This window comes from Bos grunniens, chromosome 10 (genome assembly GCF_055505025.1).
Source record: "Bos grunniens cultivar Pamir isolate PY7600 chromosome 10, Bosgru_T2T1.0, whole genome shotgun sequence".
NCBI classification, from domain to species: domain Eukaryota; kingdom Metazoa; phylum Chordata; class Mammalia; order Artiodactyla; family Bovidae; genus Bos; species Bos grunniens.
The window spans coordinates 16,908,199-17,168,952 of NC_141174.1; the positions used below are offsets into that span (position 1 = coordinate 16,908,199).

At 43.4% G+C, this 260,754-nt stretch overlaps 7 protein-coding genes and 2 long non-coding RNA genes across 34 annotated transcripts in view; 4 read left to right on the top strand and 5 right to left on the bottom strand.

Moving 5' to 3' along the window:
- Positions 1–1,301, bottom strand: part of FOS (Fos proto-oncogene, AP-1 transcription factor subunit) — a 3,445-nt gene extending 2,144 nt beyond the window's left edge. Inside the window, exons 1-2 of the mRNA XM_086319610.1 lie at positions 1,003–1,301; positions 1–212 (exon numbers count right to left, since the gene is read on the bottom strand). The exon at positions 1–212 is cut by the window's left edge and continues 40 nt beyond it. Of these exons, the coding sequence (XP_086175736.1) occupies positions 1–212; positions 1,003–1,143 (353 nt within the window). The 5' untranslated portion in view covers positions 1,144–1,301. The remainder of the gene's footprint in view (positions 213–1,002) is intronic.
- A 1,957-nt stretch (positions 1,302–3,258) lies between these two features.
- LOC147363993 (uncharacterized) lies at positions 3,259–10,615 on the bottom strand. Its single transcript, XR_015133979.1, has 4 exons — positions 9,086–10,615; positions 8,502–8,630; positions 3,944–4,041; positions 3,259–3,494 (listed from the first exon to the last, which is right to left on the bottom strand). It is a non-coding gene; the product is annotated as an uncharacterized LOC147363993 (long non-coding RNA).
- Positions 10,616–82,665: 72,050 nt separating this feature from the next.
- TMED10 (transmembrane p24 trafficking protein 10) lies at positions 82,666–117,426 on the top strand. Its single transcript, XM_086319626.1, has 5 exons — positions 82,666–82,926; positions 100,942–101,053; positions 106,213–106,286; positions 113,288–113,414; positions 113,856–117,426. The coding sequence occupies exons 1-5, from the start codon at positions 82,702–82,704 to the stop codon at positions 113,975–113,977; spliced, it is 660 nt and encodes a 219-aa protein (XP_086175752.1). The 5' UTR covers positions 82,666–82,701; the 3' UTR covers positions 113,978–117,426.
- A 4,737-nt stretch (positions 117,427–122,163) lies between these two features.
- Positions 122,164–159,417, top strand: NEK9 (NIMA related kinase 9). The gene is made up of 22 exons (XM_086319620.1): positions 122,164–122,539; positions 124,802–124,979; positions 126,871–126,926; positions 127,472–127,542; positions 128,742–128,847; positions 130,504–130,635; positions 132,149–132,259; positions 133,259–133,323; positions 136,083–136,133; positions 136,596–136,788; positions 138,562–138,706; positions 139,347–139,547; positions 139,734–139,780; positions 140,992–141,147; positions 142,723–142,831; positions 143,679–143,840; positions 147,516–147,686; positions 148,435–148,494; positions 151,026–151,231; positions 152,341–152,502; positions 155,105–155,314; positions 156,801–159,417. The coding sequence occupies exons 1-22, from the start codon at positions 122,321–122,323 to the stop codon at positions 156,921–156,923; spliced, it is 2,934 nt and encodes a 977-aa protein (XP_086175746.1). The 5' UTR covers positions 122,164–122,320; the 3' UTR covers positions 156,924–159,417.
- A 2,423-nt stretch (positions 159,418–161,840) lies between these two features.
- On the bottom strand, positions 161,841–171,472 carry ZC2HC1C (zinc finger C2HC-type containing 1C). Its single transcript, XM_086319621.1, has 3 exons — positions 171,345–171,472; positions 169,202–170,549; positions 161,841–162,804 (listed from the first exon to the last, which is right to left on the bottom strand). Exons 2-3 carry the CDS (start codon positions 170,528–170,530, stop codon positions 162,541–162,543), a joined length of 1,593 nt encoding a protein of 530 aa, XP_086175747.1. The 5' UTR covers positions 170,531–170,549; positions 171,345–171,472; the 3' UTR covers positions 161,841–162,540.
- A 44-nt stretch (positions 171,473–171,516) lies between these two features.
- ACYP1 (acylphosphatase 1) lies at positions 171,517–182,720 on the top strand. 4 transcript variants are annotated; one of them, XR_015133994.1, is made up of 4 exons: positions 171,540–171,878; positions 176,906–177,003; positions 181,799–181,884; positions 182,295–182,720. XR_015133994.1 is itself a non-coding variant. In XM_086319627.1 (3 exons), the coding sequence occupies exons 1-3, from the start codon at positions 171,713–171,715 to the stop codon at positions 182,508–182,510; spliced, it is 480 nt and encodes a 159-aa protein (XP_086175753.1). In that variant the 5' UTR covers positions 171,517–171,712; the 3' UTR covers positions 182,511–182,720. The 4 variants fall into 4 exon arrangements, 3 of the variants coding, with proteins under 3 accessions (XP_086175753.1, XP_086175755.1, XP_086175754.1); XM_086319627.1 differs by lacking the exon at positions 181,799–181,884 and having other exon boundaries at positions 171,517–171,878; XM_086319629.1 differs by lacking the exons at positions 171,540–171,878; positions 181,799–181,884 and adding an exon at positions 176,401–176,526.
- Positions 182,721–188,025: 5,305 nt separating this feature from the next.
- Positions 188,026–215,137, top strand: MLH3 (mutL homolog 3). 20 transcript variants are annotated; one of them, XM_086319611.1, is made up of 13 exons: positions 188,046–188,300; positions 189,926–193,268; positions 195,964–196,062; positions 196,755–196,840; positions 197,591–197,695; positions 199,086–199,158; positions 203,239–203,310; positions 204,674–204,785; positions 205,756–205,915; positions 210,134–210,157; positions 210,260–210,338; positions 212,478–212,629; positions 213,646–215,137. In XM_086319611.1, the coding sequence occupies exons 1-13, from the start codon at positions 188,070–188,072 to the stop codon at positions 213,721–213,723; spliced, it is 4,614 nt and encodes a 1,537-aa protein (XP_086175737.1). In that variant the 5' UTR covers positions 188,046–188,069; the 3' UTR covers positions 213,724–215,137. The 20 variants fall into 20 exon arrangements, 8 of the variants coding, with proteins under 8 accessions (XP_086175737.1, XP_086175739.1, XP_086175738.1 ...); XM_086319612.1 differs by having other exon boundaries at positions 188,153–188,323; XM_086319617.1 differs by lacking the exon at positions 188,046–188,300 and adding an exon at positions 188,389–188,726.
- LOC147363999 (uncharacterized) lies at positions 203,702–209,255 on the bottom strand. Its single transcript, XR_015133995.1, has 2 exons — positions 209,037–209,255; positions 203,702–204,078 (listed from the first exon to the last, which is right to left on the bottom strand). It is a non-coding gene; the product is annotated as an uncharacterized LOC147363999 (long non-coding RNA).
- Positions 215,138–223,424: 8,287 nt separating the features above from the next.
- Positions 223,425–230,431, bottom strand: EIF2B2 (eukaryotic translation initiation factor 2B subunit beta). 4 transcript variants are annotated; one of them, XM_086319622.1, is made up of 8 exons: positions 230,225–230,431; positions 230,000–230,120; positions 229,691–229,839; positions 228,624–228,787; positions 227,407–227,502; positions 226,365–226,502; positions 225,251–225,317; positions 223,425–223,977 (listed from the first exon to the last, which is right to left on the bottom strand). In XM_086319622.1, exons 1-8 carry the CDS (start codon positions 230,385–230,387, stop codon positions 223,820–223,822), a joined length of 1,056 nt encoding a protein of 351 aa, XP_086175748.1. In that variant the 5' UTR covers positions 230,388–230,431; the 3' UTR covers positions 223,425–223,819. The 4 variants fall into 4 exon arrangements, with proteins under 4 accessions (XP_086175748.1, XP_086175750.1, XP_086175749.1 ...); XM_086319624.1 differs by having other exon boundaries at positions 225,212–225,317; XM_086319623.1 differs by having other exon boundaries at positions 225,193–225,317.
- Positions 230,432–260,754: the final 30,323 nt, after the last annotated feature.

Below are 260,754 nucleotides of genomic sequence, written 5' to 3' on the forward strand. Positions count from 1 at the left end.
CCTCCTGTCATGGTTTTCATGACTCCAGCCCTGGAGTAAGCCCCAGCTGAGGGAGTAGGGACTCCATAGGGGTGGGGGGCTCTGGTCTGGGACGGGGCCACGGAGGAGACTAGGGTGGGCTGTACTAGCCATTGTAGGTCCGGGCTGGTCGAGATGGCAGTCACTGTTGGGATGAAGTTGGCACTGGAGACGGCCAGATCGGTGCAGTAGTCCTAGAATGAAAGAGGAGGAAACTGACGTGAGCGAGCAGGTGGGAATGAGCAGAGTTCCCAGTGCCGCATGCAGCAAGGAAAGAGGCAGGAGAAGCCCTCCGGCAATGGACAGCTCGCGTCTTTATACACGCCCGCCATCGGAAATGAAAGGTCTCCCCACTTTATTCCCAAGAATTCCGCAGCGCAGTGCCTTTCTCCTCCATCCTGCTGCTGCGTTCCCGTTATCCCTTCAGCATCACTCTCTTGAAAGGGGGTTTGTTATAAATATCTCTGACGTCTGCGCTGACGCAGGCGCCGCTCCGGAGTCTCCTGAATGAACTCGCTTTTTATCAATGAAACTGCCTTACACACCCGCCTGCTTCACCCTCCTCCCCTACCCCTCCTTTCCTGCTCCAGGCTGCTAGGGGAGGGGTGGCGGGGGCTCGGAATGGCCGCTTTTGGCCGCCTCCCCCCGGAGGCGCCAGGCTCTACTTCGCTAGTCTTTTGCTTTGGGACACTTTGGCCCCAGCTAATGTCAGAGATCAGTCAGCGAGCGCGCGCCGGGGGGCACAGCTCAGAAAGAGCCTGCCGCGGGAAATAAAAAGCAATTCTGATGACAAGCTCGCGGGCCGCTCCGAACAAAGTTCGGAAAAGCTCCCGAGTGAGGGCCGCTCCGGGCCGGGGCTAGGCTCCCTCCCTGCCCCCAGCGAAAGGAGTCCCGGACTCGTCTTCCCGAGCATCTCTCCCCGGTGATTCCTCTCCGGTGACCCCTCCACCCCGGGGCCCCGCAGCGGCGCGGAGCCAGCCTCACCTGCGCATTGACGGGAGAACCCATGCTGGAGAAGGAGTCGGCCGGTGAGTGGTAGTAGGAGAGACTGTCCCCGGCCGGGGAGGCGCTGCTGCAGCGGGAGGAGGATGCCTCGTAGTCGGCGTTGAAGCCAGAGAACATCATGATCGCGAGCAGTCAAAGCCGGGCGAGGGGCGCAGGGGCGGAGGCAGGTGCGAGCTGCCGGGCAGAGCTGGGTAGGTGTGCGCGGTCGCTCGCTCGCTCGCTCGCTGCGCCGCCGGCTCTGTGTCAGCTCCTTAAGCTTGCTCGCTGCAGATGCGGTTGGAGTACTAGGCGCCGCAGCCACCGCTTTTATAACAGCATTTTATGAATGAGCCCAATACGTCACTGGGCGCAACCATTGCGGCTCCCGAGGGGTGGCGCACGGGCCCGGCTACTTCTAGGGTCCCCATTTGCCGCCTCCGCCGCCCTCGCAGCGCCCCCAGTTCCCCGCGCTGTCAAGTTTCTTGATCTTGTCGGCCTGTCTCCCCCTGGTTCCTGGGGTCGCGTGGAGCCGCAGAGGTGAAGGGCCGCGGGGATGGATCCCCCCACGACTGCAGCGGACAGCCGTGGAAACCTGCTGACGCAGATGTCCTAATATGGACATCCTGTGTAAAGAGGAGGGAGGGATTGACGGGAACTGCTCCCGGGCTGCAGCCAACACCGAGGGTGCAGCGCCGGGGGGGAGGCGGGGGCCGCGGCCGGGGGGAGGGGTGGCGGAGAAGGCGAGCGAACATTCGCACCTGGTTCAATGCGGACCCTTGTTCCGGGGCTGGGGGAGATGGGGTTGGCGGGGAGGTGGGGCGCCCTTTTACTTCTTTACGGAAACCTGGGAAAGAGTTCTAAGGCTCAGGTTATAGGCGACACAGGTACACACAGCCAAGCAGGTTAAGCTTCGGCCCCCGAAGGAATGCGCCTCTACCCTCACTCCCCATTCTAGCCCTAATTCAGTGCAAGCTCTGGAAACGGACCCTCACCCCCTCACTTCAAGCTCCCCGGACTCCAGCATTATTAGGATTGTTCCTGCGGTTTGGAAGGATCCAAAATAAGACAATACGATAACCTACTTTATCTACGATGCTGGGTACTTTTTATTCTATATGTTTTGTTTGTTTGTTTTGCTTTTAAGGGGATAGGCGCTTTGTTTTTGCTGTGTGTGTGTGTTTCTTGGCAGTATATGAGATGTTACTGTTGCTGTCAAACCCCTGAGAAACTAGCCAATAAACAGCGTGCAGAATCTCTCAACAAGGATGTCTGAAGGATTCGTTTGCCTGGTTCTGAGCTCGGGCCCCGGGGCGTGGGGTAGGGGGGTGGTGTTCTGTGGACAAGGTCGTCAGTTCGGAGCACCGGATGGAGCGAGCACTTGGGGCAGCACAAGTCCCTGCTGGGGAGGTGGGGGTGGTTCGGCGCCCCAGGAAGCTGGTTATCGGGAGCCCGAAGCCGGTGATTTTCCAGCGCGGACTTGGAAGGAGGGAGGGGGGTTGGACCGGGGGCGCCTGGAAGGACCGTGCCCAGCAGCGCCCAGGCCGGAATCTTCGGCAGCTGGGACCTCAGGCACCGCTCGGTGGCCTGGAAAACAGGCCTTCGGGGTGTGGGGGCGGGGTCAAGGTGCTCTGGAGTACGCTGAGCCGCCCCAGACGCCCCTAGCCTCCTGCTCAGATGCAAAGGACAGCCGGGGTCACACTGCCCCCGGCTCAATCTCTGCGCGCCGGCCACCTCCGGGACGCAAAGTCGCAGGTCCCCGCAGAGACACAGGTCCCTGTGTCCCTTCCCCCACTCTGCGGACCGGGGTTGGGGGTTGGGCACGATGGGCACCTGGAGAGGGGCGAGGCGGGATGAGGGCAGCGGGCGGATCCTTCGGGACTCGCGGGGAGCGGGACAGCCGACCTGCCTCCAGCCGCCGCACCCCGGAGCCAGGCGATCCTGCTATAGATAGTAACAGGGAAGCGGCTGTTTACAGCAACACTGCGCCGCCAGGGCCGTCTCCAGGCGACGCCGCGCGGCCGGGCGCGCCGTCGGCCTGGCTAGGCCGCTCTCCCTCCTTGCTCCCCCGGGGGCCTCGGCCTCCCCGGCCGGACTGCGGCCACTCCCGCCGCCTGACCTCATCTGTGGGGTACGGGGGCTGAGTGCGGCTTGGGCTAGCGGCTGGACGCTAACCTCCATTCTTAGAGATGCGAACCGGGTGAGAGCTCCTAGGGCAGGGAGGCGGAGATTCGTGGAACTGGGCCACTTGCTATTTTTGCATTCCCTGTCACAAGTAGAGGTGAAAACAGAGTTTCATCATTGTATGTCACTGGTTTATGTTGGTGGGAATTTGGGCGCTTTTTTTTTTTTCTCTCACCTAAAAAAAGGCGGGGGGAGAGAAAAGGAAAAACACATAATACATAAACATAGACTTGGAGCTGCTCTGAATCCTCAAGCAATTCTGCTGCATTCCATTCCCCTCGTTCTATGGTTTGCCGGGCTGCTTCATTGTCCTTGATTAAAAAAAAAAAAAAGTTAAGATGGCAAATCCATCTCTCTTATTATTAGCTTTGGGCAAAATAGGTCAAGCTTTGAATTCCTGGGTCTGGCCTTCCCTTCCCTTCATAACTGGCTCTCAGGCCACTTAAGAGAAAACCTAGAATGACTTCCTTTACTTCCCCTTAGAGTTTTGAAGCAGCTCAGGCCAACACCTAAAGGATGTGTCAAGATTTTATATCCAGGATTTATGCATATATCATTTATTCTGCCCTTGCCAACAAAAAAGGAAAAAGGTCTTTGGATAAGGTCTTTGGATAAGCCTGTCTCCTCCACAGGAGGAGGCTTAACTCTTTCTTTCCTGGCACCATTATGGCTACAGAGCTGGAGACTTAATAAATCCATCCTCTAAGAAAGACAGACCATGCATTCACTCATTCTTTTATTTATTTAACAAAGAACTTACTTATTGGGGCTTCCCAGGTGGCTCAGTGGTAAGGAATCCACCTGCTAATGCAGGAGGCACAAGAGACGCAGGTTCAATCCCCGGTTGGGGAATATCGTCTGGAGGAGGAAATGGCAGCCACTTCAGTATTATTGCCTGGAAAATGCCATGGACAGAGCAGCCTGGCAGGCCACAGTCCATGGGGTCACAAAGAGGCGGACACAACTGAATGACTGAGCATGCATGTGATTACTTATTGAGAGCCTTCTATGGCCTGGCACTTGCTAGGGGCTGGTACTTACTCTAATGAAGACAATGGACCTGCCCCTACTGTCAGAGAGATTCCAGCCTTACGGACCAACAAGTCATTAGAGAATTGCAGGACAGCAGTAAGTGGTTTGACAGAGGTAATAACAGGGTGGTCCAGTGGCTAAGACTCCAAGCTCCCAATGCAGGGGGCCCAGGTTTGATCCTTAGTCAAGGAAATAGATCCCATATCTCACTAAGACCCAGTATAGCCAAATAAATGAATATTTAAAAAATAAGAGAGTGCTATGAAACACAGAAGAGAATGTGGGGACAGGTATCAGAAGAAGTGATTGCAGTACAGAGACGGGATCTGGATCCATTGTCCTCTGGGATATAACATGATAAAGGGGCCAGAGCATCACCTGGGAAGTAAAAGCAGGTGCTCGACCTAAAGCAGTAGTATCAGATAATATAATCTCAGACCTCCTCTCCTGCCCCACTAATATCTGAACCTGCAATCATTCTAACATACTCTCACATCTCAATCTACTCATGGTACCCATTTCAGGACAGCCAAAATCACATTTTTAATATGGAGCTCACATGATGTAGCCTTAAAATAAAGGGAAATCAGACCCAATCTGTGAAATTATGTTTGCCACTGGCCAAGGTCAGGATAACTTTGAGACAGATGTGTGTGTGTGTGTGCCTCTGTGAGTTCAGTGCTGCCTTCCAACAGGGCAAGGCTTCCATGTTCTGGACAAGTCTGAGCATGGAAAACCAAAACTTACATAGTTTGTGATTATCTATGCATTGAGTTCCTGCTACCTGAGGATCCAAAAGTGAACAGGAGGGTAGATTCTCATATTTGATTTTAACCTAGATTAAAAACAAATTCATTCTTTGTCAGCAGTTGCTTCTTATCAGATGGAGACTCTTCCTATTTTGCACTTCTCTGGCATTTAAGAGGCCTGACCCATAGCAAGCTTTTGTTCACCACTCTGGAGGTCAGTGCACATTGTTTAGCCTGGTGTTATTGCAACACTAAGTGAAAGGCTACTGTCTGTGCCGCCTACGTAAATGCTGCCGCACACAACCCATCCTCAGCATGCAGAAGTAGTTATTTATTTGGGGAAGTGTGGTCTATCGGTGAAGGGTTGTGGGCAGAGCACGGGACTAGAAGTCAGGAAGATGCGTATAGCAAATTCATCTCCTTCAGGGACTTGGGGGAAGTCGCTTCTAAGACTTGTTTAGCATCTGCCTACTTTTGGCCTTTGTCTTTTTCATATACAAATATCCACTTAACACCTACCCCAACGCCTAGCCCATAGTAGGTGTTTAATAAAATCTATTCAATGGCACCCCACTCCAGTACTCTTGCCTGGAAAGTCCCATGGATGGAGGAGCCTGGTGGGCTATAGTCCATGGGGTCGCTAAGAGTCGGACACGACTGAGTGACTTCCCTTTCACTTTTCACTTTCATGCATTGGAGAAGGAAATGGCAACCCACTCCAGTGTTCTTGCCTGGAGAATCCCAGGGACAGGGGAGCCTGGTGGGCTTCCGTCTATGGGGTTGCACAGAGTCGGACACGACTGAAGTGACTTAGCAGCAGCAGCAGCAGCATTGAACTGATGAATGAATGAATGCTCTCAGCCAAGCAGGGCAACTGTATATTCTTGTTCTTTATGGGTACTAAGAAATCAAATAGAGAATGTTCTTTAACTCTTTGAAAAGGCTGAACAAGCTGAGTCTTTTATCCTTGGATATGAATAGGGAAAAACTGGGAAGGAGAAAATAACAAGATGTTTGGGCTATTTTCAGCTGGTGCAGCCTCTGTCAATAAAGAACACCCCAGTGGTTAGTGATGAAAGATGGAACTTACCCTTGTTATTGAGCCCCATGAGAGACAGCCAGTGCCTATACATTAATGCCACATTGTCTGCAAGGACAATGACTGTGTGACCACCACTCTCTAATTTATCCATTCTAAATGTCTGAACCCCAGCGGGAGAAACATTTCACTATTCCCACAGGACTCACAAACTCACGTGAGCCCAGCGAAGGACCTTAAGGGTCAAGGTTACTCACCCTATGGCTCAGACAGTGAACAAAAAGTGTCTCTATTTTGAAACAGTGGGAGGCACAGAACTATCACCACCATCATCACACACACACAAGCCACCATCACCACCACCACTCATTAGTACTAGGAATTTTGCCTCTTTGGGAAAAACTGTTTCCATTCTGAACAACTCTTGGCTTTTTGACAGGAGATGATGATTCAATGGGATCCCCATCCTTCTGCTAATGCAAGCATTTAAACAAAGCTCTGTGTGGTCCCTGGCACATGCTCCATCTGGAGCTGAGGAAACTGGGGAACAGCTACGGTGCCTAAGAAAGACACATTTCAGCCCAGGCTCATGGGATCTTTCACCACAACCAGCAGCACTGGATCCCCATTTAGTCAGTAATGCCAAACCTTGCTGCATTCCCCATCCTCTGACAAGCAAGTCTGTCCCGGCTGTCAGATCCCCAGGTGTCCTGAGCTGACCTTCTTCAGCTCAGGTGGATTTAGCTGCTAAAATTCCAAAGGAATCTCATTGACGTCACTAAATCTATAGGACAACACCACACCTTAAGAAACCTCAACTGCAGGGCTCCCATCCAATGGGGAAACTTCATGATCTGCATGGGCAGGGCTAAGGATGGCTCAAATGGGCTGGCACATGACAAGCCTCAAAGTGTTAAGACATCTCCAGCATTGCTTACACCATTTAATCCACCATCTTTCTCAAGAAGAATGGCAAGAAAGATCTTTAAAAGAGACATTAATAATTATAAGGCAAAAAAAAATCCTCTTTCCAAAACCAGAAGAATCCTGACCAGTAGGTAGGAATTCAGAGTTAGGCTGCCTTCTGATCTATAGATCATAGGTTCATCCTCTGATGTGGACATTTTGTGTCTTAGTTTAGTATCTGATTTGCATTCTATGAAAAAACTTCCAGTTCCAACTCCCAGCTAAGTTTTGATTTTCTCCACTGCTGTTTTTTACCTGGAGTGTTAATGAGTTACAGATCCCTTGTGAAAATCCCAAAATTGACTCTACTGAAGAATTCTACCTTTAGACTCTGACCCACCTGAGATTGTGGGGTAATCCACGAAGAAAAAGACAGATCATGCACTAAAAGTCTCCTTTCCCACTTAGTGGGGCTCTGAATTAATCCTAACACTAAATACTAAATCCCTCCAAACTTGTTTAGTGGCCAATATGCAGAATCACACTCAGAAAAAAAAAAAAAAAAATCTGTATCCCTTACAGAGGTCTACCACAACTGTGTAACCCAGCCCTGGCCTCACCTTCCATCTTAAGCAACTTTCCCTCCTTCACTCCTCTCCAGGCACATTGGCCTTCTTTCTGTTCCTCAAATATGCCAAGCTGGTTCAGGAGCTGGGTCTTTCTAATCACTGTTCCCTCTTTTCCCCAGATCTGGACATGTTGACTTATCCTTATGATCACTATTAGCTCAGTTTTCACATTCTCCAGGAAGCCTGTCCCCCATCCAACACTGCATCCCTCCTCATTGCCCCTCAGTCACTTTCTGTCACATTACTTGGCTTTTTATTTTCTTTCGAAGACTGATCACCAGGTTACTTGGTTTATGTATGCTCTTTTTGGTTATCTCTCTTCCTCTCCTAAGCCACAAGATCCACCAAAGCAGGGACCTTATCTATCTTATTCAATAGGTATCTATCCTCAGGGCCCCAGCTTGCTGACACTAGTAGGCACTGGATAAATGTTTGCGGAATGAATGAACATTAAACAGAAAGCTCATCATTTGTTGTTCATGTGGCTGGGAAGGCAGCATGGGTTCTTGTTTTGGATAAAGGGGCTTGATGGCTGACTTCCTACAGTATCTTTCTCAGGTGAGGGAAACCAAAATCCTGATCAGTACCTTCTTCATCAGGCATAATAATTTAGATGCTTATAAACCCAAGTGGTATACCCATCCTTAGAACTGTATGGATTTGTCATATCTGCTTATTAATCATTCCTCTAGCTGTCATTCAAGAGGGTATGGGTGCTCTAGTTTTAAACCCACAACCATCCCACCCACAAACGTGATCAGCATAAGAAGAAATTTCATCTTGGATGGGGTATCCCCCAATCCTTTCTTTTCTACAAACTCAGCCTAATACCACAAGCAACTTTTTAGAAACTATTTGGATATAGAGGTAAAAACCTAACCAATTTTTTAGTTCAAAAGCACTGTGAATAGGGCCATAATAAAACCTTCATACCAACTGTGACACTGGTGGTAAAGAACATACTTGCCAATGCAGAAGACATAAGAGACACAGGTTCGATCCCTGGGTCAGGAAGATCCCCTGGAGAAGGGCACAGCAATCCACTCCAGTGTTCTTGCCTGGAGAATCCCATGGACAGAGGAGCCTGGTGGGCTATAATCCATGGGGTTGCAAAGAGTCAGACACGACTGAGTGACCTACACTTTCACTTTCAAAACTTTTATGGCACTAATACTAAAATGACTATGATACCCTTCCAAGTAATTAAAAATAAAAACAATATCAATTTGCAAAATAAATTTTTACTTAAAAAATAAAACTTATAAATATGCCAAAAATAACGCCAGGATGTAAGTTCCATGAGGGATGGAAAAATTGCTGGTTCTCCAGAGCCTGGAACAGTGCTTGACACAATAGCAAGCACTCAATAAATAGAAAGATGGGTACAGTTTTCCTAATTACTTCCTTGAGTCTTTCTCCACCCCCACCCCAGCATATACTTCCTTGGCTTCTTGGGCAATCCAGCCATGGTTGAGAATGTGGCTGGGACCAGGTCAGTATTTGTTGATTGTTCGGCATGCACTGGACAGGACTAGAATATCACATACCGCAGGATCACCTCAGGCCTGAATGCAGCCCTCTGTGGGCCAGAGCTGATCTCTGTGGTTATAAATGGAGCACCACGTGCTCCTGCTCCATCCAGATTGCTGTAAGTGAAGAATGGGATCAGCCCTCAGGATTCTTCACTTGAATCATTTGACAGAGCCATTCTCCTCCTTTCTCCAGATTAATCATCTGGTTTGGAATGAATCTTGTATCACTTGCCCAGAAGGGTGTCTGTGGGTGAGGAATCTTTGCTTTCCCCTAGTCTCTATTTGCCAGAAACAGGAAACTTCATACTAGGTGAAGAGCTGGGACTTCATCTGCTATTAGTACTTTGTCATCCAAATCAAGTTTATTTGAACCCAGAGCGTCATCCAGCTGATGTCTGCTTAAGCTTTGGAGCTTGGAAAAGAGAGAAGCAAGGGGTTGTGAAGAGGCTGGGGAAACGGAGGAAACCTGTCGTTATGCAAATAGCGCTCCACGCATCGGCCGCCAAATTCCCAGGTTCACCTAAGGATAGCTCCCAGCCAGGAACAGTGAATATCCACACTTCTCATTCATTCTGGCCTACATGCTAAAAGAACCAGAGACTCACATAAAAAAAATTAATAAATAATGGAGAAAACAGAAGAGTTTCAAATTAAGTGATTTTAGATTGTATTTTTAGATAGGAACAGCCCTGAGGTGTTAATTTCTCACGTCTGGTTTGAGATTAACTTAAATTGTATTCTTATCAGATATCTCTCTCCTGGCTTTTTATTTTTCCATTGGTTTCAGAATTCCCTCCAGGGAAGAAAGGGGTTTCACAGACCTCAAATTATTATTACCTTGTGTAAGAAAAAACAACTACCCACAGGTACTAGGGTATGGCCTCTACATAGTTAATCCTTTCATCACTCAAATTGTACAATTATCCTATTCCTCATTCTTCATTCAGTACCTTTATTAGACACCTACTTTGTGCCAGCCAATGGAATCCATAGTAAACAAACAAACTCACATGAAGCTCATGGTCTAGTAATAAACAAGAAAACAAATAAACAAAATATATAAAAGTAAGTGCTAGGCAAGTAGTTAAAGTGGAAGGATATGTTGTGAGTGACTGTGTTGCTACTTTGGATTGGGTGGAAGGAGGTGGCATTTGCCATGAGAAGGACAAGGAGCAGAGCATTCTGGGTAGAGGAAATGCTTCCCAGTGTAAAGTACTGAGAAGTATAACCATGGAGCCCAGCAACCCTCTGTCTTTGTAAGGTGCACTTCAAGCCCTAGTGTCTGAGTTACCAAAAACTGTCTCTCTCCACCAGACCATAACACCTACCAACAAACCATCTGTCCCTCCCACAGACTGTAAACACCAACTTTTGGATCACTGCTACCAAATTTGGAAATGTCCCAGCCATTCCCCATTTAGTTTCCTCCCTAACCTGTCACTAAACTTCAAACAGGACATGGAGGATTTTATTTCATTCTCATACCATAACAACCCATATGGATCCTTCTTATAGATGGCTGCATACTAAAAATCAATGGTTGGTAAGCTCTCTCTCAATAGCTTGAAGAGTCTTACATGAGAGCTCTGAAAAATACTGACACAAATTGCCCTCAAGCAGTCTGTGAGGTCTTCCAGGGCCTTTTTTTAACAGGAATTTGAAAATAAGCACATTCCATTTTGCCCTTTGTTAGAGAGCTACTGACAATAAACCGAGTTCAACTTAGAATCTGTGCTGTAAAACAGAACACTGAACAAACCAAGTTTTCTCACGCCAGGTGACACTCTCCTGTACTCTGCTGATATACAGGGTTTAAGCAAGTACATTTGGGAAATTTACAGGGGACTGAACTCTCATAGTATTAGTTTCTTGAATTCTCTGTTATTTTGTCTGCACTGAAGACCATCCCACAAGCCATTATCAGAATCCACCCATCTTCAGTTCCCGTAAATATTATGTCTACACAGAACTATGTGAACTATTTCAGAACTGGAATGCTTTTCAGGCTGTGAAAAGTTGCTAATGGGAATGACAGAGAAACAGCATTAAAACTTAAATGGGAGAAAATTCAGTGGCAAAGGGAAAAGTGGGCTAGAGGATCACATGTGGGTTGGGAGAAGAGGGTAGCTCAACCTTCAGAAATTGATTGTTCAGCCCATGCTTGATTATTTAAATCTAGCAGCAAATGTATGCTGACATATTTCTGGGGGGCACTATGGTGACTTTCCTTTCAGCCAGTAATAAGAAGTGGAGTTCAAGTCTCAGCAGTCGTTCCTACTACAGTTGGTACTGATTGTTCCAGACAATGAGACCAGGGGAAGCTGAGGCAGCAACTGTCAACTGTCAGTGATTCCTGGGAAGGAGCAAAGGATAATGCATTCTGGAGTGCCGGGCAAAATTCAATCTGGATGAAAACTTCTGATGCAGAGATGTCTTCCGATTTTGGCAGTCCTAGCCTCTAAAACATTTGGGAAAAGGCATCATAACATGAAAAGCATGAATTAAATATGAGCTGCTAGTATTATACATATGTTCTCTGCCCCTGCTTCCACTCTGCTTCTCAATTCAATCTACTCTTCATCCAGATCGCAAACTTCAGTATCATATCATCATAGAGAAACTCTCTGAGCATCTAGGCTGAATTAGGAACACTTCAGAAACCCTTGTTCCATCCTAGGCTTTGTATGTATAGCACTAGACATCATTCATAATAATATACAGTTATTTAGAAAGCAGTTGGTCTAAAGTCTAAAAGATAAGTTCCACAAGGACAAGAATATTTGTTTTGTTCATTGATGGACCCGCAAGCATCTAGCGAAGCCCTGGTGTTGGTAGCTAAGTGTTGATTGAATTTGTTCGGTGTCTAGTTCCCCATTTGAGGAAGGCAGAAACCTTCCCTGTTTTACTCATCATTGGCTCTCTAGCCCCTCATATAGTACCTGACCAAGTAAAGGCTGCTCAAAAAGTACTTCTTGAATGCATGGAAATAACAATAACTAATATTTACTGAGTGCTTGTTCAGGGATTATGTTCAGTGCTTTACAGATACTGTTATGTTATTTAATATTTACCAAAATTCAATAATATAGGTATATTATGCCATTTTGGTTGTATAGGTTCAATAATTTTTTAAAACCAATGATCTTATAAATACAACTTTGTAAAGCAACTATACTCCAATAAAAATTAATATAAAAATAATTATCTTATAATTTTCTAATCCATAATAGATAATTGAACTAAATTTTCTCCCCAGTGTAGTAAGTAGTGACTTGGTAACATGAATAAGTGCATTTATTTCCCTGGGTGTCTACTCTCTGGTAGCTGGTGGCGGGTGAGAGAGAAATTCAGTCTCAGGGGCCTTCATTATGGTTAAATTGCTTAGAATTAAATTATAGCCTTAGCTCCTATTCATATTGGGCTTTTGAGAGAAATATATATACTGTATATATACATTCATAGGTAGAGAGAGAGGAGAAATAGAGTGTTGGTTGCATTATATCCACATGCAACCACAGAATATAAAGAGATTCCACTTCTGCCAGAGGAAATTGGAAGTATGAAAAACTTACTGGCCAAATATTGCCCAAGATGCTGGTTAAACTGGCTGTGCCAGTGTCTCCTGCACCTGCCTGGGATCCCAGTTGGAAGGTAGGCTTGTTTCCTCCTCTGGGAACTTTGCCAGTCTCCAACATTCACCTCTATCTGATCTGGCTGAATCAGGTATAAGGCAGTCACTTATCCCAACTCTCCAGGTAAAACCAGAAGTGTTTGGGTGGGTGGGGCATGGTCCAAGCAAGGATCAGACCACTTAGAAACAAACTGACCTGCCCCAGAGTGGAAGCAATTCCAAGGGAATTACTCAATGTATTATAGTCCCACTACCAGGAACCCATCTGGTGAGATTATATTAGTCTCCTTTGCCAAAGAAACTGGTGACCCAAAAATGCATAATGCAAGAAGCAGCCAGTCTGATCAGGAGACTCAAATGGTTCTTGAGTCAGATTTTTACCTCTCCTTGGTTTCTCTGTCTGCTCTTCACCACTATCAACACCACCCCATGGAGAATGAAGAATGAATAGAACTGTCAAAAGAAGATAAGAAATAAAGACAAAACAAGGAGTTTTCATAAACATACATATATTCAATCCTTCAGTCCACATCCTTTGACTTTTTGAGTATTGAAATGCCCTGTGGCTCAGCTGGTGAAGAATCCACCTGCAATGTGGGAGACCTGGGTTCAATCCCTGGGTTGGGAAGATCCCCTGGAGAAGGGATTGGGCTACCCACTCCAGTATTCTGGCCTGGAGAATTCCATGGACTATAGAATCCATGGGGTGGCAAAAAGTCGGACACGACTGAGTGACTTTCACTTTAGTCATTTATGAAATGATGGCAACTGTTGTTACTTGGTAAAATTAAAAGTTGGCAACCTATGTCAGTTCACCAGCTTTTTAAAAACTTTGCTGGCCCCTGCTATCCAACAGGGTGGGAAGTCCTGGGTCACTGTGCAGTAGCCCCTCTGAGGCTTTGGGTGAGGATGTGGGGAGGAGAGTCTCTCCCCTGCAGGTGTGAGCAGAGCACAGGTGTGCTGGGTGGGCTCTGCAGATCCTCTCAGCAACCTGCACACCTGTGATGACCAGCTTTGAATAAGACGAATAGTCTTCTCTAGGTTTCCAGCAACTCGTTTCTCAGACTCACCCAAGAGCCCAAGGCTCCTGTGTGGTTCCATTTGATAACCTCACTTATGTTCAGCTTTAGGAGCTTTATTACTAACTAAAATATCTGTATTCTAAAACTCAGATCTGAAGAGAGAGGCAAATGCTTACCCAAAGACATATATGGCTAAAAATGGATAATTTTAGGAATGGTGAGGGAGCATGCCTTGACATGTGTGTGTGTGTGTATTTAGTCACTCAGTTGTGTCCGACTCTTTGCAATACCATGGACTCTAGCCCACCAGGCTCCTCTGTCCATGCAGTTCTCCAGGCAAGAATACTGGAGTGGGTAGCCATTCTCTTCTCTGGGGTAATCTTCTCTACCCAGGGATCGAACCTGGGTTTCCCACATTGCAGGTGGATTCTTCACCAGCTGAGCCATCAGGGAAGCCCAGGCCTTGATATAGGACATATTAAATCACACAGGTGGGGATTCATCCAGCCTGCCTATGAATTACACCCCCTCAAGCCCACCTTGACACTGATTCATATGCAGATCACTTCATAAGACATTTTTAAACTGGAAAATGCCTTCTGCTTTACAGTTTTCGAAGCTCTTTCACAAGAGTTACCTGGAGTGGGCCTCATATGAATCCTGACAGGTAAGCAGGGCAGGTAGTAATGTTTTCATTTTTACAACTAAGGAAAGCCAGACTTGAGGAATGTGAACAACAAGCTGAATTCAGTCATGGCTAGGGTGTGGAAGAGGCCCGGTGTGCACTTGGGCCTGGGAAGGCCATGGAGGTCATTGCTCCTACACTTTCTGGCCTGGGTCAAGGCCCTTTTGCTATGGAAACCTGATGGGTGTAGGTTCCACTCAGTACTAAGGCAGGAGGCGTTGGGGAAAACTGCACCCATTAATAATGATCAAGCATTTATATACCGTTTGGTGTTTCCACAGTGCCCATTAATGATCACTACATCATTACAAAGCTCTGAGGTCAGAGCAAACCGGTGGGGTCAGTGAGTTCTCCAGACCCCACTTTATAGATGAGGAAATAGGCTGGGGAGATTAATTGTCTTGTGGTTTGAAGAAATCAGTAGTCTAGCAGGACATCACGGTCCTTAGGTTGAAACTGGTCAGCTAAATGGAGCGGCTCAGCCAAACCACTGGGCAGAAAGGATCTGTACATGTGTGTGTGTGCATGTAAACTCGTATGAAACAAACTGCTGCTTTCAGTACCATCAAAACTATAATCTACTTGGTATTTCCTGAATTACATGCCAAATGTAATGGTATTTAATTAAATTGTGACTCCCTGGGCTACATACCATGGCCCACGACTATATTTGGGTCCAAAGAACAACACTCTGTGGGAGAAGGCAAGGGTGGGATGATTTGAGAGAATAGCATCGAAACATATATATTATCGTATGTGAAATAGATCGCCAGTCCAGGTTCAATGCATGAGACAGGGTGCTCAGGGCTGGTGCACTGGGATGACCCTGAGGGATGAGATGGGGAAGGAGGTGGGAGAGGGGTTCAGGATGGGGAACACATGTACACCCATGGCTGATTCATGTCAATGTATGGCAAAAACCTCTACAATATTGTAAAATAGTCTCCAATTAAAATAAATAGATAATTTTTTTTAAAAAAGAACAACAACAACAAAAGAACTAAGAAGAAAGGAAATAAGTCTGGGAGATGGAAAAAGACATGGAAGCTCTAAAGTTATAACTGATGCCCTTGGACAGAATCATAAAATCCAGTTCACATGCTGGAGTCAAATCTAGTCACTTGGAGACTCTGTCATCTTCCACCTTCCACCCCACTTCCTCATCCAAACTGAGAAAATGCCTTCAGCCACCTCTTCCAGCTTTTCAGGTCATTTTCATTGAACAGTACAAAGATTGCCTCATTATTCCTCTTTTGATGTAACCCAGATATATTGGCTCTCAGAGACCAAGACACTCTGTATTCCTGGAAACATAAAGAGAGATGATAGAATTAGAAAGAGATGTTTGATCATTTTAAAATGATCTTATATCAGACTTTCAAATATTCCCTGGCAGTGTCAGGACAAGAGGGAGACTTGCCTGGCAATTTAATATATTTACTCGGTAAATAGTAAATAGCACTTGCAGTCCCTGTGACTTAATCGAAATGAAGTTCATTATGATACAGAGCTGTGCCCTTTAGTCCTATTTGAATTAAGCAGGCTCCCAATTTCATTTAATTTCACTCACATCTCTGAAGGAAATTATAGGCTATGAGGCTGGCCTAGGGGCAGGGGGAGGACAGTTAGCAAGACTATTTACCAGAGGAGATAAAGGGGGAAAGGTAGGTTAAAATTAGAACAGAGCGAATAGGTATCCTCCTTACTCCTTATCGATTCCAATCTACAAAAGTACTTTTCTTTCCTTGTTTTTAACTTGAGGTTGCGTCAGGGTCTCTCTCTCTCTTTCTCTCACTCACTCTCTGGGTTTTGAAAACATATTATCAGGTCATCTAAACCTTTTATGAAACATCTGACTTGTATGTGCATGAGCTAGTTGGTGAAAATTTATTATGTTTGACACCATAACTTGAGATTTTAAGGCATTCTTTTGGGCACAACTTGACTGAAAACCCTGAGGCTAGATCACTATCTCTTGCCAGATGTTAACCTGGTTTCACTGATGGGAGCCCAGGGTAGCTTAAAACTGTTTCTGGAGACATTCAGGACTCAGAATGTTTACTGCTATTATATATATCAAGAAATATGGGATTTTAACAGCAGATTTTAACACTCCTCCATTTCTGTCCTCAATTTATTTCTGTCTCTTTTGGAAAAGTCAAATGCCCCCCAGTTTTGAATTAAACTGGGTAGGGAGAGAAGCCTAATATTCAACTAGCCCACGAATTGAAGCACCCACGCAGGTCTTTGGGGATTCTTTGGTGTCTGTTCAGGCTACAGGAAACCTGGGCACCTATGGGTGGGACGACAAACCAATGATGTCATTCAACAGAATTAAGACCAGATGGAAAAAAATGTAGCCAAATTCTGCAGGGAGTAGCACTGAATCCTGGCATTATGTATGAAAGCACCCCCCACCCCGGCCCCGCTCCCTTGAGAGCATAAACAAGTTTAAGTGTGAAGGCAACACAGTTTGTGGGATGAGGCTGAAAGGGTAATAGCCTCAAATGTGATGCTGATGGGTGGAGGGGGGGCGGTCAGAGGGTGAAACACCAAGTACTGGGCTGTGATTGACGCTGGGCCTCGGCCCTGCACTCTCAGAAGGGACTTGGTCATCTGTTGGGTTGTAATCGGTAGGCGAAAGCTGCACGTTGGGCACATTTCCACCTGGTTTCCATCCTTGGCGATGGGAATCTCAGACCCCAACCTCCAGGATCTGTTAGAGAAATAAACAAGGGGGACACAAACAACCAAAACAGCAACACAGCAGAGAGGGCGCGGAAGATGAAGCTCCGCCTTGGGAAGCTACGGGCCAATCAGAAGCCTGTTGCTGGGGTCGGTGTTTGGCCGCCTGACGTTCCCATAGAGACGGAGGAACGTTACACACTAAACACTGGGCGACGTTGACGTCTTTGCATTATATCCAAGGAGACGACTGAGTACACGTCATCTCCCCGCCCTCCCGCAGCGCCAGGGGCGGAGGGAGCGACGCAGGCGTCGCCGTCACGTGCCGCTTGCCGGGAGCGAGGCCGGGTGGGCGGGGCTTGTTGCTATGGCTGCAGCTGCTGGCTGTTGTTGTTTGGAGCCGGAATTAGAAAGTGCTGAGGCGGCAGTGGAGCCATAACCAGTTTGTGGAACAGTGGCTCCCGCCCCCGGGCCAGAGAGGGTTCCCCAAGCCCGTGGAAAGCCAGGACACCCCCGAGGCTGCCCCAGCACGCTTCAGCCCCAGGTCCTGAGCCAAGATCTCTCTGTGCTGCCTGTGACTCCAGACTGAGGGCCAAACCCAGACCAGCCCCTCCACCCTTAGTTGGCCATAATTGTCAGGGTGACCTCCGGAACCGCCGTCTCCTCCAGACAGCGGCCCACAAAACAACCACTTGGCCAAACTTGCCTTGCGCAGGAGATAGGGGAAAAAAACCCAGCGTTGGAAACTTTCCCACTCTTGGAGTAAACTCCGGAATCAAGGGGAATCATCCCCCTGATAGCTCAGTTGGTAAAAAGAATCTGTCTGCAACGCAGGAAACCCGTGGGTTGGATTCTTGAGTAGGGAAGATCCCCTGGAGAAGGGACTGGCTACCCACTCCAGTATTCTGGACTGGAAAATTCTATGGACAAAGAGTCGGACACGACTTTCATAAAGAAGTTTGGATTTAGCTTTTATACGTTAAAAGAAATAGAACTTTAGACACTGATTGTTTAGAGCTTTGTTGAAGATTAGAGGGAGGGAACCGTGTTCAAGAGTTGGAAAGAGAAAATGTAGAAGCCCTTCAGTCGTGTATGAGTCTTTGCGACCCTATGGACAGTAAACCGCCAGGCTCCTCTGTCCATGGGCTTCTCCAGGCAAGAATACTGGATTGGGTTGCCATTTCCCCCTCCAGGGGATCTTCCCAACCCAGGAATCCAACCGGGTCTCTTAAGTCTCCTTCATCGGGAGGCCAGTTCTTTACCACTAGCGCCACCTGGGAAGCCGCTAGCAGCCCCTGAGGTCCCTGATACTGAAAAATGGGAAGGCTCTAAAAAACCTAGGTCAGTAGGAAGTGAAGTTTGATTTCTCCGTTGCTTAATTTGGTCTTGACTATAGAAGCTTGAGAAATCTATATGCAGGTCAGGAAGCAACAGTTAGAACTGAACATGGAACAATAGACTGGTTCCAAATAGGAAAAGGAGTACGTCAAGGCTGTATATTGTCACCCTACTTATTTAACTTCTATGCAGAGTACATCATGAGAAACGCTGGGCTGGAAGAAGCACAAGCTGGAATCAAGATTGCCGGGAGAAATATCAATAACCTCAGATATGCAGATGACACCACCCTTATGGCAGAAAGTGAAGAGGAACTAAAGAGCCTCTTGATGAAAGTGAAAGAGGAGACTTAAAAAGTTGGCCTAAAGCTCAACATTCAGAAAACTAAGATCATGGCATCTGGTCCCATAACTTCGTGGCAAATAGATGGGGGAACAGTGGAAACAGTGTCAGACTTTATTTTTCTGGGCTCCAAAATCACTGCAGATGGTAACTGCAGCCATGAAATTAAAAGACGCTTACTCCTTGGAAGGAAAGTTAAGACCCTGCTGCTGCTGTTGCTGCTAAGTCGCTTCAGTCGTGTCCGACTCTGTGCGACCCCAGAGATGGCAGCCTACCAGGCTCCCCTGTCCCTGGGATTCTCCAAGCAAGAACACTGGAGTGGGTTACCATTTCCTTCTCCAATGCATGAAAGTGAAAACTGAAAGTGAAGTCGCTCAGTCGTATCCAACTCTTAGTGACCCCATGGACTGTGGCCAGCCAAGCTCCTCCATCCATGGGATTTTCCAGGCAAGAGTACTGGAGTGGGGTGCCGTTGCCTTCTCCGGTTATGACCCTAGATAGCATATTAAAAAGCAGAGACATTACTTTGCCAACAAAGGTCCATCTAGTCAAGGCTGTGGTTTTTCCAGTGGTCATGTATGGATGTGAGAGTTGGACTGTGAAGAAAGCTGAGCACCAAAGAATTGATGCTTTTGAATTGTGGTGTTGAAGAAGACTCTTGAGAGTCCCTTGGACTGCAAGGAGATCCAACCAGTCCATTCTAAAGGAGATCAGTCCTAGGTGTTCATTGGAAGGACTGATGCTAAAGCTGAAACTCCAATACTTTGGCCACCTCATGTGAAGAGTTGACTCATTGGAAAAGACTCTGATGCTGGAAGGGATTGGGGGCAGGAGGAGAAGGGGACGACAGAGGATGAGATGGCTGGATGGCCTCACAGACTCGATGGACATAAGTTTGAATGAACTCTGGGAGTTGGTGATGGACAGGGAGGCCCGGTGTGCTGTGATTCATGGGGTGGCAAAGAGTTGGACACAACTGAGCAACTGAACTGAATTGAACTGAACTGATAGAAGCTAACTCCAGTGTGAGAAATCTGTGTGCCAGCCTCCTTTTTCTTCACTCAACTCTGGAAACAGTTACAGGAATATTGTGGCAACAAATTGTAAATAAAACCAAAGCAGCTAACAGGGCAGTGAAGGGTTGAGATGACTATGTGAGGGCAACCACCCTGAACAGAATGTTGCAGTTGAATGATATGGTACAGCCGAAGGGGCCAGGACTTTCAATTTTCTCCAAGTATCATAATGTTCAAGCTCAGCTGAATTTAAACTGTGACTTTTATTTTTGAGGAAAAGCCAAAGGGGTGTTAGTTGCTGGAATTCAAAATAAGCCATGGCAGTGAGCATGACAGCATCTGTTTCTGATGGCTGAAACATAAAGACGAAGCATTTCATTAAAATGAATGGTGTTTGGAGTTGGTCTGAGATCCCTCTATGCCTGCACCAACGCACATCCAATCCCATTTTCCATCACTGACAAATCAGCCCCTGAGGGTTGCCTCCCTGTTACCCCATGCTAGGCCTCCCTGTGCTCCCATTCAGATATTTACTACCTGCCCACAGAGCATATCCGTTCCCTTTCAACATTCCCTTGCTCCATCCTCTGACCTACCTATTACTCACTTCCCTGACTCCCTTCTCTAAACAGTTCTCCCTCGATTCCCTTCCCACTCTCTTGCCACTCCCCAGGTGTGTACCCAGTTGGCCAGCACTCCTCAAACCCTTGCCCCATCCACCCATCTCTACCATAATGTTTTTCCTGTCTGGTTCCTACTTACTAAAAGACGGCAGTCTTCTGCAAACGTTGGCTGAACACAGGAGGAAGGGCTTAGTGAGTTGAACAAAGCCATCATCTCCACTTAGAAACAAAAATCCCCAGATAATAGTTGAGACCCATGACACATATTCAAGCCTTATGCAGACTCTGCTTATCCCAGCACTGTGGGCAAGGCAGCAGTTTACTAATTCTGACATTTTCAGGAAGGTAATGATAGTTTTGACTTTTTCATGTTTACTGATGATCAAACTAGACCCCTTTGAGAATATCGGTTGTACTCCCCACACCACCCACACCCCCATAGTACAACACCGAGAGCATAAAGCATATGGAAAAGGAAGAAATCTCAAGTTAGGTTAATCAGTTCAGTTCAGTTGCTCAGTCGTGTCTGACTCTTTGTGACCCCATGGACTGCAGCACGCCAGGCCTCCCTATCCACCACCAACTCCCGGAGCTTACTCAAACTCATGTCCATGAAATTGTTAATGCCATCCAACCATCTCATCCTCTGTCGTGCCCTTCTCCTCCTGCCTTCAATCTTTCCCAGCATCAGGGTCCTTTCCAGTGAGTCAGTTCTTCGAATCAGGTGGCCAAAGTAGGGTTAATGGAAAGGTCCAACTTGTGGATAGATTAGATTGAGTCAATTTGGGCGTAAGAATGAAGTGATTTGTGCTTTGTTTCAGATGAGACTGTAAAGCACTGAAATGATCTACCCACAGACATATAAATAACCTATCTTACCGGCTAGAAAGTGGAGTAGCAGTCCTTATCTTCCCCACTTTAAACTTTAAGTTAGAATAAGACAGTTTTGTTTACGTAAGATTCTACCTCTTTCTAGATCTCTTTTCCAATTCTTCAGGCCCATCAAGAACCCAGCAAGCCACTGACAAAGAGTGTGGGGGAAGAAAATAACTGAAGGCAAGGTTGATCTGGCCCTTTGATGTGCCAAACTATATAGAATGTTCTTTGCTTTCATAAATGAGATATCATTTTATCGTTCCAACATTCCTTGTGAACTAAGTCTTCTTGTCCCCATCTTTACTACCAAAGAAACTGAGGCTCAAGCAGTTAAGCAACTTGCCCAAGGATGTGGTACAGAGCCAGTCTTCCAACTCAGATGTCCATTTTCAGAGTATCTGCTCTTCCTGCATTCCCATGAGATGAGGCGAAATGCACAGAAAACCTCCACCTGGGTGACGTTACAGTTTACCTTTCCACAGGGAAACTCTCGCCCCTTTTTTAACAAAATTTATTTCTTCAAAAAGGCAGAGAAGAGATTAAAGATCTTTTGCGAGATCTGCTAGAACTTCATGAAAAGGTGCTGACACCACAAAGTAAAAACAGGGCTCCGTCCCAGCCTCCTAGGACTCGCCTCTATTTCCTCATTGGCCTGAGATCCAAGAGGCAAAGAGAGACATGCCCCAGAGCACACACAGCAGAAATGTTTGGGCGAGTTCTGGGAGACTCTGACCTGCCCCAGGCTAGGGAGGGCACCACCTAAGTTCACAGGCTACCTGGAGACCTCCGCCCAGATTTACCTGAAGCTGTCACTTGGGCCTGGTCCCTGCTTCTTCTCTCTCCTCCCCCATGCCTGACCCTTCAGAGAAGCACGTCCAGCACGAATTCCTCCAAAGCCACAGATGCCTTTAGGATTGTAAAGTGTCTGAAAAGTTCCCTCCTTAACATTAGTCGAGTGGGTGGGAAGGGCATTTTCCGGTCCAGAGCTTGGGGGACACCCTCCTCCCTCCCGTCTTGGCAAGCAGCCCCTGGAGGGATCCATGTGGGTGGCAGTGAGTACAGACAAGTCAGAGGGTTTCTCGCTGGGCAGGAATGCCCATGGGCCACACCTTCTTCAGCCCTCGGAGCACCTCATGTCTGGACCCGCAAAGAGGGTGGCCGTGCCAGGGAGTGGGTTCTCTTGTGTCTGCCTCCAACAACCAGTTTATTGTGACGATTCTATTTGTGTTCTCTGTGTTCTGTTTGACTTGGCAGCCGAGTAGGGAAAGGGCAGCCGGTTCACTCCGGTTTGTACTGGGTGGTTCCTGCAGTCACACCCAGACATTAAAGCCAGAGGCTTGTGGCGGGGATGCCTTTACCTGGGGGCCTTCGGTGTGCAAAAGCAAGGTGTGGGAAGTATTTCCTTTTTATGGGCCAGCCAAGTGTGGCTGGCATTTCACCTATTCCTGTATTACTAACGTCACCCAGATTCAGGTCAAAGGGCAGGCTTACTAGACTTGCCCTGGGATCTGGGACCAGGGCACGGTTGATTCCGTCCCTTTGGACTAAATCCCTACTACCCGGAGGCAGTTTAACTTCTCTATCTAAAACAAAAATCCAAGGTCTGACAATTGTGTTCTACTTCGGGGAACTTCCCTGGTGGCTCAGACGGTAAAGCATCTACCCGCAATGCGGGAGATCTGGGTTCAATCCCTGGGTCAGGAAGATCCTCTGGAGAAGGAAATGGCAACCCACTCCAGTACTCTTGCCTGGAAAATCCCATGGATGGAGGAGCCTGGTGGGCTATAGTCCATGGTGTCCCAAAGGGTTGGACACGACTGAGCGAGCGACTTCACTTTTCGGGGGACTCTTGTTCCTGAAGTTGAAATCTGGGCCTTCTTAAAGTATCCAAGGTAAGGTATTCTTTTCATACACAGTGGTAGCATTCAAAGAGAGCAGACTTCAAGATCAAATAGACTTAGTCTATAAATCTGGATTTGCACCATTACTTACCTAAGCCTCTATTTAGAACTAAAGTCCCTAACATGTGGGAAATAACAATTAACACTTAACCCTATCACATGCCTGACTGTGTTCTAAGCACTTTTTTGAAAACTCAAGTTTTACAACAACTTGAAGAGGTATGGAGGTATTATTATTATCATCCTCCTTTTTTACAGATAAGAAAACAGAGGCAGGGAGAAGTTAAGGAAATTGTCAGAGGGGGACTTCCCTGGTGGTCTAGTGGTTAGGAATCTGCCTTCTAATGCGGGGGACTCAGGTTTCATCCCTGGTGGCGGAACTAAGATCCCACCTGCCGAAGGGCAATTAAGCCAAGCACCACAACTACTGAGCCTGCCCATCAAAACTAAGACCCAACACAGCCATAAAAAAACTAAAAATTCTTTTTTAAAAAAAGGAAATTGCCAGAGGTCATCAGCTAATAAGACAGTGCCAAGACAGCAGGCTGTCTGGCTCCAGAGCCCACATGCTTAACCACTACGTGCTGTGCTGTTCTAGGGAGCCAACACTGGGCAGGGGACTAAAGACACCACGGGGATCAGACACAGACCTAGTCCCCAGGCCCCACCCCGTCATCTCCACACTTTACTTCCGAGGCTCCCAAGTCAGCTTGAAAAGGGCCTTTCTACCACGTCTAGAAACTTCTCTTGCCCTGGACCCTCGAGAGCCTTTCGCTGAATGCAGGCATTATCTTGATGATGGTGACAGCCATGGTCATCCAGCCAGGTCAGTAGAAGAACCTGCAGAAGTGCACTAGCTTCCATGGGATCCTCGCCTGCACCAGAGAGCTTGGCATGCATGGAAGAGCATTCTACTGGGCAGGTGGGTGTGTGCCTCTCCACAGGTTGGGGGAGTGGGTGGCAGAGCCAGGCTTGGGTGCTCGTCGTAACCAAGCCCATCCAGCAGACGAGGCCACAGAGCCCTTCCCTGAAGAAAGTGGTCGTGACCCAGACAGTGGGTGATGAAACCATTTCCTCTTCCAGAGAGGCCCAAGCACATGGCTGCAGGGCCTGGCAAGGCCACAGGCTTTGTTCACCAGGCCTCTCCCTACCAGATGTGATAATGTACACTGTGGGCTCAAGACCGAATTACTTTTTAAATGGAGACAGGGTGTAGATAATTACCATCGCCCACAGTTATTGAGTGCTTAGCATGCTTTATATGGCTGATATGGATTCATTTATTTAATCCTTATAACAACCCTACGAAGTAGGTTCTATTATTATCCCCATTTGACAGATGGAAGACTGTAGGCACAGTTCATTTCCCCAAGTTTGCACAGGCCATGAGTGAGATTCAAACCCAGGACTGGGTGACTCCTGAGACTGTGCTCTTAATTACCCAGAGCAAAGTGGAGGCCCTTCCCTCAGAGTCAGTGGAGACGTGGGTCCAGGGCGAAGTCCTGAGACATTTCCATATTGGTCTGGGAGGGGTTCAAAGCCCCCAGATCCAGTTTACTGGGGATGGTCCACCTCTTTAGAAGTAGATTCTGGCCCCCAGGCTCTCACTGACCACTCTGGTTCTCCATGAGCCAGAGATGGCTTCATTAATTCTCTTAGGCTAACTAGGTCTCCTGCTAGAAGTCTAAAGCTGGGCTGGAGACTGGCTGACTCTACAAGAACAGAAATGGATATGGGTCAGAGATTAGGTATAAAATTATGTCATATTTCTGAGTATTTGTCTGAATATGCCCCTGTCCATCTATTCAGTGACTGGGACAGCATCATGCCAGACCAAAGCCAAAATCCTCAAGGTATCCTTCTATTTCTGGCCCTTTTACAGCACCTCTTCTCCCTCCACCTCCTCTCAATAAGACACACACTCCCCAGTACTGTTTAAGAACACCATCCCTGGAGCCAGACTTCCTGGGTTCTAATCCTAACTCTGACACTCACTTGCAAAGTATTTATCTTCCAAATTAATCAATTTTTCTGGGCCTCAGTTTCCTTATCTGTAAAATGGGCATAACAATAGTACCATCCTTATACTATTGTTGGGAGGACACTGAGATAATGTATGTGTGCAAAAATATGCTCAATAAATGTTGGGCATTATTGTTGCTGTGATAGTTTATCTCTTGGCATCCATCTTTTCCTGGATATATGTTTGTTGAAAACTGACTGTAAACTCACTCGCTAAGCAACTGTTTATATTCCTTGTTCTCTGGCTGTCAGTTGTTTTATTTTTTTTAATATAGTTTATTTTTATTTATTTATTCATTTTGGCTGCACTGGGCTTCTCTAGTTGTGGCACGTGGGCCCTAGAGTGCGTGGGCTTGGCAGTTGCAGCTCAGCACATGGGCTTAGTTGCAGCACGTCAGAACTTAGTTCCCCAAAAAGGGATCAAACCCAGGCCGCCTGCACTGGGAGCGTAGGGTCTTAACCACTGAACTGCCAGGGAAGTCCCTGTCATTCAGTCTTTATGTAGTTCTCCCTGAAGAGATCCAGGATCGGTACTCTTAGAATGAGGGGGGAAAAGATCTCTTTTGACTAGGTCAGGAGTCTTTGGGAAATTCCTTAAAGCCAATTTTCTTGAGAATTTTAATGGGTCCACTTGGGAAGGGAGCCAAAGCTATTAATTTGTAACAGCTGCTGAGAAACTGTTGTCAACACCTCGATACAGATCATCCCTGTTGGGCACAGAGGTTAGGTTGAAAGTCATGAAACCCAAAATAATTGTTGAGCAACAGCAATGTAGGGGATTACTGATGGCAGAATAACGTTTAAAAAAAGCCACACACTGTGTCCTGGGGACTTGCACCTTCCTTTTCTTAGATTATCATCTCAGTCTGACTGCAAACCATGTCTTAATAGATTTAACTTCTAATATAACAGCAACACAAATCCACTGGCCTACTAAATATAAGCTGCTGATGGTATGGGCTCAGGAAAGAAAGTGAGCCACTTAATGGGTGAGTTAATGCCACGAAGGAGAGTCAAGGCGGAGGGGTAGCTTATCTCAAATCTGTATTTCCTGTGAAGTCTGATGAAAAAAAGAAAAAAAAATTGTGGTTTGACTCCTTCACATAGAGTAAGTTTACAGTGGGTCTTGCCTGCCGTCAAACTTTAAAGCCCTGAGCAGCACATTTGTGGTTTGGTTGTGTTATCCGATCCTAGGGCTGATACTTGCTGCTTTCAGTTCATGGCTGTAGAGTTTCCAGTCCTCCTTTCGGCTCTTACGTTATGGTTTGGGGTTAGCCACAGACCTCTCTCCACTATTCAGATGGAACAGCCACAAGGTACCCCCTCCAAGAGACCATATTCATATTCATAATTCTAGCTGCTCCTGAAGGCTCGCCACGTGCCAGGCACTGCTTTATCTGCTTCCTTCATTCACGATGCCCTCTTCACAGGTTAGGAAACTGAAGCTCAATACAAGTAAAGTAATTGATACAGGATCACACAAGAAGAAAGGTGTCAATTCTGAATTTCACACCTGAGACCGTATCATGTTGACTGCCAGAGCAGAGCACTTACACACCAAGTTATGCAGCATTACCATAGTCTTTCCTCCTTTGTGTATGCTGTGCTTTACCGTTCTCTCTTGCACACTTACTGTATTCATCCCCACTCTATCCTTCCCTCAAGACCTTTTCCTCTATTCTGCTGTCCCAACCAGTCCAGCCCAAAGTAGTCTCGCATCCCTCGAGATTTTCATCTGGGCCATCTCCTTGGACACTTAATTGTGCATCATTTTATATTATTATTCAAACATTTTGTTGTATTGGCTCTGTCTCCCCTCCTAAACTATAAGCTTTTGAAAGTCAAGGTCAGCATATACCCCTCAGCACTCAGTCTACAATTCTGGACACAGTAAGATATTCACCAAGTGTCTGAACAAATGAAAGAAAGCTCAAGATAAACATTCCAAAGGTAGCCTCTATACAGAGGTTATTTTCTGCAAGTGAGAATCATTTTGAGCTTATCTACTTTCAGCCATAAATATTTTTGCAGTGCTTGGCTCAATAAACAGGTGACCACTAACTACCCGAGGAATGAAAGAAAGGAACTCCAGCTGGGTGACTTACAAGTGACTTGGACAAATTATCTGAACTCTTCCAAGTCTCCTCCAAGTTTTCTCCTCTGTACAATGGGGATAATTCTTAGAGAGTTTATATGAGGTTAGAGACATGTGAAGCACCTCACCATTATTATTTTCTAAAGCTTTCGTGGGAAATGGTTCCAGCAACTTGAACACAGAGGACTTTGGTCACTGGTTTAATGAGTGAGTGGAAAGTTGCTACAGGTGATCAAAACAATCCTGAGCAACTGTGTAACCCACAGGTCTTCTGCATGTTGCTCTTTACCAGGTAGCAGGGGTTATGTTTCGATGTTGCTTGTGGCCAAATGGGAACTCCCATGGTGTCTTCCTATGGAACTCAGCCTACCGTTGCTGCGGGGGCTGCTTTTCCTTTCTTTATTAAGAAAAGGAAACAGGAAATCGAATGTAAAACCCTCTGACGGTTAGAATCACATCGAAGTTGAACTTAACCACACCCCCGCCAGGAAATGAAAATACAGTTCTCACAGTCTTGTTCCCTCTCCTTTCCTGGCCCACATGGTGTTTTTCAGATTTTAGTTAGATAGTGTAGATGAAAGGGCTGAACTGTGGGCAGTGGGCTGTCACTGGGTGTTTGTTGACTTGGGCGCGGGTTAGCACACAGATTCGAAATTGTACAAACAGAGAAAGGATTTGCATTCGCTCTGTGACGCTATGGCTCTTTCAGATGTCACAAATCAAGAGTCCATGGGCAGATTCTAACCGATGGACATGTTTTTCTGTTCCAACCCACATAATGTATTTTTAAATTCGCTTCTTTGCAAATGTTTAGAAACAGAGAGATCTCACATATGTGTGCATGCACGTCCAATCTGGGTTTACAACCTTCCTGTGGGGAGAACAACAAACTGTGGAAAATTCTTAAAGAGATTCAATACCAGACCACCTTACCTGCCTCCTAAGAAATCAGTATGCAGCTCAAGAAGCAACAATTAGAACCAGACATGGAACAATAGACTGGTTCCAAATTGGGAAAGGAGTATGTCAAGGCTGTATATTGTCACCCTGCTTATTTAAATTATATGCAGTGTACATCATGAGAAACACTGGGCTGCATGAAGCACAAGCTGGAATCAAGATTGCTGGGAGAAATATCAATAACCTCAGATATGCAGATGACACTACCCTTATGGCAGAAAGTGAAGAGGAACTAAAGAGCCTCTTGATGAAAGTGAAAGAGGAGACTGAAAAAGTTGGCCTAAAGCTCAACATTCAGAAAACTAAGATCACGGCATCTGGTCCCATCACTTCATGGCAAGTAGATGGGGAAACAAAGGAAAAAGTGACAGACTTTATTTTCTTGGGCTCCAAAATCACTGCAGATGGTGACTGCAGCCATGAAATTAAAAGATGCTTGCTCCTTGGAAGAAAAGCTATGACCAACCTAGACAGCATATTAAAAAGCAGAGACATTACTTTGCTGACAAAGGTCCATCTAGTCAAAGCTATGGTTTTTCCAGTAGTCATGTATGGATATGAGAGTTGGACTATAAAGAAAGCTGAGCACCAAAGAATTCATGCTTTTGCTGTGGCATTGGAGAAGACTCTTGGGAGTCTTTTGGAGTGGAAGGAGATCCAACCAGTCCATCCTAAAGGAAATCAGTCCTGAATATTCATTAGAAGGACTGATGCTGTAGCTGAAGCTCCAATACTTTGGCCACCTGATGCGAAGAACTGACTCATTGGAAAAGACCCTGGTGCTGGGAAAGACTGATGGCAGGAGGTGAAGGGGACGACAGAAGATGAGATGGTTGGATGGCATCATCGACTCAATGGACATGAGTTTGAGTAAGCTTTGGGAGTTGGTGATGGACAGGGAAGCCTGGCGTGCTGCAGTCCATGGGGTTGCAAAGAGTCGGACACAACTGAGTGACTGAACTGAACTGGAAGGAGAAATGTTGTAATAGTGGGTGACAGCTGCCTCCTTCAGGGGTGCATGTGTCTTGGGTTCCATGAAGCAGCCCACTGCCCTAGTTTGCTTTCCCTGCCTGTCTCAGGGTCTGTTTGAGATTCCAGACTTACAGTCTGTGTATCTGAAAAGCAGTCACAAAGCTGGCACCCTGAGGATCCAGGTATAAGTTCCTGACATCCTGAGTTTGATCTTCTCCTGTGTATTCAAGCCTTCACTTTCTCCTACTTATTCCTCCCTGCACGAGTCTCCTGATTTCCAGGTCACTAGTGCCAGCCACTCTAGATCTAAACAGTTGTTTATAATTTGCCCTTCCCTGAGCAGAAAGAAAGTGTGTTGTTTCTTTGCTCCACTCCAGGGTAGGTCTGGATGTGAGGGATATTGACGAGGAAATGTTCAAGGAAATAAATTAGTTGAAGTGATGTGGCCCCATCAGGTCTTCCTCTGAAATGCATGTCTCCCTCAGTTGATGTGGTAGACTTCTTGCTTTACCTCCCAACACTCTTTCCTGCTTCTCCTGGTGGCTGAACCTCTCATCTTCCTTCAGGGAATCACCCCTTCCTACTCTCAATCCCTGTGCTGCACATGGAGTTGAATCTACCTCTCATTCCATAGGTGAGTCCTGGAACTTTTAGATGAAGCCTTGCCTGACTTAGGCACCCCTGAACTTTTCAGGTCCACAAGCTGATCCCTGGAAACTAGTCCTAAACCTTTCTGTATATTTATTCTATATATTTTATTTAAACCACAATGGATTCACGTCACACATTCTGCTCACTGTTGTCCGTATCAACGTTGGTACCATCTTTGACATCCCTCAACATTGTCCGTACCATCTTTGACATCCCTCCATGTCAGTTCCCTGGTGAGAACTTCAAGTTCTTGGCAGAAGGCTGGGGAAACATTTCTGAACACAAGTGACTTCCAGGGATGGTTGCCCACTTGGCCAGTGGTTGAGCTGCCCTAAGACCTCCAGCAAACAAGAATTATCCACACATCTGAGGCAAGTAACAAATGGACAACAGGTGGTCATTGGCCCTTAGGATATTGTTACACTTTTAACCTGTTGGCCACTGGTTGAGAAATGTCCATGTATTACATGCTCCTTGAGGACAAGGACTATGCCTTAGTCCCAGTTTTATATCCAGAGCCTAGTACAGTGTGTCTGACATGCCTGCCACAAAGTCAGTGCTCAGTAGATAGAAGGATGGCTTGTTGAATCCTTTGGGGGAGGCCAACTAGAAATGAGACTCACTCTGAGGCTTCCATGGACTTGCTGCTAAGTCCTGAAGGTGACATGACTGACCTGGATCCATAAGCATGTATTAATAATGATGTCATGCTGTAGTCCATACAGGATTTCCACATAGCTTCTTGCATTCTTTTGCATTGAGGTAAAATGCTTTGCATACCATCAACAGTTTTAAAAGGACACATGAGCTATTACAAAGATGGTATGGAAGAGCAGTCATAAGTTTAGAATCTGGAGCCAGAATGCCTAAATCCAGATCTTAGCTCTTCCACTGGCTAGCTTTGTGGTCTTGAGCTTGTTACTTAATCTATCTGTGGCTTTATTTCCCCATCTGTAAAATGGTAATATTAAGAGTGAGAGTGAAAGTTAGTTGCTCAGTTATGTCCAACCCCATGGACTGTAGCCCGCCAGGCTACTCTGTCCGTGGAACTCTCCAGGCAAGAACACTGGAGTGGGTTGCCATTTCCTTCTCCAATATTAAGAGTACTCCGCTCATAAAGTTATGAGGATGACCTGAGTTGATGGACGTAGAACATTTAGAAGAGCAACAGGCATGTAGCTGGCACTCAATAAACATTGGCTAATATCTTCACTAAGAAGAGTCCTACTACGTGACTTAAAAAAACACCGAAATAAATTGACAAGCTTGAGATCCTCTAAAATTTCTCCCTCAGAATGCCCCATCAGTCCAAATGTGTTACCAATTTCAAAATATCTTACATATTGAACTCAGAATACATTGTTTTAACTTGTTCTCACCCCTGGAAGGTGTTCCAATTCATTATTGGTTTCTTGGCAGTTACAGCACATGCTTTTCTGGGTGATGGTAACAGTGTTTAATACATAATCCTTTAATACCCACTCACGGTGTAAACTGAGTCCCCTCTCCCGTCATCGTCATCAGCAGTGGAATCTTCTTTCTCTTCCTTTCCCTGAAGCGGCCCAGCGTCATCTCATTCAGGGGGAGCTACTCTAAGCACCGCAGCTGTTCTAAAATTGTGAGCATGCCCACAGCCGCCCTCCTTTCCTCTCTACTCCCCCGGCTCCCGTCCACGCAGGCTCTCTCTGCTCCTTCTCTGTCACAGCACAGGGTGACTGTCTGTCAGGATTCATAAGCCTAAGAAAGACACTGTTTAAAATTCTGAAAGTTTCCGAGAAAAATGCCGGTTATGTTCCCACCTCCCCCATCGCCAGTTTATTCCTGGGCCCACATCATTTTTATTCTATTATCATGAGGCAACTCTGAGAGCAGGGAGGGACAGAGGACCTAGGACAATGCGTGTGCACACACATACACAGAACTGTCTTTGGGAGATCAGTAGGCAGCTTCCAACAACGTGTTAAATAGAAATATTTGGGGCAGAGAGTGTAGAAAAGGTAGACTTGAATAAAGCCCAATAAAAGAAAATGGGAATATTGAAACAGATGAATTAAGTGGTGATTAAACATCTTTTTAACAAGTCCTTCCTATGTGAAAGCTGAATCGGGGATTTAATTAAAGAGCCTGTCTCAGTGTGTTTGAGATCTGATGTGTATTATGGAGCCTCCTCTGATCCTGTCTCTGCTTCCTCAGAAATATACAGTGTCAGCTACCACCAGAATTGCTGAACTGAATTCCCTGACCCAAGCTGGCTAAATCTAATTCAGTCAAGTGTGAGGTGCTCAGCATGCTGGCTTCTCTCCCATGCCCCATGCCAGCCTCTCCAGAGTATGGCAGAGCAGAGGGAGCACCCAGGCCCCTGGGATGGAGCCGTGAGATTCCGGCAGTTGTGGTGGAATCACAGCTGCCTTGCTAACTCTTGACGCAACTACGGGGAGGGCGTGGCAGGAGACCTGTGTTCCTCCGTGAGGGTCATGCTAAGTTGCTTCAGTTGTGTCTGACTCTTTGCAACTCTATGGACTGAAGCCCTCCAGGCTCCTCTGTCCATGGGATTCTCCAGGCAAGAATACTGGAGTGGGTTGCCATGCCCTCCTCCAGAGGATCTTCCTGACTCAGGGATGGGAACACACATCTGTCATGTCTGCTGTATTGGCAAGCAGATTCTTTACCACTTGTGCCACCTGGGAAGCTGAAATCCGTATGCAAGTCCTCTACCCACACCCCGCAGAAGTATGGTGGAGTGGAGGGCAGCAGAGGCAGCTCCTGTGTAGACCAAGGGAGATGCTGACCAGTGATGGCTGGTCACCATGAGGGCACCAGCTTGGCACTACCTGGTGTGCCCCGAGCAACAGTCCTACCTGCCGGACACGGCAGTGGGCAGGGCAGGCCTCTGTCTTGAGCTTCAGAGACAGTCACGGGCTCACTGGTGTTGTTCACAGTCAGTTTTCCCAGGACCTGGCCTTTCCTCTTCAACTTCATCAGCATTTCCCACCAACCCCATCTCTCATGACATTTGAGGAACTTTTAGTTTTGAAATGTGACTTCAGCTCAAACTCAGTAGTTCGTTCAACAAACACCATTGCAGGCTGAGCGTCAGGCCAGGTCAGGAGTTGCAGAGTCCTCGACGTCTAGAAACCCATGGTCTAGGCAGAACAGATTGCAGAATAGGGCAAGGACTTCCTTGGCGGTCAGTAGTGGTTAAGACTCCACACGCCCAAGGCAGGAGGCATGGGTGCAATCCCTGGTCGGGGAACTAAGATTCCCCATGCCTGCATGGCCAGGTCTAAGACATAAAACAAATAAATAAAGATGAAAGTTTCTTAAAAAAAAAAAAAAAACTAGGGCAGAGGTGACCAAAGGATGCAGAGGAGAGACACTTGATTCAGGCATGGAGGGGTTAACACAATTTCCTGGAGAAGGTGATGCTGGAGTTGAGGCCTAAGGGAAGCTTGGGGGGCAGGGGGGGATGACTAGAAGGGCATTGCAGGTAGATGGAACAGTCCATGATAACACGTAGAAGACAAGAGGGTTTGGCCCATCCAGGGAATTACAAGTGTTTCAGTAAGGTTTAAGGGGTCAGGGAGTGGCATGAGGTGGGTGGGTGGAGGACCACTTTGGGGAGGGTCAAGAGGGTTGCTGTGTGACCTAAGCCAGAGAGAGAACTAGGCCCCAGGTTGATCTGCTCATGCATTTGGCTCTTCTCTCTGGAGACAGAAATAGAGAGTCTTTGAAGAAAGTTCACACAGTTTGGGTGACCAGCTTTGCGTTTTAGAAAGGTCACTTGGACACCGGTGGGGCAAGGGCAGGTAGGGGGAGTTGGAGGTCATCAAGGAGATCACCAAGGGGGCCCGAGTAGTGAGCTCCTGCCCCTCAGCCAGGAGTGGGGGGAGGGGCGTGAGTGGGGAGATTCTGCTAAAGTCAATTATTAATAAACTAGACACACGGTGATTCATTTATCCCTTCCCCATTCCCAGCTTCATTTCCTCATCCAGGCCTACAAGCGTGTTTCTGATTCTGGGACGGTTCCCCTTCCTGCTTCCCTTAGCAGCTCCCTTCTCCGGAAGGCTCAGAAGCGCCCGTTCTCTTCAGCCCATGGTAGCAAGCTTCCAGATTCTTCTTTTCTTCATAGAAAGCGCCTGAGTGCTTCTCTCTAAAATCCCTTAAAGGGCTTTGGCTGGAGGGAGAGAAGGGTCTTCAGTGCCTTTCAAAGAGCAGCGAGGAAACAGTGCCTCAGTCAGGTCACTCAGAATGGGAGCCCCAGCTGCTGTGGCAGCTGCCCGGTGACGGGAAAACCCGAATCAGAAACACGAGCGCCCGCCGGAGGCCTCGTATGCTGCCTGGTTCCCGGAGCCAAGCTGTGTCCGTCCGTGTGGAATATTCATTCCCCCAGAAAGTGGATGCCTTGTGGGTTTCATCATGTCAGCCAGAATATACCCTGAGATTATAGATGAGAAACCCGCAGCTCACTAAGCATAGACCCAACTCGTATTGGGGGAGTGGGGGGGCAGGGCAAATACCTGGGGGACGATCTCATGAGGCTCTGTTAGGCTTGTTCTCAGTGCATGCTTTATATTTGGGGAAACCTGCTTCTTTCATATCCATAGACTAATGAGCTGTATTACATTTGGTTTCTGTGTTCATCCATCAAAATGTATATAGTTTAAAATATTTATTAAGATTCAATACTGAGGGAACCAAAGACATATTAGATATCATACATGACTCAGTTAGCAAGCGCCTGTCTTTACACAGGAGTCCCAAGACTGACACAGTAAAGGGTTTTTTTTTAAATTTTTTTAAATTAATTTTAATTGGAGAGTAATTATTTTACAAAATTGTGATGGTTTTTGCCATACATCGACATGAATCTGCCACGGGTGCACATATGTCCCCCGGCCCTGAAGCCCCCTCCCAGATAAGGGTTTTTTGATCTACAAGAAAATTTTTCCCAGCAAGATTTGTACCCAGTGATGTAAGAAATGCCATCTTCTGCCATCCACCCATGCCTAAGCTCAGGTTTTCATCTAGCTGCTTGCTCCTAATTCCAGAGGAAAAAAAATCCCTGCCATTGAGAGGCAGAACTCTTTGTGTACAATTTATGAAACTCTTGGGTTCCTTCAAAATGAAAAGAGTTACTGAAATAGAAGTTATTCTCATCTCCATGCCAACAGCAGACCCACAACATCATCTCACAAACACGCTGTGACCTAAAGCCCAAAGCACGCGCACTCACGTTTCTCCATCAGAGAGATCTTTCCATTTCCTTCAAAAACAAACCTCTTTCACGTACAATCCCCCCCTCCTAGGCGTAAAAGCAGGCCTCCTCCTGCATGAGCCGCCAGGAGCGGAGCACATACACACACACTCCCCCAGCACACACCTCCCTTCTCATTCCCCAAGAGCGCCGGGGGTGTGTGTGTGTGAATGTCTGAACTGATGACATATTGTGACAGAACGCGCAAGAGTGAGACACAGCCGCAAAGCAGTGCAGGTCACAGCAATAGGCTTTATATAACCCAGAGCCACGGAGAGACCCAAAATAGCAGCCTCCCTGCTGCTCAGTTAGTCTCCCCCATCAACCAGGGATAAAATTAGAGCAGGCACTGACGCGCACCTGCGTCTGCACTGGGACTCCAGGGAGACAGTGAGAACAGGCCCGATGCTTTGCCATGGGCCATGCAGACTGCCAGATTCTTCGGGCCCAATCTGTCAGCAGACAGAGGTGTGTGTGTGTGCATGCGTGTGCGTGCGTGTGTGTGTGCAGGTGTGCTCCTGTGCACCACGTGGAGCTCTGGTCTGAGGAATACATTTCAGAGGAATACATTTCAAATGAATGGCTGTAAGAGCTTGTCTGTACTGGGCTTTGAGAAGGATGTTCCAGGCTTTTCCAGAGGAAGTCAGTTTCCACACAAGACCCCATTTTTATCTCCCAGTTCCTCTTCACATCCTTCCATACCACTTCTCTTTGGCCTATACGGGGTCAAGTTTGACTGGATTGCCCCCCACCCCTTTAGAACTTCACTCTTCAAGACAAATGAAAACAAAAACAAAATCCTACTGTGTTTATTTAAGGCCCCCCCCCACACACAACCTGGGTATGAAAAGGCTGTGCCAAGAAATCAAGAGGAGGGAAAGACTGACTGTTCTGTAGACCTTGGGCCTTGATCTCGGATGGAAGGCATGATCGCTGCACGCAGGGATGGAGGGCAGAAATGCTGTCCAACTGAGGCACCTGGGTGCTTTGTTTTCTTTTTTTGCTTGCAGGAAGGCAGGAAGGCAGGGCAAAAGACTTTTTTTTTTTCAAACAACAACATATAATCATGTAGTCACAAGTTTATCTTGATCACTGGGTGCCGGATATAAACTCCAGGGGAGGAAGCCCAGCTGACCCCAGGAACCAGATACCAGAGAAATCACATGGATAGTACAGATAAGACGACATGAAACCAGGTTTCTTTTTTGAAGAAAGAGTCATCGTCCTCTACCATTACCTCTGAAATTCTAGTATACTTTCACTATTCTAAGGGGTAAGGGGGGAAAGAGGTTTCTGTTCTTGGAGTCCTCTTTTAAATAAATACTTCAGAGTGGTAACATATTAAACTATTTCACAAGGAGGAATCAGTGATTTATCAGATTCTTTTCATTTCCTGGTTTTTTTGGCTGCACTATAGGGCTTGCGGGATCTTAGTTGCCTAACCAGGGATTGAACCCACGCCCCCAGCAGTGGAAGCATGGAGTCTTAACCACTGGACTGCCAGGAAAGTCCCAGATCCCTTTCCTTTTAAGGTAACCCAAATAAATCCTGAGCTCCTATGTGGCCCAAGTTCTGCACATTATCATCTTCCAAAACAACAAAACCACAGCCACACAGGAGAAATAATCTAAACTAATTTCAAAATTAATTCCTATTTTACTTAAATACTGAGAAGATCAAAAAAGAACAAAGATCTGATCAGTGAATATAGCCACACTTCTGAACCTTTCTTCTCTTTAAATGCTATAGCTGCTCCGAGCCCCTTAAACTTCCAGACACCTAGCCCTTGTGGATATTTCTTGCTCTCTCCCAGCTTCTTCTCGATTAGCTCTTTATTTTCGTGTAGATTGTCTACTGTCTCTGGATTCTTCTAGACCTCTCTAGTCTGCCCACTGTTTGATGTCTCCATCCACAAAAAAAAAAAAGGAACATCCAGAAGCTGACTTGGTAAGCAAGAGTCTATTCTCCCGTGGAAGCCTGGGCATAACAGTCCAGGGAGAGTGGATATTCATCTTATTAGACCAACAGAACTGTGGTGTGCTGATGGGGAGACCAAGAGTCCCTGGAGCAAAATCTCTGGGGAAAGGACTTTTCTAAAGGACATGGAGGGACTTCCCTGGTGGTCCCGTGGTTTAGAATCCACCTACCAATGCAGGAGACGTGAGTTCAATCCCTGGTCTGGTTAAGATCCCACACGCTTCAGAGCAGCTACATCCATGTGCCACAACTGTGGAGTCTGGGTGCCTAGAGTCCAAGCTTCGCAACAGGAGAAGCCACAGCAATGAGGAGTCTGTGCAGCACAGCTAGAGAGAAGCCCCTGGTCGCAGCGAAGATCTAGCACAGCCAAAAATAAATAAATACAATTTAAGAATAAATAGATGCAATTATTAATGGAATGCATCCCATAATCATTCCTAAAACCAGATATTGTTTCAAATTTCCCTGGTGGCTCAGACGTAAAGGAGCAGCTTGCAATGCAGAAGACCCGGGTTTGATCCCTGGGTCCGGAAGATCCCCTGGAGAAGGAAATGGCAACCCACTCCTATATTTTTGCCTGGAGAATCCCATGGACAGAGGAGCCTGGCAGCCAATAGTCCATGGGGTCGCAGAGAGTTGGACGTGACTGAGGGACTTCGCACACACACACAGATTTCCCCTCCAGCTATAATGTTTCTCTCGAATGTTCTAGGAATATCAGATCCTCCATAATAGCATCTTTTAAATCACATATATTGCTGATCTTAAGTGATCTACAAGCCATTGGAGAGCCTATACTTACATACTTACATACCTGCGTCTCAACTCTTAGCAAATCTTGTCCCTCCCAGAGGCCTCTAGGACATCCCTAAAATACCAGAACGTCTCTGCTGAACTGTTAGCCAACAGCCTTTATATATCACGTGAATGGGATCAGTTTCATCGTTGCTATGTTGTCCCCTCAAAGACATTTATACTGGCCAGTCCATGTGTCCTGACTTTCGGTGTAGAAAATGCAGTCACTAAAGCCACACGTGACCAAAGAAACAGGAGACCGTTCTACAGGGTTAGTTTGCCTGAATGCTACTCCACCCTCATATACACATGTGTGTACATGCACAGACACACACCGGCACGCACACACACCCTTTGTTTCTTGGCTCCACCAATAATATAAAATATCTGTAGCAGGGCACAGAGATTTTTATTTCTCTCTGTGTAAAACAATTTATGGAGTTAAGCTCCTGAATGGGACTCTGGGTACACCCAAAGCACACGTTTCCTTGGCCACCATTTTGCACCCCTGGCCAGAATTCCTGGGCCTGAGAAAAAAAAAGGAGGACTTTCCTGACAGTCCAGTGGTTAAGACTTCACCTCCCAATGCAAGAGGTGTGGGTTCAGTCCCCAGTCAGGGAACTAAGATCCCACATGCCTCATGGCCAAAAACTTCAAAACATAAAACAGAAGCAATATTGCAATAAATTCAATAAAGACATAAAAGAAAAAAAAAAAAAAAGGAAAGCAATTTCTCATGGATGAGGGAATCTAAGCCGGGGCCTAGAGAGTAGGGGCAGAAGAGGAAGTGCAGGTGGTGGACCAGGCACTTCTGCGTCCTTTTTCAGACATTCATGATGCTTGCTGGGTGCACACACCTTTCTCTGAGCCTGTTCCCTCTCGTGCAAAATGGATTTAATAATCATGCTTACCTCGTGGGGTTGTTTTAAGGGTTACATGAAACAATGCATGTAAGGCACACAGATTGACATACAGAAAGCTTAGCCAGTACTCTTTAGCTATGATCCTGATCTGACTGGTAATCAAGCTCAAAGGGGATGTTTCATGGTTTCAAAAATCAGGTGGAAGGCCTGCCCTCAGAGCTGCTGGTTGCTCAGCAGGCCTCAGGGTCTCTGCAAGATAAGTAGGTCTGACAGACTCCTCATTACAGCCGGTTCCCCAGTCACCTCACCCCCGAACTGGGAGTGCCGAGGAAGGCATTTGGCAAGAAACCGAAGAGTGAGACAATAGGTGTGCATGATGAAACAGGAAGTCTGGTTTGGAAGCAAGCATTAGCAGAGAACCACTCATGTAGAACAACGACCTGGGGCCGCTGAGCCATCATTCAACTCAAGCTTCAGTGGGAAGGTTTGTATCAGTTGCCCCCAAAAGTAAAGAATATGGCCCTTCAGGTTATCAGGAAAATAGCTTTAAGTTGGACCGAGGGCTCATTTGAAATAGCATCGGCTTTGGCCTTCTGGGTTCAAACCTTAGATCACCCAGTTATTATGTGACCTTGGGCACATTATTCAACCTCTCTGAGCCTCAGCTTCCTTATCTTTGAATGGGGTAAGGCTCTGGGAGGGTTAACTGAGATAAAATGCAAAGAGCCTAGCACTTAGCCTGCCCCATCCATAAATGTGTGATCTCTCCCTCTTCCCCTCCCAGGCGTCGGGGACACCCCTCCACCCCTTCCTTGTCTCCTGACGGAAGACAGTTGACCACTACCTGCTACCTGAGATGACGCTGGTTCTTAATTATTTGATATTGCCACACCTTATCACTGATTATTGACTGTAAGACTCTGCTCCACCTGGCTCCTTCCTGCCAGGTGGCTTCCCCCGACACACGTAGACAAGGATGAAGGGTTGGGCCAAGTTACCGGTGGCCTCAGACTTGATATGAAAAACTTTCTGCTAAATATTCCAAATGTATGGGAACAAATTACTTTAAAAAATGCACATCAATCTGTGTGCCTGTAACGCACACCCCTTGCCAAACCTAGCCTCCTTGGGGTGCCCAGGCTCCGTTCTCCTTTTAAGAAGAACCAGGCCCCTCCTGGTCCTCCCTCCATCATCGTTGTGCTTCCCAGGCTTCTCTTCAGGAATTTCTGTGAGTCCCTCTTCCTCAGTTCATCTCCTAAGTGTTGGGATTCCAGGGGATCTACCCTCAGTCCGCTTCTCTCATCCTTCCCACATTCTCCCTGCGTGATCGCAACAAGGACTTCAACCATGCTGTGCCTTGTCGATTTCCTAACCCACCTGTTTGGCTCAGGCCCCTCTTCTGACTATGGATCTGTATATACAGCTGCTCTGTGGACCATTTCTACCAGGTGGTCCCACAGCCCCTCAAAATCAATCTCTTCAACATCCACCTACCTCTTCTATATTTTGTGCCCCAGTAAATGGTACACTGTGCAAACCCAGAAGCCTAAGCAGGTCTCCTAACTGATCTCCATCTTCCGTTAATTCTGTTTCCTTAGCCTCTCTTGGCTGCATCCCCTTCTTTCCATCTGCATTCGTCATTCTAGGTCTATCTCCCCTGCAATACTGCAGTGGCTGCTTGATCGGGGACCCCTGTCTCCAGGCTTCGTTCTCCATAATTGCCCCTAGAGAGATCTTTCTAAAATGTAAATCTCTTAAAATCTCTCAAGCTCTCTCTATCAATCAGGGTCCAGTCAGGGAACTGAAATCACACCAGCTATGATTATAACAGAACTCATTTAAGATTTAGGATTAATTTCAGATCAATTGTTTAAAGTTGTCAACAGAAAAGACAGAGAGAAGGCTAAGGCATCACTGAGGCAGCAACTACAGGGAGGAGCTACTGCCACCCCCAGAGCTGAGGGAACAAAGGGAGGAATTAGAGATAATCAAGTTCCCTTATTTAAAAAAAAAAAAAAAAAAAAAAAATATATATATATATATATATATATATATATATTTAGCTGCACCAGGTCTTAGCTGTGGCATGTGGGATCTAGTTCCCTGACTAGGGATCGAACCCTGGCCCCCTGCATTGGGAGCACGGAGTCTCAGCCACTGAACCACCATCGAAGTTCCCAATTTCCCTTATCTTAATAAGAAGAAACAAACTAGTTTGACATGCAGAGCCTCCACTCTGTCTCCCTCTCCCCTCCTTGGCCTCCTCTCTAGGCCCAATACCAGTTTCTCCATCCTCAACCCAAGTCTGCAGTCATTCTGACCTTAAACCTCCAAGCTATGCTCCCACTGATGCCTGAAAGGCTGCTCTCCACTCTCCCTCAGTACTTCATCCCTCTAGAGGGCTCATTGAGGCTTCATGTGGTTCTGAGAGCCTTTCCTGACCGCTGCCCTCACTTCTGGCAGAGTTCAGCGGCCCCCTTTCTTGAGGGTTCCTGTAATATAGGCTGGTCTGGTCACTCTGTCACTATATAATATTGTTGTTACTTTACCCATCTCTGAACTCTGCTCAGGACAGACAGGACAGAGGCAGTCCTTTTGTCCACTCTGCTTCTCCAGCTTTTGGTGCCTGGCACCCAGTACGTGCTCAGCACATTGCTGAGTTTTAAAGCTGGACCCATGCTGCCTTTCACATCTGTAATCTGCTGCCTGCTTTCTCCATCAAATACAGCCTTCCCAAGGGCAGCTCTGATCATATCTGTATGATGATCGAAAACTCATCAGCGGCTCCCCATTGTCTGAGGAATAAAGTCCAAACTATGTCACATACCACGTCTGGTGCTGGTCTCTGACCTTCCTCTCTAGACTTATTGCCCTCTACACCCCAGCACACACCTGTGCCCCTCCCATGCCAGGCCACCCACTATTTCCTCAATACCTTGAACTCTTTCCCTCCGGAGCAGAGTTCACTTTGTCACCTCTGCTAGGAATGCCTTCTGGAGCTACTTTTGCCTGTTGCAATTGTCCCCAACTTTCAAAGCCTTGTTCATAGGTTGCATTACTTCAAGAAACCTTCCAGCATCCTTCTTCAGTGGTGGAGGGTAAAGTCCCACATGTTCAACAGGATCTTCACAACCCTGTGGGGTCTGGTCCCTGTTCACTAGTCCAGACATGTCTCTTTCCACTTGCCTCCACGCTCTGTCTGCCCTCAAATGCTGGCCTTCCCTGGTTCCTGGGATGAGCCACGCTGTCTCACGCTGCTGAGCCACTGTGTGAGCTCTTCCCTCTGCCTCAGAGAGGCTGTCCCTGCCCTCACTCACTGCCCAGACGAAGTGAGTGCTCCCTGTTACACACTCTCCCTGCACACCGTGTTTGCCCTTTTATGCAGCTCCTGTCCCCACGTCTATAGGCTAGACTGTGTGTTGCACCAAAGCCAGTCCCGCACGTCTCATTTATCATTATACTCCTGACACTCAGCACTGGGCCTGTTACACACTAGATGCTCGGTCAATGTAATAAGTATTCGTGTGTGCGTGCTCAGTTGCTAAGTCGTGTCCAACTCTGTGTGACCGTGTGGACTGTAGCCTGCAGGCTCCTCTGTCCACGGGATTCTCCAGGCAAGAATATGGGAGTGGGTTGTCATGCTCTCCTCCAGGGGATCTTCCCGCCCCAGGGAATGAACTTGCATCGCTTATATCTCCTGCATTGGCAAGTGTATTCTTTACCACTGGGCCACCAGAGAAGCCTATATTAAAAGTTCACCTACTAACAAACTCCCTCATTTATCCAATTCCGACAGTCTGTAGCAAAGTAGTTATTTGTTTACACTTCTCTCCATCTTGGTAATAGTTTTTTTTTTTTTAATTTTTTTCAAAGATAAGCAAAAGTCAAGAGGATAATATGATAACCCCCTTTTTGCCATCATGCTTCCTCAACCATCATCAGCATTACGACAACGTTGTTTCATCTCTTCTCCATCTTTCCCCCGCCCTTTAGATTATCTGAAGGTACATCTCAGACAGACATCATAAATCAAACACTTCTTAAGGGTTAAGGTGCTCTGTTCATCTTTACTTTTCACATAGCCCTTAGCATAGCATCTGGCCCCTAACAGATGATAAATGTTCACTGAATTACTTAAATAGAGGAAAATGTCATTTATTCATTCACAAATTCATTGAGCAAAGAATTATTGAGCCATTATATGCTAGGCACTGTTGGCAGTGGGGATAGATTCTATTTGGGAAGACACGGAGAATGAATGAATGAATGAATTAGATTTTTATTTATTTATTTTTGTTCCAAACTTTAAACTATTTTGTATTGGGGTACAGCCAATCAACAATGTTGTGATTGTTTCAGAGGAACAGTGAAAGGACTTAGACATACATATACATGTGTCCATTCTCCCCCAAATCCACCTCCCATCCAGGCTAGCACAAAACGCTGAGCAGAGTTCTATGTGCTATATAATAGGTCCTTGTTGGTTATCCATTTTAACCTCCTTGTTGGTTATCCATATAGCAGTGTGTACATGACCTTCCCAAAGTCCCTAACTCTTCCTTCTCCCTGGAAGCCATGAGTTGGTTTCTAAGTCTGTGAATCTCTTGCTGTTTTGTAAGTAAGTCCATTTGTATCATTTCTTTTTAGATTCCATATATAAGGCATGTCATATGATATTTCTCTTTCTGTCTGACTTCCTTCACTCAGCACGACACTCTCTAGGGCCATCCATGTTGCTGCAAATGGCATTATTTCATTCTTTTTAATGGCTAAGTCATATCCCATTGTGTATATGTGCCACATCTTCTTTATCTACTCCTCTGTCGATGGACATTTAAGTGGCTTCCATGTCTTGGCTATTGTAAACTGTGCTGCAATGAACACTGGGGGGCAGGCATCCTTTTGGATCATGGTTTTCTCCAGGTATAAGCCTAGGAGTGGGATTGCAGGGTCATATGGTAGCTCTACTTTTATTTTTGTAAGGAACCTCCATACTTTTCTCCGTAGCGGCCGCATCAATTTACATTCCCACGAACAGTGTAGGAGGGTTCCCTTCTCTCCGAAACCTCTCCAGCATTTGTTGTTTGTGGATTTTTTTGATGATTGCCATTCCAACCAGTGTGAGGTGATATGTCATTGTAGTTTTGATTTGCATTTCTCCAATAACTAGCGATGTTGAACATCTTTTCACGTGGCTACTGGCCATCTGTATGTCCCCCTTAGAAGAATGTCTATTGAGGTCTTCTGCCAATTTTTTGAACGGGTTGTTTGTTTTGATGCCGTTGAACGTCATAAGCTGTTTGTAAATTTTGAAGACTAATCCCTTATCAGTCACATCATTTGCGAATATTTTCCCCTCATCTGTGGGTTACTTTTGTTTTGTTTATTGTTTCCTTTGCTGTGCAAAAGCTTTTAAGTCCCATTTGTTTATTTTTGCTTTTATTTCCATTATTCTGGGAGATGGATCGAAAAAGATGTTGTAATTTATGTCACAGAGTGTTCTGCCTATGTTTTCCTCTAGGAGCTTCATAGTGTCCAGTCTCACATTTAGGTCTTCAATCCATTTTGAGCTTATTTTTGGGTATAGTGTTAAAGAATGATCTAATTTCTTTTTTTTTTTTTTTTAACATATGGCTGTCCAGTTTTCCCAGCACCGTGAGATTTTTAAAGTACCCCACAGTGGACAGTACTATGCAGATCATTAAAACAGAATGACATGATAGCAAGTGGTTAAATGGCTACTGAGAACAGGTGGTTTGGGAGCATCTCTCAAAGGAAATGACCTTTAATCTGAGTGCTGAATGACCGGAAGGAACCAGCCGCGTGGGCAGCTCCTCCAGGAGAGGAGTCTAGAGGTCCAGCCAAGAGCAGAAACAGCCACAGTGTCCTTGAGGAGGGTGCTGGAGGAACCGAGGGGAGAAGGGTGGGAGGTGTGGCTGGAGCAAGGAAGCTACATCCTGTCAGGCTTTATATGCCAAGGCAAAGAGTTGGGGTTTTGAAGATTTGTTGGGAACCTATCAGAGGCTTTTAAGCAGGATGGTATGATCTGTTTAGAAGAGCATTTTGGCTCTGATATGGAGACTAAACCATCAAGCAGTGGGGTTCCTGCAATTGTTTAGGAGAGAATGGGGGTGATTTAGGCCAGAATGGGAGCAGTGAAGACGGAGGGATGAAGAAAGACTGGGGAGATGCTCTGGAGCCCCGAGTCCAGAGGTCTTGTGAAAGGCCTGGATGCCAAGGCAAGGAAAAGAGTCAGGGACATTCCTGGAAGGAGAAAGGGCACTCCTATCAAATGAGGGAGGGAGCCTGGGCAGGGGAGGAGGTGATCAGGAAGTGTCTGCGAGTGAACAGCAGTGTGCTCTTGCGTGACACCAGGTGTGCTCACAGTTTCATTTTAGAGGCTTCGGTGTCAGCCTCAGTTTCCTCTTCCGTCAAATGGGCATGGAGATAGCATCTTGAGGCTTTCTTTTGAAGGTTAAATGAGAAAGCCTGTAAAGGGCCAGCACCGTCTGGCACAGAGGCAGGGCACGATGAATGAGCACTCTCATCCAGTGCCCCACCCCTGACACACCCTCAACCCACCAGCCACAGACTGTCTGCGGCTCTCTCCTGGGGCGTGCACAGACGCCTCTGTCTCCTCTGGGAGGGTCCCAATTCCCAGGCAGAACCAATTCCCCTACCCGCTTCCTGGGGGATTCTTCTACATTTGGTGCTTCTTGTAGGAAGGGCTGGAGCAAACAGCAGGGGAAACCGTGGCCCCAGGGCTGAGATTTTCTCAGATGTTTGAGACCCAGAAGTCCTGGGGGGACTTGCAGAGGGGTAAGAATAAGTGAATGGAGGAAGAAGGAAGGCAGTAGATGCTGCTTCTCTGTCCCATGGGGGACCAAGGGTCACAGGACCCCGAGGGGCTTACAGTTCTCTGCTCAGGGTCCCTCCCCACCTGCCAGTGACTCAGGGAGCCTAAAGGGCCCCAGGAACTTGCCTCAACTTGCCTTTACTGGAAATGCTTCTGGATCTTCCAGGACTGGAACCCCTGAGCAGTCCCCAGGGCTTCCAGGAGTTACTCCTCCCATCTACTCTCCTCCCCTACAGAGCACAAGTGCTATATATATATATATTTAAGTTATGTATGTAATATGTAGGGGAAGTATATATACATAAATACGTGTATGTCATATTTTATAAATATATATATGCATAGAAAGACTAAAAAGATGCACGTTAAAATATTAAAGGTGAATTTTCTCTGGGTGGCTAAACTGTGAGTGATTTCCATTTTTATCTTTGTGCTTTTTTGTATTTTCCACCATGCAGTGTTTTCCAACAAGGGCAAAATGTTATAAAGAACCTCCAAAATATCTTCCATGATTCTAATCTCTTCCTGAAATGGAGGGGAATGTTTGTGTAGGAGTAACAGAGAACATTCATTTACTTACTCATTCAATTCATTCATTCTTTCATTTGACAAATATCTGAGAGCAAAATGGGTATGATTGCTGGACCCTATGGTAACAGCAGACATGTAAGGTATAATTCCTGTCCTAAGGAGCTTTTAAATTCATATTTTAAAAACTGAAAGCAGAAAACCACAAGGAAATGAGTGAGTGAGTAATGCAGGAAATGAAAGGTCCTGAGGAGGACGAGAGGACTTGCAGCTGAAAGCATCATCAGAGACAATGCGAGAAATGGAGTTCGAACTGGGCTTGAAGGGGCGGTCCAGACTTGGACAGGGGAGCAGGGGGAAGGACATTGCAGGCAAGGTGAATGGCGGAAGCAAAGGCACAGAAGCAGGAAAGGATTGGGGATGTTTACAAATTAGCAATAAAGCACTGTACAGTGTGTCTTGGCCATCAACAGCTAACAAGTCAAGGCTCATTTTGTATATTGAGAGTTTTGCTCAAAGTAATCCTGTGAAGAAACAGGATTCATAGGCAGGGAAACTAAAAGCTGAGGAGATAATGGCTTCTGTCCAATGCCTCCAAGTTGCAGTGGAAGGTATGGAAAGAGAAGGTTTTCAGATCTCCTGACCCCATGGGTGCTCACATCTGGGAAAGAACATGTGGATAGAGATAGAGGGTTTCTCATCAACAGAGAAACTAATGGGACTTCCCTGAGGGTCCAGTGGCTAAGAGTCTCAAAACAGGGGGCCTGGGTTTAATACCTGATCCTGCATGCCACAATTAAGACCCAGGACAGCCAAATAAATGAATAAAAATAAATATCTTTTTTAAAAAAGAGAAAGAAGCCAATCACTAAGAATGTGGAGCAGCATTCCATTACTCATAAACAAGTGGCCAAATGAATACAAGTGTCCATAGGCTGTGAGGAACTGAAGAACCTCCTGATGAAGGTGAAAGAGGAGAGTGAAAAGGCTGGCGCAAAACTCAACACTCAAAAAACTAAGATCATGACATCGGCCCCATCACTTCATGGCAAATAGATGGGCAAACAATGGAAACAGTGACAGACTTTATTTTCTTGGGCTCCAAAATCATTGCAGGTGGTCATGGCAGTCATAGAATTAAAAGACACTTGCTCCTTGAAAGAAAAGCTATGACAAACCTAGACAGCATATTAAAAAGCAGAGACATCACTTTGCCGACAAAGGCACGTATAGTCAAAGCTATGGTTTCTCCAGTAGTCATGTACAAATGTGAGAGCTGGACCATAAAGAAGGCTGAGCGCCAAAGAATTGATGCTTTCGAACTGTGGTGCTGGAGAAGATTCTTGAGAGTCTCTTGGACAGCAAGGAGATCAAACCAGTCCATCCTAAAGGAAATCAACCCTGAATATTCATTGGAAGGACTAATGCTGAAGCTGAAGCTCCAATACTTTGGCCATCTGATGCAAAGAGCTGACCCCTTGGAAAAGACTCTGATGCTGGGAAAGACTGAAGCAGGAGAAGAAGGGGACGACAGAGGATAAGATGGCTTGATGGCACCACCGACTGGAAGGACATGAGTTTGAACAAACTCCAGAAGATAGTGAAGGACATTGGTGTGCTTCAGTCCATAGGGTCACAAAGAGTCAGACACAGCCTAGTGACTGAACAATGACAAGCTGTACATCATTGCTTAGGCAGAGAGAAAGGTGTAGAAAAATACATACTCTTCTGTCAACATTCATTTGAGTGGAGGAAGGTGCAGGAAAGAGAAGAAAGGTGGGAAAAAGAAGAAAGAAAACGAGTTAAAAGTTTTAGAGAATGCAGCTGGGGAAAGCATAAGAATATATGGACAAATACATTATTGCAGGCATACTTTATAATGGCAAAAACGTAAACAATTGAAGTGTTTAGTTAAAGATTTTGTTGTTCACCTGCTAAGTTGTGTCCAACTCTTTTGTGACCCCATAGATTGTAGCCCATCAGGCTCCTCTGTCCATGGGATTTCCCAGGCAAGGATATTGGAGTGGGTTGCCATTTCTTTCTCCAGGGGATCTTCCCCAGCAAGGGATTAAACCCACGTCTCCCTGCATCCCTGTAGGCTCAGCAGTAGAGAATCTACCTGAAATGCAGGAGACTCAAGTTTGAGCCCTGGTTCAGGAAGATGCCCTGGAGAAGGAAATGACAACCTACTCCAGTACTCTTGCCTGGGAAATCCCATGGACAGAGGAGCCTGGTGGCCTGCTGTCCATGGGGTCACAAAAGAGTTGGACCCAACTTAGTGACTCAACAACAACAAAGGTTTTACTTAAAATAGTTATGGCATATTTGTACCATTGAAAGCATGCTTAGTCTTTAAAAATGACAAAGAACATACATGATTATCAACATGAAATAGTGTTTAGAAGACACATTTTTTTAGGGGGAAAATTAAGTAATACTATGGCTCAGACGGTAAAGAATCTGCCTGTAATGCAGGAGGCCTGGGTTCAATGCCTGGGTTGGGAAGATGTCCCAGAGGAGGGTATGGCACCCCACTCCAGGATTCTTGCCTGGGAAATCCCATGCACAGAGGAGCCTGGAGGGCTACAGTCTATGGGGTTGCAAAGAGCTGGACATGACTGAGTGACTATCACTTTCACTTTCCATGTATAATATAAGCCTAGCTCTTTATGTTAATTTGTACTTGGAATTTACTCCAATAATGGCTGTCAGTGGCTATGGGATTTTTTTTTTTTTAATAAAAATAGCTTGGTTTTAAGATGGGGAAAATTAGCAAGAATTCTAATCTTCTTTTATTTACTTTTCTTAAATTACTTTTTCTTATTTACTAGATTTAATCTCAGGCATTGTCCCTTCCTTTACTTCCCTACTTGATCAATGGTCCTTCTGGAGCTCTGTGACAAGGGCTGTCTGGTTCCTGAGATACCCCACACGTGCAAAGACTTGTCCTGAGATCCATCCTGGGGCTTATTCACAACAGATCCTCAACCCCAAAATAAACATCTGGGGTGTTTCCTCTTCCTAAAGGGGAAGCAGAAGGCCCTGGTGAACAGAGGGAAGGGTGAGCCCTGTCTAGACCATCATCCCAGGGGAATTCTGTCCACGCAGTTCCCCCTGGAAATCCCCGAGACCCAGAACAGCTCCGCTGACTCAGGCCACCCATTCTGGTGGCACCTCGGATCCCAGCCCTTCTCCAGCACCCTACTCCTTCCCATCCCCGCAAGGAAAGGCAGACTATCCTAGAGGCAGGTGGAGCATGGTGATCTTATAAAGGAGAATTTGCTCAGAAAAGTAATGGATCCAATTAGGGCCTCCTAGGTTGATGGGCCTATCAAGTCCAGCCTTGATCCTTGCCTGCAGAAAATCCTCTCTCCCAGTTCTGGGAACACAACTGGTGGGGACTTGGTCCAAAGGGACTCAAAGAACAAAGAGGCATTTCAGGGGTGTAGGCTAACAGGCTCCACTTTCATTTCCAAGTAAAAGAATCAAGGAAAGTGATTCTCAACCATGTGCAACTTGCTCCAAGGAGACGTTTGGCAAGGTCTGGTGACAGTTTCGGTTGTCACAGCTGGAAGCTCTGTGTGTGTGTGTGTGTGTGTGTGTGTGTGTGTGTTGCTGGCCTGAGATGCTGCTAAGCATCTCAGAATGCACAGAATAGCACCCTCTCCCATCAAAGAATTATCCAGCCCCAAATGTCAATAGTGCTAAGGCTGGGAAACCAGTCTAAGGGGTGTTCTCTGCTTTACAGATGCAAAGAAAAGGTACTCAGACTTGGGGACATCTGAAAATGAAGACCTAGTGGGAGGAGAATTTTCCTAAAGATAAGAGCAATGTTTCCAAGCTGTTGTTCCCCCTCAAAATATGGTACAGAATCTATTTCAAAAATATGTTTTAAATAAATGATGAATGGATAAAGAGGATGTGGTACATATATAGAATAGAAGACTGCTCAGCCATAAAAAGAATGAAATAATGCCATTTGCAGCAACATGGATGAACCTAGAGATTATCATACTAAGTGAAGTAGGTCAAAAAGAGAAAGGCAAATATCATATGATATCGCTTATATGTGGAATATAAAATATAACACAGTGAACTTATCTACGAAACGGAAACAGACTCATAGACAAAAAGAACAGACTTACGACTGCCAAAGGGAGGAGGAGAAGGGGAGGGATGGATTGGAGTTTGGGGTCGGCAGATGCAAACTACTGTATACAGAATGGATAAACAGCAAGGTTCTACTGTATAGCACAGAGATCTATGTTCAATATCCTGTGATAAACCATAATGGAAAAGACCACTGAAGAATGTATATGTATGTATAACTGAATCACTTTGCTGCACAGCAGAAATTAACACAACATTGTAAATCAACTATCAGTTCAGTTCAGTCGCTCAGTCGTGTCCGACTCTTTGCGACCCCATGAATCACAGCACACCAGGCCTCCCTGTCCATCACAAACTCCCGGAGTTCACTCACACTCACATCCATCAAGTCAGTGATGCCATCTAGCCATCTCATCCTCTGTCGTCCCTTTCTCCTCCTGCCCCCAATCCCTCCCAGCATCAGAGTCTTTTCCAATGAGTCAACTCTTCGCATGAGGTGGCCAAAGTACTGGAGTTTCATACCTCAGTAAAAAATTATTGAAAACGTGAAATGATAACAAAAATAGATTATTGTCTTATAAATACTTTTTTAAGGCAAAAAGTGCAGGAAAGGACAGAGGACAAAGGAGAAACACCTAGATTCTGGCCACTAGCTTGCTCTGGTTCTGAGCATTTGGTAATTAAAAACAGACTTCTTCATCAGGAACCCAGAAAAATAAAGCAAAAGAATAAAATCCATATTTGTCATGTAACATTTATCATTATTCAGAACCTCGGAAATATCTTTGACTGCCCCGAGACTTATGTCAATATAAACAAAGTGAACTAGAAATTTAATAACACTTGCTTTAACTACCAGATGGTCAAATGTCTATGGATGAAGTTTAATCAGTGAAGATTTGAATAACTATGTCTGCATGGATCATATCTGCCAGATCTTCATTTGGCATCTTCCAGATCTTCATTTGGCATCTTCCAGGAAATCTTGGTTACTTCCTTGAATATTTTGAGCCTCTGATCGGATACTGTAACATGTCCTCCTCCTTGGACTCATTCCCAAGATCTGATTTAATTCACCAAATATTTACTGAGTTCTTCCAATGTGCCCAGCAGGAAGGTAGCTGCTGTTGTTTAGTTGCTAAGTTGTGTCCAACTCTTTTGCGACCCCATGGATCGTAGCCCGCCAGGCTCCTCTGTCCATGAGATTTCCCAGGCAAGCATATTGGGGTGGATTGCCATTTCCTCCTTCAGGGGATTTTCTCAACCCAGGGATTGAACTCATGTCTCCTGCTTGGCAGGCGGATTCTTTTCCACGGAGCTACCTGGGAAGCCCCGCGGCTGTGGATAGGTAATACAATGCATGGATGCTAATTTGGGATTAGCATCTCCAGGATTTAAGACTGAAGGCTTGAAAAAACACTGATGCTTCTAATGGAAGAGGATGCTAGGTGAGTAAGTGGGAGCTGAATAGGGCTGCAAGATAATGACTGGGCATCAGATGTTCAAATATCAGTTTAGTTCAGTTGCTCAGTTGTGTCCGACTCCTTGCAACCCCATGGACTGCAGCACGCCAGGCCTCCCTGTCCATCACCAACTCCTGGAGTTTACTCAAACTCATCTCCCTTGAGTCAGTGATGCCATCCAACCATCTCATTCTCTGTCCTCCCCTTCTCCTCTCGCCTTCAATCTTTCCCAGCATCAGGGTCTTTTCAAGTGAGTCAGCTCTTCGCATCAGGTGGCCAAAGTATTGGAGTTTCAGTTTCAACATCAGTCCTTCCAATAAACACTCAGGACTGATCTCCTTTAGGATGGACTGGTTGGATCTCCTTGCAGTCCAAGGGACTCTCAAGAGTCTTCTCCAACACCACAGATCAAAAGCATCAATTCTTCAGTGCTCAGCTTTCTTTATAGTCCAACTCTCACATCCATACATGACTACTGGAAAAACCATAGCCTTGACTAGATGGATATCCCAGTGGAAAATATTCATGAAAATGTTGGAACTGGAGGGTTGGATCTCAGGTAGAACTAGCAGCTCAAGATCTAAACGTGGAAATCTTCCACGGAAAGATGAGTCCACTGAGGTGAGCAGAAAATAGAACAAAAGCCCAAGGGCTTGACCTTAAGATGCAATTCATAGTTGAGGGGTAGGAGGGGGAAAAGAATGCCACAAAGGAGATGAGTAAGAGCAATCAGAGAACTAGGAAGAAAACCAGAGAGCGTGGCACCATTGTAGCTGAGGAGGGAGAGTTGGTTGGGTTTTTTTTTTTTTTTTGATCTTTTTATTGTTTTTTTAAGGAACAGTCAAACGGTGTCAAAACTTCAGAGCATAAACCCTGAGAAAAGGATCCTGGGATGCAGGATGACCAACTGCCCTAGTTTGCCCAAGGCTGTCTGGCTTTTAGTACTGAAAGTCTCACATCCCAGGAAACATCTCAGTCCTGGGCAAACAGGACAGCTGGGATGTGCAAAGCCTGAAGCTAAGGGCTAAGCTGGGGCACCACAAATGAATGTTTCAGCAGCTAGTCATGTAGACACATACCGTCCAAGAGACCACATTTTTAAAAAAATCAGACTCTGTATTTGCCACATTCTCTGAGCTTGACCCTGAGCTCGGACATAGGCCAAGGTTAATGAACTGAACTAGTTGGATCCAGTCTTTGAAAACCTTTGATCACTTTTTGAGGTTTTTGGCCTGGAGACATCTCGTATCATAAAGTTTAGCTAGCCAAACTCTTATTTGGCTCAAGTACTGTTTCTCTAAATTGCCTTCACTCAAGTAATTGCTTTTACTGGAAACACAGCTGTCAAGATAGAGTTGCCGGCCTTTCAGAAAAGAAAGTAAATGTAAAAACTGATGTAGCAAAACAAATAAATAACAACAAAGTACCTGATGGGCCTGAGAGAAAGATGCAAGAAAATGAGCTCACTCCATCAAAGCTATAGGTCCACTTTGGGGAAAACTGCAACCGATTTGGAGAACTACAAGGTGCTTCTCTGGCAACTTCCAGAAGCCCATAGCTTTTCTGAGGACCAAACATATTGTGGTTTTGTGAGCAGTGGTTGCCAAGCTCTTTTTCTAGTAGTATCTTGTGGTGTTTGGAAATTAAGGGAAACTGTGAATGATTTTCATGTTTTCTGGTTTTGTTTTTTACATGTGTCTATTTCTGCCCATTTCCTTTAAGCTAGGAGGCCAAAAGCTGGCAGCCTGTGAGCCAATTCAGACTGTGAATGTGTTTTCTTTGGCCTACACGCTGTTTTTCAAATTTTTGAATTAGTTGCCAGCATTGAAAAATGAGGAGATATCCCTTCCCCCACTCATACACCAAAAAAATCAGGATTTCCTGCTTTTCTTGAAAAATTGGAGGATCTGGAGACACTGGGTTGCATGTCCACACTGCAGTGATCCACAGGAGCTGAGCAACAATGGCCCCTTTTGGACAGGGTACGTGCTCTTGGCCCCATCCCCACTTAGCCTGCTACCTCGCTTTGCTTTACCTACCAGACCCATCTCAAGACTCCACAGAGGAATGAGGCTTCCAAAATACCTAGCTCATTAGTTCTAAACCACTTGCCTTGACCTGCTTTCCATACATCCCAAAAGGTTCCCAAGACTTGGAGGTTCTGAAATTGTGACTGATTTCCTGTTTGTGGATTCGACTCCTCCACCTGGTCTAACACCTGGCACAATTTCCTCAGGCTACCTGTATTTCCTGCCCGTTTTGCCCCTGTGTCTCTACACCAGGAAGACCTACTCATATTCCATGCTGCTGGCAGCCACAAAAACCAAGCCAGAGGCTCCCCGTCTGGTTGGCTCTCACCCCATATCTGTCCCTGCTCTGGTTCCCCACTCACAACTTCTTTCAGGGCGCACCTGGGGACTGACCCTCCAACTCTGTCTCCCGTTTCCATCCCTGAAATCATCTCTTGGACTTAACCACAGAATTAAGCTCTTGTTTCAACTCTGGGCCTGTCTTTCTCAAGCTTTGCTTATGACTCTTTGTACTTAAAAAATCTTCAGCTAAACCCAGCTCTTGGAAGTGTATTCGTCAGAGTAGTGCTCACTGCTATAACCAACAAATCCCCAACATTTCAAGGACTTAACATCATAAGAGTTATTTCTCACTCACATAACAGTCAAAGGCGAACTTTCCTGGTCTTAAGGCAAGACCCAGGCTCCTTCCAACTGTGGCTCTGCTATCCTTGAAGGTCTCAGAATCCTCTTTAACCAGCTAATGGGCAGGAAAAGAAGAGAATGGTGAGGAAACCCTGCCTCTTCACTGCTTTTCAGTCTGAAATCAATACATGTCATATCCACTCATTCGCTTGATGAGAGCTAACCATGCATTCTCACCTAAATGTAGAAGATGAGAAGTATAATCTGGGGAAGGCGGGGTGGGGGTGCCATCCCCCAATGACAGTGTCTGCAAGGGAGGGGAGAGCATGAGTTTGGGGAGGGCAGTGGGTCTTCGCACCACAGTGCCCTGTCCAAGTAGAGACCTGCAGAGCTGTTTCCTGGCTGAGCTGGTACTAGTCCCCATTAAGCTGACTCATTTGAAAAGACCCTGATGCTGGGAAAGATTAAGGGCAGGAGGAGAAGGGGACAATAGAGGATGAGATGGTTGGATGGCATCACTGACTCAATGGACATGGGTTTGAGTAAACCTTGGGAGTTAGTGATGGACAGGGAGGTCTGGCATGCTGCGGTTCATGGGGTCACAAAGAGTTGGGCACGACTGAGCGACTGAACTGACTGACTGACTGAAGTATGGAAAGGAAATTGCATGTTTTCCTCCAGGACTATAGAACTCTTCATGGCAACTGACAAAAACCCAAATCAGCCTAAAGAGAAAGGGCATTTGCTGGTTCCCTGAACTGGGAGGGTCAGGGGAATGAGGCAACCTAAGTGCAATTGGACCCAGAGCCTTAACCATGGGTGTTAGGTTTCTCTTTTTCTTTGCATTGCCATTTCTTGACTGAGGACCCTCTATCCTTCTGGAGATTTTCTCAGTGTGGCAGGGAAGGAGGCTGATAGCTGTGCTTGTATTGCACCCTCCCAATTCCGTGCTCTAAAAGGCAAAGGCCACTTCTCCAGCTCCAAACTTTAAAAACCACAGAGAAGGCTCCAATTGACCTGGAAGGGGCTAGAGGCCTACCTGGGAGACAGATGAACTGTGAGTTCCTTTTCCAGCACACTGGAGTGGGAGAGGAGCAGCTTTCTTAGGGAGGGACCTACTGAAGAAGAGACAAAGCAATACATACATGAACCTTTGACCACACCCGCTCTGAGCATACCTCTCCGGCCAGCTCAGATCCCAGGCCTCATGCATGTTCCAGGGAGCAGCCCCCTGAGGCCAGAGCATGCTCAGTCTATACTGTTTTAGTTAAAGCCATAGTTTCCATAAGAGTTAATAGGACCTTCATGAATTTCCATAAATTCACCAGAGTTGGAAAAGGCCTGATAAGTTTCTTGACAAGATTTGAAGGCCTTTTAAGTTTCATCAAGTTCCACCATAGGGAACTCTTTACATAATGAAATATCATTAGAAAATGTATATTTTTCAGGCAGGAATTCACTTCAAATGCTAAAGTATCTCCTTTACTCATCCGACCAACAAATAATTATTAATAATGTCTGTGTCCAGTTAGGAGTAAGATGCTGGGCATGCAGTGATGGATAAATTCAATTCATGACCTCACTAGGCTTAGAGTCTCCAGAAACAAGTCAAACTTAGAGTCTCTTAAGCAAACACAGCTGAAGCAAAATGGGATATCTTGACCAAGTCTTTAAGATCATGCTGTTACACAAACAAACAAACAAAAACACCCTAAATCCTGAGTATAGAATCAAGAGATTCTCAAGAATGGAAAAAATTCCGGGCATGTTGGATAAATAAAGGCAGGAATCAGGAGCAAACAGCAGGCAGAATATCTTGAAGTCATGGCATATGGCCAAGGAATTTGGAGTGTAGGTATCACTGGCATGCTACCTTGCAGGTATGCCCTTAGGACCAGCCATCATCCAACTTCTTCCTTGACTGCTACTGAGTTTTAGAGGGAGATTTTTTTCCCCATGAATACACATTACCAATTTTTTAAAATAAATTTTTATTTTATGTTTATTATTTTGGCTGCACTGGGTCTTCATTGCTGCACACAGGCTTTCTCTAGCTATGGCAAGCGAGGGCTATCCTCCAGCTGCAGTGCCTGGGCTTCTCACTGCGGTGTCTTCTCTTGTTGCAGAGCCTGGGCACTATGTACCCTGGCTCAGTAGTTGTGGCATTCGGGCTTAGTTGCTCTAGAAGCAACTAAGAATCTTCCCAGATCAGGGATCGAACCCATGTCCCCTGCATTGACAGGGGAATTCTTAACCATTGGACCACTAGGGAAGCCCCCCCCACCCCAAAACATTTTCAGAGACTTATAATACCGTTACATGAAGTAAAGAAAAGCTATACAGTCTAACTCTTGATTCTTTTAATATACTTTTTACTTATGACTAATTTTTGATTTCCAGAAAAGTTGCAAAGACAATACAGAGAGTTTCTGTATAACAGTCACCCAGTTTCTCCAAACAGTACCTTTGTCAGAACTAAAGAACCAACATTGCGATATTACTGTTCACTACTTTGGCCACCTCATGCAAAGAGTTGACTCATTGGAAAAGACTCTGATGCTGGGAGGGATTAGGGGCAGGAGGAGAAGGGGACGACAGAGGATGAGATGGCTGGATGGCTTCACTGACTCGATGGACGTGAGTCTGAGTGAACTCCGGGAGTTGGTGATGGACAGGGAGGCCTGGCGTGCTGCGATTCATGGGGTCGCGAAGAGTCGTACACGACTGAGCGACTGAACTGAACTGAAAGGCCCTACTTCACTTAGGCATTTTTGTTAGGCGTTATTCTGATTTCACTGCTTTCCCGCTGCTATCCTTTTTCTGTTCCAAGATCCAATCCAGGATACCACATTGAATTTTGTGGCTCTTGATTTTTAAGGATCGTTATTCGTCAGGCGTGGGTCAGCTGTCTCTCTCCTTGCTGCCAATGCCTCAGACATTTCATGGTTCGTTAGCACCTGCTATAGAGTGTGAACAAGGGGAGGAAACAATTTTGAAATGCAAATCAGCCAAATGTTGTTATTTATTGGTTTGTGGCAGTTAGCTCAGTTGTTAATAAGGCCAAGGTTACTGGCTCCATCTCTGTAAATGAGTCAGCCAGCTTAGCAATGACAGGGGAAAATTTCTTCTGTGGCCATTATTTGCACCCTAAATCTTGTTCAGCTTCTCTGAAATCTTTTTACCACAATGGGATAGTGGTGGGAGTGTCTACCCTATTACCTTGCTACTCAAAGTGGGTTATGGGCCAGTAGCATCAGCATCCCCTGGAGCTTGTTGGAAATACAGAATCTCAGGCCCCGCCCAGATCTAGGAATCAGAACCTGCACTTTAACAGGATTCGCAGGTGACAAACAAGCAAGGCCATTCTGCAAACATTTCTTGAAAACCTACCCTATAAAGATACTGGAGTCTCAAGCGAAAAAAGGAAGCACATCCCACCATCAGAGAACATACCCACCACCTAGTGGGGATTCCAGACAAGCCGACTGACAATTATCATGTCATATGTAAGCTGAGAGCTGAAGAATAAGAAGACTTAGCCAGTTGAAAGAGGGAGGAAGGTACACGGGGTGAGGGTGGAGGAAAAGCAGGCTGAGGGTGGAGAAACTCAGAGGCAAGGGAGACCATGGTATCTCCTGGGAACTGTACACAGTACATGGCTAGAGCATCACATGCCAACTCTGGGAAGTATGATGGGGATGATCCAGAGATTTCTTTCTCTCTGTATTCACCAGCATCTTCAACGCATATTATTAAGCGCCAACTACATGCCTGGCACCATGCTAGGTGTTGGGGATATGGGTAATAAATATCCCATTCGATACAAGACTCTAGTCCAGGTCAGTTAAATGTTGTAATTACCCAAACAACTGGAGGGAAACGGTGCACAATATACCAGAGGCCTTGCAGCTGCAGCTCAAGGATCCCTGAGATGTAACATAGGGAGGTTAGGCCTATGTTCACATAGGGTCAGTAGAGTGTGACAAATATTGAAGGGCTAAGAAAAGGGGTCCCAACTAAATCCTCCTTTAACTAAAGAGTACATGAGTCCCATTGGGCCAAAAGGTGATGCCAAGGTCAGTGCTTGAATTCATTTTTGTGTTGCTGCATAACAAATCACCACATACTTAGTGTCTCAAAAAGAAACCCACGTATTAGCTGACAGTCCTATAGGTCAGAAGCCCAGCAGGCTCAGTTGCACTCTCTGCATAGGTTCTTCCAAGGCTGAACTCAAGATATCAGCAGGCTGGGTGCTTATCTGGAGGCGCTGGGGAAGAATCCATTTCTAAATTCATCCAGGTATTAGCAAAATTCAAGTGCTGTGGCTATAGAGCTGAGGTCCCTGTTTTCTTGCTGGCTGCCAGCCGGAGTCCACCACGGTCCGCTCCTAGACACCACTCACATTCTTTCTCAAGTGGCCTCTTAAATCTTCAAAGCCATCAGTGTTAGTTGTTAAGTCATGTCTGACTCTGCGACCTGTGGACTATAGTCTGCCAGGCTCCTCTGTCCATGGGATTCTCCAGGCAAGAATACTGTAGTGGATTGCCATTGCCTTCTCCAGGGGATCTTCCAGACCCAGGGATTGAAGCTGGGTCTCCTGCATTGCAGGCAGACTCTTGACCATCTGAGCCACCAGTAAAAGCTCCCTCACTCTCTGAATCTCCAACTTCCTCTTCTGCTGCAAGCTGAGAAAACTCCTTGCTCCAAAGGACCACATGATTAGATCAGTCCCACCTGGATAATCTCCCTCTCCAAACGTCAACTGTGCCATACAACATGCTATAATCAAGGGAGTCATATCTCATCATATGCAGAGGTTCTGGGAGTAGGCTATCTGTGGGTTTGGGGATGGAGACCAGGGACAATTTTAGAAATGCTGTCTGCTACAGGAGCTAGGAATCAAATGGAGTTTTGGAATCCTAATTGGCAGGTCTTGGTTCCACATGAGGTTGATGGTGAGAGTGGGAAGAGGAGTGTGCCATGTTTTTGATGTGCTCCAGGGAGGCGTGTCCTGGCACTGTTCTGACTGCAGACACTCAGAGATTGCACACAGATAAACCTTGTGTTTTATCTGATCTCTTGCAGGATTCTGGTGATCACGGTTACTTCTGGGGCCAAGCTCCTCCTTCCCCTGAATTAGGTCAGCCTGTAAATCTTCTTGCCATCCCCGTGAAGGGTCTCTTCTGTTCTGTTCCATGAGAACCCGGATCTGGAGCTCAGTCCCATTTCAGTCTTGGCCCCAAAAGTCACTTGCTGTGGTTTTGGTGGGAGCAGCAGACCCTACCAAGCATTGAGACATGCACCCAAGAGCACCAAGCATTTCTCTCCCTGGAGTTCCTTCATGATGATTGGCCCTCTCGCCTCTCTACTGGCGTGCTGCGGTCCATGGGGTAGCAAAGAACCGGATACGACTTAGCGACTGAACAGCAACAACAATCTCGCCCCCTCCCTAACTTCCCATCCTGCACCACTTCACCTCTTCCTGCCTGTCAGAAGCCAACCCCATTTCTCCCTTTATCATTTGTAGACCAATTCCATTTTCCCCAGCTCCAAATTTTCTTCTGCACAGCTGATGACTTGACTAAAGCTTTGGAGTCACCACTTGTAAGGATCTACCAGATTCAGTCCTTAAGTCAAGACCACACTCCTCCCAAGTCTTCGTCTTTCCAGGGGACTGAGGGCCACAGTGGTTTCACATCCTTGTGGATAGAAGTGCCCAGTACAGGGGGAGCACAGGGTTGCAGCACCTCCCCTCGTGGGTCACAGGGAAGGGAAGAAACAGTGACTGCCGCTGCTGCTGCTGCTAAGTTGCTTCAGTCGTGTCCGACTCTGTACGACCCCATAGACAGCAGCCCACCAGGCTCCCCCGTCCGTGGGATTCTCCAGGCAAGAACACTGGAGTGGGTTACCATTTCCTTCTCCAATGCACGAAAGTGAAAAGTGAAAGTGAAGTCGCTCAGTCGTGTCCGACTCTTAGCGACCCCAGGGACTGCAGCCCACCAGGCTCCTCCATCCACGGGATTCTCCAGGCAAGAGTACTGGAGTGGGGTGCCATTGCCTTCTCCAGAAACAGTGACTAGGAGGGTGGAAACCAGGTCCCAACTAAGGAGAATAGTTTGTATTAAAGTGGGAGCAGAGAGAGAGCGTTCAAAGCCTGTTTTAGAAAGTGAAGAAGCACAGAACTGGACCTTGAAGGAAGATTAGGATTCAAGTAAGCAGAGAAGATAAAACAGTTTTCCAAGCAGGGACCTATTGGCAGGAAAGGCAAGGAAGAAAGAGGACGGTAGGGCCTTCTTGTGAATTACCAGACCTTTTTGACTTGAGTGGAGTGCTGTCACAGAACATGCTGGGTGTCAAGGCCAGTTGATAAAAGGCATAGAACATGAGGCTATTACCAGACTTCCCTCCCACCGGCAGTATTTGGAGCCAATGAGGTTTTTAGCCTAGCATGTCAATTTATGTTACCAAAGTCACTTTTTATTGACTTAGCCAGCCTGTTTGCAAGTGTATACTTTCAGATTACACAAAACCCACTTTTAAACACACACAAACACTTCTGATTCACAAAACAACAACTGTTTGTTAACAACCTGCATTGATTTTTTTTTTTCTCCCCCTTTGGCTTGGTGATTTCTTAGTTCACTGGGAATCAGCAGCAGAGCCACCACTGACAGTCAAAGTATTAGGTGAGACGAATTGGTGTTCAGCATCCAGTTCCACTTTTTACAAAAGGCTTCCCTGGTGGCTCAGATGGTAAAGAATTTGCCTGCAAAGATCCAGGTTCAATTCCTGGGACAAGAAGATCCCATGGAGAAGGGAATGGCAGAAAGGCAACCCACTACAGTATTCTTGCCTGGAGAATTCCACAGACAGAGGAACCTGGAGGGCTACAGTCCATAGGGTAGCAGAGTCACGACTGAGCAACTAACACTTTCACTTTCACTTCCACTTTTTATTGGATCTTCTTAAAAGATGCTGCTGCTGCTAAGTCACTTCAGTTGTGTCTGATTCTGTGCGACCCCATAGACATCAGCCTACCAGGCTTCCCCGTCCCTGGGATTCTCCAGGCAAGAACACTGGAGTGGGTTGCCATTTCCTTCTCCAATGCATGAAAGTGAAAAGTGAAAGTGAAGTCACTCAGTCATGTCCAACTCTTCTCAACCCCATGGACTGCAGCCTACCAGGCTCCTCCATCCATGGGATTTTCCAGGCAAGAGTGCTGGAGTGGGGTGCCATTGCCTTCTCCAGTCTTAAAAGCTAGAGAACCATAAACTTTGTTTCTCAGAATCCCTTGTGGCTAGCGTTCTGAACGATGCAAATTAGGCTCCATCAATTAAATGCACTCATGAGACATTTAAATGGCAGAAGGGAGTCAGGGGGCACCTTTCTGATGCTTTGGCTATATCTGCTGAAGAGCAATGTCAAAACCATGTGGACAGCTACAGCAGCAGTCCAGTGTTCAGTTTCAAGATCTGTGAGTGTCAAGTGGAAGTTGTGGCAGAGGTGGGACTTGATCCCTGGATTACAGCCATGGTAGTGAATTCTTAAATCGAGCAGTTTCATTAGTAGCCTCTTATTTATGGAGGAGTCATAGTTCCCCAGGCAGGTTAGTTCTGCAGTGCTCTGGTTTCCATTCTAAGAGGGAGCTCAGTCCTCCAACTCTTCTGATAATTATAATTTATTAATTTTATTTCTGGCTTAAAATACCTTAAGTGGCTTCTGTTTCTCACTCTGAACCTTAAATTCTGCAGCAAGAGTATATAAAAGCATAGTTTGCCACTAAATAGACTCAGAAAATATTCTTAGGGTTGGCATCCACACTGTGGTGAATTGAGGGGTCTGGGACTACATGTGTCCAGCATCTGGGCTCCTCTAGGATAAGGTTCCCAAAGCATCTACCTCTAATGATACACATGCGTCCCTCTGTGGGAGAATTTTAGATAGCACACGGGTGAACATTTACACGGTTTTAGTGGATGCATATTTATTTTTAAATGTTCTAGAAGAAAATTGATGGGTAGCATATCAGACCTGATTTCATGTGTCAGTGACTTCATGAATATTATTGTTTATGGGAAGGCTAGAATGGATTGTGGGCACTCCAGAAAAGCATGTTAATTAATTTAATGAAAATATGAAAGAAATAACAGATGGCACACAGAATTGGCAACAACCATGGAGATGGTATTCAAGTGACTGAGGTTTGGAAAACCCTTTCCTAGTAACTAATTTTTTTCTTTTGTTGGCTGTGAGGCATGTGGGATCTTAGCTCTCCAACCAGGGATTGAACTTGAACCCTCTGCATTGAAAGGCGAAGTCTTAACCACTGGGCCACCAGGGAAGTCCCCTAGTAACTCATTCTTGAGTCCTATCACTGTATGAATGAGGGGAAGCAATTTGAGACCATAAATCCTGTGCTTCAGCCTTACCAGACCCCATCCCCAAAACTGCCATTCTTTTTAACTCCAGACATGACACAAAGTCTATAATTCTTTGGAACGTCACGGAGAGAACATAAAGAACCCTGGAGTTATCATGTGCCAAGGCTGGACCAGCCCATCAGCAGGACCAAAGGGTGGGGCTCGGAGGAGAGACTGTAGAATGAGCTCAGCTCCAGGAACAGTATGTATTCAGCACAGAGACATAAGTTCAGAAATACCAGACTTGGGTGTGTTTGTTATGGAAACTTACTATAGCGAGAAGGAGAGGAAGAACCCAGGACTGTTCTCAAAGGGAAAGCTGGCAAAGTCACCTCCTAGGAGTCCCTGTCAGAAGCCACCAACCCCAGACACAGTGACAAAATAAGGGGACAGCCAGGAGCCACCCTACCTCTCTGCTCTCGTTTTTATCCCTCAGACCTCAGAAAAGATAATGCAGATATATGACGCTAAATGTAATGAGTACAAATTGCAACTACTCCAAAGCTATACCTGATAAAGCTTAACTGCAGCAGCAGGGAGATAAGACAAGAAACTGGACTAGAGGACATTTAGAAGAAAGGGTCTAATAGGTCGGTGATTTCTAAACGCTGGTCTATAGACCAGTGTCCTGCTGACTACAGAGTAATCACCTGTAAGGAGGGTGGGTGGGTGTTTTTAAGTTTTTTCCAGCTTGACTGAGATGTAACTGACATATAACATTGTGTACGTTGAAGGTGTGCAGTGTGCTCATTTATATGCTTATATATTGCAAAACGATTGCCACCGTAGGATGGGTGTGTGCTTTAAAATTGTAGATTCCCAGTCACCACCCAGAGAGCATTCTGGTTCAGGTCAGAGATAGACTCTCAGGATTGGTGCCTGTAACAAGCTGCCCTGACAGTTCTGATGTTCAGTCAACTTTTCAAACTACTTTTTGAGCCCTTGTGAAGCATGTCTCGTTGCTTCTTTCCATTCCCCGTGGGCCCAGCCTAGTTCCTTTCTCCCACGTTGGTTGACCCTGACAGCTCACTAACCCATCTTCTGCCTCCCTCTTATCTTTAAATGCTTTGGAGCCAGAACCAATGCCTCTATTGAGCAGGAAAATCATACAGTAAAGAGAAATATGATTTGGTGTCCAAAAAGAGGTTTCCTTCTTGGGAAAAGTCATCATGTAACCTCTCAAAATTGTTCTTCTCCTCATCTTTAGCAATAGTGGTTAAGAAAAGTGCCCACGTTACTGAGTTGTTGTAAGGATCAGACAAAACTATGGATCCAAACACTTAGCGACATGTGCTCTAAGTTAACCACGTTGTTTCTGTGCTCAGGAGCACGCACTAGCTCGTGGAGCCTACGTGTCTCATTTAGTCTGGCTGACTGGCATCTCTTCCTTTGGGAACTGTCTCTCTTTCCCTCTTCTGCAGTGTTCTGCAGGTCAGTCCCAAAGCCTCTGCAGTGAGCACATGACCCAAGCTAAGCCAATGAGACTCTGTCCTCGGAATCTGACCACTGAGTGGGGATTCAGGGATGAGATATTTGAAGTTGAGTCATGGATTCATCCTCTGGAGATCCCCTCTGGCTTGGTCAGTTCTCCCTTCAATTCTATAAACTCCCCAATGTCCTTGCAACAGATTGTCCTCTTTTTCATTTCAGCAAACCTAGAATTGATTCCTGTCTTCTGAAATTAAGGAGCCCTAAATGGTACAGCTCCCTGATTTTTACCTGTGTTAAAAATTCTCCACATTGTATTTGCATCTCACTTACTGGCTCTTCCCTAACTAAGCTTAAGCCCTTGTGTAACAATCCCCTGGGAGATAGCTATCAGACTGTTTGCATTTTATGGGCAAGAAGGAGGTCTAACTCATTTCTGTCCTATGCCAGATGGCTTGACGTAGTACTTGAGAACTAGCTCGGACATTTTAAAGTAAGAAAAGGCATTCTGTGGCTCAGAGTAGAAATGTTTTCCAGAGACCAAGATTACAGAGAATCTGGGTATCAATCAAGTTCTTGGGAAATTTTTTAAAGTATGTTCTAGAGGATATATTCTAATTTTTTGGCTAGAAATTAGATTTGGAAACTTAAGATAGAGGGCCTGATGCTCAATGAGGCCAGATGCTCCTGGATTTAATATATCATAATCCTCTGAATTGTGCATTTGGGTGTTCAGAAAGATTATTTGTACCCTCAGGACATCTCAATGACCCAGGAAATCTTATTCATAAAGGCTGAGTTTTAGGAACTTAAGTCTAAAAGACCATAAAATTTTTTTGAGAAAAGAAAGGAAAACAAATTCTTAACTGATCACAAATAAAACTAAAAAGTGCTGATTTTGGATTGATCTGATGGCAACACTCTTAGTAAATTCTCTTGCACTTCCGTATCTGTTCTGCTCCCTCTGCTAACATTATTAGCTCCAGTTACCAACTAGCCATTGCTATCTGCAGCCACATTCACCAGAGGTCTTATATTTCCCAATAGTGAAGAGATGTAATAATTAATTTATCCTGCAAGAATGATGCAATGAACAAGGTAAGCTTTGAGTCCAATTAACTGGGGTTTATATCCAACTCTGGCACTTGTTAGCAATTTAACTTCAAGCAAGTGATTTCCGCTCTCCTAAGTTTCAGTTTCTTTATCTGTGGAATGGGGACAATAACACTGTCCTTCATCTCCAAGATTCTGATTCTGTTGGTCTGTGGTGGCTGTGGATCATGGGAATTTTGTTGTGAGAATCAAATGTATGAAAACCTAACCTAGTGCCTGGTTCTGAGTCTGTCCACAATAGACACTGCTTTCTCTTCTCCTACAGTGCCCTCTTCCCTAGTAGTTCAGTTCAGCTCAGTCACTCAGTCGTGTCCGACTCTTTGCAACCCCATGGATTGCAGCACATCAGGCCTCCCTGTCCATCACCAACTCCCAGCGTTTACTCAAAATCATGTCCATTGAGTCGGTGATGCCATCCAACCATCTCATCCTCTGTTGTGCCCTTTTCCTCCTGCCTTCAATCTTTCCCAGCATCAGGGAAATTTTCAGATCAGTCAGCTCTTTGCATCAGATGGCCAAAGTATTGGAGTTTCAGCTTCAGCATCAGTCCTTCCAATGAATATTCAGGACTGATTTCCTTTAGGATGGACTGGTTGGATCTCCTTGCAGTCCAAGGGACTCTAAAAGAGTCTTCTCCAATACCACAGTTCAAAAGCATCTTCCCTAGTAACATCTGTTCATTTCCACTCCAGACCTCCTATCTCATTATACACAGACATATGTGTGCGTGTTCAGTCACTCAGTCGTGTCTGACTCTTTGTGACCCCATGGACTGTAGACTGCCTGGCTCCTCTGCCCATAGGACTTTCCAGGCAAGAATACTGGAATAGGTTGCCATTTCCTCCTCCAAGGGAAATCTTCCCAACCCAGGAATCTGAAACCTCTGTCTCCAGCATCCCCTGCATTGGCATGCAGATTCTTTACCACTGAGACACCTGGGAAGCCCCCTATATACAGGAATATGTACATAAAACACGTGATTTTAATATATAAGCATATTCTACATATATTCATTTGTTCAACCAATAGTTATTGAGAATCCATTTGTGCCAGGCACTGTGATTAAACCAGTTAGACACGTTCACTGTTCTCATGGGACTTACTTTCTAGTGGGGGAGTGATGTGATAGGGAGGTGCAGGTGTTGGGGAGGAGTGCCACATGGGCTGGACAGGTGAGGGAAGACTTCTCTGAAGAGGGGGCCTGTGAGGTCCAGAGGACGAGGAGCAAACCTGGAACCAGAACAGGGAAGAGCACCCCAAGCAGAGGTCAGAGATGTTGGAGTGGGAAAGGAATGGAATCCGATTTTCTGTTTAAAAAGTATCGCTCTGGCTGCTGTGTTTCAGTGTATGACGAGAAGCCAGGATGGAAGCAAGTCCATGTGATTACAACACATCACCGCACACATGTGACTCCCCAGACTCAGAAAGAAGCGCAGAGGAGGTCTGGCCCAGAGACGCAGGAATGCCTGGGAGGGTCTCCAGCCTCGGGAACTGATCCTCATCTCCACCTGCGCTGTGCAATCCCCCAGGGGCGCTGCTAACAAAGTTCCGAGGCTCCACACCCACTGCCTCGGGCCAAAAGAAAGAGAGTCTCTTAGATGGGGCCAGGCTAATGGGAGTGTTTTGGATTTTTTCCAAAACTCCCTGGAATATATTCAGAATTGAGAACCATTGTGTCTGGGTGAGCTCTCCAGAGCCCAAGCTCTCTCTGATGCCTGAGACACGGTTCCAAGTGTTGGACATCCCATTACTACAATGTTCTTTCTCAGAGTGGACTAAAATCAGCCTCTGGGTAGCTTTCTTGCACAACCACCCTTGTGGGGAATCCCCACCTTCACCCCCATCTCCACACCCACCATCACACAAGGCAAATTTTGGCAAAGGGGAGTGAAGGAAATACGGGAAACTTGGACAGGAAAAGGAGGAGCTGTCAGGCTTCTGGGCACCTTTCCCACCCCCTGCAGGGTCCCAACTAGCAGGCTCTTGCACCCAAGGGTACTGTGTGGGCTGTTCAGGGGCCAGGCTAGTGGCAGCAATGGCCAACACAGCCCCAGGTGGTGAGCTGACGACTGTCCCCTCCCACCCACTCCACGCATGCTACCAGAGAATTTGAGAGCTGGAAGGGGCTTTAGCATAAGTAGCTTAATTCTAAGTTTACCATGGGTGGGCGGAGGAGGGAGTCAGACACTAAATATAGTCAGTCTTGTATTTCTGGGGCATTCCTAGAAGGTTGAGAAGGGGGAAGGGAACTTGATCACCTACCTTCTGGCAGGCTTTGCGCTCTGTAATTTTCAGTCCTCACAAAAGCTCCACGGAGCAGATGCTTTTCTTCTCATTGAGAGATTGGGTGACTGAGGTTCAAAGAGGTAAAGTAACTTACCTGGCCAAGGTCACCTGGCAGATCAGTGTCCAGCGCTCAGTGTAAAACCAAGTTGGCCTCTGACTTTGGCTCAGCCTTTGTCCACCACTGTACCATGCTCCCTCTTGGGGTCCTTCTCTAAAATCTTCCTTCACCAGAGGGATAAACAGCATCATCTTTTCCCCCAGGCCACCCCATTCGAGGCCAGGAGCCAGCTTCCCAACTCCTGCTACCCAACGCCCATTGCTCTGTGGCCCCGGCCCCCTGGGTGCCCTCTACCAGTGCCCAGCCGATTCTGGCCCCTCTCTCTTCATCCTCAACCGTGTTTCCTACAAACCCAGGCCAGAGCACAAAGAAACTCTAAAATGTTAGGGGAAAAAAAGCCAAATGTGGAGGCTGAAAGGTTGTTCATTTGGCTTGCAAGTTTTAATGGAGGACATTGGGAGGGAACCGTTTTCACTCCTGTTTCGACACGAAGCCAATGCTTTACCTGCATTGCAGTAATTTTGCATACTGATTCCTCAGCCATGAGAAATTTCCCAACCACTCCAGGCCTCCTGTGATCCCTGTTTTAAAGGTTGTGCCCACAGTATTAGCACCTGCCTGGGAAATGGACTTTTCCTCTAACGTTCTCTTGTTGCATGTGGACATGTGACCAACCACTGCCACAACCCCATGTTAGACTGAGGGGTTTTGTTCTACACTCCATCTGGGTTTCCCAGCATCTGAGTTACCAATGAGTTCTTGTTGACTAAGTGATTGGCTGACCTATATGCTGGGACCACTCAACTGAAACCTGAGAGGTCGAAACCACACCTCCACCTAGATCTCAGAAGAGCAGGGACTAGAGAAAGAAGCCATTCTTTATGATGTTTTGCTTTCAAAGCAGAAACTCAGTCCCTGGAGGAAGCCATTCCTATAACCATAATCCTTTCCCACCTGAAGGAAGGCAGGAACTTCCTCCAACTCCTGGAAGACCCTACCCCACGTCCCCCTGGAACTCAGGAGTTAACATAATTACCTCAGGGGCTCTGCCAGGCCCTTTGTGAATCATATTTTAGTTAATTCCCACGGCCAACCTAAGCAGCTTCATTTCCATTTTACAGCTAAGACGACTCAGGACCAGAAAGTGTAAGTAACTTGCTCTGCCAGTGAAAAGCAGAAATGGGATCAGCAACCCAGGGTTCTGGGCCACAGAGCACCAGGGCCCCAGATACTCCTGTGTGCACTTCATCTCGACCAGATTCAAGGCTCCTGGAGGTGGGGACCAGGTTGGGCTGCCCCACAAGCCTCAGCATAGGGCAGGGGCCTAGTGAGTGTTTGCTCAGTAAATTGTCAGAGGAAGTTCACCCTGATTACCCATTGTGTGAGAGAAAGTATTGGGGGAAGGAAGAAGTGTTTGTGTAGTGATAAGGCCTCTGTGCTTGATGGCGGCCCCGTGTCCCGGGCCGGTGACAAGAAGCGGGAGTGTGGGCAGCACAGTGGGGCTGGTAAGAGGCCCCTCCCTGACAGCAGCTGAGTGGAGGGCCGGGGCGAGGCTGCGGACCTGGGATTCGGTGGAGGATGAGAACCGCATCCCGGAGCCTGGCTGGCTTTGCTTCCCTGGCATTCAGGTCTCGACCACCTGAAGGGATAACAGGGACAGGGAAGGAAGAGGGAGGCAGGTTCTCAGTGGACACCAGGGCTACCTGCGGGTTGAGGAAGAAACCAGCCCGAGTGGCTGTGTGTGAGGTGAAGGATTTGGGTTTTGGGGAGACCCTAGGGGCAGAGGTAGGATTGGAAGGTGCTCCCCAGGAAAATGGAGGGAAACTATGGTTTGATTCAACACCTCTGAGAAGAGGACATTTTCTTGGAGGGCCCCAGACCGAGGAGGCAAAGCCTGGAAAAGCATAGTTGGGAGGGATCAGAAAAAAAGGTGGAGCTTGCTGTGGGGAAGCTGCGGAGGGAAGGTTTGACAAGCTGGTTCAGAGAGACGGCTGGGCCTGATGAGAGCATCGGGGCGGGGGGGGGGGTGGTGCCTGTGGGGGGATTGTAGAAGCAGAGTACATAGGCAAGCAGAGGGAGTGGGGACCCAAGCTGATACTGCATATCCCAGCCTCACCATTCCCTGACTGCAGCACTCTGGGCAAGTTACTTAACCAGCCTGGGCCTCAGTTTCCTTAACTGCAAAATGGGATGAAATAATACCATCTGCTTTATATCGTTGTAGAGAGGGTAACATGAGATAACACATGTACTGAGCTTAGCAGAGTGCCCCAAAAAGAAAAAGATTCAATAATATTAGCAGTTAATTGGTGATGATAGGGGATGTTCCTGGGAGGGAGGGATCTAGGAATACACTGAAAAAAAAAACAAAATCCGTGACAGCCTGTTCTGTTTCATGACAACTTACATTTACTGAGTGCACACTATATGCCAGACACTATTCTCAATGTTGTCAATGTTTTATTTCATTTAATCCTCACCATAAGCTTAAAAGGTAGACACTGTAATTTTTCCCATTTACATTAGAAAGCAGACACACAGAGAGATTAAGTAATCAGTCTGAAGTTCACGGGTAACAGAACTTGAGTATTCTGACTCAAGGACCACACACTTACATCCTGCCTCTCATCAGCTTAAATACATGTAAGGCATCTAGAGATACAGCAGAGAAGTGGTCGTGGAGCATACACAGCATGGTTTCTCAAACCTCTGCTTCACCAGAATCTCCCAGGGAGACGATCTGCAATGTACACACTGAGGAGCAGGGCCCAGAAAGCCTGACCCTGGAGGCAAGGAGGCCAGAGATTTGTATTTTTAATCAGCTCTGTTGGTGATTCTGATGCTGGTGGTCTAGAGCTGGGAGGGGAACACCTAGTGCAGGAATTACTAGATGGCCCAGCGGAGGGAACATCTGGGAGATGAAAACAGGCACGTTCTCCTGGATAAGGTGGCATTTGACCTGGGCTTTTTTTTTTTTCAACTGAGGTATACTTACATATAACATTATGTTAGTTTCAAGATCTCCTGGAGAAGGACATGGTAACTCAGTCCAGTATTCTTGCCTGGGAAATCCCAAGACAGAGGAGCCTGGCAGGCTACAGTCCATGGGGTCACAAAAGAGTCAGACATGACTAAACAACAACAATAGTTGATTTATATCATGCTAGTTTCAGGTATACAGCAAAGTGCCTCAGTTTTATATGTATATAATATGTATATATATAAATACATATATTATTTCTCACCCTTTTTTCCCCTTACAAGTTATCATAAGATTTTTAAATTTTTTATTTATTTAATTAACTTGTGGCCACACCCTGGAGCAGCAGACCTGGGTCACACAGTGTGTGGCATAAGCCCTCTTGGGGGAGGTCACCATTAACCCCACCATAGAGCTGCCGAGCAGACGACCCACAAACTGCAGAACAAATATACCAAACAAATTCTCACACTGTTAAGAAAGTTCTAGGACCCACAGCAGATTTCCCAACCTGGGGATCTGGCAAAGGGATTGAGAACCACCAGGGAATTTGACTTTGGAGGCCAGTGGGATTTGATCACTGAACTTACACAGGACTGGGGAAACAGACTCTTGCAGGGCACAAACAAAACCTTGTGCACACCAGGACCCAGGAGAAAGGAGCACTGACTCCACAAGAGACTGATCCAGACTTGCCTGTAAGTGTCTAGGAGTCCACGGAGGCATGGGTCAACAGTGGCCTGCTGCAGGGTCAAGGGCACTGAATGCAACAGTGTGTGCACAAGACCTTTTGAAGGAGGTCACCATTATCTTCATTACCCCTACCATAGTTTGGTCTCAGAACAGGGAGAGAACACAGCCCCGCTCATCAACAGAAAACTGGACTAAAGATTTACTGAGCATGGCCCCGCCCATCAGAACAAGACCCAGTTTCCCTCACAGTCAGTCTCTCCCATCAGGAAGCTTCCATAAGCCTCTTATCCTTATCCATCAGAGGGCAGACAGGCTGAAAACCACAATCACAGAAAACTAATCAAACTGATCACATGGACCACAGCCTTGTCTAACTCAATGAAACTATGAGCCATGCTGTGTAGGGCCACCCAAGATAGATGGGTCATGGTGGAGAGTTCTGACAAAACATGCTCCACTGGAAAAGGGAATGGCAAACCACTTCAGTATTCTTGCCTTGAGAACCCCATGAACGGTATGAAAAGGCAAAAAGATAGGACACTGAAAGATGAATTCCCCAGGTCACAAGGTCCCCAGTATGCTACTGGAGAACAGTGGAGAAATAACTCCAGAAAGAATGAAGAGACAAAGCCAAAGCAAAAACAATGCCCAGTTGTGGATGTGACTGGTGATGGAAGTAAAGTCCGATGCTGTAAAGAGCAGTATTGCATGGGAACCTGGAATGTTGAGTCCATGAATCAAGGTAAATTGGAAGTGGTCAAACAGGAGATGGCAAACATAAACATCAACATTTTAGGAATCAGTGAACTAAAATGGACTGGAATGGGTGGATTTAATTCAGATGACCATTATGTCTACTACTGTGGACAAGAATCCCTTAGAAGAAGTGGAGTAGACCTCATAGTCAACAAAAGAGTCTGAAATGCAATACTTGGATGCAATCTCAAAAATGACAGAATGATCTCTCTTCATTTCCAAGGCAAACCATTCAATATCAAAGTAATCTAAGTCTATGCCCCAACCAGTAATGCTGAAGAAGTTGAACAGTTCTATGAAGACCTACAAGACCAAGAACTATCACCCAAAAAAGATGTCCTTTTCATAATAGAGGACTGGAATGCAAAAGTAGGAAGTCAAGAAACTTCTGGAGTAACAGTCAAGTTTGGCCTTGGGGTACAAAATGAAGCAGGGCAAAGGCTAACAGAGTTCTGCCAGGAGAATGGACTGGTTATAGCAAACACCATCTTCCAACAACACAAGAGATGACCCTACACATGGACATCACCAGATGGTCAATACCAAAATCAGATTGATTATATTCTTTGCAGCCAAAGATGGAGAAGCTCTATACAAAAATAAGACCAGGAGCTGACTGTGGCTCAGATCACGAACTCCTTATTGCCAAATTCAGACTTAAATTGAAGAAAGTAAGGAAAACCATTAGACCATTCAGGTATGACCTAAATCAAATCACTTACAATTATACAGTGGAAGGGACAAATAGATTCAAGATCTGATAGAGTGCCTGAGGAACTATGGACGGAGGTTTGTGACATTGTGCAGGAGGCAGTTATCAAGACCATCCCCAAGAAAAAGAAATGCAAAAAGGCAAAATGGTTGTCTGAGGTGGCCTTACAAATAGCCAAGAAAAGAAGAGAAGCTAAAAGCAAAGGAGAAAAGGAAAGATACACCCATCTAAATGCAGAATTCCAAAGACTAGCAAGGAGAGATGAGAAAGCTTTCCTCAGTGATCAGTGCAAAGAAATAGAGGAAAACAAAAGAATAGGAAAGACTATTTCTCTTCAAGAAAATTACTGTTCCAAGGGAACTTTTCATGCAAAGATGGACACAATAAAGGACAGAAATGGTATGGACCTAACAGAAGCAGAAGATATTAAGAAGAGGTGGCAAGAATACACAGAAGAACTATACAAAAACGATCTTCATGACCCAGATAACCACGATGCTGTGATCACTCACCTATAGCCAGATATCCTGGAATGTGAAGTCAAGTGGGCCTTAGGAAGAATCACTACAAACAAACCTAGTGAAGGTGAATGAATTCCAGTTGAGCTATTTCAAATCCTAAAAGATGATGCTGTGAAAGTGCTGCATTCAATATGCCAGCAAATATGGAAAACTCAGCAGTGGCCACAGGACTGGAAAAGGTCGGTTTTCGTTCTAATCGCAAAGAAAGGCAATGCCAAAGAATGCTCAAACTACTGCACAATTGCATTCATCTCACATGCTAGCAAAGTAATGCTCAAAATTCTCCAAGCCAGGCTTCAACAGTACCTGAACTGAGAACTTCCAAATGTTCAAGCTGGATTTAGAAAAGCCAGAGGAACCAGAGATCAAATTGCCAACATACTGGATAATTGAAAAGCAAGAGAATTCCAGAAAAACTTCTACTTCTGCTTTGTTGACTATGCCAAGGCCTTTGACTGGGTGGATCACAACAAACTGTGGATATTAAGTATCGACTATGGTTTTTCACATCCTTCTACCCTTCTCTACTTGGAGGCTATACTGGATTGAATTGTGTCCCCAAAAAGATATGTGGAAGTCTTCCTAATCCCTGGTACCTGTGAAAGAGACTTTAATTGGAAAAAGGGTCTCTGCTGATGTAACTGAGTTGAGGATTTTGAGATGAGATCATCCTGGATTATCTGGGTGGACCCTAAATCCAAACACAAGTGTCCTTATAAGACACAGAGGAGAGACACAGAAGAAAAGTCCATCTAAAGACAGAGGCAGAGATTGGAGCTTTGCTGCCATAAGCCAAGGAACGCCTGGAGCCATCAAGAACTGGAAGAGGCAAGGGAAAAGACTTCAGAAGGAGCTTGTCCCTGCCGACACCCTGATTTCAGACTCTTGGCCTCCAAAATTGTGACAGAATACACTTTTGCTGTTTTAAGCCACCAAGTTTGTGGTAATGTGTTATTGGCAGAGCTTGGAAACTAGTAATACAGAGGCTTTCATCCTCGGCCCATCCTTTGCCGGTCTTTGCGATCAGAGGTCTTTGTGATTAGAAGCTGAACTGTGGAGGTCCTGGCCCGGAGATGGCTCAGCTGTGCTTGCTGAACCCCCAGCCAGGACACCAGGCCCAGGAGGGTGGAGGAACCCGGCTGTGAGCAATGCGGTGGCATCATCACCTTTGCGAGTCTGCGATTTCTCCACTATGTTTTGAATGCATGCTTATACAAAGTCAAATAAAGGCTCTGTTCTCAGTCTCTGGCTTCACATTTTACACAGGAGGAAGTCAACACCTAGATGGCGTAATTTCTAGCCCAAGGCCGCCCAGTGAGTGGGTGGCAGGGCAGAGCCAGGACCCCTGTCTAAAGGACACATCTCCTGAGGGAAGTCCAGTCCAAGGCTCTCACTGTGGGTTTGCCACAAAGCCCTGGTTATTGCAAGGCTGGATGTTGTTACTTTAACTTCACTCCGAAAGAGTCACTTCTAATGATTTTGCTTGCCCCTGACCCTCATGTGGGTAGTGGCGTTGACCTCTGGCTTAGAGACTCTGATGGTTCCCTTCCCCACAGCTGGGTCTTCTGCTTTAGGGATGCAAGTTTAGCTATCTTCGGAAGCCACTATCTGAAATGCAGAAGTTGGCCATCTGTAGAACTGACAGCACTGGCTGTGGTCTGTGAAACACCAAATCTTGGAGAAGTACCTCTTTAGCGAGGTTATTAATACTTCCTTTGCCCACGTGCCACAACGACTTTCTGCAAGAAAGAGAGAAAAAAAAAAGCCTCCCTCATGTGCCTGCAAGAGAACTTCCTCTTCATCTAAAGTCCTGGCTTCCCATTCCCCCTTTGCTGACACTTGAGCTGGCAGAACGTGGCTGGCCCAGGAATGAACCTTGTCCCCCAGTTTGGGACAAGGTTCCAGAGACTCCCCTTACCAGAGGTCCAATTTCGTGTTGTGTCCCAGGAGAAAGGGCAGCAGTGCTCAGGCAGGAGAAGCAGGGATGGAAATCGGACTGAGAAATATTTATGGAGAGTGTGGTCCTTGGAAGGTGTGGAAAGGTCAGGGATGGAAATAGGAATGGCCAAGGGTTAGGTGCAGCATTAATTTGCAACTCTGGGTGCCATGTCGGGAAGTTTTAAAACATCTAAATGCCAGCCTGCACCCGTACCATTTGCATCAGAATGTCTGGGGGAAGGGGTGTCGTGGGAGGAGACAGGCATCAGTGTTTATTAAAGATCTCCAGATGGGTCCAGTGTGTAGCAAAGTTAGGGAACTCCCCTGGACAAGAGCCAGATATTCTGCAGACCTGGGACTGCATTGGATCCCAGGTGGGTCCTAGGCATTGGCAGTCTTTAAAAATCTGCCAGGTGAATTCAGTGTACAGAGCTGAATCAAGTAAATAATAAAGAGAAAGTCAAGTGGGCATTATCAAAGTGTCTGCAGCTGCTGGTCTTTTCCCATCTGTATGGTCTGTATCACTCACAAGATAGAGCTTTTGGGGAGGAGAATAACTTCTGGTAGATTCCAGACACAGCTGATGATGGCGGGCACCAGATGCTGACCGCTTAGTGGCCTATCAAGAACAGTGCATTGGAGAGAAAACAAAACCTTCTCAGAACCAGGAGTGAAGGCCCAAACCAGTGTAGTCCTCTGCTCTCAGTCACCAAGCTTTTTAAGTCTCAGAGGGCTTTTTGAAGTGATCCTGAGAGCTCTTAGGACCTGCATGTGTGCAGGCTACAGGCACAGCTGTTTCCAGGGACATGAGGGTAGATGCCGTTTGGCTATGAATCTTCCTTTGGGGTGCCTCAACTCTGGAGCTGCTTCACAAAGCACTGAGCAATTTCCTCATTTCTGTCTTTCCTTCTCAATACATTTTTTTTTTTCTTCTCAGAAGCATGATTGGCTACAGACATCAGGTAAACATGGGGCCCCTACAGTTCCATCTTAGCTCCCTGACCCTACATCCTTCTCCCCTAGAGTCTCATCTTTGCAACACTTTTTTTTTTTTTTTGCACCTTGGTACCTCCACTCCAGCTGGCCAGGTGGATTTCTTTTCATCTCATTCTTGCCTTGGGATTCTGCCTTCCTGGCCTCCAGGACTTCACCTCTCTGCCCTGGGCTCTGGGGCTGGTGTTCTCCATAAGCAAACAGAGCCAATGGGACAGAGGTGACACCTCCCTTCCACTCCTGCCCTTGTCAGCTTTGGTTTGTTCTCAAGGCATGCGGATAGTGGTGATGGTTCATGCGATGGTTCTTATATTGTCTGAAACTTCTTTGGGAACATATATTATTATCTTGTGCTTGCCTCATTTTTAAATGAGACTTCTTCCTGAGACTTTCCTCGTGGTCCAGGAGTTTAGACTCTGCTTCCACTGCAGGGGACACGGTTTGATCCCAGGTCTGGGAACTAAGATTCCACATGCCATGCAGCACAGCCCAAAATAAATACATAAAAATTCTCCCTAATAATTTTTTCTTAAATCCAGACTTCTTAGTGTTCTCAACTCACATATAGCACTAGAAAAACTTTGATCCTGGGACTAAGGATTTATAGGATGTAACATAAAGGCTGGGCCCTGATAGGCTTACCTTGACAATGTTCTAGGGACAACACTAATGAAGGGCATTAATTGTGATGGAGGGCTAGGGAGGTCATGCTTCCTACTAGGGAAATAAAAATTCAGAACATGAGAATCTGGAGAGAAGATAAATCTTGCTTCTTAAGCAAAATGAATTAAGGGGAGATGTTAACTGATTCTACAAGTTTCACATCAACTATCAGTATCTTTAAGAATGTCTTGAAAGACTTACATTTACTTAAACCCACAAAAGTTGTATTTTGAATATAAGTGAGAGTAGAAAAAGAGAACCCAGAAGAATCGAAAACTTCTCAGTAGAGTGGGGACTAAATAACATATATCATGTTTTATCAAATGTAATGACAGTTATGTCTGAAAACTGGGCTGCTCTCATTTCTATTCTCAGCTCTAATACTGACTCATCGTATGGCTTGAAGCAAGTCACTAAACAACGTTAGACCTCAGCTTCTCCATATAAAAATGGCAATTAAAATACTAGATAGAGGAACTAGCATTTATGGAGCAACTGATCTATGCTGGTGTGCTAAGTGCTTTATGTTATGTTGTAGTATTTCATTCAGCAAATATGTGACCACCCAGTGTGCACAGAATACTGTGCCTGGCCTCAGAGATACATCAGGCACACAGCAAAGCTTGCTCCCTTAGAGCTTAAGTTCTAGTTGGGTTGGGTGATAACAAACAAAAATGAAAGAACAAGATACTGTCAAATAATGGCAAGGGCTTCTCAGGCGGTGCTCGTGGTGAAGAACCTGACTGCCAATGCAAGGGATGTAAGAGATTCAGGTTCCATCTATGGGTCCAGACAATCCCCTGGCACAGGGCGGCAACCGACTCCAGTATTCTTGCCTCAAGACCTCCACGGACAGAGGAGCCTGGCGGGCTAGAGTCCAATAGGGTCGCAAAGAGTTGGACACGACTGGAGCCACTTAGCATGCACATGCACCCTATATAGATAATAAAACCAGATCGCATGATCAAAAGTAACCTGGGGACAGGGTTACTTGTGTAAGGTGGGCTCCCTGGGAGGTGACATTGGAATTGAGACCAGAACTGCAGGAAGAGCCTCAGAGTCCAGGGCCCATGGGACAAGGTGTGGAGAAGAGAGTTCCAGGTAGGCGTTCAGTGCTAAGGCCCTGATGCAGGTAGAAACTTCAGCTGTTTGGAAGGCCAGGGACTGCAGGAGAGTGACCGGGTGGGAGGTAGGAGGAAGTGATCATCAAATAAGGTGAGATTAGGGAGGTAGGCAGGAGACTGATCGCAGTGGCAATCAGTGGGACGTGCTAAAGTTTTTGGGCTTTATTCTGATCGGTCTGATTTACATCTTTTCAGGAAAATCACGAGGCGTATTAAGGAGTGTGGCTATAGTGGCACAAGAACGGAAGCAGAAACAACAGGAGGGAGGCTGTAGTCTAATCTTGGTGAGAGAAGAAAACTTTTCTGTAAAGGGTCAGATAGTAAATAGGTTTTGTGAGCCACATAAGCTCTCTTGCACACATTCTGCCTCTCCCCCTCTCTCTCCTGACCCTTCTCCTTCATTTGTAACAACCCTCTGCAAGTGTGGAAACCATTCTTAGCTCCCAGGCAATATAAAAGCAGGAGGCTGCCAGACGGATTTGGCCTGCCTAGCTGGGCAGTACTTGGCCGATCCCTAGCTCAGAGAGAAGTGGAAACTGATAGGCATATATTTAGGACACAGAACTCATAGGACTTGCTGATGAACTGGCTCTGTGTGGGTTGGGGGGTAAGAGAAAGAGGAAACAAGGATGGCCTCAGTGAAGAAGTAGAAAGTGGTGTCATTTACTGAGATGGGGAAAGCAGCAGATTTGGGAGTAGGGGGAGAGGCCAAATCAAGAGTTAAGTGTGAATTGCCTATTAGTCATCCAAGTGGAGATGTCAAGTCAGGAGCCTGATACAGACTCTGGAGTTTAGGGGAGAGGGCAGGGCTGGAGATTCACACCTGGGAGTTATCCTCTATGGATGCATTTCAAGTCCTGGATGGGATGAGATCACCCACAGGGCAGCATAGAGTTTCCAGGATCAGCTCTCCAGGGGACTCTAGAACTTAGAGGACCCACAGAAAATATCCTTGGAGTCACTCTCTGGGTCAAAGAGTATGACACATAACAAGCTGCTTTCCAAAAGACTCTCTTGTCTCTTCACAGAACCCATCTTGTTTTAGCTATTCAAATGCAGCTTTGTGAGTGGGACTGTACACGCAAATGGGCAGGGATACCGGAGGTAGGGATCCTTCACTGCTTCTGCGTGGGAGCCGGGGAGCCTCAAGCCACACCAGAGGATTAGGCTGCTTGAAGGAGGCATCAAGGGGCCATAGGAGCGTCCAGGGACTCCCAACCACAGAACTGCCCAGCAAGCTTATTACAAACGCAGATTTTTAATAAGAGCTTCTGATTCACTGTCTGGAGTGAGGTGTGTGTTAAACAAACTCCCTCTCATACAAACGAAAGTTTGTGAAATCTGTGGCTTAAAGACAGACTGGGTGGAGGGTGCATCCTGGTGACATCTCTTCACCTCCAGAGGCTGGGGTGGGGGAGTGGGGTTTTCAGGAATCTTAGGTGAGGCTGGCTGGGGAAGTTTCAGGATGATGGGATAGCAGAGCACTGTGAGGCCAGGGGGTAAAAAAAAAACAAAAAAACATTTTCTTTAGTTGTGGGACACTTTCCATTTGCTCTCCAATTCAGAATGAGGCCTTTTCCCCAAAGAGATGTGAAATGGGACCTGGGATCTTCCCAACCCAGGGATCGAACCCACATCTTTTATGTCTCCTGCATTACAGGAAGATTCCTTACAATCTGAGCCACCAGGGAAATCCTTATTTAACACAGAGGCAGAGTTGAAAAGTTCTCATTCCCTGGAGTATCTACTCTGCCCTCTAGTTACATAGCAGAGGGGAGTTTTTTGTTTTTTTCCCTGTAATTTTGTATGGAAACAAGAACACATTTTTCAATTAAAAAAAAAAAAACAAACATGTTGTTGCTGAAACTGAAGTGGTATCCTACACTTTGAATACATTATGGGTTAAATAAATTTGTGTGAAAACAACTAAGGAATAATGGAATAGATTTGCTGTTAGACCTCCTGTGAGGCGCTAAGGAATTAATCTTGCATTCATTGAATCTTTATTTATTGTGCCTTCTAAGTGCCAGGCACTATTTGAGATTCAGAAAATAAAGTAGTGAACAAAATAGACAAAAATCCCTGCGCCTAACAAAATACATATCCTAATTAAGGAGACAGATTAATATTAAGACAGATTTATCATTAAATTATTAATGATAAATAAGTAAAATGTATGCAGCATTAGATAGTGATGAGTACTAAGGAGAAAATATAAAGGAGGGAAGGGGGGCCAGAGGGGGCGGGGGACAGGAAAGAGCTGAGGGCCAGGATAAGTGAGACAGGAAAGGACTTGAGAGCTGTGACTGGGGAAAGTAACTCAATTTCTCTAAGTAAAATATAATTTCTTCACCTGTAAAATATAAATAATATTAACAGCACCTTTCTAAAGATAGTTCAGGCCCTCAGACTGACTTTGTCACTTTTAAACTATGGGACTTTGGGTACAAGAATTCTTTGGGGTCTCAGAACCTCAGTTTCCTCATTTATAAAATCAAAAGATTTGCTCAGCCTATGTCACACTGGTTTTTGAAAGTGCCAACCAACATAATTAATATGTGTGAAAATATTTTAAAACATATAAGCTATTATTTAAATGTAAGAAATCTAAAGAAAACATACACATAGGTTTTTTTTTATGGTTTGCAAATCTCTTGCTGATGATCAGCAGAGCCTCAGGACTGTGAGTAAACAATGAATTAGATACTGACTTGGTACTGATTCCATGTACTGGCAAGGAAAAGGCCAATGCAAAATATCAGGATGTACTGGGAAATCCCAAGGACAGAGGAGCCTGGTGGGTTACAGTCCATAGGGTCACAAAGAGTCAGACATGACTGAAGCAACTTCGGACACACACACTAAGAGAGTGTCCCTGGTGGCTCAATTGTTAAAGAGTTGCTGGCAATGCAGGAGACTGCCTGCAATGCAGGAGACCTGGGTTGGATCCCTGGGTTGGGAAGATGCCCTTGAGGAGGGCATGGCAACCCACTCCAGTATTCCTGTCTGGAGAATCCCACAGACAGAAGAGCCTGGTGGGCTACATTCCACGGGGTCACAAGAGTCAGACACAACTTAGCGACTAAACCACCAATGAGTAGATTAGCAATCATATCTCTTTGAAGAGGGATAAAATAATCAAATAAGTGTTCCTAAGTAGACACCTCATAAAATAATTATTATATGGCATTTGTCAAATTTTAAAATGATTTATGAAGAGCTGACTCATTTGAAAAGACCCTGATGCTGGGAAAGATTGAGTGCAGGAGGAGAAGGGGACAACACAGGATGACATGGTTGGATGGCATTATCAACTCAATGGACATGGGTTTGGGTGGACTCCAGCAGTTGGTGATGGACAGGGAGGCCTGACATGCTGCGGTTCTTGGGGTTGCAAAGAGTTGGACACAACTGAGCAACTGAACTGAACTGAAAATGCTTTACAGCTCCTTTATGTTTGTTCTTGTTTTGTTTGTGCAACTTCAGTTCCAGAAAAACTAGGTAGACTGAAATAAGTTATAAATACGGAACAGTTATTTAATTTGCTAAGTGCAGACAGTCCACCTTCTGGGTATTTCTGTAGATGCTCAATAAACATGAATCAAAGTAAGATAATTTCAAACTAAGTACTCTTTTTTTCATCTTCCTATTTTTTTCAGCCTTGAATCCCCATAATGGTTAAATCAATAAACATGTCAGTATGTACGAATGGTATAGAGTCTGGCACACAGTAGGCAGTCAATAAATATTTATTACAGGAAAGCATGAATGATTACTATGTAAATTTTCTTGCTATGACTAGTAAGACGGTATTTTAAACGTTTAAAATACACCAATACTTGCCCTCCATGTACAACTCTTATCTGGTAAACCACATTAGGTCCATCTACAGTGTTCATTCAATTTAAATATTAATCCAAATTTAGTTTGAATACTACCTGGCAGAGTAGGTGCTCAATATTTGCTAAATAAGATGCACATTCAGAAATTAGTTACTACAGCCTAAATAACCCCCACTCAGGCCCACGAACTGGACACCTCCAGCTCACATTCACCAGGTGACTTCTACCACTTCTCTCAAGTTCTGGCCCCCACTCGCCTAATAGCCAAATTAGAATCTTTCTTCAGCTTCTCGAAGTCTTCCTCTTAGGTGCTCTACGTCCCAACTGTCACCAGGGTGCTAGGGCCGCCCCACAGCCTGTCCGCGGTGGTCGGTGGGCGGGCCCAGCGATAGGCAGTGTGGCTGTTTCCTATTGGGGCTTGGTTGCTATGGTATCACCGACCTTAAACATCGCGGGCGCTACTTCCGGAAATTAAAAGAAAATTACTTCCTGAGCTGCCCGTACTTGCTATGGCCGACTGAGCAGGCACTGAGCTTAATAAAAACGAAACTTTTCCTGGAAACCCCTAGAAAAATCTCATTTAACCGTTTTAATTTGTGGGCATGACGTAGTATCATATCCCTTCTTCACTTTATAAAGGTTTACTAATACATTCCCCCCTCCCCAGTCTATTTGCCAGTCTCCAAAATGGCGCCGGCGACTTTGAGAAGGTCAGAGGTGAGTTCCGTGGGCCCTCCCGGTTCCGGCGCGATCGAGGCCCAGGGCGGCGAACAGTCTCCGGCACCATGTCTGGCTCCTCAGGCCCACAGGCTCAGCGTGGCCCTTGCCCGTTCGCGTTGCTGCTGCTACTCCTGCTGGGCCCCAGCTCGGTCGTCGCCATCTCCTTCCACCTGCCCGTTAACTCCCGCAAGTGCCTCCGCGAGGAGATCCACAAGGACCTGCTGGTGACGGGCGCGTACGAGATCACCGACCAGTCTGGGGGCGCCGGCGGCCTGCGCACCCATCTCAAGGTGCGGCGCGGGGCGGGGCGGGGAGGGGAGACCGCAGGCGCCGGCGAGGTGGCCGAGGATCGGGGAGTCGGGCGGGCGGAGGTCTGGAGGGCCGGCCTGGCCGCGCGGAGCGCGAAGGGCGCGCCGTCGAGACCGCCCCCTCACCCCGCTCGTTGGCGGTCGCGGGGCGGGACTGGGAACCGCGCACCGAAGCCGGGAACCCTTTAGGGGGCCCGCCAGGGCCTTGGCGGATGTGGTGACCGCTGAGCGGCCGCGGCCTTGACTTTGGGTCCTTGTGGTCTTGTTCCTGTTTTGGTTTTAGGTACCTTGAACTGGTAACTAGGGGTCTTCAAAGAAGTCTTTGGAGGCTGATTATTTGTGGGGATCATCATCATAAGACATTGATACCTGCAGGAAAATAATGGAATCAGATTTACTGTGAATAATAAAAAGCTGTTATTTCTTGAGCATCAGCTGTGTTCAGGTCCCGTGCTGCTGTACACATATTAGCATTTAGTTCGTACATTACCCTATGAACTAAGTACTGTTTAGCCTCATTTTACACATGATAAAACGGAGGCTCAGAAAGGTAATAGAGCTGGTGTCAGAGCTGAAGTGGATTCTTAGGTTGGGAGTTAAGTAAGGTGACAGAAAACTGCTGCAATCTTATTCTCACCGTGTCTTTTATTTGTCATTCCTGTGATTGATTAAAGTCGATTTTTGGTGACAAAACGGTCTCAGTCTCTAGTCCTTTCCTTTCTGGTTCCCCAGAGTCTGGGCTTGGCCAAGTTTTCTGTAAATTTCAGTGATACTCTTGGATGGTGACAAGTATTACTGTAGTGCCAGTTTGGTCCAATATTGATTTGGGATGACCAGACCTGATCTTCGAAGCGTTCATGTGTTCAATATCTGTCAATATTTGATTGCATTTTAGGTAATTTTATTCATTCACTATAAGCACCTGGTTTTTGTTTTTAACAGGAGGGGTCTTGAACCCAGACAGGAAGAAACATTTTTACACTAAATTAGAGCTTTGGGTGTAATAAAATCATAGTTTTATTTGTAAGTATTGGAACCCATTAGTGGTAACAGATGGCCTCCTTGGTGGGTCAAAGGGTAAAGAATCCACCTGCAGTGTAGGAGACTCTGGAAATGAGGGTTGGATCCCTGGGTCAGGAAGATTTCCTGGAGAAGGGCATGGCAACTCACTGCAGTATTCTTGTGTGGACAGAGGAGCCTGGCGGGGCCTACAGTCACAAAGAGTTGGGCATGACTAAAGCGACTGAGTATGCACAGTGGTTAACAGATGCAGATTATTTAAACTTTGAGAGGTAAAAACTATTTTCACCACTGTTGCACCATGACCCAGACTTTTGTTATTCTCTTCAGGCCCCAAACTTCTCTCTGGCCAAGAAAGAAATGATGGCATAATTTTATAGGCTTAGATACAGTATTTTGGGGGTCCTGCTTCTGGCTCGTCAAAGGGTGTAGGGCATAGTATCAAAGAATTTGAGCAATGAAAGAGAGTTTACTCTCATCTCTAGTGTTGCTCCTCTGATTTGTACTTACGATTTAAAACCTTAACTATTCTTTACCTGGTAAAGTTGAAATTTTCCAACATACTCTGTAGCACTCTTCATGATCTGTTCCTGAAGCTTTACGTACTTTGTTATCACTCCCCTTTGCATTTTATATATGAGCCACCCTGAACAGTACCCTAAACTCAGTTTATTTTCATCTTACAGTGTAACTAGTATTATGTCTTGTCTTCCTCATTAAACTATTAGTATCGTGAGGGCAGTTGTTATTTTCGTGTTCATTTTTTTCTGAATGTCAAGCATACTGCCTTGCTTCTAGTAAGCACTTAATACAGGAAGCATATAATATAGCAGGTTCTTACAGGAATTACATTTACATCCAAGGCTGCTGAAGGGACCTTGGCAGCAGGAATCTGTATCTACATGCTACCATTTTATCATCACACACTTGCTCTCCCCACGTCTGCTCTGTTCTCTTGCTTTGTGGTTGTTTATTTCTAAGTCGGGCCCGACTCTGCAACCCCATGAACTGCTGCACACCAGGCCTCCCTGGCGTCTTTCACCATCCTCCAGAGTTTTCTCAGACTCACGTCCATTGAGTCGGTGATGCCATCCAACCGTCTCATCCTCTGTCTGCTCTGTTCTCTTGCTACTGGCCAGCTGACTCAGACTACCTCTGAGGTCCTTCTCCTGGATGCCAAGTAGGTAACAAAAATGAATGAATTGGGCCAGCTATAAGAAAAACGGCAGCCATGATTGATAAATGAGGGATAACTGGGAGTAGTGGAAACTGTCAGTTTGGAATAGTCAGTACTTATCTCTTGATGTGGACCTGTTGCCACATCTGGTTTTTCAAATGAAGTTAGAAATCCAGATTTTTAAGCGAAAGCTCTTGATTTTAAAATATCACCAACTAATTCAAGTTGGTCTTGGCATTTGTTTTTTTATAGAGAAGAGTACAGTCTGTCCACCATGTGTACACATTACCCAGATTATCGGAATCGTGTCACACTTATTTCATCTTAACTGCTTCTCCCTTCTCATTTTATGCTGAGTCGTTTTAAACTAAAGTCTGAGTATCATGGTGTTTCAGTCTTTCATACTTCAGGATGAATCTCTTTAAAAATATGAACTTAATCACAATGTTATGTGGCTGTTTTCCTGCCTTGCAAAGTTAACAATGATTCCTTAATGCTGTCTAATGATTGATTGATGTTTAGTCACTAAATTGTATCTGACTCTCTTGTGACCCCATGTACTGTAGCACTCTAGACTTTTATGTCCATGGGCTTTCCCAGGTGAGAATTCTGGAGTAGGTTGCCATTTCTTCCTCCAGGGGATCTTCCCAAGTCAGGGATCAAACCCACATCTCCTGCATTGGCAGGCGGATTCTTTATCGCTGAGCCACCTACCCACTTCATACTCAAATTTCTCCACTTGTCTCAAAAATAGCTATTTAAAATTAATTTGTTGTATCTCTCAAGTCTCTTTAATCTACAATAGTTTCACTCTCTCTTCCCCAGCTCCCTTTTTTTTATATGCTTGAAATTATATTGTTGGGGTCAGTGGTCCTTAAATCATGTCCTACATTGTAGGTCTGTCTCTGCTTCCTTGAGGTGTCATTTGACGAGTCTGTCCCCCATGTTCTTGTAAAAGTAATCAACTATAAATAGGTAACTAGATTCGGGTTTATGTGAGGCTACTTCACAAGTGGTGGTGTGTGCTTCATGTGACATCATGGCACTGCACACAGCACTTTTGTGCCCCTCAGTGCTGCTAAGGTAGATCAGTAGATTCAGTGTGTGTATTAAAGTCCAACTGCTGCTCTAAACAAATTATCATGGACTTAGTGGCTCACTGGTAGTTCAGCTGGTAAAGAATCCACCTGCAATGCAGGAGAGCCTGGTTCTATTCCTGGGTCAGGAAGATCCACTGGAGAAAGGGATAGGCTACCCACTCCAGTATTCTTGGGCTTCCCTTGTGGCTCAGCTGGTAAAGAATCCGCCTGCAATGTGGGACACCTGGGTTTGATCCCTGGGTTGGGAAGATACCCTGGAGAAGGGAAAGGCTACCCACTCCATTATTCTGGCCTGGAGAGTCCATGGGGTCACAAAGAATTGGACACAACTGAGTGACTTTCACTGGTGGCTCACTGCACACATTTATCTTTCAGTTCTAGAGTTCAGAAGTCCTAAAATCAAGGTGTCAACAGTACTGTGTTCCTTCTGCAGGCTCTAGGGGAGAATCCATTTACTTGCCATTTCCAACTTCTAGAGGCCACCTGCACTCTTTGACTGGTGACCCCTTCCTCCATCTTCAAAGCCAGAAGCATGGTATCTCCAAAACTTTCTCTTCCTTTCTCCCACCCAAACCTCTCTCCCTTCTCAGCTTCTATCATCTCATCTCCTCTGACTCTCCTACTTCTTTCTTTCCCTTATAAGGACCCTTAATTTAATTCACATCTGCAAACCCCTTTTTGCCACGTAGAATCACACATTCACAAGTTCTGGAAATAAGGATATGGACATCTCTTGGGGGTTGGGAACATTATCCTGCCTACGAAGTTGGTAACAGCCTGGAGCCTCTAATGCAAAGCTGCCAATTAATCTTTAACTTGTGAAGCTATTGATGATTTATATGGGTATATTGTTTCATTAAGATTGTGAAATGATGATTTTCTAATTGTTCATTTCATGTTTACTAGCTGGAATTACTCCTAAGAAATGCATCACTTAAAGCCATTTGGTTACTCTAAAATTTATAATTCAGGAACGAAAGTTGGGCTTAGTGCAGAGTTCATTCCTTTTTCTTGTTGGTTTTCACAGCAAGTAGTTGTTGCTCTTGTCATTTCCACTGTAGTCTGAAGAAGGCTGTTGTTGTTTTAAGTATTATACTGAGGTCATTTTTGATTGTCGTCTACTTCCATTTTTGGAGTGCTTGTTTTAGTCCGTTGCAGTCATTCTTTATGTACACTTGTCCCTTTGGCTCCTGTATCTTTTTGACCCAATCCTGTTGGACTTTGATGGCTTCCCTCTTTTGTGGAATAGCTAGGTGGTACCCTTGGCTCATCTTTTGTATGTCGAACCCCTGACTTGCATGCAGCTGTTCCTCCAAGAAGTTGTGGTTCCTTTTTGTGAGGCATGGTATTTTAGAGACCATAAGTCAGGTGTCATTTTTAAAAGTTTAATATATTGTGCAGGCTGCAGAACCTATATGTGAGCTTGATCACACTCCTTAGCACAATTTGCAAACTTTTTCATAGCCTCTGTCCACTTAGTTCTGCTTTCTCTTAAAGTTTGACCACTCACTGCCCAGACTCTGCCTCAAGAATTCTCTCTATGCATCTTTTTACCTTCTGAGGTGCAACTCCAGTGTGCAAGGATCTGAGTGGTTCAGCTTCTTTTTATGTCCCAGGCCATATTCTAGGTCTCCAGACAGCCTGTTAATTATCTTCCTTTTGGTCATATATCCACCCCTGATTTAAGCAGCCACGGTTTGGAGAAATGGATACTTTCTGCAAAAGTTGGTCACCTGGGCTTGGCATTTAGCTATTGCCCTGATTGAGACAGTCTCTCTTAGAAGGATCTTTGTGAATGTAGTATCTTGATAAACCTGTCTCATTCATCATCCTCCTGTCACAGAGCACCTTAACGTCCAGTGAATACATGAGTGTCACCATACATCACTCTACCTTGTAGTTCAGTGTTTACCCATCTCCTCAGGTAGACTTTAAGCTTGAGCAGAGCCTGTGTCTGAATCGTCATTGAAATGCTTGTGTCTAATACAGACATCCTGGAAGGTGAAGTCAAGTGGGCCTTAGAAAGCATCACTATGAACAGAGTGGAGGTGATGGAATTCCAGTTGAGCTATTTCAAATCCTGAAAGATGATGCTGTGAAAGTGCTGCACTCAATATGCCAACAAATTTGGAAAATTCAGCAGTGGCCACAGGACTGGAAAAGGGCAGTTTTCATTCCAATCCCAAAGAAAGGCAATGCCAAAGAATGCTCAAACTACTGCCCAATTGCACTCATCTCACACGCTAGTAAAATAATGCTCAAAATTCTCCAAGCCAGGCTTCAGCAATACGTGAACTGTGAACTTCCAGATGTTCAAGCTGGTTTTAGAAAAGGCAGAGGAACCAGAGATCAGATTGCCAACATCTGCTGGATCGTGGAAAAAGCAAGAGAGTTCCAGAAAAACATCTATTTCTGCTTTATTGACTATGCCAAAGCCTTTGACTGTGTGGATCACAACACACTGTGGAAAATTCTAAAAGAGGCGGGAATACCAGACCACCTGACCTGCCTCTTGAGAAATCTGTATGCAGTTCAGGAAGCCACAGTTATAACTGGACATGGAACAACAGACTGGTTCCAAATAGGAAAAGGAGTACGTCAAGGCTGTATATTGCCACCCTGCTTATTTAACTTCTATGCAGAGTACATCATGAGAAACGCTGGACTGGAAGGAACACAAGCTGGAATCAAGATTGCCGGGAGAAATACCAATAACCTCAGATATGCAGATGACACCACCCTTATGGCAGAAAGTGAAAAAGAACTAAAGAGCCTCTTGATGAAAGTGAAAGAGGAGAGTGAAAAAGTTGGCTTAAAGCTCAACATTCAGAAAACAAAGATCATGGCATCCAGTCCCATCATGTCATGGGAAATAGATGGGGAAACAGTGGAAACAGTGTCAGACTTTATTTTTCTGGGCTCCAAAATCACTGCAGATGGTGATTGCAGCCATGAAATTAAAAGACACTTACTCCTTGGAAAGAAAGTTATGACCAACCTAGATAGCATATTCAAAAGCAGAGATACTACTTTGCCAACAAAGGTCCATCTAGTCAAGGCTATGGTTTTTCCATAGTCATGTATGGATGTGAGAGTTGGACTATGAAGAAAGCTGAGTGCTGAAGAATTGATGCTTTTGAACTGTTGGAGAAGACTCTTGAGAGTCCCTTGGACTGCAAGGAGATCCAACCAGTCCATCCAAGGAGATCAGTCCTGGGTGTTCATTGGAAGGACTGATGCTGAGGCTGAAACTCCAGTACTTTGGCCACCTCATGCGAAGAGTTGACTCATTGGAAAAGACCGTGATGCTGGGAGGGATTGAGGGGCAGGAGGAAAAGGGGACGACAGAGAATGAGATGGCTGGATGGCATTACCGACTCGATGCACATGAGTTTGGGTGGACTCTGGGAGTTGGTGATGGACAGGGAGGCCTGGTGTGCTGCGATTCATGGGGTCGCAGAGAGTTGGACACGACTGAGCAACTGAACTGAAATGAATACAGTGGATGGTACAAAGTAGGACTTCAGCCTAAGGAATGAATGAACAAATGAATTGGCACTGTCCTAATCTCATCTCTGATCTTTTCCTCTTCACTTGTCTCCTCCTACTCCTCACTGTAGCCATTCTGAATACCTTGCAGTTCTTTGAGCACAGTGTTCTCTTAATGGGGACCAGTCTTTGCCTGTACACCTCTCCTGTGTGCTTCCCCAGTAATGGAAAGTAATGTCATGCCTACTGTGTAGGCATTATTGTACAACTGAGTTACATATTTTAGTCTTATTGAGCTTGGGTCTGGAGTCAGACAGATTTGGATTCAGATCCCATCAGCTCCACCATTTAAAGGGGGTATGGTCTTAGGGGAATTACTTAACCTTTCTCTTTGAGTCTCTTATATGTAAGATGGGGATGATAGTGTTCGTAGAATTATTAGAAGGGCTAATGGAATGATCTCTTTATTGTGCAGGGCTTATTGCAGTGGGCCATAGATATTAGTACTTTGCTTTTCTCTCTAGTAAATGAAAATTGAATTGCCTATCTGACTTCCTCTCCCTGTGTCATTACAGTGACAGATAAAGAGCATTTTAATGAGTAATTCTGAGGTTTTGTGATTTTCCCATTCATTCAGTAAATATTTATTTAATACTTAGTACAAATGCCAGACATAGCTGGGATTATAGGCATGCATAGCAGACAGGTCCTTGACCTCTAGTGAGAACAAAGACAAAATACAAGTTTAAAAAAATACAGACAAATCTCAGGTAGTAATAAGGATTATAATGAAAATCAAGCAATAGGTGGTAAGGAGTGGTTAATAGGGTAAAATGTATTTGAGTGGCCAGCCAAGGCCTTTCTTTTTTTTTTTTTAATTTAATTAATTAATTTTCAATTGTTCTGGGTCTTTTCTCCAGTCATGGAGTTGGGGCTACTCTCTGGTTACGGTGAGCAGGCCTCTGGTTTGCAGTGGCTTCACTGACTCTAGGACACACGGGCTTCAGTAGTTGCAGCTCCCAGGCTCTAGAGCACAGGCTCAATAGTTGTGGCCCATGGGCTTAAGTTGCTTGGTAGCATGCGGGAATCTTCCCAGATCAGGCATCAAACCTGTGTCTCCTCAGTTGGCAGACAGAGTCTTTACCACTGAGCTACCAGGGAAGCCCCAGCCAAGGCCTTTCTGAACAGAGAGAGAAGTGGATTGAAATGATGGGTGGAACTATGTTGCAAAGATTTCTCCTTCAGGCCCATATTGGGATGTGTTTTCTGTTGAGATTTCCAATTGAGGTTATTCCTTCCCTACTTGTTTCATAAAATGAGGCTAAATCAGGCTAAATAGTTTCAGATTTAAAGATTGCTGCACAGAATTCAAGCAGGAAATACCAGCCCATTCTGCAGAGTGAACATAGAAGTTTTCTCATACTTCAGGTCCACAATAAAAGCCTGTTGTAGGGACTCAGAATCTGTGAGTTACAAACCACATTTTCATAGACATTTTCATAAAGATGGAGATTCCAGTATCCGTTGTTCTTTGGAATCCGTGTTAATAGTGAAAATTGGAGGGTGAATTAATTTTAGGGGATGAGATGAGTTATTGCCTAAGGGTGATTTATACTTTGGAAATATATTACAGAAAAAAGAGAAAGCAGTTGTGAGGAGATGTCATAATCATCACCAGAAAAGAAAGAAAAGCCTGATGGTAATAATTTAGGTCACTTATACATTTTTAGCTTCTTCCAAATAATCCAATTGGTCTAACTTTTTTCTTATTGTCATTCTTCAAGAGTGCTGTTGCTATTAATAATTCATTTTGCCAAATGAGATTATTTTTTATTTGGCTATTACACTCAGATATGGTCCCAGTGTTTCCCAGCTAGCTTACAGATGAGAAAGCCAAACAAGATCATTTGGAAAGTTCAGCGTTGAGTCATAGGCCTATCACAATTTAACCCTAAAAATGATCAAGAAGAACCTTGGCCGTTGGGAAACCATTGGTCTATAATTTTTTCCACCACTAAAAGCTGTATGAAAAGATCGTGTGTGTGTGCGCACGCGCGCGAATGTATGCGCACTCATGTGCGCTACACATTTAATTGATTTTATTTGGAGTAGTTAACGCTTCAGCTCATGATTACTGTTGTCTATGCTGAGGGCTGATCTTTTTCTCTTAAGAAAAATACATCTTTCTCAAATTTACATTTGATGTGACTGTTATCCAGTGGATTAGAAACAGATCAAGAAATAGATGGTTTAGTACAGAAAGCTGATTGGTACATTAAAATGTAATGATATTAAAATCTAGTTTATTTTATGTGTTATATACTAATTTCTAGATTTAAATTAAAACCTGATTGTGTGTTTCTATCTCCATAAAAGTTAAACAACATTACTTCATTTAAACCTTTCTCATTTGACATTTGTCCACAGCCTTCTCTCTTTTCAAGTGATCTAGAGAAGGGGGCTGCTTAGAATTTGAAATTTCTGTATCATGTCTTTATGATGACTTCTCGTGTTTCTAGGGAAGGGGAACTGATTTCTAAAGGTAATCTAGTGGGCTGCAGTGGCTTCTTTACTGTTTCTTGTGTGAGTTGCTGACTGGTGGTTGATCCTGAGCTGTGGCCCCCATATGCATATGCAGCCTCGCAGCCTGGACAGTGGAGCCTTCTGTGAAATCAGCCAGCTGGCCACAGACCAGAATTTGGGCTCCCAAACAAGCCTCCGACTTGAGGGAGGTTGATGTCATCTGCTTTATCCTGTGCCCCCAACCTCATTGTTCGACACAACTTGTGGGAAATCAAGGGACTAGTTGTTAAGAAAGAACAAGGCTTTGTTTGTGCCTGAAAGGGTCACACTGGAGGTTTTTACCGTAAATAACTTTGGAACAGTATGAAAAAAAACATTTGATCTGGCTTCACCCCCGCAGCAGTATTGTTAGGGCAGCAACTGGTCTTTCCTTCTCATTCCCCTTCCCTTCCTCCCTCTTTTTCTCCCCCGCCTACCCTGCACTCCCCCTCACTCCCACCCCCCCAGTCAATAATGACGTATTGCCTGTGTTAATACAGTAAATGCTGATGGAATCAGGAAGAGAGCATCTATCCATTATCATACCACTGCCTGGAAATTTTCCATGTCTAGTTTTCAGTACTTCAGAAGCTTCTTTAAACATCACTTCTGTGCTGTGCTATGCCATTGCTGAATTGTGTTGGAAATTTGAAAGAATTTAGTGTTGCTAGATGCTGCTTATGGCTTTCTAAGTTTGACTTTGTTCTGGGTAAAATCTAGATGTCCTTTGATTTCAGGGATGCTGTTGGTAGACTTCATACTTAATCTTGTTTGAAAGATCAGAGTAAATTTGTTTTAAATATGGCTGCTAGGCTATCAGAGTCATCCATATTCTTTGTATATAGCCTCTTGGAAGTATTTCTGATACTACTTTTCTAGTGTAATACTATAGCATCTTCGTGATTTGGTGTTCTCTCCCATTAGAGTAATAGACCCTACAGCTTTTAGATTCAGCGTGAACTCTTACAAACTGAAACGTATGGACTTGCAACCTCTGATCATTATATATGCATCCACAGTCCTCTCTTCTCCTCCCCCAAATGTAATGTTGTTGAGTCCTTCGTGTTTATTACTTATCAGTAAAACACATGCAGGAATTTCTGAAGTCGTCTGATACTTCTTACTGTGGCCTAGTAGCAGCTAGAACGATTCATTGAATACCTCCTTTGTTCACTTCAGTTGCTCAGTCGTGTCCGACTTTTTGTGACCCCATGGACTTCATCACAGCAGGCTTCCCTGTCCGTCACCAACTCCCGGAGTTTGCTCAAACTCATGTCCGTTCAGTCAGTGATACCATCCAACCATCTCATCCTCTGTTGTCCCCTTCTCCTCCTGCCCTCAGTCTTTGCCAGCATCTGGGTTTTTTCCAATGAGTCATCAGCTGGCCAAAGTAATGAGTTTTGGCTTCAGCATCAGTCCTTCCAATGAAAATTCAGGCTGATCACCTTTAGGACGGACTGGTTTGATTTCCTTGCAGTCCACGGGACTCTCGAGTCTTCCCCAACACCACAGTTCAAAAACATCAATTCTTTGGCTCTCCGCTTTCTTTATAGTCCAGCTCTCACATCCATACATGACTACTGGAAAAACCATAGCTTTGACTAGAAGGACCTTTGTCAGCAAACTAACATCTCTGCTTTTTAACATGCTGTCTAGGTTGGTCATAGCTTTTCTTCCAAGGAACAAGTGTCTTTTCATTTTATGGCTGCAGTCACCACCTGCATTGATTTTGGAACCCAAGAGAATAAAGTCTGTCATTGTTTCCATTGTTTCTCCATCTATTTGCCATGAAGTGATGGGACCATCATGCCATGATCTTAGTTTTTTGACTGTTGAGTTTTAAGCCAACTTTTTCACTCTTCTCTTTCACTTTCATCAAGAGGCTCTCTAGTTCTTCACTTTCTGCCATAAGGGTGGTGTTATCTGCATATCTGAGGTTACTGATTTCTCCCAGCAATCTTGATTCCAGCTTGTGCTTCATCCAGCCTAGCATTTGTCATGATGTACTCTGCATGTAAGTTAAATAAGCAGGGTGACAGTAGACAGCCTTGACGTACTCCTTTCCCAATTTGGGACCAGTCCCTTGTTCCATGTCTGGTTCTAACTGTTGCTTCTTGACCTGCGTACCGATTTCTCAGGAGGCAGGTAAGGTGGTCTGGTATTCCCATCTCTTGAAGAATTTTCCACAGTTTGTTGTGATCCACACAAAGGCCTCAGTGTAGTCAGTAAAGCAGAAGTAGATGTTTTTCTGGAACTTCCTTGCTTTTTCTGTAATCCAGCGGATGTTGGCAATTTGATCTCTGGTTCCTCTGGCTTTTATAAATCCAACTTGAACATCTGGAAGTTCATGGTTCATGTACTGTTGAAACCTGGCTTGCAGAATTTTGAGCATTACTTTGCTAGCATGTGAGATGCATGCGATTGTGCGGTAGTTTGAACATTCTGTGGCATTGCCTTTCTTTGGGATTGGAATGAAAACTGACCTTTTCCAGGCCTGTAACCACTGCTGAGTTTTCCAAATTTGCTGACATACTGAGTGCAGCACTTTTATAGCATCATCTTTTAGGATTTGAAATAGCTCAACTGGACTTCCTTCACCTCCACTAACTTTGTTTGTAGTGATGCTTCCTAAGGCCCACTTGACTTCGAATTCCAGGATGTCTGGCTGTAGGTGAGTAATCACACAATCATGGTTATCTGGGTCATGAAGATCTTTTTTGCATAGTTGTGCTGTGTATTCTTGTCACCTCTTCTTAGTATCTTCTGCATCTGTTAGGTCCATACCATTTCTGTCCTTTATTGAGCCCATCTTTGCATGAAATATTCCCTTGCTGCTGCTGCTGCTAAGTCGCTTCAGTTGTGTCCAGCTCTGTGCGACCCCATAGACAGTAGCCCACCAGGCTCCCCCGTCCTTGGGATTCTCCAGGCAAGAACACTGGAGTGGGTTGCCATTTCCTTCGCCAATGCATGAAAGTGAGAAGTGAAAGTGAAGCCGCTCAGTCGTGTCCGACTCTTAGCGACCCCATGGACTGCAGCCCACCAGGGTCCTCCATCCATGGGATTTTCCAGGCAAGAGTACTGGAGTGGGGTGCCATCGCCTTCTCTGGAAATGTTCCCTTGGTATCTCTAATTTTCTTGAAGAGATCTCTAGTCTTTCCCATTCTTTTGTTTTCCTCTATGTCTTTGCATTGATCACTGAGGAAGACTTTCTCATCTCTCCTTGCTATTCTTTGGAACTCTGCATTCAGATGGGTGTATCTTTCCTTTTCTCCTTTGCCTTTAGCTTCTCTTCTTTTCTAAGTTATTTGTAAGGCCTCCTCAGACGACCATTTTGCCTTTTTGCATTTCTTTTTTCTTGGGGATCACTTTTTTCTTGATCACTGCCTCCTGTACAATGTCGCGAACCTCTGTTCATAGTTCTGGCACTCTATCAGATCTAATCCCTTGAATCCCTTTAACATGTTTTGTTAAAGTGCTGCATTAACAAACCAAGCACCTGCTTTGGCAGGTACTTTGTATCCCTTCAGTTTCTAAATCTTCCTGCAGCTTCCTTTGGGTTTACCTGTCTTTTCCTTTTTCATGTAACAACCATGTTGGCCCTAGTCATCCCTGGGTTTAGTCAGTGTAGACTACTTTATCTAGTTTGCCATCCGTTAGCACTTTTAGGTTGGAAGTATGGTTAGTTACCTAAATGTTTAATTCTAACAATAACCTCATGAAGTACTTACTCTTGTCCTTATTTTACATATGAGGCACAGAGAGGTCAAGGAACATACCCAGGGCTTTACAGCTAGTAAGTGGCACAACTGTGACTTGAATATCAACTTGCAGTTTGACTCTGGAACCTTCAGTCTAACTACTGTGCTCTACTGTCTCTCAGAGGGAGAGAAGGGTAGGTGTTTCTGTTTTGGTTCATTTTTGTGCAATGTATAGAGCTTCTCTATACATTGTATAGGGTTCATTTAGTTCATTCTATAGGGTTCATTTGGTTCTATACATTTGGTTCATTTTGTTCAATGTATAGGGACTTGGTTGTTTCTGAATTCCTTAGTTGTTCAGAAGCTACAAGGTTGATGTTTATCCTTAAAATGACTTGTACACTTTGTGTACTCAGTATTATACCACAGACTGATCATAAACCTAAGGAAGACAGTGCAGGGTAGGAGCCTGTATGAAGGAAATTACATTTTCAAAATTTTACCACCTACACTCAAGGTGCAAGTTGATTGCCCTTTGCTGCTATGGCCTGAGTGGTGTATGGAGCTGGACTGCTGGGGTATGGAGCTGATTCAGCAAATGAAAGCAGTGTGTGAACTGTGCCAGTAGAAAGACACAGCCTTGCCACCTTCCCCACAGACAATATGTCACTTTACAAGAGTAGGTATAGACCTGTCTGAATTACCTGTTTGTGTTTAAATACATCCTGGTGGCTCAGAGAGTGGCAAATCTGCCTGCAAGGCAGGAGACCCGGGTTCGATCCCTGGGTCGGGAAGATACCAGAAGAAGGGAATGGCAACCCACTCCAGTATCCTTGACTGGAGAGTTCCATGGGCAAAGGAGCCTGCCGGGTACAGTTCGTGGGGTTGCAAAGAGTCAGACACGACTCAGCAACTGACACACAACATAAGTAAATGAAAGTGTTTGTTTGCTTGCTTGACTTTGATTATAAATTTCTAAAGACTCTGGAGGTATATGTGTGTGTATGTGTTTGACTTCATCCTTCTGAATAGTATTTTTAAAATAAGCTTTTTATTTTAGAACAGTTTTAGATTTCCAGAAAAACAGTGAAGATAATGGAGTTCCCAGGTACCCCACAACCAGTTCCCCCTGTTGTATGGTACATTAGTCACAGGAATGAACAAGTATTTATACATCATTATTAACTGAAGTCTGTACTTTATTCAGATTTCCTTAGTTTTTAACCCAATGTTTTGTTTTCCTGTTCCAGGATCTCATCCTTGATATGTAACGTTTAGTCATATTTCTTAGGGCTCCTCTAGATTATTACAGTTTCTCAGATTTTCCTTGTTTCTGACAGCCATTTGAGTTTTGAGGCATACTAGTCAAGTATGTGAAGGCAATGGCACCCCCCTCCAGTACTCTTGCCTGGAAAATCCCATGGATGGAGGACCCTGGTAGGCTGCAGTCCATGGGGTCGCTAAGAGTCGGACACGACTGAGCAACTTCACTTTCATTTTTCACTTTCATGCATTGGAGAAGGAAATGGCAACCCACTCCAGTATTCTTGCCTGGAGAATCCCAGGGACGGGGGAGCCTGGTGGGCTGCCGTCTATGGGGTCGCACAGAGTCGGACACGACTGAAGCGACTTAGCAGCAGCAGCAGCAGCAGCAGTCAAGTATGTTATAAGAGACCCCTCTGTTAGAGTTCATCTGATGTTTTCTCAGTGATGAAACCTGGAATTATGGGTTTGGGGAAGGAAGAACACAAAAGTAAAGTGTCATTTTCGTCATATCGTATGGAACATACGGGAGCATGCTGTCAACATGAATTATCACTGTTGTATTGACCTTGATCATGTGGCAGAAGTCGTGTCTGTCAGGCTTCTCAAGTTCCTCCCCTTCTGTACTACACTCTTTGGAAGGAAGTCACTGTGTACGGCCCACACTTGAGTGGGGAGTTATGCGCGACCTCCTTAAGAGACAACTCTACATAAATTATTTGAGAGTGTTCTTCACGGGAGACTTTTCTCTTCTCCCCTGCTTGTTTGTTTGATCATTTATGTCAGTATGGATTCATGGCTGTTTATTTTATACTCTGCATTACAGTCCAGTACTACTTTATTCTGTTGCTCAGATTGTTTCAGCTCTGGCTTTTGGGTGTCCTTTCGTTCAATTCATGTGTCCCTTTGACATACCCTGTTGGCGTTTTTTGTCTTGGTTTGTTTTTGAGCGCTTCTCTACTTCCTGGCACTACAAGATGTTCCGGGCTCATCTTGTGTGTTTCTTGCCCCAGTCCTGGATTCAGCTGTTTCTCCAAGGGGGCCTTTTATTGAAGAATAAAAGGTAATTATTGCTAATTAGGACCCAAGATCTGGATGGGTAGTATTATTTTAAGATATCTTTTCCTGACATTCACACACACACACACACACACACACTTACAGCAGCAGTAAGTGGCCAAAAGTAGTCCCAGCCTTATTGCAACTTTTCTTAAGGCTGAGATTTCCCAGGGCAGCCAGAGGACCTAGGATGGTGCTAGAGGGTGGAGGCCTGGGGCTCAGGAGCTTTCACCCAGTTCCTTCAGGTCCCGCCTCTGCATTAGATCAGGCGGATGTTCTGGCGGGTCACTAAAAGGATCCGTCTCAGTTGTCTTAATATTTGTATCTTTAGCCAGGCCATGTTTGAAAGTGGAAAGTCTAATATTGGTCACAGTCCTTTCACAAGGACCTTCCTGATAAATTGTTCTTCTCGTTTAGTTCCAGGAAAATTAATCTCTGAAGATAAATTTGTGAGCTTTCATCAGTAAACAAATGATGTATAACCCAACTTGTTTCTTTCTTAATCTTGGCTTCCGGAAAACTGAGAGCCAGATTTATCTTGCAGATGCCATTTGCTGAGTTCTGATTGTTAGTGCCTTCATTCTGTTTGATAGCACCTATTTGTTTCTTCTTCCAGGTGAACTCTGTTCCTTGAATTCTTAATTGCTTTATCTGCCTGGTGTTTGGGCCTAAGCTACTTGATCCTCTTGAAGCGGGGGGTATTATCTTGAATGTGTGGCAAAGGAAGAGGGTCAGGCTTCTGGAGCAGGACCTGCCCAAGAACCTGTTTTCTCTGACCACTACCTAGAATGGTCCAAGAAAATCCAATTCTAAATGAGTCTGTATTCCCAGTGGACCTGTATTCTCACTTATTTTATGAAGTGAGTATTCACATATTCTTGACATCAGCTACTGTGCATGTACAATTAACACTTTCCTACTTTATAAGTTGTGAACTTTGGCTTGCCTTTTTCCTTCAGAAGGTGTTATCTAGAAACAGACCTTTATTACTTTCTATTCCTTGATGTCATATGGACAGATTTTATGGCTTGATATTACCTTTGTTTAATTAAGAACTTCACAGTAAATTTTAAAAATGTTCTTTTATTGTTTAAGCGGGAATCCTTTATGAGCTTGCTGTTTGCCACCTTGTGGGCTTGTACTGGCCCATTAAACTCAGTTTATGTTGCTTACTTAATCCTTGTGGGCATACGTTTTTTGGTCTTGTTCTGTGGGCTCTCTGTTTTTAAAATTTCTCAAATCTGGCCCCTGTCTCTCCATACCCACAGCCTTTATCATTTCTAACCTGAATGACTGGGTTAGTGTCCTAACTCATCTTCTTATCTCTGGTATTCTTCCTTCTTGAGTCTGTTCACAGTATTGAGTCTCTTCACAGTGTTAGCAGATTTATCTTTCTAAATTGCAAGTTGAATCACATTACTCTTATTTCAAAAAAAAAAAAGTGTAGAGAAATCTCACTACTCAAAAATAACTAATATTATTAAAGTGCTTTAATTAAATGGTGGCTCAGACGGTAAAGCGTCTGCCTATAATGCAGAAGACCTGGGTTCAATCCCTGGGTTGGGAAGATCTCCTGAAGAAGGAAATGGCAACCCACTCCAGTATTCTTGCCTGGAAAATCCCATGGATGGAGGAACCTGGTAGGCTACAGTCCATGGGGTTGCAAAGAGTCAGACACAACTGAGCGACTTCACACTTAAACTCATATGTATGCTACTCAGTTTTTGTATTTAAAATCTCACCTATAATCAAATCTTGATTTACAGACAGCATTAGAACATCCAGTTTATTATAAGGAATCCACTCCTTTTGTGTTCCACATCACAAGTAGCATCCTGTCTTAGGTAATGAAATGTGCCTTCTGCCCAGACAGTCATGTGCTCTAGAAAAGAAGCCTGAGACCCAGTCTGTCATAATATTGTGTCAAACCCTTGCTTTATTTGCGATCATTCACTTAGCAATATATGCCGCTACTTGTGTTACAGGCCTTTCTCTAGGAATGGGGCAGTTTAAGTTTGGAAAACTTAGAAGAGCCAACAACTTAGAAGACAGGAATTGTTATTTGTGGAAAGCAAAGATGTCTTTTTTTAGAAGAAACTTCTTATCCCCACACCCATCTTCCCACACCTCCTGTAGTCCTTGGCATAATTAACGTGAAATTTGCAGGAGCAGCTCTTCCAGACTTGTCCTCCAGCAAGCCTTCTTTTCTGTCTCTCCTTGTATCAGGGGCCCCATTTCCACTCTCCACTTGCACCACATCAAGATTTGTGTTATACAAGAAATGTGTCCTCATATATCTTTCTCCTTTTGTAGTATATTCTTTTGGTAATTGTCCACTTGTATTTTTGTGACACATCTCTCTCTAGGAAGTGATACTGGCCTACAATCTATAAAGTGAGCTTTTGCTAATAAAGTCACTTATATCAACTGTATCAACTGTTAGAATGTTCGAAATTTACCGTATTTTGGTTTCACCTTCTAATCTAATTCTTGTCTTTGGGAGTGTTTGGACCATATCATCATAGTAGACTGTCTTTTATAGACAGTGTTTTCTTCCATTTCTCCACTTTGTATAAGTTCTCTTCCCAAGTATTATTTGCTACCTGTTCTTACTTACTTTTTCTTATAGATTACAGATTCTGCTGGCCATATTCTGTACTCCAAGGAGGATGCGACCAAGGGGAAGTTTGCCTTTACCACTGAAGATTATGACATGTTTGAAGTGTGTTTTGAGAGCAAGGGTAAGTAAATCAGAGTGTTTTCCCTGAATTAAGCAGCATCTTCCAAGTAAGTTAGAGTATGAACTTTTTCTCTCCTGGCCTCTCCTGGCAGGAAGAGGAAATGAAAACTACATTTGCTGGGGTGCATACACATATAAGTCAAAGTCAGCGAGTGGGTAGAGTTCTGCATGCGCAAGAGTAGGCATTTCTTGAATGCTGTACTTGGCTTGAATAACAGAGTTAAATTTTGTATAGATGCTAGAAAGTAGTGCATTTATATGCTAGTGACATGTTTTCTTAGAGGTTAGAAGTGGGGTCTGTCTAACAAATCACATCTCATCAGAAACACTTTTTGATCTCCAGGGCACTTGCTGTTTCCCAGTCCTCGTGTCTTGCTGTGGCTTGTTCTGTGCATATCAAGGCCAAGAGCCCTTAGAAACTTTTAAGCTGATTGATTATATGATGGCTTCTGTGCATGATGGTTGGTGAAAAAGCAGATGCTTCTTCACTCCCTGTTCTTCAGCTTCAAGGATACCAGACTGTAAAAACTGTATGCATTTATACCTGCCATATTACTTGGGGCCCTTTGGGGCTGCAGGACAAATGGAACGAAACTCAAACTGGCTTAAAGAAAGACTGTGTGACTGCAAACAGGGGAGTTGACAGTGTGGTGCTGGCTTCAGGCACAACAGTATCTTGGGGTTTTAACAGCATCATGGGCATTTTACCTCATTTTTAAAGCTTTTTGCCTCCATTTGACTTTATTCTCAGGCTTTCTCCATAAGGTAGCAAAAGGACTTCTGGCAATTTTACATTTATACAGTGTTCAGAACATAATGATCCTAGAAGAAAAGCAAGCACCTTTACCAACAGCATCAATGGATTCCCAGGAATAGCAAAAGAACTAGCAGCTTTTAACAGTTAACCAAAAACTGACCCCTTGAGCTCAAATGGGTCAATTTAGTCTGAAAGCTAAAGGAGTTCTCCCAAAGTAAATGGAATAATAGAATGGAACATGAAAAGACTGTAATAATAATTTCATGATTGATACCCCTCTCCCTGCCAGTTCCAGGATGTCTCAGTAGTATTCTAGATGGTTGTACTGTTCTTACCTCAAAACTCAGACATCTAAGACTATATTCATGACCACCTCTTTCAGACTAGTTCCCTTTATTCATCAGTATTACCACTGTCCTTGCAGTTATCTGGGCTCACAGTTTTGAAATTACATACTTAATGTCTTTTCTGGTCTGTCATCAAGTTGTGCTGATACTTCTTTCAAAATACCTCCTATATCTGCCACCACACAACTCTGAACTCTCAACTATAAAATTGTGGATTATGTCAATAGCCTTCTAACCAGTATCCCTGCTTTTCATATATCCAGATACTGCCACCAGATTTATCTCCTAAAACTTTCATTATATCAGTCCTTCTTTGAAAGCTTTTGCTGCTTTATAGTGGCAATAATGTTCCTGTTCTGTAGAATGAACCCCAGAATCATGAAATTTTCAAGCTAGATGAGATTTTAGGCACCGTGGCTTTTAATAGCCTCTATACTCTTGCTCCATCCAGCCTTGTCTCCCTCTGCCCATCAGGCTCCAGCCATTCTGGTTTCATTTTTCCCTCTAAACTTGTCACATTTATTCATTTGCTGGAATGCCCTCTCCTATATTAACATAAGTTTACCTTTAGATGGGGAAACAGTGGAAACAGTGTCAGACTTTATTTTGGGGGGCTCCAAAATCACTGCAGATGGTGATTGCAGCCATGAAATTAAAAGACGCTTACTCCTTGGAAGGAAAGTTATAACCAACCTAGACAGCATATTAAAAAGCAGAGACATTACTTTGCCAACAAAGATCCGTATAGTCAAGGCTATGGTTTCTCCAGTGGTCATGTATGGATGTGAGAGTTGGACTGTGAAGAAAGCTGAGCGCCAAAGAATTGATGCTTTTGAACTGTGGTGTTGAAGAAGACTCGTGAGAGTCCCTTGGACTGCAAGGAGATCCAACCAGTCCATCCTAAAGAAGATCAGTCCTGGGTGTTCATTGGAAGGACTGATGCTAAAGCTGAAACTCCAATACTTTGGCCACCTCATGTGAAGAGTTGACTCATTGGAAAAGACTCTGATGCTGGGAGGGGTTGGGGGCAGAAGGAGAAGGGGACGACAGAGAATGAGATGGCTGGATGTTATCACCAACTTGATGGATGTGAGTTTGCGTGAACTCCGGGAGTTGGTGATGGACAGGGAGGCTTGGTGTGCTGTGATTCATGGGGTTGCAAAGAGTCAGACACGACTGAGCGACTAAACTGAACTGACCTGAACCTTTAGAATACATCTTTTTGAATACATCCCTCAGACATTCTAGTCTGCTTAATATCTCAATTAACTGACTTATCCATTGCTGTTCTAGGTGTTGGGGAGATAGCAGTGAATACAACAGAAGTCTCTGCTCTCAGTGGAGCTTACATTTTCATTGGAGCAAATAGATAATAGGCAAATATAAGTCAGATGGTCATGAGGGCTTTGGGGAAAAAGCAAACACCTTGAGATGCTGAGCATGTCTCAGAAATACCAAGCAGGTAACTGTGGCTTCTTCCGAATAGCGCATCACTTACTACTGGAGATACACGTGTATCACACACACAGCCTTGTGTTGTTTAAATGTCTTATGTATATATTTTACATTCCCAATTTTGAGTTCTTTGAAGGCAGAGATCTTTTGTTTTAAATTTCTTATATGCTGATGCCATGCATGTAAATGCCTAGGAACTAGTTTTAAACTGTGTGTGTCTATGTATAAACGTGTATACACACACATATTATAGTCAACACTCAATTTCTAGTTTTATTTGTGTTTATCCGTTTGTTTATTCAGATATGAAGACCTGATACCCTGTGGTCTTTGGAGCACCTTTTAAAAGATCGTCCATTTGCCAGGCAAATGCAAAGAGAGATTACTAACGGGTCTCAAAGGAGACCCTTTGGAGCCATGATGTCAACTAAGGGGATAGGCTGGCTATTCTGTGCAAGAAACTGTGTGTTCTGGACTCCGTGGTCTGTGGTTTTGTGGTTTCACTTGTATTTGAATAATGCTAAAGCTATGCTGTGACAGATTGTGGGAGAAGTCTGTTAGGAGAGTATCTTGATCATTTGGAGCAGATGGAGCTATGAGCTGCTTGGATTTCACTTTTAAATGAGGAAAAAGAAGCAAAAAATTTGGATTTGGGAGAAGACACCTCTCTGAGGGTCCCTTTTTGTTTTGCTTTCTTTTGTTCTTGGAAACCTAATTAGTTTAATGCTCAGAAGGGATCTGTGATTTGGCTTAGTTTCTTTTTTTTTTTTCCCCTAGTATTTATTTTGGAGAAGGGAATGGCAGCCCACTCCAGTGTTCTTGCCTGGAGAATCCCAAGGACGGGGGAGCCTGGTGGGCTGCTGTCTGTGGGGTCACACTGAGTCGGACATGACTGAAGTGATTAGCAGTATTTATTTATTCATTTGACTGGGCCTTAGTTTTGGAATCTTCAGTCTTTGTTGCAGCATGTGGACTTCCTAGTGGTGGCATGTGAACTCCTAGTGGTAGCATGCGGGATCTAGTTCCCTGACCAGGGATCACACCCGGGGCCCCTGTGTTGGGACTGCAGAGCCTTAGTCACTGGACCACCAGGACTTAGTTTCTTGACCCTACCTGTTGAGTCTTACTTTATTGCTTTCAACTTGACCTGTCCGGTTTATGCAAAAGAACGTCTTTACTGTCTTTTAAACATGCTACCCTCTTTTCTTCCTTCCTGGTTATTTATTTTTGGTTGTGCTGGATCTTTGTTGCTGCTTGCAGGTTTTCCCTAGTTGAGGCAAGTGGGGGCTACTTTTTAGTTGTGGTGGGCGGCTTCTTATCCACTGTACCACCAGGGAAGTCCTCCATTCCTTTCAATAGCTGAGTCTTTGCCCATGTGTTCCCTTCTGCCTAGATACTTTATCTGCATTCAGGTGTTGTCCACAGCTAATCTCTTCCCTCTTCTAACCTTTGCTCAATAGCCAGGATTATCTAAACTGTTTTTGGTTTTGTTTTTTCCTTAAAGTTTTAGACTGCTTTGTATTTTCACTATGCTGTTCTGCATACTTGTGTCTTAGATGCCCATCAGATTATGTGAAGGCAGAGATTGCAGTCACCACCACGGTCCTAGCGCCCTGTGAGTTCTCAGTGAGTTGTTTTTTGAATTGACGTTTCAGAAAATCTCCAGTGTTTCTCAGGGTACAGTACCGTTCTGTACGGCTTATGGTCTCAGGAACCACAGTGCTTAAGTGGCACTGTTTCCCAGAACTCCTGATTTCATGCAGGTAGTTGTTAGTTTTATAAGTAATCGGGTGAATTCCACAGGATGAGTACTGAGCAGTTTTCTGGGGCTCTTTGCCATCTTTCCCTTTCTCCTGCTTGATAAGAGTAGAATTCCTTTTGATCAGATTACCATTTCTCATGGGAACGTTGCTCTGTTGGTCCTACTATATCCCAAATGGACTTTTCTGTTTCTAAGAAGTATCCCTGAGAATTGTATTCTTACTATTAAGTTTCTTCTTGGGCTCCTCTAAGGGCTTTGTGGGGATAGTCCTGTACCATTTTATTTACCTATTGAAATGGCCTTACATTGACCAAAACTTTTGAAATAAGTGGAATAGTAGACAAATCCTGTGTACTTTTCAGTACTCGTATTTGTGTTAAGTAATCCAAGCTTAGCATATACTAGTAATCCTTCTCTCAGAATTTCACAGGCCGACTTTTTTCGGATGTGGAGCTGTGCCTGTGCAGCCTGCGTGGGTGCCCACCGCCTGCTGGTCTGTGCGCCGCAGTGGGTTTTCTAACCCAGCGAGCCTGTGTATGCTCTCCTCTCCTGTTCTGCTCCTGTTCTGCCAGCTGCAGCATCGTGTGTCCTGCTCCCTCAGAGATGTTTGCCAGCAGCATGTTCTTGTCGCTTTCCGGCACCCCACACACATAGAGGCTTTGTCTGGAATGCTTGTGATTTTTAACCAAAGCCAGGAATTTTCTGCAGCTGAGTAGGGGGAGGAGTTGCGACTGTTTCCCTCTATTGAGAGGGTAGGGGTTAGGGAGAGGGAGGGTGGGTGGGTGATTTCCCGGAATTTTAAATATTCCTCACAATGAAGCCTTTGATTTCTTTCTCAGGAACAGGGCGGATACCTGACCAACTCGTGATCCTAGACATGAAGCATGGAGTGGAAGCGAAAAATTATGAAGAGGTGCGTCCTGCCTAACAGCCAGTGGAGGCAGTAGCTCGCCGCCCCTGTGAGGCTTCCGTGACCCAGTCAGGCCAACAGGCTGTGCTTTGCCCAGAAGGCTGTGGTTTTCTCAGCAGTCATGTGACAGCCAGCTTGATATAAAAAAGTTGTGTTAACAGCCTTGAACAATAATTCTGGCTGTGCTGTCAGCCAATTGACTGGACCAAGCGTCCCGTAGAAATGTTGGTGTGATAAAACACTCAAGCACATGCCAGCAGTGCTCTCAAGACAGAAACCAGATATATACTTAGAATTTCTAAAAGCTAGAATTCATTAATGTTGATGTTCAAGGTTAAGAAAAGTGATTTTTTTTAATTCCTATGGTTTTTATTCCCAGACTGACAGCTATGTATGTATTCAGTCCTGTTTAGATTTGAACAATTGTGTTGTCTTTGAGAAACACAATAATCAAAAGTAGCTTTTAATTAAAATAATTTCAAATTTTTCAAAAAGAGAGCAAGATGGAAGGAAAAAAACTACAAGAGACTTGAAGTTTTGCTGACAGCATGTATTGTAGAGAATAAAAATAGGCGTTTATTTGGGTGGTGGGGAGCTGGAAGTGTGCTTAGAATAAGGGGAGGGGAACTGGGCTCTTTTAATCTATTGTGAGAGACTCTGGGGGCATCACAGCTTCTTTAAATGAAGAGCACCTGTGAAAACCACAAGACCTATTTAAGCCTGGAGGATTGATCTTTACAGAAAGATAAGAGTTTTCTTACCGAGGTCAGTCTCTTTATGAAAGTACCTGAAGGCATATAGAAGAGATGGGCTACAGGAAGTGTAAATGGATTCTGAAGAATGTAAACTGAATAAACAAAGGAAAGCTGTTTTAAGTGATTTTAAGAGAATTTTCTAGGAATGGTGGAACAGGAGAGGTTATTCTGTCTTTGGTCAGAATTTGGAAAGGAAATACCCTAAAACGGAAGAGGATTGGAAGCCAGTGGCTGGCTCTGCAGCAGGAAGTCGTACTACAGTACTTGTGGCTCTCCAGGTCTTTCCTCTTTTTTCTTAGTTCATGTGTTCAATTGAACAAAACTAGACTGAATTATTTGTCAGTAAATCGGAGCAAGTGATGCAGTTGTGAATGGAAGGCAATTCCTGATAGAGACTTTAGTTGGCTTGTTTCTGTCTCCAGGCTAGTTTAATTAAAAGAAATAAAGCCAAGAGCTTTTTTGTTCAGTGAACTTAAGAGTAAATTGAAAAATCCTTTTACACTTTTATGAGTCAGAGGAATCCTAATTGTATTTAGTAAGTTAAAGCACTGTTATATGATATAAAACACTAAGAAAAATGTTGTATTATTATGAGGTTGAAGAATAGGTAAAAGAATTTACAGTTTTTGAATACTGCTGCTATATTCTCACCCTCAGATTAGATACTAGACATAGCTGCTGCTTCTCTGAAACGGACAGTACTATTCTGAGTTGACATACACAATAAGGTGGACATCACCACTGTATAGCATTTTAGAACCCCATGCCCCTGTACCTCCTGGAATTTCCATCATCCTTGGACTTTGTTGACACTAGGAAAGGGCCTTTATCTTTCCTGACCTTTTACTTAACCCAAGAGGGGAATCCCTAGCAGAAAGGAAACCACGGTGCTTCCTTTGCTGCTTCCTGCTTCAGCAGTCTGGCACGTCCTAAGCCTTTCTTTACGCACATGGTTACAACACAGCTCAAAATTCTCTTTCTTAACCAAGAAACTCCTCCCATTACTTTCTTCGGTGACCTACCTCCCCACTCCCCCACCCCTCAGTCAAAAAGCAGATCAAACTGAGACGGAGGATGACATGTGATGATGACACAGGCCAAAGACCAAAGCCCTTTTCTCAGGACAAAGCTAGGCCGGCTCCTTGAACCTTGCTCAGAAATGGCTGTTTAGTTGTCGCTGGTCCAGTGCCTGTGACAGGAACATGGATGATAGAAGCGCTTGCTGTGTAGTTTACCACCAGAGAGCACTGGGCATTAATAGAGGTTTTGAGGCATTTAACTTCAGGCCCTGGGGGCGAGGGCAAGGCTTTATCTCCAGAGGATTGGGGCCCTTCAGCATCACTGTTTGGATTCAGGAAGGTGGTATGTTTCTTCTAATGTTTTTTCACATCAAACGTCTGTCTCCCTCACATTTGTGGACTTCATAATTCTGAAATCCCACATGGTCCTGTACAATTAAGTAGTAATCATTGTCTAAACACCTGGACAGAGTACCACACTACCTACCAAATTGTTATGGAGGTTTAGTTAACGCATGTGAATTGCTGTGTAAACAAATGTAATTTGTTTACAAATGACAAATGTAAGGTGACATTATTTGAAGGCAGAATGGTTGACATTTTGTAAAGAAATAAGTTTTGTAGTTTGAAATCTTTAAATAGAATGCATATTTCCTCCGAAATAAAACATTTTTAATTCCCTCCAATAGATTTTAAGGATCTCTCACCACTATTTTTTGCCCCTAAAAGGGTCCCATTTTCATAGGATCAGTATGTGAATTGAGCCATTTCTTTTTAGTGTGTGGTCTGTGAGCTAGAACAGCTGTTTGCAGAGACTTATTATCTAATCTTACAGTTGTGGGAATGAAGGCAGTTATCCCACCAGGAAGGAGCTGTCTGACATATCCTCTAACTCGCTGGGCTGTGTATGTCCCTTCTTGCTTAGATGTCAGTATTTTCAGCACAACTAAAATCATGTTTTGCCTGAAGGTTCTATTAGTATGCCATTTGCTACCAACAGATACACCAAAAACGCAGTTGCGCTTTTTGAAGCATCAGCTGCAGCCTTTTCAAAAGCTCTGTTTCTCTGAATGCCCTCATGAAGGAGGAACTCTGGTTCTACATACTAGATCCAAAAGCCCTTTCTTTACATAGCTTAAATAAATAACATGGGTAAGCTACTTGACACATAGGCGATCAGTTCAGTAGATTTTAGCTCCCTTCTCCTGCCCTGCCTAGAAGCTGCCACACGGCTATGACAGAGTGAATAGGATCTTTCTAAATTTCATTCATTTAGTCCTAAGATTGGCAGTCTTTTCTGGACTTATTTTGGCATGTCGTTGACCTTCTGACCTTCGTTGAAGAATCCTGTAATCCATATGCCCTCGTGCAAAAGAAGACTTGGCTTTGGGTGTAAGTCTATCTTCATTGTCTTGATTGTGTTAAGACTGGCTGGTTTCCTCTTTTATTGCTATGCTTCTAAAATTTGCAGGGGTTGAGGATGTGGGTATGGAGATAACAGTCATTTGCCTGAATCTGGCTCTCCTCGTGAAGCTTCTGTCTTGAGTTTCTCAAAGTTCCACCAAGGGAAAGAATCCAGTGATTCCCTAGAGGCTGGTTCCACACGTGTGTTTCAAGAAACAGTCTTTCAGATTTACCACCTCCCTTGCTATAATTACATAGAACTCTGAACTCTTCAGAATTCAAATCATCATTAGAGGAATGGAAGATTTGGGTGTAGGTTAAGGGTAACTGTACAGTTATTTGGGAGGTATTGTAGATGCGTAGGGAAAGCGTTTTCAAACAGTACCTCCCACTACAGATGAGAGTGATAGATATTGTGGTAGAGAAAACTTTCTCCTAGGCAGTGGGCCTGGTGAAAGTGAATGCTGAGTGACAGTTGATGCTCTTAACATTGAAGAAGCACTTGCTTCAGGGGACCAGCAGCACTTAATATCTGCTGTAGGAAGTTGACTCCTTAAAGAAGGCATAGAATGGACATAACGGGTCAGCTTCAAGTACGTGCCGTGTATCAGGCATGTGGGACGACACAGGGTATATATCATTCTGATGCTGTGCGTTCAAGGTCCAAACTAGTGGGGGGAAGGATAAAAAGCAAAACAACGTGGATATGACAGTGTTACGAGTGTTAATTGTGTGGTAGTCTCAGTGTTGTGGGGCTTTAGAGAAGAGGGAATCAGTGTGGACAGTAGTGGTTAAAGGAGACTTCATGGTAAGGCTGGAAAGATAGGTGGGATTTGGATACACTGAATATGTATGTGCTTGGAAGTCAGGGATTCGTTTTTGCTTACATTTTATAGCAGAGCTTTGCAGTTTTGATGCTAAATAAATGCTTTGGTGACCCTGAATAGGGAGTCATGAGACTATGGTACTGGAGGTCTTGGTCTTGCACTCAGAGGACTGAGTAACTTTATGAAATTGTCAGTTTCCTCATTTGTAAAATGAAGTCTCTTTTAGCCCTGGTATTTATTTAATGGTTAAATGCAGCCTAAAAGGGGAATGCTACCTCCTAGTGGAGAACCTGTGAAATAGGCTTTTGCTTTTATCAAACTTGGCAAAACACACGTCCTCTTTCTAATCATGGAAGAGAAAAGTAGACTAGAATAATAATGGCCTGCCTCCATGAAACAGGTTTAATTTCACATTCTTAAAGACTCTGTGAACATTAAATCAGATGTTTAGAGTAGCAGAACAGTCAGTAGGGATATTGATAGAGGTTTTCTTGTTAGCTCTTTGTACTGATGTTCATCCCACTCAGAAGTCTGGAGATAATTTACTGAATTAAAGACAGGATTGAGTAGGGATTTCATTGGGGAAATGAGATTCAACTTGGATGATATGTTATGAATAGAAGTATAGAGTCTAGAGTAGGATCTATACCAGAAAAGGGGTTAGGAAATTGAATGATTAAACAGTGGCCCGTGTACCATATGGAATACTGTGCAGCAGTTAAGAAGAATGGGGTAAATCTATAAGCACTGAAGTGTTTAGAAAGATTTTATTAAATAAAAAAAGGAAGCCATAGAACAACATATACATTATGGTCACATTTATAGATACGTTTTTAATTATATATTTCCTTTGTACATTTGTATACACGCAAAGGCATAAATAGTGTGTTATCTTCTATCAAAGTCTTGAAAGATCTATACTAAATTCATAACCAAAGTTATCTTTAGGGAGGAATGGGTGGATGTAGGGATTGAGGAGCTGTGAAGATGGGCCTTTTGTTTTTATTTTCTTTACTTCTGAATAATTTAAATTTTTTAGTAGGAGGAATATGTTTTTTGTGCAACTAAAAAATTAAGGAGGCACCAGAAAGGAAAAGGATTGCAAACAGGTTTAGGAGACTATCTACTAAGGCTGTTCTCACTACCAAATTTATTTTCATCCTGTCCTCCTGTTTTGGATCTTAGGCCTTTGGGCTATTGTTTCTTAACCCCAAAACAGGATAGGGATTTAGAAGTGTCTTTAAAGTGAATTTTAAGAATATTAGTTTCAGCTGGCAGAGAAAGGCACCGCCACAGTCTCGCTCCCAGCGCCTTTTGTACGTTTCTGTCTGCTTCTGCTTGTGCTTAGCTGTCCAGTCGTGTCCGACTCTGCGACCCCATGGACTGGAGCCCTTTCCAGACTTCTCTGTCTATGGTGATTCTCCAGGCAAGAATACTGGAGTGGACTGCCATGCCTTCCTCCAGGGGATCTTCCCGACCCAGGGATCAAACCCAGGTCTCTCACACAGCAGGGAGCAACCGTGGGAAGCTGAGCTACCAGGGAAGCCCAAGTTTCTATCTAGGGAGCCTTAAACCATTTACCTCTATAAAGACGTATCATGCTATTGCCTTATACTACCACATTCAAGAAGCTTTGGAGGGGAAAGCATATACCAGGAGGGAAAATGTTAAACAGGCTAAGGTTCAGCTTATTTAATTATGTGTCTTGTATCCTTTTCCTGGCGGGGGGGTTCTTTGCTCTCCATCTCTATGTGAGATCAATTAATAGATATGTATTGTAGGTTAATGGTAAAACCTGACATTTGTGTGTTCAGCTAGGAGTGTTAGCTCAATGTATTGACTATTGTGTAAATCTCATACCCAGTTAGCTTTACTCTGTTCTGCAGCTGTCGTGCCATTAACTCTACCCAGCCCTTTATAATTATGAGAAAATGTACATCCAGTGGAAGAACTTAGGTAGCTCATTACAAACCCATCACCATATTTTTAGGTACCTTAAATATAAAGTCAATTTTTATATCCCTACCTTAACAGTTTCTAGTTTTCTTTTTTTTTTTTTTAAATAACTTTGTCTTGTTCTTCAGTGAATAGAACATAAGAACACCCTCAAACTGTTCCCATTTACTTCACGTTAAGTGCTGTCAACATTTAACAAAGAAAGTACAAGAAAGTTTCATTGGACAAAAGAGAAGAAAAAGTAGGGAGTTATGTAGAGAATGTATAGGGAATAAAGAAGCAGATGGCAGAAATATTTTTTGAAGAATTCTCTGTGGTAGAAAATTAAGAGCAACTGGTACATGAGTTTTAAGATCTGGAAAGCTCTGATACTATATCCCCGTTTTTAAAGCAAATCATAATCTAAGATTGATAAGAAAAAACAAATAGAATAATGAAATCCTTGTTCTGGTCATATGTGCCTTCAGTTACTAGATGCTCTTAGAGGTTTCACAGTGGTCTGGGTTGAAAAAAGAAGCAAGTTTATTTCTCACACTCTGTATTCCTTAGCACACAGGGATATCCTTGGGGATTTATTTTGATAACTGGCATTGCAGTTTGAGTTACTATCTTAGTGCTATAGTTATCTGTACTCTCTCATTCCTGTGCATTCCCTATTGGGAATTTGGTATGTTCTCTTCTTAAAATCACATTTGACTAATACTATGATGCTCACACTTATGTCTAATAATATTGCTTATTTCTTAGACAAAAGTGAAATGGCAAGTAAAATGCTTTATTAAAGTCAGAAATCTTGGGAAATATAGCCTACCATATTATTAGTACTTCTAAGGAGGTTTTAATCAAAATTAAAGTATATAAAAAGTCTGAGATGGAAACAATCTAGAGAGTAGGGAAGGGAAGAAGCCCAAATTTTAAAATGTGTTAGAATGATGATGGATTTTAAGATCGGTGAAACTTTTAAAAAGACGCCTCTGTTACATGGTGCTCTTGAGCAGAACAATTTTTTTAGGGAATGGGTTCATAATTCCTTTCTTTTCCAGATTGCAAAAGTTGAGAAGCTCAAACCTTTGGAGGTGGAGCTACGACGCCTAGAAGACCTTTCAGAGTCTATTGTTAATGATTTTGCCTACATGAAGAAGCGAGAAGAGGAGATGCGCGATACCAATGGTGAGGGGAGGGCGACTCTTACTTCTCAGTGACTTACTTCTCAGCACCATAAAGGAGATAGGTCCCCATACTTTAAATTCTGGTGTACCCCTTTCTCAGTTTTACCAAAGGGCATTTTATGAAAGGGCAATTGCTCACTTCAGTGCTGTTGCTGTTACAGGTAAATGAGCCCTGTTTGATTTTCAAGGGAATAGCATTTTTTTCTGTAATAAGCAATTGATCATATCAGTCAGCTTAGTGTATCAAATTAATAGCACTAATCTTTGTAATTTTAACATTTATATATCAGATCAGATGAAAATTAAAGAAAAAACTATCTGAAGTCCTACTGTAAGGTTTAGGGGCAGAGTGAAGCTAATTAATTGCCTTTTCCCCTGGCCATTTAGCCTGTTGAGCCTCCTTCATTATATTTACACTGCTTTTTGTTTTGTTTTGTTTTAGAGTCCACGAACACTCGGGTCCTGTACTTCAGCATCTTTTCAATGTTCTGCCTCATTGGTCTGGCCACCTGGCAGGTCTTCTACCTGCGTCGCTTCTTCAAAGCCAAGAAGTTGATTGAGTAATAAAGCCCAGTCTCCTCCCACCTTGAATCTTAGCCAGCAGAACATCGCTGGGACGTGCCTGGCAAAAGACATCCTACCAACAGCACCATCAAGGCACCTTGGAGCTTTCTTGCCAGAACTGATCTCTTTGATGTGGGAGGACGTGGGTTACCACCTTCACCCAAGAAGTCAAAGAGGGACTTCTTTTTAACCTGGTAGGATTTGGACTGGTTTTGCAACAAGACTATTATTAGAGTCACCTATGACAAAAAACAGGGGTTACCTAGATAATGCCAAAGCCAGCATTTGTACTGGGTTTCCTCGTATGATCTGTTTGAACCATGTTTTCTTTCCTTCTCCCACTTGCTCACCAGCTTGGGCTTCCATTCTTCTTGTTTTACCAACATTTGTATGACCATGTTGAACTTGTTTCTTTCTGATTGTCCTCTTTGGATTTCTGTGTGACAACACCCTTAACTTTCTCTTGACCCTTAGCTGAAATGTTTAGTTAGCTTCTGGTGATACCTTTTCAGAATTTTATGTCTCTCAAAAGGGTGATGGCTGTGACACCTCATAGAAATGAGCTTTGAACTGTAGGTAGCTCTTAAAGAAAATTTCACTTTAGAGAATTAAAACATTTGTGCTCAGCTGCTTGAACTTTTCTCTTTTTGTGTATTTATGTGCGTTTAGTTCCATGCAGTTTTATCACATGTATGGATTTGTGTGACCACCACGAGATGCAGAACCATTTCATCACATGGATCCATTGTGGTTCCCTTTTATAGCTGCAGTCATCTCCTTCTGTAACCCCAAGCCCCAGCCTCTGGCAGCCACTAAGCTGTTCTCCATCTCTCTAATTTTGTCATTTCAAGAATGTTATATAAATGGAATCATACGGTATATATATACAACCTTTTGAGATTGACTTTTTTCACTCAGCATAATGCCCTTGAAATGTATCCAGGTTGTTGCATATGTGAGTAGTTTGTGTCTCTCTATTGCTTAGGGGTCTTCCGTGATGTGGGTGTACCCTGGTTTCACCAGTCACCTGTTGAAGGACATCAGTGTTGTTTTCAGTTTTGGGCCATTACTAATAAAACTGCTGTGAACATTCATGTACAGGTTTTTATGTGAACACAAATTTCATTTCTCTGGGATAAGTGCCCAAAAGAGCAGTTGCTGGGTTGTATGGTAAACACGTTTATTTTTGTAAGAAACCGTCCTCTTCTTTATCCAGAGTTACTGTGTCATTTTATGTTCCCACTAGCAATGTCTGACCAATCCAGTTTCTCAACATCCTCAGCAGTATTTGCTATTATTTTTTAAAAAGTTTTTTTAGTCATTCTGAGAGGCATGTGGTTTTAATTTGTATCTTCCTATTAGCAAATGGTGTTGAACATCTTTTCATGTGTTTATTTGCTATCTGTATATTTCTTCAGTGAAATATCTGTTCTTTTGCCCATTTTATGATTAGACTGTGTGTTCTTTTCACTACTGAGGCTTTTTTTTTTAATGAAGTATAGTTGATTCATGCTATTGAGTTTGAGAATTTCTTATATATCCTAGATACAAGTCCTTTGTCAGTTTTGTGGTTGCTTAAATTTTAACATAACTTCTACAGAAGAAAAAACAAGTAAAATTTGCCAAGTATTCTTACATGGTAAGTCACTGACTTTATTTCTGTTCTCATGTGTTCACGAGGAGATTAAGATATATGAAGTAAACACACCTAGAAGGATCATGAATCGAGTAAATACTTGAAAATATTTGTTGTAAAAGCAAAGCCAAGAATCGCTTTGGGACTTGTGCCTGCCTAAAGGCCAATACTAATATGAATAAGAGAAAGTGTGGGCACAAATGACTATGCTCATTGACAGTTAGTGACATATAATATCACTTGACATTTTCCCCACTTCTCCCAGTAAAGTGGGTGGGAGTTTGTCCTTTCTGTAATCTCTCTCTCTCTTTTTTTTAAGTCTACTGACTCTTACAGGGCTTGTCCCATTGCAATGACAAGAATTACAGGACTTAGGGCTGTGCAGCTTGCAGTTAAGCAGCAGCATATTAGAATTAACAGAACACTGTTGTGATGACCTGGATAAAGTACCAAGGGGGAAGTGGGGCAAATTATGTTGCTAAAATCTCAGCCTGTTCTGTTAATGTTCCAGCTACTGTAAACACAAAAGGCTTTTCATCCTCTCTTGACTCCCTGTATGAATTCTTGGACTTCCCAGATTGCTCAGTGGTAAAGAATACACCTACTAATGCAGGAGACATGGGTTCCATCCCTGGGTCAGGAAGATCCCTTGGAGAAGGAAATGGCAACCCACTCCAGTGTTCTTGCCTAGGAAATCCCATGGATAAAGTCTGAGCCTGGTGGGCGACAGTCCATGGAGTCGCAAAGAGTCAGACAGGACTCAGCAACTGAGCACACACTCAATGAATTCCTCCCTTGTGGCACGGAAGTGGTTCTTTCATCAGTTTGTGTAACACTGCCATCTGCTGTTGAAAAATAGGTACTGCTTCTGAGAACCTGACCAAATCTCACCACAAGGGCAACAGTGTTTAGTTTCAGTGAAAGTCGCTCAGTTGTGTCCGACTGTTTGTAACCCCATGGACTATACAGTATGGAATTTTCCATGCCAGAATACTGGAGTGGGTAGCCATTCTCTTCTCCAGGGGTTCTTCCCAACCCAGGGATCGAACCCAGGTCTCCTGCATTGCAGGCAGATTCTTTACCAGCTGAGCCATCAGGGACACCCCATAAGAGCAACAGATGTTGAGAAAGTCTGTGGTATTACTTATACTAAACAACAGAGGATACATCCAAACAGGTTGAGAATAACCCAACCTGTGAGTTAAGCTCCATCTTCAGACATTTAAAGGTGAAATTCTGTTTCGTACCATTGGCCAAACAAGATCCTCGTTTCCAACTGGTGCCTTTTCCCTTTTTAGAAGCAATGAAAGCTGCTCCATTGGTTACAGTCTTCTGACAAAGTGTCAAAGAAGAAAATAGGAGAGGAAAATATTTTATTTTGCTAATGTTTTGTTCCCAAACGTGACTGTGAAACTGAAATTCTTTCACGTCCTTTCTTTTCCTTATGTTAAGACTGCCAAGTTGGACATTTGTGCTTTGGGTTTAACGTTCATTGATATTACACTTTGATTTGATCTGAAAAGTAAAATTATTTGCTTTTGATAAAAGACTAGTGCAAGAGCAAATCAACTTTAAAAACAAGGATGTTATCTGTTTTCCTCCATTTGGGGATCTGTGGTTCAACACAGTCTAAATTACTGATCAGAGTGATAGTTTTAAGTATGCTTTGTTATATCATTGTCATAAGCCCATCATAAGCTGTTTTTCTGTTTGTTTAATGGAAAGAGGCATGTGGGATTTATACAGATTCACTTGTAAGTGTTGGATTGGGATTTTTGTGTAAATTTTCTCAAATAAAGGCTAGCAGAAACCATTTTAGGTGTATTTTTCTGTTACTCATGAGTATCTCTTTGTCTGGATTGGCAATAATTCCTCCATATTCCTCAGTATTAAAACTATGGCAAATTATATGTGACAAATTAGAGGAAAAAATACTTGTACTCCAGATGGATAAAGTTTATGTGAGCTAGCAAAAGTTCATTATACTTAATTTGTAAATGTATAACTATATAATATGTATATTAAAATAATATTCTTAATTCAGAAAGACTAAATAGGGTTCTGTAAGCCAGGAATTCTCTGTAGCTTCTCTGTTTTAGAAACTGCTGTTGAAGTTATTCCTACAGAGTCTTCTTCCTTTCCTTCCATTCTTAAAATACCCCTCCTAATTTAGAAACTCTAGGACTTATTTTTTTGGACCATCACATCTATGTAAAATGCTACTCCAACAGGTAAAGGCAAGATCATCTTTCCTTTTACTTGCAGTTGCGTATTTTCTGTAAAGCTTCTTATTAAGAGTCAATGTGAAGCGCTTTACACATTGACTAGCTAGCCTCCTATTTAGCCTCTTTCTCTATTCCTCAAAAAAAGTTAATAAGTCAGTGAATCTCTAGCTTATAAAGTAGTGGTTCTTAACATTTGAAATACTTTAGAAAATGTCTCATTTCTCCCTGATACTTTAGAGAACATAAATAGTGAAGGCAGCAAAATGTTTAAGTGTGAATTTAAATAAATTTAAATTTAAATGTAACTGTCTCAGCAGTATCATATTTGTTAAATGGTTGTGCATGTTCTGCAAATTATTATCTATTCAGTCTGCTACAATCTCCTATAGCATAAGCCCCATGAATAATATAAATTTTTCTAGTACCACATTTAAAAAGTATAAAGGAACATGGCATTTTTTATTTTATAATTTTTATTGAAGTATAGTTGATTTGCAGTATTGTGTTTTTTGCTGTACAGCAAGGTGAATCAGTTATACACTTACATAAATCCACCCTTTTTTAGATTCTTTTCCCAAATAGGTCACTAGGTGTACTGAGTTCCCTATGCTATATGATAGGTTCTTCTTAGTTATCTATTTTATACATAGCAGTGTGTATATGTCAATCCCAATCTCCCAATTTATCCCTCCTCTGCTTTCCCCCTTGATAACTATAAGTTTGTTTTCTGTATCTGTGACTATTTGTTTTGTAAATAGGTTTGGTTGTACCACTTTTTTTAGATCCCACATATAAGCGATAGCGTATTTGTCTTTGACTTACTTCACTTAGTATGACAATCTCTAGGTCCATCCAAGTCACTGCAGATGACATTATTTTGTTCTTTAGATGGCTGAATTTCCATTGTATATTGTAATATTCCACTGTGGTATCTGTGTGCCACATTTTCTTTATCCATTCATCTGTTAATGAATATTTAGGTTGTTTTCATGTCTTGGCTATTATAAATAGTGTATAATACTGTCTAATGGATCCAAAATAGAATTTCAACATAAAATTCAATATAGAAATGTAAAAATGACTGAGATGTCTAACGTTCTTTTTTCCTTATAGTCTTTGAAATCTGGTGTGCATTTTACAGCATGTCTTATTCAGACTAGCCATAATTCAAGTGGTCGCTAGTGGCGACCATATTGAACAACAAAGCTATAGACTTTGCTAAGTACTTTGGCAATTTATTCACTTGTTAAGATATAAAATGGAAATACCAGTTTTTACCAAAAGCATTTTAAAATCAGTTATACCTTCAAAATGTTGAGTATTTCTGGGCTTATGTGTATTCAAAAGTCAGATATTTAGTTTCATTTATATCTGATGTAATGAAGTGCCGAGCTTGAGTTTCTGTTTTGTATTGTCTAAGATGGAAAGGGACATTTGTTAAGCTTTTATCTATGTATTATAACCAGAATAATTCACAATATCAGGCTAACCAAGTTATAGAATACTATTTGCACACTGCAAACTTTTAGTTTCCACACAAAGAAAAGTGAATTTTTAAGCTTTGGCTGAAACCTATTCAGCTTCTCTGAATGCAAGTCAGTACTTTTAGCTATAAGCAATTGTTTTTTCCATGCAACTCAAAAATTTATTGATCATCTGTTTAATGTGCTGAAGTAAACTCTGGAGTAGACCCAGATAAAAAAGAAGCAATACCTGTCCTTAAAGTGCTTTCTAATTCATAGGAGGAAGTAGATGGGATGGCTTCTGTCCAGCATGATCTCCATGCGTGCTTTAGCCACCACTGACTTAACATTGTGGATGTTAAGGAAGCTTTCACTAACCCAGCTAGTTTGTCTTGCAAAGATGCCCCTCCTAAACACCTTTCTAGAAGATTGTACTTTCCTTATAATAGCACTTAGACACCGTTGTAATTGCCTGGTTGTTTATCTGTTTAGATGGACTGTAAGCTCCAGGAGAAGAGGAACCATGTTTATTTTGTCCTCTGTTATAACCCAGCGCCTGGCACAAGGTGGTACTTAATGTTTGCTGGATGAATGAATTGAAAATTGAAAACTATGTACAGTCTAGAACCCTGGAATGAAACCAATAAAAAATCTAACAGGGTGTTATCTGTCAGGCATTTTGGTTTAAGAGATGTACATATGCAATAACAATGACCTGATATTCTTTCAACAAATAAAGTTTAGGCTTGTTATATCAAGCACTTTTCTAGGCACTGATGATACATAGTTGTGAACAAGAGGGCAAAATCCAGGCTCTCGTGGAGCTTATGTTCTAATGAATGGAGGTAGTCAAAGCAAACAATAAATAAGACATCAATTTTAAAGATAAACATTGTGAAGAAAATGAGTGATGTGATCTGGCAGGAGAACTGTGTTACTTTGGATCAGATTGGATGTGAAAAAGAGGTTTGCTTAAATACAAGCACAGTATAAGCAGACCATCATAAAGTCTGGTACACTAATAGAAAAAATGGATCCAGATCAAGAAAGACAAAAGTCCCTCCTATTCAGACCCAATGTGGAATGTTACACAGAGTGTAGGATATCATACTTTAAAAGGAACAGTGATGAACTCGAGAGAGGTCAGAGGAGCGTGAGCTCGTTAGCTCACACCCCTCACCCCATTCTACCCATTCTCTTCCTCCTATGTTGGCTGTCACTATCCACCTACTTAAAAACCTAGATGCAAGTCTCCTGTACTCAGATTTGCTTCACCAACCATATCCCAACTGATCACAAAGTTCTAAATGTTTCTCAGATGGATTTCTTAAATCTGGCCCCCCTCCCCACTTACACTGATAGCACCTGAGTGCCTGTCTCTAGGCCTCTTGTCTTTATCTTCCATGTTGTCATCAGTTCTTTGTAAAGTATAGCTTTGGTCTTATGCAAGATGCCCTTATTATTTATTATCTGTGCTGGGCACATGAAAAAAGACTCATTAATTATGCTATGGGGAAAAGCATAATTGGGACTCCCCCCAGCAAATCAGGACATACAGAGACACAGATCATGTACTCCTTTGCTTAAAAATGTCCAGTATTTTCCATTGCCCACAGGAAATGTCAAATTCTATATAAATAAATATTTGAGGCCTTGTCTTCTCCTTCTGTCCCACAAATATCATGATCTCCATCTACATGATCTCTTAGCCCCCAAATATCCTGCTCTCTGAAAGAGATCCCGGGCCTTGTTGTGGGCTTTGACTTCCAGCTCCCCTCAATGGCTATGTAACATACAGTAGGTTACTTAACCCCCTATCTCAGTTCCTTTTGCAGAATGGGAATACTATGAGGATTAAATGGAATGACACATGGAGAGAAAACCTTTAGCATAGTGCCAGGAACATTATAATGAATGTTAGCTGTTATCTCTGTAGGTCAATAATTCCCATAACTTACGACTAAAAAGTTATCTTAGCGATGTAAAGTTGCTCAAGGCACATAACTGATGGAACACGCTTTTCCACTGTATTGCAATTCTGTTAGTGACTTGAGGGCTTTGCAGATTCCCCACCTCCGATTACAGTATCTGGCACTTATGGCATGAAGAATGTTGCATGAGATCATCAGGTGGTCAAAGATTTGGAAATACACTTGGAAGAATGTGAAATCTGGAAAGAGAGGAGTGAGTGTCAGGAGAGTTGACTTCAAATATTCTCTAAGTTGTGTGGAAGACAGGGACCCAGGGTAGTTCTGGAAGAAATAATTGGGCCCACTAACAGATGACAGGAGGCAAGAATTTTCCGCTGGGAGAGGGAAGGGAGGTGAGGTAAACGGGAGACCTAAGAGACACAGTTCAGTCCCTGGGTTTGGGAAGATACCCACTCCAGTATTCCCGCCTGGAGAATCCCATGGACAGAGGAGCCAGGCAGGCTACAGTCCATGGGGTCACAAACAATCGGACACCACTGCGACTTAACGCGCACGCAAAAATATCTTTGCTGTAACAATTCTCTAAAACAGAGCGCTGTGCAACGCTAGGAAGGGCTGCTTCCCCCAGTCACTGCCCTTGAGATAGCCCTGGCGCCAAGATGAGACTGGACGACCTCTGGACCTCAAAACTGTCTGGGCACCGGGCTAGGAATCAGGGCAGGGGTCTATAGACCCGAGGAGGACGCCCTTGCCCCTGCGGGAGCCATCTGGTCCCATTCGGTCTCCACCGGGCGCCGCCAACCCCTGCCCAGAGCCTCGTTTTCCCGGCCCGCCTGGAGGGAAAGAAGTCCCCCGCGCCGGGGCTTAAAGGAACCACCAGCAAAAGAGGAAACCCCGCCGGGCCGGAAGCACCCAGAACTGCTTCCGGGCCAAGGGGGAAGGAGCCGCCATGGAACCTAGCGGGGTGGCGGGGCTGACGGGGCCGCGGGGCTGACGGGGCAGTGGGCCGGCGTCTGAAGCGGGAGAGGCGCAGCGCCGCCAGCGCCACCGGGGACACTCAGGCTGGTCCCGTCCCCGCCGCCGCCGCCATGTCGGTGCTGGGCGAGTACGAGCGACACTGCGACTCCCTCAATTCGGACTTTGGGAGCGAGTCCGGGGGTGGCGGAGACTCGGGCCCGGGGCCCAGCGCCGGTCCGGTGCCGCGAGCCGGTGGCGGCGCGGCGGAGCAGGAGGAGCTGCACTACATCCCCATCCGTGTGCTGGGCCGCGGCGCCTTCGGGGAGGCCACGCTGTACCGCCGCACCGAGGTAGCGGCCCTGCTCTCCCCCGCCTCTTCCTCGCTCAGCGATCGGGTCCCGCAGGGGTGTCTGTCTTGGGGTCCTCACCGCTCCTGTACTAGGAGTTCGTAACAGCACTGGTTTTTCTAACCGGTCGTTTTTGTTTACCATGGGGACTGAGCAAAGAATTGAACCTTCTCTGAGCCTTAGTTTTCCCGTCTGTAAATTGGAGTTAGAAATAGCAACGTACCTTAAAAGTAATATTTTTTAAGATTATTTTGAGCATCGAAGGAGGATACTGTGGAGACTGTGAGTTAGAGTAGTATATGAATTGGGAGTATTGTCAAAACTTCCTTTCATGCCGTACGTCTCTCCAAGGAAGAGGTGGAGAAGTGGGGACAGCTTCAAAATTCCCACATCCGCGGCAGCTCCACTGGCTTTGCCAAATTAAGCTCAGATACGAACACTCGGGGATTTTTCTTGAAGGTCATTGGTAAGATTGTAGCGTGTGGGCTTCTTCATCAGTGATGATCCAGCAGCGTTTATGCCTGGGAAATACTTTTTTCTTTTTTGGTATATTTTAAACCATTCGTTCTTAACTTCAGGAGGGATAAAGGACTTCTTTGAGAACTTAATGTAAAGGTACCTTCCCGCCTATCCATTATTGCACACATACAAATCCTTTGAAGAGATTTTTGGATTGCTGCTCCCCAGTTCAGAATGTATACTGATTAAAACCTTAGAGTGGGGAGTCTACTTTCAAAATTGATCATGAACTTTGATCACTAAAGTCTTAAAACTCTAGTTTCAGAATAGTTAAGCATCAGTGTGGGGTTGCTGAAGATGAGATTCTATCAGTGATCTGTCCGCAGGTGTGGTGTGTGTTCCAACTACTTTTAAGTCTGAAAAATGGATGAGGAGCGAGGTGGTTGCAAGATTAATGTATTATGAGTTATTGTTAGTATTCTCATGAGAATGAGATAAGCTTTGGTATTCCTATTTTTATAGTTGAAGAAACTAAGGTAGTATATTTAAGTGACTTGCTCACTTAAATTAGAAGCAAATCCTGGGCTGGAATGGAGGGTCACATCTGCTTGTCCATGCCTTTCCATGATTATTGTGTTGAACTTGATTACCAAGGTTGTTTTAAGTTAAGTCTGATTATGCTTTCCCCAGAATTGGATAGCATTATCCATAACATCAAATGTTTATTACTTTTGTGAGTTTACAGGTGTTTAATTAGAAGCAGATTTTTCCCTCAAGAAGCATATATTTCAGTGGGAAGACATGTTAGTCTTGTTAGTAACAAGACATGTTAGTCTTGTTAGTAACAAATAGCATTTAAGTTGTATGTGTATATAAGTGTAAAAGAATGGACAAATATTTCAGTGGAAGGGAATTAAGAGAGTGCACAGTAGAAGGTTTATTGATCTTTTGCTCAAGTTTCAAAGGCCCAGCACAGCCATCCTAAAGGACAGGGAGGGTTATTTAGGTGGGGATGCTTCTGAGCTGGGGAACAACATCAGTAAATTAGAGGTGTTATAAAATGGAGTGAATATTAGGAGCTGCAGGTAAGTCTTCATGAATAGAAGAAAACATGTGATAACATAAAATTGCAGGAGAAACAGAGTCACAGAACGTGACAGAGTAAGGAAAGTGAACTCAGAGCCCTTCAGTTCAGTTCAGTCATTCAGTCATGTCCGACTCTTTGTGACCCCATGAATCGCAGCACGCCAGGCCTCCCTGTCCATCACCAACTCCCGGAGTTCACTCAAACTCACGACCATCGAGTCAGAGCCCTTAGACATGACTTATTCTTATCTAGAAAGAATAAATGAAAATCATTAGAGAAATCTATATAAAGTTAGAGGCAATTTTAACATGTCTATTTTATAAGAAATGTCAGCCATAGCTAACCACTCTCCAGTTCTCTGTTTTTCCAGTAGTCTAACCATACTACAGTTCTCATCATGATTAGCAGTCTTTCATAATGTCCCTCAATAGAAACTCTGAGATCTACCTGCATCCCATATTTTTACCTGGAATTGACATTATGTAAATTAAAGGTAGAAAGAACATAACATTTTAATGCTTTCCCTAGACCTGCAGTAGATTTTGATGCTCAATTGTATGCAGAATTTTTTAAGTCTCTTCATGTTTTATTTAAAGGAGGAAAAGGAGTCAGTTTCTGCCCATCTAGGAAGTTTTCTTTCTAGGCTCAAGAGATCCGGGTGTGGATTCATTCTCTGCCAGACTCGAGGAAAGCACGATACCTCTGTTGCTGTGTTATAGGATGACTCATTGGTCGTGTGGAAGGAAGTTGATTTGACCCGACTCTCTGAGAAGGAACGTCGTGATGCCTTGAATGAGATTGTTATTCTGGCGCTGCTGCAGCATGACAACATTATTGCCTACTACAATCACTTCATGGACAATACCACCCTGCTGATTGAGCTGGAATATTGTAATGGTAAGGTAGAATTCAGTGGGACTTCCTCCAGCAAGGCATTCCTTTACTTATACTTACCTTGAGGGGGAGAGAAAAATAAGATCCATATTGACAAAGAATAAGAACTTTAAATGGACTGCTGGAGTTTAAGAGAAATAGTTCAGGCCCTGAAGAGTTTTGAAGTGATCTACAAAATTGAGGGGAGGGATTTTCCTCCTGCATACTCAAATTTTGCTTTGTGATGATAATTCCATCTTCAAATTATTTGTTCAGTTGAATTTTACACTCATTTTTCAAGGTTTTTTTCCCTTATGAAATGACAGGCATTAGAAGCATAGCATGGTTTGACACTTGATAGTGAAATCTTGTAGGTGATATTTATTTATAATGATTTTAGCTAAAGCTGTCCTACTGAAAGGTGGTCTAAAGACCATAGCTGACTGAAAATGATTTCTTTGAACCCTTTGCTTGTTTTTTAAAAAACAACTGTATAGCCTATTTGTTAAAAAATAGACCCTGAACCCATATCCTAAGCTTCACTACTTTTTAATCTCTGTTATCTTGCACAGACTACTTCTCTGTGCCTCAGCCTCCTCATCTTAAATAAGTTTGCTAATAAGCAGTAGATACCTCCTAGGGTTATTGTATTAAATGAATATATAAAGCCCCAGCAACTTTGACATTTCTATTTTATGGGAAAGGGAACTATTTTACAGTAGTTCTTGATATGTAGCAAATTTTTGATAGATTTTGTACTATTATCATTATTACCTAAGAGAACGCCCAAAGCCCATTCTTGAGCTGAATGCTAAAATGGTCCAAGCATATTCTTCATTTAAATCTCTTAAGAGAAAGCTCCTAGATTTGTCATTTCTTTGCTAGATTCTTGTGTATCGTGATTGTTTTCAACCCTAAATGTATGAAATTATATTAGAGATTTTTGAAGTAGCAGAGGCCTCTTAACTTCCTTTGTGGTTAGGAGGACCTAGAACGGATGGTACATTCAAACTTTTGAGTTACTAAATTGTGAAGAAGTTGTGAAACTTAACTAGGACTACAGTGTAAGTTATAGCTTCAGATAGGAAATAAAACGAACCATCATCATTTGCCGTCTGTGTTACCTGATAATAAAGAGGAGAAGGAAATTCAGACTTACTCTGAAGGAATGAGTTAGTAAAGGGAGTAATAATTGAAAGCAATCTAGAGTCTACCCTAAATTTTGGGAAACCTTTTCAGTGTGAAGTGGAAAGAAAAAGAAGTTGATGGTGATATGTACCTATCTTTGTAAAACATCGCCTCACAGGTATAACCCAAATCTTCTAATAGACTGTGGAAGTTGTTACCGAAATATTGCAGATTCCTTCAATAGGAGTTTTGGAAAAGAAAGTCATCGATTTTGAAGACTTTCAAAGTACTTTCATAAATTAGGGTACTAGAGAAATGGTCTTTATTTTTATCTTTTCTAAAAATATTGTGCTTCCTGTTTTCATACTGAATCTCTTCTATTAGGGAGGGGAATCTTTGGAGAATATTTCAGATATAGTCCTGGACAGATGGGAAGTTTTGTACCCATGTGAAGAGCTGGAAGGAAGAGGGGATATCTTTTAAAAGGAAGCAGAACGAGGTGACTTGGTGGTAAAGAATCCACCTGCCAATGCAGGAGATGTGGGTTTGATCCCTGGGTCAGGAAGACCCCCTGGAGGAGGAAATCCAACCTACTCCAGTATTCTTGCCTGGAGAAGCCCATGAACAGAGGAGCCTGGCGGGATACAGTCCATGGGGTCTCAGAGTCAGATATAACTGAGCACGCACACAGTCATGCAGAATATTTTACTTGCTGTGCCACCTGTTAAAATCCCAGTAGCTTTGATCTCTGTTAAGCAATTCAAACCTGTTTCTTATTTAATTGCAGGAGGGAACCTGTATGATAAAATCCTTCGTCAGAAGGACAAGTTGTTTGAGGAAGAGGTAATTCATATTTCTGTGAAAGGAAGCTAGAATTGTATTGTGATTCTTGCATTCTGGTTCTGTATTTACTCTTCCAACAATGAAGAGTGTTTTTTTTCCTTTTGTTCATACTCCTTCCAGGCTCTGATTGATATTCATGAGAAAGGAAACCTCTAACAAGGAAGCTGTCTATAGCTGCTTCCTAAACGGTTTACCTCCACATCATGATTCTCTATGGGCTTTCTTTCCCGGTTCTATTACTGCATACTGGTATGCCCAGTTTTCTCTACCTTTGCATTCTTCCTGGATTTCTTTCCACAAGTCTGCTTCACCATACTATATTTTATAACAACATTCAAACTATTTTATGATAATCTGCTGGTTTTTTTTTTTACCCCTACCACTTTTCTTTGCCTACTCAACCTACAAGCAAGAAATGTCAAGTCATGTTGAATCATAACCTATAGTTGCAGTTTTCTTTGTTGCGTGTGTGTGTGCGTGTGTTTATTTAAATGGTATTTTTTTGTTTGTTTCCAGTCCAAGTATAATTTATTTTTTCTCTGCAGATGGTGGTATGGTACCTATTTCAGATTGTTTCAGCTGTGAGCTGTATCCATAAAGCTGGGATCCTTCATAGGTAATGAGTGAAAGAATATGTGATGGATTCTTTTCTATCAATCCAACCCCCACCTTGGGTACCTCCCATCAGCTCTATTATTTTTTTGATTAAACAGTCAAAGCTTTTCCGTTGATAATGATTTAGGAAGGAAAGAGTGAGTAATGAGGGGCGTTACCTTCGCTTCCTGAAGTTAAACTGTTTGTGATCTAGGAAGAGTCTCAATAGCTTAGTACTACTCAGTCATCTCTTTATTTTAGAGGTGAGTTCATTAATTCATCAGTACAGACTAGAAGGCCACTATAAAAGTTGTATTAGACTGGTTGGAATTCACAGTAAATGTTTTCTCCGAGCAATAAAATTGGCATTTGTTTTTAATTTAAGTAAAAAGCTTATTCATTGTTTTACAATTAATTATGCAGTTTTACCAGATCTTGACCAGGGAGAAACAGCTTTCTATTCACTTCTAGCTATAGGAGAGAACCTTTATAAGAACATTTCCACTTCATTATACCCTTAAATGAATCATGGACTACTGCTAGAGATTAATATTAATACACTAGTTTTCTTTTTTATTGGTTTGTCCATTTAACATATAGTTCTTGATAGTTGTTGAGTGGCTACAGTTGTATAGTGTTTTATTTTTGAAAATTATCAAAAATATTGTTCTGATTTTTTCACATCTTTCAATAAAGGAAGGCACAGTGTGAACCAGGCACAGTTTATTTGTATTACACATGGTCGGTTCATCTTTAGAAAGATAGCTGGTGATTTTATTTAGGTGATCTGTATTGGCCGATGTGCTTCTCTTGCCTTAACAGATTTGAAACTTTGACACAACTCAGTGTTAAAATTGCCTGGATATCACTTAATTCAAGGCACCAGTGGTAATTGAAGAGGCAGTGCACCTTATAGGAATTACTTAGGGCACTTTTTATTTTTTTAATCTGACCTTTCAACTTTTTCTAATAACTTCAGTTTTGGGGGGGATGTGCCTGTGCTGTGAATCCCTGGAGGATGAAGTAATTCTCTGCCTCTACTTCCCCAAGTTCCCTTCTCAGTGTTAAAATGTATGAGAAAGTAATGAACACTCTTTTGGATCCTATAACAGCCTGAACAGTGGTAACACACTCTTTTATTTTGTACTAATCTTGGGTGGGAAGGTAGATGAGATAAAACAGTTTAGTGTATGGGTTTAATATACAGCATTTTTTTCCCAGGGATATAAAGACATTAAATATTTTTCTGACCAAGGCAAACCTGATAAAACTTGGAGATTACGGCCTAGCAAAGAAACTGAATTCTGAGTATTCCATGGCTGAGACGGTAAGTATGTGTTATCATTAACTTAGTTGGGCTTTTTTTATTTTTTAATTTTTTTTTTAAATTTGGTGGTGCCATACAGCATGAGGGACTTTAAGTAAAGTCCTAATAACCACTGGACCACCAGGGAATTCCCCCTTGACTTTTTTTTTTCTTTTCCTTTCTTGCATCTTGAGATATAACTATACCCCCTAAATCTTGCATGCTTTTTCTCGATGTTTTTGCAAGTTCTTCATACTTATAAAGCAAGTCTTTTATAAGTCATGCTTATAAAAGGAGTCTTTTTCCTGGACCCACTAACAGGTATTTACCTGCTCAGGTGTTTTTAAGAGCCATTGTCCGTATAACAGCTCAAACATCATTGCCCTTTCCAACCCTAACTAAAGACATTTCTAAAAGCAATACAATGCTTTACCATTTTTTCCAGCTTAGGATCTTTAGTAGATCTCACTTTATCTCTCTTTTAATGTTTTGAGCTTCGAATGTTAGATGTCTCTTGTTGTGTTTCCTTTGAATTTTTTCTGGTTCAGAAACCCTGTGTTACAAAAATAAAGGCTGATGCCCAAAAAACAATCTCACCCTTAATATACACAGTCTGCACCACAGGGCTCCCTTCTCACCTGATCCTATGAAAGACCATTGGTAAGGAGTAGACATAAATTGATCTCTGATGATAGTGAGCTGATCCTTTTAGGACTTAAAAAACCCAATTATTACTCTTCTGGTTTCACAGTGCTCTGTCAGAACTTGAAAATGTAAGTTACTAATATTAATTTTGTCCTGATTTTTTTAAATAATATTGAGATATCCCTGCAAGCAAGCTAGAAACATCCAAGGATACGGATAGCCAGGGTTGGGAGTCTGCTTCAGGGACTCAGTCTGCTTGTATGATGTTGCTGTATTGAGTTTCTGAGGAAGTAGTCATGCCCTTGCATGGATTTTTCTCATCAAGAATAACCCAATAAAATAAATGCCATGTAAGCCGTCTGAAAATTGCTTTGCTTTCCTTATTAAAGATGGCTGTCAGTGTTATTAGAATTTCTTAGGTACTCATTGTCTCTCATCTTGGGAGAGACATGACCTGCATTCAGGACGTTTATTTCCTTCCAACACATTCTTGAACTCAGAAGATCTTTTTGAATTTGGAAGAAGTTCACTATGTTAGTGTTACAGATGTTAAATTGAGTTGTTCACAGAGTTTCACTACTGTGTGTTTAGTTAGAACTTTTAAACCCCTTTATTCAGTTACCATCTTCTGCTACCCGTTTTTGTATTTTTTTTTTTTTTCCATTGGTGAACTTTTACCAAGTATGCTTTTTTCAAGCCTCTGAAGTCTTCAGTGGTCCTTGAATGCCTAAATCTTCTGTGATCCAGGAATCACAGAGCTGTTCTGCCTCCCAAGTTACCACAGGTCTTCACCACAGAGATTGTCTCTTTATAACTGGCCCAGGACATTTGATATGAATAAGATTTCTCCCCAGAGTGGCATCAGCTCAGAATGATGATGGGATATGCCGTTTGATAGGAATGTTTTGGGATATGCTGATGAATGTTCTATAGGTATCACTAACTCCTGGGAAATTTAATTTAGTTGTTAAAATATTAATATAGTTAGCTCAGAAAAGAAGTTAATTTTTGATTGCTTTCTTTGTTGTTCAGCTTGTGGGAACGCCGTATTATATGTCTCCAGAGCTCTGCCAAGGAGTAAAATACAATTTCAAGTCTGATATCTGGGCAGTAGGCTGTGTCATTTTTGAATTACTTACACTGAAGAGAACATTTGATGCTACAGTAAGTTGATCCCTACATGGTCCTTGTAAGTGGTACAACTTGGTTGAGAGAATCAACTTCATTTATCCCTGAGCTTCTGACTTCTTGAACAGAAATCAACTGTAGGCAAAATAATAACCAATGTTCAGGCACTGGCTTAGTAGTGTATTGTAAAGTACTACAGACAAGATTTATTACCAACTTGAATTCCCCATTGAAAAATAATCAAGTAGTTTGAGCATGCCTTGAATCCATTGACTATAATTTTAAAACTGACTCTAGGATCGACTGTCTGATGCAGCAGTTTGGGTAAGCCATTTCATTTCTTATACTTCAGCTGCCTCGTTTTAGAAAAGCTAAGGCAAATTATATAATACTCATTAAAGTGTTTTGGTCTTTTTTATGAAAGATTACACACTGACTCTTAGTTTTACTAAAAACTTACTGTTTTATAAACAACAAATACCTCTAAGTCTCTTTTCTTCTTAAAGTAAAGCCTAGTGTTAAGCAGTGCTTCTCAAGCTTTAATATACATAGGAAATCACCTGGGCATCTTGTTAAAATGCAGACTCTGTTTTAGTGTGTCTGGATCTAGTCCTAGTATTCTACATTTCTGACAGACTCTCAGATGATTCTGATGCTTGTTCATGGACCACAGTTTGAGTAGCACAAGTGGATTCACATCCAATATCCTCTACAAACCAGAAAACTTAGGCAAATCACCTCATCTCTTTGATTCTCTATTTTGTCAATAACAAGGGAAAAGATACATATTCCCCTTATAGAACTGCTCTTTAATGTATATGAAAATGCGAATTAAGATAATGCAAAGTTCTTTGGCCGTTTATGAGACGTGTTTATTTTTCTAAGTCCTGAAGTTTATTTTCTTAAATAATACAGTGGAAGGAAAATGAGTTTTGGAGTCAAACAGACTTTGGTTGGAATTACAGCTCCATTTTTTTTTACTGTTTGTGTAGTCTTGGGCAGGTTACTTTACATCTCTGAATTGGTGATGATAACCTTGTGTGGTGTTTACAAGAGTTAAAAAACATATGTGCAACTTATGTTACATAGTGATCTTCAGTAAAGGTGGTGGTGGCATTGTTATAATAATTTCTTATCACCGTCAACTTATTATTCACTGCCTTGTCTTTTGCAGCAGAGTATCACCTGACCATTATTAGGATATATAAATCAGGAGGCAAAATAGTTGGCAAAGGAGATACTTAAAGCCAAGAAGCGTAGCTAACTTTGCTTTCCTTTTTCTTGGGAGTCATTTGAGGGGTCAGATTATAATATACTCTGAATATTATTCTGTTGGTCATGTAGTCATACCTCCGTGTTGGCCAGTTGGTTTCGTTCTCTCTGATAGTAGTAGTGAAATATACTGATAGTTGTAAAAAGAAGTCAGACCTCATTTACAGCTATTGCCATTTCTTTATATGATAATCACAGACATCTCAAAGCCCCTACTGGTAGATTGTAATGCCATCTTTATATAACCAAGGACAATACAATAATCATTTTCTCATAGAATCCACTCAACTTGTGTGTGAAGATTGTACAAGGCATCCGGGCCATGGAAGTTGATTCTAGCCAGTACTCTTTGGAACTGATCCAAATGGTCCATGCATGCCTTGACCAGGTAAGTGTGATTTGCATATTGATTTCAGTTCACTGTTTTCCCTTCCAGCCTTAGTGTCTGGAATATGGCACAGAGGAACTTGCACAAAACCACATCCACGCCCCCAGGGTAGGATATATTTGTGGCTGTTTTCAGGTGAATGAAAAGTGAAAGTGTCAGTCGTGTCTGCCTCTTTGTGAACACATGGCCTGTAGCCCACCAGGCTCCTGTGTCCATGGACTTCTCCAGGCCAGAATACTGGAGCAGGTAGCCGTTCCCTTTTCCAGAGGATCTTCCCAACCCAGGGACCAAAGCCGGGTCTCTTGCATTGCAGGCAGGTTCTTTACCATCTGAGCCACCAAAGAAGTCCATTCCGATGACTAGGCATTGGCAATTCATGCGAGCTGTGTGCTTCAGCCAACAGGTTCTTCCTTTATTAGTTTGTGAAATTGTGCTCCATTTTTTATAATCAAGATTAATTTTTATAAACTGTATAAAATAAGAGGTAGTTTAGAATTCCTGAGGTACAGAATGTATATAGTTCTAAATGTCACAGTGGCTTTGCAGTGTAGCTCTAGGTCAGTATTATTCAGAGGTAGTCCAAGAACCACAGGCGTGAGAATCGCCAGGGGGTGGGCAAGTTTTACAAGAAGATGAAGATTCTTGGGCCCTACACCAGACGTTCTGAATCAGAATTTCTGTGAATAAAGCCCAGAAATCTTTATTTGTAACAGGTACTCCAGGAGATTCTTATGTTTTATATATATTGAAATTTGAGAACCACTACCCTAACAGTTAAAACCAGTGAGGAAGGTGGATTCTCATTCTCACATGTAAGTGCTGATGGTAATGAGCATGAAGCATAGAATGTGACATAATAGGTTTTTTAAATAAAAAGGATGATATATAGTGGTCTCTGAATAGCAAACCTACAGCCTTCTAAGAAAAAGTACAATGCCTCTTTAGATCCCATTTTGCCCATTTCCTTTAAGTTAAAACTAACCCTTTGGTACTTTTTAGGATCCTGAGCAGAGACCCACTGCAGATGAACTTCTGGATAAACCCCTTCTCAGGAAACGCAGAAGGTAAAGAACAAAGAAGTCGCTGCATTGTCTTTCTGTAGATGGTCAACTGACTATATAGGCCTGACCAGAGTACCGCAGAGAGAGGGTGATGTTTCCTGACCTGGTCACTCTGATGCTATTTTCTTCCAGCATCTCCGTTTTCATCACTCGGCTTCGACCTCCTTCGCCCCTGCTAGTTTGTTCTGAATCAATCCTGATGAGGCTCTAGACCCCCCATCTTCTGTGAGTTCTACTCTAGAGTTTGGGCATGAGAGTGTAGTAATTAAGAGAGGAGGGCTATGGACTCAGTCATCCTTACGTTTGTATCTGAGTTCTGTCACTGTCTTTGTCAAGTTATTTAACATCTCTGACCCTTAGTTTTCTTCTCTATGAAGTGAGGTAGGCTGAGGATTGAAGGAGGCAATGCATATAAAGGGCTCACCCCCGGGCCCGGCACAAGGTGCTCAACAGTTGTTGGATAGGAGTGTAGGATTGGACTGGGCCGTAGCTTTTTAGTGCACTTGTTTAGATGGTAGGTTGTAATCGGAGGGGTCCTCTTCAGATACCTTTTGCCCATTTCCCATAGTTGAGTTTGACTGATTCCTGACAGGTTATTTTCTGAGATTTATTCAGTATTAGAGGTCTCTAGAGGTAGAAAGAAGGCCCTTTATCCCTCACTTTTTGTAGGAGGCTTCAAACCCTAGCTCAAAGGAAAAGATGTTCTTTATGCTTCTTAAGTGTCCTAGTCTCTGTTTCATCCTCTTACACTATTTTTGCCTTACTGCCCTTCCTCCTTCTGCCAGTTCTTTGTGAATCTTCCCAACATTCAAACCTGTACTGTGTTCTTTTTCAAGTCTTGCCCTTGGATGCTTTAAGTGTGTAGCTAATTCCATAATCTCTGTTCTTCAGTACAAAGGTCAGTACCTTTATTCTGTTGTGTTAAATTGATCTTATCTGGTTTTCCAGTTGATCTCTAGCCAGTGTTTTAGTGCCTAGAATTACGTATAACACTCCAGATGCAGCACTGTAACCTCTCATTTATGTTGTATTCATATTCAGGCAGTCACCCTTTAGGGCTGGGTAGGCATATTTAAATTCTTTTATCTGGCTTATTTTCTAACAGTATAATCACTGTTTAAATCACTTATTTAATATTTAATATTTAATTAATCAATTATTTAATATTTAAATATCTCATTGATAATTTTTAATTGCCATTTTTATTGAGATAATTGGAGATTTACAGATAGTACTTCCTTAGAACTTTGTTCTTTGATGGAAAAACATAAGACAGAGCTTTCCAGATAAAGCACAGACACAGAGAATTGTGAAAATATTCAGGAAGCACTAAGTCCTGTTTGGCTACACTAGAGGTTTTAGACCTGGCATTCTCAATAGCAACAGCACTAGAACTTTGAAAAATTACTGGTACTTAAGCACCACCCCAGGTCTTCAGGTGTAATTGGTTTAGGCAGAATGGGAATGCTGAGCTGAAACATCGGAACTGATGGAAGGAACCCTGGAAAAGTAGGTGGAGATCTTGAATGCCAGATGAAGGAATTTGTGCTGTATTCAGGGAATTGGATGGAAGTGTTGGATATTTGAGAGGGCGGTTCATGTGATGAAAGATGGAACCTTAGGAAAAGTTATTTAGCAATACTAATATCAGTGTTAAGTCAGTGCAGGACTGAATAAAGTGGATTGAAACTTTGGTGAGACCAATTAGGTGCTACTACAGCCTAGTTGGACAGTTGTATGGCTGTGAGAATTGGACCATAAAGAAAGCTGAGCACTGAAGAATTGCAGCTTTGGAACTGTGGTGTTGGAGAAGATTCTTGAGAGTCCCTTGGACTGCAAGGAGATCAAACCAGTCAATCTTATAGGAAATCAGTTCTATATATTCATTAGAAGGACTGATGCTGAAGCTGAAGCTCCAGTACTTTGGCCACCTGATGCGAAGAACTGACTCATTGGAAAAGACCCTGATGCTGGGGTTGAAGGATTGAAAGGTTGAAAGATTGAAGTCAGGAGGAGAAAGGGATAATAGAGGGTCAGATGGTTGGATGGCCTCACTGACTCGATGGACATGAGTTTAAGCAAGCTCCAGGAGTTGCTGATGGACAGGGAAGCCTAGCGTGCTGTAGTCCATGGGGTTGCAAAGAGCTGGACACGACTGAACTGAACTGAACGGCCCAGTTGGGAAGTAAAGTTGCCCAGAGTTACAGTGGTGAGACTGGGAAGGACAGGTGAGGATAAAGGGCACTGTACAAGTAGAAACTGTCGAATTTGAATATTGAAGAAAAGAAGACAGCTGAATCCAAAATCGTTGACGTTTTAAGCCTAATTCACTGAGAGGATTGAAGATGCCAGTTATAGAATGAGGAGAGTCAGAAAGAAAACCTTTATCGGGAGAAAGTTAATGAGCTGAGCTTTAGCAGTGTTGAGTTTAGGGAGTCACTGGGCTAGATGGAGATGTTAGCAGGTTCCTAAAATGTGCATCAGAAAGAAGTTCTCAAGGCTCTGTGGTACAGCCTAGAACATTCCTCAGAGATAGAAAACAAATGACCCCAGACTGCTGGCCTCATTGTGGTTAATGAATTGTCTAATGCTAGGCCTATGTAACTGTTTGAGTTGTATCGAAGTACTTTGCTAAAAGTATTATAGCATCGTGTGAGGCATATGGTTTACAGAAGATTAAGTCTGTGGAAGGTTTTAAAGAGACACTGGTGCAATATAGAACCTGTTATTTCTCTCATGTATCTTTGCTTTTCTTTTGGTAGAGAGATGGAGGAAAAAGTCACACTGCTTAATGCACCTACAAAGAGACCAAGGTAATGCTCAGGAGACTCTTGAAAAAAGTAATATATCTTAAATTACCACCAGGGGGGTCTTTCTTTCTTGGGTCTGGACATTGTTTGATCCCAGTTGGAAGCCTTTGGCATCCTTTCAGAAGCCCAGCATCCATTTAAATATCAAATAGTCATTTCAGAGGAAAAGAAAGCTGTAATTTCACCCTTTTGCCAAAGTGGACATCATTATCGTGATGAATGTTGAAAAGTTGAAAAGTGTAGGTGTTACGGATCAGACTAGTATCTGATTTGGCTGGGCTGTGATGAAGCCCTGAGGCAAGAATTGCAAAGCCTGCCATGATAGAGGGTTGGAGTAAGTTGTCGAGAAAGAACATACTTTCTCATACCATAATTGGCAGTTATACTCAGGGGACAGACTGAAAGCATTTTTCTTTGATACAATTTTTATGTTAAATGTGCCTTTGTTCTGGGGGTTGTTGGCAGGTCAAGCACTGTGACTGAAGCACCCATTGCTGTGGTAACATCCCGAACAAGTGAAGTCTATGTCTGGGGTGGTGGGAAATCCACTCCCCAGAAACTGGATGTCATCAAGAGTGGCTGTAGTGCCCGGCAGGTGTGTGCAGGGAATACCCACTTTGCCGTGGTCACAGTGGAGAAGGAGCTATACACTTGGGTGGTAAGTGAAAGCTACATCCTTCAGAACAATGACGTGCACCTCACTGGGCCCAGGATGTATAAGAATTTTGTTGGTTGAGTGTGTGCTGCAGAAGTGGCAGCATAATAAGCTCTTTTGAGAGGAGGGATTTTTTCTGTTTAGTTCACTGATGTATCCCAAGTGCCTGGTACATGTTAGATCGCTTTTAAGTGTTTTTTGAATGAATGAATGAAAAAGAGCGAGAGAAGGAGAGAAAGAACTAAAAGGCTCGGACTCAGGAGACTGGATTCTCATTTACAGATGGGTGACTTCAGAAAGTCACTTGTTTACTCTGTTCTATTACCATGCATTTCAGAGCAACTTACATCTGTGAAGTAGCTTTGTAAATAAATGAAGTAGTGTACCATGTCAGGAAAATTCTAAGACCTCCATCAGTGATTGAATATGATATATCTTGAGTAGAATTTTCCTTTGTTCCCCTCTAGATTCTACCTTCTCTCTCACCTTGAACATACTGCATATTTTTGCTGTCTCTTTTCTTATCTCCTACTCATTCCTCATTCACCTGCCAGTCAATTGAAACTACTGTTGACAAAATGACCTCTAAATTATAAAAACAAAACAGATAGGTGCCCTTGAGTCCTTGCTTGACCTCTAGTATTAATATATTGGTCACTTTTCCTTCTTGCAGGAAGCCTTGTCCTCCCTTGGCTTCCACGGGAGCATGTTCTCTTGGCTTCCCTCCTGGCTCTTCAGCTGTGCCTTGTTAGGCTCACTTCATGCTGCTTTTTCATTACCCAACCTGTCTTAGAACCTCAGTTCTTCCCACTCTTCCTCCTTCTGGAGGGAGCTCATTTTTTCCAGTAGTTTCAGCTAAGTTCTCCAAGAGGACAGGCTTTATCCCCAGCATGTGACAGAGTAGACACTCAACTATTGGTTGAGAGAAAGAATGAGTGATTTGACCTCTGTTACAGAGTTTTAGCTTGCTGTTATTTCCAAAAATCCTCTCACTTGAAGACTAGCTTCTGGGGGTACTTCTAGAGGTAGAGTGAAATTAGTGCCTTAAAAAACATTTATAGAAGGCCTTACAGTTGAGCTATTATATGGGAAGCATGTCTCACCTCTCTAAAACTGCTGGGAAATCATTTAGGACTATTGTCAGTGCCTTCTAGCAGCCTCTTTGATGCATCCAGAGTCCTTATGACTCGCGTATTTCAGGGAGTGAAAGATGCTGTTGTGTCCAACTCTTTGCGACCCCATGGACTATACAGTCCATGAAATTCTCCAGGCCAGAATACTGGGATGGGTAGTTTTTCCCTTCTCCAGAGGATCTTCCCAACCTAGGGATCGAACCCAGGTCTCCCACATTGCAGGCAGATTCTTTACCAGCTGAGCAGCAAGGGAAACCCCCCTGTGACCAAAATTTGTAAAAACTTTTGTAAGGATTTCCAAGAGTCTGTCCTATAGGAAAAAATCAAGCTAAACTATGTAAAGACATTGTTTTCATCATCACCCATAATTAGTTTACCTTAGACTTGAAGAAAAAAGACAGAATTGGGAATGTGTCCTTTTAAGTCCTAATAAGATATTTTAAAAATCTTTATCTGTTGGCAGGGGATTTTTACTATCTGTCATTAAAAGATTTAATGCCCTTTAAGTACCTTTTTGTTATGTTTTCATTTCTTAATTATCAGCTGATTCTTTTTCCTACTGTTTTTCTTGATAAGAAGTGATGTTAAAGATTTGCTTTCGCATAAAAAGTTTAAAACTTCACAAGACCTGTTTATTTCACAGAACATGCAAGGGGGTACTAAACTCCATGGTCAGCTGGGCCATGGCGACAAAGCCTCCTACCGACAGCCAAAGCACGTAGAAAAGTTGCAAGGCAAAGCTATCCGTCAGGTGTCATGTGGTGATGATTTCACTGTCTGTGTAACAGGTAAGCCAGCAGCAGAAGGCACCCAGGTGCATTTCAGGTGGAGTGTTGTACTTAATTCTATGCAGTTTTAGCTGGGATTTTACACAAAAGACAAGATTCCAAAGAACCAAAGACAGTGAGCAAATAAACACTTTAATAGCAACATGCCCAACTTGATATAGCATTACAGGAATAATGAGCAAGTAGAAAGCAGGTGGGTAACAGAAGAGGTGGGACTAGGAGAAATATACTGTCTGTCCCATTTGGTGGGGCTGGGGAGGAATAACCTCATTACCTAGTCAGGTGTAGATAACACTAAATCAAGAGTCAGGAGCTAAAATTTAGTTTTGGTCTTACCATTACTCACTTTATGATTGCTTGGTGCTTCCTTTTTTCTCTGTAAAATAGGCTTAAAATTTTAAGCCTTTTTAACACGATCATCCCACCATTTTTTAAAAAACTGTTACATAACAGTATGCATGACCCTCTAAATATAAAGAACTCTAGGCTTCATAGACAGTCTGTCAGATTTCTCTGCTGCAGTCATCTGATATGAATGAGCTCAGTGTCTGAGGTCGTCCTCGTTCCAGTCCTATCCAGCTTTCTCATTAGACAAAACAAGTAATTCATTTAGTGGGTTCTGCTTTCCTTCCTCTCACAGATGAAGGTCAGCTCTATGCCTTTGGATCTGACTATTATGGCTGCATGGGGGTGGACAAGGTTGCTGGTGCTGAAGTCTTAGAACCCATGCAGCTGGACTTCTTCCTGAGCAATCCAGTGGAGCAGGTCTCCTGTGGAGATAATCATGTGGTGGTTTTGACACGAAACAAAGAAGTCTACTCTTGGGGCTGTGGTGAATATGGTAGGTGTTGCCTTGACTCTCTCCACTTATTCCCAGGGGCACAGCCTGACTTCAAGCTTACGCACCTCTAAATATGTCATGTAGCCTCTATTTAAGTGTTAATTTAGTAAAAGAGTATCTTATGGAACATTTTCATTGGGACAGGAGCCCTCACATTATTGATTTTCTTTCTCATGTGTGTCTCAGGACGCCTGGGTTTGGATTCAGAAGAGGATTACTATACACCACAAAAGGTAAAATCAAAGGCAGCTGCTTCTTAGCCTGTCTAGGTCACACAGCCTTCAGTAATAAGTCCTTCCCTGCCACCTCCTATCAAGGTGTTTTCTTTCTGAAATATTCCCTATCTGGGAGATTGACAATCCAGGATTCCTAATTTAGCACTCTGTGGTCTTGTCATCTGACTAAATCATGAAAAGTTGAGAAATGATGTAGCCACTATGGACACTCGAGTCACAGCTTGCTCATCAGTGAGCGCTGAAATTAGCATATACAGTGAAAAAGTCACATCAAGCTAAACACACCCTGCGTGGAAAGATGCTAGAAAGCAATATGCTATCCTTTCACCTGGCACAGCCATTTCCCTTCCTCCTTCCACAACTGGACACCAGATGAAATAGTTGTTTGTATTTAGGGGTCATAGTGTATGAAGCATAATACCTAATTCCTCAGCACTGTGGAAGCAGGCACTGCCAGAGCCGGCATGGGAGTGGAAACCAGCTGAGTGAGAACATGGCCATGTTCCCACCCTGGGACACAGGCTCACCCACGGGAAGTCTGACTGTAATCAGCTATACTATTCACTATTAAAGATGTTTATTTACATTTTAAAAATTAACTAATTTATCTGTGGGACCATTCCCACTGAGTAGAATTCATAGCTATTCCTCTTCACCTGAAAAGGCTCTAGTATTGTTAGAAGGTTTGAGTTTTCAGGTTTCACAGGTACACCCATCATGTCCCCCACCATTCTCCAGCCCTATCTAGTTAGCTGCAGAGGGATATGAGCCTTCAGACATCTTGGCTGCTGCCTCAATCCTTGGTCACCTCACTTATTGTATGACTGGGATTCCACAGGTCTGAGCTCTTCTGTAACCATCATGGGATGTTGTATCTCAGAGCACTAAATCAGTAATAGATTGAAGCTTCTCCTTCCTCGGTGTTTTCTGAGAAGTGTTCCTAAGTAATAACTAAGTTCCTGTTGCTAAAACTTTGACAGAAGCTATCTGTTTAGCCGACCTGCAGTTGCCTCTTTATTATAAAACTTAAGCTCCTCATTGAAAACAGTAGCCTCTAAGCTGCTGGGCAAATCTGATGAGAATAGAACTTCCCTGTAGTCATTCTGCTAAATGCAGGACATCACAGTTTTGAAAGAATTTGAGGATTTTTTCCTAATACAAGTTATGTTGGGGAGATTTTTTTTTTCTAATTTGTTTTTTTCTTGCAGGTGGATGTTCCCAAGGCCTTAATTATTGTCGCGGTTCAATGTGGCTGTGATGGGACTTTTCTGCTGACCCAGTCAGGCAAAGTGTTAGCCTGTGGACTCAATGAGTTCAACAAACTGGGTCTGAATCAGTGCATGTCTGGAATCATCAACCATGAAGTGAGTACCCCATTTGGTGTCCTAAATAAATCATCAGAACCTCTCTAGGTTGAAATTTCTTTGGAAATGCCATTATTGGTTTGTGACCACTTAAGAATAAAGTGAGGATCTCCACAGATACTATGTCCAGCAAAGGTAGCCAGCCACAAAAGAGTACATACTATATGATACCCATTATTGGAAGTTTGTGTGTGCTAAGTCTATTTAATCGTGTCTCTTTGCGACCCCATGGACTGTAGCCCACCAGATTCCTCGGTCCATGAGCTTCTTCAGGCAAGAATACTGGAATGGATTGCCATGCCCTCCCCCAGGGTATCTTCCTGACTCAGGGATCAAACCCACATCTCTGACATCTCCTGAATTAGCAGGCAGGTTCTTTACCACTAGTGCCACCTAGAAAGCCCACTGATGCCCATTGTTTGAAGTTTAAAGGCAAAATTAACTTATGGCAGAAGTCAAAATAGTGGTTACTTCTGGGAGGAGGGGTATAGGCATTAACAGGAAAGATAGGAGAGACCCTAGGATGGTGGCAGTGGCCTGTATCTGGGTAGTTTTTATGTTTATATACCTATAGAAAAATATATCAAGCTGTACAGTATTGTACAGTACATTATACCTCAATAAATTAGTTGATTATAAACAATCAAGTGATGGAAATCAGGTTCTACCTTGTCCCTGAAATATAAACACAAGAAAATTAACATTATGAAAAGAAACATTTTTCCATGTATCAACTCCCAGGAGAGTTTTTAAGATTACTTTCAAATCACTGATCCTATACAGGCTTATTAAATGTAATTACTATTACCTCCTTCAAGCATGTCATAAAATACACCTTTAATATTAAGCCCTAGTCCTCTCTTTGTGGTAGTATGAGTTTTCTTCCTTTTCTAAAGAATCGTATTAAGAGACAAGTTTGCTGACTCAGTGGAAAAGAATGGAATTAATTTTAAGCAATCTGTTTTAAAGTAGTGATTGTGAAATGGGAGAGTACAAATTTGGAGCAAGTCTTGGGAGGGTGTCTATGTAGTTTGAAAAGATATTCAGAATTAACATTACTTGATTTGGGTTTTGTTACTGCATTGTATTGTGAAATGTTAAACTTACATGACAAGATTTATTTTTACGCTAATCTAAGGGGATGTGGGTTTTAACAGGTTGAGAACTTTGTAGGTAAAATTAGGTCACAGTAAAGTGATAGCTTAATAAGCTAGAGAGTCTTCAAGATTCTTTAATTCCTTGCCCTCCTTTTTTTAGCTATGCACAGTGTATAACCAAGACAAATGTCAATGATTCTGTCCTTATATAGATGCCTTCTGGGATGGAGAGTTCATGTTTTGCATACCCTAATTTAGGAATTTAAAACTTCCATTGTCAGAAAGTCCAGTCTCATACTAAATTCTCTGATTACATATTGAACTTATTTCTTTTTTTATTCTGTTGGAGATGAAAAGTTACCTAGTACCTTCTTAATAACCTGATTTGCTTGAAAGTCCTTTTGGTCACCCTGACAATATTTTCAGCCTATTTTCCCTCCATTTTTTACCTCATGAGTCTTTGCTTATCTTGTTCCAGGCATACCACGAAGTTCCCTACACCACCTCCTTTACCTTGGCCAAACAGTTGTCCTTTTATAAGATCCGTACAATCGCCCCAGGCAAGACTCACACTGCTGCTCTTGATGGTGAGTTGATTTACAACTGTGTGCACAGGCCTTAGAATTTCAGGTTCTTTATTTATCAAGTAGTAGCTCTTAACTAAATGTATTCTCCTTATTTCCCCCCATCATCAAGTATTATCTTGTTAACATCTTGGGCGTTCAAGTAAATGTTTTGTTGGTAATCATTACAAATGTATAATCAATACATTTCTTAAGGAAAATGCCATACCTGTAATTTCTGGCAAATACTGTCTCTAATTAGCACCATCTATAAGTTTTCTAAGTTAAATAGTACCCATTTTCCACCTTTATAATAGAGTATACAGGGCTTTCCTGGTGGCTCAGTGGTAAACTCTCTGCCTGCCAGTACAGGAGACCCATGTTCCACACCTGGTTAAGGAAGGTCCCACATGCCACAGAGCAGCTAAGCCCGTGCACCACAGCTACTGAGCCTGGGATCTGCAAGTACTGTGCTGCAGGTGTTGTGTGTAGGTGTAGGTGTTGAAGCCTACACGCCCTAGAGCCTGTGCTGCACAAGAGAAGCCACGGCAATGAGAAGCCCGCACACGGCAACTAGAGAGTAGCCTCCACTCACCACAGCTAGAGAAAAAGCCATTGCAGCAATGAAGATCCAGCCAGCCAAAAATAAATAAATACGATTATTTTTTTAAAAGAATATATAATATTGAGTCATTCCCTCTATCTAATTGGTCATAGTTCCCCTAACTGCCCTAGGTCTGGGCTTATGTGGCAGTTTATACTTGTATACTCTTAATAACCAGAAGCTAGTCTGTAGGACTCTGCATTGTCTGCCTTTTCTCTGTTTCATGACCCATTTGTACCTGGTTATTTATTTTTGCTTCTGTCTCAGAGCGAGGCCGGCTGCTGACCTTTGGCTGCAACAAGTGTGGCCAGCTGGGCGTTGGAAATTATAAGAAGCGTCTAGGAATCAACCTGCTGGGGGGACCCTTAGGTGGAAAACAAGTGATCAGAGTCTCCTGTGGTGATGAGTTTACCATTGCTGCTACTGATGGTGAGTCTGTTCACATTATTTCAAACTTGCTGGAAAGATGGGTCTATTTTAATTTTGGGGTGTGAAAGAGGTGGGCTGGTCATGTATAGCTGGGTCATATGTTTACTTTTTTATTTATGTTAAATTGGTGGTCATGTTTTTATGCTTGTGTAACCTCATTAACTATTCATGTGTCCAAGATAGTGCTTGTTATAAAAAGCTTAGATTTCTAGGAAATGGCAAGTTAGTACTCTTAAATTCCTACTTTTTTTACTTTTACTTTTTTGGCACAATGTTTTAAGAATTATCAAATACTTACACCTTGCCCAGCACCATGTTGGTTCCAATAAATGTTGGATGAGTAGCTAGAGAGAGGAATGTGTGTGTGAGCCTGTGTGCTCAGTCTTGTCCAACTCTTTGTGACCCACCAGACTGTAGCCCACCAGGCTCCTCTGTCCATGGGATTCTCCAGGCAAGAATACTGGAGTGGGTTGCCATTTCCTGACTCCAGGGATCTTCCTGACCCAGGAGTTGAACCTATCTCTTGTGTCTCCTGCATTGGCAGGCAGATTCTTTACCACTGGTGCCACCTGGCTAGAGAGGAGAACATCATGATTTGACCTTGCTCCTAGGTTGGGGTCACTGCACTGCAGTGATGTCCTTAGGGATTGCTAAAACTTGAAAGGCTGTATACCGTGTGTCTCTCAACTTTCTGAATTGGTCTAATGGGATTTTCTTCTCTTTCCTTTCAGCTATTTCTTCTCAGCATCTTCTTACTGTTACTTCTGCTACCCTTTACTCCCTTTCCTCTTTCTTCTGCTTTCTTTTTTTCTCTTTTCCTGTATCACCTTGATTTTTGTAGCCACTTCTTTCTGGTAAATAGTGAACAGCAAAACACGTTTCATTTTCTTATCTGTTGACTCTTTTTTTGTTGTTGTTATTGCTCATGCTCAGAGATGTCTTTGTTTTCTTTCAGTCTGTGCCTGGTATTTATACAGGAGAGATCCAGCAATAGTGTCAGACAAATGATCTGTTACAATACCTAAGGACGTGAACCAGCCTTCAGAGTTGTTTGTCTCAAAACAAGGGGTTTTAGGGAACAGACTGGTTAGTTCATGCTGCTGCTGCTGCTAAGTCACTTCAGTCGTGTCCAACTCTGTGCGACCCCATAGATGGCAGGGCACCAGGCTCCCCCATCCCTGGGATTCTCCAGGCAAGAACACTGGAGTGGGTTGCCATGTCCTCTCCAATGCATGAAAGAGAAAAGTGAAAGTGAAGTCGCCCAGTCGTGTCCGACTCTTAGCGACCACATGGACTGCAGCCTACCAGGCTCTGCCGTCCATGGGATTTTCCAGGCAGGAGTACTGGAGTGGGGTGCCATTGCCTTCTCCGTAGTTCATGCTAGATAACTGGAAATGTTAGACAGAATCAGGGTGTCATTGAGAATTAAAAATACTGTAGCAAATTCAGTAGCACTTTCTGATAGGGCCTTAGAGAGGGAATGTTTCTTCAGTAGATCTGTGTACTTCTCAAGTTAAACTTCAGAATGATGACTTTAGAATTAGATTCTGTGACTGGGCATATTACCTATTGATGTATGTTCCTCTGCTTCTCTGAACTGTACTTGATCGCCTCACATGGCAGACATTAACTGTGTGTATACTATGCTCCAGATCCTCTTTTAGACCCTGGGAATATGGAAGTGAGTTTCAGTAAAAATAGAAGTGTGATCCAGCAATTCCATGCCTGGGCTTATCTCCAAATAAAAGGAAAAGAGTAATTCAAAAATATACATGCACCCCAGCGTTCATAGCAACACTATTTACAATAGCCAAGACATGGAAGCAAGTGTCCGCCAAAAGACGACTGGATAAAGAAGATATGATATACATATACAATGAATGGGATATTACTCAGCCATTAAAAAGAATGAAATACTGCCATTTACAACAACGTATATGGACCTAGAGGGTATTATGTTTAGTGGAATAAGTCAAAGGAAGACACTGTATATTAGCACTTACATGTGGAATTCAAAAATAAAACAAATGGATGAGTATAACATAACACAAGCAAACTCACAGAGAGAGTGAGGACAAACTAGTAGTTACCAGAGGGGAGGAAGAAGTGGGGAAGAGCAATGTAGGGGCATGGAATTAAGAAATACAAACTGCTGTGTATAAAACATAAGCACCAAGGATATATTGCATAGCATAGGAACATTTAGCTATTATTTTATAGTAAATTTAAGTGAAATATAATCTATAAAACTGTTGAGTCACTATGTTGTACATCTGAAACTAATAAAATATTATAAATCAACTATACTTAAATTTTTTTAAAAAGTCTTGGAAAGCTGCTCTCCTCAGGAAATTCATAGTTTAGTAGGGTAGGGGAGATGTACATATAAACAGATCAGTGCAGTCAGGTAGGTTCTCTGCTGTTAATTGCAGCGTCCGGCTCTAAAGCTTAAAGTGTCCAGGGCTCAATCCTTCCATCCCTTCCATTTTCTGAGTGAGGTTATTACCTTAAATCCTCCCTTGTACACTGATAGCTTTATATTACCATCCCTGACTCCCAGACCCACTAATTTAACAGCCTCTTGACTAAAATGTCTAAAGATAAGGTGGCTTTATAGCCCGGTCTTCCCAGATTGGTCCCGATTCATGCCTGTTATCTGAGCTTAATCGTTAATAGCCCCCCCTTTTCATTAAAAAGTGTCCTGATTTGGATAAGAGGTAATGAACATCTCAAACAAACTTACTGTGTTCCAAAACAAATTTCTGATTTTTTGTTCAAATCAGTTCTTCCTGCAGCTCACATTCCATCCATTAGCAAATTCTATAGATTATCTTTGAATAATCCAACCACTTCACTACTGCATCAGTTCGTGACTACAGCTGATCTCTCTACTTCCACCCTTGGGTCCCTGCAGTCCGTTCTCCTCATGGTAGCCTGGGGGATACTTTTAAATACCTACTGTTAAGTATCTTTACTGGTCTCCTATCTCAGACAATAAAAACTAAAGTCATTGCAGTGGCCCACATGACCCAGACCTCAGTCACCTCCTGACCTCTGCTGTAGCCACTGTCCACTCCTTTACTTTGCTCCACCTGCAGAGGACTTCTTGCTCTGTGTTTGTGATACTCACCTACCTACGTGGAGCTTTGTACTTAGCTGTTTTCTCTGCCTGGAAAGCTCTTCCCCTGGATAGACCTGGTTCCCTCTCACTTCAGTAGGTCTGCTCAGGTTGCCTACACTATCTAAAGAAATGATACTCCACTGTTATAGTTTATTTCCACTTTTCCTTATTGTTGATCTTCCTTCAAAGCACTTAATACTACCTAAAGTAATTAATCAGTCTCTCCCCACTAGAAGGTCAGTTCTGCAAGGGCAGCGACTTTGTTTTGTTCACTGCTGTCTTCCCAGCACCTCAAGCAGTGCTTGTCATGAAGTAGATGCCAATAAATACTTGAATGGATGACCAAAAATGTTGAATGAGTGAATGAATGGATGGCAGTGTGTAGAAGCGATGGTCATTTTTACCTGGGTGGCATCAGAAATTGTTTAGGCTTTATACAAGGGAATAAACGGGCGAAAAATCTTTTTAGCTCTAGAGCATAAAGGTGGGGAATCCAAAAGAGTTGGGAAGCCAGTATTCTGTTCAACTTTCTGCTATTTATTTATTTCTTACAGATAATCACATTTTTGCCTGGGGCAATGGTGGTAATGGTCGCTTGGCAATGACCCCCACAGAGAGACCCCACGGCTCAGATATCTGCACTTCATGGCCTCGGCCCATCTTTGGATCTTTGCATCATGTCCCAGACCTGTCTTGCCGAGGCTGGAACACCATTCTCATTGTTGGTAAGGGTTCCACTTGTTGGTTAGGATGGCTTTGACAGAGGATTGACCTACACCTAAGTTACTGAGGGTCACACTCTTGCAAACAAAAGTGTCCTAAAGAAAAGAAGCTACTTCTGTAATCTTAACAGTGATCAGGTGGGAGAAACAGAACATTGTTATTTCCTGAGCTTTGTCACTTACTATCTCATGAAAACTTTGGGCTCTGCCCCCTTAACATAGAATTTGTTACTTCTGGTTGTCCACTAATTAGTTTATCTGTAATCATGCTTTTGTGAGAAATATTCAGTGCACCTTTAAAAAGAAACTAAATCATAACTGTTTTCTGCATAAAGATTCCTTTGTTATGAACTAAATTATAAAGGCCTGTTTGAAGGTCTACAAGTTCATTGTTTTAGGTCAATGGTTCTCACCTTTGGCTGCACATTAGAATCCCTTGAGGAGTTTTCAGAAATCCCATTGTCCTGACCAATTACATTGGAACCTCTGGATTGGGACCTAGGCATTGCTACTTTCTAAAGCTTCCCAGCTAATTCCAAAGAATAGTTAAGGTGGAGAATTGCTACTTCACGTAGTGATTATAGTTAAAGTTGCTAGTGGTGCTTGGCTTCTAATATTTATATCTAAAATAGTAATTAGTTGTCTGGTGTGAGATAGCAATTATCTCCTAGATTAAGTCCCTATCCAGGTCTTGTCATTTTTCCTGCCTCTGGCTGTAAACAGTGCTTACCTACTGAATATTTTTCCTCAGAGAAAGTATTGAATTCTAAGACCATCCGTTCCAATAGCAGTGGCTTATCCATCGGAACTGGTAAGTAGCAGTATCTCAAGTACCAGTGGTTTTTCTCAGGTGTGAGTCTTTGGGTTGAATTCCATGCAGTCTTCCCAAAAAAAGGAAATAGGAAATATCTTTGGGAATGAGGAGCACAGTGATCAAGAGGGAAGAGCATATTTTTGCAGATTTCACAATAGATTATGACTTTTACTTTGTGGTCAGGGGGAGAGTACATCTTTGCCACCACACATGTGGGGGTAATTACATGGCTAGCCCAACCTTGTAATGTGACTTATGTACTGTTCCTTTCCCTAGAATGCTAGGGGCCGTGCTTTCTGGCCACCCTTCACTTCTATGGTGCTCCAGCGGTGTTCTAATCTATAGAAACGGTCCTTCAAAACAGGCCCTCAGCATTAAAAGTTGGCTTTACTTTCAGTGTGGTCAGGAAAATCAGCCCAAAGGTCTCTAATACTTTTCCTTTGACTGCTTTGTTCATGGTTCCCTTGTCTAGGGCCTTGCTAGGAAACTGAATCTGTGTTCCTTTTGGTTTTCCATTTGCTAGAGTACCTATCTATAGTCCTTGATGTCTCAAAACTGGATATTTTGTGGAATCAAAACAGATAAAGACCCGGAATGAAAGCAGATTAATCCTCTAAAAAGACAGCTGAAAATCTGATCCAGACTTGTTAAACTCCAGTTGACATAAACACACATCATACCTATTATTAGTTTTCTTTAGTAACTCATTGCTCAGCATCTGTTTTTCCATATTAATATCTGTTACAAATGATAAAGTATCTTTTTGCTAAACACAGCTGTTCTATTATAGCTTTATTTTACTGGAACAGTATTTAAAGGAAAAACATAAGATTAAAAGCACATGTCCGTTATCTGGAAGATGTAAACTCTGTAAGAGGAGGGATTTTTGTCTTTTCTCTTCAATAATTTTATCCACATTGCCTAGAAGAGTGCCTTGCAAATGGTATTATAATTAGTCAGTAAGTGTTGATTGAGTGTGTTACAGCCATCCAGTGGAATATTATATGTGTTCAAGTGAACAACAACCCATAAAGTTCAAAAACAAGCAGAATAAATAATATATTGTATAAGGATACATAAGTGTGTGATAAAGTCCCCCCCCAAGAAGAAATGAAAAATACAAAATTAATCAGAGTAGTTGTATCTAGGTAGGATGCCAGAGAAAGAAGGGAATTCACAAGGTAGATAGAGCAATATCCTTATTCAGTCCTGTCCTGTAACTCTGTGCAACAGTCAGAATGTTCTGTATCTGTGCTGTCCAGTGTAATAGCCACCAATCACATGTGGCTGCCAAGTGTTTGAAAAGTGGCTCTTGTGACTGAAGCACTGAATTTTTAATCCTGTTTAAATTTAAATAACAAAATATGGCTAAAAGCTACCATATTGGAAAGTAATTGTACTTTCACGTGGTAGATTCATGTATGTTTCTTTTGTTAGGCATCAAAACTTACACATGTTATAAATAGTCTTATGTATATGTCAGTGGTAATATAACTTATTTTTTGTAATACAGTTTTTTTAAAGCCATTTAAGACAAAAAAGCAGCTTCAGAGATTAGTTTGGCATCTATAGTTGTGCTGCTTCGATATGAGCACAGTGTGGCACAGTGCAGTCCTCAAACCAAGTTAGCTGGCGGTCATGAATAATAATCCTTTACATTTAACTGTAGAAGATACCATGCAATTCTTTTTGTTGTTTTTTGGCAAATTTCTTAGTTATATTTTTCTTTGGCCCATTTGAAAGTTCAGTTTCATTTCCTGACTGTGCATCAGCTCATCTTCATTAAAGGTAATTTGGAATCTGCTGTGTGACATTAAAGAACCAGCCATCACATTTTTTGTTTTTGTTGTTATTGTGCTTAGTTGCTAAGTTGTGTCCAACTCTTTTGCAATCTCAGGGACTATTAACCCACCAGGCTCCTCTATCCTTGGGATTTCCCAGGCAAGAATACTAGAGTGGGCTGCCATTTCCTTCTCTAGGGGATCTTCCTGACACATTCTTTACTACTGAGCCACCTGGGAAGCCCTCAAATTTTTTAAATTCTTACAGATAGTCATTAAAGAATTTGATGAATTTAATGGTTGAGGACTTCTCTATTCTATTGTTTTCCCAGAAAGGGAATTAATGGTGAGCTTATCTGGCAACTTTAAGAGGTGTTTGGCTCAAATGTGAAAAATCTTTTGTATTCAATATATAAGAAGAACCTCCATGGAGGATGCTGGAGTCTGAATACTTAAGGTGTGGATGCAGTGCTTGGGGTCATTATTCAGTAATCCTGTAAAACATTGATAATCTGCTGAACATAAGTACAAGCAAGTTTGGAAAGTAGAAGTGAATACTGTCATAATGATCCTGATACACAATACCTTGTGTAAAAAACTAGAAATTTAGCCCCAGGTATCTGACTTACACTGTTGCTGTTCCACTTCACGCAACTCTCAGAAACTCTTCAGGGGGTGGTGGGGCTGTCAGCTGGTAAATATTGTTGCATAGCAAACCTCTGTATTTCTGTGCTGCATATCTGTCAGTGGTTCAGAGCTCTAGCCCAGGAGGTGGCAGCGGTGGCGGAAGAGAAGACGATGACAGTCAGCAGGAATCTGAAACTCCTGATCCAAGTGGAGGCTTCCGAGGAACAATGGAAGCAGACCGAGGCATGGAAGGTCTTGTCAGTCCCACTGAGGCCGTGCGGATCAGCAGTGGGGCCAGCAGCTCCTGTCCTGGCTGGCTTCGAAAGGTAGTTCCTTTGGTGATGGGAACTCTGTAGGGACTAGAAGGATCTCTGTTTCCTATGTCCTGCTCAAGTGCTTTGCAGCAGGCATCTAGGTTTCTGATTCTACCTGAGCCGAAATCATCAAATCTCTAATCCTTTTTCTTCCTGACAAGAAAAGATAAAGTGGTCTCATACCTATATTACTTAAGTGGATGGAAATTAACGTAACCTTCCTTGAAAGAAGTATTTGTAATGCACGTGTGCAAAGATTAAGCTTATAGATTTTGTACTGTGGTTCGTAGAAGTAGAATATCAAGGTAGTTGGAATGCCTTACAGTAGAAAAATGCCTTAACAGTGGTTACATGGGATGATGGAATTACTGTTGATTTGTATCATGTCCCTTTGCCTATCAATATTTGCACATTTTCTACAGTGAATATTTATAGTTAGGGACTTCCCTAGCAGTCCAGTAGTTGAGACTTGGCCTTCCAAAGCAGGGGATGCAAGTTCGATCCCTGACTGGGGAGTTAAGATCCCACATGCCTAGTAGCCGGAAAAACCAAAACATGAAACAGAAACAATATTGTAACAAATTCAATAAAAAGACTTTACAAATGGTTCACATTAAAAAAGAAAATCTTCTTAAAATTATAGTTAAGAGAAATTTTAAATCCCACCCCCCCCCCAACAAAAAAGAGGGAACCTGTAAATGTAAGGCTCCCTCTGAAATAATATTAACCTTGATAGCTACTTAGGAATGTGGATGAAAGAAGCGGCACACAGTTCTGTCTAAAGCTTCAGCCTTTAGCAGCCTGGCAGTTAGCCTCACGGCCATCACCTTAGAGCTTCCCAACTTACTGAATAGCCTTTGTTGACTGAGTGTGTTGAGGCATCACGCTGGGTATCAAAAGTGTTCTTGAAATTGAGTTTGAATTCCCTTCCCTATCCGCTCCTCAGAGGAAGGACTGGCAGGACGCTGACTGACGGGGCGAGCTGTGTTGTAACCACAGCTGTCCTGCTCCACTAGAGGGAGCTGGTGACATGCCAGCGTGAAAGCTACAGCCGGGAAGGAATCCGGACGAAAGTGAAAAGGCTCAGATGGAACTGATGAGGTTCTTTCTCTCATACATAGGAGCTGGAAAATGCAGAATTCATCCCTATGCCTGACAGCCCATCTCCCCTAAGTGCAGCTTTTTCAGAATCTGAGAAAGATACTCTGCCGTATGACGAGCTACAAGGACTCAAGATGGCTTCCGAAGCGCCTTTGGAACACAAGCCCCCAGCAGGAGCCTGGGTAACTGAGCTTTTGCCTTTAAATCAAGACTAGATAAACAATGGCTGTAAGCTCTACCCCATTCTCCTGGCCTCCCTGTCTCTCCCGCTAGCTTCGTTGTTTCCCAGCTGCCCAGCATCAACTCACACCTCCTGTTCAGCAGTGCTTAAAGCCTCTGCTGCTGCTAAGTCGCGTCAGTTGTGTCCGACTCTGTGCGACCCCATAGACGGCAGCCCACCAGGCTTCCCCATCCCTGGGATTCTCCAAGCAAGAACACTGGAGTGGGTTGCTATTTCCTTCTCCAATGCATGAAAGCGAAAAGTGAAAGTGAAGTCGCTCAGTCATGTCCGACTCTAGCGACCCCATGGACTACAGCCTACCAGGCTCCTCTGTCCGTGGGATTTTCCAGGCAAAAGTAGGCAAGGCTAAACTGACTTCTGCGGAAAGTATTTACCCTTTCGTATTTCTGACAGGCCCACACCTTTCTATACCAGATGATTGTCTTTCTTTTCTCTCTGCCTTCAGTTCAGTTCAGTGGCTCAGTCGTATCCGACTCTTTGCAACCCCATGGACTGCAGCACGCCAGGCTTCCCTGTCCATCACCAGCTCCCGGAGCTTGCTTAAACTCATGTCCGTAGAGTCGATGATGCCATCCAACCATCTCATCCTCTCTTGTCCCCTTCTCCTCCTGCCTTCAATCTTTGCCAGCATCAGGGTCTTTTCAAATGAGTCAGTTCTTCACATCAGGTGGCCAAAGTATTGGCCAAAATATTTCAGCTTCAACATCAGTCCTTCCAATGAAAATTCAGGACTGATTTTCTTTAGGATGGACTGGTTGGATCTCCTTGCAGTCCAAGGGACTCTCAAGAGTCTTCTCCAACACCACAGTTCAAAAGCATCGATTGTTCGGTGCTCAGCTTTCTTTATAGTCCAACTCTCACATCCGTACGTAACTACTGGAAAAACCATAGCCTTGACTAGACGAATCTTTGTTGGCAAAGTAATGTCTCTGCTTTTTAATATGCTGTCTAGGTTAGTCATAACTTTTCTTCCAAGGAGTAAGCATCTTTTAATTTCACGGCTGCAGTCACCATCTGCAGTGATTTGAGAGCCCCGCAAAATAAAGTCTGACACTGTTTCCACTGTTTCCCCATGTATCTGCCATGAAGTGATGGGACCGGATGCCATGATCTTCATTTTCTCAATGTTGAGCTTTAAGCCAACTTTTTCACTCTCCTCCTTCACTTTCATCAAGAGGCTTTTTAGTTCCTCTTCACTTTCTGCCATAAGGGTGGTGTCATCTGCATATCTGAGGTTATTGATATTTCTCCTGGCAGTTTTGATTCCAGCTTGTGCTTCATCCAGCCCAGTGTTTATCATGATGTACTCTGCATATAAGTTAAATAAGTAGGATGACAATATACAGCCTTGAAACGCTCCTTTTCCTATTTGGAACCAATCTGTTGTTCCATGTCCAGTTCTAACTGCTGCTTCCTGACCTGCATACATATTTCTCAGGAGGCAGGTCAGGTGGTCTGGTATTCCCATCTTTTTTAAGAATTTTCCGCAGTTGTGATCCACACAGTAAAAGGCTTTGGCGTAGTCAATAAAACAGAAGTAGATGTTTTTCTCTCTGCCTTAGAAGTACCAAAATTGAAATTCCAAAATTCAAGTCCAGTATTTCATGACACTGTGAGGGTAGGTTGGAGTTTTAAGTATATGTCAGAAATAATACTTGTAGTCTATTGGGAGAGCAATGCATTTATTCTCAACTTTGTTAGAAATCAAATTGTGGTAAATATCTCAATAAAACTGTAAACTGGGGATCATCAAACTTTTTCTAAAGGACTGCATAGTAATTATTTTAGGCTCTGCAGACCATACAGTCTCTTGTAACCACTCAACACTGACATTGTAGCACAAAAGCAGCCAAAAATAATGCCTAAAGAATGGGCATGTTTATGTTCCAGTAGAACTTTATTTTACAAAAACAGGCCATAGGCTGAATTTGGCCTATGACTATCATTTGTTGACCCTTTTAAAAAAGTACAGTAGAAAAAGGGAGAAAAATCCAGGCTAGCATAATTGAAAAGCTTCCCAGAAGAGGAAATAAGGCCTTTGAAACTTCAAGGTAAACATTTTTATTCCTCTGTCAGTTAGCGGTCTTGAATTGTTTTGGTGATGCAGTTTATTGAGCGCCTCTTAAATCTCTTCTAAAGTGTGATCCACTATATTTCATGAATATTGACCTTTTGAATCATGGTGTCCTCACTGTGATCATACTTGTTCCAAACCAAATTGTGTATTCTCCCACAACTTTAAATCGGGAAGATATCAATGACTTTAAATTATTTCACAGAGTCCTCCAAAATAGATGATTTTTCTTTTACCTCACCGTAATGCAACTGAGGCACTGAGAGCTCCCTTGCTCTGTGATGTTAGAGCCAGCTTCTACAGTAATCCCAGAAGTTTTCTGTTTCTTTTACATTGACTTCATGTGTATGTGTGATTTTTCTTGTTACTTTAAAAGTAAAATCTGGTAGCACATAGAAGGGACATTGGATTAGGGAGCTGTAGCATCCAGGTGGAAGCTCCTATGACCCCTTTTCTCCTGTCTCTCTAGCCACCTCGGCTGAATCCTGCAGGAACATGTGCTGGGAAGGGAACACCCTTGGCTCCTACCTGTGCATGCAGTACTCTGCAGGTGGAGGTTGAGAGATTGCAGGGTCTGGTGTTGAAGTGTCTGGCTGAACAACAGAAGTTACAACAAGAAAACCTTCAGATTTTTACCCAACTACAGAAGCTGAACAAGAAATTAGAAGGAGGGCAGCAGGTGAGAGCATTAAAAGAATAATTCCGTTTCTAATTTTGTTTTGAAGAATCACAGAAACAAAACACCAGTCACTGAAATAGACTTACTTCTTTGCAAGTACTTATTTTTTGATGGTGTAATTTTTATAATTAACCCCAGAAGCTCAGTCTGTCTTTAGGCACCTGGATTGAATCATCTCATCACATAACTTCCATTGTTTTTTTTGTTACCTTTTTCTTTTACTTATTATGAAAAATCTTAAACATTGTATTTCAGTGGACTCCTGTATATACACCATCTACATTCAACAGTCGTTAATATGTTGCTGTGATTGTTTCAAATGTATATATGTTTAAATATGTGTTGGTATTTATCTGTGTGTATTTGAAATAGGATTGTGTGTGTGTGTGTATACTTTTTCTTTAGCTAAACCATTTTCAAATAAATTATGAAAGTCATGACATAGCTGCCCTAAATACTTTATTACATACATCCAAAAACAGACATTCATTCTCCTGGAGAACTATAGTACTATTATCACACTTAACAAAAATAACACTAGTGTTCTTAATTCTTATCTAGTACTCAGTTGACACTCAAATTTTCCAAGGTTTCCCACACACAAAAAAAATGTTCTTTATAACTTTTTATCAGACCAGCAACCAGTTAAGAACCTCCTTTTACATGATGTTTCTTGTTTCTTTTATGTAAACAATTCCCTGCATTACCACTCCTACCCCCTTTTAAAAAAAATTTTCCATGGCATTGGTTTGTAGAAGAAACAGGGTCAGTCAGTTAACAGAATGTCCTACATTCTGACTTTGTCTTATTTTCTTGAAATGTTGCTTCACTTGTTCGTCACCTTGTCATTTCTGTAAACTATAAGCTAGACTTAAGGCTTGATTAGATTCAAGCGAAGCATTTTTGGTAAAAAATACTTCACTGGTGTTGCTGCTTGCATCATTTTTAACGGGTCATAGCATTGCTCTGTATAGAGTGAACTAGGATAGAGAAATACTGTGAACCATTGGCTTTTTCCTTTACCAGCTTTACACGTTTGCACAAATTAGTTTGTTTCTCTGAGTCCTTGTTTTCACCTGAAAGAAGAAAATAATACCACCTACCTTGTATGGTTGTTTTGAGGATTAAATGAAATAATGTCTGTGAAGGTATTTTGGAAAGTAATACACACACTTGAGGTAAGCATGGAGTGATTGGCAGCAGTAGCAGGCAGGAGGACCATTTTGCCTAGGGCTGTTAGAGTTTTAAAACCGAAAATTCTGCATCCTAGAAAATCCTGCAGCCCTAGGCAAATTGCAACACTTGGTCACCCTACCTGCAACAAGTGTACAGGAGTGGACTTTACATAAAATCCTACTCTACTCAGGTAGTAGTATGGGCTCACAAAACTGTGGCTACGCATTCTTAGCGCTTGGCATTGAAAATGTAGTCCTGAACTGCCGTAACCAAGTGGCAGTTAACCTGGAACTGTGTTTTATCTGGACAGGTGGGGATGCATTCCAAAGGAACTCAGACAGCAAAGGACGAGACGGAAACGGATCCAAAGCCTGACTTAGATTCAGATTCCTGGTGTCTCCTGGGAACAGACTCCTGTAGACCCAGCCTCTAGTCTCCTGAGCCTGTCTAGCCTCCAGGAAACTGGGATCCAAAGACCTTCACAGCACACTTACTGAACGCAGAGCGCGCTTTCCTGGCTTCGTTCACTTGCAGACAAGGAGCGCGAGGCGGAGGTTCTGAAGCACTTTCCATGTACACTTGGAGAGTAGCACTGCCTATTAGGATCTAGGAGTGGTTTTGTGTTGGAGAACGGAGGGCCCCATGGCCCTGGCTTTGTCCTCAGTGACTGCCATAGCAACAGCAGCTCTGTACCTCATCTGGTGATCCCACCTTTGAAGAGGAGACACGATGCTCACGTTCATTTTGCTGCTAGCAGCTTATATCCCACTTATCACTTTCACCGTTAATTGGAAGCTGCCTTGGGAATTCAGTGCCAGGCATTGCACCTCTGGGTGGAGGAGGTTAAAGTGTAAAGCTGAAGAGGGCTGCAACCAGGTGCGGCCCATCCAGGGTCATCTGGAGAGTGGTGAAGTGTTCCAGGCCCTCTCAGGAGCCTTAGTCCAGGAAAGTATGTCTGGTGGAGTCAATCTCCAGCTTGTTTTCAGAAAGTTGAATTACTTTGTGCAGCTAAATGCTTTAGGAGGAACAATGGGCTTAGGTTGCTTTTCCTCTGAGAGTTGAGTGGAACTTTTTCAGTGAGGAGTAGAGAAAGAAGGGCAGGTCCCTCCTCGTCACACAGCAGGAGTGTCAGGGTGGGATTTCCCAGCTTTGGAAAAGCCTTTTGAGAGGTAAAGTGTCTCATAGAGAATTGAGTCCATGGGGCAGAAGAAATGGACTTTGGAGGAAACCATGAGGGGAGGTCCTCAGCTGCCTCGGCTTGGCATCTTCGAGAGGACCTAGAGTGACTTGAGTCTTCTCCCCAGAGAAGGCTACTTGTGCCTCTGCCTTCGTGGCTCTTAGGGTTCTAATCTTGACATCAGCAGCCCCAGCCACTCCCTTTCTGTATGTCTAGTCAGTATTTTTCCCCTTTTGGTGTTTTATGAAGCCATATCAGTGAATCTGTATCATCTTTCCTACTTGAGTGGCCCAGAGCCAGCACCAAAACCTGGCAGTCCCTGAAGCCTGACAGAATAGGAGGATCCTGCCAATTTTGAGAGGAATTTGGCTGAGAGCCAATCCCCGTGTCTTCATGTCCTTGTAGACAGGAGCAAGCCAGCTCTTCCAAAGAGAGCAAGTGTCCTCGAAACGTTTGATGATTTTACTTAAGGAGGTGAGCTTTGTGTTTCCAGCTCACCTTTACATGAGCTGCCTTGATGACTGTCACATCCTACCTCCTTAGAAAGAGCTAAAATGATCTGTTTCATTTTCCCCAACCAACAAGTAAATGTTTGATATCTATTTAATATTTTGGAAGGACCTGTGCAATGGAAATTTTGCCATTTTCCCTAAAATTGGTGGTGTGAAGGCTGCTGCTCCAGGAAAACCCCACAGCTGGGGATGGGCAACTCTACTCAATGGGATCTTCTTTGGTTTGATATTCCCATTGTTTTCTCAATTCTGGGAAGCCTAGTACAATGGTACTAATGTAATCACCGAAGCCTTTTCTTAAAATAAGGGAAGGGGCCAACCCTGGATTAAAGTTACAAGTTCTGGGGACTTGGGGGGTTTGCAACAAACCCTAACAATGGGTTTTGGTTCATCATGTAAATGCAACTTTGATTTTTTTTTTTTTTTTAAAGGACTGACTGGCCTTTCATGTTCCTGTATCCCTTATGCTCACCATCTCAGCAGGCCTGAGAGGCAGGGTCAGTTTGGGTGTTAATCATGAGTATTGCTTGTGCCATGGAACCGAGGGACATGGGCACGTTGCTGAGACCGTGGGGTGAAGGAGCACTGAAGGGAGGGTGGGAGCCCTGGCTCCAGAGAGGGAGTCACTCTCCAGCAGTGGAACGCTGGGATCGTTTGCTCTAGCATGTTCCCTTGGGAAGTCTTGGTTTGCTGTTAATCTGGCTGAGAATCTAAGTTCTGTGCCTTAGAGACAATTTGCACTTTCCCAAATTGTGCCTGGGACAGCCATATGATTTTTCCCACCAGAAAGCTATGCAAACAGAAACCAGTTCATAGGTGGCAGCCACACATCAGATAAGAAGTGAAAGGTGAGGCAGCAGAAATGCCTTTAACTGGTTTTCTGTAGCTAATTTTAAATTGTGTCCTACTTTTCTTCTTTATGTAGTGCTAGGTGTTTTAAGTTTTCCAGTAGTATTGCTTTTGCATTATAGTATAACCTGAGTTACTCCTTTGCTCTGACGTTGTTGCTGAAGAATTAGCTTATTGTTAGCCAGATGTTTGAAAGGTTGAGGGTGGAGTGGTTTGGCATTTCTGTTTTAAATAAACATTTCAACTCTCAATCAGCGCTATGCCTCAGTGAGCCCGCACATGGACCTTAGTCACTGGGGATCAAACACGCAGACTGCAGGCCTTCGTGGATCTTCGATTCAGTGAGTCTTCATATAAACAAATAAATGCAAGGGGCATTTGCAAAGAAATTATCTTTGCTTGTTTCCAATTTGTTTTTCTTGCTAATAGAATCATTTTTGCTGCTACAACTTTCTTCCCCCACCCCAAACTTTTAAAATATAGTGCTTAAAGTGCAGAAGGAAAAAAACATGAGCCATTAAAAGCGGAAGGGTGATGTCTTGTACTTATCTCCTCAGTTACAGTGGGCTTTTTCAAGTGATACTGCCAGTTTATGTTTATAAAACTGTTTTCCCTCAAAAAGGCTGAACTGTATTTGGTCTCCCTGACATAGCACAGCCAAGTTGTAACTTCTCTTGGCTGAACATTTCACTAAAGTTAAAAGCAAGAACAGACCTAAACTCATATTTCATTTGATTTTGCCATATATTTGGAAACATTCATAATAGAACAACTCTGGTGCAAGGATGTATTATAAATAAATTATTTCAAATGAGCATCCCTGGGCCTCGAAAGTAGTATTATTCATGATAATGTCAGGGCAGAGTGGCTGTAGTCAGGACTGCAAAACATGTTCCTTCTAGCCACAAAGCAAAAAATCACTTATCGCTGCAATGATTAACCATGGAGATAATTTAGTGGTTCATGCTGATCATTAAATCTCACAGAATCATGAACATTAAGGAGGGAAACACTATATCATTTCTCTGCTACCTCCTGTGTAGCTGTGAAAAGTGACAAATTGATGACCTACAGCAAATGTTGGCCAAAGGTGCTGTGTTGCATTCAACAGACTGCTGTTAATACTGTCTCAGCATGTCTGCATATACTTTTCAACAAAGTGAGTCTTACTGTGAGATTTTTTTCCCATTGCTTAACCTTTTGAACTTTAAAAATTTATAGCGTCTACTTACTAAAGGTTCTTGGATACAGTAGTATAACACAAAGACATTAACAAGCAGCATTTATTTATCCTCTGTCATTCCTCTGCTATCCAGGAAGAGACTTAGAAAAAGGGTTCTTTCTTCTTCCCAAAGATCCAATCAAGCGAAATTTAAAAGACTAATGGATATTCCTGTTATAATCAAGGCCTAAACATGTTGAGATCGAAGGGAACACTAGGGCACTGACTATTGTTTATTTCTCTAGCAGCATAAGAAAGCGCTCCCCACACACACATTTGTTCTCCCTGGAGGCCCCTGGCCTGTGACCTTATAACATCATCCAGGGCTTCTGACCAGACAGACAAGGCAAATAAGTGAAGCACGCCAGGCGGGTGGTGCCCTCTGTGCTCCACCCCGTCTGGAAGGAGCAACTGGTTCCGAACCCCACTTGGTGCTGAGTAGAGCTGCAGGCCCAGGGTTTCCAGAACTCCCAGTTTTTCAAAAGATGCTCCATATCACCATTTTTAAATGTCAGATTATACTTTGAATGCTATGTCAGTCAAAACGTACCTGTGAAGCAAAGCAGTCCACAGGCTACCACTTCGTGACCTTGGCCACCACTCATTGTCATCATCTATTGCTTTTACTATCAAGTGTGAAACTTAAAAGTGGGTACCTCATTAAACTTGCCGGGGAACTGTGTATATTGGGTTAAATATCTGGTGTTCCTCTGTGAGGTTTCTTTAAATGAACAAACAGAGGCGCCATTAGGTTATACCTCTTTTTCTTTGTAACAGGAAAAGCATAAAGCAATACATGCTGTTTTTTAAAATATATATGATTTTGTTTTCAGCCTAGTGTCCAGCAGCTTCACAGCTAAAGCCTTAAAGATGGGCATATCAAATTGGTCTGATCTGTTGGCCCAGCCACTCAGCAGAAGCCGTAGAGGAAATGGAACAAGAGTTAAGTGGCCATCTGTAGTTAGTTAATATGGCTTTGTGGTCTGCACAGTCCCCTTTGCCCAGGTCAGCTTCATTGACTTTTCTCCAGTATCTTAAACTAACAGTTTGAGTAATGCTCTCAGGACAGTAATCTTATTAGTATTTCAGATCTTTTGTGCTCACTTCATTCTACCTGAACTGGTATTTCCCCCATTAGACACTGCCTTATCACTTCTCCTGTTTGACAAGTCTGAAAGTGAAGTCACTCAGTCGTGTTCGACTCTTTGCGAACCTATGGACTGTAGTCTACCAGGCTCCTCCGTCCATGGGATTTTCCAGGCAAGAATACTGGAGTGGGTTGCCATTTCCTTCTCCACTGACAAGTCTAGGACTCACTCATTTTATGATTTAATTTTAAATTCACGAAACCTATTTTTTCAGTGCCTAATTATGAAGGTTACTTGCAGTAGGCACGATTCTGCTGAGAAAATTTTAGATCTGGCATCTTTTCCTTCAGAGTTTACTTTTCAGAAGAGAAGTTTACTGTGATATAATCAGTACAGACATGTGACACTGAAATGTCCCAGCTTGCTTTGGGGGTACATTTTGCTGCATCATTTTAAAAGTCATCAAACCAAAATGATTTGAAAGCAGAGTGCTAACAACAGCTGAAATTAAAGTTCCTTCTTTTTTTTTTTGACATATGAAATCCATTAGAAAAGAACAACTACAGAGACATAATGTGCTTTCTCCCACCCCTACCCTGTAAAGTACATAAAGATGAGGTTCCCTTTATTACACAGTACAACATGGGGAGGGTTTAGGACATACTGGCGCCCCAACCTTACATACTTGTATTGACTTTCTGCCAGGACCATGTACCAGGGAGGTCATTTGCCTTACAGCAGAAGTGTATTTTTTATAAGAGATACCATGCATGATCCTGTGACACCAGTGAGCCAACTTCTTACAAGAACGAGAAGAGTTAACCAAACATGCAGAGGCAGTGGCAAGAAGGCACAACAAATGCAGGCATTTAACTAGCACAAACCATAATCAGGCTTGCGAGAAGAGAGCTTTAATGTAGCCTGCTCACTGCTCTTAAGTTTCTTCACCCATCAGTTCTCAGAGCAATTACATCAGGCACATCAGCCGGAGGTGGTGATTTAGTGGGAAGCTGAGGCTTCTTTTTGCATCTTTCTGCTTAGCAATGGGTCTCTCTTTCTTCACTGATCTCAGCTCTGCAGGCAGATCTGGGATATGTAAAAGTGTTAGTTCTTCCTGCTCTGCATCAAATTACTCTACTACTTACTGCTCAAGAGAAGCAGAAACCTTCTGAACCATCGAGGAGGTTTCCACTATTGTCTGCTCAACTGTAGTGCTTTCTTGGAGGCGGAGGACGGTTCTTGATGGTCTTACACTTGGGGATGTGCCGCTCTGCCACCTTGGGAGCAAAGTGGCGGCTACAGTGAGGGCATTGAATATAGTCTGGATTTTCTACAGGCAGGATGGGAGGCAGGTCTGAGGGGTTTCCACCTTTGGCAATCACCTGCTGGAACTCTCGAGCCTGACGGAGGGTACGGATGAAGGATTCATGCTTCTGTCTCCAGTTGCTCTTCCGAGGAGGTTCAACCTGTAAGTTGAAGAAAGACTGATCATTTAACTTGGTATCTAGGTCATCCCCTTCCTGAGTCTCCGTTAGAATGATAGTAAGGAAGTTAAAAGGGTGTTAATACACAAGGTCAGAGAGAACAGGAAAGGAGCAACAATGATAACTGACTTGCCAGAGTGGAGACACTTAAACCTAAGGGCCTGCAAAGGCGGATATCACTGAGAGGCAAGCTGGTTTTCCCTGAGAGGCTTAATGCTTGGAAATACAGGTAGTGGAAAGGGGAGGTACAGGGCTGGGAACAGGTCGGCTCCCATGGCTCCTCTCCACCTTGCATGTCCAAGTGCCCAGTACTTCCAACACCCTCTCTGGAGAAACTGAACCAGACAGGTTTCAGACTCAGGATATCCGGGCATAATGGAGAACAGCATTAATCTAAGAGCTGAAATGGGATTAAGGGCAAGTTGTACGTGATGTATTGTGTCCCCCACCATCCTCCAGAGTACCAGGCACACTGGCACCCTCATAGGAGACGAGAGTTCTCTGGATGCATCAAGCAGTTGAGAGAAGTTGAAATGCTGACTCTGTGCAACCCCACTTCAAAGGCTCACTGTTTGATAACCCCAATATGAAAGCCTTCAGTCAACAAGCCCCACTTAAGCTTAAATATGAATGGACAGACAAGGATGACTAGACATTTGAGTAAAGCTCTGACTTTAAACTTTCCTGACTTCAGACTACACCACAAAGCTACAGTCATCAAGACAGTATGGTACTGGCAGAAAAACAGAAATTTAGACCAATGGTACAAGATAGAAAGCCCAGAGATAAACCCATGCACCTATGGGCACCTTATTTTTGACAAAGGGTGCAAGAATATACAATGGAGAAAAGACAAGTCTTGTCAGTAAGTGGTGCTGGGAAAACAAGACAGCTACATGTAAAAGAATGAAATTAGAATACTTCCTACCACCATACACAAGGATAAACTCAAAACAGATTAAAGATCTAAACATAGACGAGAAACTATAAAACTCAGAGAAAAAATAAGCCGAATACAGTGACATAAATCACAGCAAGATCCTCTAGGACCCACCTAGAGTAATGGAAATAAACAAAGGAGATCTAATTAAACTTAAAAGCTTTTGCACAGCAAAGGAAACTATAAACAAGATGAAAAGATAATCCCCCAGAATGGAAAAAAAATAGTTATAAATAAAGCAACTGACAAAGGATTAATCTCCAAAATATACAAGCAGCTCAGGCAGCTTAATATTAGAAAAATAAACAACTCAATCAAAAATGGGTAGAAGACCTAAACAGACATTTCTCCAAAGAAGATATAACAGATGGCTAATAAACACATGAAAAATTTGCTCAACATTGCTTATTATTAGATGCAAATCAAAACTACAATATATCACTTCACACTGGTCAGAATGCTCTATCTCTGCTCTGTTCAGTCATATCCAACTCTGCAACCCCATTAACTGTAGCCTGCCAGGCTCCTCTGTCCATGGGATTTTCCAGGAAAGAATACTGAAGTGGATTGCCACTTCCTCCCCCAGGGGATCTTTCTAACCCACAGATTGAACGCATGTCTCCTGCATTGGCAGGCAAATTCTTTACCACTGAGCTACCTGGAAAGCCAGAATGGCCATCATCAAAAAAATCTACAAACAATAAATGCTACAGGAGGTTTGCAGAAAAGGGAATCCTCTCGTACTGTTGGTGGGAATGTAAATTGATACAGCCACTATGGAGAACAGTATGGAGATTTCTTTAAAAACTAGGAATAAAATTACCATATGACCCCGCAATCCCACTACTAGGTTCATACCCTGAGAAAACCACAATTCTAAAAGACACATGTATCCTAGTGTTCACTGTAGCACTATTTACAATGGCCAGGACATCTAGGCCAGGAAGCAACCTATATGTCCATCAACAGATGAATGGATAAAGAAATTGTGGTACATGTATACAATGGAATATTTCTCTGCCACAAAAAGGAACAAATTTGAGTCAGTTATAGTGAGGTGGATGAACCCAGAGTTTGTTACAGAATGAAGTAACTCAGAAAAACAAATATTGCGTATTAACACATATATATGGAATCTAGAAAAATGGTGCTGATGAACCTATTTGTAGGACAGCAATAGAGACACAGACACAGCGAACAGACTTGTGCACACAGCGTGGGAAGGACAGGGCGGGATGCAGCACTGACACATACACATTACCATATGCAAACAAAGCCAGTGGGAAGCTGCTGTAGGGTGCAGGGCGCTCAGCCAGGTGCTCTGTGACAACCTGGCGCGGGCGGGGTGAGGTGGGAGGTGCGAGCAAGGCTCAAGAGGTAGGCTATGGCTGATTCACGTTGATGCATGGCAGAAACCACAACACTGTAAAGCAATTATCCTCCAATTCAAAATAAGTTTTATTTAAAAATCATAATATCAACAAGTGAGTATTAGAAGAGATTTTGTCTATGAAATGAGAATATATATATTATGAAAAAGTAATGAGAAAACCAAAAATAACTATTATAAATTAATGCTGTGATAACTAAAAAACAGAACTGTTGTAAATAATGTCAGAAAAATTACTCAGAATGGGAAAAAAGAATTAAGATGGAAAGTAGAAAACATCAGAAAATTAGAAAGCCAATCTAGAAAACCCAACACCAACCAATAGGAGTTCCAAAAAACAGGACGAGGTGGAAATTATTAAACAAATAAGACACTAAACATTCCTGGAAATAAAGGTCCCTACCCTTGAGATTGAAATGGCCTATGCACTACCCAACACAATCACTGCAGAATTTCAGATTAAAGAGAGAATCCTATAAACTTTAATAAAAAGAAAAAATATATAGACTTCATATAATGGAGAAGGAAACAAAACGGCATCAGATTTCTCAACAGTAACACCAGATGCTGAAAGCTAGTGGGAAACTATCATAAAAGTTCTCACAAAATAATTTTCCATCTAGAATTCTCTATCTGGCCAATTCATCAGTCAAAAAATAAGACTATAAGATATTTTCATTCATCCCATGACAAAAAAATATGCCTCCATTCACCTTTTTTAATAAGCTTCTCCAAAGCAAGGAGTCAAGCAAGAAAAAGGAAGACACAAGAGGCTAGGAACAGAGAAGTAAAGAGAAGGTCCCAGACAACAGGTCTGCACCAGGCCTAGAGGAGAGCCAGTCTGAACTGGAGCAGGAAGAAAACAATGGGAGGGAGGTTTCGGAATAAAAAAGTCAAATGGATAGACTATGAGAAGTGTTTCGGCAGTTACAAAAACATTAACAGGTGTCTGCGCTGGGAAGATCATTTAGGGAGGGAAAAACATTTGAGATCAGTATGTAGGAAACCAAGCAAATTAAAACATGAGTCAATTATTAACTCTGGGTACATGTGGACAGGGGCAGATTCTGTTCCCTGAGCAGTGAACAACATTTATGTGATTATTATCATATAAATAGCTGACTACTGGTTTAACCTAAAATTGAGATTTCAGTACAATGGAAGGACAGAAGTGGGAGGAGATGGGATATGAACCCACAGTGTCCATAAGTGGAGGTGAACAGATCATGTGCCAAACCAATAAATCAAGAAAATAAGTATATTATTTAGAAATATACATACCAGAAGAGTCATCTATCCGAACTGCCTGTTGGGGATAGCTGAAAGGCAAGAGAGGGATGAGGCAGAAGACTGTTGATCTGCACTACAGGTCACTTAGTAATACATGATTTTTAAATGTACTCAACCATTAGATGAAAATAATATTAAAAAGAAGGGGAAAAAAGGCAAGTAGCTACTTGGTGATGAATATAGGAAGAGATGTTATCAAAGGGAAAGGAAGGATCCATCAGGAGAGTCTTACTGAAAGAGACAAGGTAAGAGAATCAGTGTTAGAGATGGTATCTAGCAACCTTTAGAATAGAATTAGGGGAAAGTTCCTCAACCGTATGATACTTACACTTTAATTCTTCGTTGTATTGGAGTTCATTCAATTAACACTTATGAATCACAAAGCACAAAGATGTAGTCTCTTACACTCAATGCATGATGTACAGTAGAGAGACCAGAAGTATGAGTCTATCGGAAATTATGTGAATATTAAAGGAGAAAAGAAAAAGCATCCATTCTTCTGAATACACAGAAGGAATGACAGACACAAACCACTCAGCTTGCAAAGGCACAAAGCTTTGGAATAAGACTCAGGACAGTCTGAGGAGGGGAGTGCATCTCAATCCAGATACTTTCTGCCTTCCTATCCTCAACACAACATGTTTCCTCAAACAAGTTTCCACAAAGCCAGGGCATCTGATCTCAAAAATCCAATTGTTTTGCTTCATTGCTATGGTATTTGGGAATTTAAGAAATACAAGATTCTTTTTGGCTCTGGCCAGAAATGAACCACTGTAGTGGGACAGAGAATTCCCCAGTGGATTACCGGGTTGACCAGAAAGAAAACAGGAAAGAACAGGAACCTGTGATCATATCATTATCTGCAAGAGCAAAATGTTGACTTCTCATTGGCAACAGGATTTCAGGGAGATCATCGATAAACACAGAAACGACTTTCTTGTAGTCATTTCCCATACTAAAAGAAATAACTCTAACTGCAAAAAACATCTCTTAACAGCCTTCACATAAATGTGAGTTTTTAAAGGCCCCACAAATACACACATAAACTATAAAGTGCTAATGGACAAGAAATGCTAGTGCAGCAGTGGGGAGGGCTGGAAGGAAATGAAAATAAAATAATGCTTTCATAGTTTAGAGACAGGGCTTTGAGATCAGGTGGTCAAGGCTTTCCCACATTTTGGTCATTTGCATACCACTTTCACCTTATCCTCCTTACTATTGTTCTTTAAAGTCAATATTCCTAGAAATCAAGGGCTTGTTATGGTTTACTTTCCTAATACACATTAAAATTACTAAAATAAAAATTGTTTGTCAACATGCCATACTTATTTACAATCCCGGTGGTATAACCTTGACAAGGTATAACCAGACAATCTTCTCCCGATCTGACTGTCCAAATGTGCTTATGAAGTTCTCCCAAACGTATGGAAGTGTCTTGAAGTCACTTTTTACAACCTAATTTTTCTGCAGCTAGGAATGTTCACCAAAAATAAAGTCCTCTATCCCAGAAAAAAAATCACTCCTAGGCATATATCTGAAGAAAACCATAATTCAAAAAGATACACACACCCCGATGTTCACAGCAGTACTACTTAGAATAGCCAAGATACGGAAGCAACCTAAATGTCCAGCAACAGAGGGATGGATAAAGATGTGGTACATATACACAGTGGAATATTGCTCAGCCATAAAAAAAGAATGAAATAATGCCATCTGTAGCAATATGGATGGACCCAGAGGTTGTCACACTGAATGAAGAGAAAGCCAAATATCATATGATACCACTGTTATGTGAAAAAAAATTTTTAATGGTACAAATGTGCTTGTTTGCAGAACAGAAATAAGAGTCACGGATGTAGGGAACAAACTTGTGGTTGCCAAGGAGGAGTTGCAGGGGGGTATAAATTGGAAGACTGAGATTGAGATATACAGACTACTGTATATAAAATAAGTAACTAATACGGACCTGCTGTACAGCACAGGGAACTCAATACTCTGCAATGACCTATGTGGGGAAAGAATCTAAAAAAGAGTTATATACGTGTAGATATAGAGATGTCTATTCCTATATATGACTGATTCACTTTGTTGTACACCTGAAACTAACACAATATTGTAAATCAACTATACTCCGATAAAAATTATGTAAAAAATAAAGTCCTCCACCTTTAAGTTGTTTACACTCTAAATGGGGAGAAAAAGAATTCCAAACTTAATCATGTATTTCATGTATTTACTAAGAAGGTATATCAAAATTAGCCAAACTGGAAAAAGTAGATAGAGTTCCAGGAGTGGTAACAAGTCCTGATTTGGGGTGATGGTAGAATATTTTATAAAGAATGAGGAATTTTGTCAGGGTAGTGAAATGCTTCATAATATTTTTTTTTCATTCTCTTAAATTTTCTATAGTGTTTATTACTTATGTAACCAAAACGACATATTTTTTTAAGTCTAGATTTTGGAGTCATTCTGACCCAGATTTATATGCTGCCATTTAAAGCTGTTTGTGATCTTAAGCAAGTTAACCTGAGACTTGATTAATGAACTGATAAGACAATGAAATCTTCACAGGGCTGTAGTGAGGAACATATGAAAACCTCCCATCACTGTGACTGGCACACAGCAGTAATCAGTAAATCAAATGTGAATTTGTTCTCCCTATAAGACACATGAAATCTTTCTAAAGAAAATGGATGAGGACATAACAGGCTCTTAAAAGTGATCCCCACTCAATGGCAAATCCATAAGGCCCTTGTTACCTTGACTGAAGCTGGACCCTTCCAGTTCAAGTACTGCTCTAGTTCTGTGCCCTTGGCCCGGGCCCTGGAGGAGTCAAACACTTTCCTCTTGGAACCCTGCATCCTGCGGCAGATGCTGGAGTGTCTCTTCAGCCTGAGCAAGAGAAACTTTCGGCCGCAGTGGCTGCACTCGCCCAGTTCTGGCTCTTCAGTGGAACAGCTGGAGCCTGAAGAGTCTGGTGCCCTGGATGAGCTAGAATTGCTGGTGTATCTCTGCAAAGCGTTGAGCGGCGCTTCTGTAGCTTGAGAAAACTTCTCCTTCAATGGCCTTGAGACTCGGTCTCGGATTTTGTTATTGCTTGCCACGAGTCTTTCCCTTTTGAGCTTCTGAATTCTATAATTAGAGAACTGGAATGGACTAGAATTCTCTTGAGATTGTCCCCAAGTTTCATCTTCTCCTGTGTCTCTGCTGAAGACCTCCTCAGACCCAAGTGCTGGAGAGAAGATAGGTGTGTATGTGGTGATGCCATTATCTTTAACTCTCCTCCGTGAAAGCACCATTCTCTGGAGCTCTCTTTTTTCATTTTCCTCAGCCTGTTCTTTTCCCTTCTGGATCCTTCTGAGTTTCTCCTCCGTCTTCTTCAGCTTTTCCCTCAGAAGAGTCTCTTTTCTGCGGATTTCCTCCCCTAAGCTCTCCCCTGCAGCTTCTAGTCTTTGGATTTGCATCCACTCCGTCCTGTTGGCATTTGCCATGACCCTTTCCTCCTGAGTGGCAGCAACTGGACCAACCATCGATGAATTCACCCAGTTCCTCGAACCAAAGCTACTGTACGAATACTTTCTTGGCTCAGGGGTTCTTGGAAAGGCGTTCTGGTCTCCATCAGTGCCAGCCTCACCTGTACTATGGGACTTCCGATGAAATACAGGTTTCAGAGGGTATGCTCGGTCAACCCCCACTCGCTTCTTTGTCAAGGGGATGAATTCCTGGTCATTTGTTTTGGGATACTGGCACTGAGGGTCTGATGTGTAAAACAAACCCTTGGCTTGGCCCTGGGGATTGCTCCTTGAATCGTGCTGGCTCATTCCAGCACAGTGGGGATACGAACAGCTCTGGGCTTTTGTGCAGGTGTTCCACTTGGGGTGAGTGTAGAGATTATCCAGCATCAGTTCTTGGTTACTCCAAAGTTTCTGCTGGAAATTGTTCCTCGGGTGCCCTGTAGAGGACCGCTGGGAAGAGTCACCTTTTCTATAGGGGTCTTGCTTAGCTGAATGGAGCTCTGGAGAATCCCTTTTATTATGTGGGAGCATAACACCCATAGGCAGAGGCAACACCAACTGGAGACCAGCCATTCAGGGCCTGGACTGAAGCCTAGGGGAGATTTAAACCAGACATATGTGAGGAGTTTGTCTGAGGTTTACCTCCACTGCTAAAGTTTCTACATCTGTTTCTACATCTGCCTAACCACAATTTCCCTTAAACTTTTTAGGGACACTGTTGCTGGGACCACCAGAGCTTTCACTCAATAAGCATTTGGTGAATGCTTACTGTGTTCTGTGGGTGCTTATTAGGTTCTGAGGATAGAAAAAGGAGTGTGATACAGGTGTTCCTGCCACCTACCTTTCCTTTATATCACTACCAGCCTCTGCCATACACAGTGATGCTCCCGCACACACAATAATACACTCCAAAGCAGATGGAAAGAGCTATCGGATTGAAAGTCAGTTTTTAGGCCTGTGACACAGGACAAGCAGCTTCGCCTCGCTGGGGATTCACCCAGAGTTACAGGACTGGAATTTAGGGGCCGTAAGACTCTGAGTCCAGCCCCATCATTTTATAGGCAAGAAAACTGCAGCCCATTGGTAAGTGACCGGCACAAAAACTCTCGGGCTTCCCTCCTGCTGGAACCGTGCTTGACCCTAAAGAGCACAGAGCCGGTTCAGGGCATGCAGCAGGTGCTTGGCTGCCAAACCCTCACCCAAGGACCACACGATCCGGCCACCGCGGGTTTAGATCGGAACGCGGAAGTTGCGTTCTGTCCTGGAGGGTCACCCGGGACGTCCCCGACTTGTGACTCCGCTTCGAATACAAGCCCTCGGCTCTTCAGTCCGTCGGGCCTTGGGAGATCGATGCGCTGACCCCATGCCTTCCCGCCCTTCCGCGTACCTGAGGCTTTTTTGGAGGTGGCTCCCGCTTAGGGGAAGCCGCAGGACTCAGGTTCCCTCACCACTCGCCCTCCCGCAGCCGCCGGCCGCGCAGGCACTCTCAGAGGGCAGCTGTTATTCCCGTTGCCTGGAGACGGGGGCACGTGCGCGCGCCCAGCCCCGCCCCGCCGCGAATTCAGCTGGGGCGTGCGCAAGCGCAGTCCGCGCACCCGGGGCCGCTGGGGCCGCGGGCGCGGTCCAGCAGGGTCACTAGACTGGGTGTCCCGCCAACTCTGCAGCTCAGTCCAGCCCTGCCCTTGGGAACGTCGGTAGGGGGTGGGAGAGGCTCTTCTGGGGCTCCGTCAAAGAGCTTGTATTTTTCTCAGAGCGATGCTCTCTGATCCTGGGGTGTGCCCTTCTCTGGCAAAAGACGGAGCGCCTAGATGCGCCCTCAGGTCATTCTGCCGCAAGATTCCGGTGTCGGCCCTCCTCTTAGCGGGAGTGGGCATGCTGATCGCCTTTCTTGGCACGCTCGGCTGCTTGGTACCGGCCCCAGGTACGGCTGTCGACTCTCTGTCCATGCTTTTCCTCGCACATAATCTGGGGCTTGCGTCAGATTTTAGCAACTCTGCTAGGTTTTGCTACGCAGTCTCCTTCCGGGGAAGTTTTGGTAGCCAATCTCATTATTTTGATATAATGTTTTCCTTTCATGTGGTAACTCTGGCCCTGTCTTCTTAGGGCCCAAGAATGACTCAGACAAGTGTAATGATAATGAAGTTAACCACCAGATCCAAAATACTCAGTATAACCTGGTTTCAACCCTAAAGATATTCCATAACTTGTTAACATCAGAAGAAAGTTTGTCTTCATACTTCAGTTCATTTGTGCAAGCTGTTTGAAACAGGCAGCTTACTCTTTTTCCCTTGTAACTACTTAAAAAGATTCATGCACATGGAAAATAATATAGACAGCAGTGGTCGGTGTTACTACTTCAACATGTCATATTGCAGCTTTTACATGTTATAAATTCCTTGGTGGTGCTCCAAAGCAGTCTTCTGTTGCCCTGTTTTCTCTCCTAGTTGTCTCTCAACTGCCTTCTCTGTGTATGCATTTCCAGACGTTTCTCACTCTTTTCAAGGTCCGAATTATCTCAGCATGGGGCTTGCCTGTCATCAACTCCAAAGCTCCCCTCTAGCCTGGCAGAATTTCCCAGGGTGCCTCCTTCCATCTTGACTTCTTTCCATCTTGTTTCAGAGGAAAAAAAATCTTTGTCTTCCCTTGAGTTCTCTTAACTTAGTCCCTTTCAGTACCTTCCAGGAATTGACTCACTATACCCATCCATCTTGCTAACTTCAAGTTGTATCCATCCACACACACTGGTTTTAAAATATGCTTAGCTTTGCCTTACAAAAAAAAAAAAAAACTTCCTTTGCCTTAACCTCACCTCTCACCTTAGGGTCCCAGTCTTTTCTCTTCTTCTCCACAAGACTTCTTAACAGAAAGCTTTACACTTGCTGCCCCCACTTCTTTGACTCTCCCTCATTGTCCAGTCCATTGTGGTCTGGTTTCCCTGTCTCTGCTTTGAACTGGCCAGGCTACCAGTGACCTTCCAAAGACCCTAAAGACAAAAGCTGCTATTTCTTCAGCCTACTCTTTGACATTATTGATTTTTTCTCCCCGTTGGAACTCTCTTCTCACTTGCTTCTCTGTGTGTTCTTGGTTTCTTTTTTCATGTCCTTGTTCCATCTTCTTTCATATTTTGGATTTATGTCTTTTCCTCACCTGCCTCCCAAATGTAGTTGTTCTCCAAAGCCCGCTTATTTCTCATATAAATGCAGTTTCAGACATTCTCTTCCTTAATGATTTCAACCAAATGCTGGAATTTCAGTTCTCACCTATGTTTCAATGGCATCTAGCTTAGTTCTCTCCCTTAGTAACAGACTCACGTTTCCAAATGCCCACGTAGCACATCCACATAAATGTTCCTCAGGTATCTCAAAGTCAATATGACAGAAAACACACTTGTGATTACCTCCCTATTTCCCAGGCCCCTTCTCCAGTGTTCCCTCTCATGCTGAAACATCAGTCTTCTTCCACTCCCCACTATGTGTCACCCCTTCTAATTGGTCAGCAGGCTCTGTTGAATTTATTCTGCAGTGTCTCTTATATATGTCCCTTCCTTTTCATTTCTCCTACCCTAGGTGAGTTTCTTCTTCACTGCTCACTGGGACGGCACCACTCTCCTAACTGCTGTACATCTGCTTCTTTTGGCTGTTCTGAGTCTTCACTGTGGTGTGTAGGAGCTTCTCTAGTTATGATGTGTGAGTTTTAGTTTTCTGACTGGGGATCGAATGTGCATTGAAAGGTTAACCAGTGAACCCCCAGGAAAGTCCCTATCCTAAATCCTAAATACATCTGAACCTGTCATTCTCCCACCCAATTGCTTCTTATTTACCTACAGGATAAAGCTGAAACATGCCTTACCTCCCCAGAGTCAACCCTAGCTGTGTTTTAGGGCTACCTGGAAAGCAGTTTTTCTGGAGGTAAGGCCTGGGTATCAATCTTTTGTAAACTTTCCCCCAAAGTCTTAATGTACAGCCAGGGTTGATATATTCCCAGTAGTATATCAGTAGTATATACTCAGTAATATACACTCAGGGTCCAGCCACATCTGACTACTCATACTCTCTTACCTCAGTGGCCTTCCTCCAACTCCATGTGCTGGAAGGTAGTAGAATATAGCATTCAGTACAGAGTAGGCTCTGTACTCAGGCTGCTTGGAACTAAATCCCAGCTCCATCACTTACTCTTTGTGGTAGTGTAACCTTGGGTAATATGCCGTTTCCTCCAAGAACGCTTTCCCAGTCTTGCCAGCCAGAAGGAATCTCTCTGCTCCTTTGAGCTCGCATAATATTTTTGTCACAGGGCTGGCTCGTGATGAGCTCCCAATGGATGTTCATGGAACTGAATTCACATGTCGTGCACTGCATTGTCATCATTTGCATGCATGTTTGTCCCTTACGTGAAATAAAAAAGCTCTTTAAGGACAAAGATTATATACCATCCATCTTTGTATATCCTACAGTGTGTATACATGTAGGTACTGAATAGTTTGATGCTACAGAGAAACTAGGTTTTTTTTAATAAATTTTAGAGAAATAACATCAGCCAGTTACTCTGTTCAACATTATTTTCAAATATTGCCTAGCATAACAATTCAATCCAGTTTCCAACCTCACTGCCACCCCCATACCAACACTGAGGTCATATGACTCTCCAGGATCTGGACCCTCACTTTGTAGTGGGGAACTAATGGAATAATGAATCTCCATGGCCTGCAAATCCATCTCACCTTGCCAAGTCTGCCAACCTGGCATACATATGGAATCTTATGGAGGGATGTAAGGTACACAGCACTCCAAAGGGAACAGTAAGCACCACAGTTTATCTTCATTCACATTCTTTACATATATATATGTATAAATTTTTTTTGTTTATTTTTGACTACGCTAGGTCTTCATTGCTGTGCTCAGGCTTTCTCTAGCTGTGGCAAGTGAGAGCTGCTGTCTGTTGCAGTGCAAGGGCTTCTCATTGAGGTGGCCTCCCTTGTTGCAGAGCACAGGCTCTAGGCACTTGATCTTCAGCAGTTACAGCACGTAGGCTCAGTAGTTGTGGCTCTCAGGTTCTAGAGAAAGGGCTCAGTAGTTGTGGCACATGGAGTTGGTTGCTCTGTGGCACATGAGATCTTCCTGGACCAGGGATCAAACCCAAGTCCCCTGCACTGGCAGGCAGATTTTTATCCACTGTGCCACCAAGGAAGCCCCATATGTATTCTTAATCATAGGATATCTGGATATAAATGCCTACAAGGTGACCTTTGGCTTCCCTTGTGGCTCAGACAGTAAAAAGTCTGCCTCCAATGCAGGAGACCTGGGTTCGATCCTGGGTGGGGAAGATCCCCTGGAGAACAAAATGACAACCTACTCCAGTATTCTTGCCTGGAGAATTCCATGGGCAGAGGATCCTGGTGGGCTACAGTCCATGGGATCACAAAGAGTCAGACATGACTGAGTGACTGATACACACGAGATGACCCTACTTTTAACAATCAACACCCACAACTCCCCTTGACAAATTCCCTTCTCCCTAAAGAAATTCATGCAACTTGGTCACTTGGCTTGCTGCTGCTGCTGCTGCTGCTAAGTCGCATCAGTTGTGTCCAACTCTGTGCGACCCCATGGACTGTAGCCCACCAGGCTCCTCCATCCATGGGATTCTCCAGGCAAGAGTACTGGAGTGGGTTGCCATTGCCTTCTCCGGGTCACTTGGCTTAGGTTGACTGATTCAGTTGTGATTCTGGAGCCCTGGGTTATTTTGTTTGTGTTTGTGATTGGTTGCTTTAGATAAGCAACATTGTTTTGAGTTTACTTAGTAAGGTAGACTTAGTAAGGTAGACTTACTTAGTAAGGTAGACTCTGGTGGACAGCTTCCAGAATCACAGTGGGAGAAATAACCTTGTGTGCTACCTCCTATACTCTTGTCGCTGCTGCTACCAATTGCAAACTTAGGCATGACCCAGAATTGGAGGAGAATTGAGGAAAAGGGCAGAAAAATTTTATGTCTTCTGTTTATTTTTTTGTTTTGTTTATGATGTTTAGTGTTTGCCGTCCCTCTCTGTCTCCAGAATTTAAGCTCCTCCAATCCAGGGATCCTTTCTTTTTGTTAACGTGTGTCAAGCACCTAGAAGTGTGCCTGGCACAGAAGCTCTCAGTAATTATTTACAGAATGATTGGATTTATCTCAATTGTTTCTTCGTCTTCGTCCTTCTCCCCAGGAGAAACTTAAAAAAAAAAAAAAAAGAGGTGCGCTTAGTAACCAAGGTAAGATGAGGACTCGGTCTGTAGAGTCGTGGCCGAGACCCTGGACAGATCCTCCCCAACCCCGAGGCTCGGGCGCTCCTAGACACGCGCCTCCCGCCATCCCACCCTCTAGGCGGGCTCTGGGCCGAGCGCGCCGTGCGTGATTGGCCGGTGGAGATGATGGACAGGAGAGGCGGCGAAGGAGGAGCCGCCTTCTAAGCTTCCGGGCGCGGCGGTTTACGCGGCTGAAGGGTGACTGTTGGCCTGGTGGTCTGCCGGGTAGTCCCTAACGCTTGAGAGGACGACAAGGAGGGTGAGCCTGGGACAGGGACCCGGGGCGTGCCCGTGAGTTCGATTAGCCCTAAAATTTAATAGGGGGAGGTACTGGCGGCAGCGTGGAAGGCAGGTCTGTGGGAAGAGGGAAGGATGGAGAGGGAGTGGGACCGGGGATGGGTGTAGGGAGGTAATTGGATAAGCAGGTAATTGCCCCAAAAGAGGCCTCTGTGGGCAATCGCGACCCGAAGCTCCCTTGCAGGTGTCTTCCTGTTATTTCAGACACCCGCGCTTACACGTATCCGAAGTACGGGCACCTTAAGGTCAGGGAGAGGTCGCAGTGGTTAAGGATGTAGAGCTATAGATGTGATGACACTTTCTGCCTAAGGATTGGGGGTCCTGGAGTAGGATAATGACTCCTTTACTTTTCTGCTGTCCTCGTCTCTGACAGGTTTGAGCATGAGCATGGCAGAAGGGGATACCCTGATATCAGTGGATTATGAAATTTTTGGAAAGGTGCAAGGAGTGTTTTTCCGCAAGTACACTCAGGTATGTGACCCTACCTACATTATCAGCATGGGAACAAGAGACATGTTCCCGAAAAATATGCTTTGGAGAAGCTGGCTCTTTGTTAGCTGAATGGCAAAGAGGTGATTTGTAGAAGAATAGGTATGAAAATGCTTTGCAATGGGTAAACCACAACGCAAATGGAAGCTTTTCTGTCTGTGTGAGTGCATGCTCAGTCGTGTCCGACTCTTCAGCTCCACGAACTATATAGCCCTCCAGGCTCTTCTGTCCATGGGATTTTCCCAGCGAGAATACTAGAGTGGGTTGCCATTTCCTCCTCCAGGGGATCTTCTCCATCCAGGTCTCTGGCATTGGCAGGTGGATTCTTTTACCACTGAGTCACCTGGGAATCCCTACTGGAAGCTTTGTCTGCTGTTATTATTGGTCTAACAGTGGTATTGAGTACCAACACACATATGGATGAGCTTCTCTTTTACAAAGAGAAAGGGCTTCCCCAGTTCTCCCTACTGGGGCATCATCAAAACAAATCACAATTCTTACAGGAAAGTTAACACTGATCAAAGAGATGACATTTAAATGACTATGTAATTTATGTAACTGCTTCGTCTGTAGCTGTTGCATTTTCTTCAGACCTTTTTTTCTCTTAAACCTTCTCCCATTCCCCTACTTAATTCCTTAATTCTGCTCATTTTAGGTTTTAAAGAACAAATACCTTTTCCAGGGGAGGACTTCCCAGGTGGCTCAATGGTAAAGAATCTCCTGCCAATGCAAGAGACGTGGGTTCTGTCTATCCCTAGGTCAGAAAGATCCCTTGGAGATCCTTTGGAGAAGGAAATGGCAACCCACTCCAATATTCTTGTCAGGGAAATCCCATGCACAGAGGAGCCTGGAGGGCTACAGTCCAAGGTGTCACAAAGAGTCGGACACAACTTGGGGACTAAGCAACAACACCTTTTCCAGGTGAAGCTTTTCTAATGAAAATACTTTATTCATTCCAGGGTAAGTAATAGTAACACTGAACATGGAGCCTGGTATGACATATTAGTAATTGAGGGGATGAACAGACTGTTGACAGCCTCTGCCTTAACTTCACTCAGTTCAGTTCAGTTCAGTCGCTCAGTTGTGTCCGACTCTTTGCAACCCCATGAATCGCAGCACGCCAGGCCTCCCTGTCCATCACCAACTCCCGGAGTTCACCCAAACTCATGTGCATCAAGTCATTGATGCCATCCAGCCATCTCATCCTCTGTCGTCCACTTCTCCGCCTGCCCCCATTCCCTCCCAGCATCAGAGTCTTTTCCAATGAGTCAACTCTTCACATGAGGTGGCCAAAGTATTGGAGTTTCAGCTTTAGCATCAGTCCTTCCAAAGAACACCCAGGACTGATCTCCTTTAGGATGGACTGGTTGGATCTCCTTGCGTCCAAGGGACTCTCAAGAGTCTTCTCCAATACCACAGTTCAAAAGCATCAATTCTTCGGTGCTCAGCTTTCTTCACAGTCCAACTTTCACATCCATACATGACCACTGGGAAAACCATAGCCTTGACTAGACAGACCTTTGTTGGCAAAGTAATGTCTCTGCTTTTGAATATGCTATCTAGGTTGGTCATAACTTTCCTTCCAAGGAGTAAGCATCTTTTAATTTCATGGCTGCAATCACCATCTGCAGTGATTTTGGAGCCCCCAAAAATAAAGTCTGACACTGTTTCCACTGTTTCCCCATCTATTTCCCATGAAGTGGTGGGACCAGATGCCATGATCTTCGTTTTCTGAATGTTGAGCTTTAAGCCAACTTTTTCACTCTCCTCTTTGACTTTCATCAATCTTCCCTAATGACAAAGATGAAATCTTAGTTTGCCTTCTGTCTTCTATAGGGGAGTATCAGGCTACTGCCTTCCCAGTGTATCTCCAACCCCAAAGATAATGAGTTAAAATGAGTTAAGACTGCAGAACTTGCCAAAGCCACTTTAAAGTTCAAACCTGAATCTTTGAAATGTGAATGTTAAGTGCCACTACCTCTTTTTCCAATGATTTGCAAATCAGTTCCTCCTGATCCCTGCTCATATATGAAGTGCCTGTTGGAAGAAAAGAATTACTGAAAGTCCTAGCAAGAGCTATGTTCCAGATAGCTCTGCCTCCAGTTACATAGGGTAGGCTTTCTTGATAGCTCAGTTGGTAAAGAATCCGCCTGCAATGCAGGAGACCCTGGTTCGATTCCTGGGTCGGACAGACCCCCTGGAGAAGGGATAGGCTACCTAGTCGAGTATTTTTGGGCTTCCCTTGTGTCTCAGCTGGTAAAGAATCCGCCTGCAATGCAGGAGACCTGGGTTCGATCCCTGGGTTGGGAAGATTCCCTGGAGAAGGGAAAGGCTACCCACTCCAGTATTCTGGCCTGGAGAATTCCATGGACTATAAAGTCTATGGGGTCACAAAGAGTCAGACGCAACTGAGCAACTTTCACTTTGATGTAGGGTAAGTTCCTGTGGCTTAATAAGTGGATTAAAAATTAATGAAGATTAATTAAAGTTGTTGAGGGAAAAGGAGTAGATGGCAGGAGAGCCCATCTTTATAGCACCTCCCAACCCTCAGTGTAAAAAGAGAATAAAAGAATACAGAAAAACAATTTTTTTTTTAAATAGAAAAACAATTTTTAAATATTTATTTGGCTATGGTGGGTCTTTTAGTTGTGGCTAACAGGATCTTTGTTGAGTCCTGCAGATCTTTTGTTGAGCAAGGACTCCCTAATTGGGGTTGTGGGGGTCGTGTGTCTTAGTCGCTCTGGGGCATGTAGGAAATTAGTTCCCCTACCAAGGATCAAACCCACATTGCAAGGCAGATTCTTAACCACTGTACCACCAGAGAAGTTTCTTTATCTCTGTTTTATTTATTAACTCCTGCTCTAATGTTTATTATTTCCCTTTTTTTGCTTGATTTGAGTTCAGTTTGCTCCTCTCTTTGTAGTTTCCTAATGTGGAAGGTCTATGTTATTGGTTTGAGGATAACCTTTTTTTAGATTGAGACTAGAATTGGTGATTATAATCCTTAAAATATTTCCAGATGACAGTTCAAGAGGAAATATGGTTTTGAGGAGAATCAGCTTTTTGGAATTTTCTTAGGAGAGAGCACTACTTGCTTGTTTACATATATAGTCAAAGCTGAACATGACTCAGCAATATTGTGTTACCATTTAAAAATAAGAACAGAATCCAGTGCCCAGACAAAACCCATAGGAAATCTCCATTCTCAACACCTGTCAAAGTTGGGAGTGTTTTGTTTACTCTCAGGAGTTCAGATAAATCACACTACAGTTTAAAATGTTATTGAACTATTATAACCTCCTGCTCAAAACCTCAACACAATCGTTCTTATAGCAAGTTACCATATAAGGTAACTACGAACTAGGCATGGCCCACTCCCCTGGGTTAATATGAAGTAGGAGAGAGTGTGGTTGTTGCACAAAGTCAGTGGGATATGGAGTCTTATTCAAATCCATTCTCTGTATTCTTTTTAAATGCTTCAGTCTACAACCCTTAATCATGCTGTAGATATCTCTTATTTTTCTTCATTCTTTAATTTCCTCCATATCCTTTAAACTGTTATTTGACCGAAGTCTCTTTTGTTCATTATGCAAACATGTCTTTGCTTTGAACATAACTGATTTAATGAATACTTCAGTTCCTCATCAAACATACTTTTGCTCTGCATAACATTTTCTTTGGCCAACTCCAGCAGTTTCCCATATTTACTAGATCACTAGTCCAGCATTTGGACATGCAGTCATGTTAACTCCCATTTTCTTCTGTAATCCAACTCCTTCTATTTAGATAGAATGTAACAAGCAATAACTTTTATAAATCCTTAGTTGGAAATTTTACAAAAATAAAATTGCCTCTGAAACATTGCTACTTTCCCCCAGTTTTCAGTTATTTCACAGTTAATGCTTTATGGGAAAGAACAATAAAAAGTCTAAGAAAATGATTACAATTACAACAGTTACAATGATTAGATGTTTTCCTAAGCTTATTCAACATTAAAGGCCTTGTGATTATTTAGACAGAAGAAAGTCAAGTGAAAACAATAGTTAATGTGGTCTTATGAAATGTAGGTGTTTAGAGGCTGCTCACCAGCAACTTTTTCCTTCTCTCAGAGGATGAGAGAAAGTGGGCTTTGAATGCAAGGTAAAGACCTTGGATTAGACAGTTTCTCTACAGTGAGAACAATGGAATGATTTGCCCAGGAAATTGTGAAATACTCTCTAATGATCTTTAAAGATATAATGGACACTTAGTCATCTGGGTTTGTTTAGGTATTCAGTTCAATTCAGTCACTCAGTCGTGTCCGACTCTTTGCAACCCCATGAATTGCAGCACGCCAGGCCTCCCTGTCCATCACCAACTCCCGGAGTTCACTCAGACTCACGTCCATCGAGTCGGTGATGCCATCCAGCCATCTCATCCTCTGTCGTCCCCTTCTCCTCCTGCCCCCAATCCCTCCCAGCATCACAGTCTTTTCCAATGAGTCAGCTCTTCACATGAGGTGGCCAAAGTACTGGAGTTTCAGCTTTAGCATCATTCCTTCCAAAGAACACCCAGGACTGATCTCCTTTAGAATGGACTGGTTGGATCTCCTTGCAGTCCAAGGGACTCTCAAGAGTCTTCTCCAACACCACAGTTCAAAAGCATCAATTCTTCGGCGCTCAGCTTTCTTCACAGTCCAACTCTCACATCCATACATGACCACAGGAAAAACCATAGCCTTGACTAGATGGACCTTTGTTGGCAAAGTAATATCTCTGCTTTTGAATATGCTATCTAGGTTGGTCATAACTTTCCTTCCAAGGAGTAAGCATCTTAATTTCATGGCTGCAGTTGGTCTTGGCTAAAGAGAAACAGAAGGATCAGGTAACTTTATGCTTTTTTCTATTTAATATATCTATTAGATTCTTGATTAGGAGAAGGAAAATGAACAAGATATAATCCAGTATCCTAACAACAATCAGCCTTAGAGAATCATTTTGAAAACATCTGATTTGGTCTTAAATCTTTAGTACTTAATCAAATTGACTACACAGTGAAAAATTCTGGTGCCTGGGTTTTATAGGGTAGAAGAAGGAAATGAAGTCAAGTGGTCAGTACTTCATGTTAAGATCAGCAATGAGATTCTCCTTGCTGTAGTTCTGTTTTGACTGTTCTGGACAAAATTAATTTCAGTGGCTTGATTGTACGCCAAGGTTCTGGCAAGAGATTATAGTCTCGCTTTGTTTTGTTCAGTCTCACTGGATTTCTCTTTCTTGTCTTTTTCTTTCCCTTAGGCTGAGGGTAAAAAGCTTGGATTAGTAGGCTGGGTCCAGAACACTGACCAGGGCACAGTGCAAGGACAATTGCAAGGGCCCGCCTCCAAAGTACGTCATATGCAGGAATGGCTTGAGACAAAAGGAAGCCCCAAATCACACATCGACAGAGCAAGCTTCCACAATGAGAAGGTCATCGTAAAGCTGGACTACACAGACTTCCAAATTGTGAAATAATGGTCTGCATTTAAATTTTCCAAGATACTTAGCGGTTTTGTTTTTTATTGTTAATAGAGATAGAACTATTCTGTTGTCAATATTAGAATTTGTCAGTAAGTTATTTTAGCAGCAGTTACTTGATGGTTACTGTGTATTATATGTGTGATGAAAGAATTACAACTATATACAGTTCTAATCAATAAAAACAGAACTTTCTGTGTAAGATAACTTATTTTCTTTTGATGAACTTCATTTTGGGCAAAATAAGAGGCATTTACCCTGTGAGCATCTTTGGGAAGAGAATTTGGAGGTAACTTAAGGAAGTCTGAAAGAAAAAGCAGTTACTTTTCATCATTTCTTTTTAATAGTTTCCATGAAATTTTCTTCAGGAAATTGTACCTAATAAGAACAAAAGTCCTGGGACTCCCCTGGTGGTCCAGTGGCTAAGACTATGAGCTCTCAATGCTGGGGCTCTGGGTTTGATCCCTGGTTGGGGAACTAGATCCCACATGCCACAACTAAGACCTTGTGCAGGCAAATAAATAAATAAAAATAAATATTTTAAAAAAGAACAAAAATCCTAAAGTTCAATTTGTTGACTGTTCAAATGATATCTGGGTTTCCCTGTGGGCTCGATAGTAAAGAACCCGCCTACCAATGCAGGAAACCCCAGGTTCAATCCCTGGGTTGGGAAGATCCCCTGAAGGGGGAAAAGGCAACCCACTCCAGTATTCTTGCCTGGAGAATCTCATGGACAGAGGAGCCTGGCGGGCTATTACAGTCCATGGGGTCACAAAGAAACACGACTGAGCACAGCACATACACAAATGGTATCTTGGACTAATTATTTTACGTTTTCTGGAGTTTCTGCTGTCATTTCTGTCCTCCAGGTAAGGAATTCACATAAACTGATGCTATGTGTTAAATTATGTTACCCCCTCACCCCTGCCAAATTCACATGTTGAAGTCCTCTCAATACCTCAGTATGCGACTACATTTGGAGAGAGGGCCTTCATAGAGGTAATTAAGGTTAAATGGAGTCATTAGGGTGGGCCCTAATCCAATACACCCTAGTGTCCTTATAAGAGGAAATTTGGACACAGGTGTGTGTGCACAGAGGAAAGAACTTGTGAAGACAGAGGACGAAGATAGCAATTTACCAGTCAAGGAGAGAGGCCTTATCATCATTCATCATTTTAACACTTTGACCTTCAGATTTCTAGCCTCCAGAACTGGGACAAGATACATTTCTATTGTTTAAGCTGCCTAGTCTGGTATTTTGTTATGGCAGCCTTAGCAAACTAATTCAAGCAGTAACCATTTTCCTTCATCAGACTTAGATTATCTATCTCCTGATTTGGTTTTGTCAGCCATTAAAAAAGTATATATCAAATGCTTACTGAGTTTGACACATTGGTCATAAATTCCAGTCTTAAAAAAAACACGGTTTTGGATTTCCTTGGTGAGCCAGAGTTTGGGAGTCCACTTGCTAGTGCAGGGGACACAGGTTTGATCTCTGCTCCAGGAAGATCTCACCTCGCCCAGCCCAACTACTGAGCCCTCACTCTAGACCCTGTGCTCCACACCAAGAGAAGCCACCACAATGAGAAGCCCACGCACCGCCAACTAGAGCGTAGCCCCAACTCACTGCAACTAGAGAAAGCCAGCACAGCAAAAAATAAATACAAAAATTTTTAAATGAAAATACTCAATGAAAACAAGACAAAGAAACAACTGAAGGTTGGTCATGAATTTCCAAAACACGAATCTCACAGTAATGCTGTGTAAATGACCAGTGATGCTGAAGAACCTGCAGTTGAACGGTTCTATGTACTTTGGCCACCTCATGTGAAGAGTTGACTCGTTGGAAAAGACTCTGATGCTGGGAGGGATTGGGGGCAGGAGGAGAAGGGGACAACAGAGGATGAGATGGTTGGATGGCATCACCGACTCAATGCACGTGAGTCTGGGTGAACTCTGGGATTTGGTGATGGACAGGGAGGCCTGGCGTGCTGCGATTCATGGGGTCGCAAAGAGTCGGACACGACTGAGTGACTGAACTGAACTGATGAAGACCTAGAAGACCTTTTAGAACTAACACCCAAAAAAGATGTCCTTTTCATTATAGGGGACTGGAATGCAAAAGTAGGAAGTCAAGAAACACCTGGAGTAACAGGCAAGTTTGGCCTTGGAGAACAGAATGAAGCAGGGCAAAGACTAATAGAGTTTTGCCAAGGGAACGCACTGGTCATAGCAAATACCCTCTTCCAACAACACAAGAGAAGACTCTATACATGGACATCACCAGATGGCCAACACCGAAATCATATTGATTATATTCTTTGCAGCCAAAGATGGAGAAGCTCTATACAGTCAGCCAAAAACAAGACCAGGAGCTGACTGTGGCTCAGATCATGAACTCCTTATTGTCAAATTCATATTTGAATTGAAGAAAGTGGGGAAAACTACTAGACCATTCAGTTCAGTTCAGTTCAGTCGCTCAGTCATGTCCGACTCTTTGTGACCCTATGAACCCCAGCACACCAGGCCTCCCTGTCCATCACCAACTCCCGGAGTTCATCCAGATTCACGTCCATTGAGTCAGTGATGCCATCCAGCCATCTCATCCTCTGTCGTCCCCTTCTCCTCCTGCCCCCAATCTCTCCCAGCATCACAGTCTTTCCAATGAGTCAATTCTTCGCATGAGGTGGCCAAAGTACTGGAGTTTCAGCTTTAGCGTCAGTCCTTCCAAAGAACACCCAGGACTGATCTCCTTTAGAATGGATTGGTTGGATCTCCTTGCAGTCCAAGGGACTCTCAAGAGTCTTCTCCAACACCACAGTTCAAAAGCATCAATTCTTCAGCGCTCAGCTTTCTTCACAGTCCAACTCTCACATCCATACGTGACCACTGGAAAAACCATAGCCTTGACTAGATGGACCTTTGTTGGCAAAGTAATGTCTCTGCTTTTGAATATGCTATCTAGATTGGTCCATTCAGGTATGACCTAAATCAAATCCCTTATAATTATACAGCAGAAGGGACAAATAGATTTAAGGGACTAGATCTGATAGACAGAGTGCCTGAAGAACTATGGACGGAGGTTCGTGATATTGTGCAGGAGACAGAGATCAAGACCATCCCCAAGAAAAAGAAAAGCAAAAAACCAAAATGGCTGTCTGAGGAGGCCTTATAAATAGCTGTGAAAAGAGAAGCAAAAAGCAAAGGAGAAAAGGAAAGATATACTCATTTGAATGCAGAGTTTCAAAGAATAGCAAGGAGAAATAAGAAAGCCTTCCTCAGCGATCAATGCAAAGAAATAGAGGAAAACAAAAGAATGGGAAAGACTAGAGATCTCTTCAAGAAAATTGCAGATACCAAGCCCATGGAAAGATGGGCTCAATAAAGGACAGAAATGGTATGGACCTAGGAGAAGCAGAAGATACTAAGAAGAGGTGGCAAGAATACACAGAAGAACTGTATAAAAAAGATCTTCACGACCCAGATAATCATGATAGTGTGATCACTGACCTAGAGCCAGACATCCTGGAATGTGAAGTCAAGTGGGCCTTAGGAAGCACGACAAACAAAGCTAGTGGAGGTGATGGAATTCCAGTTGAGCTATTTCAACTCCTAAAAGATGATGCTGTGAAAGTGCTGCACTCAATATGCCAACAAATTTGGAAAACTCAGCAGTGGCCACAGGACTAGAAAAGGTCGGTTTTCATTCCCATTCCAAAGAAAGGCAATGCCAAAGAATGCTCAAACTACAGTACAATTGTACTCATCTCACATGCTAATAAAGTAATACTCAAAATTCTCCAAGCCAGGCTTCAGCAATACGTGAACAGTGAACTTCCAGATGTTCAAGCTGGATTTAGAAAAACCAGAGGAACCAGAGATCAATTGCCAACATCTGCTGGATCATCAAAAAAGCAAGAGAGTTCCAGAAAAACATCTATTTCTGCTTTACTGACTATGCCAAAGCCTTTGACTGTGTGGATCACAATAAACTGTGGAAAATTCTGAATACCAGACCACCTGACCTGCCTCTTGAGACACATGTATGCAGGTCAGGAAGTAACAGTTAGAACTGGACATGGAACAACAGACTGGTTCCAAATAGGAAAAGGAGTACATCAAGGCTGTATATCATCACCCTGCTTATTTAACTTCTATGCAGAGTACATCATGAGAAACGCTGGGCTGGAAGAAGCACAAGCTGGAATCAAGATTGCCGGGAGAAATATCAATAACCTCAGATATGGAGGTGACACCACCCTTATGGCAAAAAGTGAATAAGAACTAAAGAGCCTCTTGATGAAAGTGCAAGAGGAGAGTGAAAAAGTTGGCTTAAAGCTCAACATTCAGAAAACGAAGGTCATGGCATCCAATCCCATCACGTCTTGGCAAATAGGGAAACAACGGAAACAATGGAAACAGTGGCTGACTTTATTTTTGGGGGCTCCAAAATCACCGTAGATGGTGATTGCAGTCATGAAATTAAAAGATGCTTACTCCTTGGAAGGAAAGCTATGACCAACCTAGATAGCATATTCAAAAGCAGAATCATTGCCAACAAATATCCATCTAGTCAAGGCTATGGTTTTTCCAGTAGTCATGTATGATGTGAGAGTTGGACTATAAAGAAAGCTGAGCACCAAAGAATTAATGCTTTTGAACTGTGGTGTTGCAGAAGACTCTTGGGAATCCCTTGGACTGCAAAGTGATCCAACCAGTCCATCCTAAAGGAGTTCAGTCTTGGGTGTTCATTGGAAAGACTGATGTTGAAGCTGAAACTCCAGTACTTTGGCCCTCTGATGCAGAGCTGACTCATTGGAAAAGATTCTGATACTGGGAAGGATTGAGGGCAGGAGGAGAAGGGGACGACAGAGGATGAATGGCATCACCAACTCAATGGACATGAGTTTGGGTAGACTCCGGGAGTTGGTGATGGACAGGGAGGCCTGGCATGCTGTGGTTCATGGGGTCGCAAAGAGTTGGACACGACTGAACTGATCTCAAAATGCCCGTCGAGGTCCACTCTCATTTCATTAGAAAAATACCCCAAAAAAAGTCAGTGAAGAGTCTTGTTGTCCTCATCTGTAAGTTAAGAATAGAGCTATATAGATTCTTCATCTTTTCCAGCTCTGAAATAACTATAGATCTTTAAGATAGAAAGCTCTTGATTAATATTTGAGTGCCTAACATAAGCCAGGCACTGTTCTTGCCATGGGGATACAGCAGCAAATAAAAATAGATATATATCAACATTCTAGTGAGTAGACAGATGATAAGCAATGCCTCTTTGCAACCCCATGGACTGCAGCCCCTCAGGCTCCTCTGTCTATGGGATTTTCTAGGCAAGGATACTGGAGTAGGTTGCCATGCCCTCCTCCAGGGGCTCTTCACTACCCAGGGATCAAACCTTCACCTCCTGCATTGGCAAGCGAATTGTTTACTGCTGCAGCACCTAGGAAGCCTCTGTTGAATTAAACGGTAGTACGCACACAGCAGAAATGAGAAAGGGGAAAAGGGAAAAACGAGTAAAAATTGCTAGAAACATCTTTTCACACCATGATAAAACGGGGTAAAGACTGGAAACTTTCGGGTACCAGAGAGAAGAGACCTGGGAACACGCGTTACCAAGCCGACGACAACTGGCGCGCATGCGCATCGAGGTGTCACGGACTGGAGGGCGTCCTCCGCGCGGCCCCTCAGAAGCGCATGCTCGCGGGCTCGCGCGTGCACGAGCCTCACGTGTACGAGCTTCACCAGCCACCGAGCGCGCGCCCGGCGTCCGAGGCGGTTGGTATCAGGGAGTTGGGGAGGTACGATTCCAGGTGACTTGGGGTTAAGCACGCGACCAGAGGACGATTCTAGGAGCTCGTCTACCACTCGAAGGGCCTTGGCGACCGCTGCGGGCCAGCCTTACGGACCGCCGCGCGAGGGGCCTAGGACGTCTCCCGGCCTACCTTCGGCCGGCCGCCCGAACCTGGGCGGGCCAGGCCGGGGTTTCCGGTTGCCAGCCGGGAGGGCGCGGGGGTGGAGCTTGAGCCTTCCGGCCGCGGTGGGTGGGGTGGGGTGGGGTGGGGTGCGGACGCGGCCCTGCTCTTCCTGCAAGCTTTCTCAGCTCTGAACCCGGATCAAATCGTCCCACTTGTCACAGGAACCCCGAAAGCCCCGTAATCAGGAAATCGGAAATCGTTGAGTTTTGGGTACCAGTAGGAATAGGTACTAAATCTTGACCTCTCGTTTTTTGCCGGCTGCAAAGTACATTATCTTAGAAACCATCAGATCTGCAATTGGAGCTCTGATTTTCCCCAAGTTTGATCAACAAGCCCGACTACTCTTGAGACGGTCCAGCCCATGCTGCTCTCGGCTATGAAGGGAGGGGATCTTTCATTGAATTGTCATTTTTAGTTGCAAGAAAAAGTCTAAAGATCCCCTTGCCATCATTGTAACTTCCCTGGTGGCTCAGACGGTGAAGCGTCTGCCTACAGTGTGGGAGACCTGGGTTCCATCCCTGGGTCGGGAAGATCCCCTGGAGAAGGAAATAGCACCCCACTCCAGTACTCTTGCCTGGAAAATCCCATGGACAGAGGAGCCTGGTAGGCTCAGTCCATGGGGTCGCAGAGTCAGGTATGACTGAGCAACTTCACTTCACTTGCCATCATTATTATTGCTGAGGTAGTTTGGAGCCATCTGTAAAGTCCAAAAGAGTATTAATACAAAATAATAAATCATAAGTGGTAATAGGTAAGGGCCTTCTGAAAACTTAGTAATACATGTACAATATTTAAAAATCGAATGATAAAGGCTTAAAAGGCAAAGGAATTTTCCTGCCCTACCCGTTCCCATTCTTAGTCTCTTTCCCTTGAGATAACTACATTCAACCAATAGTAATTATTATAATAATTATCGCTCCTTGATATAATAATTTGATTTCATTTCCTCCTCTTCCTTCACCCTAATTAGTACAATGTCTTAACACTTCATTGTAATGTTTTTCTAAAAGTCATGGTTATTGTGTAATGGATAAATGTTATGAAACTAGCTTGGACATTTTTTTCATGAATGATTTCTAGCTAATGTTTCTTACCGGAAATTAGGCATCTGTTTTTGGTGAAGTGATTGGCAGTTTGAACACATTAGGGGTCAACTTCAAGTGTGATTATGATTTCACTTAGGGCATTTGGGATTTAGGAGCAGTAAAAATTATGAAATTATGAATACTGTTTTGGATGTTAAATCTGCTGTGCCAAATCTGAGCTGTTTGATCTGCCTAGAGATCAGAAGTATAATTTTTGTTTTGTTAATAAGAGATTTCACTTACCTCAAATATTTCTTTATAATGCCTGAGAGAAATGGTTGATGCCATGTAACTCTGAAGCTTTAATTGTGTGTGTGTGTGTTTTGTTTTCCTCCCCTAGGCAATTATTTCCAGTCAGAAAAGGGAACCACTGCCTGGCATTCTTACCAGCTTTCTACCTGCCATGATCAAATGCTTGTCAGCTGAAGTACAAGCTAGATTGCGTTCTGGTTTGGCTGTATGCTCCTTAGGCCAATGTGTTGAGGAGCTTGCCCTGAACAGTATTGATGCTGAAGCAAAATGTGTGGCTGTCAGGGTGAACATGGAAACCTTTCAAGTTCAAGTGATAGACAATGGATTTGGGATGGGGAGTGATGATGTAGACAAGGTGGGAAATCGTTATTTCACCAGTAAATGCAACTCCATACAGGACTTGGAGAACCCAAGGTTTTATGGTTTCCGGGGGGAGGCGTTGGCCAGTATAGCTGATATGGCCAGTGCTGTGGAAATTTCATCCAAGAAAAACAAGTCGATGAAAACATTTGTGAAACTGTTTCAGAATGGGAAAGCCCTGAAAGCTTGTGAAGCTGACTTAACTCGACCAAGTGCCGGGACGACAGTCACTGTATATAATCTGTTTTATCAGTTACCTGTTAGGAGGAAATGCATGGATCCTAGACTGGAGTTTGAGAAGGTTAGGCAGAGGATAGAAGCTCTGTCACTCATGCACCCTTCCATTTCTTTCTCTTTGAGAAATGATATTTCTGGTTCCATGGTTCTTCAACTCCCTAAAACCAAAGACATATGTTCCCGATTTTGTCAAATTTATGGACTGGGTAAGTCCCAAAAGTTAAGAGAAATAAATTTTAAATATAAGGAGTTTGAGCTTACTGGCTTTATCAGCTCCGAAGCACATTATAATAAGAATATGCAGTTTTTGTTTGTGAACAAGAGGTTAGTTTTAAGGACAAAGTTGCATAAACTCATTGACTTTTTATTAAGGAAAGAAAGTATTATATGCAAACCAAAGAGTGGTTCTGCCAGTAGGCAAGTGAATTCAAATCCTCGGCCTCGGTCTAATCCGGAACTCCATGGTATCTATGTAATCAATGTGCAGTGCCAGTTCTGTGAGTATGACGTATGCCTGGAGCCAGCAAAAACCCTGATCGAGTTTCAGAACTGGGATACTCTTTTGATTTGCATTCAGGAAGGAGTAAAAACGTTTTTAAAGAAAGAAAAATTATTTGTGGAATTATCAAGTGAAGACATTAAGGAATTTAGTGAAGATAATGATTTTAGCTTGTTTAGTGCCAGTCTTCAGAAGCAAGTGTCCTCTGATGAGAAGTGTGGCCAGGTCAGTTTCCAAGAAGCATGTAATAATATTTTGGATTCCTACGAGATGTTCAATTTGCAGTCAAAAGCTGTGAAAAGAAAAGCTCCTGTAGAAAACGTAAGCACACAAAATTCTAGGGATTCAGAAGCTATCAGAAAAAAGACAAATGATTCATTTTTGTACACTTACAAATCCGATGGGCCAGCCCATTGTAAAATGGCAGAGTCATCTTTGCAAAATGAAGACAGTGCTTGCTCACAGTCAAGGAACTTAGAACAAGAGACAGCTGGAGCATCAGAATTGGGAGAAAATAAGAAACATAAAAAATCTTGCTTGGAACATAACTCTTCAGAAAATCCATGTGGAACCACTTCAGAAATGTTTGGAAGCCCTTTTCAGACATTATATCACTTTGAGGGGAGTGGAGAAGATCTAGAAATACAGAAAGTAAGTACTACTGTTAATAGCATGGCTGCCAACATCCTAGAAAATAACAGAATTCAGAATCAACCAGAGAGATTTAAAGATGCTACTGAAATGGACTGCCAACCTCTGTCTTTTGAGACAGCATTATCAGGAGAACCTAGTGCTCAGAGAGAGGAAGAGAAAAGAAAAAAACCTAGTACTTGTGGAAGAATAAATGTTTTTCGTTATGGACAAGTTAAATTATGTTCCACTGGCTTCATAACTCATGTGGTACAGAATGAGCAAACTAAATCAACTGAAACAGAACATTTATTTAAAAGTTATGCTCAACCTGGTCCTGTGAGTGCCAAAGAAACATTTAGAAATAGAACACACCATTCAGTTGAGACTCCCAACAGCAAAGATTTAACCAGCACTTTAAGTAAAGAATTTGCTGAACTACCCAACAAAAGTCTGTACAGCACAAATCGAAGTTATGAGCTAGAGAACAAACATACAGCAGCCTGTAAAAATTTTGCTATTTTTCAGGAAAGTGGTAAAAAATCACACACAGGTGGCTTATTACCTAACACATCCTCTTTTTCTTGGGGTGGACATGTTTCAGATGGTAGTAAGAAAACAGACAAGTTGATTGGTCCTGCCGAACCCATACCTCATAAGAAGCTAAGCTTAAGCTCACAACTAGGATCTTTAGAGAAGTTTAAGAGGCAATATGGGAAGGTTAAAAATCCTCTGAATACTGAAGTGGAGGAAAATAATACTTTAGAAATCACTACCAATCTCAGTCCTCAGGTTGAAGCTGACATTCCATGGAAAGACAAAAACCACTTAGACAACTCTGACATCTGTGAAATCACTACTATGAAATATAATGATTCCTATAGTAGTTGTCAACCAGTAAATCACATGTTTTCTTCAGAAAAGCTTCCATTCTCCAAGGAAGATGATTGTTTGGAACAACAGATGCTTTGCTTAACAGAAAGCGCTGTAACTCTACAGGAGTTACCTCATTTTAACAGTAAATTTTTGGATGTTGAGAAGTCACCTGAATCACTAGCCTCTAAATTATCCAGATTGAAGGGTTCCGAAAGAGAGACTCAAAGGATGGATGTGAATCATTTTAATGAATTGCTACAATTAGATTCCAGTAGGAAAGATGGTGACTTGTCCAGTGGGTTAACCCTAGATTCTTGTAAGTTATTTAAAAATGAGCATAAAAACCCAGAAAGTGACAATATCCCAATGTCAGACTCTGTCACACAAGGTAATCTCTTCAGTAAAGACAGTGAAACATATTCTAACAACAATACCACTGAGAAGATACCAGAAAATCCTTTGGTACTGCCCTATGACCATGCTACAGTTATCAGTAAGGATTCAGATATTCTTATAGCTTCAAAACAACAGATTGGAAGTCCTGACTCTCTGAGTAGAATGTTAATGAGTCGCGTGGAAGATTCCACAGCTGACCAAAATGGAACTTGTTTTCAGAGTGAGGAATCCATAGCAAGAACTTGTTCTGAAAATGAAGAGTCCAACATATGTTCTTTGGATTGGCAGCAGCATTTTGATGTAACTCTGGGAAGAATGGTTTACATCAACAAACTAACAGGACTTAGCACATTCACTGCTCCTACTGAGGATGTTCAGGCTGCTTGTACTAAAGACCTGACAACTATGGCTGTGGATGTTCTACTGGAGAATGGTAAGTATATGGCATTCACTGGCATGAATGCTTTTGAAGGTGGAAATAATGGCTGAGGAGTAAGATAGTTATTATTTAAAGAGATTGTATCAGCAGATAGAACATTTTGAAGTTTAATTATAGAATGTGTTTTATTATATATGAAAACTCTCTAGGTCCAATAGTATTTAAACATAAAATTACAATGAAAGAATGATATAGAATGGAACTGTAAGTATATTTATCTATGGGTGCATGTGTGTACAAGAGGATGAGACAGTGTTTAATGAAAATGGTGCTATTGATAGTTGAGAAGAGTTACAGTGTTTCCCTGGTAGCTCAGCTGGTAAAGAATCTGCCTGCAATGCAGGAGACCCCAGTTCAATTCCTGGGTCAGGAAGATCTGCTGGAGAAGGGATAGGCTATCCACTCGGTATTCCTGGGCTTCCCTTGTGGCTCAGCTGGTAAAGAATCTGCCCGCAATGCAGGAGACCTGGGTTTGATCCCTGGGTTGGGAAGATCCCCTGGAGAAGGGAAAGGTTACCCACTCCAGTATTCTGGCCGGAGAATTCCATGGACAATCCATGGGGTCTCAAAGAGTCAGACACGACTGAGTGACTTTCACTTCACAGTGTTTCCCTTCCCACTTTCCCTCTCTTCCAAACATGCCACTCTAAGGAATTTGTCTTTAAAAGCACCTGCAATGCCAGTGTGGCATTTTTCTGGAAGTTGTTCTCTGCACCTCTCCCAGGTAAAGAACTAGAATGATTCTTGTAGTCATCCTAGATTTCCCAGTAAAATCTATGGCTCAGTAGTATATTTATAAACTTAAAAAAAAAAAGGACTTGACCATAAATTTTTTGGAATATAGGTTAAGTATGTATTTTTATAATCATACTTTTCAAATGTACTTTATTATAATGTATATGCTAATAATCTTGGTCTGTATAAGCGGTCGTTATTCAGAAAAACAATAATGTGGCTTTTAGATCAGACCACAAGGCCACATCAGAGCCTAGGCTAGGACTCTGAGTTCCCAGGTCTCAGTCAACATTAAAAGTGACATTATTTTGGCAGCATGTTGAGAGCCAGATGTTGGGAGATGGTAAAACTGATTTCCATCTGGCAGTAATCTTGGTTTTGCATCAGAAGGATAAACATTAAATGTTCATCTGTATTAAGCCTTGAATGTTGCAAAAGAATGTAAATTGTATGAAGGTAGTTCCAAATTAACTTATCATTTCTCCCTAGGATAAATATCTCTAGCAGGAGGCTCTGATTCATTTAAGGTTAAATAAGACTTTTATTTTTCAGTGGTTTCCAGTTTTTTTCCCTTGTGAAAAAAAGTAATCATTGTAGTAACTTTCAAAGTATTAAATAGAAAAAAATCTTTTTCTTCAGTACTGCGCCTGAGACTATCACGTGGCTCTTAAAGACACGTGTTTTTCAGCGTATGTAGTTTTGTGTCCTGATTTATACTGAATGCTAATCAAAGGTAAATCTAAGGCACTGGCACGTCATCTTTCTGAAATACAATTGCTTCTGATATGGTGACAAAAAATAACTGGATATTATTGAACTGAGATGGTTGTTTCTAAAACAAAAGGAGGAAATCTTGGCTGGCTATACTGAACATGAACATCTGTTCCTGTTAAATAAATCTACATGTCTAAAATGCTTCAGCCTACTTAATTTCTGGATTAGCATGTCTTGTAGTGAACCTTTGAGAGTCATGTTAAGTCAGAGATTCATAATGAAAAACTAAGTATTTGGGATCTAGGAGCTAGTTCCAAGAAAAATGGCTTCTAAGCACCCTTCATTCAGAGGTGGGGTGAGGGTTGGCTGCCATTCTGCAAATGGCTGGTGTGTAGCAGAACATTTAGGACATGGTTGAGCCTCATGTAAAAGGTTACATGAGATGAACTGTTAAGAGGTAGATTTAACTGCACAGAAGAAAGGCTCTACAAAGGTAATTTTAAGGAGTGGTTGTCAAGTCTCCAGCCCTGGTAGTTATTTTTCTTTAAAATGTCTTCAACTCTGTCCTTTCTATTGACAGGGACACAACTTTATTTCACCTCACACTTTTATTATTCTTAGTTAATCTCTCTCCATTTTTTGTCCAACAGATTTATCTTTTTGAAATAATAGTTTCATCATGTTTTACTCCTGTTTGAAACTGTCAAATTCGACATTGTCTCTAAAACTCAAATTTGATCATCCTCAGAGAGGAGGGCAGAATTTGGGCAACATCTTACTGGACATTGGAATTTAAACTGAAAATTTTTCATTCATTCATCTCTTTATTTATTCACTCATTTGTGATCCACACCATGCTTGGGGCTGCTGCATTGCATATTGACTGGCTTTGCTTTCAGTGGTCCAGACTATTAGGGAGGACAACCATCCAAACGTACTAATAGGATGAGGTAAATGTTATGATAGACACATACGTCTTGCGAAAAAGAGTGTGTCCATTGGGGGATCTTTTCTAGGTCTTCATTCTGTCTGGTATAGATGGGTAGTAGGACTAAGCGCTAGGGGAGATTACTAAATTAGCAGAATAATTTCATTTAAAAAACTTCTGACTCAATCTAGTGTTTACTAGTCTGCCGTATGTCTTAATTCAGTTGGTACAGAAAGAGATTTTAGGAAACCATTATTTTAATAGTGTATATTTTGAGTTCAAATGTCTAGTTTTTTTCTTTTTTATATTTAGGATCTCAGTACAGGTGTCATCCCTTTAGAAGCGACCTTGTTCTTCCTTTCCTTCCTAGAGCTCGGGAAGAGAGGACTGTGATGAGACAGAATAACAGAGGTAGGGGCATTAACAGAGATTGCCGGAACACCCAGTACATACTGTGCCACCAGCTCAGAGAAAACAAAGCAGGGCTGTGTTGCTGAGCTTGATCAGTGCCAGCTGTGCCTTCCTGGAACCAGGAACTCCCTGTAGTCCTGTTTCACAGCAGAACTAAGTTAATTCAGTGCATGCATTTAGATCAGAAATTACTTTTCCAGACGAGGTCAATGCTGGTTGATTAGGCACAGTCTGTGGTGTCTTGTGATTGAGAAAAATGTTTCTTATTTTTAAATATTGGCATTGACTCCATATTGCAGTAGTTTTATATAAGCAAAATTCTTATCTTCAAAAAAAAACTGCATTTATCATTTTTGTTTTCATTGTTTCTAAAAATAGATAAGGTATATTTTTACCTAAAAAAGTGGGGCTACTAATTTGAACCAGTTTCTTGTGGACTTATATTCTGAAATATCTCTTGAAAATAGTTTATAGAAAAAGCTATAATGCCAGAAGAATAGTCATCAACCCTAGTTTAAGAAATAACAGATAAAAACAATTTAGAGATACAGCCATCACTTCACATGTGCAGAATATGGGAACACGGTGTCTGATCTTTGGTCTTGAGGCCGCACTGCACCAAGCGTGAGACACCATGCGCCCTCTTCCCTGAGGCTCTTGATGCCAACTTTCCTTGTCCCCTTTTGCTCTAGCTACTGGGGACGATGCCTTTGGTCCTGAATCACTTCAATCTTTGTTCTCAGAATGGGACAATCCAGTATTTGCCCGTTATCCAGAGGTAGGTCTGCAGCACTTATTCTTTGCATGTTATTTTAAAATTTGAATTTCATTTAAATTGGGGGTGGGCATGAATGACTATATTGATTTGTAATTATGAAGGGAAAGTGAGCATGTTTCCAAATAATGTATTTGGAAATTAATATTTAACATAGAGAGGAAGAATCAGAATTCGTAGCAGTTTGGAAGCTTGGTCACTTTGGATGATACTTTAGACCCGTGTCATCAGTGTGTGAATAGTGAATGTGTTTACCACTCTCAGAAACCCTGACTTGCAGCTTTGGCCAAGTACTTAGGGTGATGGTAATAAAAACTGTTATCATTAGATAAAGCGGTGAGTCTTCTGCTTTGTACCCGAATCTTCGTCATTGGACCTGAGTATGCATCCTCTCCTCAGTGGGTGATCATACAGTGCGCTTTGTGTGTTGTAATGAGGATGCAGAGCGGATGAGCATTTGTTACTGATTGATCAGTTAAGATGTCTTTAAGGACATGCTTATGAAGCACAGGCAAATTGTTATTCTGAAAGAATTGGGCTTTTGTCAGTAATTTTGTGTATAAACAAAAATTATTATTCAAGAGTAAAAATTCATAGAGCCCTTTGAATTTTTATAAGTTCCCTGAATTCAACCCACCTCTAATAGGTTCTGTGAAAATGAATGTTATTAAAGCACTTTGAAATCTTTGGTAAAACAGTTCTGCAGACATAAAAGATTACAACGTAAATGACATTTGTTCTGGGTCTTTCTAGGTTGCTGTTGACGTAAGCAGCGGCCAAGCTGAGAGCCTAGCAGTTAAAATTCACAACATCTTGTATCCTTATCGTTTCACCAAAGAAATGATTCACTCAATGCAGGTAAAGGTTGCCTTTGAAATCTCATTAATATATATATATTATATATATAGCCTAAGCTAGGCTAACTCATGTGAAATTGGATTTACTTAATGATATAGACCACTCTGATCAAGACACATGTGTTCTTTTTAATTTTACTAAAACTTTTATCATCAGAAGAAAAAGCAGAGGACTAATTATAATTGCTATTGTTCAGTTGCTAAGTCATGTTCAACTCTTTGCAACCCCATGGACTACAGCACGCCAGGCTTCCCTGTCCTTTACTGTGTCATAGAGTTTGCCCAGACTCATGTCCCTTGAGTTGGTGATGCCATCACTTACCAAAAAAAAAAAACATCCTTAGTGGGGTGAGCAAGTTTGGAGTGATGAATTATGGATTCAGGCACACAGTTTCAAGGATTATATATTGACTTTCTATACTGACAATTTATAAGTCAACTAAGTAATGTAGTTGACATAAATTTGGGCTTTCCTGGTGGCTCAGATGGTAAACAATCTGCAATGCAGGAGACCTGGGTTTCATCCCTGGGTTTGGAGAATTCCCTGGAGAAGGGAATGGAAACCCACTCCAGTATTCATGCCTGGAGAATTCCATGGACAGAGGAGCCTGGTGGGCTATAATCCATAGGTTGCAGAGTTGGACACAACTGAGCAACTAACACTTACTTACTTAAGTAATGTAGAGACATTGTCCTTAAATGTGCAATGATGCCCGTTTTTAAATGGCCCTCTATTGTATGAGGCTACAAATGACATGGCTTAGGAGATCCCAGATTGAGAAGTTAACACAAGGGACCCTTTTTCTAGTTTGCCCTCTCTCTACACCACTCAGGCTGTCCTCATCTTCTTATTTTCGGTATGGAAACAAATTAGAAGCTGAGACTGATCTAGGTAGAGGGCAGCCACCAAGGTCTCCAGCCACCAGTGGCTGTTAACTTACTGCCTTAATGTACCAGCTCCTACAAAAATGGTTTCCACTTTTTGTATACATTTTTTTGCATACATTTTCCAAATTTTTTTCAGCCCTATTTGTTGGCAGTCTCTGGTCATATTAATAATTCTCTGGTCATATTACCTGTTATTAAGAGTCCTTCTGTTGGGAACATTTCAAGTCTACTCTGAAGTTTTATTAACATAACCGTATGAGTTGCTTCAGTCTGTTCCCTTGTAGTCTTTCCTTTTGTCTTCTAGTTGCTCTACATGTCTATTCTTTATCCTTCCTAATGATGACCTCGAACTCCTGCAGGTTCATCCGCACCTCTCCTCAGTCTTCATATGAATGTTATAACGCAAACAACTTTAAATTAAGTGTGATTTTGTCTCTCTCTATGCAGATAAGCCATTGTTAACTTATAATTAGTATTGTTCCACTTACTTGAATGTATGGCAGGTTCTCCAGCAAGTGGATAACAAGTTTATTGCCTGTTTAATGAGCACTAAGACTGAAGAGAATGGTGAGGCAGGTAAGAATGGGCTTAGTCTTAGTGACCAGCTGGTCTTCTGACAGTCTCCTTTTAAGGTTATTTTTTATACATGATACAGTTTCAATGATTTGGCCAGATTAGGGAAAACCAATCTAAATTATGAAAATATATTATGAAACAATAGTTTTAAGTACATGTAGTTTTATGTACATACACATAGACATGTGTGTGTGTGTGTGTGTGTGTGTGTATGATACATGTTAAATTATTAAGAATGGTTACCTTGGGAGTGAGAATAGAAATGGGCAAAGGGGAAATTTCATCTTTTACTCTTTAAAATATTTTATATTCTCTAAATTTTTAATAATGTTTTAATACTATTGCTTTATAATAATAGAAAGTTTATATGATGAACTCTGTTAGGTTTATGAAGAGTTAACATATAACCTCTTGGTGACCTGCTTTAATAAAACAATAATAATTTGTAAATAATAACATTAACTCATTCAACAGATATTGATTGAGTACCTACTGCATGTGAGGGACTCTGCTAGAGACACAATGGTGGGACACAATATACATGCAAGTTACACAAACATTAATGTTTTAACTCTAGTGTTATGGAGGAGAGAAACAAGATGCTGTGAGAACCTGTATTAGGAGATTTGATTTAGTGAGGAGGTCAGAGAGGGTTCTGTTGGTAAAGAGAGATCTGAAGTATAAGTTAACTAGGTAAAGAAGGGAGGGAAAAGTGTTCTGGGCAGAGGGAATAACATGCAATTCGTGCTTCCTGCTCCTTCAGTGAGAGGAAGCAGGGCAAGCCCTTCCTTGTGTGAGAGCAGGGAGATGGGCTAGAGATGTAGGTCACAGCCAGATCTTAAAGACCATTGACAGGCATTGTCTTCATCCCAGTACCAATAGGAAACAATTGAAGGCTTTTTGTTTTATTTTTTATTGTTTGTTTTCACAGTGGCACGTGTCACATCACATTCGCTTTTTTTTTTTTCCCAGCTGTGCTGGGTTTTCCTTGCCATGAACAGACTTTTCTTGTTGGGACTTGCAGGCTTAGTTGCCCCATGGCATGTGGGATCTTATTCCCCGACCAGGGATCGAATCCCTGTCCCCTGCATTGGCAGGTGGATTCTTAACCTCTGGGCCACCAGGGAAGACCCCACATTTGCATTTTGAAAATACTGCTCTGGCTATATAGTGTGGAGCGTGGAGCAGGTGTGGAGGTGGAGACCTAGTAGCTGCAGAGAGAGTGTTAGGAGGATGTTGCAGTATCTAAGGAATGATGGGGAGGTGGCCTGGAAAGAAAGAGATTTAGGAGATAAGTCAGTAGGACTCAGTGATGGGTTGGACATAGGGAAGGGATATCAAAGAAGACTCCTGGTTTTCTGACCTCTAGCTGGATGATGCTACAGGACCAGGTTGAAGAAGAAGCAGGCAAGGAGGGTGAAAATCATGAGTTTGGTCTGAAATACCTTTGAAATGTTCAAGAATGTATCAGGAATGTGGTTGGATATTACACCTCTAGCAGAGACTCTGAAATCTGTGACATGGAAGAGAGACTAGGGAGGGTGAAAGCTTTTTTTTTTTTTTTTAAACTGGGAGAGCTTTGAGCTATTTACAAGGAATGCTAGATCCTGTCAGGTTCTGGAAAAGGCCTGAGTGCCTGAGAGTCCTGAGCACCCCTGCAGGAGTCGGCATCTGATAGGTAGGCCTGCAGGAGAGAGCTTCTAAAGTTTGAAAGTGGTTCATTCTCTTTGCTTTTCAAAATGTTCTCTTTTATCTTGTTACAGTATAAATTTATTTGATAAATATCATCATAGACCAGAGGTAAAGTAACCAAAAATTATCATTATTGTCATAAATGTAGCATTAGTAAATGTCAAAATCTAGTAGTCTTACTGTTTCTAAATATTTGATTACCTGAAATTCTTTGTTGTTTAATACCAAAATCTCTACCGTGGCACCTGAAATGGGTATAGCCACCAAATCTCCAGATATTTAAATGTCTCTTGCAGTTCCAAGAGAATTGATTACTATGTTGATTGGCTACCACCAAGGAGTATGTATTAGATTAAAAAAATTTTTTTTAATCAAAATGAGTTTTTATTGCTCATCAATACCAAAAGCAATGTATTCCTATAATTGTCTTAATTTTATTTTAATATTTGCACTAATTTTTGTAATGGACATAGAATTGTTTTAAATTATAGTGAAATTAATGCCATATAATGGCATCTTTATTGCATGTTTTCACCTATAATTATGATACTCTAAAGAATAAGGGTTCATTTATTTATTCTGTAAATATTTACTGAGTGCCTATGATGTGCTTGGTGCTGTTGTACATGCTGGGAATATAACAGACAAAAATCCTTGTCCTTATGAAGCTTCTATTCTGTTATTTTGAAATATCAAAAATATAGCTCTGACACAAGTAAATTACTTTTCATATATTCTGCTTCATTCAAGGAATGGAAAATGTCATGAACATTTTGTAGACTATAAGTCTTCCCTCCAGAGTGAGGTGCAGGATTGATTTCTTAGAGTTCTTGACTTTTGGTAATTTACACTGGTTGTAGTTTTGAGTTTGAGGTTACTCCCTCATAATTTATTATTTATTCCATTGTTTTGCCCAATACAGCATAGCATGTTCAGTATTCATCACAACCAGCTGCAACTCCTCCTATCCTCAAAGGAGCTTAAAATTCAGCATTTGGGGGCCTGTTATGTGGTGGAAAATGCTGTCAGAAAAATTACATAATCTTTTTTTTTAAGTCTGAAGCTCTTATGCCATGAATTTGATGGTGTCATAGAAACAGTTTTTTTATCTTAGTAGAAACAGGAAAAACAGACATTATCTCGTTTGATCAAATTCAAGAGGAGAACTCTTATTTCAGTATAATCAGTAACAATAAATGTCAGCCCTTTGGCCAAAAGTAATAAAATTACAAGGTAAAATGATGTACTAATCTCATCGAGATCAGTCCTCCTGTCAGCGAGAAAAGGATTTCCCTGTAGGTTTGGCTTTGGGGTCAGGACAATCTGTTTCCTCTGATGTACTTGAGAGTTTAAAGCCTAGCTACTCAAAATCAAGGTCAGTAAATGACATCACATGGGAGTTTGTTAGACTTGCACAATCTCGTGTCCCATTCCTAACCTACTGAATCAGAATCTGCCTCTTAGTAAGATCCCCAGGTGATTTGTCTACTCTTCAAAGTTTGTGAAGCCTGAGTCTAAAGCAAGGCACACTGTGGCCTGGGGCCAGATCCAGACAGTTATTTCTGTAACATCCAGAGCGATAAGAATGTTGTTTGTTTTTTTTTAATTGACATGTAGTTAATTTACGGTGTTACATTAGTTTCAGGTGTACTACATTTTTAACTAGTTGAAAAAAAGCAAAGGAAGAGTTATGTTTTTTAACACATTAAAATTATATGAAATTCTATGGCCAATTCATGTTGATGTATGGCAGAGGCCATCACAGTATTGTAAAGTAATTATCCTCCAATTAAAATAAATAAATTTTAAAAAATTATCTGAGGTAATATTTCAGTGTCTATAACATTTATTGCATCACAGCTACAACATTCACAGATCGTCTATGGCCACTTTGGTTCAGAATGAATATTTGAATAGTTGTGTCAGAAACCACATGTCCCAAAAGCCTAAAATATTTACTGTCTAGCCTTTCACAGAAAAGAAATCGCTGACCTCTGATCTAAAGTATAGTAGAATTACACTCTTCATGGGTTCTGGAGTAGCTTGCAAATCAAGGTCAGCTGATTAAAAAATATGTAGTTTAATGATCCTTCACTGTATCAAATTTGAATTAAAAAAGCAAAGTCAGTATTTAAACATTAAATTCACACATATTTTAGAAATGAAATACTAATGAACCAAAGAGTTTCTCATCAGAGATACATTTTAGTTTTTCCCATAATACTTTTTGGGAAAGAAAAGCAGCAGTTGTTGCTACATAGTTTGTATGCTTCTCTTATGCTCATGTTGTTAAATAGTTTGGATTAACCTTTCCTCCCTCGACACAACATGATTATCTTAATCTTGACCTGAGAATTTGAAACCCAGTGGTGCTTGCTGGTCTTCTAGGTGGAAACCTGCTAGTCTTGGTGGACCAGCACGCTGCCCACGAGCGCATCCGACTGGAGCAGCTGATCATTGGTAAGGATCTGCTGAGGCCTAGGAAAGATTCAAGACTCCCCAGCAGAATTAATGTACCTGAAAGGGTTTGCCTAATGGTGACTGTGGTGAAAAAGATGAATTGTACGTTTAAAAAAAAAACAAACAAACCCTAAAAAAATGAAGCTGAAGCCTATTGGAGTGACTTTTACAATTAAGAGAATGTAGTAGTTCACTTTACTAATTGAAACCTGTGGATCTTACTTACATGGTCAAAGGCATATTTGCCATATACTTACCATCAGCCCTAAAGATTAGGCTACTTTATTACAACATTCAGTACAAAGATATGCCCCTCCACATGCCCATGTGATTGTGGTTTATCTTCACAGTTCATTAGGCAGAGACCACCAGCAGCTCAGAAGGCCCAATATATTTTGTTTCTATTTTAAAATTTAATTTGTTTTTGAATAGGTAGTATAATTGAACAGGTTCCAGTCTGAAAGGTACAAAAAGGGAATAAAATAAGGTTTCTTTTCTACCCTTGTCCTTCATCGCACCTAGTTTCTCTCCCCAAAGGCAACCTGCATCACTAATTTGCTACGTATTCTTCCAAAGTCAATATGTGCTTTTTAATTTTTGCTACCCATTTTCATCATGCGGCTGTGTGTCCCCAAGATGATGTAAAATACCCAGGAAATCGTTACTCCTGTGGTCAAGTAATAACCAAATGGGTGAAGACTTGGGAGGTATTTCATGGACTGGAATGGCAATGATGTCGCTTTTCACTTTTCCTTAGAAAATGAAGACCTAAGAGTTGGGAAAGATAGAGTAAAAGCAGTGTTAGAAAAACTCACTTGCTGTAGGCCCTGGACCATTTGAGAATAGTAGTAATTCTCATCAGAGACTGGGCGATCCTTCTGAAGGAAAGGAGGTGCCTTCTTGAGCCTTGGGTTGTGCGTGCTGCGCTGTGCTTAGTCGCTCAGTCGTGTCCAACTCTTTTCAACCCTATGTACTGTAGCTTGCCAGGCTCCTTTAACCATGAGATTCTCCAGGCAAGAATACTAGAGTGGGTTGCCATGCCCTCCTCCAGGGGATCTTCCCCAATATTAGTCAACCTCTGTTATTGAAACCACATTTGTTGACTGCCTACCGAATCACTGCATTGTTCATTTGAATGTAAGATTTAAGTCTTATATTTTTTATTTAAGAAAATACTGCTAAAATGAGTAGACAAACTAGATATTTACTAGTTTGACTTTAATAATGGAAATTCAGAGCGTAAAACTGAACATTGAACATGCTGCTAAGTACTATAATAACCCCATGACTGAATCTTCATTTTTATCTGAATCTGGAAGACTTCAACTTCTTGCTCTTAACCTGTTCATCTTTCTCCCAATAGATTCCTATGAGAAGCAACAGCCACAAGGCTTTGGTCGAAAAAAATTACTGTCTTCCATTGTAAGTCCTCCACTAGAGATAACAGTGACAGAAGAACAAAGGAGACTCTTACGGTTAGTACCATCATGAGGATGTGGTGTAGCTAAGGTGCATCCTCACACTAATTCTGTGAGGTATAAACATAACTATCGTTCTTTTCTCAGATGAGGTTGGTCATAGCAAATATTAAGTGATGGAGCAGGCACTCACAGGCAGGTTGTCTGACTCCAAATGCTATTCTTTCTGCTATATCACAGCTGTTGAGTAAAGGATATAGTTTCCCTGGTAATTCTTTCCAGAAGTTGGCTTAGAGTACTCTTACCATTCCTTGGAACAGTCAGTATTTATGTTGTGCTGTTTCTGAAAGCAAAGTTACTGCAATAATTGCTTCCATTCTGCTTTGCCTTGGTGCATTCTAGATTCTTAGTTTTCATCACCATAATCATACTGGGAAGAAAGTAAAACCCCAGGCCCCAAGGAAGGGGCAAATCATATAATGAGTCATAAGGTAGGGCATTTTCCTACTTTGGGGCGGCATAGATTATTGGAAATGAAAAAGAGAGAATTGTCTCTAAATTTATTTAATATGGGGAATATGAGACTGCCAATAAAGCTTTTTCTCTGGGGCATAATTTATATTAGAGGCAGATCCATTTATTTACATCCCGTTAATCAGAACTTCTCAGTTCCTGGGGCTGTTAATTACCTCCCTGCTTTAGTGCTGATTCAAAACATTCTCAGCCCTTTTATTTGTGCCAGACTTCTTTAAGTGCCAGCAAGGAGTAGTTAGCAATCCCTCAGCGGAGAATAAAAATTCAGGAATAAGACACAGAAGCAAATTGATTCAGTGGAAGAGAGGGGAAAAAATAAAGGTTACTATAATTCAAAAAGGAAATTTGATAATAAAATCCTAAACAAACACAAGTGTGAGGAAAACAGTGCAAGTTTTAAAGCTCATGGCAGCTTTTGAGAAACTATCAAGTATTTGGAACCAATGCTGAAATGTGAATGAAGTAGCTGTTTTACATTTGAGGTTCTCTTTAGGTGTTACCACAAAAATCTGGAAGATCTGGGCCTTGAAATTGTATTTCCAGACACCAGTGATTCACTGGTCCTCATAGGAAAAGTACCACTCTGTTTTGTAGAAAGAGAAGCAAGTGAACTTCGAAGAGGAAGATCTACTGTGACCAAGGGCATTGTGGAGGTGAGACACAGCTGCAGATGCTGAGAAAACGGATGCTTGCTAATAACCTCCTCCTTTGTTTAGAAATTCTCTATATTCATCTTTTATTCAACAAGCATTTATGAAATACCTGCTGTCTGCCAGGTTCCAGAGATTCAAAGATGAATTAGCTCAAGGTGAGGAAGGATATTTAAATTATACTGCAGTGAAATTTGGCCAGCAGAGGTATGTTCAAAAGTGTTATGGCAATACAGAATATTTACTGTGCCCAGGAGAGTGGAGGTCAAGGAAACTATCAAAAGAAAAGCCTTTTTTTATTTGTTTTAGGAAAAGTCTTGTAGAACAGTGGGAGCCTGCCAAGTATAGAAGAGTGGAGGTCATTCTAGACAGATATCAGAGACTTGAAGCAGATCCTGTGCTTAGGGAGCTACCAATACACATGGCTTGTATTAAGATATACACAGGATAGTGGTGGGCCTAGATGAGCCTAGATAGGTGGTCAAGGCCAACTCATCAAGGGATTCAGCATATTCAGCTAAATAGTTTGCATTGTATCCTGTAGGCAGCCAGTGAAGAAGAGTAAAGTATACTTTAGCATTGCACTTTAAATACGTGTTTTTTTTAAAACAAACATGATTTATTTTGTATTTGTTGTCTTTTCTTTCCTGTTTTCTATTAAAGTTTCCTTTATTTCTCTTGTTTTCCCCTCTCCTGGTTTAGAAGGGGAATTTTAACTTGCATACGTAACTAACAGTAATTTGTTCTTCTGTTCTCTTCGTAAACTGTACATAAAATCACCACCTTTTATCTTCCAGCCCTCTTCTCCCACCTGTCCTTTTTTCATGGTGTCCTTTTTTTTTAATTCATTGTGATTTCTTAATTGCTTCTTTAGCTCTTTCAGTTTGGAACACAGGCAAATCCATATCAACTCAAGTCTATCATTTTTTCCAGACACCTGAATTACTGTAGTAAGAACATCTGAAAACAAAAGGTAGAAGACAGATTTAGTGGGTAAACTGTGGGATAGATGGATATAGGAAAGATTTGAGATGGAGAGCACCCGAGGGGCTAGTGCCAGTAGGACAGGATGAAGCTTTGACTTAAGCCAGTAGCGATGGGAGCGGAGAAGAGAGACGTATATGAAACGTAATCTGGAAGGCAGCATCGAGAGGACCTGGTAATCCAGAGAATGCAAAAGAGAAAGAGGAGAAAAGATAAGTCATGATTCTGAGGGTTCTCGCTTGGTCGACTGGAGGGATGGTGCTTTTGACAAAAAAAGGGAATGGAGGAGAAGAGTACCCTTGGCTGAGGAGTTAGACCACGAGCCTTCAGATGAAGGTGCGCCGTGGATAGACAGGCCAGATCCAGCACTTGGGAAAGAATTCGGGCTGTAGTATCTGTTTGGGAGTTAACACTGTAGAGTTATATGGCCCTTGAACAGCATGGGTTTGAACTGTGCAGGTCCACAGATACACAGATTCTTTTAGAAAAATACACCCTACCCTACTGCAGGATCTGCGGTTGGTTGGTTGAGTTCCCAGATGTGGAGGTGCGTCTATGGAGGGCTGACTGTAAAGTTATACAAGGATTTTCTCCCATGAAGAGAGCTGGTGCTCCTAACTCCTGCATTGTTCAACTCCTGTGATGGTCAACTGTTTATATTTTGATAATATCAGAAGCTGGAAAAGCATCTAAAGGACGTGAGATTGTTCCAGGAGAATATGAAGAAGAAAAAGAGAGCAAAGTGCAGGGCCTGTGGAACACCAGCATTCAGGGTGTATATGTTTTGGCAACAGTCCGGAACGCTAGCGCTAAAAAGAAGAGACCGTAAAGGATGGCTGAAAATACTTGGTGAGAGGAGGAGGAAAACCAGGGGAAAGTAATACTGCCACCACCAAGGGAAGTTTTCAGCAAGAAGGGAATGGTCAACGGTGGCCAGAGAGTAAAGCCTGAGAAGTTGGACTTGGCTTCGGGGGACACTGCCTGCCTTGAGGAACCCATTCTTAAGGGTGGGCAGGAGTGAGGGGAAGGGGGAGCTATGGAGGCCGCTCTCCCAAGGACTCTGGCAATGTACAGAAGAGATGGGGCAACAGCAAAAGGGGTGGGGTGTCAGGAAGTATGGGGCAGGACACCCGTGGAGGAAAGATTTTTGTTTCTTGTCGGACAGGAGAGACTTGAGCAGGTGTGTCGGCTAAGCGTGAGAAGACATTTGAGAGGAAGAGGCAGCTGACGGGCCAGCTGTGGGATCACCTTGACTTGAGCCTTCCCAGAATCGCCCTTTGATCAGACCACCTCTGCCCGGCTTTCAGCAGGGGCCCCTTTCTCCCTCCACAGCTTATTTTCGCCAAGGCTTCTCTTCCAAACTGTCTTAAATCCAACAGATAGGATCTGCTCAAATCTTTTATTGTAATTCAATCCTTAAGTATTTAACGAGAAAATTATAATAAAAACTTTCCCTAAAGTGACTTCAAAGACGACTGGTAAGAAGTTTACCTCAGACTGAAACAGGGCTTATGGTTTCAGCAAATCTTGATTATGTTAAGTCAGGCTGATCAGGAGAGATTTTGTCGATTCTGAAAGAAGCAGGAAAAGTTCTGGCATCTTGAAAAAGAGGTAGTTACTTGGATCCTAGCAGTTGAAGGATCAAACTAAGACATCTTTCTATAAAGTTCGACCCTCCAGCTTAATGAATATGCCTTTTAAATATTATTCAAGTTATCTAGCATTAATTGAACTACTGAAATATGAAATGAATAGAGGGTAAGATCCATTTCCTCTTCCCCAGGCTTACTAATGTTTTACAACTCCCAGATAGATAAGCAAAAGAGAGAATAGTAAAGTTAGGATTTGATCTGTAACCACACTAAATTTTGTTAGTGGGTCAGGTATAATGAGATCTGTTTAGGTTTGTTTGGGAAAATGCATGGCTTTTAAAAAATATATAATATCTACCCTCCTAGTTCTTGGTAACTGCTCATTTATATGGAGAAGGCAATGGCACCCCACTCCAGTACTTTTGCAGGAGCCTGGTAGGCTGCAGTCCATGGGGTCGCTAGAGTCGGACACGGCTGAGTGACTTCACTTTCACTTTTCACTTTCACGCATTGGAGGAGGAAATGGCAACCCACTCCAGTGTTCTTACCTGGAGAATCCCAGGGACCGGGCAGCCTGGTGGGCTGCCGTCTGTGGGGTCACACAGAGTCGGACATGACTAAAGCGACGCAGCAGCAGCAGCAGCAGCTCATTTATAAGTATGGTGTCCTAGTGTCTAAATGAGAGAGGCAAGAGAATTTTCTGAGTCTGATTTAAAAAGAATCTATCATGTTATAATCTTGGGAAGCTAATTTTTTTTTTTTTTTTTTGCTGTACCACTTGGCTTGTGGGGTCCTAGTTCCCCAACCAGGGATTGAACCCAAGCCCCAGGAGTGAAAGCACTGAATCCTAACCACTGGACCACCAGGGGATTCCCAGGAAGCTAATTTATACATTTCTAGGAGTAAAGAAATCCTGTGTTTTCTTATAAAGAAATTATTAAATGTGCCATATCACAAAACAGTTTTTAACCTCCAGAGGTTAAACAAATTAGTAACATGAAATAGTGTCTGCTTTAAATTTCTTTAGTCCTTTCATAAATATTAACATCTGCAGGGATATTCTTACTGCAAAGGCTACCCTAGGGACAGAGATATGCAAAGGAGAAGAAATTTCCCAGCAAAATGCCTCAAAGAGTAAGCTTTTTGACCTGTAGGGACTTATTGCACACAAAAAAATGCCTGTGGGAACTAACTACTTATGTTTCTGATATCAAAGCAAGTGTTATACTGAGTGCACAGGTGTGTTGATGGCTGTTGTGTATTCTGTTTATATGCCATGTTAAACGTGTTCTAGCCAAGATAATAAATACAAACAGACAAGCTCGCAGCGAGAAACCTCCCTGATATCTAGTCAAGTCATTAGGCTGCCAGTTACATAACTTCATGAGTTTATGAGCTATCTCTGGAGAAAGCTTCAGTAGCTAAATATTTTCTACTCAGTAAGAGTTCTTTCAGTTGTCTTGGTATTTCATATTCAAAGTGCCTTACCACAGATACATTATTTGTATCTAAGTGCTATATTGCTGGAGCTTTTTTCTTTAAGAGGCATATTTTTAAAGAAGGAAATTGGGATATTTTGTAAATTATCAAAGGGCAGTTATAACATAGCAACAGATTCATGTCTGTTGTCCTTTTCTCTTTGTAGGAGTTTATTCGAGAACAAGTGGAGGTAAGCTTTACTCTTATTTTGGGGTTCCACACAGAGGCACCGCACACAGAAGGCTCCATTGTTCCACTGGCTTTTCCATTAATAGATGTGTTTATGCATTAGCTACTCCAGACCACAGGAGGCATCCAAGGGACTTTGCCACTGACTGTCCAGAAGGTGTTGGCATCCCAAGCCTGCCATGGTAAGACTCTCAACACACCAGCTATTGAGTGCCTTTGCATGCTAAGCCCTGGCAGGGTTCAACAGTTATGAAAGTAGAAGGCATGATTATCATCTGCCTCTTGAAAGATACAGCTTAGATCAAGAAACAATACATTAAAAATGAACCCTAGAAAATTATTTTTACAAAGCAAAATTTGTTGTTGTTGTTGATTAGTCACTAAATCATGTCCAACTCTTTGTGACCCTGTGGATTATAGCCTGCCAGGCTCCTCTGTCCATGGGATTTCCCAGGCAAGAATACCAGAGTGGGTTTCCATTTCCTTCTCTAGGGGATCTTCCTGACTGAGGGGTTAAACCCATGTCTCCTGCATTGACAGGTAGATTCTTTACTACTGAGCCACCAGGGAAGCCCACAAAGCAAAATACCAACATATATAGTGGGCCATAATGCAGACTGACTTATTGTGAGTAGAGGAGTAACTCCTAGAGGAGATGCACTTTGAGTCAAGTTTTGAGTGAGATAAAGGACATGGATTCAGAGGAAGGGAAGGTTTAGTACAGAGGAGGAAACAGCCTGTGCAGAGATCCAAAGGCAGAAACAAATCGGTTATATGAGGAGCAGCAAAGAATACCAGGAAGTTAGGCTAGTGAGGAAGCATAGAATCCTAGAAGGTCACAACAAAACCTTTAGACCTTATACAGAAGGCAAGAATCACTGAGGGTTCTTGAGTAGGGTAATATGATAAAATAGAGAAAACGGTGTTGGAGGAACTTACTTTAGGGACATGAATCCCCTGCAACTCTCATTTGACCTCAGGGGTCTCCACTCCAGACACTGTCTCCCTCCATTTGATCTCCCCCTGGTACCCCATCAACCTTCCCGTCTCTTCACTTCCTGTCTTTTCTGGCCTTACAACCTCAGTCCCCCATTAGTTTGTCTCCTGCAAACACCATAGATCCCCTCCCGGCTTTATCCTATCTTTACTCCTCGTATCTACTCCATCCCCAATTTGATCATCTCTACCTGCAAAGTGTATCTTCAGCGTGTCTAATGCGATCTGTTTCCACTGCCGCCTCCCCTCCCAGGACTCAACGATTCTTCCCCTGTTGAGTCCTCTGACTTAGTCTTCCCATATCTATCCTGGTTTCCCTTCAAGCCATTCTTCTTCCCACAACACCCAGAGGAGTCTTCTTGAAACATAACTCCGAGCAAAGACAGGACAGTGGCTCCCATTGCTCTGACGATGACCGTCTTCCTCTCTACTGTGGCCTGCTGGGGTCTTCAGCTGCTTCTCACGTTACTCTCCACCTTGCCCTTCACATTGCAGCTGGCTTCTTTGTCTTGGTCTTGTGTGCTAAATTCTGCACTGGCCTTTTTCCTCTGTCTGAAATGCCCTTCTGCTCATTCTTCAATTAGCCGTGTTTTTCTTAACCCAAGGTCTCAGATTAAATATCATTTTGCCACAAAATCCTTCCCTGGCCTTCCTAAACCGGGTTTGGTCTTCCTGTTATATATTCTTTGATTTTCTATATTTTATAGTACTTAATAATTTTAATTATTGTTTAACTGTTTGTTTAATGTTTGTCTCACCTGTTAGAGAGTAAGCTTCGTGGGGGTGGTGATCATCCATCTCATTCACTGCCTGGCATAGCTCCAGCACAGAGTAGATACTTAATATTTGTTGACTGAGTAAATTACTGTAGGCGTAAAGGCAGTTTCTGACAGTATGAGAGTTTAGAGTAAGAAGATTATGACAGAAACAAAAAATCAGCAAATAAAGTGAACATTATAGGGAAACATATCTTGGTGATAGACTGGCTTTGGATGGAAGATGACCTTGATTTCACAAACTTAAGAAGTAGGCAAAAGTACTGCTCTTGCCTCTCTGAGAAAACTCTGAAGGCAAAGTCCTAACAAGTTAAGGAATGCCTGTTGCAGGGATTAGAAAGACAATTGACTCCATTAGGAAAGCTGAGAGACAAGTCAGTCCTGAAGCCTTAGTTTCATCCATGGACATAAAGGCCAATTTGAAGCAGTATTAAAGTCACATGAAAGAAGCCTAGGAACCATGTGTCTCTCCCCAGATATTTAGCTCTAACCCAGGGCCAGCATGGGTTTCCCACAGTACACACCATACTGTGTGTCTCTTTTGTTTAGGGGCCATTAAGTTTAACGATGGCCTAAGCCTCGAGGAGAGCTGCCGCCTTATTGAAGCGCTGTCCTGGTGCCAGCTGCCGTTCCAGTGTGCTCATGGCAGGCCCTCCATGCTGCCATTAGCTAACATCGACCACTTGGAGCAGGAAAAACAGGTACAGAAATGACTTAACAGGAGACTAGCTCCTGTGATCCAAATGTAATCTGTCTTAATCCTTTCCCCGATACAAGAGTTTTGAAAAATACTGGAAGTTTTTTTGGAAATCTCACCATTTCATCTTCTAGCTCAAATTCAAAACGGAGTTTAGGCAGAACTATCTGATTATACATATGATGCCTTCGCATTTTTTAAGCTTAACACACGTACAGACCGAAGCATCCGTTGCCTACCAGCTCTAGGTTTTCTGAGATAGAGAAGTTCTCTCTGGGACCACAGAAGGTTGGCCAAAACACAGCAAATTCATTGCTGGCAAATGTAGCCTGAAGAGCCAGTTGCTTAATAGTATCGGGTTGGCCAAAAAGTTCGTTTGGGTTTTTCCATAACATCGTACAGAAAACCCCAAATGAACTTTTTGACCAATCCAATACTTGTTGGAAATGGTAGCCATCTCCAGGGATCTCTAGAGTAATGATCTGAGGATCAGGCAAGGAACCAAGCTTAGGAGATTTTCACATTATGCTTTGGCCCTGATTACTCAGCAGTCCAGGAACAATGATGTGGATAATTCAATAAAAGTGGCAAGTGGTTTAAATTAAAGAACATTTCTATCCTTATAATCTTAAATGAAACAGAACACGAGAGCATAATAGGAATGTCCGCTTTCCAAAATCTTTTATTTTGCTTACCTTTCCTGCTGAGGGCTGTAAAGTCTTTTCTTGCATGGAGTTTTCAGGTACTAATGCTTTCTGACTCATCTAGTCCATTTTACTCCATTGAGAACTTTTTGTTTCATATGACAGTGGAAAAATGAAAGAAGTTTTGTCCCCATTCCTGAAGAGATGTGCCTCTAGACTTAGTTTTCAGTCCCACTTATCCTAAGGAAATCTAAAATTTTTTCTGAATCTAGAAACTAGAAATCCAAACTAATGTGAATAGCCGTAATTAGGAAATACTTGTAAGCTCCTTGGCTTTTCATACTGGTAATTGGAGTTATTCTCTTTCTGCCCACAGACTAAACCCAATCTTGCTAAACTTCGCAGAATGGCTCAAGCCTGGCATCTCTTTGGAAAGGAGAAGGATGTGATGTAGGGCAAGGCCTGCAGGCATCCATGCCTCCTTGTGAGCTGCCAAGAGAGCAGAATTACTGTCTGTAAGGAACCCAAGGGATGCTGACTGTAGGCCTTTGAGCAGAGAGTGAGCAATAGGCACCAGGCGGGTCTTGACTGAATGGCCCTGGGGCCCTGATGAGCATCTCCATCTTCCCTGAGCAGGTGATCCCTCCAGTTGAGGAGCCAGATGGATTTCAAGCCTAAAGACGGGTCATGCATTAGCATCCATGGACACAGGAGGTTGCCCCCTAATGTCTACATTTTGTAATTTATAAAGGGGATAAAATTTAATGATTAATTGTATGATTGTCTGGTTGGTTTGTTTGCAGAATTTGGGGGTAGTTGGATGAGGGTTTTGGTTTTGTTTTGCCACTTTTTTGAGCCTCATAATTTGCACTCATGTGATCACCTGGTGCTGAACTCCCTTCCCTTCCGGCCTCCTCCACTGCCCCCTGCTGCTGCTTCACATTCTGCCTTAAACAGTTTCTCCAAGCTTGTTAAAAATGTGCCTGGCAGTCTTCCACCAGGCCTGTAGTTAGATTTTAAGGATAAAAGCAATTGATAAAGAGAAGCAAGGACAAGGATGGAATAGAGAAACTGTAAAGCCCTGCTCCTGGTTTCTTGTTTGTTTTATTGCCTCCTTAAGACCTTTCAGGCAGGCACAAGCCCACCGTGGCTGGAGCTGCACTTCAGGTGGACACGGGCCCTCAGCTCTGCAGCCTCCATCTGCCTGCGAGGGAGCTGTCAGTTCCCTATGTCACGTGCTTGTTGATCACATGAAAATTCTAGAAACAGGTCCCCTGACATCTAAAAATGTTGGAACTGTATTGCTGAGGGCTGTAGCCTGTGGTGATGTAATAAAATTACAGATTCAAGTGGATGAAAAGGGGAAGATCATGAACGCCAGGTTTAAGATTTGGCTGTAGTTCTGCAGTTGCCTCCAGCTGGTTAGCCACCCAGTAGGTAAAAGGGAAAACGGTAGAGGAAGCCTTAACCATCAAATACATGGACGTAGCCAAGGAACTCTGCTTTCCTGCTGTGGCTGCACTGTTCCCTGTGGACTGAAGGTGCAGTCCAGGCTGCCCTGGCTGAGGATACAGGCAAACAAGAACCCAAGAAGGCAGGGGCAGAAAAGAAAGGAGCCCTTAGCGAAGAAGCCTCGGCCAGGTTGCATCAGCAGTTTGCTCCCCCTCCCCGACAGTAAAAGAGCTACGAGATTCACAAAACATTTGCTTTTCATAGTGTGGCTCAAATGCCAGCAAAATGCACGGTTTAGTTATTCTGAATCCTATGATTTCTTTCAGCCCACGTTTATCACCTTGACCCAGTTCATGAATATTCTGAATTGTCTGTACAGTCTCAAAACTGAAATCCATAATAAAGTTTCAGACTTCTCTGGTGGTCCAGTGGTTAAGAATCTGCCTGCCAAAGCAGGGGACATGGGTTCAATCCTTGGTCTGGGAGGATTCCATGTGAAAGGGGCAACCGAGTCCGAGTACAACAACTACCGAGCTCACACGCCTTCAGTCTGTTCTCTGCAACAAGAGAAGCCACTGCGATGAGAAGGCAGCACACCGCAACTAGAGAGCAGCCCCTCTCGCCGCAACTGGAGAAAGCCCATGCGACGAAGGCCAAGCACAGCCAAAAATAGTTAGTTTAAAAAACTTTAAAAAAAAACAATAATAAATGAAGTCTCAAGTTTTGGTAGTTCACAAAATGCACAAATAACCTAATTTCACCTGAATCTATTTTGAGGAAGATTCCCAACAGAATGCCTTTGATAGAAGACATGGATATATCTTCTATATTGAGGAGTCTATTTTGAGGGAGATTACCAATAGAAGTCTTTGATAGAAGACATAGGTATGATTATTTGATAGAACCAATTACTGTTCATAAAGCATGTTAATAAGTAAAAGAATATAAGACAGAATAATAAATAAACCCCCCTCTCTCAGAGACTGATATTGTTCACATCCCAGACCAGTAAAATGGTTAAAGTGCTGTGAGCTTGTTTTAGAAAAGATTTTTTTGTACACAAAGTATCTCTCTTAATGTGAAAGCAATTTTCATATCAAAAATGCAGCATTAATTCTTTTAACCTAACCAGATACATTCTCTACACTTTTTCAGGAGACAAGTGTTATTTTGGTCCCTTTCAAATTGCATCTTGCTTTTATTGTGGTACACATATCTAATGGCCCCATAATTTCATTTGGGACCAGGACTGATGTTTCTGCAAATGCTTGTTATGCCACTCTTAATCCATACTTGCCCCACCTTTTTAGATGACTTGATTTCCAGTTAATAAGACTCAAGAGACTAAAGTACTATAAAAGGAGAAAGAAAAAGCAAAAACAAAGCTAGTAATATGTCTGGGATGGGATGTGTTTTGAATGGGAGGCCATATGATGAGAAAGATGTTGCAATGAGAATTTCTACTTTTGTATTTCCTGGCCAGCCTGCTTACACTGGCCTGTGTAGCAAATGGAATGATTTTCTTCCTCTTTTAATACAGGAAACAAATTTGTCCTCATGGAAGAAAAATTCACTTGCCAGGAGCCCTGCAGTGAATCTTATGGGAGTGATGAGGTAGCGCATTCACAGAAGGTTTAGGGAAAGCCTTCACTGGGTTTCAAGGGGATCCTTGTAGAATTATGTAATTGGACCCCGGAAGAATAGGCGCCACTGTCTAAAAATGGCCTTTATTCCTCTAAATACGTATAAATGATTTCATAGGCTAGGAGGTATGACCTTGGAAAGGAGAGTGTTTTCAGGGCCTTAGCCTCCAGGAGCCGTGGGGTGCTGTGGCCCCTGGGCCTCTGCCTCTACTCCCCAGAACTTCATGGAGGTCAGCTGTCCTGGGTGTTTTAAAAATCTTTTTAGGTCAGACCAATCTGTAGGATTAAAAAAGAGTCTTACTATGCCTCTTACTTTAGGATGATGGGGTGCGATTTCACAAGGTTTTTCTAAAAATCCCAAACTCTGTTCTTGAGCAGGAGACTAGAAAAAGTTCTCCAGAAATCATGTAGCCAGTCATCGTGGCCAGCCTTGACTCTAGCAATGCAAGAGATAATTATTCTTTCTCAAAACAATTTTTTATTAATCTACCCATCTTTATCTTTACACAGCAGAAATGATTTATAACAAAGAGTCAAAATGCTGATTACATAGCTACATCAATCTAGTATCTTTAATTTCACATAGCAGCAATCATAACAAAAGGGTAAAAACACTGGTTATGTAGTCACTATATACATGTTATCCTTACTGTTTTTATCCTATCACATTCAGGTAATAAGAAAGAAAATGAATTTGTTATTTCCAAAATTTACCTAAAACAGCCAAGGTTTTATAATTCCACTGAAGTTTCAGAATTCAATTAAACACACATATAATACAAAGTGTTCTCTATCTTAATAATTTATACAGCAGCAGCACACATCAGCACAAAATCAACCAATTAGCAAAAAATATCATTACTTTTATTGCCTGTTAGCATTCTGTTAAGTTTTTTTAAATCAGGTGCCATAAGAGCAGACCTACATTTAATTTTCAAACAGCACGGTAATCATTATTTCCTATATGGTGTTTTAAGGTTTACAAATTATATTTGTGTAACTTACTTGAATTCTTGGCAACCCATGAAATAAGGTGGTAATTATTCTCTCCATTCTACAAAGTGGGAAACCAAGGCTGAAAAATACTGTCTAACATCACACAGCTAATAAGTAAAGCAGAGCATGGCATCCATGTTTTCCGGCTCCAAGAACAATGCTGGCTACCGTTTCCTGAGGGCTCACTATATACCAAATGCTTTGTATACGTGATCTCTCATCCTTACAAAGTCCCCTGCTGCTGCTGCTGCTAAGTCACTTCAGTCATATCCGACTCTGTGCAACCCCACAGACAGCAGCCCACCAGGCTCTGCCGTCCCTGGGATTCTCCAGGCAAGAACACTGGAGTGGGTTGCCATTTCCTTCTCCAATGCATGAAAGGGAAAAGTGAAAGTGAAGTCGCTCAGTCGTGTCCGACTCTTCGCAACCCCATAGACTGCAGCCTACCAGGCTCCTCCATCCATGGGATTTTCCAGGCAAGAGTACTGGAGTGGGTTGCCATTGTCTTCTCCGACAAAGTCCCCTTAGGAAGCTAATATCTCTCTTTTGCAGTGAGACTTCTTAACCTCAGAGATGTTAACAGGTTTGCTGAGCGTGAGAAAGCCCAGGTCTGTTGGACTTCACATTGCACCCTCCTTCCCATTATTACCCGACACTGCCCAACATATTTTAATTTATTAGGGATTTATCAGATTGTAAACCTGGGGTGGTTCAACTTTGTTTGATTCTGGTTGGTGGAGGAGGCTTCGTTAACTTCAGAGTAAAACTTGAGAGATGAGAAGTGCAACAAAACCATTCTTGAGAGCTCCTTTGTCAGTAACACTCATCAGAAGTGCACTGGGAAATACAGGTGTATACCTTCAAGACGCTTAGATTCAGTCAGGGAGAAAGACAAGGAAACTACTGTGTGTGCCATGTGCTTGGTTGGGAATGGCTCTTTGCGACCCCATGGACTGTAGCCTGCCAGGTTCCTCTGTCCATGGAATTTTCCATGCAAGAATACTGGAGTGAGTTGCATTTTTTCTCCTCCAGGGGATCTTCCCGACCCAGAGATCAAACCGCACATCTCCTGTGTCTCTTGCCTTGGTAGGTGGATTCTTTACCCACTGAGCTATCAAGGAAGCCCGAAACTAATGATAGACTATGGTAACTTCCTCTAGGTGTAGGGATTACCATGAGTTACAGCTATGTCTTTATTATTGAAACAAAAGGTGATACTTCTACGGTCAGAATTAAGATGGCAATAGAAGCTAGTAAAGAAAGCTGAGCGCTGAAGAATTGATGCTTTTGAATTGTGGTGTTGGAGAAGACTCTTGAGAGTCCCTTGGACTGCAAGGGGATCAAACCAGTCCATCCTAAAGGAAATCAGTCCTGGGATCTCTTTGTTCATTGGAAGGACTGATGTTCAAGCTGAAGCTCCAACACTTTGGCCACCTAATGCAAAGAATTGACTCACTGGAAAAACCCCTGATGCTGGCAAAGATTGAAGGCAGGAGGAGAAGGGGATGACAGAGGATGAGATGGTTGGATGGCATCACCAAGTCGATGGATAAAAGTTTGAGCAAGAAAAAAAAAAAAAAGAGTTTGAGCAAGTTCCGGGACTTGGTGATGGACAGGGAATAACTGCAGTCCATGGGGTCTCAAAGAGCCAGACATGACTGAGTGACTGAACTGAACTGAGAAGCTAGTATCGGAAAACTCAAGGCAGGAATTCCCTGGGCCGTCCAGTGGTTAGGACTGTCTCACTGGGTTTGATCCTGGCCACTCTCTCACATGCTTTCATTGGGTTTAATCCTTGGCCTGGAAACTAAAATCCCAACAAGCCATGTGGCCAAAAATAAATGAATTTCTTCTAAGAAAGAAATTTGGCAAAGCTTAAAATGTAGGCTAGAAGGAAAAGGAGAGGCTGGGGAGGGGGCTAGGGCAAAGTCCAGAACCCAGGTGCGGAGGTGGAACTCCTTGAGTAGCTGAAAATGAAGAGGATCTAGCAATCAGCCATCAGAGCAAGGGAAAAGGTCAGACACAAATCAACAGCTGGGATCTGAGCCTAACAGACAGTACAAAGAACAAGGCAGTCCAAACAGGTCAGAGCAGGAGGGGGCTCAAGGCCAAGTTCTGGAGATGTGTCGGGGGCTGAGGAAGCCATGCCAAGTGAGAACAGATGCAGCCCATCATTTCCTAGACAGAACTGACAACCAGGTTCAGCGGAAGCCTCAGGCGGGGGCCAGCACCAGCATACCTGAAGGGAGGGAAGAGCACTTTCTGGCACAAAGAACAGGCTCTCCTTACCTGTTTTCCACTGAAGCACACCCCCTTTCATCAAAACGCTTTACACAAGCAGGCTAACAATGAGAACTGACTGCTGTGTTTGCCACTGTATATCATGCCTGTCTTCACCCCTTCTCAGCTGAAATTGTTCAACACTGAGATGGCAAAATGTGGGGCTCAGCAGAGAGGAAAAGAAGGAAGCCTGGGAAACCAAAAATTTGGATAATCTGCACCAAATTCCTCCCTTCTATCCCTCCACTTATTCATTTGTTTATCATTCAGTAACCTCTAGTGAGTCCCTTCTAAACATATTGCTGCAGAAATTGTGGAGGCGATTAAAAAAAAAAGTGATCCTATCGTTTAGGACTTTTCAAGCCCTTGAATCACTTTCATCCCATGCCCGTTTGTCACAGAGCACTCAGTTTTATCAAGAAACATCTGATAAAGTTCAGGCAACCTGATCAAAGCCTGTGGAAATCTGAGTATCTATTATTTCGCAATCTATCGAGCCAGTAAGCTAGCGTGACTCAAGTAGCGGTGTGAAGCTGGATTTGGCCAGATTTTCCCTGTACAACTTGCCTGACTAAACAGTTTGCTCATATTTACTTTAAGAGCAAAGAGTATCCAAATGTGATTTAAAAAAAAAAAAAAGGTAGTCTGGAGTTAGTCTATCATTAGTTCATCACTGCTCTTAGTTTATCATCACTTAAGTATGCTACCACCTCTCTTTTAATAGAAGTTAACTGCAGGATTTTACATATAAATTATGAATCTTGTCAAGTTTTTAAGTAGCTTCCTTCTCCTCTAGGCAGGTCTTAATTCTAAATGAAAATAACATGCCTGCAAAAACACTACTGAAAGGCCCCTTCTCGTCATGACAGTACTTAATGTAAACATCAGGAGATCATCATTTCAAGTGCGGTTAGGCTTGAAAGGCAGTCCCACGTGTTGTGAAGGTTGAAAGCTTAGACCATAGCTCTTTATTAATAATAATTGCTTAGCCATTGTGCAACATCCTGGAACAACTGTTTGGTGAATGAAAGGGTAATTCAGAGCAGAGTAGACCAGATAAGAAAAACACTTCCAAACCACATTTCAAAATAGCTCCTTTGTGTCAACTGGGTGCGTGTCTGCAGAGTGGAGTTTTTGCGAGGACAGGTGGATAGTATGGAGCCTTTACAATAATGACATCCCCATCTGGTACTATCTTTATGGCAAAGCATGCTGCTGTACCAAGGTTTACATATGTGGTATCACAGAGTCAGGGAGCTCAGGGGTGGAACTGTGAGCTGGGCAGCCTTCATGAACCTAAACTGCTGCAACAGCTCACTTTGAGAAATGGCTTTCAAGCACATCTGTGAAACTTACGATCTTAGGAGTACCGGCATTTCTTTTGAGGTATCACTTTACACTTCAGTTTTTCTTGGTAGAGTATTTTTCAGAGACTTCTCTTAGGAGGCTATATTAGGAATTTCTGTTCCTTATTTGAGTTCCAGGAACTTGTGCCTTTCCTGCCCGCTGTCCAAATTGGAAGATACAAACCGTGGGAAAATGCGTCTTTACAAACTCTATGGAGTGAGTGACCTAACTTGGTTTATTTAGCATATTCAGGAAGACTTTCATGTCCATGGAATCCCTGATTGATTCTAAGCTACCACTGTTTTTAAATGAGCTTCTTCTGAGCTCTGCTGCAAAGGCAGGGGTGGGAAGCAAGTTCAAACAAAGGCTGACAGGTAGTAAGCAGACATGAACACCTCGGTGTCCCCCTGCTTAGATCAGGTTCTCCCTTCCAATATTTACTCTTCCTCAAGCAGGAAAAGGGAGAAAGAGAAATAGGAAAGCAAGGTATATAAATAGCATAGTGGGATTTACTTAATTGAAGTTCTAAAGTCTAAAGAATCCACATCCGTGCAGCTCTGTTGCAGGCACTGTAAGAGCTGGCCGCAGAGACGGAAAGCCTCTACCCTGGTAACCTTCGTCCACCTCAGGGATGCCTGGGACGGATGCTGGTGCTAATCTTAGACACAGAGACTAAGATGCACAAAGGACAAGTATGATAACACACTTCCAGAAACAGATTTAAATTCCTTCTCTTCCTCCAGAGCAGTCATATCCAGGCGAGCCGCTGTTAGGATGGGCGCCTTCAAAGACTGCTCGAAACGGGTAGCTACAAGCCTCTTTACCGAGAAAGCATGTGGTCTTAGATGTTTTAAGAAATAATTGACAACAAAGACCTGTGTGAGCCGGGCTCTTCTGGGTCAGAGAGCTTTCAGATCAGTCCTTTAGACTGACTCTCTTCAGTCTTGTCTTTTCCCTCTCTCAGGGAAGACAAGAGTCCAAAGGCAAAGATCTGCCCACGTCAAGCAGGATCAGAGTAGAGGCCTTTCCCTCATTGTCTACCTTCTGGCCAGTGTTTACCAAAACACAAATATCAAAATCACCTGGTAAAATCCCTTAAGATGCTCTTTAAACATGCAGATTCCTAGAACTTCCACCTTCTGCCTCATAGACACTGCTGCCAGAGGTTGACTTTGTGACAAGCATCCCCGGGCGGGGGTTCCCTTGCACACTTGGGGTATCTTGGCCCTAAGTTTGCTTTGCACCATGCTTCCCAAACATGGCATCCAGATCATCTGACCTGAGGAGGTTTTTTGAAAACATAAATCACTAAAGTAGCACACATGAAGAATAGAAACAATATCCTAAATAAATATCCTAATAAAATCTGCTTGCCAATGTTTCGTGTTAATTCTTCCAAGATTTTTATCCTGTGCATCCACATAATTTGTTTTAAGGAGCTAAGGATCATTTCCTGCAGATTGCCCTGCAGCTTGTTTTTTTCCCCAGCTTGTTTTTGGTTAATAGAATATAAAATTAGACTTGCTTATAAATCTATCCCATGCATTAACACAAGAGTCACAACTCAGATGCCCATAAGGCTTCAGCAGACAATATAAATGAGTTTTGTGAACCTGGCTTGGAATTGCAGAAAACAGGGCTTCCCATTTACTAGAATTAGAAACTATCCACCTATAGTCAAATTGTTTGCATTTGGGAGTGCGGGCCCAGAGTTCACCAACTCTTCAGGAGACGGAAGAAATCTGAATTTATTTAATGTGTAACATCCAGATTTTAAAATACTGATAACTAATTCAAATTAAATACCAGATGAATGAATCAAAATGTCTTTAATCCAGACACTGATCTCCGTCACCTTTTGAAACCTCTACTGCAATGTATACATCATCAAGTAGATCACATTTATAAACCTTTCTTGTTTTTAACTAACAGAATATAAAATGCTATATTGCTGCACCCTTAGGCTGTGACATTACAGCTGCTACAATGGACATTCTTGCCTATGTCTTTCTGTGCTTGCAAAAATAAATCTAGAAGGTTGAAACTGCCCTGGAAAAGGTTGTATCAATTTGCAATTCTATTATTAGTACATGAGGGGGTCCTTTTCCGGGATGCTCTAAGAATATTCCCAGGACACTCTAAGCCAACCCAGAGATCAGATGCAGTAGGTCTGAGATGGAGGCTGAGATTGTATATTTTCTTAAGCTCCCAGATGATTCTGATGATCAGTGATTTTGGAACCACTGTCTTGGATTATTAACGAGTTGTTTGGGACCATTTCCAGTGAGTTATAAAGGAAATCATAAATACTTTCATCTGAATTTCTGTTTTAGGCTGTTACCTCTAATTACTGCCCTCTATGAAAACACCAAAGGGTTCTGCTGCTGCTGTTTCAGGCAGTTCAGTCGGAGCAGAACAATAAATAAACCAACTCAGGAACCTTCAAGCAGCTTTTATTGGCACGGCCTCGGAAAAGGAGTGGCAGTCTTTCTGAGCAAAAACCTGTAGCCCAGCAAGTCTTTGGTGTCATGTTTAAAACACCACCAAGCCGGAAAGTTTAAGTTCCTGAAACAGATGCTCCAAGTCACTAAGAGGCTCCAAAATCAAGAGATCAAGCCCTGCTGGCTCTGTAAGATCCAAAAGGCAAAGAACAGTCCTGGAGATGCATCCCAATTATGGGATGACCAAAATGGCAGGAAACAGTATCAGGTTTTCTAAGGCTGACTCTTGTTCGCTCCCCCATTACAAGGAAGATGCATTTCAGTTGTGGCACAGAAATCTCCTCTCTGTTCTGTGTTTGCCTAAGCAGCTTCTGCTTAGGACGAGTGGTGGTTATAGGACGTGATCGTCAGGATGGTAGAGTTCACTCATCAGGCGGTAGATGTAGGAAGGTGCATTCCCACCAATGTTGGAGATAAACAAAGTAATGAGCTCTGGAGGGACGTAGTCAAACACGGGGCAATGGACACTGACCTTCTCCAAGATGTCCCCTGAAAGGCAATCACATGAGCTGAAGACAAAACCGAGGCTCCTGTTCTAATAAGTATCTCATGGATTCTAGGCTCAATAACACAGGGATACTTGCCACCCCAAGGAAGGGAAGCTGTAGCAAAATACAAACCAGAAGAAAAGATGTCTGATCACGATCTGCCCTGTGTTTACGACTCTCCAATACCTTCCCATAGAAAGGCAAAAAAAGTTTCAAATTCGGGATTGCAGCTGTCAAGATTTGGGCCCTCCCCACTGCACTACACTCTAGTCTGTACCGCTCTCCCTCTTGCTCAGTACTCTCCAGCCACATGGCCATCTTTTTCGACCTGGCTAAGCATGTACCTAACTCAGGTCTTTTGCACCAACATCTGGAAAACTCTTTCCTTTGCTTTCATGTGGCAGGCTCTATTCCTTCAGGAATCAGCTGAAATGCCATCTCATTAAGTCCCTTTCCCAGTCTAAGGTAGTCCCCTAGTCACTTTCCATCATATCATCCATATTTTCTTCCTAAAACACTCCATGCCCTGACATATTCTTGTCTGTCTTTTGCAACATGATATAAACTCTGGGGGAGCAGGGCCCATCTGTGTTAATCACTGTTATATCCCTAGCGCCTGAAATAGTGCTGGATACACAGTGGGTGCTCAAGAGTCATAAATCTTTCTTGAAACAATGAATGTTTGAATAAATGGTGAAGTTATTAAATTTCCAAGAAGAATAAGCACTCCAAGTACTATGTTTTGCTCCCAGAGGATGTTAAAGACCATGCAAACTGTTGATGAGGCAGCAAGCTCACTGAGCTAAGTTGCTGCCTTCAAAAGAAGACAGAGAAAAGGTCCCCAACACACAAAAGTGTCCAGGCTACAGGCAAGTTTTATAAGTAACATTTCAGAGCCTGCTTCTTTGGCAGTCACATCACCAAAATGACTCCCTGCAGCAACCAAAATCAAGTACACTTTCTGATTGGGCTGTTGCCTGTATCTCAGACAACTTGTAAAGCCAATCCCAGTCAATGCTGGGTGATCCAACCCTCCATGGCCCCCATAACTCAGCTAAAATATATTAGTTTCAGAAGAAAATGAACATGGATTAGGTCAGGTCCGCAAACACTCTAAGATGCTAAAAAGAACAGTCCCCACAAAAAGTATGACTAATAAAACACAGCCCAACAACGTTCAATCCCACTGACCACCAAAAGACCAAAACAAACATACACAAAAATCCAAAACACACCAAGTGCGTGTGCCATACACATTCAAGCAACTTCTCTACCTTCTGTGAAAGGCAGGACTTCTTCAGGAGCCACAAACTTGTGAAATGAATCTTCTTCATTGGGAAACTGGAAAAGGAAAAATTAGGAAGAAAAAAAGAGAGATCTGACACTTTGACTTTCAGGTATACACCCAAGAGAAATAAAAAGACATCCAGACACTTGATTACAAAGGCTTATTGCAACATTATTTACAAAAGCCAGAAGGTAGAAATAACCCAGATGCTCATCAACAGATGAATGGATGATTAAATTGTGGTATATCCATACAACAGAACATTATTCAGTCACAAAAAAGGAATAAAGTATGTGCTATAACTCAGATGAACTCCCCAAATATTTAGAAATCAGAAACAAAAGGGTCCATAATGTATGACTCCTTTTATGTGAAATATCAAAATTAGGCAAATCCATAGAGACTCAAAGCAGACTAGCAATCACTAGGAGATGGGAAGAAGAAAGAAGGGAGTGATTACTTAATGGGTACAGAGTGTTCTTCTGGGATGATGAAAAAATTCTGAAACTAAAGAGTGGTAGTTGCACAATGCTGTGAATGTACTAAATGCCACTGAACTGTACATTTTAAAATGGTTAATTGTGTGTTATGTGAATTTCACTTCAATTTTTTTATGAGTAGACACCTATAGAGTCTCACCTATAGAGAGACACCTATATAGATAGGCTGTTATTTTCAAAGCAAGTAGTTTCTATCACTGGTAAAATGACTCTTTACTTAGTAACTGCTTGTGTTCAGGCTACAGAATACAGTCCCTGGAACTATGACAAATAAAAACCAATTCTGTGTTTCTAGTTTCAACTTGCTTGGCATTTTCAGAAATGGTCAGGGTGACAGGGGAGTGGTGGCAATGTAGACAAAGGGCCTTCCCCAACTACATATTATCCTGACCTTATAATTTTGACCTCCTGAAGCTGAAAGGTTGTAACTATCAATGGCTCTTCCTGGATCAAGACTACTGTGGCCTTTTCCAGTCTCCACTGGGTCTAATCCACTGAGTAAATGTAGATAAAGAGAAGTCCCAGAGTGAGAAGGCTGAAGGTTAGAGTTCAAACCTATACTTTGACTTCCTTCTGTTGGCTAGAGACAGACAGACATACCTGTGGGGAAAGCTTGAACATAGGAGCACAGACGATGAGTGGGGTGGAGTGGTGTTTTGCTGCCAGTGCTAGAGTATGAGTTCCTGCCACAGCTCGCAGGGCACCGTTGGCCAGGATGGTCTTTGTGCCAATGATCACCTTTGGGACAGGAAGAAAGAAGCGAGCCATCCTGAGAACAGAGCCTTCAACAAGCCATTGGGCATGAGCACCTGAATGCTTAGCCCCTAGTCTTGGCCTTCTGCAAGGGGTGGGCGTGGGGATCACACACCAGTAGAGGGAAAGGGATTCTAGGTTCAGATCACAAGTTCTAGCAGAAAAGTGGATTCCCAAGGGAAAAATGAACACAGAAAACTGCAGTGTTTATTGCTCTTAGCCCTGTCTTCCCTGGAAATCTATGTGCTACACCTCCTGAGAAGTGGGAAGCCTTTCTTCTACCATCCACCACTACCAAGCTCTCTGAGCAGAAGTGGGCAGCTCTCTTATCAGATCCCTAACATGCTGACAAGATTAGCTTAGTCCCATTTCATTTCTTTCAATCCTTTAACCAAAATGAGGTGCCTCCAAGGGAGGACAGAGAAGAAAATGACAACCCACTCCAGTACTCTTGCCCTGAGAATCCCATGGACAGAGGAGCCCGGTAGGCTGCAGTTTATGGGGTCGCTAGGAGTCAGACAGGACTGAGCGACTTCACTTTCACTTTTCACTTTCATGCACTGGAGAAGGAAATGACAACCCATTCCAGTGTTCTTGCTTGGAGAATCCCAGGGACAAGGGAGCCTGGTGGGCTGCTGTCTATGGGGTCGCACAGAGTCGGACACAACTGAAGCAACTTAGCAGCAGCAGCAGCCAAGGGAGGAATAAAGAGGGGGGATCAACATTAGAATAAGAGATTTAAAAGGTCCACGTATGTGTTTTCAAAAGGTAACTCTTTTGAAACTCTTCTCTCTTCTTATAGATCTTGGGGCCAGGGAGGGGGGCAGATATTAATATTTTAAAGTATAATCTTCATAAATTTGACATAATATAACCCAAATACACCCACCTTGTTGACTCTTGACATAACAGCAAAAATGGCAGCATCGGTCATGACAGTTGTCTCAATACCTGCTTTGGACAAATTGACTGCCATCTCATGACCCTGCATTTGGAGACAAAGGTTGACGCTGAGAGGAAGAGCGGGAGAGAGAGAAAGAGCTTTCAAACATAACTGGATCTGGGGGACTGTGTGACACTGGCCATATCCAACATGCAACTTCCAACAGGTAACTAACTCATCTGGTAGGTGTTCTCTGGGAAGCGGCAGGAAGCCCAGGGGAAGCTAATTAATGTTTATTACTCCCCAGCAGTGCTGGGACAGGCACAGAACTGGAAATACAACTTGCTTGTGTAACTGGGCAGAGCGCACAGGACAGCTCCTGGCTCATTATTTTACAACATCCTTGCATACTTACATATTTCCTTTCTGGAGACCTATTATTTACCTGAAGACTGAGTGAGATCAGACCAAGCATCAGTCATCCCCAAGGTCATTTACCCTATGCTGACAGATAGCATATTCAAAAGCAGAGACATTACTTTGCCAACAAAGGTCCGTCTAGTCAAGGCTATGGTTTTTCCTGTGGCCATGTATGGATGTGAGAGTTGGACTGTGAAGAAGGCTGAGCCCTGAAGAATTGATGCTTTTGAACTGTGGTGTTGGAGAAGACTCTTGAGAGTCCCTTGGACTGCAAGGAGATCCAACCAGTCCATTCTGAAGGAGATCAGCCCTGGGATTTCTTTGGAAGGAATGATGCTAAAGCTGAAACTCCAGTACTTTGGCCACTTCATGCGAAGAGTTGATTCACTGGAAAAGACTCTGATGCTGGGAGGGATTGGGGGCAGGAGGAGAAGGGGACGACAGAGGATGAGATGGCTGGATGGCATCACTGACTTGATGGATGTGAGTCTGAGTGAACTCCGGGAGTTGGTGATGGACAGGGAGGCCTGGCGTGCTTCGATTCATGGGGTCGCAAAGAGTAGGATACGACTGAGCAACTAAACTGAACTGATTTCTGAAAGAACTAATATTTATCTTTTCTTGGGCCAAGTAGTTCACTCAACTTCCTTAAATGAATATTTTAAGAAAGTTCACAGGATCAACAATGTAAAATTCTCTTAAATGTTTTACTCTATATCCTCAATGTTTAAATTGCATCGATTCAAAGATGGCATTATTCTCTCATTTTAAATTTTTCTTAGCAGCCCCAGCAGTCCCCATACCTGACAGAAAGGTGCACACTCTGCCACAATGACATGGAACTTCCTCTTTCGGGCAGCCTCTCTGAGGAACGCCTCCACCGTGCGGGAGAAGCCGATGGTCATGATGACCTCGTTGGAGTGGATATGCTCCAGGGCCTGGGCTGCGATGTTCTCCGTTGTCCCTTCTGCGAGAAGCCAGTTTTGCATGGAAAATATGACACAGTCACGCTACAACACAGACTTGAGAGAGAACAGAAAGGAACATGTGCCCTTTTGTACACTGCCCACCTAGCAGAGCCTGGTAACACATGGTCAATGGACTAAACGTGAAATGTCCTGTTTCCTTAAAAGCCTCCCTCCATGGTTTTCTAGCTCCCAAGCTCTCAGCCTACCCTCTTGCCCTACTCATCAACTTACTCCCCTCACCCCTACCTTGCCCCAGAACTAGTTCTTTACGACTGACTTTGAAGACAATGAATTTAGGCAAGAGATGTCCCAGGAAATCTGAAAGTGCTGAGAGTAGGGTAAACAGAGTTTCCCTCTAAAAGAATTCCTCCTCCAAAAGGTGGCCACAACGCCTCCACCTGACAGGGAGGACACATAAGAAAAACAGGGGAGGAATTTGGAAGAAGCAGCTCAGTGCACAGACAGACCCAGTTTCTTCCTTTCCTGGGAACACTGACCACAATAAATATCTGGTCTCCTAGGTCACAAAAATAGGGGGGATAGAAGTGGCTTGTGTGTATGCATATAGGTATGTATGTGTGTGTGTCTGTAAAATTTCAAGTTTAGTGAAAAAGGGTTTATCAACTGTGGTTTTCAGAGGTTCATCTTAAAAATAAAAGCTCTTCCCAAACAGTCTCTGCCCAGTGGATTTGCAGTAGATAAGGGGTCAGTCTGTAAGGAAATGTAGAAAGGGTTATCTTAGTCTTGCCACCTATTCCAATCGTTCTTAATCCGGATGAGGGCAAACCTATGAGAACCAGAAGACTGGTTATCTTCCATCTCTGCTTATGAACAACTTCCAGGGTCTTCTGTTCCCTCATCTGCCTGCAACTTGTCCCGTCCACCTAAGGATCAGGACTCACCCAGTTCCACCAGCAGCTCGTTAATTGCCTCAATGATGTTGGACTGGAGTTGAGCATAATGGGAACGGAAATCCTCGCTCAGGCCCCCGGATGTCAAGAGTTTGTGCAGAGACTCCTGCTGATCGCTCTCGTCGCTGCGTCCATGGAGTCTACGAAGGCAACAAGACCCAAAGGAGTTGGGGGAAGAGATGTGGTCGTTTAAGTAACGACAGCTACTCAGCTCCAACAAAGGCTCCAAGCAGGGAGAGAGAGGGGCCCGTGCAAAAAGCTTCACTGGGCCCAAGCCCCGCTCCAGGACGTGGGCCTGACCTGCCATACTCCTCCCGGATGATCCTGAGCACTCTCCGCACCATGTTGCCCACTGTGGTCTCTGAGGGTTGCGCGGCCGTCATCCTCCGGCCTTCTCTCCGGATCAGTTCCATCAGCTCCCCTACCGCCCAAAGAGAAAAGGTGAGCGCGAGAAGGCCGCGGCGTGGCTCCTGGGCGACTTTCCGCCCGGGAATCGGGATCAGAAAGGGGCGAGACCTGCCTCACCTGCATTGCTCCAGCGGTGGTCCGTGATGATGCGGCGAAGCAGTCCCAGAGTCTCCCGGGCCATGTCCTCGGAGCTGCGCCTCCCGCCGCCCCGCTTCAGCGCCTCCACGAAACTCTCGATCCTCTCGGACAGCTCCGAGCCCTTGGCGGCTGCCCCTGGCATCGCGAAAAAAGCCGCCTTGCCGGCGGTATCCACACCGGGCAGACGTCGAGCTTGGACTTCCGGGGCAGGAGAGGTCGGCTTCCGCTCTGCTAGAAAAAACTCTCGCTTGGGAGAAGACTGGGCCACGCCCCTCGCTGCTAACTCCCGCCCCCCCTCCCCCCCGCCCCCCCCCCCCCCGCCACCTGACTGAGCCAATCAGACTCTTGGAACTCGATGTGTTGCGTTTACCGCCGAGCGTCCGCGCGCCTCAGAGGTTGGAAGGCTGGAAGTGTCCTTTCTTGGCTTCTGGATCGCTGAAGACCTGACGGTTGACGCCACAAGAGGATGGCTAGTCCCGTTGCTGTGGAAACAGCCAGTCCGAAAGGCCCCCACTACTTCCCGAGGCTACGCTGGAGAAGTTGCAGCCCTCCTTCCCGGTCCCTCAGCTCCGGTGACGATCAGAGTGCCGCTCCAGGGTCCACTACCCCTAGGGCAGACGCCCCATTATAATGCTGTTACATTGCATGATACTGGTTCGTTTGCGCCTCTATCTCTGTAGCAGACCGAGCTCCCTGATGGCAAGGACCTTTTTTTTTTTTTTTTTTTTTTTAGAATAAGGGGACCTATCTCATAGAGATGCATTCAGTTCAGTCGCTCAGTCGTGTACGACTCTTCGCGACCCCATGAATCGCAGCACGCCAGGCCTCCCTGTCCATCACCAACTCCCGGAGTTCACTCAGACTCACGTCCATCGAGTCAGTGATACCATCCAGCCATCTCATCCTCTGTTGTCCCCTTCTCCTGCCCCCAATCCCTCCCAGCATCAGAGTCTTTTCCAATGAGTCAACTCTTCGCATGAGGTGGCCAAAGTACTGGAGTTTCAGCTTCAGCATCATTCCCTCCAAAGAAATCCCAGGGCTGATCTCCTTCAGAATGGACTGGTTGGATCTCCTTACAGTCCAAGGGACTCTCAAGAGTCTTCTCCAACACCACAGTTCAAAAGCATCAATTCTTCGGCGCTCAGCCTTCTTCACAGTCCAACTCTCACATCCATACATGACCACAGGAAAAACCATAGCCTTGACTAGACGGACCTTTGTTGGCAAAGTAATGTCTCTGCTTTTGAATATGCTATCCAGGTTGGTCATAACTTTCCTTCCAAGGAGTAAGCGTCTTTTAATTTCATGGCTAGATGAGACAATTCATACACAGTGTCTAACACCTACTAAACTCTAAGTAAAAGGTCATGTTATGTTTTACTCCCCAGTCTCTAGTCTGTCCAGATGGAAGGACATCATCTTTGCTCCCATTTTAACTGCCACTTTGAATCTCCTTATTGGTGGATATTCGGTCTCCTCATCTCTGAGATGTGCTAGATGTTGGTCTTATATTAGATGTGCTAGACGTTGAAAAGTGAAGTGAAGTCGCTCAGTCGTGTCCGACTCTTTGCAACCCCATGGACTGTAGCCTACCAGGCTCCTCTGTCCATGGGATTTTCCAGGCAATAGTACTGGAGTGGATTGCCATTTCCTTCTCCAGCGGATCTTCCCGACCCAGAGATCGAACCCAGGTCTCCAGAGAAAAATTGCCTTGCAGAAAAATATATCAGTACCAAAATCAGACAAAGATAATACAAAAAAAAAGAAATTTAGAGACCAGTGTCCCTCATGAATGCAGATGCAAAGAGCTGCAACAAATTATTAGCAAACTGAATTCATCAGTACATAAAAGATTCATGTAGGGACTTCCCTGGTGGCCCAGTGCTTAGGAATCCACCTCCCAATGAATGCAGAGGACACAGGTTCAATCCCTGGTCCAGGAGGATCCCACATACTGCAGAGCAACTAAGTGGTGTGCCACAAGTACCAAAGCCTGCGCCCTCTAGAGCAGGAGAACCACAATTACTGAGCCCCTGTGCCGCAACTACTGAGGCCCATGTGCCTAGAACCAGTGCATCACAAGGAACCCCTGCTCACCACAGTTAGAGAAAGCCTGCATGAAGCAAGGAAGACCCAACACAGTCAAAAGTAAATAATAAAATTAAGATTAATGTATAAATACCAAGTATAATTTAAATCTGGAAGGCAAAGCTGTTTCAATATTTGAAAATCAACTTGAGAAACTATGTTAATATTCTAAAAAGTAAAACCACATGACCATATCAATTGATGCAAGAAGCATTTGACAAAAATCAGCAGACATTGAATTAAAAACAAAAAACCTTAAAAAACTAGGAATAAAGAGGAGCATCTTCAGCATGATAAGGGCCATCTACAAAATCCTGTACCTAACATCATACTTTATGGTCGAAGAAAATTTCTCTCTAAAGATCAGAAACAAGGCAAGAATGTCCACTTTTACCATTCAAATTGGAACTCAAACATCTAGCCAGTGCAATAAGGCAAGAAAAAGAAATTATAAAAGCATACAGAATGGAAAGAAAGAAAACTAACAGAAAACACCATTGTCTTCATAGAAAATCCCAGAGAATCAACAATAAGAAAAAACCTCCTAGAACTAATTAAGCAAAGATGCAGGGTCAACACACAAAAATCAATCATATTTCTATATATTGTTAATGAATAATCAGAAACCAAAACTGAAAGCATACTAACTCCCCAAAGCCATAAAGTATTTATCAGTTTTACCATGTTAAATTTAAAATGTCTGAAAAGTTGTGTCAATTTACAGGCTTGCTGGCACTTATCATGTTCTGGCCAACTTTGGATATTGTCATGATTTTTCCAGATATAAAGACATTAAAAAATAAGATATGTACTGTTTTATACATACAAAAGAATATATATGTGTTGTGTATATATAATATGTATATGCAAGTTATGAATTGACAATAAATGAACACCTGTGAGCCCATCTATGAACTTGAAAACTAAAAATCTCAAATTCGTAGACACAGAAAGTAGAATGGTGGTTGTCAGAGGCTGGAGGGAAAAATTATTTATTGTTTAATGTATAGAATTTCAATTTTACAAGATGAAAGGAATTCTAGAAATGGATGATGGATGTGCATTTATATTGTATAACAGTGTAAGTGCATTTAATACCACTGAACTGCACACTTAAGGGTTAAAAAGGTAAATTTTCTGTGTATTTTACCACAATTTAAAAAATAAATAAATATGTGAAATATTAAGAAGACACCTAAAATACCGCCAATACCATCACATCAGTGTGTGTGCTCTTCTCCTAATCCATGTCCTTGCCTTCTACCACACTCAGGGATAACCACAAAATTTTGATTGATATTCCTTTGATTTATAAAAAAAAATTTACATATTTATAACCCCTAAATAACAAAGTGCTTAATTTTTCTTATTTGGAATTTTTTATAAATGGTATTATAATGTAATCTTCTACAAGTTGCTTTTTTTTTTTAACTCGGTACAACATTCCTAAAATTTCCCTCCATGTTGCTACATGTGTCTATAGTTCTGTTTGCACTGCTGCATAATGTTCCATCATGTGACTGTACCACAATTTGTGTATTCATTTTCCTTCAACAGATATTTGGGTTGTTTCCAATCTTTCTGGAGGGTGAGAGAATATAAACTATAAATATTCTTGTGTATATCTTGGCATACCTACAAGTGGAACAGCCAGGTCATAGGCTATGTGAATATTCAACTTTACAAATAATGCTAGTATTCCAAAGTGATTACATCAATGTATGCTCCCTCCAGAAGTGCTTAAAGATTTCTAGCTGATCTACTCCTTACCAACACTTGGTATTATCAATGGTTGAGGGAGGTGAGTGGAATCAGATAGATATAAAAGAACATATCATTGGCATCTTAATTTGTTTTTCTGATTACTAATGAGGTTTTTTTTTTTCATATGTTTATTGGCCATGTCCTTTTTCTCCTTTGTGAAATATCTGTCTTTTACCTACTTTCTTTAAGCTAAGGAAAAAAAAAAACTTTTTCTAACATATTTGTAGGAGTTCCTTATATATTCTGAAACTAGTTTTTTTTCCCCTTAATTTATGGCTTGTCTGTTTACTCACTTTGAGATATCTTTGAACAAAGTTCTTGATTTCTTTTATAGTTAATGCTTTTTGTGTTTTATTTAGAAAATCCTTCCCTAATCTAAAAGCATAAAGATAATCATCTGAATCTTCTTCTGAGTAATTTTACAAATTGCCTTTACACATAATTTTGAATTACTTTCTATATAGGATGAGAAATTTTATTTATTTTTTTTCTTTTTCCATTCTTTCTTCAGTGATTTTCAGTACTATCATGGTAATTTGTGAAGTTTCTACATTGTGAGAGTCTGTTTTGGGGCCCTCTGTTTGTTCCTATTGCTAAATTTGCCTATCCTTGAATCAATATTACATTATCTTAATTACTACTGTCTTTTTTTTTTTTTAAGTCTTGATATCTAGTAAGAAAAATTCTCTTACCATATTCCTTTCTTTAAGGGTGTCTTTAGTTTGGGGACTTTGCTCTTTCATGTATATTTTAGAAATAAAGCATCTATTTCTCAAAAAAAAAGCCACTCTATTGAGATTTTGTTTGGCATTGCTTTAAATCTCTAAACCAATTTGAGGACAATTGACATCTTTAAGATACCAAGTCCTACTGTTCATGAACATGGTATGTATCTGCATTTACTTAGGTCTTATTTAATGTTGTCCAGTAAAATTTTATAATTTTCTTCATTTAGGTCTTGCACATCATGTATATAAAATTTATTCTTAGGCATTTTATATATTTGTCTGTTTTTAGGTGATTATCATTCTTTTTCATCATTGCCAAATTAATAGAGAAATACAGAAACTACTTCTAATTTTTACCCTTTTGCTCATTAATCATGAAGAGCCTTTTTGCATATTTATTTACCGTTTGCTTTTCTTCTCTTATGAAGTACTGGTGCATGTGGTTTGCCCATTTTTCTAATGTGATGTATAGCAGACATTCTGGTTGTTTATTCAATATCCATTTTTCTCTTCTTTCTTATTAGAAAGAACTGATTTTGTTTGGTTTCTATCCACAGGGAAGGTGGTTTTAGCTTATGAGTAAACCTTGATTGATCTAAACCAATCATAGTCATTCCATTCTCTTTTTTTATTAAACAGATTGGTATAGAGTAACCTATTTTCTAGCCAGTGGAATGCAAGGGAAATCTGTTTGGCACTTCCTGGAAAGGTTTCCCTGTTCTAAAGAAAGAAACAGGCAAGACTACTTCGTCTATTCCTGGACTTCTTGGGTGAGATTCCTGGAGTTAATGCAGCTATCTTGTGACCCTGAGGTCTGAAGACTGAAAATAATGTTAACATGCTAAGGATTCCAGAACAGAAAAGCAGGGAGAACCTGGACTCTTGACAATATCAACACTTAATGGCTATTTTACATATGTTAGCTCTTCATCCTTAAACCTATGAGATAGATACTATTAATATAGTCTTTTTCAAAATAGGAAGCTAAGGCATAAATAGGACAAGTAACTTGCTCAGTGTCCCACACTCAGCAAATGAAAGGGCCAGAATATAAACCCAACAGCCTAGCTTCACAGCCTTTACCATTAGTCTATGTTTTGTGGTGGCTATTTTTAAAGTTATTGTGTGAAATCAACAAAATCAGAAGTTGCCCTATCTTTGGAGTTATTACATGAAGTCTAAATTTCTCTATTGTTTATATAATTTTAATTGGAATTTTATATCATTTGCAGCCCAAAGCATCTTGATTTGGGGTATTTATTTTTTCTAGTTGACTTATAAGATCTATTTAGATATTAAGAATGCTGTTTGACTATAATTTGTGTTGAAATACAACTGCCTAATTCTTATATACTGCTGTGGGATTGTAAATTGAAACTTTTAGTAGGACAATTTGAAAAAAAGGAAGAAAGCAAAATACTTTATAATGTTCATCCATACCCTTTATTTTTATTTATTTTATTTTTTTGCTGCACTGCACAGCATGCAGGCTCTTAGTTCCCCAACCAGGGATCAAACCCACACCCCCCTGCTATGGAAGCTTGGAGTCTTAAGCACTGGACTTAAGCACTGGATGTCCCTTCATTCATACCCTTTAAACCACTATCAGTTCAGTTCAGTTCAGTCGCTCAGTCATGTCCGACTCTTTGCAACCCCATGAATCGCAGCACTCCAGGCCTCCCTGTCCATCACCAACTCCTGGATATCTATGTCTAAAAATTTATCCTAAAGAAATAATCAGAAATAGGCATAAAGATTTTTCCACAATATTTTTCATTTTATTATTTATAACACAAAAATAAGAATATTCATGAAATTCAGGAATTCCTAAAATTTAGATTGGATATTATAGTATAGCTATACAATGGAATTGGAAAAGGCAATGGCACCCCACTCAAGTACTCTTGCCTGGAAAATCTCATGAACGGAGGAACCTGGTGGGCTGCAGTCCATGGGGTTGCTAAGATTCGGACATGACTGAAGCAACTTAGCAGCAACAGCAGCATACAATGAAATAGCATGTTTTAGAAGCATGTTTCCATTCCATGTTTAGAATGGAATAGCATGTTTTAGAACTAAACAACAATAAGTAATGACGTTGTTGTTTAGTTGCTATGTTGTGTCCGACTCTTTTGTGACTCCTCTGAATCGTAGCCCAACAGGCTCCTCTCTTCTTGGGATTTCCCGGGCAAGAACACCGGAAGTGAAAGTCGCTCATCTGTGTCCGCCTCTTTGTGACCCCGTGGACTACACAGTCCATGGAATTCTCCAGGCCAGAATACTGAAGTGGGTAGCTGTTCCCTTCTCCAGGGGATCTTCCCAACCCAGGGATTGAATCCAGGTCTCCCAAATTGCAAGCAAATTCTTTACTGCCTGGAGTGGGTTGATAGTTCCTTCTCTAGGAGATCTTCTTGATCCAGGGATTTAACCCATGTCTCCTGCATTGCAGGCAGAGTCTTTACCACTGAGCCACCTGGGAAGTCTTACTTAATTAAATAGAAAGTGTTTAACAATAAGGAAAATTGTTGACAACATATTGTTAAGTTTAAAAAAGTAGATTGCATACAGTGAGTCTGCAAAATAGTTTGGCAATTCCTTTCAGAACTGAAGATGGACTTATAATCAGATCAGATCAGATCAGTTGCTCAGTCGTGTCCAACTCTTTGCGACCCCATGAATCGCAGCACGCCAGGCCTCCCTGTCCATCACCAACTCCCGGAGTTTACTCAGACTCACGTCCATCAAGTCAGTGATGCCATCCAGCCATCTCATCCTCTGTTGTCCCCTTTTCCTCCTGCCCCCAATCCCTCCCAGCATCAGAGTCTTTTCCAATGAGTCAACTCTTCGCATGAGGTGGCCAAAGTACTGGAGTTTCAGCTTTAGCATCATTCCTTCCAAAGAAATCCCAGGGGTGATCTCCTTCAGAATGGACTGGTTGGATCTCCTTGCAGTCCAAGGGACTCTCATGAGAGATCTACAACCCAGCAATTATACTCTTGCTCATTTATCCCAGAGAAGTGAGCACTTCTGTCCAAATAGGAAGTTGTACACGAATGTCCATAGCAGCTTTATTCATGATAACCCCGAACTGAAAACTTACCCAAATGTTCTCCAGTTGATTAATGTTTAAACAGACTGTGGTATTACACATCCATACCATTGAATACAGCTCAGCAGTAAAAAGGAACAAACTATCGGCGTATGCAGCAACTTAGATGAATCTCAAGACAATTACAATGAGTGAAAAAAGCCAGTTCTAAAAGTATACATACTATCTAATTCCATTTGCTTAACATTTATGAAATTATGGAGATAAAGAATGGGTGCATGGTTGCCAGGAATTAGGAATGAGTGGGGGATGGGATGGGTGTGGCTCTAAAGGAGTGATGTACAGAGGATAGAAGAATTGAGTTTCTTTATTGTGGTGATGTAAGGCTACACATGAGTCCGTGTATAACTAATGAAATCTAAATAAGCTCTATGAACTGTACTAATGTCAATATATTGCTTTTGATATTGTCCCACCATTGTGTAAGATGTTACCTTAGGGGGAGGCCAAGGAAGACTGCATGGGCCTTGGTGTGCGTTGCTTTCAACTTCCTGTGAATCTACAATTATTTCAAAATAAGCAAAAACTTAATAAACCAGGACCTACAAAATAAAAACATCTGTCATTATTTAAAGAAATTCATAAAGCATTCAGTTCAGTTCAGTCGCTCAGTCGTGTCCTACTCTTTGCGACCCCATGAATCGCAGCACACCAGGCCTCCCTGTCCTTCACCAACTCCAGGAGTTCACTCAGACTCACGTCCATGGAGTCAGTGATGCCATCCAGCCATCTCATCCTCTGTCGTCCCCTTCTCCTCCTGCCCCCAATCCCTCCCAGCATCAGAGTCTTTTCCAATGAGTCAACTCTTTGCATGAGGTGGCCAAAGTACTGGAGTTTCAGCTTTAGCATCATTCCTTCCAAAGAAATCCCAGGGCTGATCTCCTTCATTACATTATTCTAATTGTTTAAAGGACTCAGTGCTAAAATAGACTGTAAAAAAGATTTTAGTTAAGAGCTGCAATTTCTCAAAAAAACAGGATAAAAAATAGTATATTTGATAGGAGCTCAATTTCATTTAAAATATATATGTTATTTATATAAATTTTATATAAAAATATGCACACATATGCACATATGTACTTCACACAAATATATGTACAATGTAGCTATATCTACATATCTACACATGTCTATATCTATTAGATTGATACAAAGATAATTATGGTTTCAGACTCTGAATTTTAAATCATTATAACTAAGCTCAAACACATCTTTATTAACCAAAATAGGAACCATTGAAATCAACGAGAAATACTTTTGCTTATTTCTGTTGCATAAAATCCGTGCTTCAGAATTTGACAAACTCTTGGAAAGCATTTTCTGCCTCCTGCTGGCTGTGGAAGCATTTTTCCTGCAAAAAATTGTTGAGATACTTGAAGAAGTGGTAGTCGGTTGGCCAGAGGTCAGGTAAATGTGGCAGATGAGGCAAAATTGTAGACCAGTTCATTCAACTTTTGAAGCATTGGTTGTGCAACGCGCAGTTGGGTGTTGTCGTGGAGAAGAATTCGGCCCTTTCTGTAGACCAATATTCGCTGAAGGCATTGCAGTTTTCTGTGTGTCTTCACGGTTTGTTGAATACACTTCTCAGATGTAATGGTTTTGCCAGGATTCAGAAAGCTGTAGTGCATCAGATGGGCAACAGACCACCAAACAGTGGCCATGATTTTTTTTTTTTTGGTGTAAGTTTGGCTTTGGGAAGTGCTTTGGAATTTCTCAGTCCAACTGCTGAGCCAGTTGTTGCCGATTGTCGTATACAATCCATTTTTCGTTGCACATCACAATCTGATAGAGAAATGGTTTGTTGTTGCATAGAATGAGAGAAGACAGCACCTCAAAATGACAGTTTTAAAAACTTCCAGTTAGCTCACGAGGCACCCATTTATTGAGCTTTTTCACCTTTACAATTTGCTTCAAATACGGAACAACCATAGAATGGTCGATGTTGAATTCTTGGGCAACTTCTCGTTAGTTACAAGAGGATCACCTTGTTGTCAACTTCCTATGGCCAGCCAGCTGCTACGCTCCTCATCTTCAAAGCTCTTGTCTCCTTTGCAAAAATTCTTGAACCACCACTGCACTGTATGTTCATTAGCAGTTCCTGGGCCAAATGCACTGTTGATATCGAGTGTTGTCTCTATTGCTTTATGATCCATTTTGAACTCAAATAAGAAAATTGCTCAAATTTGCTTTTTGTCTAACATCATTTCCATACTTTAAAATAAATGTAAAATAAACAGCAAGCAATTCTTCAGCAAAAAAACATAAAGTGAGAAATGTGCATTAAAATGACCTATTACATAACTGCATTTATTTAGAATGTATTCCAACATCAAATAGCAAATTTCAGCAAAGCAAAACCTCAATTACTTTTGTACCAATGTAATATTTTTCTGTATGCAAGTGTGTGTGTGTTTGTATGTGTGTATAAACAACATATACCAAGATGTTAACAGTGGTTATCCCTGGGTGTTATGGTAATAGGTTTACCAGTTCAGTTGCTCAGTCATAACCAACTCTTTGCAACCTCATGAACCTAAGCACACCAGGCCTTCCTGTCCATCATCAACTCCCAGAGTCCACCCAAACCCATATCCATTGAGTCGGGGATGCCATCCAACCATCTCATCCTCTGTCGTCCCTTTCTCCTCCTGCCCTCAATCTTTCCCAGCATTAGGGTCTTTTCAAATGAGTCAGCTCTTCACATCAGGGGGCCAAAGTATTGGAGTTTCAGCTTCAACATCAGTCCTTCCAATGAACACCCAGGACTGATCTCCTTTAGGGTAGACTAGTTGGATCTCCTTGCAGTCCAAGGGACTCTCAAGAGTCTTCTACAACACCACAGTTCAAAAGCATCAATTCTTTGGTGTTCAGCTTTCTTCACAGTCCAACTCTCACATCCATACACGACCATAAAAACCATAGCCTTGACTAGACGGACCTTTGTTGGCAAACTAATGTCTCTGCTTTTTAATATGCTGTCTAGGTTGGTCATAAGTGTCTTTTAATTTCATGGCTGCAATCATCATCTGCAGTGATTTTGGAGCCCAGAAAAATAAAGTCAGCCACTGTTTCCCCATCTATCTGCCATGAAGTGATGGGACCGGATGCCATGACCTTAGTTTTCTGAATGTTGAGCTTTAAGCCAACATTTTCACTCTCCTCTTTCACTTTCATCAAGAGGCTCTTTAGTTCTTCTTCACTTTTTGCCATAAGGGTGGTGTCATCTGCATATCTGAGGTTATTGATATTTCTCCCAGCAATCTTGATTCCAGCTTGTGCTTCTTCCAGCCCAGCGTTTCTCATGATGTACTCTGCATAGAAGTTAAATAAGCAGGGTGACAATATACAGCCTTGACGTACTCCTTTTCCTATTTGGAACCGATCTGTTGTTCCATGTCCAGTTCTAACTGTTGCTTCCTGACCTGCATACAGGTTTCTCAAGAGGCAGGTCAGGTGGTCTTTTTTTCTTTTTTTTTTTGGTCAGGTGGTCTTGTATTCCCATCTCTTGAAGATTTTCCACAGTTTATTGTGATCCACACAGTCAAAGTCAGTAAAGCAGAAATAGATGTTTTTCTGGAACTCTCTTGCTTTTTCCATGATCCAGCGAATGTTGGCAATTTGATCTCTGGTTCCTCTGCCTTTTCTAAATCCAGCTTGAACATCTGGAAGTTCACGGTTCACGTATTGCTGAAGCCTGGCTTGGAGAATTTTGAGCATTACTTTACTAGCTTGTGAGATGAGTGCAATTGTGTGGTAGTTCGAGCATTCTTCGGCATTGCCTTTCTTTGGGATTGGAATGAAAACTGACCTTTTCCAGTCTTGTGGCCGCTGCTGAGTTTTCCAAATTTCCTGACATATTGGGTGCAGTACCAGAGACCCCTTAATTGCCTCAGTAATAACTCTTCTGTAGTAATATTCTGGGCAATTAGCCACCCAGAAAAAAAGACTACATTTCCCAGTTTCCCCAGCAAGTAGATGTGCCCATGTGACTACATTCTTACCGCTGGGACAGTGTGGATGCCTTGTGTTGCAATTTCTGAGAATCTTCCCTAGGAGTAGCTGTCATGGGTCCTTGACCGCTTTATCGTCTTCTCCTTCTTGCTGCCTTTCTGCTCTGCTTGCTTAGATTATGAGGTGGCAGGCCTCAGTGCAGTGGTGGCAGAGTAGTGAGCTGGAAGGAGCCTAGGCATGGCAAAGCCTCTGGAGAGCAGAAGCCCCATGCAAGCCTGGACTTTTGGACTTCATGTAGCTTTGAGCAAAATAGACTTCAGTCCTGTTTAAGCCATTGTTAGCTCGGGATTCCTATCAGTTGCAGTCACACCCAATCCTAACAAATACAAGAGTAGTTGTTTTTTTTTAATTTATTTTTGTATTGAAGGATAATTGCTTTACAGACTTTTGTTGTTTTCTGTCAAACCTCAACACGAATCAGCCATAGGTATATATATATCCCCTCCGTTTTGAACCTTCCTCCCATCTCCCTCCTGATCCCACCCCTCTAGGTTGATACAGAGCCCCTGTTTGAGTTTCCTGAGTCATACAGCAAATTCCCTATTTTTAAAAATAGCTCTCTAGTTTACATATGGTAATATGAGTTTCCATGTTACTCTTTCCATTTTATATATGTTCTGTTCTGTGTTTTCAAAAATTCCTATAATACACATAACCCATTTATAAACAGAAAAAGTTATTTGTAAGAAAGAAAAGTTATTTTTTAAGGGAAAAAAAAGTCATCAGGCCCATTCTCTCAACCAGGAGTGTGATTATGTTGACCAGATCTTCCAGATTTTTGCAAAGGATCCCAATTTCAAACATTCTGGCTAATTGTCTGCAGAATTGTCAAATCACCATTTTCAAACTTAATTTGGAGAATAAGGTGCTGTGATGTGCTCAGTTGTGTCCAACCCTTTTGTGATGCCAAGAGTGGTCTGTTCACCAGGCTCCTCTGTCCATGGGATTCTCCAGGCAAGAATACTGGAGTGGGTTGCCATTTCTTCCTCTAAGGGATCTTCCCACCAGGGGTCAAACCCGTATCTTCTGAGTCTCCTGCATTTCAGGTGGAATCCTTATGCCTGAGTCACCAGGGAAGCCCCAGAAAATAACGTGATTATGATGATAATTCTCAACTGGCAGGGAAGGGGGGCGGGGAGGGGGCGGTGCTGACCAAAATATTTGTGTCTTTCTCCTAGTGTTCTAAAGAATCTCTTTTAGGCCATCGGATCACTTCCTTTTCCTGAAGGGCTTTGACTCAGCACTTGGGCATGTGAATGCACTACTGTTTTTATCCTTCTCTGATTGTTTTGGTGGATAAGTTATGTCTCTGCGCAACCTGAGAACAAGTGCTATTGTAGTGGACACCTGTTGTTTTTTTCTCCCCTGCACCTCCTTTCCTTTGGGAATTGCCCCTCCTCATCCCATGCCATTTAGGTGGAACTGTCAATCCCAAGGCCTCCTGGTACCCAGTGTGGCTCCTCACCACAGGGATGGCACACCACCCAGGTCTGGTCAGTCACCCACTTCCATGCGGACTGCTTGTGTAAAGCCTTTCAATTCGTCACTGTGATTTGCCATACAGACCCCAGAAGAGAGCAGGTTTCTATCTTCCTTGTCTGCTGTAGGGAAAATGGCTCAGGTCTATCAGTGGCCAGATTTCCTGCCTCATAGAGAAAGCTTGTCTGCAGGAGAAAGTCAGGCAACTGCTCCAGAAGAAACATAAGTCAGCAGAACCAAGTCCTAGAGCGAGAGGAGCGAGAGGGGAGAGAAAATAAGCTGATGATTTGAAGCAAGCTGACGGAGGCCCTTAGATCTAGCCAGGCCTGAAGGCAGAGTCACCCTTGGGCTTCACAACAAATTCCTCTTTGGCTTAACTTTTTGGGGTTGCTAGACCTTGACTAGGTTTCTCTTTTGTCTTCCAACCCTATTGTCAGCTAAGGTAGGAGTTTATTATTATTTGATTGATCCTGTTTGACTAGAAGCTAATCTTAGTCTAAATGTGAATGTACATGTTTTGCAAACTGGCTCTGTTCTTGAGATTCCCTGGAATTTAAACATGATTCATTCTTAGGAATTTGGAGGGAAAGTCTAATGATGACACAGTAGTAGTCCCAGGGCATGCAATTAGAAAACACATACACACACACATACACACACACACTGTTATTGTTATTAGGACTGGATATTAACAGTTGCTCTTCATAGAGCAACATATTCAATATGCAACAAACATTTATTCAGCATATAAATAAATATAAGCACCATGTTGCATATTGGAAAACAGCCCCCGTAGTAGGGGAGATTCTAATAATAAACAACATCACCCCTTACACTTAGAGGATCTTGCCTTTTAGTCAAAGATATTCATAGTCCTTGTCTCTTTTGGTCTCGAAAGAGCCCTTGAAGTGGGCTGACTCTGGTCAAGAGATCAGTCATTCCACAATTGATAGGTTCATTCTAAGTGAGACTTGCACCAAGCACCTAGGTAGATGGAAACAGTTGTGATTCTGGGGGAAAATACATGGAAACCAGGGCCCATTTTCCTCTTAGCTATGGTAGCAGCATATGGAATGTTAAACTGTTCATATGCTGGGATTTGGATGTCATGTAAATCTCAATTTAGATTTAAGGTCTGCCTCTCTGAAACTAGGTGATGTTATCTGTCAGGGGAGATGATAACGGCAGTGACACTGGATAAGGGTAGTGATTTTAAAGATTAGTGTAACCGCGTGCTAAGGTGCTTCAGTCATATCTGACTCTGCAGCGCTATGGACTATAGCCTGCCAGGATCCTTTGTCCATGGGATTCTCCAGGCAAGAATACTGGAGTGGGTTGCCATGTCCTCCTCCAGGGGATCTTCCCAACCCAGGGATCAAACCCGTGTCTCTTATGTCTCCAGCATTGGCAGGCAGGTTCTTTACCACTAGGGCCACCTGGGAAGCCTTAGTGTAACCTGTGAGTATTTCTGAACAGCTACAGACACTGCATGATGGTGTAGCCCAGTCAGGAAGCCTGGGTCCTGGGTCCCAGCACTTCTTACCATTCTTGGTGCATCTGTGACACTCAGCCACTAACCTGCAGGCAGAGGCTACTGGTGGATCGCAGGGGCCCAAGGCCCACCCTCTCCCATCTGGCTCCCTCCTTCTTTCCCTGGAATAGTTTCTATCTGCTGGTTTGATGGTTTGACGCCTACGGCCAGAAACATCCTTAACAACACACAATCATCGTCTAACTCTAGAGGGCAATTTGATTGACTGGTTGCTGACCAGAGTGGAGAAAGGAAAGGTGGGCGAGCTTCTCAAGCATGCTGTCCACATTGTGCAGAACCTGGTGGGTGGGGAGAACTGAACTGAGTACTAAGATCAGAAAGTTCTTTCTAATCTCAGCTTAGTTTCCTTCTTTGGGCTTGGGTAATAAAAATCAGTATCCTCTACTTATTAAGCACCACACCTACCTTGTGCCAGAGACTATTATTATAATTACATCAAAACCATCCAAGACTCTACAGGGTAAATGTTAATGTCTTTATTTCATAGTGGAGGGAGCTGAGGCTCAGAGAGCTTAAATGCAATGCCCAGGCATGTAGCCAGTGGGACAGAGGTTAAGTTCTAACCCAGGTTTGTCTTCCCCAGAGATTTCCACAGTGCCTCCTAATTCCACAACATCTGTACCCTTCATGTTAGAGTGGAGGAATGGTCTTTAGGGGTCAGGGGACCAGGCTCCCATCAGTCTCTGAGGTCTTCAGAATCTTGGGGATATAAAGTTCTGTGTCCCTACCCTGTCACATGTTTAAGGAGCTGAAGGATGAGACCGGAGCCGATGCTGAGAAAGCTGAGTGGCAGGCCTCTGAAAGCTGTGCCCTGGCTTTACTAGGATGCCCTGCACACACCTGAGGGCACAGAGGGGTGGTTAGGGGAATCTCCATGCCAGCCCCTATCCCCTGAAGGGAAGACTGCATGGAAACTTCCCAGGGCTCACAAGCCCTAGCCTGGGGTGGATGGATCCGTGAAGCCCAGTGGCCAGTCACACCCCGTGGGAAAGCCTTGGCCCTGGCCTGCCTGGGAGCCACGGTGGTGCCGCCTCCTGCCCACGGCTTGGCTCAGCGGGTTCCCAAGTGGCTTGACTTCCTGCCCCCCCCCCCATCCACCACCACACTCCCCCACTACCGTCCCCAGGGACCCAGGGAGGCCACTGGCAGAGTTGGCTCTCAGTCCCACAGGACTCCCAAAGCCTGTTCTTCCTACACCTTGGAGCCAGATTTACCCCAGGGAAGCAGGAGAGGAGACCCTCTAATCCCCCTAGGTCTCTCTGGGGCTGGCAGGCCTCATCCCCACTCCTTTTGCTGCACGCTGAGGCCCCAACTCTGGGCTGCAATAACAGGACTTTGGGTATGGGCTGTTGTTTTTGCAGCTGGGCCGGGGCGGAGCAGCAGGGGGAAGGCTTCGCGGGTACCAAACATCTGAGAAAGCCCCGAGCCCACATTCCCACTAGGGCTGGGACAGCGCTTCAGACTAGCAACTGTACTGTTCCTACAAGAGAGGCCCCTGGGCAAGGCTCAGAGTGTGGAGGGAAGGCAGAGAAGGAGGGAAGGCAGAGAAAGAGGCCAGCCAAAGGGGAGCGAGAGCGTAGAGGAGACCCTGGGCCTTCTCTGAGCCAGCCCTTCCCCAGCAGGCTGTGTTTCTCCCCTCATTTCCAACTGCAGCTGGACAGAGCCTCTCCCGCCACCCCCACCCCCACGCACATCTGGGAGATGCTGGAGCAAGCTTCCTTATAAAACAAACAACAAACAAACAAACAAACGAAACCTCGTTTACTAGGGCAAAATGTCAGAAACTAAAAAGAAGAAAGATCAACCCATAATCCCTTTACTCAAAAATATTCATTAAGGGCATTTTGATGTATTTCCCCTATGACCTCCTTTTTTTTTAAAAAAAAAAAAAAAGAGGTAAAATAAAAGAAAATTTACCATTTTCACCATTTTAAAAAATATAGTCGTTTTTAAATGTATGTTTATATTCTCGTGGAACCGCCATCATCGGCACTTTTTATCTTCTCACACTGAATCTCTGCCTGATTAAATAATAACTGTCCACTCCCTCAAGCCCCTAGCAACCACCTCTGTCTCAAAGAATTTGACTACTTTGGGTACCTCATATAAATCATACCATAATTGTCCTTTTCTGCCTGGCTTATTTCACTTAGCATAATGGCTCTAAGGTTCATTCATGTTGTAGTATTTGTCAGAATTCCTTTCTTTTTGAGTGGAATAATAATGTTCTATATATATTTTCACGTTTTGTTTCTCTATTCATTACCAATTTTTCACATAATTAAGATAATACTTTGTCAGTAGTTAGATATCCTGATTTTTTTTTACTCAGATGTTGCCATGTCATAAAAATTTTTTCCTAGACACGACTTACAGTGCTCATTCTTTAATTCCTTATGTAGATGATATAGCATAACATGCTTAACCAGTCTCCTACCATTGGATACTGCGATATCTTCTTTGTATGTTTGCTACTATAAATGACACTGAGAAGAACATCTTTGAAGACATTTTTTCCCGGCCTTCCTACAGCTCTGCCTGACTTCTGACATTTCAGATTATTTTCCAAGATAGAGTACCAGAAGTGGAATTGCTCATAAAGATGAGAAACACTCCGCAGTCTTCTTGATAAATATCACCCCAAACTTGCCAGAAGAATCCGGCCTACTGCTCCTCCCTCAAGCAGTATAGGAAATCCAGAGCCTTTTCCTTCCTTCACCTCATATTTTCCACATTGCTGAGCACTCATGTGTCTGGCCCCAAGAAGCCAACAATGCTCGTGCTTTGACTTCTCTTTCCTGGAGAAAGGTCGAAGCCTCCATTATAGTGGGGGCTTCCATCGTGGCCTGGCAATAAAGAATCGGCCTGCCAACGCAGGAGTTGCGGGTTCAATCCTTGGGTCAGAAAGACCCCCGGAGAAGGAAATTGGCAACCCACTCCAGTAATCTTGCCTGAGAAATCCCATGGACAGAGGAACCTGGCAGGCTACAGTCCATGAGGTTGCAAAGACAGTGACTAAACACCAACAAGGCCCAATGACTCCTCTCACAAGCCCTAGGCCATGGGCACCTCTACTTTCTCCATTTTACTGACAAGGCAACTGAGTTCTACGGCCATTTGCTTCCTCGTTCAAGGCACACAGCTGGTGTATCATAGAGCTGGGATTCATGCTCAGATGTCTCTAGCTCTGGACCCTGTGTTCTAGACTATTCCTATTTCCTGCTTCTTCTCTCAGGGGCACCCTCAAGGAAGAGAGAGGGAAGGGCTGTGGACCCGTGATGGTCTATGGGTTGAGATTTGGCTCTGCCCTCTGCACCCAACCTGGCCAAATTCGAGACCAGAGATCCCTGGCCATTGGCAATGGGGAGTGTTCTATGCCCCCAAGGGGACCTGGTGGGGCAGGGACGGGGTAACCAGATAGAGTGGCTGGGGACCACACTGTACACAGAGTCTGTTGTGTTGCAGCCTCTGCTCTTTGGGAAAATGAGCATCATGAAGTCTTCTTGTTTTGGACAATCTGGTATCCCAGAGACCCCAAACCAAAGCAAACATGGACCGAGGAACCAGAGCAAGCAATGCTGAAGCCTGCAGGTGAAACTGGCCCTCCTGGGGTTGCCCAAGGGAGTGCTCGCAGGTTCTCAACTGGGATGCGGGTGCTAATGACCGGAACAGACTCCTTGCCTGAGGGTCCTTCAGGTCCAGTCAAAGGACTAAGCCTGGAGCTAAGGGAATTACTCCAGAGACAGATGGAAGCCACTGGAAGCTCAGAGATCCGATGCACATTCCCTGGGCTCCGTTGCTCAACCTGGGGAACACGCCCTGAGATAAAGCAGGATAGGGGCCCACCAGGCCTCAGGTGGTCTACAAAGCAATCTACAAAGCAAGGGAAGACAGCTCGGTGAGAACCCTGGTGGGGAAGAGTGATCTTTTTTTTCCAGAACAGGACTCCCTGCGGGGCGCAGAACAGAAGTCAGTATGCGCTAGAGTCCCGGACATGCCTGCTTGACTCGGTTTGGGTCAAGAGGGCAGCCCACGGGCCTGGCCTCGCCAGCCAAAGCCAACACAGGAAATGCCAAGCAGACCTCAACAGCCGGGTACCTCATTTGCACTGGCTAACAGGGAGCACCCGCCTCCCCAGCACCACTGGAACTTAGCCATGGCATTAGCACTCAGGAGATGCACAGCCCCAGGCCTGCCCTGGTAGGCCCTCCACCCCAGGGCCCAGAAGAGCCAGGCAAACACACAGGAGGCTGGCAGGCAGTGAGAGGAGTCAGGCGTTAACCTGGATGGCAGCCATCAGATTGCTGTTGTTTGACACTCCTACTCCTTGGAGGAGAGCTGTGAGGGGTCATCCCCTCCAACAAACCCCGGGAAGGAGACCAATGGGCAGACAGTTGTTACTCAGGCCACCAGGGGGATTAAGGCCACTGTAATTGGCCTCGCAGACAGGCAGGGGCCAGGCCTGTCCACCGGCAGCCCCGCAGGGTGTACGGGGCAGGGGAGGGGACTGAGGCACAGGGAACAGCATGTTCTATAGCTGCTTGTGCTGCTCGGATTCATTTGTGAATTGACATCCAATCCTCCTCAGTGATTTTCTTTTTGGGGCCCCAGTGAGGGCCAGAACTGTGGGAGTGGGTGGGTTTTGGGCAGGGAGGGGACATGAGTCTTTGGGGGCTCTTTTTACCTGCGCACTAGCTGGGGCAGCTTCCAAGGTGAGACTGCATCCTAATTGTGGCCTCAGCTTTGCTACACTCTGAGCCCTGCAGAGACTGCTCGGGCTACCCCAGGTGGAGGGGTCCACTCATCTCTTGCTGGCTGGCCCCCCTCATTCCCAATGCAGGTGCACTCTGTACTCCCAGGCCCAGCACGGTGCCTGGCACAGAGTAGGTTTGCCAAGGATTTTGGCAAAGTGAGCACATTGGTGTCCTCTTTCCTAGTTGGTCTCCGTACCTTGTGGGAGAAACTCTGTGATCCTCTTTGAGGTCTGGGTGGTCCTTGTGGGCGCATTTTTCAGACAGTCTCAGTTATAGAGAGCTCTTGGGCCACTAGCCCTGACCCTGCTTCTCCAGGCAGCATCCTTTACACCATCTCTGATGGGCAGATGTGCTACACTTCAGCCAATTTCTTCCTTTCTACATAAGAGTATGTGTTTGTGTGTATGTGTGTGTGTGCGCGCACAAGTGTGCACATCCATGTGTATGGCTGGGGGAGACTACCTGTGCGGCCCTGGGTATTTTCTTTCCTGTCCATCCTCTGTGTTCCTTCCCTTGGAAGTCCCAGGCAAGGAGGAGAAAAGTGAGGCGTCTGGTGTGGAGGCTCCTGGGTCAAGGCCTTTTCAGTTCAACTCAGTTCAGTCGCTCAGTCGTGTCCGACTCTTTGCGACCCCATGAATTGCAGCACGCCAGGCCTCCCTGTCCATCACAACTCCTGGAGTTCACTCAGACTCACGTCCATCGAGTCAGTGATGCCATCCAGCCATCTCATCCTCTGTCGTCCCCTTCTCCTCCTGCCCCCAATCCCTCCCAGCATCACAGTCTTTTCCAATGAGTCAACTCTTCGCATGAAGTGGCCGAAGTACTGGAGTTTCAGCTTTAGCATCATTCCTTCCAAAGAAATCCCAGGGGTGATCTCCTTCAGAATGGACTGGTTGGATCTCCTTGCAGTCCAAGGGACTCTCAAGAGTCTTCTCCAACACCACAGTTCAAAAGCATCAATTCTTCAGGGCTCAGCCTTCTTCACAGTCCAACTCTCACATCCATATATGACCACAGGAAAAACCATAGCCTTGACTAGACGGACCTTTGTTGGCAAAGTAATGTCTCTACTTTTTAATATGCTGTCTAGGTTGGACATAACTTTCCTTCCAAGGAGTAAGCATCTTTTAATTTCATGGCTGCAGTCACCATCTGCAGTGATTTTGGAGCCCAAAAAGATAAAGTCTGACACTGTTTCCACTGTTTCCACTGTTTCCCCATCTATTTCCCATGAAGTGATGGGACCGGATGCCATGATCTTCATTTTCTGAATGTTGAGCTTTAAGCCAACTTTTTCACTCTTCACTTTCACTTTCATCAAGAGGCTTTTTAGTTCCTCTTCACTTTCTGCCATAAGGGTGGTGTCATCTGCATATCTGAGGTTATTGATATTTCTCCCTGCAATCTTGATTCCAGCTTGTGTTTCTTCCAGTCCAGCGTTTCTCATGATGTACTCTGCATAGAAGTTAAATAAGCAGGGTGACAATATACAGCCTTGACGTACTCCTTTTCCTATTTGGAACCAGTCTGTTGTTCCATGTCCAGTTCTAACTGTTGCTTCCGGACCTGCATACAGATTTCTCAAGAGGCAGGTCAGGTGGTCTGGTATTCCCATCTCTTTCAGAATTTCCCACAGTTTATTGTGATTCACACAGTCAAAGGCTTTGGCATAGTCAATAAAGCAGAAATAGATGTTTTTCTGGAACTCTCTCGCTTTTTGCATGATCCAGCGAATGTTGGCAATTTGATCTCTGGTTCCTCTGCCTTTTCTAAAACCAGCTTGAACATCTGGAAGTTCACCGTTCACATATTGCTGAAGCCTGGCTTGGAGAATTCTGAGCATTACTTTACTAGCATGTGAGATGAGTGCAATTGTGCGGTAGTTTGAGCATTCTCCAGCATTGCCTTTCTTTGAGATTGGAATGAAAACTGACATTTTCCAGTCTTGTGGCCACTGCTGAGTTTTCCAGATTTGCTGGCCTATTGAGTGCAGCACTTTCACAGCATCATCTTTGAGCATTTGAAATAGCTCAACTGGAATTCCATCACCACCACTAGCTTTGTTCATAGTGATGCTTTCTAAGGCCCACTTGACTTCACATTCCAGGATATCTGGCTCTAGGTCAGTGATCACACCATTGTGATTATCTGGGACTTGAAGATCTTTTTTGTACAATTCTTCTGTGTATTCTTGCCACCTCTTCTTGAAATCTTCTGCTTCTGTTAGGTCCATACCATTTCTGTCCTTTATTGAGCCCATCTTGCATGAAATGTTCCCTTGGTATCTCTAATTTTCTTGAAGAGATCTCTAATCTTTCCCAGGTCAGGGGCAGCGGCCGAGAGTGCCAGGCTGCGATGGTGCAGGAACGGCCGAGAGGAGCTACCCAAGTCTGAGGTCAGGGGTGGCGGCCGGGAGGAGCTACCCCACGCCCCAACGCCCGAGACCAGGGACGGCGGCCGGGAGGACCAACCCCACGTCCAAGAAGCAGTGGCTGCACGGGCGCAGGAGGGCCTAGAGGAGCTATCCCACGTTGAAGGTCAGGAAGGGCGGCAGTGAGGAAATACCCCTCGTCCAAGGTAAGGAGCAACGGCTGCGCTTTGCTGGAGCAGCCCTGAAGAGATACCCCATGCCCAAGGTAAGAGAAACCCAAGTAAGATGGTAGGTGTTGCAAGAGGGCATTAGAGGGCAGACACAATGAAACCATACTCACAGAAAACTAGTCAATCTAATCACACTAGGACCACAGCCTTGTCTAACTCGATGAAACTAAGCCATGCCCATGGGGCAACCCAAGATGGGCGGGTCATGGTGGAGAGATCTGACAGAATGTGGTCCGCTGGAGAAGGGAATGGCAAACCACTTCAGTATTCTTGCCTTGAGAACCCCATGAACAGTATGAAAAGACCTTTTCAAAGCCTGTCTTATTTACACTTCAGTCTGAGGAACAGGTTAGGCTGGCCTCTCACAGGCCTGTCCCCTCAGCCCCCTCCCTGAGGGGGTGTCCCAAGCCATCTGAGAGTAGAAGCCGCTCCTGGCTGCTCAGGGTCTTGGCTGGGATCTCTCTCACTGGAGGAAGTATCAGAGGCCAGGTACCTGGAGCCCTAGAGAGAGAACAGAAGCCCATTAGGTCAGCACCACAATTTATTGTGATCCACACGGTCAAAGGCTTTGGCATAGTCAATAAAGCAGAAATAGATGTTTTTCTGGAACTCTCTTGCTTTTTCCATGATCCAGTGGATGTTGGCAATTTGATGCCTGGTTCCTCTGCCTTTTCTAAAACCAGCTTGAACATCTAGAAGTTCACGGTTCACGTATTGCTGAAGCCTGGCTTGGAGAATTTTGAGCATTACTTTACTAGCATGTGAGATGAGTGCAATTGTGTGGTGGTTTGAGCATTCTTTGGCATTGCCTTTCTTTGAGATTGGAATGAAAACTGACCTTTTCCAGTCCTGTGGCCACTGCTGAGTTTTCCAGATTTGCTGGCATATTGAGTGCAGCACTTTCACAGCATCATCTTTCAGGATTTGAAATGGCTCAACTGGAATTCCATCACCTCCACTAGCTTTGTTCGTAGTGATGCTTCCTAAGGCCCACTTGACTTCACATTCCAGGATGTCTGGCTCTAGGTGAGTGATCACACCATCGTGATTATCTGGGTCATGAAGATCTTTTTTGTACAGTTCTTTTGTGTGCCTCTTGAGAAACCTGTATGCAGGTCAGGAAGCAACAGTTAGAACTGGACATGGAACAACAGACTGGTTCCAAATAAGAAAAGGAGTACATCAAGGCTGTATACTGTCACCCTGCTTATTTAACTTCTATGCAGAGTACATCATGAGAAACGCTGGGCTGGAGGAAGCACAAGCTGGAATCAAGATTGCTGGGGAAAATATCAATAACCTCAGATATGCAGATGACACCACCCTTATGGCAGAAAGTGAAAAAGAACTAAAGAGCCTCTTGATGAAAGTGAAAGAGGAGAGTGAAAATGTTGGCTTAAAGCTCAACATTCAGAAAACGAAGATCATGGCATCCGGTTCCATCACTTCATGGCAGATAGATGGGGAAACAGTGTCAGATTTTCTTTTTCTGGGCTCCAAAATCACTGCAGATGGTGACTGCAGCCATGAAATTAAAAGATGCTTACTCCTTGGAAGGAAGGTTATGACCAACCTAGACAGCATATTAAAAAGTAGAGACATTAGTTTGCCAACAAAGGTCCGTCTAGTCAAGGCTATGGTTTTTCTGGTGGTCATGTATGGATGTGAGAGTTGGACTGTGAAGAAAGCTGAGTGCCAAAGAATTGATGCTTTTGAACTGTGATGTTGGAGAAGACTCTTGAGAGTCCCTTGGACTGCAAGGAGATCCAACCAGTCCATCCTAAAGGAGGTCAGTCCTGGATGTTCATTGGAAGGAATGATGCTTAAGCTGAAACTCCAATACTTTGGCCACCTGATGTGAAGAGCTAACTCATTGGGAAAGTCCCTAATGCTGGGAAAGATTGAGGGCAGGAGGAGAAGGGGATGACAGAGGATGAGATGGTTGGATGGCATCACCGACTCCATGGACATGGGTTTGGGTGGACTCTGGGGTTGGTGATGGACAGGGAGGCCTGGTGTGCTGGGGTTCATGGGGTCACAAAGAGTCGGACATGACTGAGCGACTGAACTGAACTGAGGTCAGCACCAGTGGGCAGAGGCAATGGCCAGCACCTACCAATGGTGTTAGAGGAGAAATGCCCCTTCAAGCATAAGAACATATGTGCCCCAGCTACACTGGGGACTGAAATGCAATCCTTCCTTCCCTTTTTAAAAATGTATTTATTTTTAATTGGAGAATAATTGCTTTACAAAATTGTGTTGGTTTCTGCCATACATCAACATGAATCAGCCATAGGTATACACATGTCTCCTCCCTCTTAAACCTCCCTCCCACCTCCCACCCGGTCCCACTCCTCTAGGCAGCACTATTTACAATAGCTTGGACATGGAAGCAGCTTAGATGTCCATCCACAGATGAATGGATGAGGAAGTTGTGGTACATATACAGAATGGAATATTACTCAGCCATCAAAAAGAACACATGTGAGTCAGTTCTAATGAAGTAGATGAACCTAGAGCCTTTTTTTTTTTTAATTTATTTTTGGCTGTGGTGGGTCTTCATCGCTATGCGGGCTTTTCTTCAGCTGAGGAGAGCAGGGGCTGCCCTCTAATTGCAGTGTGCAGGCTTCTCATCGCAGTGGCTTCTCTTGTTGCAGAGCATGGGCTCTAGGCCTCATGGGCTTCAGTAGCTGCAACTCCTGGCCTCTAGAACACAGGCTCAGTTGTTGTGGCACACGGCTTCTTTGCTCTGCAGCATGTGGAATCCTCCCGGATCGGGGATCAAACCTGTGTCTCTTACACTGGCAGGCAGATTCTTTACCACTGAGCCACCAGGGGAGCCCCCTACAGGGCTGTTGCCAGCTTGAAATGTTAAGGTACCTTTGTTGAATGAATGAATGATGATGGATGAAGGCCCGCTGCACATCTGGCTCAGTGTACACTTCTCCCACCCCCACCCCCACCCAGCTAACTCTGACTCCCTATTTATCCACCTTATTCTCCTGAAGGGGTTAAAACAGCAGCACTTCCGAAGCAGAGTAAAGGGAGTCCAGAAGCCCCCCGGCGAGGCCTCAGCGGGATGTATGGGGTGACGTGGAGGTGGCACCGCCCATCAGGCTGCTAGGCCAGCCCTCTCTACTCAGCTCAAGACCTGCTTCCAATTACCCATGAAATCTGAGCTGGAAGAGACCTATTAAAGCCCCATTTAGTTTGATCCCCTTGGGGGCCAGGGATCTTTTCCGGCGACATACCCCTCCTTATCCGACTGGGACTCCAAGCCTTTTGGATGTTATCTCCTCCTGGGTCAATATTGTGACAACTCCAGCTGTGACCCAGGCCACCCTGGAGCCAGAGCTGATCTGAGCCTGCTGCTGTGCAGGAGGGCCCCAAACCCAGCTCCCTTTCTACCTCGAGGTTCCCAGAGGTAGTGGGCAGTCACAGAAAGCTGCCTTCCTCTTGCCACAACCCAGCCCAGCCTGCACCCCTCATTCCTGGCTGGTCTGCAAGTGGCTGGATGGCTCCTGGCCCACCTGGTCAATCCCAAGGGGAGTTCTTACTGGTAGGGACCATCTTTTGTATATTCCCAGTCGTGCCTGATACAAAGTCCCATGTTTCATAACCCCCATTACATAAGAAATAATAAATAATGATGATTAATGACCTCCTCCCCAAGTCCCTGAGCTTGCCTGGGTCAGACCTCCCAGGGATGTCACAGGAACTCCAGGAGGAGGGGCAGGGAGCCCAGGGTGTAGGGGATACCCACCCTCCATCCACACCCTCCCCAAAACTTCTCCATGTCCTCTCTCACAGCCAGTCCAGCAGGAGCAAGAGGAAGCCACCAGTAAACACAAGGCAGGGGCCCCAGAGCCTCTCAGAAGAGGGGACCCAGCACGGAGGTGGTGGCCCAGGGTTCAGTCTCCTGTTCAGTTGGCTTTGTTTCCCTCGGGGCCACCCTGGTGGGGGTGCCCTGTGCCCACTGAGGCCTGCCCTTTCATCCTAAGGTGCCCGGCCCTCCCGAGACACCCCTCCAAGTCTGGGCCTCTAAGCACTGTTCCTGTGGCTGGGAGGCACAGGGCTGCACTCCAGGGACCAGGCGGAACTGGGCTGGCCCTTTGGGGGTGGTCTGCTGGCGGATTCTGTGGCTTCTTTCCCGAATTCTGGAGCAGCAGGGAGGAAGCGAGGAAGCCACTTTGGGAGCAAGGCTGGGGCAGCCCCTAGGAGGTGAGGGGAGGGCGGCAGGAAGTGGAGGATAAGAAGGTTTTTGGTGGGAGGGGTGGAGGGAGGCATCTTGGGGGCAGTGAACAAAGCCAGCCAGGCTGATCCTCTCCCCAGTCTCCCCGACTGAGCCCCCTCAGAGTCAGAGGACTCCCGGCCAGTCTCCTGCCTCTGACCCTCTCCACCATGTCGTGAATGGATGTGGATGCTGTCTGGGGGATCTTCACGGATGTGGATTTTGTGGCCTTGGTCAATGAGGGACGCTCCTTCCTTCTGTCTAGCCTAAGCTTTGTTGCTGCGCTGTAAACTTGTAGCTCCTCATCCCCCCTAAAGTGGGTTCACACAAACGGACCCTCCCTCAGCACTAACTTGTTGCTTTGTTCCTCTGAAGTTCACTTCCCAGAGGAAAGAGGACCACGGAGCTCTGGCATTCCCTGGGTACTCTGGCCCTGTCTCTGTCCTCCCACCTCCAGTAGCCAACATATGCAACCCAGGGAGGGTTCCTGTTGCACAGGAACAAGCACAGAGCCATTACCTCTTTCTTCGACAAATCATGTTATTTATATATTTATGTTTGGCTGTGCTGGGTCTCCATTGCCATGTAGGCTACTCTCCAGTTCCAGCACATGGGCTTCTCGTTGCGGTGGTTTCTCTTGTTGGGGAGTACAGGCTCAAGGACACGCAGCCTCCGGTAGCAGTGGTGTGTGGACTCAGTCGGTGTGGTTCCCGGGCTCTGCAGCGCAGGCTCAATAGCTGTGGGGCACGGGCTTAGTTACTCCACGACACGTGGGATCCTTCTGGATCACGGATCAAACCCGTGTCTCCTGCATTGGTAGGTGGATTCTTTACCACTGAACCGCCAGGGAAGCCCGAGCTATTACCTTTTTGCTGGACCCCTCCTGAGCCCTCCTAGGCCCGGTCACTGGCCTTGTGGGGCACAAGGGGTCCCGAGGGCTGGGGGCCAGGGGCCAGGTCACCATGGGACCAGACCCCTGCCACTCACAGATGCTCATCGCCACAGCTGGACAACCGCACAGGAATGCTTCATTTATCTCTGTCAAAAGTCAGGATGCAGTGTGCAGCCCCTTCTCACACCCCTGGAGGTTGGGCGTGGGTGGTGTGTGGAAAGCAGACTGTTTGGGTACTTGGCCTTACTTGGGCCCAGTACCGTGGGCAGGGCAGAAGGAAGTACACCAGGATATGGACACTGGCATGCACAGATTCTCCAGCAGAATTCTCCAGAATTCTCCAGCACACTCCTTCTCTACACACCCCCCCAAAGCGCATGCTTTGGTCCATGAGCGCAGGATCACCTGCACAGGCTCACGTGCACACACGTGCACACACCCACTTTCACACAAGCAGAGGCACACTCATTTCCACACATTTCCAAGCCCACACATAGCTCCGTGTGCACATGCTGCCTTATATCTTCCCACGAAGGTACAAATATTCATCTCCATACAATGATACGCTTCATGTGGAATCACACGGAACATTAAGGGAAGGTTTTCAGCTGCTGCTTGATTTACAATATGGAATATACCATGGAAGTCATTCCAAAGCCGTTAACTCTAGAGAGCATGGGAAGAGGAACACTGGGTCCACAAGGGAAGTTTTCTCCCATGCCCTTTTGGGAGCCATCAGCCTCCCAGGGTACAAGGAGACCCCAGGCCTTGCAGAGTGGGTAGAATTTCAATAGGTAGGTGTGGTGACGTGTTCCAGGAAGAGAGTCTGGTCTGAGCAGGGGAGCAGAGAAGGAAGAGTTTCAGGCCAAGATTGGGGCAAGGCTTGGGGACGGCTTGACTGGAGTGGAGGGTTCTCTGGCACAGCCTAGGGGATGATGCAGCAGCTAGAGAGTGTAAAAGGTCTTTTGTGACGGAGAGCCACAGCAAATGTTTGAGCTGGAGAGTGTCAAGATAAGAACGGCTCCTTAGGAAGCTTCGTTCACTCGATGCCTTGTGAAACGAGAGCCCAGAGCGGAGAGGAAAGAGCTTCACGTCTGACATGGGCTTCCAAGGACGGACAGGAGTGGTCCAGACAAGGAAGGATGGGAAGAAGGCCTGAAGCTGGACCTGACAGCTGGGGAATGGGGAGAGGGCTGTGTTATTTTTCACATGCTGCTCATAGAGCCAAGCACAGGTTGTCTTGAGGAGCTGCACACAGCATCTAGCCTGGAATCAGGAGTACCAACAGCTATGTCCAAGTTCACCAGGACATCCAAAATGAGGCCACTGAACAGTGCATGATGTTATCCTAGGGCAGGCTGACCTGATCTCGAGAGGAGAACTCTTCTCCTGAATGAGTGAGAGCCCTGGGGTGAGGACACAGAAGGAGCCTTCAGGGCCAGTTGGCTGGCCTTCCCCAGGGATCACTCATGTCTCAAGGTCACCTGGATAGAGAAAAGGTAGAGCTATGGGGACCACCTGGCTCTGATCCTTTGACACATCCCCTCCCTTGGAAACCTCACTAAAGCCATTCTTGCCAACCTCTACCCCACTGTAACCCTGCCATCCTGCTGAGAGCTGTGGCCAAGAGGCCCAGTGCCCCAGGCTGCAAACCCACCAGAGCGGGAAACACCATATCCCAGCTGTCTGACCCAAATCCATACAGAGGCCAGCCAGCTTGGCTGGCTGACGTTCAACTTAGCCCAGATCCAGGAGACACTGCTGGGAAGAGGCAAGGGCTGAAAGAAAGCTGCTGGGTAAACCCCTTCTGAGCCCTACAGTGTAGGATTCCCCCTGGCACACCCATGGGCTTGTCCATTGCCACGTATTTCTCCAGGCCTTTCCGTGCAGTCTTAAGTGATACAAGCTGCCCTGACAGCTGGTGGTTGGACCCCAACCTGATTGCCAAAGGCCTTGAGGTCTGGCCTTGAGCCCCACTTAGGACAAAAGTGAATCTGGTTGAAAACCCGCAGTCCCATCTTGCAAATTTGGAGAAAGCTTGTCATCATGCAGAGACCCTCACTCTGAGATCAACTCCCTCCTTCCTCCTGGCCCTCCCTTCCCACCCCAGCCCTACCTGCAGCCAACAGCTTGCATCAGCAGCAACAGCTGTTGCAGCCCTTGGGACAGCCTGGGGCCACTACCGCCACTGTAGAAGATGAAAGGAGGCTGGGCGTTGTTGGGAGCGGGGAGCGGTCATGCCGGGCTGCTGCCTCCTCCCTAGTTCTGTGGAGTAGGCTCCTCTCATCCTCCAGACACCTGCCCCCTGGGCCCCCAGTCCCCGAGCAGGCTCCTCACTCCCTTCCCTCTGCTTTCTCCTCCATCCATGCAGCTCCCAGCCAGGAGACACTTTTCTGCTGCCTGTGGCCTCTGGTGCCATCTCCAGTCTGCCACATTCTATGCATACTCCCTCTCAGCCCCTTTTGCAGAGAAAGGAGCCATAGGGTCCCAGAGTCAGAATGAAGCAGCAGGGTGGGAACAGCCAGAGGATACAGCCTCTGAGACAGTCCCCGAGGACATCTGGTCACAGAAGGAGACATAGTAGTGGATGGTGAGACAGAGGCCCAGGGTCAGGTGACTCCCACCAAGCAGCCCCCATGAGGGTCGTCGTGGGTGCTCCTGTTGGGGGGCAGGGCCAGTGCTGAGACAATCTCATGAAGGGTGGGCCTGAGTGGGCCTGCCCCTCCCAACGTTCCCATTGCTACGTGCCCCGCTGGATCTGGGGCTCTAGACGGATCACCCGGTGGGCTGGTGTTTGGGATGGCTGAGGATGTGCGCTTTGGAGTGAGACACTCAGACCTGCCCTTCCAAGGCTCTGTGACGTGGACCAAGAGCCTTCATCGCTCCACGCCTTGGTGACTTCGGTGAAAATGGGTCTGCTCTTGCACAGATGATTCCTGTGAGACTCGGGTGAGTTAGTGTTGCAAAGTATTCTGCAGAGTTCCTGGCACTGAACAATGTGATCTTAGGGTCAGGCAATTATTACCCTTGTTTTCTGAGCTTTGATTTCCTTGCTTGTCAGAAAGAAAGTGAAAGTGAAGTCGCTCAGTCGTGTCCAACTCTTTGCAACCCCATGGACTGTAGTCTACCAGGCTCCTCCATCCACGGGATTTTCCAGGCAAGAATATTGGAGTGGGTTGTCATTTCCTTCTACCTACATACCTCCCAGTGGCTGTGGGGAGTGAGCAGGTAGACGTCAACTTGTGGTCTGGCTCTAAGCTTGAAGACTGTGGGGCCAGGACCCGCCCCTGTCCCAGCCCT

Bases quoted from the DNA above. Each gene is read 5' to 3' on its own strand.
- ZC2HC1C (XM_086319621.1), bottom strand. From the start codon at position 170,530: ATGGCTGGTCTCCAGTTGGTGTTGCCTCTGCCTATGGGTGTTATGCTC. The intron at 162,805-169,201 runs GTAACAAGGGCC...TTCAACTTACAG, and splicing joins AGGGTCCAGCTTCAGTCAAG to GTTGAACCTCCTCGGAAGAG.
- MLH3 (XM_086319611.1), top strand. From the start codon at position 188,070: ATGATAAAACGGGGTAAAGACTGGAAACTTTCGGGTACCAGAGAGAAG. The intron at 203,311-204,673 runs GTAAGGATCTGC...TTCTCCCAATAG, and splicing joins ACTGGAGCAGCTGATCATTG to ATTCCTATGAGAAGCAACAG. The intron at 210,339-212,477 runs GTAAGACTCTCA...TCTTTTGTTTAG, and splicing joins GGCATCCCAAGCCTGCCATG to GGGCCATTAAGTTTAACGAT.
- ACYP1 (XM_086319627.1), top strand. From the start codon at position 171,713: ATGCTCTCTGATCCTGGGGTGTGCCCTTCTCTGGCAAAAGACGGAGCG. The intron at 171,879-176,905 runs GTACGGCTGTCG...CGTCTCTGACAG, and splicing joins CTGCTTGGTACCGGCCCCAG to GTTTGAGCATGAGCATGGCA. The intron at 177,004-182,294 runs GTATGTGACCCT...TCTTTCCCTTAG, and splicing joins TTTTCCGCAAGTACACTCAG to GCTGAGGGTAAAAAGCTTGG.
- TMED10 (XM_086319626.1), top strand. From the start codon at position 82,702: ATGTCTGGCTCCTCAGGCCCACAGGCTCAGCGTGGCCCTTGCCCGTTC. The intron at 82,927-100,941 runs GTGCGGCGCGGG...TTTTTCTTATAG, and splicing joins GCCTGCGCACCCATCTCAAG to ATTACAGATTCTGCTGGCCA. The intron at 106,287-113,287 runs GTGCGTCCTGCC...TTTCTTTTCCAG, and splicing joins AAGCGAAAAATTATGAAGAG to ATTGCAAAAGTTGAGAAGCT.
- EIF2B2 (XM_086319625.1), bottom strand. From the start codon at position 230,387: ATGCCAGGGGCAGCCGCCAAGGGCTCGGAGCTGTCCGAGAGGATCGAG. The intron at 229,840-229,999 runs GTCAGGCCCACG...TTGCCTTCGTAG, and splicing joins ATCCGGGAGGAGTATGGCAG to ACTCCATGGACGCAGCGACG. The intron at 225,318-226,364 runs GTATGTCTGTCT...TTCCTTTTCCAG, and splicing joins TGTTCAAGCTTTCCCCACAG to TTTCCCAATGAAGAAGATTC.
- NEK9 (XM_086319620.1), top strand. From the start codon at position 122,321: ATGTCGGTGCTGGGCGAGTACGAGCGACACTGCGACTCCCTCAATTCG. The intron at 124,980-126,870 runs GTAAGGTAGAAT...ATTTAATTGCAG, and splicing joins TGAGCTGGAATATTGTAATG to GAGGGAACCTGTATGATAAA. The intron at 139,781-140,991 runs GTAAAATCAAAG...TTTTTCTTGCAG, and splicing joins ATTACTATACACCACAAAAG to GTGGATGTTCCCAAGGCCTT.